The sequence below is a fragment of the Cibotium barometz genome, chromosome 28 (assembly GCF_041138505.1).
Source record: "Cibotium barometz isolate CiBa-2024 chromosome 28, ASM4113850v1, whole genome shotgun sequence".
NCBI lineage: Eukaryota > Viridiplantae > Streptophyta > Polypodiopsida > Cyatheales > Cibotiaceae > Cibotium > Cibotium barometz.
In genome coordinates, this window is record NC_141073.1 from 31,398,884 (window position 1) to 31,687,241 (window position 288,358).

At 41.0% G+C, this 288,358-nt stretch overlaps 1 protein-coding gene across 2 annotated transcripts; it reads right to left on the reverse strand.

Moving 5' to 3' along the window:
- Window positions 1-43,102: 43,102 nt before the first annotated feature.
- RECA1 (recA DNA recombination family protein) lies at window positions 43,103-152,397 on the reverse strand. Of its 2 annotated transcripts, XM_086822378.1 has the most exons (13): window positions 152,134-152,397; window positions 118,845-118,936; window positions 118,639-118,714; window positions 70,712-70,774; window positions 70,339-70,468; window positions 69,965-70,050; window positions 69,754-69,879; window positions 69,569-69,673; window positions 69,421-69,477; window positions 46,137-46,199; window positions 45,984-46,060; window positions 44,514-44,586; window positions 43,103-44,389 (listed from the first exon to the last, which is right to left on the reverse strand). In XM_086822378.1, exons 1-13 carry the CDS (start codon window positions 152,347-152,349, stop codon window positions 44,264-44,266), a joined length of 1,290 nt encoding a protein of 429 aa, XP_086678504.1. In that variant the 5' UTR covers window positions 152,350-152,397; the 3' UTR covers window positions 43,103-44,263. The 2 variants fall into 2 exon arrangements, with proteins under 2 accessions (XP_086678504.1, XP_086678505.1); XM_086822379.1 differs by lacking the exons at window positions 118,639-118,714; window positions 118,845-118,936.
- Window positions 152,398-288,358: the final 135,961 nt, after the last annotated feature.

A 288,358-nucleotide genomic window follows, 5' to 3' on the forward strand; every position in this document is an offset into this window, starting at 1 on the left:
CGCAAATATCAAAAGACCTGCACACCAATTATTCCAAAGGCACCTTTTGGGCGTCTCGTCAAAGAGATTATCCACGACCAGCACCGGGATGTCAATCGTGTGCAAGCGGCGGCACTAGGCGCTCTGCAACAAGGTGCCGAGGATATTTTGGTTTCGCTTTTCCAAGACGCGGTTTTGTGCATGGTGCATGCAAAACGTGTCACTTTGAAGCCATCTGATCTTCATCTAGCTAGGCGTATCCGTGGAGAGGAAGCTCTCTTTCACTAGATAGGGGAAGCCTTGTAATGCAACAAACCGTGTTTTGTAATCTCAATTTGATTAATGAAAAACCATGTCTATTTTCAAAAAAGTTATTTTCTATTGCAAGTGATTGTTGTCTTGTCAAGGTAATTGTAGTCTTTTGCATGTAATTGTTGTCGCTATGTACATTCGACCTCATGTGAACGCTCGTCTGCCACCGCCCGTCCGACTTTGGCTCGACTCGACGGGCCAATTTCTCCCGCGTATGGCCCCAGAAGGGTATATCAGCTGTGCGGGGTGCGCCGGGGCCGGGGGGGGGCCGGTGGTCGCTCCGTGGAGCCTGTGTGCCACGGAGCGACTTTTGGCTGTTTGACCTGGTCAAACAGCCAAAAGTCGCTCCGTGGCACACAGGCTCCACGGAGCGACCACCGGCCCCCCCCCCGGCCCCGGCGCACCCCGCACAGCTGATATACCCTTCTGGGGCCATACGCGGGAGAAATTGGCCCGTCGAGTCGAGCCAAAGTCGGACGGGCGGTGGCAGACGAGCGTTCGCAAAAATTGATTGAAACATCATAACAGGACACGACAACAACATATAAACACATCAAGAAGATAAAACTTAAAATCAGCTCGAAAAACATCTTGATGTCATTAATTGTTTGATTTTCACAGACGAGCGTTCACAAAAATTGATTGAAACATCATGACAGGACACGACAACAACATATAAACACATCAAGAAGATAAAACTTAAAATCAGCTCGAAAAACATCTTGATGTCATTAATTGTTTGATTTTCACAGAAGGCAAATGATTACATTGGATCTAGCCAACTCGCTTGATGAGCTTGGTGAAAGCCTCGTGGGTGAGAGTCTTTACTGATGGTTTGTCACCAATGCGTTCGGCTATCTCTTTGGCATCAGTGATGCCTTGTCCAAGGCTAAGGCCACAAAATCCTAGGAAAGACCCTGCACCTTTATCACCAAAGCTATAGATAGCTGCTTCCCTATTTACAAGAATACATTTATGGGCATTTTGGGCTATAGGGGCTTCAGACAGGACGGCGCTTAGGGCTCTGCACTTCAAAAATTCAGCTTGCACATCATTTGAAAAGTCGTTGTGAATTACGCGAAGCATCTCGGCATTGAAGCTCGGGATGTAGTGCCATAGCGCAGCATCTTTCCCCTCCACCTCCTTTCGTGCTCCACCCTTTCGGCTTGCGAACCAGTCCATTTCTCTTGCGGTCTACAAAGTAGATAGAAGAATGAGTTGACTTCAAAAAATTACAAATTAAGAAGGGAAGAAATTGGGTGTACTACCTCAGTGGCATCATCATGATCCGCAAGGTCTGCATCACTAATATTGATGCTCCCGAGGCTGACAGAATCCGAAATGGCAAGCGGCTTGTGAGGGGCAAAGCTAGTTTCTGGCACACTCTCGTAGAAATCCTTGCACTGGGATATTTGTACAAGAGTCTCTGCCACAAGGGACTCTATTGAGACATGATTTTCCGGGAGCGCAAGCACCTTTGTGACATCTGCGGAACTGAAGTCAATGTGGATGTCATCATCTTTGGACGGCTGTTGTGTGTCTCGCATGCCCGCGTACATAGCAATGACTGAGAGAGTTTCATCCTGGTGTAGCCCAAGGACATGGGCGATGTCATCCAAAAATAAGAACTCTACACCTTCTACTATGATGGGGTGTAGAGTTCGCACTTCGAGCTCTGGAACTTCATCCATGACATCGTCCCCTTCGATGTCCCGTTTCACAGCCTCAGCTTGCGGCTCTTCCGCCAGAGTCACAAGTGCAAGAGATGCTTCTTGCACTGGGGTGACAATCTCTTCCTTTGGGTCAGCTTCCTTGATCAAGAGATAAGGTGTGGCTTTCTTTGGAGGAGTGGCCTTCCTCTTTCCCTTGCTTTTCTCTGTTCCCTCTAAGATCAGGAGGGCAAGAGTCATGTCCCACCTCAAAAAACTTGTGCCAATGTTGCCCATTCCAAGACCTACGAGGTTATCTTCTTCCTCCTCCCTTAGATATGCGCTACTAAGGCCTTTGAGGAATCTTGCAAGCCTAAACCTGAAATTTTTGTCCGCTTTGTAGGTATGCTTGATAAGATCCACAGGCACCCAAGTTCCCTCCTCGTCTTCAAAGTTGACACAATATTCAGCCATGTATGTGTCCATGTAGCTAGTGAACGCCCCAAACACGTCATTATGGAGTTCGGCGGTGCCTTCCATGTCAATAGATGTCTGAAAGATGGGTGCAAGCTTCTCGATCAAGTGATCGAGGTCAAGCTTGTGCAATTGAGATAGGAGAGCTTGGGCGGGGGTGGCCATGCTTGAGTAGCGAAGAAGGCGAGGGGACCGCAAAGATGCCGAGAGTGAGGAGATGAACTCAAAGTGGCCAAAAGTGACTTATAAAGAGGTCTTTAAAAATTTTTTTATGTTTAAAAACTCACTTAAAACCTCCAAAAAAATAAAAACACGCGACAAAACTTAAAAGTGCACAAAATTGAACGCAAATTGCGAGTAGCCAAAATTGTTTTGAATTAATCTCTCAAAATCTGTTACATAGCTTGCTTGATATGGATACATCTGGGGAAGGGAATGCTTTTACAAAAGTAAGATGCCTCTTTCCTCTTACGTAGAGGTGTGTTATCAATCACAAATGAAAAGTCACCTTTCAGTGCAAACCTAAGGCCTAAGTACTCCCTTAGGTTCGCCATATTCCAATCAGCATTTACTACGATATCCCACACATCAGCTTGCGTGCTAACATGTACATCAAGCTGTTCTGCATCGTTGATGTCCGAATCGAGTGCTTGCCATTCGCCTCCAGTCAGCTTCCAACGTCTGTAAGGAAAGATAATAGAGAGTTGTTGCTTTCCAAGCTGGTACCGAACGACCATCTTCTCCGACACCACCATGCACTTTATCTTGTCACCCTGATGTTGAATAACCTTCAAATCCCACGAAGGTGGCAAAAAGGCACTCATTACTGTGCCTCCCTTTGCAATCCACATTGTAGGAGTCCGGTGAACATCAGCCTCCTTGAACAAAAACACAAACAAATGTAAAGGCATGAAGAACGTGAGAGTCGCACGATGTGACCCATAGGTGCACTTCATTGCATTGCACACATCAATCTCAATCCGACGTCTGGTTAGTGCAACCAAAGTATTGTCGGGCTTTGGCCAATCATGGTCCATGAGACTTGGTGTAGGGAGCCTCCGTAGAGTCCCAGAACCATCTCTTGACGTGGGTACAATATACTCTGCATGAAAGAAGAAAACTGAGCGCTCTAAAAGCTCTGATGTTGAACAACCAGTATATAGTAGCTTGCCGATTTCAAAGTGATGCGCCTCAAAGGTTCCAGAAAGGGCCTCTAAAGGCTCCCATTCCACAAATGTCGACGGAAAGATGTCTGCACAGAACATTACAAGAACACACTTGAAAAAATCAAGCTTCCGTAACATGAAATGATATTAGCATGTCTCAGTGCAGCCCATAAAACAAGAAGCACAAATAAAACTTACAATTTGCAGGAAAGCGTTTGTGATTGGCATTGTCAACACGGAGTTGCGATGCCTTGTAGACGTGTTGGATCATCACCTGCTTGCTTCCGTCAGCCCCCTGCTTGAGATCCACTATGCGACCCTTCCAATGGTGTGACTTTAACCCTATGTATCTGCGAGAGACTTTGTGGGCTCCCCTTGTGCTTGGACGCATCGTCACCCACATTCCTTTTGCAAAGGTGCTTGTAACCCACAAGCCAGTGTCGTCTTGTTCGTTGCTGCTGCTAAAGGACTCCACCCTTGAACGAGGTCGGCGACTCATTGTGCTTGGCTAACCGACTAAGCTAAATGCTATGAAGTTGTAGGTGTGTGAGAAGATCTCTGCAACCTAATGCTAGCAGAGCATATAAGCTGGCAAGAGGAGTCAAGAATGTGTATAAGCTAGCAAGAGGAGAGTGAAGAATGTGTGCAAGCAAGAGAGGATGGACTTGATGGGGAAAAAAGGACTGTTTTCCAAGCTTTCCATAGCCAAGAAGATCTCTGCAACCTAATGCTAGCAGAGCATATAAGCTGGCAAGAGGAGTCAAGAATGTGTATAAGCTAGCAAGAGGAGAGTGAAGAATGTGTGCAAGCAAGAGAGGATGGACTTGATGGGGGAAAAAGTGGACTGTTTTCCAAGCTTTCCATAGCCAAGAAGGCACAGAAAGATAGATCTAACTTTAGGAGGGAAGGGGAAGGCAGAATGGGGAGGGAGGAGGCCAAAAAAGATTCTTTTAGTTAGAGAGAGACTCAAAACCGAATTGCTAGTTTTAGAGAGAGGAAGAGGGAGTGGGGAGAGGGAAAAGTAGCTTTAAATGAGGGATAATGATGGGGGGGCGTTTCTGGCCCTAGCCCACTTTTTGAGGTGGGGTCATTTATGCCAGTTTGAGCTGTCTTTATTAAAAAAAGGTGGGAAATCTGATTTTATTGAAAGATTTTGCATTTTCAGCCCAATTTCTTTAAAAAAAAAACGTATGATTCAAGTTTGACCCCTACATATTAGGGGCAGGGAAACCCAACATTTTTCTCCACATGGCCTTCTCCCATTGCACCATTCCTTAATGACTGTCATTAGGCTTGGGGCAAATTAAAGGGCCCAAGAAGACCCCAAACAAGTCCTAATGTGTATTATGGGGCGGCCTCTACTTCATCTCTCTTAGCTGCCTTGTCACATCAAATTGTATGCACGAGAAGCTAACTACTATTCTAGATGTAAACATGAGAGTGGAGGCATACCAGTGTCCCATGGACCCAGTCACAAGGTTTCACCCCCACCAGACCCCATATGGTCATGATGTCCCATCTAAACTCGCTCTTTTTTACATAGGGGACCCCTTGGGAAACACATCGTCCACCCATAAGATGTCCGATGGGGGTGAAACTCTATGAGTGAAGGGATAGGAGCCCCATGGACCCACTCACAAAGTTACACCTCCATTGGACACCCTATGGGCGTGATGTCCCACCTTAACCCACTCTTTTTTGCATAGGGGACCCCTTGGGCACCATATAAAAAAGAGCGAGTGGCAACACACCGTAATGCCCTTTCAGGCATTGGATGGGGGTGAAACATTTTTTGAGTGGAAGGGTAGAAGCCCCATGGACCCATTCACAAAGTTACACCCCCATCGGTACGGGCATGATGTCGCACCCAAACCCGCTCTTTTTTGCATAGGGGATCCCTTATGTTGGAATTGGGGTTAGGGTTGCACACACACAAGATAGAGAAGCTTGAGTGCACACAAACTCACTAGATTAGAATGAAAAATGTGTGCCAGATACAAAAGATAAGTACACACACCCCAAAATGAGTAGATAAGAGGGTGTACATTCGCACGGGAGAAAAAACCTCCTAGTGAGGGAAAAAGTGCCCCGGCGGTCCTAAGTGTGTTCACACACATCACTACAATATAATGCTACAAATCCCCCCTAGAGTGATGATTTGAATATGTATAGGGCAACGCTGATCAATCTTAAAAAGGTATTAAGCTCAAAGCTTTACGAAAAGCTTCAAACTTTTCCCATGAGGAAGAGCCTTCGTGAATAAATATGCCATGTTATCATGTGTCGGCACATAGACCAAGCTAATCTCTGTTTTGCAGAGAATCTTCCCCTGACATAGTGGTAATGCACCTCAATGTGCTTTAGTGCGAGTATGAAACACTTGGTTCCTCGCAACTGCTAATGTGCTCTGGCTGTCAGTGAAAATTATAGTGCTTGATGACTTCCAATACCCAAATCAGCCAATAAGATGTCTGAACCACACACACTTAGCTATTGTAGTTGCCTTGTACTTAGCTTCACAGCTCAAAGTGGCCACTGTAGGCTACTTCTTGCTGAGCCATGATATACATGAATCACCAAGGCGAAAGAAAAACCCACTAGTGTCATGTGTCATAACATCCAGCCCAATTTGAATCACTAAAAGCATGCAGCTGTGACTTACTCCCTTTTGGATAAAACAATCCAAAATACTCAGTGCCCTGTAAACGAAAAACCCGCTTAACGTCCTGCCAATGCTTCATACTTGGGCTATGCATAAATTTGCTCAACGGTGAGACTGCATATTGTATATCTGGCCTCATGTTGCATACATAAAGAATGGATCCAAGAGCCTGCTGCTACAAACTAGCATCAAAAGAGTCTCCTACATCTTGAAGACTAAGTCGAGTACCTATCTCCATAGGTATAGCCATAGATTTATAGTCATCAAGATTAAGCCTCTTCAATAGCTTCTACATATATTTAGATTGCAGCATAACAATGCTCATTGCGCTGCATAAATTGAATCCCCAAATAGTAATGCAACAGCAAACGATGACTACAAATCAGCCTTAAAGGCTGAAATTTGATCTATATCGAGTCCTGTGAGGAGAAACATGTCATCAACCTATAAAACGATGACCAAAAATGTTTCCTTACTCCTCTTCACATAGAGGGTACTCTTTGTTGGATTGTTGCAAAAATCATTTGCAACCAAGTATGTATGAATCTTCTCATACCATGCTCTAGGAGCCTGCTTAAGGCCATAAAGAGCCTTTTTCAACCTGCATACTTTAGATTCTTCTCCTTTCACAACAAAACCAGGAGGCTACGATACATACACCTCCTCATGTAAATCACCTTTCAAGAATGCAGTCTTAATGTCCAATTGATGTACATTCCACTCATGATGTGCTGCCAAAGCAATGAGACACCTAATGGTAGTCATACAAGATGTGGGTGCAAAGGTCTCATCATAATCAATGCCCTTTTGGTGGCATATCCCTTTGTAACAAGTCTGGTCTTGTAGCGCTTTTGCTGGGCATATCCCTTTGCAACAAGTCTGGTCTTGTAGCGATCCATGCTACCATCTGCTTTGCGTTTTAACTTGTAAACCCACTTACTGCCAATGGCCTTCTTACCCATGAGATAGATTTGTCAAATACCAAGTGTCATTCTCTTGAGTATAGAGTTATACTCATCCTGCATAGCATGCATCCAATGATCATCAACCTGTGCTTCCTCAAAGGAAACATGTTCCTCCTCATTACATAAAGTAGAAATGAGAACATGATCCACATGAGAATAATCTGCATGATGAGAACTTGCACAAGTTCTGCTAGGTAAAGGAGCTGCCAACTTAATATCCCTTAATGTCTGCATAAGCCATTTTGGCATACACCTAGATTCTTCTATGGCTACTCTCTCCTGATCCACTACATCCTCAATAATTACCACATGAGAATAATCTACATGATGAGAACTTGCACAAGTTCTGCTAGGTAAAGGAGCTGCCAACTTAATATCCCTTAATGTCTGCATAAGCCATTTTGGCATACACCTAGATTCTTCTATGGCTGCTCTCTCCTGATCCACTACATCCTCAATAATTACCTCATTAAAAGGCTGAGGCTTTCACCATACATCGTGCCATCTCCATGAGAGACATGTTCTTCCTCTCAGCCACACCATTTTGCTGAGGTGCGTATGGCACTGTACATTGATGTCTTATGCCTTTTCCAGCCATATATGCATGAAATTCCCTGGACATATACTCCCCCACTCGATCTGAACGAAATCATGCATGCCATCATTCTACATCACTCATAGCACGAGTCGTAAAGACTGAGCAAGCATCATGCTGCAACTTCTCAAATACATCCATCTTGTATAGGCCATGAAATAAGGTGCATTGATAGAATAACCATCATTTCTATCCTGACATTTACATCTATCATCCACAAATCTCACCGTCAAACCTGACAAGGCTAAGGCTGAAATTGATAGCAAGTTCTTCTTAATGCCTGGCACATATAAAACTTTAGAAAGAGTAAATGCGTCCCCATTTGGAGCAGCAACTGAGCATAACTCTACCAACTCCTTTATTACCAGGATATGAGGAACCATTTGCACATGTGACGATTTCTACACTTGGGACAAATTCCAAAGATGAGAACAAATTTTTTTTGTGAAGTAATGTGCTTACTAGCACCACTGTCAAACTATACCAAGCATCCAATTCTGCCGCACTGACGTGCATACATCATGAATAGAAGGGTCATAAAAACTACAATGTACTGTCCATGCTCAATCATCTTGAGCAAAACTTGTAGATTCCTTCTTTTCTATACTTGGTGTAGATGCATCAGCCATAGCCATGCCCGATTCTTTCTTTTTCTCTTGCTCTAGCCTTTTCTTGCACTAATTTATGTAGTGCCTTGGTTTCTTGCAAATAGTGAAAGCATTTTGACCATCTTGTGAATGAGGTCGTGGAGACCTAACTGATAAAGTTGCAACAGCTGACGGAGAGTCAATGGAGAACGTCTCGTGTAGCAAGAAGGTCTTGACCGAGGTCTTGACCAGCCTCGGTTTGATTTAAATGGTGAGCTTCCAGTACGGTGGATGAGGGACCAAGGAAGCGCCCTATGAGTGAAGTGCTAGGTCACCTGCGAAGGATCCTAGAGGGTGCTGACCATACGGTGCTCGGGCTCTGGGTCACCGACGACGACACCCACACGTGCATCGTGGAAGATATTGGAACAAGGAGTAAGAGTTGTTTTCTGAAACTGGGCATGGATCTAGTTGATTGACCTTGCTGGTCCTTAATGAATGAGTCCATGGCTCTTTTATATGGATCTGTTGATTGATCTTGCTGATCTATCTTGCTGATCTTCAATGGAGATTCCATCTTGATTTTTATAAGTGAATATATTGCCGAGTACTATGAGCTAGGAACCAAAGGCCCCTAAGTGGACAGGTGGTGAGCGTTCTAGTTGCCAATGATGCCATAGGTACACCGATGATGGAATGTTTGGAAATAAGGATTCAATCGAAGATTTTGAGGATTATGATCAATGACACAATGATTTCATTAAATGATTGTTTTTAAAGATAGCTGATTCTGTGATTCCGTGAAAAAGGCAATTTCATATTGGGTGTGTAAGTGGTGTGACTAGTTTTAAGTTTGCATGAATATCTAGCTAGGGGGCCTGGGAACTCTTTTCCCTGGTACTCGGGACAAAACCTAACCAAGTTCTTAATTGGATCCCATCACTATAGTGGTTGGGCGGTTGGCTAACCCATGGGACTGGATGGGGTAGGCTGGACTGATGGATCCCTAAAATGAGACTCAATTCTGTTGGTAGAATAGATGAAGTAAATCCCGGATAAAAATTGTTCTATGGAAAAGAATCAATGGCTGTGCCTCTCAATGAGGAAAAAAGCATTGGTCTCTATGATCCAAGTGCAATCTTTTCCTTGATATGACTTTGATACTTACGGGTTCGGTCAGATTAATTCAGTTAGTTGACTACGTTAGAGTAAAAATTATCTTGGAGGAATCGCCCGTGCTTTTCAGGCGAGGGAAGTTTTTCCAAGTTCGATTTTGGAAGAACCGAGGGATTAGTCTCTTGTCCAGATATCCGTGAGCGAGGCCCCGAGTGAGGGACCCTGACCCGTGCAAGAAGTGCTACTTCCGCTACTAGCACCCCCGAATCCGTTCGCGGAGGGGGCAGGGGTCTTTCACCTAAGTTGCATCTCCTCCTCAAGCAACATAGCACACTAAATTCTTCAAATGAGAGAAGTGGAAATCTAACCTAAGAGTTTAATGCCATCACCAATCCATCATACTTTTGTGGAAGAGTTCAAATGCACCTTCAAGCTAGTTCCTCATGGTCTTTGTAATCCCCACACCAACCATTTCATCCCATGTGATAAAACCTTTGGCAAATTCTCCTTCAATTAACTTCTCAGTGCAGGCATGATAAGCTTTAGTAGCTTCTCCTTCAATTAACTTCTCAGTGTAGGCGTGATGAGATAAGCTAGTTCTCTAGGTTCTGAATCCCACTCTGATTTTGGGTTTCATGCTGATTTTACAGTATGGTCCAAGCCTCCAATGCCTTAGTTGTGTGTCGAATCAGAGTAAGAACAGAATCACTTATGCTTGTGAGTGATGATGGCACAAAGTGCATTAGCATTGCACCTCTTCCATTCTTGAAGAAGTGTAGCATCTAGTGGACGTGTGTCCTCGCTATTATTGGGTTCGGGGGCTCCCACTGGTTTAGGGTTTGTTCCCAAAACAGTTTCTAGAAACTCATAAGAGTCTAGAATGGCCTAGGTTTTAAATTTCCAGAGAGTGTAGTTTGTCCCATCATTAATTTTACGTTTTGTGAAGGCTGATGGGGATGCATGTATAGGGTTGGTGCAACAGAGTAGCAGGCAACAACATCATAGGTAAAAGCGATTATTAGATAATTTGAGAAAAATCCCATTCCCATTTGAAAAATGGGAGCATGGTGAACTTGTCCAAAAGTTTTTCAAAACCCCCTCAAAAAGATCTTGAAGAGTAGAATGTAAATCTATGATCTCTGACAAATTTGGAGTTAGTATGTTTAAGATATGTCCAAAACTATATGGAGTAATTGATTCCCAAAATGTGAGATTTTTCCCAAATTACCTAATATTGACTCACTCCTAGTATTCTATACAAAGAAAGACTAGACTTTATGCACTATTCCTACTAATAGCACCTAAGCTCTGATACCATATAAGAATAGAGCACAATGGAAAGATTGATAGAAAAACAAAGTGTAGTAGACGGACCTAGGGCCTTTCTCTCAAGAGATTGGGCCAAGAACCATTCTAAAATTTACCAACAATAATAGATATGGATTTTTAAAAATTTTGAGACATCCCATGCGCTCTCAAGTAGAGCTTAGATGGCGATCTATACACACTCTTGATGGAAGAAGCACTAAGTGTGGAGGGTGTGGATACTCAAAAGTATTGAATACCTTAGCTTGTGATAATTGTGTCCATATATATGTATCCATATATAGCGCTGCAAGTGGTGTGATAGACGCATATACAATGTAAGAATTTTCTCCATATCGTTGAGCCCCAGCTAACCGTTTGCACTCCTAACGATCTCCTAACCATTAATGGTCATAAAAAAAATGATCCCATTAGTGTCTAAGCTAAGGTTTCACCACCAAATACATGTGCACCAATGGCTTCTCATAATGGGGGCCTCTACAAATGTGTACCAGACATTGATGTGAGATACATGCTGAGAGAAAAACATTGAGTGTATACTAACACTTTCTTAGGATCTTCTCTAATACCTTCAGCAGATAGTATGACCTAAATATTCTATTTCCTTTTGAAAGAAAGAGATTTTCTTAGGATTAGTAAACAATTAGTTTTCTTTCAAAAGTCTTATAAAACGTTTGTTGGTATTCTTCTTCATTTTGACTAAAAACAAGAATGTCATCAAAGAATGCAATAACAAAATATTATGTGGTTCATCATTTTACTAAATGTGGCACAAGTGCATTGGTAAGACCAAAAGGCATAAGAAGAAATTCATAATGATCTATTTAAGTGTAGAATGCAGTCTTATAAACATCAAAAGTATGCATAATACAAACTTGATGATATCTAAATTTTAAATCAACCTTCCTATACACACATGCACCATGAAGCTTATCTAACAAATCATCAACATGAGGAATATGATACCTATTTTAATAGTCATCTTGCTCAATGCTCTATAATCAATGCACATGTGATAGGTTTTGTTCTTTTTCTAGACTAAAAGTACTTGAACACCAAAAAGGGGAACTACTAGGTTGTGTATGAGACCATGTTCTAAGAGTTCTTCAATTTGCCATTGAATTTCTTTTTGTTAGATTTGATTTTGTCTATAAGGAGCCCTATGAGGTGGTTGTCTAGAACCATAGGAAGAATCTCAATAGTATGATCTTCAGGGGGGTGAGATATAGGTAGTCCTGTAAGTGAGGGTAGGTCATCTATGAAAGAATCTTTGAATTGATCTAGAAAATCTTGTTGACAATGTGATATTTCATGCTCTATCTCTGTAATTTCACTCACATAAACCATGTAAGCTTTCTCACGTTTCCTTAATGTATGTTTTACGTGAGTTTGTATGTTTTGAGTGAGTTTGTGATAACAATGGATAGAGTTCATGCATAATATCACTACACAAAGTTAAAGTTTCATTATGACGTGTGATCCACATCATGTGTGTGTGTCATAGTCAATTTGAGGATTAAATTGATATCGAAAAGGCATGCTTAAGATAATACCCCTACTATGCAGAGGTGCAATTAAGAAATTTCTTTTCTCTTTATAAGGGCCAATGGCAATTTCTAACTATCTAATTTACTTAGTGCCATTATAATGTGTAACTTGGAATGAAAATTTAACCTTATAAAGTGATGGGTATGTCTCGAGTTGCAATTTCCTAATAACACATTCAAAAATAAAATCGTGTGTATTACCATCATCATGTAACATAGAAATCTCATGACTATTAATTTTACCCTTTGTTTTAAGCAATGAATAAGCTAAAATAGGGCTACCTAGCACATTGCTTGGGCTAGTATTTATCATCATCATGTAGCATATCTTTGGACCAATCTAAAGAATAGTCATCATCTTCGTTGGACACCTCCTCGATGTTGTGAAGCTGAGCAAGTGGTTGTTTAGAGGTCTTCCAACATTGAGTAATAAAGTAATCCATTGAACTTGAATCTTCTAAGAATGAACGAACATATAAAAATAATCATTTTCTCTTTTCAAAGAGTCCCCATTTTCTCCCTCTATTTTATATAGATCTGTTGGTTGATCTTGCTGATCTTCAACGGAGACTCCATTTTTGTTAAAGTGAATACTGCCGGTTACTAATGAGCTAGGAACTATCGAAAAGGCCCCTAAGTGGACAGGGGGTGAGCGTTCTGGTTGCCAATGATTCTATAGGTACATCGATGAAGGAATGTTTGGAAATAAGGATTCAACTGGATAATTAGAGGATTATGATCAGTGACACTATGGTTTCATTAAATTATTGTTTTGAAGACTGTTGAATCTGTGAAAAAGGCAATTTCATATTGGGTGTGTAAGTGGTGGGACTAGTTTTAAGTTTGTATGAATATCCAACTAGGGGGCCTGGGAACTCTTTTCCCTGGTACTCGGGATAACCTAGCCAAATTCTTAATTAGATCCCATCAGGCTGGACTGATGGATCCCTAAATTGAGACTCAATTCTGTTCTGGTTCGATAGATAAAGTAAATCCTAGACAAAAATTGTTCTATGGAATAGAATCAACGGCTATGCCTCTCAATGAGGAAAAAAGTATTGGTCTCTATGATCCAAGTACAATCTTTTCCCTAATCTGACTATGGGACTTATGGGTTCGGTCAGATCAGTTCATTTAGTTAAGGCTTTTGACTACATTAGAGAAAAGTTATCCTGGAGGAATCGCTCGTACTTTCCGGACAAGGGAAGTTTTTTCAGGTTTGGTTTTTGAAGAACCGATGGATTAGTCTCTTGTCCGGATATCCGTTGGGCGAGGCCCCGACCGAGTGTGGGACCCTAGCCCACGCAAGAAGTGCTACTTTCGCTACTAGCACCCCTGAATTCATTGTGCAGTGGGGATAGGGACTTCACATTCTTCGCATGGTGGCTATAAGCCAAAATCAGAATCCTCAGGTAAGGATGCAGAGAAATAAGGTGATAAGCCTAAAACAATCATTTTAAAACAGGTCATAAATACAGTTCCTATAATGAACTCTCGTCTTTCACATTGTTCCACATCTGTCCATATTACTTAATCCTTATCCAATTCATATGTATACCCATTCTCATCCAATCACATCATTTTCCATCTCATCACATTGGTATACCCAATCACATCATTTTCCATCTCATCACATCTTTCTTCATTTATTCTCATCACATCTCATCCATTTGCATCAACCCATATTCACATCCCATCACACCTCATTCATTTCACATCTATCTCAATTTACATCACATCTCATCTCATGCATTTCACATCTCATCTCATTCATTCTTATCCCGATTCACATCACATCACATCTCATCCATTCACATCCCACATCCGATTCGCATGACATCACATCTCATTCATTCACATCCTGATTCACATCACATCACATCTCATTCATTCACTCCCATCGACATCACATCCTTTCACATACACATCCACATCCATTCTTCCACATACACATCCACATCCACATCCATTCTTCCACATACACATCCGCATTCATTCTTCCACATACACATCCACATACATTCTTCCACATACACATCCACATCCATTCTTTCGCATACACATCCACATCCATTCTTCCACATACACATCCACATCCATTCTTCCACATACACATCCACATCCATTCTTCCACATACACATCCACATTCATTCTCATTACATCACATCTTATCACATCCTATTTTCATCTTATCATATCCTATCACCTCCCATACACATCTTATCACATCCATTCACATTCTATCACATCCCATACACATCTTATCACATCCATTATCATCCTATCGCATCTCATTTACATCTTATCACATCCCATACACATCTTATCACATCCTATCACATCCCATATACATCTTATCGTATCTATTCACATTCTATCACATCCACATTCATTCTTCCACATACACATCCACATCCATTCTTCCATATACACATCCACATTCATTCTTCCACATACACATCCACATTCATTCTTTCGCATACACATCCATAGTCACATCCACATCCATTCTTCCACATACACATCCACATACACATCCACATCCATTCTTCCACATACACATCCACATCCATTCTTTCACATACACATCCACATTCATTCTTCTACATACACATCCACATTCATTCTCATCACATCACATCTTATCACATCCTATTTTCATCTTATCACATCCTATCACATCCCATACACATCTTATCACATCCATTCACATTCTATCACATCCCATACACATCTTATCACATCTATTATCATCCTATTGCATCCTGTTTACATCTTATCACATCCTATCACATCCCATACACATCTATTATCATCCTATTGCATCATGTTTACATCTTATCACATCCTATCACATCCCATACACATCTTATCACATCCATTCACATTCTATCACATCCCATACACCTCTTATCACATCCATTTACATTCTATCACATCCCATACACATCTTATCACATCCATTCTCATCCTATCACATCCCGTTTACATCTTATCACATCCTATCGCATCCCATACACATCTTATCGCATCCTATTTTCACCTTATCTCATCCATTCACATGTTATTCCCATTTAATAGCTTTTTCTAGGTTGATCTCAATAATGGGACTTTTTCTAAATTTCTACCAATTGCTTGGCCTAATTAAACATTCTTTTTTTCTTGACAACTATTTCCATATTCCTTCTCAATTCTTCAATTGAATTATATTCAATATTTCTCTTTTGAATAAAAGAATTCATGGGATTTACAGAAATCAATTCTACCCATATTTTCACTTTTGATAAATAATCATAAATTGAATTATACTGAAAATTTCTCTTCTTCTCATTTAATTTCTCTTTTATCATCAAATATTTCTCTCTTTTATCATCAAATATTTCTCATAAAGTAATTTCATCTAAAATAAAATATCCATTAATTCAATATGCTAGAAATTTCTCTTTTTCCATCTAAATGATGGACAACTATTTGTGCATAAACATAACAATCAAATTTTCCATGATTATAATGAGAATCATTCAATTAATCTAGGATGATTAATCCTAGAATATGATAGGAAGTCCTCTTTTCATATTATGAATGAAAATGACTTATGTGTTAATTTTTTAGAAATTTTGTAGCTTCGCTGCTATTACTGATAATTCTCAATAATTTTAAAAACATAAAGTTTAGTAATATCATATGATAGAATAACCATTAATTGGATCACTATCCAATTATGGAATTGATTCCTAATTTTTTCATAAATTAAATAGCATAAAAGCATTAAAAAGCCACTTCTTTGGCCTGTAATTTGTCAAGCATAGAAATTACTTTTAGATTAGAGAATTGCTTCATGAGAAGCATCATTTGAATATAGAATAGGTTATAGGAATGACCATTCTTTTGGGGAGAGAGAGACATGCTTAAAAAAATATTTAATTTAAGCATAAATGGAAATTTATGTGTTTTATCACTACTATTCATTAAAGAACTCCAATTATATTAACAAGCCATTCAATTGAATGCTTCTCAAGCTTGAGAGGGATTGAGAAGAGAGAAACATTTGGAGCTTTTAAAAAAAAGACCATAAACCTCACTTTGCCTCCTAGATTGCTTGATTCTTTAATCAAAGTAGAGGCCCCCAACCAATCAATTGGTTTGGTATGTTGATGAAGACTCCAAGGAAGATTGAAGAGAGAGAGAAGCTCCAATCTCTTCAATTTGTAGAGGAGGATAATAGAAAATATCATTATTTCGGTATAATACTGGCATGGTATAGTTCTCATATTTTTTTTACAAAGGACTAAGGATCTATTTATAGGTGAGGGAGGCCTCTAACAAAGTCCAAGTAGTTTCTAGAATTTTCCAGGTTCAGTTTGGCTAAATTTGGATAAGATTTGGACCTAGTTTGGCTCCCTTTTGATTTGGTTTGATCCAAGATAGAGGAGAGATAAAAATATCACAATATTTTTGAGTTTAAAACTCCACTACACATGTGAAATAGGTGCCTCCTTGAAGAGCCCCCTTCTCCTTACCAAGGTGTCAAAATTGAATCATTATACCCAAAATATCTCATTTTTTTAGTAATATTCATAGTTTTTTACTAATAAACCTTGTCCGTAGTCAACTCTTCATCTTATGTGAGTATTTACTCATTTTTGGGAGCTTTTCTTTTAATTCTTTAATTTATCTCCTCCCTACACTTGGATTGATCCTATTAGTCCATAGGAACCTTAATTGGACCATAATCCAAAATTTTTTAAAAATCTAGACCCTTAGGCTAAGGTCCTTTATACTTATTTTCAATTAATTCCAAATGCACATTGGAAAGTTCTTTTTGAATTTCTGTTTCAGGGGAAACCATTTTAGACACTAGGAGGATTTTTTATATCCAAAAATATCTCAATTTTGGATTATCTCTCTCTAGATATTTTCTCTCTCTAGGCCAAAACAGGGTAAAACAGAATCTTTCTTTTATTTCAAAGAGGGGAATAATTACAAGATCAGAAGGGGAGGTTCTTACACCTGCAAACCTCAGAAGGGGAGGTTCTTACACCTGCACACCTCAAAAGCTGGGGAGGGAGGAATCTTACATTAAGACCCGCGATGGGTGGTGATGCTGCATTTTTTACCAATGCTAAAGGCAAAGGCATGGCACCTTCTAATGACAAGAGGAAGAATCCAAAGAAGAGAAAGTTTCAAGGAAGTTATTATTACTGTGACAAGAAGGGTCACACTATCAAAGATTGTAGAGAAGCAGGTTGACAAGAAGAACAACACACCCTGAAGTCTTCATGGAAGGGAAAGGAGTTAGTTAACAATGCTGAGACTGAGCTTGGACTTTGGGTTTCCAATAAATAGGTATGCTCATCTACTTAGGCTCCAGTTGTTGATTCATGAATTTTGGATATGGAGCTTCCTGACACATGACCTATAAAAAAGGGCCGGTATAGTTCTTAGAAGCCTCTACAGGAACCCATCAATATTGTTGTTGGGAATAATTCTACATGTCCAACCAAAGGGTCTAGAACCATCTCTTTTGTGATAGTTACAGGTGAAGAGAAGAAGCTGTGAGACGTGCTCTATGTACCTCAAATCAAGAGGAATCTGCTGTCAGTTTTGCTGCGATGACAGATTGTGGACTTGATGTACACTTCAAGAAAATTGTAGCAAAAATTCTAAATGCTATTAGCAACGTAGTCAACAAAGGATTAAGGTGCAACAATCTGTATGAGCTGAGTGCCTTTGGAGTGACTACATATTATAGCATGAGTGAGCTTTGGCACAAGTGATTTGGTCACATCAAATTTTTAGTACTAAAGGATGCAGAAAAATGGAATGGTAGCTAATTTTCCTGCATATTTATAATTGCAAGAACCATGTGAGGCTTGCATGATGGGCAAGAAACAATGCAAAGGCATTTCCACAAGAGAACAGTAGTAGGGCAAAGACTCTTCTAGATCTGGTACATGCTAATCTTTGTGGTAAGATGTCTACTACTTCACATTCGGGAGATCTTCTTATTGTATCGTGTTATGGGATGATTATAGTAGGAAGAGATGGAAATGTTAGGATGTGATAATGAGGTTAGAATTCCATTCGAGAGTTGTGAACAACAATCGAAAAACGCTAAAGGATCAAACCTTAGAGAGAAATGAGTCCATAGAGGAAAGAAAATGACCAACTCAAACAAAAAAAGTCCACGACTAAGGATGCATTAATGGAAGCAAGGGTAGTGATCTTGCATTTAGAAATTGATAAAGGTCAAGCTTTATTAGAAGTGCACCAAAGTAAACAATTAACACAAAAAGTGGATGCTTAACATAGGGAGAGATTACATGGTTAGAGGCTACATTAGAAGAGAAAAATTTGATTATAGAAGACTGAGAATTACTTATAAGGAAAAAGAAGTTACTCGACAATTTAAGAGAGAAAAACAAGAGTCTCTAAGGGAATTTACGCAAGCGATAGCCCTAAAAATGAGAGTTACGTACATATATTAAAGAAGGAAGTGGAGTTCTAGAAACGAAAAAGTAGATATAAGCTTAATAAAGTACTTAAGGAGACATGGAAATATAGATAACCCAAGTGGACGAAGCCAACGATAGGAGGGAAAATTTTAAGGAATAACTGAAGATGTTATAGTAATGTATTCGAGTAGGATGAGTATAAAGGCAAGGGAAAGGAAATAGCACTTAGTTGTTTAATGAAGATAAAGGAAAAGGAATTCCATATAGAGTTAATGGATTAAGGGCTAAACATTATATGGTTTGATATTGATATGGTAATTAGGATGCTTAGTTTAGGGTATTGAAGGTATAGGTAAATATAGTGTAGGGGATCATGGTTTTTGAGATATGAGGTTTTCTATGTGGTGTTGGAAATGGGGAGAGTAGATATTTTCAATGGTTTTTATATGGAGCGACATGAGCGTACTTGTTTTGGAATAGGATAGCATGGCAATACATCATCAAGGGTGAGAAATGATTCGGCAAGTTCTTTGTCAATCTATTCTTTCTTCAGTTCACCCTATTTCCTCTTGGCGAGAGTGTGATCATCGTATGTTATAGGCAACATCATCTTTATGACATCATGTAGCCAACTATTTGTTTATTCTAGAGAAGACTGGGTAACTATCAGGATCAGTTTAGAGGAGATAGAGGATCAATTGCATTACCTTTAGTTCCGATGCCTTTTTATACCCTAGCAATGTTAACACCTTTTGAGTTTCGGGATGAGGTTTACGCCACACTGGTGTGGATAGACCAACGCGTTGATAGCTTGGGTTTGCAAGACATATTCTTAGTAGTAGATGATAATGAAATAGAGGCTGTCTCGATGAGTGCGGTTTTTGGTTTGTACTCATCGAGGATGAGTTGTTGACATATTCTTAGTAGATGATGAAATAGAGGCTCTCTCGATGAGTGGGGTTTTTGGTTTGTACTCATCGAGGATGAGTTGTTGAGATGACATAGTTTTTATGTGGAAGTGTGTGTGAGTTGTTTTGTTGATTTGTAGGTTTTCTATGTTAAAAATTTTAAAACATTCAAAATGACAAGCTACTACTTATGATATGTCTGGATTGGGGCTATCTTGGGACTTTATATTCTAATTTCATAGGCTGAGTTGTGAAGCGTGAGGAATGCCATAGTGAGAAAAACCAAAAAAAAAATACTAAAGAGCGGTGAAGTTGAGAGTTGGAGAATTAAAAAGAAAAACGACCAAGAAGATCATTGCCTAAATGGATTAACGTAGGTTTCTAGGATTCACCTTGGTAAGTGATGAGGCCTAGAGCTGATGCCTTGATCTTTTTTAGAGTGGGACCTTGTGTCAATAAAAATTGTCTTAATAAGTGCTAAGGTGTATATCATCACCATATTTTAGGAGGTTCTTGGCAGTTTTTAGATTCTCTACGGAGGTCTTTGAGCCATTGCTTTGGTCTTTGTAGGGGGTGGTGCCTTAAACCTTCTATTTAATAAATGTGATGGTAGAGGGGAGTTTCGCAAAGTTAAATAAGAGTGGGAGACATAATAAATAATATCTACAAATTCTACTGGCTTAGCATTCTTAGTGGTGGAGTTAGAATATAGGGTTTTAGGATAGTTCTATGAAGAGATATTATGCTAAAGACTTAGGTCATAACCGTGGACATATTTTTGAGTAGTGTTTAAGTATGAGGTGAAACTACCTTAGTTTTGAAGTGGATTAATTCTAGTGTTTCTTTTACTAGCATTGTATAGGGATATGTGGTCCAATTATGCGAATTCAGCTTTGACATTTAAGTGAGGAATTGATAATGTTTAATGGGTGCATGCTTTAATTAGATGTTTCTAGTTTCAGATCTATTTTGGATAGCTTTTTAATGATAGTTTGGTGTTGCAGATCTAATGGCAAAGAAGTAGAAGAAAGATGCTAAGTAGCTAGTTTGTGATGAAGTTCTTGCAAGGATGCTTCACATTTAAGTGTGGGGGGAGTGATAACACCTAATTTTGGGACTAAATTTGCTTATTTTTAAAGCAAAATTGGGTTATGGTCTCATTGGGCTAAGGCAAAGACAGTAAACAAGTAAATGCTAAAGAGGTAGCTAAATTTATGTATAAAGATGTGTATTCTAGCTTTGGTGTACCATTAGAATTGTTGTCTGAAAGGGGACCAAGTTTTTGAAGTGAGCTCATGGACCTATTGTGTGAGAAGCTAAATATTAAACATCCGTATATGCTACTCCTTATTATCCTCAATGTAATGGCCTGAATGAGCGGTTCAATAGAGAATTAATCTGAATGATAAAGAGTCAGAGAAAAACCTGGGATTTGGAGCTTCCATGTGAATTATGGACAGCAATTAAGGAGGGCACAAGTTTCTCACCCTTTCACTTGCTCTATGGTAAAGAAGCTTTGCTTCCAAATTGAGATGGAAATTCCCACTTTGAAGATTCTTATCATTCTTCAAGAAGAACCCTTGAGTTACTAATCAAAGCATGTTAACAACTCTCTAGAACATGCAATTAGATCATCATGCAGCATTTGAGCATTATCAGAGGAAGACAAGAACAAAATCCAAGGTGATTTAGAGCAAAACTCAAAGAAAAAGTGATCAAAGAAGAGGACTTAGTGTTACGATACAACAACAAACTGGATAACACCTTTCAAACTAAATTTCAAACTATATGGGAAGGACCTTTTAGAGCTAAACACAAATACCCCAATTGTTCTTATCAACTCTTTGGTCCTTGGATGGCACCTTGCACAAACGAAGAGTGAATGGTTTTAGATTAAAGAAGTATGTTCCTAGGCTCATGGTAATCACTAAAGAAAAATTCATAGCAGAAATTGTTGATCCATCTTTGACTCAACAAAAAGAAGAAAAGGAGATGGATTCATGGCATCTTCAACAACTCTTTGAGTTGGACTACTAGATATAAATGTCTCAATAGACTAAGGGTTGGGCAAAACATTTTAGGAGAAATTGGCAAACCCCAAAATCATATACATGAGTGGTCAAGGCTCATGCCTTTTTCCTTGGTACACTCATTGGTCATGCGTTTTTGTTTTTGTTTTCTGCCCTTATAAAGAAATCTTAGACTAGCTCGCTAAGTTTATGTATCTAGTTGAGTGTTGCATTTTTGGTATGCATTTTCACATCATATGTACAAATATAGCATATGATTGTTGTGTGTGTAATCATGGGCTCAAGAAATGATGACAACACTTGTGTGATGACTCCCATGACTTGACATATTGTACTTAGAAGCTCGTGATCATGGTGGTACACTATGGTGATAGAACCTTGCTACCATGTAGTATGGCACATCATGGCATACCATTTTGACAACACTTGTGTGATGACTATCGTGACATGACATTGTACCTAGAAGCTCGTGATCATTGTGGTACACTATGGTGATAGGCCCTTGCTACCATGTAGTATGGCACATCATGGTGGTACACTGTGGTGATAGACCCTTGCAGCATGTAGTATGACACATCATGGCATAGGAGCATGAGAAGTATTGCCAAATCTGTAATTTGATTTTCCTCCACTTCCATACACCGTAGGAAATGTGGGCACAAAATTAGTGGGTTTGGCATCCTTTAAATACTTCCCATAAGTGTTAGGAGCTGAATCATTACAAAAATTCCCTTGATTTAACCATGCATTTAAATACTTACCTTCATAGATCTCTGCCAAAAGCATGGCTTCTTTGAGAGTGGTTGGCCTTTGTGCCTTGACATCTACACTGATATTGGTCCTTAAACCCTTATGTACTTGGCCTTCTTAAATTCTTCACTAGACCCATGCACATGTATCATGAACTTTATGAATTTGTGGGTGTATTCTTTGACACTACTTTGTCTGTGTTGCAAGTCATCACACTCTTGTATTAATGCAATTGAGAGATAAAAGTGTCTCTCATTTCATCCTTGAAAGCATTCCACGAAGTAACTTCATAAGCTTGAGATTGTAAATGCCTCCACCAAGCATATGCATACCCTTCTAAATGCAACATTGCAAAGTAAACCATAGCCTTCTCTCTTCTAGGGTTCATTTCAAAGTAGAAGTCCATCTTGCTGTGAGCCACTCTTCAAAGTCTTCATTGGAACTATTCTCTCTTGCCAATCATTCATGTAAATCATCTTGCATGTGCCAATCATCATCATGTAACTCTTCCCTTTGCATCCTTGGAGCTCTTCCAACAAAATTGAAAACTAAGTGTTTGGGTAGAGCCATGTGCGAATCCTCTTCCTCTTGTAGAAGTATGAAACGCAGAGCCACCAGATGTACTCGTCGGCATATCATGGTGCATATTCCCTTGAGAAGAAGGAACATTCCCATCTCTAATGTTGACTTCTTTTGTCTATCGTGGCATCCCACCACCAAAAGAGAAGTGTTGTTGCATTCCATTGCCATGACAAATTTGATCCATACGAGAACATTGCAAAGGTGTACCTTCATGATTATGCATCCTCGCATCTTGGTAAGGTGTATTATGGTCACCACCATCCCTTGACTCACTTCTCAACAAAGCCATCTCACTTTTGAAAGTGTTGATAAGTTGATTTTGCGAGTTGATGAGTTGGACTTCAAATTTAGATTGCTTATCATTGAAGCTATCCAACATTGATCTCATCATGCACAACATCTCGTACATGTCATTGGAGACGGGTGGTACTTCTTTGGTCTTAGTAGATTCTGCCCTTGCATTAATCACCATGTTTGCATAGGTAACCTCCTCACAAGCATTCTTGCCTTTGCCATCTCCAAGCACTTTGCACACACCAACCCTTGTACTGGCATTTTCTCAACATGTGCATTATCCCCAATGTCAAATGCACCATTAATGTCTTCCACAAGTTCCCCTTGATTAGGTTCCAACATCTCTTGAGTCTCATCCATAATCTTGTGTGGTCTTCCCCTTGTCATAGCTGCAAATTTTGGATTGAATGGATGAAAGGTCAAACGAGATTGGAATTGAGTGATCAAGGGCTCTATGGATAGCTAATGATGTGTACTAACACAATATGCAAAAATAAAAAAGTTTTCGGATGAGGTAAACACTCTCTATTTTAGGGTTTATGAAGTACTAGTGAAAATGGAAAGATGACTATAAGATGACCAAAACTCAATAAATTTTGATGATCTATAGCTTGTTGGAACTATCTTAGCATGTACTATCATCCCCCGAAAGAGTTTGACTAAAGTCAAAGTGGAAGGGCGCAACTCTATTTTGACTTTTTGTCAAAAAGTCAACTATTTCACTTTGACCTAGCAAATAAAATCGGAATCATAGAGGTAAGGGCTTGATTGGTAGGTCTAATGAAGTACGAGTGAAGTACTAACAACATATGTAAAGACCCATGAAACACAATCTAGGGTTTATGGACTGAATTAGGATTTGGTGATTTCTAGAAAACCCTAATTTCACCCCCCAAACGATGTCAGAATCGTGATCTTTAAAGCTTGACGTGAAGTAATTATGGATTATTAGAAGAGAATTCAAAGACCTAGGCAAGATGTAAAACCCCCTATGACTGAATTTAGGGTTTAGGTTGCAAGTATGCAGGGGAATTTTTTGAAATTTCGACATGACCTTTGGGCAATTGCGCCCAAAACAAAATCCAAAATGTGATCACAAATAATGACCAAACATAGGCAATATGCAAATACCAACAATTGCAATCTTTTCCCTCTTTTTTCACATGCCATTGTACCTTGCTCCTCCAATTGCTGTTACCAATAAAATGATTGTCAATGCCACTTTGCTTGTGTCTCTATTTTTTTCCAATTGCAATTATCCACAAGATGATTGTCAATGTAGCGTGTTGAAGCTTGCCGATCTCTTGGCCAAGCTCTTCCAACTCCTTTACCCAAGTTTAGAATCCAAGGGCAAAGGTTGGGGCCAAGTCTTCACCGCCGCCAATACCTAATCCCTCATCACCGTACCACTTTAGCAAGGCACCCATGGCATGGTGAGTTCAAGCCATGCTCCCCCCGGTCTCTCCTCCACATACCGCGGTACCCTCACACATCACTAGTAGCTAGAAAATGGGAGTGTAGTATGATCGGGATGCGGAGAGTGATTAAAACTCAAATAGATGGTGAGATCACTTACGATTGTTTTTAAGCATGACTCATGCTTATCATTTCATCATTACAATAGCATTTACTCGTGCTTTATGTTCTTCACATCCAACAACACAAAGCAATAACCAAAAGCAGTAAGTGATGATGGACAATGCCAATTGCAACCTTAAATCACATCAAGAACATGCCACCTATGCTCATAGCATCCAAAAAGCAATCAACCATCAACATGCCATCAAATGCCAATGATCAAGCACGTGGGGCTTCCAATAGCATATGAGAAGCTATGGTAATCACCATTGCATGGAAATTTCTTGCAGCTTGGTCAAACTTCCAAGATTGAGAGCTGAGGTTTAATCAATGGCTTGTGTGAAATATTAGTTTACATAATAGCATTGTTAGTGAGTCTAATGATGATTAGACAATACTAATTTCATGTAGGATTAGCCAATGTCAAGTGATTAGGGTTTTCAAATCACAAACCCTAAATCTTTCCCAAATCTTGAATTATAGTAGATTAAAGCCTATATTCTAACTACATATTCACTCAAATTCTATCTTAGAAATGCATCAAATGCACGCATTATAGCAGATTAAAGCCTATATTCGACCTAAATATATTTTCAAGAGGCATCCCTGCTGCTGCTGCTAGCTATGTAGTCTATAGACAGACAACAATCATGCTGCTATATATAATAGTTATCAAAGACTAGTCTTTCTTTTTTCTTTTTTGAAACTTCATATATAACTATGTAAGAGGGAGAGCATGATGCGATCAGTGAGGGAGAGGACGGAGATCGAGCACAGAAGGAGTCGAACAAAGACGAGCCTGCAAAGATAGGAAAACGTTCAATCTTTAAAGAGAATCACGAGAAAACGTGTGGACAGTAGTTCTGTAGACTACTCTTGTTCTCTCCTCGAGCTCAAAACCACGTTGATTTTTCTGCTCCTATACATACATCTAACTAATTGAGGCTGGGAGCAGGTCCGCTTGGGTAGTTGCATTGTCCGCTACCTGCATCGCACCGCCATGATCAGAAGTCCAATGATTAATAATAAGGGTGTACATGCGCGGCTGCAGCCTGCTGCTACACTAACGCAAACAACAGTAATTGCCAGTAAAAGTAGTACTCACTTGGGTCCTGAGTAACGAGCATGGCGGCGCCGTCGAAGTCGCAGGTGGCGCCCTTCGCCCGCATGTTCTGCCAGTAGTCGTTGATAGCGTAGGAGGCGTGGGCGTAAAGGCTGTCGGGAGCGAAGCACGGCCCACCAGGCAGCACGGCAGAGCAGTCGGATCGCTGCGAGCACGAGAAGTCCAACAGCTGCTGGAGCACGTTGTCTGGCGTTGCTACTTGCGCCACGCACCACGCCAGCTGCCCACCCACCGCATCATCCACTTGCTGGGCGCCGCCTAGTACTTCGTCGTCTGCAAGAAAACCACAAAACGCAGAACTCAGTATGTATCGGATTCAACACAGTATTCCTGCAACAAGTAGACCACCATACTAGTATAGACTTATTATCTCTTACCGCCGGCGGATACTGATACTTTGACCTCCTCGCCACCGCCTATGCAAATACAACCATAAAAAGGCAGACACTGACAGTAGTCACACACCATCTGACACTGCTTACGCGTTATTTTAGACTGTGTGTACTGATCTCGAGCCGCCTCCGAGACAGCTAGGGCGCGCCCTAGCACAAGCAAGGATACTGCCATCATCTTCACCAAGCTCAAACTGCACCTCGACGCCATCGCTAGGGAACGTTTGGGATGTACTTCTTGTTCTACAAATTGTGCTGCTTGGCCTTATATAAGGAAAAAGCAAGCTAGGGTCGGCCGCGTACCTTCTATCTATTCAAAATATATAGTGAAGGGTTGCTCTACATCTTTTCTTTTGATGGGATAGAATTCGAGTGGCTTTTTGTAAATAGTAGGACTCTTGTATATGTTTCTGTGCACTTTATAAATATAATTATAACTATGTTTCTGTGCACTTTATAAATATAATTATAACTATGTTTCTGTGCACTTTATAAATATAATTATAACTACGTTCCCAACAAAAGAAAGAGAAGAAGATTGGATGTTTCTTCAAGGTTAAAATGACTCTCTTATACTTTGAGCATTGAACTTTATGCAACACCCTATATGAAAGAGGCTAGTCTTGACTGCCTATCAGGCAACCAAGGATGGGAATCATTAGAGGGAGCACCCGGGCCCACCAACCATTCTTTTTTGGGAATTTAAATCTCCTGCAAAATCTCGTGGATTGTCTAGAGAAATGCAAGGTTGCCGGCACCAAGTGGGTTTGGAAGGCTAAGCACACTACGTATTTCATGGTATATTGTTGGACAAGTGCAAGGTACTACTGCTCGTGTGTGGCAAAGGCCTTTTGCACATGTCGAGAGATTCCACCTATGTGAGTAAAATTGTATACATTTTATTTTGGCACAAAAATTGTATACATTTTGGACAGGTACACTAAAAGTGAGTAAATTACCTATAACTTTTATATTATTACTCATATAGTGCTCCTATTTTGCATATCACAAATTCACATAACATAGAGCTTAACTTGATTTATCGAGTAATTTTTTATGCATTTTTATATTTTCTATATTTTTAAAAGACATTAGAATTGTTTAAAAACATACTATTTTGTCCTCCCACCACATCTACCATTTAAAATTCTCAATTTGTATGGATCTTGTGATGATTGGATTGAGAATGATTAGTAGAATGCGGATCTAAGGTGAAATTACAAATCTGACAGTTGGATTTTTGTAGATGTAATTTGTAAAATTTGTTCTGATTATTAGAGGCCCATTAAATCAATTGTAATTTAATTCTAAAAAATCAAATATTGAATGTTATTATCTAAAAACTCTAGGGATTACTATACTTATTACCATGAATTTATTTGTGTCCACTCTCCCCTTTTCAAGTCTGAACCTAGGTTAGGGAATCTAAGCTTGGCAATCTTCAAAGCCTAGAGATCATGCCATGTGTGAGACTTGGGTGGGAACAAATCTTAAATATACATGCCACTTTATGTCCACATTAGCTGAGAGAGGATCCACATTAGCATCATGCCACCTCACCTTGCTAATCAGAACCATCAGCAAAATCTTTCACCTGAACATGCCGCTTTATGTCCACATTAGCTGAGAGAGGATCCACATTAGCATCATGCCACCTCACCTTGCTAATCAGAACCATCAGCAAAATCTTTCACCTGAACAACAAGTTATCCAAGTACCTTATTTCAATCCTGAAGATTATTTTCCTCAAGGTCCATCGGCTCATCTCCCATCATTATTTCTTCATCATCTTATTTCTTTCTCAGAAGACATTTGTTCTTTGCCCTTCTCAATTTTTGCTTGATCTACAATCCTAGTATCCCTATCATCCGTAACTTCCTAAATCTTAGAACCTGCATCCTTAGGTTTTCTAGCTCGTGGCACATTCAAAATATTGAATGCCCTAGAGTCACTCAATTGTATAGGCTGCAATAACTTCTCAAATCTGTATCTTATAAGCCTATAAGTGTGCATGTCCTTGTCTATAAGAGTGACCCTATGCGCATGGGCATAACAAATGTAACTATCAATAAAAAAAATCTATAATGAAGTCTTCTGCAGCCTCTTGAAGGGCACATATTGCATTGCCGACCCATCTCATCCCAAGCTTCCAATCATCACAAATCTATCTCACAACTCTCATGAAGGTAAGCTTAGGTATGAGTAACTCGACATGTTTCTGGGCTTTCCTTATCTCTCTTAGGGCATTCATATGCTGATTGATTCTTTTTTTCACCTTTTGCTTTGATAATTTGTTTTCACTTGCTACTTTGTCTGCCAACCCTAGACTTAGTGGGAGGAACAATCAAGAATGGTTCAATACCCAATGTAATGGAAAGACGACGCAAGTAAGACAACCTGATAACACTCAATCCCTTCTATCGTGTCATCTTTCTATGCCTTTTATTTCATTCCCCTACGCCACAACCACCACTAGCAGCACAACAGCTTCTGAACAGCAGTGTAACCTACGAGCACTTCTACACACGGTTAAGGATTGCACTCCCACACCTCCTTCATATGAAGAGAACTTTGCTCTTCCACATAGAAGAATGACATGTATTTTGCAATCAGACACGTATGGTTCCTCGCTATCATGCCATTCTTTCGTCACCTTACAGCTTATTCATTGATGTGATACATGCTTTTGCTATTTCTAATACTTCTTTCGACCTCAACAAACTACCCACATCAACTCGTCTTCATCTCTTGATACTCCAATCATCTCATACACCAATGGAAAGCTGTAAGTGGTGAGAAAGGCCCATGCTATGATGATTCAAAACATAGTGTCATTGATTCTGAAAAGGTCACTGAAAGTGGGACTTGGTCAAATCTGGGAGGATCGCCCACATAGTTATAAGAGCTTGCGAGTGACATATTATAAAACAATATTGCACACAAAAAAGGTTGCAATAATACCACGACCGATGATAATTCGACCAACAAAACAAATGAAGGTAAGGAAAGCATACATTTTGCCCTGATGGAAGGATGGCACATAAAAGGACTTTTGATGTCTCAAGTTTATTGAAATCGCATTGTATTTCTACTGAGACATGTGGTGTAGGTGAAGAGCAATCAAAGCTACAGCTAGAGAGCTTCGTGAAGGTGCAAAAGTGGAAAGAGCCAATTGGTGTGCCTCATCTTTCCACGTAAGGGTTTTACAATAATAATAATAATCCCCAACTATTTATAGAATACGTTGATTAAACCATGTTGTAGTACGGATTATGAGAATCATACGATGACGTGTGGCCACGTGCGTTCACACGTGCACACGTGTATCCACACATGTGATTGCATGTCGACATGTGGATTCACACGTGTGGCCTATTTCACACATGCGAGTTGCACGTGTACATGGCGCTGCCATGTGGTGTCCGTATCATTGCCACATGGCCTCATGGCCCTATATATATTTGGATAATTTTTTAAAAAAAATCTCGCCTCCTAAACTTTCGAGCTACCCCTTGCCCAGCGGCCCCACCATAGAAAAACAAAGAGATTACAGCGACTTGTTTGCCTTGGATTGCACATTTTTCTCTGTGTTTCCAAACTTCCCTATCTGCCTCCGAAGCCAGCTCGTTTGCACTTGGTCCCACCTGCCCCCTTAGCTACCCCCAGGAGTATTTTTGTGTCCCCTAGTTTGCCCTATCATTGGTAGAAAAATGACGCAAGTAGGGGGAACCGGGTCAATTAGATTGCAGTAATTGTGCCGTCCTTCCAACATTTCCCTAAGCTACTAAAGGCTCAGCTCCTATTGTGTGCCCCCTAATCTGCACTCTTCCACGGTTATTTGCAAGTGCTATTGGTTGGATCCAAAGTTTACTGCATAGATATGGGATCAAGTGATGAAGGTGTTCCTGTGTGTGACAGAGGAAACAAAGCAGAGAAACTATTTGACTTCCTATGCAGCTTGTAGGTGCACAATATTTGTTTGAGTCCTATAGGGAATCCTTCAATGTAAGATTTAACATGAGTTCAATCATTGATCACTTCAAGGAATATTATGAAGAAGAAATGCAAGCTTTCTTGGCATTGATAGTAGATAATAATGTTATGCATATTAAAGGTATGAGGTTTAATCATCTTGCCATGTTGGCACAGACATCTTCAGAAAAGGCTAGGTTGTAGAAAAAGTATGATATACTTCCTGACCATGTGAAAGTCACTATGGAGCAGTGCAAGTTACATAGTAGGAAATGCAGGCTTCTTCAGCATCATGTGGCTTTCCTTTTCTATTTGCATGCAAAATCAAGAATTGAGGATGCTGAAAAGAGCACTCTTAACAATTTCAATGTCCAGCCTGTAGTAGCATTTCTAGGGGACATTGAAAATCAAGAAGAAATGTATGATGTAAAAATCAAGAAGAAATGCATGATGTAGAAATGGTCATGTGGATATAGAACAAGAAGAAATAATGAACATGGATTTTTATGCTACAAATTTTTAAGCAAGTTTAATTTTTCCAGAGGAAAAGGATGTTTCTATAGAGGTTTCAGAGAAGCAGATCCTTCTCTCATGCCTACCATCCTTCCCACTAAAGGAAAATAAGAGTTTTGTACTCATAAACGGATATCCAAAAGCTCTTGAATTTAAGGGAGGACTATTCTCTTTGTTTAAGCAGATGGATGTCAAGTTGCACATCAAATTTCTTAGATCCAAATGCCACTAATTGATTTTCAGTGCTTGATACAGAAGCAACAGGTAGCAATTTCATCGGTGTACCTAAGGCTATAGAAATGTGCATAAGAAAGATTGAAGAACACGAAAATGCTCTTTCCACAGAAGAAGAATTTTTGGCTATTCAGAAAGCATGGGAATATCTAATATGGGAAGGGAGGAACCAAAGATTCCATGCTCAGAAGGAGATATCCCTCCACAAGGTTCACTTGTGGAGAATAGGCAACCTAACGATGAGAACAAAAAGATATTTATAAGAATAAATTCATAACATTTTTTAAAAGATTTTTATTGTTGTAAAGTAAACTTTTCCTTCGTTTATAGCTTGAGATAGTAGATGAAGATGGATTCCTCAGTCTCGAGAGGTGGAGGTAAACAAACTTTTGTTGGGCAAAGACTCAGTCCTCATCCAAGGATACCTCCACGTGTGCTGATCATTTACCATTCAAAATATTCAAATGATCCACGCATTCCATTAATGGTCTTAAAGGTTCTCTCAACATACTTAGGATATGGAAGGATACAACACAATGTAGAAAAGATAATGCTGATAGAGAAGCAGGAAGCTATACAGATTTTTGGATATGCACCAGGGTTGTGGGCATCAAGGGGGGCAGGGTATTTTTTTGTGTTATGCGGCATATGCAAAGGCCATTCCTGATTTGAATACCCATGCTCTTAGAGGCTATCAACACCAAAAGCTGTTAAGGTATAGAGGCCAACTACCTGAAGAAGGCGAGGCTAAACAATTATCCAAAGATAAGGGCAAACAACTGCCCAAAGAAAACCCCAAAAAGGAGGGGAGTCTCTTTGAGGAAGACAAACAGTTGAAGCAAAAAAGAAGACTTTTTTAAAATTCCTTTCCTACCTGCTGTAGTGAGAACAATTTTTGTTACAATTTACATTAGTGCGACTTTTTCTCCTTCTCAATCACCATCATGCATAAATATACGGTTTATTTAACATGATGAGTGTTTATAATATATTGATATTAATAATAGTGATTGTTTTTGTGTTGTATGAACTAACGTATTTTTTAATAATTTCATTGTATCATTGCATTTGCCTTTGGTAGAATGTGTTGAAAATCTCTCATAGTGCATTTGTTTTTGTTTTTCCACCACCATGTCGAGTTGTACAAAAATAGTCGATACGTGTGGCATAGTGTGATTTTTCCATGCCTTCTTGAGTACTCCATGTAGAGAGGCCCTTTGTTCCTCTCAAAGTATGGACCATGTGCAAAAAAAATATGTTTTGCATATAAAAAACTGTGACGGTCCCAAATCTAGCCATAACTTAATCGTACAACTTAATCTAAGTAAACATTGAAACTCACTTAGTCATGTTATTTCTACATAGCAGTACAATCAAATCAACCCTCTCAAATAGAAAAATAAGCATCCATGCCATATCCAAGATTCTTATCACATAAGCAAAGAATCATGTAATCTCAAACAAACATTCACATAATAGAAATATCTATCAATTAAAGCATAGCATCTCAATCAATCACAATGTATGTGTCTATCTCAAGATTCTGTGATCATCACCATGCTCGACAACATGGTTAGTCATAATGACCAAAATCTAGCCAATCTAGGACTTTCTTCGATGCCCGTCCACCCAACCTCCACACTGGACATCGTGGCTATCCCGAGTATGCCTCTTTCTGAATCTTATCCTCTCTGGGTTCTACCACATGGCTCCCAGAGGGCATAAATCTCATTCTATGTCCGGCGTTCCCTGTCTAAGGAATCCCTGTCTAAGGACTACCGGCCCAAATCTCAAAATCTCATGTCAAGTTTCATCATACATATATATATCAATCATTCATACACATGCATATCAATCATTCATTTTAAAACAAATCATTCATACCCATGCATATCAATCATTCATTTAAAAACAAAGCAAATAACAAGTCATGCTTATCTATAGTCCACAATCTTTCAAGATAACAAGTCATGCATATCAATCATTCATTTAAAAACAAAGCAAATAACAAGTCATGCTTATCATCTTAGACTAATCTATAGTCCACAATCTTTCAAGATAAGCATATTCAAATCAACCTTAAGTATAGAAAAAAACTCTTAATTCTCAAACAATCTTTAACTTCTCTTACTCTTTTATTTCTTTCAAGTCATATACGGATCTTTATTTTTAACATAATTTATTATCATGTTTTAACCAATGAGATCATCTCTAGTCGCTATAGCTAAGTCTTAACTATGCTTATACGTTGGTCTATCAAGTCTATATAGACATGTTTATTCTATAAGTAGTATAGACTAAGGAGATCATGTATAATTAAGAAAGTTAAGAATTACTCATCGTCGTAAGCACACCCTGTATCGACGAGGATTCATATACGCACTTATCGATTTATTTATTTAATATCAAAAGAATTTAAAGTAAAATAATCAAAAGAGAGTTTGTGTACTTTCCTGATATATTTGAAGATGTCTTGATTGATTGGAAATCTATGTCTAGTCCCCAGAAGAGCTGTTTGCTAGCCTCTCAGAGATCTACTGTCAAGGCTGCAACATACAACAAGTATAACTTCGCACATAGTTATCAGAAACTAGTCATGTGGGTACTTAAAATTACCAGAATATGTGCGGTCTACAACCTAGCGCTTAGGCGGAATCACCAAAATCAGTTGTATGTACAAGTCGACTCCTAAAATAGGTCACACTTTACTTTTTTTTCAAATTTCGATTTGCATGTCCATCTACACACTTAAAGGATTCCTTTGAGCTTACTTACTAATTGAAAACTCAATCTTGAATATTCACTTAATTTTTAACACTTAGAATTTTTACTACTGAAAACTTGCTAGCATCCAAAACTTAAGATTATCTTTAATCATCATAACTTGGTTAATCTCAGAGGTATATTACAAAAACATATTAATAATCATTTTATATCATATTAATTAGTCAATGTACAAAAATTTACATGAAGCAAAAACTCTTACTAGGTAGAAGGTTATGTCCTTGTTCCCCCAGGCATCTACAATTATTTCCACAAGCATCTTGATTGCTATTTCAAACTAACTTACGTAATTGCCTTCAGTCATTTGCTTACATAAGAGTTTTATAAAATTATTAAGCTCTATCCAGACTCTCATATATATGAAGCTTTGTCATCCTTGGATCACTAGCCTGGTTAGTTGTTCCCATACTACTGTAACTTGTTTGTTTTTATAGTTTGATAAGAACCTCCTAGCTTTGGCTCCTCCCATTGATACATCTACCAAAACATCACTAGTGGTACCTGATTGCTTGTCATCCTTTTTAAGTTGTTGCACACGTCCACGATAAAATCCTAGGTTAGAGAGTAAAATCTCACATTGCTCTAAACATGCATCCGATAGCTCTGATGGAAAAATGGAATGAGCATAGTCAAGATGAAGCTTTAATAGTTTATCCAGTATTCTACTTTCTACGTGTAAAGTAAAAATGTGAACTCTCTCTAGCTTTATAGGAAGTATGGGATCCCCAAGCACAATACATGGTTCACCCTTGAATTCGGCTACTTTTGTTGACTTTTCCTTCCTCCTGGTCTTTGATTTTCCTTTAGCCTTGGTTTGGTCTTTATCACCAGTTACTTTCTTTGTCTTGTCTCTGGATGGAGACTTCATACAATCCATTGTAGGGTTGTACCAATCCAGACTGTTCGTGTTGTGCATGCCATGTAATAGAGGCATGGGTTTGCACATCTAAGACCACCACACACCCCATACATGCACTTGAATGCTTTCAAGTCGGCACTCATGTGCCACTCAATTGTAAATTTTCCTACCCCATTCACCACAAGTGTCTCACCTTATTCTAAGCTTCAATGACGCTTGGAATTTTTGTGTGCCAAAACAACCATTTGAGAGTATCACGACTCTGATCTGGCACTACAATTGCCCCTATGTACCATAGTTCCATCTCTACCTATGCGCTATGTAATGGCAGGTCTTCCTTACCTTGGGCATAATTTTAAGCTTTATTCATCAGCCCTATACTAATGCTTTCCATTTTTTAATGTTTGAGAATTTGTGTCCCATATAGATAATAAAAAAAAAGATTACCCTCACATTCCTCTAATGTGCACTGATAGAACTTCACCATGGCTGATTGGACCCTTCTAATATCTATAAATATGTTATTAAACATGTACTTGAATATTGATTTCTTTTTTTTGGCTTCTCTACAGTCTTTAAATCGTCAATGTGCTTGTATTCACCTATGAACCCTGGAATAGCCAAATTTTGTTGGTGTCATGCCATTGTTACGGTATGTGGTCGGGGAAAGCGGAACATGCAAAGACGATGAGGCTTCATACCTTGGATGAGTAGCTTTGATATGGCTCTATATCCCTTTCTGCCTTGGATGAGTAGCTTTGATATGGTTCTATATCCCTTTCTACTTTATTGAAACCTTGTCACATGCCTCCACCACTTCATCAGGATTGACTAAGTCATTGCAAACTTCCTTGACTACCTTCCTTTAAAGCCCTGCACACTACGAGAGCTTGAGCATTTCAATCATGTCATTGTTTTTTATAGAATACTTGATCATAGAAATTCAATCTAGAGGATTATCCAAGTAGAAACCTCCCACACTATTCATGTAGCTTCAAGAAAGCCTCATCTGTTTCTTTTTAGCACCCCCATGTGTGGCTAGGCATGTAACACTTTTAAACTGACTAGATCTCACTCTTAACCCAAAAAAAGTGATTTTTTAGTTGGATTTTTTGGAGTGCATGTTCCTACGATTTTAGGTTAGTTTATCTAAGCTCTATTTACTCTTCTTGACATGACTAAAGTAGCCTTTCTAACTCATTTACATGTTGATTTTGTGAGATCACGATGTCTTCTAGTTCTTTAATAGATTGCTTGTACACACCAAGCATAGTTTCAGCCATGTGTGTGTGTTGATAATGGAAAATAGTAGCTTGATTATTCAATCTTGATCGATATCCAAATAATACTTCTCTACCATCCCAATGAATCAAACAAGATCATGCAAAGTGCTAAATTATGGAGGCTTATCAAGAGGGTATAGACCTCCTTGAACCCACAAATCTACATGCTTCTTTCCTTCTACACGTAGCCTTTGAGCTTCAGCCTCTCATCATGTAGAGCTTTGTGATGAAAACTTCTTCACGTGCAATATTCTTTGTCAAGTACCAAGTTGATATCGTGTCTTTTCTTTAAGTGTGGATCAACCCTTGGAGTCGCCATAGCAATAAAAATGATCCAAAGAGAAAGCAAAAGATGGCGGGAAGAGAAAAAAGACAGTAGAAAGAAAAGAGAGGAAAAAACTTGCATCATGCCCAATGGAAGAGAGAAGTATGTTATGTATTCAAATATTTGAAATAATATTATTTTAGAAAAAGTATACTAAAGTAGTTAAGGCGGTTGCCAAAAGGATAGGTAAATTAAAGACACTATAGATACGTGATGGATGGCATATTAAAGACACTCTTCTCTAAATATAGGTAAAAGAGATGCATTTAGTATAGCTATTTGTCTCTAATATTTTAGTAAAATCACTTTGATTAAGAAAATTAATCTAATCCTTACACGCCCCTTTTTTTCATTTTTGGCCCTAATGGCACCAAGGGGGGTGTTAAGAAATGTGATGCTATTGAGCTTAAGGAAGGGATAGGAAGTGAGTATGAGTAGCCAAAAAAGAGCAAAGTCTAGCATGAAGCCTCATGAGCAAAAGAAATTATCCCACATTGATGTGTAAGCCACATGAGCAAAGGGAATTATCCCGCATTGATGTGCAAGCCAAAAGTTAAACCTCCTCATATAAAGGGATTTTCTAAATTTTCAAGTTGCAATAAACAGCACTTGCACTCATCTGAAGTCTCTTTATGTATCCAAGCTAATTCATCTTGGTGTCTAATTATACTTGAGTGCATCTTAATTAGCACACACTCATGTGAGTTTTCTTAATTTCTATCCTTAGATTAGTGTTGTCATTAGTGTAGGTAGATGGCTTGTCATTATGAGAGCTCGATCCGTGTTTCTCAACATGTAAGTGGAGGATGAGCCTTAGGATGTTGATAGGTTCAAGACCACCATGTGTGGTGTCACACAAAGGAAGGAGTGAGAGTGGAGCTCAATATCACTTGCAAAAAGGGAGCTCAACTATGGCATGATCTTTGTGGGTGAAGTCTTCTTCACATGAAAAAATTCATATCCTGACGAGGATGAGATATCAGTGCTAGTTGAATCTTTGCTGTACCTATTCCTCATCACATGAGTGGTGAGAGTCCCTTGGGGAATTCACTTTCCATAGAAAGGGGACGTCACTTGCGTGTGCATAAAACTACTTAAGAAAAAAGGTCTTGGGTGAGGTGATAGCTCAAGTGGTGAAGATGTTTGCCTAGGACCAAGCGGTCTTGGGTGCAAAACCCCCCTTAGTACTTCCATGGCGGCATCGCCCTACTATGGGTGGATAATTAAGCACCTATGTGCATTGAAAAATCGATAACTATGGAACGATCTTGGACCTAAGGCCAGTCGAGAGAAAAAAAAGGTCTACAAAAAGACATGTTAGTACTTAGATATGAAAGCCATCTTGACAAACTGATATGATGCAAAATTCTTGCAATGTTGGAAATGTTTAGATTCAAGCTCGATGTCAGCTTGTGCCAGTTGCACTATGTGCTGGCATATTAAGTAGTATTTGTGAGACATAAATGACCACGTCCAGCTGGTCATAGTATGTGGACATTAGCTAGGGTTAGCTGTGTGTGGACACAACACAAGTAGTGAATTGTAAGCTTATGGATTATGGCTTTATGCATTGTGTGAGATGGGACATGGCTTCCCTCTATGGTTAGGGTTTGCTTAATACATTAGGGTTTGCTCCTGTGTGTGTGTCTCCTCTCCCTCTACCTATTTTTCATCATGGTATCAGAGCCTGGTACTCTCTATTAGATGAGTGAGAGAAGAGGGAGAAGAAGCTGTGAAGAAAAGTTGTGGAGCTTGCCATTCGAGCTGTGAAGCTTGGAGCACACCGATTTTCACCAAATCTGAGAGCTTGGCCTACCGGGTAAGGAATACTAACCATCCTTGAGCGGATTACAGGTGCAAAAACACAAACAACATCAGATTTGAGTTGCCCAAAGCAAAGGAAAAATTTCTGTTTTGCAAGCTCTCCATTGAAGCTTGAGTGTGGTGAATGTATGAGGCAAATGGTTGCAAATCTGACAAAGAATCATGTATCTGGCAAATGGGAATGTGTTGGCAAATCATGTGCAAGCCCTACAATGAATTTGGAGCAAGTTTGATGCATTGGAGTGATTGAAAAATTACTATTTTGAAGTCCTCACAAAACACAGAATAGAGATCCATTTTGATGCAATTGAAGCCGGTCTTTTGCAAAAATCAACACATTGGTGGATTTTGTGCATGCCTAGGAGTGTTGGGAACCTTCATGTGTCTTCAATAGCCATAACAAACTAGCCAAATCCCTCCTACAGCAGGCGGCACAGCCTGAAGGCCAGAAACATAGTAGAAATTGCATCACATGAGTTAATTTCCAACCCATTCCATTGTATTGCATATCTACATTTATTCAAAAACATCAAAAAGTCGTTAACATTTGTTATGTGCATGTATACAATCAACACTGTTGAACGAATAGAGCACACTTAATAAGCTTCTCACATTTGGGGAAAATCAATTGATAACACACTCCATAACTTTCTCTAGTTTTGTTAAAAAATAGAAGTAATTGATAACATCTGTTTTAGTTGACTAAGGGGTATGCAATGTTCTGGTGTATTCACTCAAACACATTCAAGTCTTCTTCACATGGGAAAATCTATATCCCAATAAGGATGAAATATCAATGCTAGTTGAATCTTTGCAGCCCCGCGCGCGGGTGTTCTGCTGCACATGTTCACTCACGAGTGGTGAAAGTGCATCCATGTATCTACTACATGGTAGATGGTAGTAAAGAAGGAGACAGCTCCTTTTAGTTTCTCATTCACAAAGGAGGGAGTGAGAGTGAAGCTTAATATCACTTGCAGGAAGGGAGCTCAACTACATCATGATCTTTGCGGGTGCATCAATCAAAGAATTCAAGTCTTCTTCACATGGGAAAATCTATATCCCAATAAGGATGAGAAATCAATGCTAGTTAAATCTCCATAGCCCCGCGCACACATGTTCGCCCACCACGAGTGGTGAAAGTGCATCCATGTATCTACTACATGGTAGATGGCAGTAAAGAAGGAGAGGGCTCCTCTTAGTTTCTCATATTCAAAACAACTTTTTGTAACCCTTCGCTCATAGAAGATAACATCCTTCTTATTCCTTAATATACATTTTGTTCAAAGCAAGTTTTTTATTCGAGAGAGAGTGTGAGAGAGGTTTTTTGTGTTCATGTTGGGTGAGTGTTTTTTCTGAAAGGTTAAGAGTGTGGATCACATTGGGTATGTGTTTGTGAAACATTTTCACATTAAGAGCGTTTTCAACTCTTTGCTCTCATAAACCCGAATCCCTTCATCTCTCTCTTCTCTAGATATTCTTTCCTTTTCTCAGTCTTTTTACACTAAGGGACTATTGGGATGTTCTCTTGAGAGTATGCATACATCTTGGCAAGGTGGTTGTCTTTCAATGAGGGAGTAGAGAGTTCTATAGAGGTGTGTTTCCCTTTATTCCCTTCACCATCAAGCAAGTAAGATTCAAGCAAGCAAGACGAAGGAAGAAGGAGAACTCACTAGTAAACTATTGCAAGGGAATGATTGTGTATTGGTTATTGTCAAAAATGACTTATGTAAAAGTGACTAGTTTTCACACTAGGCCAACCAAACTTAAAAATGGTCCAGCCACTATGACTAGTCATAAGCAACTAGATACACTAAGTCCATAAACTTTGCTTATGTACACTAGGCCAGCCACCTTGACTAGTCTTAAGCTACTGTGTACATCCATAGACTTTACCTACTTGACATTAAGCATAGGGTAAGGCCGTTGTATATGTTCCAGCATGCTATCTTTATAAAAGTTGTCTGTTCATGCACATAAGATGGCAAGGCGCCTTACAGTAGGCTAGGTGAGCAAAGCCATGTTAATCACAGAGTGGTTAACAATGTTTGGTGGTGGAGTAGTGCTCTAAAGCAAAGCCATGTTAATCACAGAGTGGTTAACAATGTTTGGTGGTGGAACAGTGCTCTAAAGCATTTGATGCTTCCGACAAATTAGGGGGGTTTATGGCTATAAAGTGGTGGAATATGAGCCCCACACAAGAGCTCTCAACGCACTCCCTCAACATCGCCATACACATGAATCCACCAACACAAACTTGCCCATAGAATTGTCACAATAACATATGAAATAGATGTTATGGCTCCTAAAGTCATATCATGATAGTTTAAGGGAGCTAGAATGCTTAATTTTAAGTTGTCGTAAAAGGATCCCGAAAGTTCCAATTGCACACAACTTATAATATAGCTCCTAAAGGCATAGCATGATATTTTAAGGGGGCTTGAAGACTAAATTTGAAGTTGTTGAAAGGATCCTCAAAGTATCATTTTTTTAATGTTGTTTTGTCTTGGAACTGAAGGCAACATTTCTTAAGGGATGCAGTGAATTTGTGTTGACCGTTGTACAAGAATACAAGAATAGTCCTCTTTTTTGTGGTGATCAAACTAAATTTTGTATCGTACAGCGACCATATAATAACATACTTAGTGAATAATATAATATATGAAACTAATTTTTTAATCGTTAGCACAACCATATAATCAAACATACCTAGTGAAAAATATAATATATGAAATATATGACTATCACAACATAGTTACCCAATGGGTATAAATATCTGACTACTGTAACATACCCCCTCTTGAGTTAAAAGGAAAAATAAAAACAAACAAGGAACCAAAGTGTGAAAAATAACAATTGATTAATTAGTTTTGATGGTTTGTTGACTAACCTTTGATATCATTTTTTTTCGATTTGCATAAAGGAGAAGCGCATATTGCTTTCTCACTCTACATCTATCCCTCTCCTCACAAGTGTGCCGAGGATGCTAGGGCTTTATGGAGAAAACATTGCCTTGCTAATCTCATGTTCTTTGGCAAGGACATGGGAGCTCAAGCACCACTAGTGCTCTTAGTGAAAGCAATGTTCACCATGTTGAGGACCACATCTAGGCAGACATGGACAACCTCACGTAGGAGAAAAAGAAACCATTCTCTGTGCGTGTGTGTGAGAGAGAGAGAGAGGGAGGGGGGGTATATTCTTTGTACATTTTAGGAGAAAGACTGTTCGAAGACAAGAGAGAGGTGGCGACAAAAGAGATATTTGCTTGCAGATGTAAGTGTGTTGCATGCGTGCATGAGAGAGAGAGAGAGAAAGAGAGAGAAGAGAGAGAGAGAGATCTCATCGAGTTTTCGAAAGCCTAGTAAAAATTTTCCTTTATAGAATTTTTCCTTGTGAAATTTAAAAAATTTGAAATTTTAAGAGGTAGAAGAGGCAATAGGTTAGCCTAGGCTAAGCTAAATAGGCAAGGGGGCTGAATAGTATTTTTCTTGTAATAGTATGTATGTAATCAAACATAATCTTCCTAAAAAGAAATTCTTTGCACTCTTCCTCCCTCTCTTGCTGAGGACCTTACCTTGATATATAAGCAAACACAAATAAGATCATAAGAGGCCTTTCACACACCAAGGCTTCTTTACCTATTTTCCTAGGATTCCACCAAAACATCAGCGTTCACACGAGAAAAAAAATCATGTTTCTATGAAATAGGCGAACGAAGTCTGGGCCTTCTACTCTGCCAAAAATGGTGAAGTGCAAGCATCTTCCACCGCCCAACAAGTCACCACCGTTTCTCGCACCACTTACAGCTTGTAATATATGCGTGGAGCTGCATGGCACGACGTCAAGAAGGTAGCAGCTTTGATTGTGAGCTGGTGCACCGGCCACTGTGACCGAATGACACAGGTAGGATTTTTGACACGTGAAGGTACACCCGTTCTTGGCAGGCTCCGTTGGTTGAGTTCAAGATGCTTGGGAAAAAGGAACGTGGCCATCCTGTGTGACGTCGCTCTAAGACAACGATTTTTAAATTTTGGATGATGAATAAACTAACACAAATAAAATCATAAGACAGTGAAACAAAACCATTCTTTTATTTTGAAAGCCCGATGTAATCATGCTAGAAGTTACACCACTCATACACACAACCCTATGATGTCCAGGCTCTATGATGTCCACCCTGGCTGAAACCCATGACCTCTTGGTTAGGGTGGGCCATGATGAGCTAAGCCACTGGAGCACCTACCCATGACGACACACTCTTGCCAATACAGACCCTTTCTACACTCACAACTCGTCATTTCCTCACAAAGTTAATTCCCGAATTCATCTTCTTCAAGCAGAACAACACCATTACGTTACCAAAATCTCCTTCTACACTTCAATACATTGATTGTAACCCTTTCCACAGTAGCCCATAAATTTCCCTTTAGAATGCCAAGTTTCATTGTCATTACAGCAGTGTGAGAAAAAACTCCGGGTTGGTGTAAATGAAAATTTTAATTTTCAAAAAAATTTAAATTTGAAGGTGTCAAAATCTGCAGACTTAGAGAATTTTATAGGGGAAAACCTGCAAATTTTGGAGTTTCTCTTTGACAATAATTTTTTAAATATTCCTAAAAAAACTTGTTTCCGCACATAGCATTAGAGATCATCCTTACCTTCATATAGTCCTCTAAATCAATGACTCAGCTCCACACAACGTGAAGTTAATAATTGCAAAGAAGTTGCAAGAATCTTGGTCCATAAAAAGAAGGTTAGTTTATTCAATTGATGATCCATTAGAACCTTGTAAACAAACTAATCTTCTTTGCCATAACCACTAACTCCTCAGATTATCATAGCAGGAAAGGCATCATCATTAAAAGTAGGCAAAGATTAACTTTAGTCCCAGTTAGCAGCATGAAGGTCCACTTTTCACTATGAAACATAGCTGAAATGAAGCTCCTATGTTCCCTAAATACAAGTGTAATGGTATTATCCTTGTCTTTGTGCACCATGTTTTCTGCAAGTCAGCCATTTCTTTGAATGGCCAAAGATTATATACTTGTTGCACATATGTCATTTGGGTTGCCTCTTATAGGAGGCCCCAACATGATGAGACTTAACACCTCCACAGATTTGAGCACAAATAATTGTTAACCTAAGCACAAAGACAATCCAATACTAAATCAATTGGTTTTGGAGCTGATTGGACATCATCAGTACCTCAATCTGAGAACAACCTTCATTTAGCATGGATAGTTTGTTGGCTTGCCGTAATTGTGCTAGTATGAATTGAGCACCTACTAGCAAACTTGATTAGTCAATGAAGCCTCAATACAGGCCGGTTTATGGCTCGTGTAAAAATCCTTGTCACCCCTTGCACAACTTTCCCAAAGTCAACTAGGTGTATTTATGTTTGCTTTTCAATCCACAGACAACAAACATGCATGATAACTAAATTATTTGTTTGATTTAACCGTAGCAATGATGCTCTGTCAAGATGAGACAAGGTTGTTACATACAAGGAGCTAACTAACTTGACCTGTTGCACAAGATCTTGAAGAGGCAAAAAGAGGAAGACAGAATTGAGAGCTTAAGCATGATCTGAACTTAGCATAATCGAAGCCAGCAGGGTCCAGCCTGAATGCTAACACCCTACTATGGCCTGTTGACCCACAGATACACAGCTCAAACCCTAGCATCTACACTCATCCCCCGAAAACAAAAGATGGTGGTTCATTTAAACAAAAGAACTTCATTTATGAGAAGAATTGAGTGAAGTCCCCACCTTAGCAGCTCAATAGAACAGTCCCACATGATGCATGCATATGTAGAAGAGGCTTGCAAAAAACAGAGGGGGTGAAGCTGACCTTGGATCTCCCACTTCAAGAAGGTAAGTGAAAAGGAGGCAAATTTCCAGCACATTAAATCTCTAGATAATAAACTAATATCTGAGCTTGACAAATGACAGCTTGCAGTTTTCAACCTTGCAAGCGAAACTAACTGGCTTCTTCCGCGTCATCTTCATCTTCGATATCTGATGATGAGAGTTCCATGAGAAAAGCCGACCCATTTTCATGACCCTGCTTTGTATTGGCATCATCAAACATTCTGCTACGAACAGCCTGGAAAAAGGAGCAAGTTTCATAAGCTTTAGAGTAGCACAACTTTAGTTCGGTTTTGCACCTTCGTATTTCTTATAAAATGAGAGCATTATGATTAATTGAATGAGTGTCCACATTGAAGAACCTTCTCAATTGCATCACATATTGATGGATTCTCCCGTAGATATTGCACAGATTTCTCTCGCCCTTGTCCCAACCTGAAAGAAAATCCACATGAAACCATGCTTTAAGACATTTTGTGTATTTCATACATGTGACGAAACCAGAAAGCCTAAGTCTCGCCAACACAAAGTCGCTATCAAGCTTAAGGCCCAACCATGGCTCTATCCTGAGCACCCCCAAGCATGAGGCTAGACCAATGCCAACCCCAGCACCCTAGGGAGATGCAGAGCCCGGTTGAAGGAATAATCACTGAAGATCTCCGTTTTGGTGCATGGATCCAAAGCTCCATAGACCACAATTTGGATGCCCATTTGATTGGGACAAGATGGAGGATCTCCATGAAGTCCTGGTGTGTCATGCAAAGATGTGAAGACACCAGAATTGTCATTTATGACTGGAAAGAGGGCTGGACTTAGCAAGAACAAGACTTAATGAAGAGGACAAAACGAGACAACCAGATCAAAGGCAAGCAGGTAAAGTGCCACCTGCAGCCAAGCGTTCCACTAGCATGCAAGTAGGCAAGAGAGGGAGAGAGGACCTTACTTTTCAAAATGATGAATGCATGTAACCAATCTGGTATTCATTAGCATACCGTCATTGGTTCAAATCTCTGCAGTCACTGCAGTGCAGTGGCCTTATTTTCTGACTACCTATGCCTAGGGTTTCCTTCAGTGAGCTGGAGTTTTGGTCAGGCCAAGCAGAGAAGGGCCAATCAATTCCAATATGCTTCTTCCTGCAGATGTATTTGTCCAGGACCTTGATGTTAGGTGAACTGCCCAGGTTACGTGGATTACCTCCCTGAGCATTTTCCCCTGTTCTTCAAGATCGAATGAGACATTATACAGTCTGTATAATCAGCCATAATAGAGCAATCTTGAGTGTGCTGGCCAAGCCATACTGCTCAATGAGTTGGACATCTGAAGAAGTGTTGAAGAACAATTTTTGTGGCCTGTTTGCCTGTTTCTGCAAACACTGTTTCAGTTGCGCTGGATGTGCCCCTACAATGCCTGTTTTCCCAAATTTTTTTCTACCCTGCTTCACACATGTTAAGCTTGTGAAACAATGCAGTTTCCTTCAACTATGATTTAATAGTTTGAAAAGACCATAAGCCAGATCAGGTCAAAACCAAGCTCTAGCCAGACACTTGGATAGTGGACCACTGGGCTCCAGAGCACACAAAAGCCCTATTTAAAGAACCACAGCCACTCAACAGAGTCTTTGCACAGAGAGCTTTAAAAAACAGTAATCACTTGATATCTTGTGGATAATACATCCATTGAGCTCGTTACATCAACAGTAATCACTTGATATCTTGTGGATAATACATCCATTGAGCTCATTACATCCAAACAGTAATCACTTGATATCTAGCACGTAATATCTACAAGTTCGTAGCCTCACATAGAGATTCATACAAAGCAAAGAGACACACCTCGTATCGCCATAGCTGTACCATGAACCTCTCCTTAGTACTACACTTTTGAGTTCGGCACAATCCAAGATACATCCCTACAGGAACCACCAAGATCAGATTTTTCCATCATCAAATGAATCTCTGAAAATCCACAGTGAGCACAATTCTTACCATCCGACATATGCCACTTCCAAAGACTATGTCCAATTCGGCCTGTTTGTATGGTCTTGAAACCTAAGGAAAGAAGTGAAAACCATGGAAAACATTCAAATAGTAGATTCATTGACGTCAAGATAATTACAATTAAACAAAAGAAGTGCTAGTTGAAAGCCACAGTTCTGGTCATGTTGGGATATATATTTTTGGCTATCTTGATATACACTAAGGTCTATTTTGACATTTCAGCCCACGGCAAAAACATGTGAATGTCGCTAGTAGGGTAGCCTTTTATTTACAGCTCAGATGAGCCACAGCAGAGATTGAACCCTGTTCCTGCTCGTCGTCGACAAGCCAGGTCATTACCACTCGGCCCGGCCTAGAGCCTGTTGAAAATACTAGGTTAATAGGGAAATGAGAGTAGTCTACTGGGTTAATAGGGCAAGCTATATAAAAGCATTTATTTTAGCCACCTTGTGTCTACTATTTCCACAGCCTACATCCTGATCCTTAAGGCTTCTTTTTTTTTTCCAGAAAGAGACTTCTATTAAGTATGAGAAAAACATACAACAATCACAGCTAAGCCGGAAGAGAATAGAATCACCCCAATATGTAAGGTGATTTCAACCACTGAGGAGAATCATGATGCCATGTAAGACCTGTGGTACTAGAGGAAAAGAAGATGCCATGGTCCCATTCCTGCATAAATATCACACGCTTCGCCTGCGCAGAACGAGAGGGCCCCTGAATGCGAGCCCAAGTAGCCATAAGAGTGTGGATGATATCACCCCATATAGTACTAATGCACTGAGACCCAAAAATCTAGACACCCTCAATAGCCTCCGTGCATCTAGCTCTCCAGATCTACCATGCTGTAATACTGGCAATAATCTCCCAACTAGTGTCAATCCTCTATCTAGGGGGTGTATAATCAAAGTGAGGAACATCCTGCAATAGACCATGCTGGGCAATACCTCTACGAATGAAAAAAACAGAATCTATACCACTGCCCTCATAAAAAAGTTGTGGACCGGACTCGGAGAGCCAAGCAACTACCCCCCAAGTCACATGCATGGCTCGGCCACTCAACTTGCCCATAAGTTGGGCTACAGGACCCCAAATCTGCTGTGCAATGCTGCACCCCCATAGACAATGTTGTACGGACTCAGAATCTGCCGCACATCTAGGACAGGAAGGTGCTACACCGAAAACTGATCTCCACTGATTGGTAGGGAGACCACCATGTAAGAATAACCAAAAGAAATGAGAGATCTGGCTCCTTCTGTATGAGTGCCAAAGTCTATGCCAATATCTGCGCTGTATCACTGGAGAAATATCATAGCTCTCCCAATGAGGCCTGAGAGTAGGGATCCTATGCATCTGTCGAGTGAGGAGAAGCCTGGCATTCCGAACAGTGAAACTGAAAAAAGGAAGGCTTTTCAAAGGATCGAAGGCATCAATCCACTCCCACTCTCCTGGATCCCACTGCAGATATCTGATAGGACTGCCACCATATAGCCACAAACACCAAGAGCCATGAGTCACTACCTGAGGAGAAGAGTCAATGAACCAGTGCTTCCCCAAGCGACCAATAATCCTCACTGGACTAAGCCTAGTGTTTGGTATGATCTCCTCCATACTACATCTCCTCAATCTCCCACCAGGCATGATAGAATACATGAGGAAATCTGTATCCTCCTGGCCTGGCAGAGCAATGACCTGCAGAGGTATGCCTATCCTTGAAAAAACTCCCAGCCAACTCGGATGATAGTCTCCGTGAAAGGTCCCAGAAAGCCACTCATGCGGAATAGCTGCATCAATCTGATCAATACGAATGCGAGAGCCCCTAAGATGCTGAGTGGATGCAACTCTCCGATCCTCCGGAAGACTCTTAAAGGTCTTCCAAGCAAGAACTGTGTATATGCATCTCTCCCATCCCGACCATTGCATATAACGAGATGCACCAAGTGGCCGACCAGCCTCATCCCTAATGAACTCATTCCACATAATAGGTTGTCGGTCAGCCTCATCCAAAGACCTAGGAAGCCTTTGTCACAAAAAATATCTCATGCTTCTCCATGCTCTGACAATGGCTGCAATAAGAGGGGAAGATGGTGCCCTAATATCAGCCTCTGTGAACAAAAAACGTGTGTTGGGCATCCAGTCTCTCCCGACCCTGGGTGTACATCTGGAAATCTGAGACAAGAAAAAATCCTTCCAAGTCTCAGTGCCTAGTAGGAAACCTCTGACCACAAGTTTGCAAAGCAACGCCCTGCATTGAACATCTGGATCCATAATATTCAAGCCCCCCTCTCTTTTGGGCTGAATAACTGTGAGCCAAGCTACCCTAGCACGAGTGTCTGAGGTGCCATCCAAGCCCGACTAGAGAAAATTGCGGATCAATCTCCTCGATTGGCCAATGCACGCACGAGAGAAGCACCAACACGAGGCAATAAACCAAGCTGAGGCAAGCAAAACCTGATTAGCCACCAAAGCTCTGGAGGCTAAATCTAATCTCCTGGAGCTCCAATGGAGGAGCTTCTTCCAGATACTCATAAGTACCGGAGCAAACTGCTGTGTAGGAGAAATATCAATCCCAACTTGGCATCCCAAATATCTAGCAGTACATCTTCTGCTGATCCAAGTAAAACCAAGCTCTGCATTCCAATCAACTCTCGGTGAATCACTAACCCAAAAACCAACAGATTTGTGCCAATTAATGAGTGCCCCTGCTGCCAAATAGAACTCTTCTAGTGCTACCCGGAACTCAGAGTCAACCAACTCCTCATGACTACGAAGAGGCAACCTCAATCCTGAATTACTAGCAATGGAGCAGAGAAAGATGCTCATGGCCTCTGCAACTATGATATATAATAAAGGGGCTAATGGGCAGCCCTGTCGTACTGAGCGAGAAATCTGAAACCGCTCTCCTCTATCACCGCAAGCAAGAACCCTACTGTGAGCATCACGATACATGCATGAAACTCCCTTGATCCATCTCTGAGAGAAGCCCATATGACTAAGGGTACCCTCAAGAAAGTCCCAATCCACTCTATCATAGGCCTTCTCAAAATCCAAGAGCAGAATGGCTAAGGGCTGATTGCTCGCTTTAGTCCATTCGACGGCCTCCCAAAACGAGAAAATGTTATCAAAGATGCTCCTGCCGTGTAAGAATCCATTCTGGGTATCATGAATAACATCCTGCAAAATTGGCTGCAATCTGATGCTCACTGCCTCAGCAAGAATCTTATAGGCAGTCCCAAGTAAGGTGATAGGTCTCCACTCGCCAATCAATGTCTTATCCCCGCTCTTAGGAATAAGATAAATAAGCCCCTCAGTGAGAGAAGAAGGCATAGAACTTGTGTCCCACATCTCTTGCAAAGCCGATGTGATCTCAGCCCCAATCTCATCCCAAAAAGTAGTGAGAAAAACAGGGGAGAGGCCATCCTCCCCTGGACACTTACCATGAGGTAAGGCATGAAGAGCATGACTGAACTCTTGCATAGAAAAAGGGGCATCCAGAGCGGCACACATCTCCTCGGTGATCAAATGTGGCAATGCATTCTAAACCTTTCTCTGTGCCCTGTGTCTCAAATTAGAATGCCGCTCAGTACTAAGAAGCTGGCAATAGAAATCGGTGGCAATCTGTCTAACCATGAGAGGATTTGAGTGAAGAGTGCCATGTGAATCCTGCAACTGCCTGACACACTCTCTGGCATGAGATTGTTACCATATTATAGTAGTGATGTGTGTGAACACACTTAGGACCGCCGGGGCACTTTTTCCCTCACTAGGAGGTTTTTTCCCCCGTGCATTGTATATACGCCCATTATCTTTTAGGGTTGGTTATCTTTCATTTTTGGCACTCATAATACACTACAGTGTTGTGCTCAAGCTTCCTCATCTTCTTGAAGTTGTGTGTGCATTCCTGCAACCCTAATTCCAACAATTGGTATCAGAGCAGGCTTCCTCCTCCCGGGCAACATCACCGGCACCTGCCGCTTCATCTCCTCCAATTGCAACGAGGTTTCACGAGCGTCTGCAGGTTAGTATATGCCGTGGGAGAGCCCGTAGGGCCGTTCGTTTCAGAATTTTGATCTGAAGTCATTTCGCCCTCCGTTTTTGCATTCCAAGTACTGCGCAGGCAAAATCGTCCTACTGTGCAGATTTTCTGTCAAGATTAAAATCTGCAGGACAGGTGCCCATTCGTCTGTTTTGGGCTGTGCTACATAGCACAGGTCGATTTTATACAGGTTTACCTCTTACAGACAGCATTTACATCTAGTAGTACAGTCATTGGCCATGGCTGACAACAATGATGTATTCCGCATGTTGGCTGCTGAGGATAAGTTGGATGGCACCAACTATCCATTGTGGGCATATATGATGCGACATGTATTGGTAGCAAAGGGGTTATGGAACATTGTGCAGGGTATTGATGCACGTCCTATTGTGGCTGGGAATGCTGCAAACACATCAGAAACAGGTACTGTTGATGATGGTGCAGGCACAAGTGCTGTAGCAGCTGTTCGAGAACCACCACTTTCAGCAGAGCAGATTCGTTGGGATGGTAGAGATGCGCAGGCTCATGCCTTGATTGCGCTGTCTGTCAAACGTACCATTATCCCACATATTCGCTCCTGCAAGACTTCTAAGGATGCTTGGGATGTACTTGCCACATTGTATCAGGCAAGAAATGAGGCTCGTGTTGCTTATCTCCGAAAACAGTTGGAGAGTGAGCATATGAACGAAGATGATTCTATGGATAGCTTTTTGACAAAGATCAAGGATTTCAAAGAGCAGCTCATTTCTGCAGATGAAATCCTGTCAGACAGTTCACTTGTGCAGACTGTTTTGAATGGTCTACCAGATTCTTGTCAGGGTTTTGCTTCCACTCTTCGCTTGATGATGAAAGGCAATCCCAATGCCTTATCATTTGAGGAGTTAGTTTCTGTTTTGCTGCAAGAAGACCAGTCAAGGCAAAACAGGAATATTATGCGTGTCGCAGATCAAGCTTTCGTTGCTAGTCAGAGAAGCGGGAAAGGTAAAGCTGGCTTTTCTTCTAGTAAGCAGAAATCTGCAAATGCTGCGCAACCAAAGAAAGAAGACAAAGATGAGAAGAAGGGTGACAAACAGAAGACATTTTACAAGTACTGTAAGGGAAATGATCATGTCATCAAAGCGTGTCCTAAGCTGGCTGCGAAAGAGGCTAAGAAGAAAGAGGCTGGTATGGCTGTTGCAGATGCCTCTCCTTCTAACAATGAATCTGCTAATGTTGTGCTAGATACAGAATGGGCATTCAATGCGCAGTGCAGTTATGACCCATCTTTGCATGACACATGTATGTCTGCAGTAGATTCAGATGTATGGTACTTTGACAGTGGTGCCACTAAGCATATCACCTCGCAGCGCAGTTTATTCACTTTCCTTGAGTCTGCTCCCACAGGGAATACTGTCACTTGTGCCAATAACTCCTCTTATCCCGTTGAAGGAGTTGGACAGATTGTGCTGAATGTTGCAAATGGCAACACCTTTACACTTTTTGATGCATTGTATGTGCCAGGGATCAAAAAGAATCTGCTGTCAGTCTCCGCATTTGCCAAAACAGGTTTGGTTGTAAAATTTGTGGATGACAGATGTACTGTTCATGATCTCTCTTGTGGTGACATCATTGTAGCATCTGGTTCACTATGTCGAGGGCTGTATAAGCTCAATATGGATGGCAAATGTGTAGAGGATTCAGCATGTGCTATTATGGATACGCAGGCTATTTCAGATGCAAAACTGTGGCATGCACGTTTTGGTCATCTGAATTTTGCAAGTTTGCTGCGCCTGCAGAAATCTGAAATGGTGTCTTCTTTGCCTAAGCTTGAGGCACCTGTCAAGCATGTTTGTGAGGGCTGCATATTGGGTAAAATGCAGCGTGCTTCCTTTCCCAAAGATGGATCAGTGAGAGCTGAACGCAGATTGCAGCTTGTTCACAGTGATGTTTGTGGTCCCATGCAAACTCCATCATTTGGAAACTACCTTTACTTCGTGACTTTCATTGATGATTTTACCAGGCATGCATGGGTATATCCTTTGAAGGCAAAGTCCGAAGTGTTTTTGTGCTTCAAACAGTTTTTGGTTATGGCTGAAAATGTGTCAGAAAGTAAGATGGGCACCCTCCGTTCAGATCGAGGGGGGGAGTATATGTCTTCAGAATTTAATGCATTTCTGGCTGAGCGTGGGATAAAACACCAATGTACAGTGCCGTATACACCACAGCAAAATGGTGTGGCTGAGAGAAAAAACAGGTCTCTCATGGAAATGGCAAGATGTATGGTTAAGAGTCAAAGTCTACCACATGGTTTTTGGCTTGAGGCTGTCATGTGTGCCACTTATGTACTAAACAGGTGTCCCACCAAAGCATTACAGGTTGTCACTCCATATGAGGCTTGGCATAGCCGCAAGCCATCTGTTGGCCATTTACGTGTTTTTGGTTGCCTGGCATATGCATTAGCGCCTGTGCAACATCGCAGAAAATTGGATGACAAAGCTGTCAAATGTATTTTTGTTGGATATAGTGCTGAGAGCAAAGGCTATCGTTTGTATCATCCACAGACAAAGCGCATTTTGGTTAGCCGTGATGTTGTATTTGTGGAAGATGCAGTTCAGCCCTTGGTTTCATGTACTAAGGAGACAGATATCAGCTCACGTGATGTCTATGATACATTGTTGCCTCTTTTCAGTGGTGCACAGTCAAGTGCAATACCTCATGAGGCAGTTTTTCAGCCTATGCAGGTTTTAAATGATGGCACAGATCAGCCTATATCTGATGCAGATGTGCATGATGCACTTGAGGATGAGAGACAAGAGATTGAGGGCTCTAGGAATATGCCTAGATGGCTGGTGCAGACTTTGCGTGACAGCAAGTTGGATGCCCCTTTGTCTAGTCGCACTCGTTCTGGCTCTCATGGTGCCTCTTATGCGTCAGATTGTTATGCATTGGCTGTTTCTAGTATGTGCGATGAAAGTGAGCCTGTTTCATTTGATGAGGCACAAAGTTCAGAAAATTGGATGGCTGCTATGCAAGCAGAATACGATGCTATTATGAAGAATGGTACATGGTCTTTATGTGACTTGCCCCCTGGCAAGAAGGCCATTGGCACTAAGTGGGTATACAAATTGAAGCGTAAGCCTGATGGCACAGTGGATCGCCATAAGGCTAGGCTTGTTGCAAAAGGTTATGCTCAAGAGAAGGGCATTGATTTTGATGAGACTTTTGCTCCCACATGTCGTATGACCACTGTTCGTAGCATCTGTGCATTAGCAGCTCATAATGGTTGGAATGTACATCAGCTGGACATAAAGACTGCGTTCTTAAATGGAGATTTGCATGAGGAGGTGTATGTATCGCAGCCTCGTGGTTTTGTTCAAAGAGGGCAGGAAAACAAAGTGTGCAGGTTAAAAAAGGCTTTATATGGTTTAAAGCAAGCTCCACGAGCTTGGTATGAAAAAATACATGCATATTTGACTGCACATGGGTTTCAGAATAGTCCAACAGAAAGCACTTTGTATGTTAAACGTGTGGATGGTGTACATCTAATCATTGCTCTCTATGTCGATGACATGCTGCTCACAGGACCAAATGAGAGTCATATTGCTGATTTTAAGGCTGATTTGAATGCCTCTTTTGAGATGTCAGATTTGGGGCATTTGCATCATTATTTGGGGATACAATTTAAGCAGTGTGATGGAGGTATTGCTTTGTGTCAGACAAAGTATATTGAAACATTGTTGCGGAGATTTGGCCTTGAAGACTGCAAGCCTATTGCTACTCCAATGGAGACAGGTTTGAAGTTGAGTCTTCATGATGCTGGAGATCACTTTGATGTCACACTCTATCAGACAGCTGTTGGTTGCCTCATTTATGTATGCATTACGAGGCCAGACATTCAGTTTGCAGTCTCACAGGTGAGCAGATTTATGCATAGCCCAGGCATTAAGCATTGGCAGGCAGTGAAGCGTATCTTTCGCTATTTGAGTGGTACTCGGCATCTTGGGTTGTTTTATCCCAAGGGGGGATCATTGCCGCCAGATTTACATGTTTTTTCAGATTCTGACTGGGCTGGTTGTTATGACACACGCGTGTCCACGAGTGGTTTTTGCTTCATGCTTGGAAGCTCATGCATATCATGGTTGAGCAAGAAGCAGCCTACTGTGGCCACTTCTAGTTGTGAAGCTGAGTACAGGGCAGCTTTCACAGCTACGGTTGAGTGTGTGTGGCTCAGACGCCTTATGGCTGATTTGGGTGTTGGGCAGCCATCTGCCACCACCATCTTCACTGACAGTCAGAGCGCATTGGCAGTTGCGCGGAACCCAGTGTTCCATGCTCGTACGAAGCACATTGAGGTGCACTACCATTATGTCAGGGAGAGACTCTCTGCAGGAGAGATCAGTTTGGCTTATGTGCCAACACAGGATAACCTTGCAGACCTTTTCACAAAGGCTCTGCCTCGTGAAAAGTTCGAAGCTTTTCGCAAAGCTTTGGGCTTACTCCCTTTTGTGGATTCGTCCACATAGCTAGACACTTCCCTATACATGAGTGCTAGCTCTTGTTCACCGCATCACTCCAGGGGGGATTTGTTACCATATTATAGTAGTGATGTGTGTGAACACACTTAGGACCGCCGGGGCACTTTTTCCCTCACTAGGAGGTTTTTTCCCCCGTGCATTGTATATACGCCCATTATCTTTTAGGGTTGGTTATCTTTCATTTTTGGCACTCATAATACACTACAGTGTTGTGCTCAAGCTTCCTCATCTTCTTGAAGTTGTGTGTGCATTCCTGCAACCCTAATTCCAACAGAGATGGGCCGTGAGAAGCAAAGAAATGTTTGTTACATCTGCCACCCATCTGTGTCCAAAAGGATTCCTGGGCATGAAAACGATACTCCGCGCGCTGCTCAAGAGAGTGATGAAGTTTTGCTCTAATAGTACATAAAGAATCTGCAACCCATTGAGCATGAGAATGTTTCTCGTGCTCTTTCTTCAAGGCAACCAATCTACGTCTAATAGCCCTTTCTAAGTCCAAGGCCTCTTGCCTCTTAAACAGGGCACATGTGTGATAAAAGTCACTAATATCATAGAGAGCACAAGCCACGCTTTGAGAGGCCTGTAAGAAGTCATGAGATCTCCAAATATCAAGCATACGACGCGATAGTTCTGCATCTGAAAACAAATGATCAGGGATGCGTACATGGGGTGCTGATCCATGGCAATTCGGATCTCTAATACATAAAACCACTGGGCAATGATCCGATTTGGAGGTGCCTGTAGCAATCAAAGTAAGTCCACCTCTGTCAAGCACCCAATCATCCACATAAAATCTGTCTAACCGTGCATAGATACATCCTACATCTCTTCTCCTATTAGACCATGAATAAAGAAGAGTGGATGGACTCCTCAAAATGTCATCCTCATGCCAACAATCTCTACCATGAATGGAGAGTATAAACCTCTCCCAAGACGCTCTTTCAAGAGGATGCACCAGGCCCTCATGTCCACCTCTTTTATCCGTTGGCATCTCAACCGTGTTAAAATCCCCACCAATAACCCAATGGTCGGCAAGAGGCATCAATGTAGTGAGAGATTTCCAAAAGGCAATCCTCTCACCTCTATGGTTAGGAGCATAGAGGTTGAGAATACCAATGCATGTAGTACCCTGCATAAGAAGGATCCACTACGCTCTCGCAGGCAAAATGACACCATGTCCAATGATGCAAGGCAAGATCAAAGCTCAAACAGAGATACTTGGTACCAACAGCCGGTGACCAAAAGGTGTGTCCCGAGAGAAGCTTGCCTGATCTCCCACACTGACTAGCATCCAGTTTATGCTCTTGCAAGAGCAATATATCCATAGGTCCACCTGTGACTGCACAATGAAGCTGGGTTTTTACAATTTGTTTCCGTCGACGCGGAAAAAAACCCCCAAGACCCTGAATGTTCCAAGAGACAATCCTTATAAAGACTCAGAGTAGGAACAACCAGATCTCGTGGTCGACAAAGGAACCCCTTTAGAGGCGGAAGTACGTCTCGCATAGGTAAGGGAGGGAAAATCTGACGATGTAAACCTTACACCTCTCTCCCACTCCGGAGAAAAGCCAAGGCTAGTCCACAAAACTAGAGAGGTACCATGACGATGCGAATGTGCAACATTATCCTCAAGGGTGCAATCATCTTGTAACTGTAATGCAGCATCCTCCTGTGAGGGATCCAGATCATGTGCCTGCAAGGCCTCATCCTCCAAAAAAGGATCAACATCTTGTGAGGGAAGAGCTGCATAGGGGTTAGGGTGCTCCACAGGGAGTGTGGGTGAAGGGGCAAGTACGTGGGTTCGCGGGTGCCTGCCATCCCTAACCACAACCCAACGCTGTGTGGTCTGTTGTGACAAAGGAGCAGTTGGAGTCTCGGCATTTGCAGAAGGCCCGTGATAGGCAGGACCACGCCGCCTCCTAGCATGGCCCCTCGATCTGGGACAATCTCTAGCAATGTGACCCTGTCGACGACAAATCCGACACTGGTCAGGTTTGCCTGCAATCTCCATCCTCTGGCGGAAATGAGATCCATCAGGTCTCTGAAGCATAACATGATCATCAGTAATCGATGGATCAGGAACAAGCACAAGGACCCGGGGTACACCATCAAGAGTGGCGGTAACGGCCGCAGAAGCTGAGGCGGGAGAGCTCGCGAGGCCAAAGGACGCCCCTATGGAAGCTAAAAGCTTCCAATAGGACCGAGGAAGAGCAAGGAACCGTAGTGAGACCGGGGTAAGGCGATGATCCTCCACCACTGGATCAAAGCCCACCTGGTACTGAAAGAAGAAAATCTTCCTAGGACCAAGAGGAAAGGGGCTGCTAGCCAAAGCCTGAGAAGTAGCTTTTGAAGAATGAAAGTCCACCTGGAAGAAGCCTTGACCAAGTAAACGAGTATCCTGAAAGTGCACAATCAGCTCCGAAGGGAGAGCTGCTAGAAGCCATTCACGGACCTGTGAACGAGAAGGGTGGGAACCATAAACTCTCGCAACAAGGGTAGTCTGGACCTCAAGGTCAATGTCGTGCCAAAGAGAGGTGAGCTCGTCTTGTGAAAAATTGATGATTCTCCCGGCCAGTGGGGGTGATGAGAGATTGGCTGCGGCAGAAAAAGCCATAAGACCAATCAAGAAAAGTGGGTGGCCGACTTGAATCCAGATAAAATAGCTGCTGGGAAAACGGGAGCAGAGGAAGGGGGGCAAAGGTGGGGGAGCAGCTGGGGAAGCAAGGGCAAAGGGGCAGGCGGGGGCAGCAGAGCGGTAGGCGGGGACTGAAGAAGGCAGGGGGCGGGCAGCAAAGGGGGAGGCGGGGCAGCAAAAGGGGGGCTGGTGGGGGCAGCAAAAGTGGGGCAAGCGAAGGCAGGCGGGGGGCAGCAGAGGGGCAGACGGGGGCAGACGGGGGCAGCTGAAGGGCAGGCGGGGACTGAAAGGGTAGCGAAGGGCAGAAGTTGGGCAGGCGATGGGGGGTGCGAAGGCAGCAGATGGGCATGCGAAGGCAGCAGAGGCAGGCGGGAGCAGCAAAGAAAGAGGCGGAGGCAACAGAGGGCAGGCAAGGGCAGCAGCGCAGGTTTACGTCACTTTAGCACGTCGTCATTTCAGCAGCGCAGCTCGCAGTATTCGCCATTTCACAGCTTTCCCTTCAGCACGTCGTCACTTCAGCAGCGCAGCTCCCTCGTCTGGAAGCTTTCGTTCATTCCTCCTGATCCTTAAGGCTTCTTTGTATACACTTTCTGCAACATTTGCATCATAGTAACATAAAAACGTGTTTCGTCCCCTATAGAACCCCTGCAAAATGTTCCTATCCGGAAATGTTTCAAAACAAAGCGAACTTCTTGGCCGAAATGTCGTTGATAATTTTTCCAAAGGTTTTTTTGGGCCCAAAACCAAAAAGGAAATTTGAATTTTGCCCAATTCACTTTCAATCACCAAAATCTTTCCCAGCTCCTCATTTAGCTCTTCAATTTTCACTACTTGCACTCAATTACTGATTTTTTTTGCAATGTCTCCACCACACGCCCAATTTCTGACTTTCCCCCAATTTTTGACAATTTCTATGTTATAGACTTATATTTACTCTTCGAAACTTCTCTGTTTCATCCAAAAGAAATGAAAAGAAACCCTTTGAAACAACCCAACCATGAAATAGAGGAAATGTTTCTTGTGACTATGATTTGCATGGCAGATGTTCTTAGTCAAGAGGATACGAGCTCCTCCATCTCGTTCCTCAAAAAAGGAACCTTTGGCATGCAAGGCATGTGTAGTAATGTCACATGCATGCAACATTAGGAAGCATTCTTAGTGCATGTAGAAACTTCAATTGGAAGGGATTAAGAGGAGACATAATACCTGATTGGGTCCTAAAGCATCCACTTCAGGGCCCATACCTTTGCTTGTACTACTTGCTTAAGCAAAATACAAAAATATTGCCAACGATTTGCTTGACCTTGTGGACTCTGCCCTCGTTGAGTTCCAGGTTGACAGGCAACATTGACTTGCTTACCCTGGCTGATTCCTTGCTTGGGCAAAGGGCAAGCTACTGGCATATATGTGGGACTTCCAAGCACGTGTGTCCTACAGACTCCCTTGCGTTGATCTCTATTGCTAAAGGACTCAATGGGCTGCTGCTCTTCAATAAACTTGAGATGGTGTAACGAGGAGGTGCTTGGTCCATAGTAATAGAAAACTCCATTTCTCGCTTCCGTTTCTGTTTCCCGTTTCCTAATCTCACTCAAGGAATTTTCCCACGCTTTTCTCCTACTAAATTTTTATTTTTCCCAATCATCCTTGTTCTCTCTTTTAAATTATGGTATATCCTATTTTTCTCCTCTATTTCTCTTTTTTCATCATTTCTATTTACATCTAGTATGTGATGTTAAAGATGTGTTGTTTCCTAGCTATTTATGTTTCCTAGTTTCAAGCCGTTTTCGTTGTGAAGACATCATCCATTTCCATTACCGTCATGCAACTATGGCTTGGCTGTGAGTGTCACCATTTGGCCACCCAACTTGTCCACCCGTGCTCTCTCATTATGTATATATATTGGACTGGCGACCATGGCAGTTGCATATGCCGGGGATTGATGCCACTCATGTGATACTGTGGATTTGGCTTTCCATTGGGACTTGTGCCTCTGTGTGTACATGCTTGGAAATGCCTGGAAGATGGGTATTCCATTGGGTCTAGTACTTCGTGTACTTGCTTGGAACACGTCTATTTTGGTGTAGTCTCATGAATGGGGATTGTCCATACCAATGGTGAATTGCATAGCATCTTTTTATTGGCATACATGATATGAGTACTGCCACATGTGAACATGGGCTAACTAAGGGCACTTTTTCTCTTTGCGTTTTCCCCTTGGAGATCTGGTGTGAAAGGACACCATGTACTTTAGTTGTATTATGATATTATGGAGTTGACCTACTAGCTTCACACATTCCAATGCAATCCTATTCTATGCATCTCACCATCATCTTGAGTGTACTGCTTCACTGTGTGTGTGAGTGTGCTGACATGCCAAACCCTAACTTTGCTGCTGGAGCTCCCCTCCAGGGCCAACAGCACTATCAGAGCTTCACTGGCGGCTTCCACTCACCCAAGTGACAGCCCAGCTCAACTGTCCGTTCGTCAGCGCGCACGTCAAGGCAACGACCTTTCGTCCGGCGCGACCAGTCAACGACCTTCCACCCGGCACAACCAATCTGCCCACCACCCTGGCAGGCACTTTCCGCCCACTCGCTGCCCATTTCGGCCTCCCATCGTGGCGGCACTAGTGTAGAGAGCAACACCTCCACCCGGCCTTGTGGCACCGCACGCAGCACAGTGGGCGGAGCTCCACCCACTTTGTGGCTCACGTGGCACGGGCCAGTTTTCCTCACTTTTTTGGGGCTTTCCATCCGCCCCTCTCGCTGTCCGTCAGCTCGTCCAATCACCATCTCCGTTACCGGCGGTCACCGATCCGGTAGCCTCGCCTTTGCCTCTGGGTTCTTGCATGCATGCCATCCATCGCCTTCACCTCCGGCGACCTACCTGCACACATCGTCCGTCATCCTCGCCTATTGGTCATTCTACTCCTAAGGCGGTCTTTGCGCTCTGTTAGCTAGCCGCACCAGAACCTCAATCGCTCCACTATCTCGCTTCAGCTCAGCACCTTCAAAGTTGCTACTTCTCTGTTGTGACACTCGGCTACCTGCCCCCCTTTCCAATAGGTACTTTGGATTTCTATTTTTGGGGTTTTTGAGAATTGCATGCTTCAGTGCATAATTATAGGTGCACACAGTAGTACAATGCAAGATCATGTGCAGGGTTTACTGAAAATTGGAAATTCATGCTTAATTGCATAATTCAAGGCAAACAGGACAATTCCATGCACACAAGTGCAGAATTTTTGCTAGAGAAATTAAAGCTGCAAGCTTTGCAAAAATTTGGAGGTTTTCAGAAGTTAGTGCTTAATTGCACAATTGTAGTTGCGCAGAACACACAGATTGGGGCTTTCGCATTTGTGTGCAATTGGCACATCATACAACTCACTAGTGCACAAAAATTTGGGGCGTTTTCATTCGACGGGCCTTGATTGGATGTTTATGCATTGATTGCGCAGAGATTTGCGCTGCTTGTGTTGTCAAGACACTCCAAACATTTATTGCAGCCTTGTATTAGAGGCAAAAAGATTCCTCAGGAACCTATGATTGCCTGGCATAGCACTCCGGTGCATTGGGTTTTTGCCTGCAATACTTTTTACAACATACTTGGTTGCAAGTGTTTGCATATGTCTCCCTGTGGAGTTTCATGGTCTGCCACCCTTGTTGTGGCCAAAGGTTTATGGGGTTATGTATCAGGTGAAGATGTACACCCTACACACATAGCACCTAACACACCTAGCCATGGTGCTCATCAAGCTGCAGTACCTGCTCCTCCCTCACAATAGCACAAAAGATAGGATACTCGTGATGGATGTATTGGAGACCATGTATCACGCTAAGATTGAGGCCAGAATTGCATTTCTTAAAAGTGAGTTGGAAAATGTGTCCATGGAAGATGGGGACAGCATGGCTGATCATCTTACGAAGATCCAAGATCGTCAGGAGAAGTTGCTTAACATTGATGAGTTCATTCCTCAAAAGGAGTTGGTCTCCAGGACACTATCATCACTACCAAAAACTTACCTGAATTTCCACACATCGCTCACTCTATCTATATAGGGAAACCTAGAACCAATCTTACTTGGAGAGCTCGTTGGTTTGTTGCTACAAGAGTAGAACCGGAAGAACAAATCTTCCATCATGTGTGGCAGTGATGGGGCTTCTGTTGCCCAAGGATAATTTGGGACAGCCTTCACAAAAGGCTAAAATTGATGCAGGCAAGCCCAAGAAAAAGAGCAAGTGTCCCTATTGCAAAAAGCCGGGTCACTATTTAAATGAGTGCAGAAAGCACCGTACAAAGGAGAAGAAAAAGGAAAGCGGCATGTAGATTCTTCTCCATCATCTGTAGTGAAAGATGATGCGTCAATAAATCTTGTGCAAGACGAGTGGACTTTTCTTACTTACACTTATAATGCATCATTAGAGCATATGTTTCTCGCTGTCAATGAAAGACACAAGGCATGGTACTTTGACAGTGGTGCTTCTAAACACATTACCTCACAAGGGAATATGTTTAAGAAGCTTATGGCTGCCCCTGAAGGCAAACGGGTAACATGTGCAAGCAATTCTTCTTATTCAGTTCAGGGTGTTGGTGAGGTGATCAACAACAGATGGTACAGACTTACGTCTTCCAGAATCCAAATGTATTGTATGTGCCTGGGATTAAGAAGAACTTGTTGTCTGTCTCCTCTTTTGCTAAAAGAGGATATGCAGTGAACTTTGAGGATGACAAGTGCACAATCAAAGACCGTGAAGGTGGCTATACATTAGTCACATCGAGCACGTTGTACCATGGGTTATATTAGCTTGTAGATCTTCTGATCTGATCTAACTCTCGACCTTCAACCTCACCTTGGCTGTAGAACTCCTCTCGGTTGTCCTGGCCCTTGGAATACTTCAACCCCTTGTGAATTATGAGATGAACAAATGAATCTCTAACTTATGCTTTTATAGTCACATATTATGCTGGTCGGCTCGCTGAAAACACGGGTCAGCTCGCTGAAAACACGGGTCGGCCTGTTTATATTCTTTGCAACCTACAAAAATGCCTTTTAATAGGCACCTTTCACACCTGTCCACTAGCCGCCCCTGTTGTGTGCTCTGGCTGCCTCTGCTAGGCTGTCTAGCCTATGTGCATGTTGGCCCTTGCTGGGCTGGCTGCGATGGACTAGCCCACATTCTGGCCAAGCCATGAGGCTGGCCGACTGGGCTGCCTAGGCCAAAGGTGCTGGCCACCTTGCTATCTAGGTCCCCCTAGGGCTGGCCGACAGCATGCCCTAGCCATGCTAGCTGTTGGGAAATGGCCATGGACCTCCATGGCCCCTCGGTTGGCCCACAAGGGACACTCCCTTGATAGGCAAGGGTTACAACCCTTTGTTGGGGTAGCCCAAAGAGCTGCCCCATTCTTCTACATGCAACTACATGTTCTAAAAAACCCAGATGCCTGGTATTTGGCTTCAAGCTAAACATCCGGACCACCTGACATCATTCCAAAAAGTGACTCACAGTACGGACTAGCACTGCTTCATGTGCAGGACAATGCACACCTAACCAAGACCATGTATGGCACTTGTACACCTGACCATGGACGCTTAGAGTGGAACCCTAGCTAACTCATCCCAGACTAGGGCTCACATGGGACTAGTTTCCACTCTAGGTCCTACACCTACTGTACAGCTATATCCACGTGGCATCCAAGTGCAGGATGCATGTGATAATTAAAGACCTGTTCTTTCTTTCTACAACACCATTCTGTTGTGGTGTGTATGGCATAGTGCATTGATGCTTGATGCCTTTTTCGACCAAGTATGCTTTAAAAGCATCTGACATTTACACCCCCCCCCCCCCCTCGATCTGTAAGTACAATGTAGGTAGGGTCTGCACTTTGCAACCTGTCTCATTTTTAGCCCTTGAACAACACATGAACACCTCAGATTTTCCTTTAAGAGGTACACCACCATAGTCAAAACGTGGCGTTTTAGCCTTCCCAACGGCGTTCTAACGTTTCAGCATCCCAAGGCGCGTCGAAAATGGCGTTTTGACATTTATTTCCCACCTTGCCTGCAAACGAGTACACACACCGTTTTCTAGTTTGAAACGTTTTCTTTTTTTTTTGGTTAAAAAACGGGAGGCTTTTAAAGAAATACTCATCGCACAACCTTTGGCAACACTTAAATTATCATTTTTTGGCAGGCCTTTAAGTGGCTTTCTTTAACATGCTTTGTTCTCTCTTTTTTTTTTTAGACCTTTCAGAGCTGGACCTTACGGGTATATATCGATGGCTATTTATTTAAAAATTATCGATGCAGGCTAACTAACGTGGCCATATTTAAACCCTTTGATTTTTTAAATTTGTAATTTGTGTGAACATGGATGACATAGAAAAAGGTGTGCACATGTTAAGGCTCCAGATTCTTTTTCCGAAAAAGGGAGATAGGTGGATAATCAGGTGCACATGTTAAGGCTCCAAAGTCCAGTCTATGCCTTTTCTTGGCTGCTTGCAGCACCCACTAGTGGAGCCAAACTGATCAGAATAAAATAAAATAGCAAGCAACCATTTCTTGCAAAACAAAAAACCTTCTTCTCTTCATTCTTCAAGTTACCTACAAAACAAATTCTCTTGCATAACAATCTAGCTCACCTGAACTCCTCTACCTTGCCATTTTACCATATCCCTCACACAATGCTTGCTTCCATGCCGCCTTTGCTTCTTTGATGCCTGCAATGTGATAAATCACTTCATCACCAAGATTTTGAGCAATTATACCCAAGGCCTTGTGATTGTTTTGAGGATTCGTTAATGTAGAGGTTGCTTCTTCTTCACTGTCAATGAGCTCCAAAGACCCTTCCACATAAGCATGTACATGGTCTTCATTTGCCATGTATAAAACCCATCACCATTGAATTTATTAATCTCTTGTTCCATGTTTGAGGGGTCTTACTGAGTACTACTCAGCAGTGTGTACCTCTTGATTACAAGTTGGGCATGTGCAGCAATACAAGCAAGATTAACGAAAAAGTTGGTGCAATACAAATAAGAAATTTTCACTTCCCACTTTTGATTTTTGATTCCGGAGCTCTTGAGAGAAGCCTCAATGCAATATGAGTGCTTTTGGTGTCAATTCAAGGTTAATGCAAGCTTTGCAAAAACTTGAAAATGTTGAAAACCTCAACAGAAAAATTGGACAGTTTTGACATGTCTACATTGCAGAGAAGATCTAAGAAGATGCAACCGTTGGATCGACTTCATGTAAGAATGAAAGTTGTTTGTTACCTCATGATCTACACTTTCACCGTTGGGATTTTCAAAATCATCTCTCAGATGCTACTGGGGTGCACTTTACTAAAGTCTAAATTTCAGGCAGTTTGCAGCAACTGCAACTCCAACTCACTCAATGGACCAAATGATATGAGATTTGGGCTGTGGGTAGCTCATAACATTGCTAAACTTAACCTAAGGAAATTAGCACAATTGTGAGTAGAGAGAAAGAATAAATCAAAAAATGTGGATAGCAACCCGCCGGTTTGCAACACGAAAATCGGGAGATAGAGGATAAAATTGGCCAAACCCTTGGTGTGTAGCTTGGCAATAGGTTGAGGAATGTGTGGCTAAGAGGGTTTAGGCAATGGTGCAAGGGATTGAGAGAATAGAGCACGTGAAATTTGGGCCACAAGTGGGAGAAATAGATAAGATGTGATTAGTGATATGATTAGTGCTAATTGAGCTGTGGGAAGACTAATGAGAAGAGGGAAGATAGGTAGGACAGCTATGGGGAGGCTCTGATACCATGTTGAGATTTTGGGAGACCCAAGCTCTCCATGGCAATGATGCTAATCCCACACTAATCACCTATTAATCACACATGATTAAGATGACCCAAGGTGAATGGTGTCTAATTATACACATGATGATCTGTATGTGCAATAGACTCAAATCAATTAGGTTCCAAGATAGATTAGCTTGGACTCATAGAGAGACTTGAGATGTGCAAAGTGCATGAGATGATTCATTGCTTGAAAAATGACCCCTTTTATAGGGTGGAGGTACAAATCTCATGGGACTTCCCTTGCATATGGGATAAATGTCTACTTGCCATATGGCATTTCTCACTCCATACCTCTTGTCTAGTGCACTTTGGCACCACAATTCTCAACATAACTTATGTACCGCATTGTTTGCAGCCAGGTACTCATTCTTAGCGATTGCCCATGGCTAAATATTTATAACTTTATGTTTTCATTCTCTCTAAACTTTGTTACTCTTGGATTTTCTTATAAAGGGTCCAGGATCTGAAAGGCATATGGAACCAGCGTTGGGATTGGTTTTACAAGCCCATCCATGCCGTTGCCCATATCCTTCATCCTCTATGGAGGAGTGAGGAGCAGTATGTGAACAGAGAATTAGACGATGGATGGACAACCTACATGAGCAAGCTTGTGGGAGATGACGATGATCTGCTCTTGAAGCTGGAGGATGAACATCTTCTATTCCGCAATCGAAGCGGTGTTTTTGGCTCGTGCACTGCAGAGAGAGAGGAGCCTCAGTTGCAGCCAGTTTCTTGGTGGGAGAAATACGGCTTTGAGGCACCTCACTTGGTAAGACTCGGGACTCAAGATTTAGCCCCAATAGTTTGTTATTAGAAATTTAGAGCATTTTCCTATAATATGAGCAAAAGGACTATCCCAAAGAGTCCCGCTAACTCAACCCAAACAAGATAGACATCACAAAGTGCAATGAGCTACCCGATATTCTACAAGAAGAGAGGGATATATACACCATGCTCTATGAGGAAATCACTGCTCCATCTCACGGCACACGATCTCAAGTAGGAGCTTCAGCTAGTGCCAGTACTTTGCATGCATCTCCACCTGATGAGGATGCATTTCAAGAGTCTTCTAGGAGTGGCACTAGTAATGAGGATGAGGCTGATGATATTGATGATATAGATGAGGATATGGATCTAGCTGAGGGTCAGGACGATGATGAGTCTTGACTCTTGAGTCTTCTGTTGTAGGAATCAAGACTCAGGATTTAGGATTTCATTTACAGTTTTACTTGTGTTATTTACATTTATCTTTACTCTAGTCTCTTAATGAATCATGTGAGTCTATGACATGGTTCATCATTGATGACTCCAGAGTGCAGGGATTTCATTTACATGATTCATATGTAATCTTGTTTGAGTCATTATTCATCAATGCTTCCACTTAGTGCTATAATCATTGTTGTATGTTGAATGTTCATTTATGCAGCATGCTTTTGTATACAATGATGAATCATGATCAATCTGTGTTTGCTATGTATCATGTATGAGTCATGACATGAGTCATATTCTGTATATGTATAAATTTCCACATTTATTTTTTAGTCCAAACGAAACCTGTTTCTTACATTTTACGAAACTCGTACAAAACCTATGAAACCCGTTTCATACCTCCCGTTTCAGAAACACCTAGCAACTATGTCCTTGAGTGGTACTAATAGAAAGTATCTTGCTGACGTGGCCTTGGGATCCGTCCCCAACTTATATGTATGCCGTTTTCTTTCCGTTTGGCACCTAGCTGTTTTCTTTCCGTTGGTACATTTTGACAACTATGGGGTACACCCAAGCAAATCTAGCCGTTTTCTCGCCGTTGGTACATTTTGACAACTATGGGGTACACCCAAGCAAATCTGGAGTAGTCATCAATGAAAGTCACAAAGTAAAGATGCTTTCCAAGTGATGGTATCCTCATGGGACCACACATCACTGTGTACGAGCTGTAATTTCCGGACAACCCTTCCTAAACCATCCTTTGGGAAAGCATTACGATGCATTTTACCAAGAATACATCCCTCGCATATATGTCTCGGAGGTAGCTCAACATGTGGCATATCCTATACCATTTTATGCCTCTGCAAAAACATCAGACTGCCATAATTTACATGCCCAAATCTGGCATGTCATAACTCTGCCTCTTTCATAGCAGAAGTGGTGGTAGAAACCATACATACATCCTATGCTCTTTTCTTAAATGAGCCCAGCTGATAAAAGCCTTGGTATAATGTCCCAGAAGTGACTATCGCATAGTCCTTCGCTCTCTCTTATTGTGCACTTGTCATCCTCAAAGTGGACTGCATAGCCTCTTTTAGCAAAAGAGGAGACTGATAGCAAATTCTTCTTTACGCCTAGTACATAGAGTACATCTGTAATGCATATATCTGAACCATCTATGGATGTGAATATGATCTCACCAATCCCTTTGGCAGCCTTCAAAGACATAAACAAATCCCTCATAGAGGTTATATGTCTCAAGGCTCCACTGTCAAAATACCAAATGACCTGTTTCTCATTCACATTGAGAGACGCATCCTCCTGTGATGCATCATTAACTGTAAACCAAAACAGCCCAATCTTCCTGCACAAAATTAGCTGAATCATCAACTTTGCTTGCAGGAGCATTAGAAGAGTCCCCTCCCAAACCAGATTCTTTCTTCTGCTCTTTGGCCCATCTCTTCTTGCACTCACTAATGTAATGCCCTAGCTTTTTGCAATAATGACACTTGCCCTTCTTCTTAGGCTGATCTACATCACTTTTTCCTTTGTTTTATGGCTGTCCAGAATCAGCCTTAGACTAATGATAACCACCTTTTGCCATGAGTTGCAAAGGCCTGATCACTACCACGAACCATGGAAGAGTTATTCTTCCTAGTTTTCTCTTCTTGCAGAAGCAAACTCACCAACTCCTCGGACTTTAAAGGTTCTAGATTAGTCCTCATAGACAACATAAGAGAAGTCTAGAAAGTCAAATAAGATTCTAGCAATAACTGCAAAGTCCTAGATATGAGTTCCTTCTTAGGAATGACCTCATCAATATTGAGCTGTTGCTCTTGAAGATCCTGGATCTTCATAAGATGATCAGCCATACTGACACCATCACTAGTTGCTGCCATCAAGTTTGTCCTCTTGTGACAAAACCCCAAAACACATCCGATGCATTCTGAGCCATAGATCCTGCAAAAACGAATCCTATCCCACACTTCTGCTGAACACACTGCAGACAGTGCCCACTGAATGCACCCAAAGGCTGCGTGGTGGCTCATTGTAGCGAGTACCTGCAAGTATATGAAAAAAAGACAGTGTGTAGGGTGTAAATAATGTACTTGCGAGTATCTGCAGGAGCAAGAAATCGGTCTGCACAAACTTGTCTTCTGCTGCAAAGGTCTGGACACCACCTGTGCGAGCCTGTCTCGGCGGTGATGGGCTGGAAGGGGCGGCAGTTCTGCTCTTCCCACTAGTGCCGCCAGCTAGGAGGGGTGGATGTGGACTGAGCCACCGACTAGGAGAGGCAACGGAAATCCTCTCCTAGTCGGGCGGGGCTGTGGCTTGGAAGGGCTTGCCTGGAGAACCCCAAATCAGGCTGGTCAGAGGGATTTTTTGGCGCTCAAGTTTTCGCAATCACCACCGAGGCAGCGAGCTGCCCACAGCAGTAGCAGCGGCGTGCAACCCAGATGCTCTCGCACAGTCTCCACACTCGTGTTGGCATCGGACGACTCAGCTCCAAATGCTGCAGGCAGGGAACCCAAACCACAGCTCTGATACCAAATGTTGGAAACGAGGGCAATGGAAACCAGCAGGCAGCAACCTCACTCATGCAAGGAGTACATAGAGGCAGAAATGGAGCAACAAGACGTTCTGTTGTAGTATGCACGTAGTCCCATCATAATCATTAACAGGAAAGTACAACAAACCCTAGACGATAAGTGGGTGTCCTTTCACACCAGATGTCCAGGGGGGAGGGATAAAAAGTGCCCCTGGTAAGCCCCTGTTCACATGTAGCACTACAAATAGCATAAAATGCTTTCAAGAACTAACGCTAATCAAGAAGTTTCATACCAAAACCCTGGAAAGCCACAGAGGGTTCTACATTTATGAACCATTGAGCTGCATACACAATTTCGCTTTCCTTTTCTCAGCTAGACATAGAGAGTCTGTAAGGGCTTCAATTCAAGTACAACTCACCTTACTCTTCACTATGCAATTTCGATTTCCCTTTTCTCCGCTAGACATATAGAGTCTGTATAGGCTTCAATTTAAGTACAACGCACCTTACTCTTCACTACCTTTACTCGTACTCGAAGGCCAACATCTTCATCACCTTTGGCCTGAAATCTTCCAAAACCTTCATTAGTACCACTTCTGAGAGACTCCAATTATGTGAAAGAACCCCTTTATGAGAAAAAACCACAGCCATACGGATTTGACTTTGCCAGTTGAGCGGATTTCAAGTCGCAGGGAGGCAAAGAACTTAAGCGCCAGACCTCCACTAGTGACTTCTGGGTTCCCGTACATCACTGCCACCTATAAAGAGCAAGAATGTGTTAACTCATAACATGCTACCACTGCATTAGACATTATTAAGAAAAAGGTTGAATGTACACCTTATACCGAATTTGATTAATGAAGAGAAGAGTGCAGCCTGCTTTTGCAGCATTTGCTGCCATCTTTCTTAAAGCCTGGCTCATGAGACGAGCTTGCAAGCCAATCTGTTGCATACCAATCTCCCCCTACAAAGAAGAAAGAAGCTGCATGGGTAAGCTACCTTCAAGCTAATCATTCCTTGATAAAAACCACTCAAAAGATAAATTATACCTCTATTTCAGCTCTTGGAGTCAAAGCAGAGACTGAATCGATACATATTATATCTACTGCACCTGACCTGCACAGCCGATCAGCAGCTGAAGAACAACCAGAGTTAGGCAGTTTACAGCAACGAAAGTCCGTGCATTTGCTATTAAGAGAGACAAAAATAGCACCAAACCATTCAAGCCAAGATACACGACTACATAAAACTCTTCACTACGAATAATGACTGGCCCTGTCCATGGGATGAGGGCAGTTGGAAGGGCAAGCCATCCATGAGGAGAAGCCATGATGGCCCACCTTGACGATTCTGTATCCGAATCTAGGTGCATGATGAGCAGGCAATGACACGAAAATAAAAGTTGAGACAAAGGTGGGCCTACTCTCTAAAGCCATCTCCCCATTATCAGGTTGGCAGACAATGAGGTTTTCCACATCCACTCCCACATTCTTAGAATATACTGGATCAAAAGCATGCTCTGCATCCACCAACACTGCATTTCCACCCATTTTCTGTTCCAAGCCCAACATCATGGTTAGTGGCAACAGGCAATGCTACTTCAGAGAACCATATCTATAAACAAATGCCTCAAATTCTTGGGTCACTCATCCAAAAAAAAAAAGATCATAACATTGGACCTAGCAAACAACTACAAAAGACATCCTAAACAAAGCCAAAGCTTTTATACCATGAGTAAACAAGAACCGCAGTGTGCACAGCACAACACCACAGTGGACTTAAGATGATAAGCAAACCTGAATTTGTGCAATAGCATGCAGTGCCAATGTGGTCTTCCCACTACTCTCCGGACCAAAGACCTACAGATAAGATCAACCAAACAAAAAGCAAGGGTCAATACTCGACATATTTTCGTGATAAAGTGCAGCAACACACAACAAGATAGCTCAAAGCCAAAGCTCTGATACCATGTTAGAAAAACGCACAGCAGTGGGAAAGAAGACGAGAGACAGAATCACTTGATTACATGAATACACACTTGCACGAGAGAGAAAGAAAGAAAGAAAGAAAGAAAGTTATATTAACGTCCACGGGAGGCCGAATCCGACCTATGGGACAGATCAGGTACATCCATTTACATTCCACTCTGGGTATCGATGCCAAAGAGGCATAAAACTGAAAAAAAAATAACTCAAAATGAACTCTTAAGACTCTTAAGAGTTTAAGTTACAATGGGTTCTATTGCATCTAGTTCGAAATTGAGAGAGAGAGAGAGAGAGAGAGAGAGAGAGAGAGAGAGAGAGAAATGAAATGAAATGAAATGATATATTAATGTCTCTAAGAGGCCATAATGGCCTATGAGACCAAAACTGAGAGTACATCTGAAGTTGGTGTCTCATCAAAGAGAACAAGACTAAAAAGTACAATAAACTGATTGTCCTACAATTACAAGAACAGAACTACAAGACTCCGGACGGTAGCTCGCTGAAGCTCCCGCCTCCACCCTGCACTGCGCGCCCTTCGCCTTCCCTCCACCCCCCGCCTGCCATCGCCCCCTTCTTCTCGCCGTTGCGCCCCCTCCTTCCTCGCTGCTGCGCCTCCCCCTCCTCGCCATCTCGTACCCCCCTCCTAGCCTCTTCGTCTGTTCGCCCCCCCCCCCCCCCCCCCCCCCCCTCTTCGCCTATTCGCCCCCCCTCCCTTTGTCGCCTGTTCGCCCCCCTCCTCTTCGCCTGTTCCCGCCCGCCTCCCTTCAGCAGCGCCCCGCCTCCCCTCCTTTTCGCGTTGTTGTCGTCCCCCCCTCTGGGCTTCTCCTTCGTTTTCGCCCCCTCCCTCCTCTTTCGTGCTGTTTTCAACCCCCAGGGGGTTTTGTTTTTCTTCATTTTCATCCGGTCTTCCGCCTCTTTGTGTGCAGCCCGTTTCTTGCAGGTTTTCCGCTTTCGCCTCGCCTTCGCCTGAGCTTCAGACTCTGATGGAGACTCCTCCCGCCTCGCCTCAGAGGGACTCATCCGCAGCCCCCTCGCCCGCCCCCGAGGACATCCCCATCAGGCTTTCTCTTTCGCCGGAAGAGGAAGCGAGCCTCTCCGCAGAGGTGGAACGCCTCCAGGCTCATTCCACCATCTGCCGTATAGTCGGCACTCCCCCCAGCAGAGGGGAGATCAGGGATCTTCTTCAGGCTCGCCTTCTTGCAGATGTGGGCAAGATCCTGGATGTACAGCTCCTAGGCCGGGGCCATTATCAGATCGAGTTCGAGGCCGCCCAGAGCGTTGCCAAGGTCCTTGCCATCAGTCCTCTGGACATCAGGGGTGCTCGGGCTTTCTTCAGACCTTGGCAGCATGGATTTGACCCAGCAGCGGCGGAGCAGGGAGAGCGCCTCTTCCATATTACAGTTTGTTTCCCTGGTCTCCACCGGGAGTATCTTCCGCTCCTCTCCAGGCTCGGAGCATTGGTGGGCTCGATACTAGAGACGGGCCCCTCAGCAGCTTCAGTGGTGGCCAGAGCAGCTGGGCTACCTTCGGTCAGAGTGTTGGTGTCTGACATCTCCTCCCTTCCTAAGGTCATTCAGCTAGCTAGGATAGGGGGGGGTGGATAGATCAGAGAGTGGAGTTCTCGGGGCTCCCGAACCAGTGCTTCATTTGTAGGCAGGTCGGTCATCTGGCCAAGGCCTGCCCTCGCAGGAGACCTCGACCCTCACCACAGCAGAGCAGGCTACTGATGGCCCGCCCACAGATTCGGCTCGGCAGGCTGCCTCAGGGACACCTGCTCAGGCCACAGAGACCTCGGAGTGGCAGCCTGGACAGGGGCGCCGCCGAGGGAGACAGCCACAGCAGCACGCCCAGAGACCGCTGCAGCAGCAGCCACAGTCTCAGCCTCACTGGGTTCCCGTGAGGAACAACTTTGCTCCCTTTCAGGAGGAGACCCCTGCAGCGACCGAGGACTAGGAGATGCCAGCTCCCCCTCCTTCACCCCCCCCACCCCCGTCCCCCCCCACCGCCTCACTTCCACCATCGCCTCCTCCCGCCCCCGCTCCGGTTTCGGCAGCGGCTCCCTCTCCACCTCCCTCGCCTCCCCCTCCTCCCCCTCCGCCCGCCTCACCTTCCCAGGAGACCCTAGCAGTTCCCTGGCGCTCACCTGCAGTCCGGAGAGCGCTAAGCACTGACCTCGCTCGAGCATCACAGAGGAGACCTATGCCGATTAGGGCCTCACGGATTTCATCTATCCGCAGTCGGCTGAGTCGCCTTGGCATTAGACAGCGCTCGGAGGCCTTTGATTATACCTTCACACGGCTTTTTGGAGCAGAGGGCCCCCATGAGCCAGCACCCATTCGAGTTCATGTAGTGATACCTCCGGCCCGCGGGGAGGAGGCACTAGACTCAGCGGTGGCCTTCTCGTTCCCTCTATGTGGACCTTGTGATCGGGAGTGGACTCTAGAGCTCGCTCTCAGCACTTTGAAGACTCAGGCAGTTGAGTTTTCTCACCACATGAGCGATCTGGAGGTGACAGATGTGATAGGCCGACTTTGGGAGTTGGCTCATTTTTTCTTGGATCCCGGGAGTGTGGATACCTCAGGGATTCGGCATTTGGTCGTGCGCATAGTGGCAGACTTGGCACGCGACCCTGGATATGTGAGTATACACGAGGTTTCTCTGTCAGAGCAGGAGGCAGTCGCCATGGGCCACAGCCACTGGCGCCTGATCCGGGATTCTTGCAGTACACCGGGTGGGCAGATTCGCAGCCGTTCGGATGGGGACTACTCTCCATCCAAGCCGCTTGCGAAGGCCCGCCGTACGGCTGAGACAGCATCCACCTCAGCAGGGCATCCATGAGGATCATCTCATGGAATGTACAGGGCCTTGGCGGAGCACACTTTATACGCTATCAACGTTGCTTGAGGCAGGAGCTTCAGAGATGCCTGGTTGGTGGCAGCATTGACATTTTGATGATGCAGGAGCACCACTTGGGTGAGAGCAGGATCCGGAGATATGGTTCGGTGATGCCTGGTAGATGGGACACTTTTTGGTCTGCAGGGTTTGGTCCTTTGGGTGGACAGGGAGGAGTATGCATGGTTATTGCAGATGTATGGCGGCAGGCCATTGTGGATCGAGGGATCATTGTGCCTGGTAGAGCACAGTATGTCATTCTGAGGATGCATGATGAGCTATTGGGTGTGCTCAACATCTATGCGCCCAATCATGCTAGTGCCAGAGCAGAGTTCTGGACTCAGGTTACAGATGCATTGCCAGAGGCCGCACATTGGTGTGTTGGGGGAGACTTCAACATGCTTGAGGACCCGGCAGATAGGGTGGGAGGCAGTCATGTTACAGTGCACGGCACGGAGCTTGCAGCTTGGGACCGGTTTTGCATGTCACTGAGGATCACTGATGCATGGCAGCATGGGGCTTTCTCCCGGTCTCAGGACAGTCTTAGTTTCTCTCGGTCGGATCGCCGACAGGGAGGGACTAATCTATCACGGATTGATCGCTTTTATGTGGGCGATTGGTTAGGGGAGCGAGGGGGCTCCGTCGGCATTCTCGCTGGCACCTCATTTTCAGATCATGCGCCAGTTATATTGACATTCGAGGAGGGGACACGGGAGCCCAGCTTGCAGTTGAGGATCCTAGAGAGGGTACTTGCAGATCCCAGTCTCGCTGAGGACATTGAGAGGATCTGGCATGATAGTCAGTGCTCTGACCAGGATGCAGCGGGCCAGTGTGCCCAGGGACTCATTGATCTTAGCTCTTTTCTACACGCTGCAGCTTTGACACGACTGGGAGAGATTCGCGAGCGGGAGCAACGGCTGAGACGCAGCCTTGCTTCGCTACAGCGCCTTCAGGAGCAGCAGCCTGCATGTGAGTGGGTGGCGTCCCAGCTGAGCCAGGCACGCCAGGAGGTTAGAGAGGCAGAGGAGCAGAGACATGAGTTTTACTATCGTCGTCAGGCCTCTCAGTGGACGCAGCTTGGTGATAGAGTGACTGGAGAGTTTTTTGAGATCACTGGACCCCATCATGCGCGAGCAGGGGTTCGCCAGCTTGGTAGACCGGATGGATCGATAGCTACTGAGCTCGGGGAGATCAGAGCCATTGCCACTGCTTTTTATAGTGACTTGCTTTCAGCGGAGCCAGCCACTGAGAATCGAGATGTATGCAGACAGACTGTGCGGGCCCATGTGCAGAGGAGGGTCACAGACCATATGCGCACAGTTCTAGGTGCGCCTCTGTCAGAGATTGAGCTTGCCGAGGCCTTGAGGGTCCTGCCGCGACATAGTTGCCCAGGGGAGGACGGACTGACGCCGGCCTTTTTTATGCGCTATTGGGACCTTTTGGGGCCAGGCCTCCGCAGGGGCTTTCAGCATGTTTTGGACACTGGGGTGATGCCGCAGAGCTTTTCAGAGGGCTTGATCTATCTTATCCCCAAGGGAGAGGGAGTATCAAATGATATTCGGCATTGGAGGCCTATTACCATCCTCAATACTGTCTACAAGGTCTTGGCAAAGGCCTTGAGTTTGAGGATCCAGCCCTTCCTGGGGGAGTTGATTCATGCTACTCAGACAGGATTTGTCAAGGAGCGCAGTATCCTTGACAACATCTTTACTTTCTGGGAGGCGACGGCCCGAGCTAGATTTCTTGGCGAGGACTTGGTCGTGATGCTTCTCGATTTTGAGAAGGCATACGATAGAGTTGATTGGGGATTCTTAGAGGGCACTATGCTACGCCTGGGCTTTGAGCCAGGATGGATCAGAGGGGTGGCAGCTTTGTATTCCACAGCTCGCAGCCAGGTGCTGATTGCAGGAGGTCGGGGGCCGAGTTTTGAGCTGACCAGATCAGTCCGTCAGGGGTGTCCTCTCGCCCCTTTCCTTTTTCTCTTCTTTGCGGAGGCTATCAGTATGTATTTGACGGCAGAGGAGGTTGGTTTGAGAGGACTTCAGCTCCCAGTCCGGCGGGAGGATTTGCTTGATGCTGAGTTTGCAGACGACACGGGCTTATTTTTGCATGGCCAAGAGGCCAATCTTATTCGGGCAGAGCAGTCGCTCCAGGTTTTTAGTGCAGCTTCGGGAGCATTGATCAATTGGCGCAAGACAGTGGCCTTTTGGATCAGTAGTGCTCCCACTCCGGCATGGAGTCCGGACCCCGGTTTTAGATGGATTCCTCCCGGCACAGCAGCGCGGTATTTGGGATGCCAGATTGGCCTCGATTTGTCACCTGAGCAGCAGATTGCCCCGCTTCTTCTGAGCATTCGGAAGAAGCTATTGTATTGGAGTACAGCTCGACTATCCTTGGCTGGGAGGGTGGTGGTGGCAAATCAGGTGCTGTTAGCGACTATGTGGTACATTACGTCTTGCTGGATTTTCTCGAGCTCTTGCATCAGCCAGGTACAGAGGCTGATCAGGAACTTTCTGTGGTCTGGCCGGGACGGTCAGCCAGCTCGGGCAAAGGTTGCATGGGCAGTTATTACACTTCCGCTGGCTCAGGGCGGTTTGGGCATTATAGATCCAGTTGATCAGAGTAGAGCCTTATTGGGGAAGCTTATTGTTCGGGGGTTGCTTCCAGGCGCTGAGCCTTGGAAAGAGCTCCTCTTGCAGCGACTGCAGGCCCGGGCGCCTCCTGCAGGGGGTACTTGGGCACCAGAGATTCGATGGATCTTCATAGAGATGAGGAGGACAGGCCTCAGTAGAGGATGGGAGGACAGATTTGCTTTGAGTATCCTGAGAGCTTGGGAGCTGCTGAGACCGGGGCTCTCTCAGCGGCCTCCTTCTAGTGTTGAGGAGCGGGCCAGGCAGCCGCTCATCTGGAGCCCAGCGGTTCGTATAGAGCAGGGTCATATGCTGGGTTCTCGGCCTCGTCTAGCCTGGGGACCTTTAGCGGCAGGCCCAGCTCGTAGTTTTGGAGACTGGCAGGCTTTCTGCAGTCTACCAGAGGAGACCCAGTTGGAGAGGCTGAGTCACTTCAGAGGGGGGTTGATTATGAGGGATGATATTCAGGAGGCACTTACAGAGGAGTGGTTCACACCTCTCGAGCCAGTGGCCCCACGGTGGATGGGAGCCTTTACACAGTTGGAGATCCTGATTGCTGTTAGAGCTAGCACTGAGGATGGCAGATGCCTCTATTATGAGATTCAGGATGAGGGCAAACTCCAGAGAGTGGAGGTGGAGTCGCCTTTGGTTGCAGAGTGCACCTTTCATAGGATTCGGGTAGTGGCTGCCGCTTCTCGGAAGTGGCATATTGACCCCGACCCTGCTGACGTGCTCCCGGATTGGCGCATATGGGCATATGCAGCGCGCCCCTTGGCCCGGCTACAGTGGGACCCCGGAGAGTACGAGTGGCATGATCCTTATGCATCCCTTGAGGCCACAGAGATCACATTTTTCCAGTATACTGTTCGGCTGGGACGGCATATTTTGACGGCGAGGAGGACGGTTTCTCCAGCGGCAGCGGGGCATTGGCGATTGCAGGGACTATCACAGGAGTTCCTGGAGGATTTCTGGGCTCGGCTCTGGGCTAGTCGACAGGCCCGCAGGATCTCGGCTTTTCAGTGGGGCTGGTCGCCCACAAGGGCTCAGCAGTTGGCACTTGGCTTGTTTACAGCGGTCTTCCGGCGGCCTGCGTCCGATGCGGCCACCCTATGGAGACACAGAGACATTGCCTTTGGCACTGCCCTCAGGCACAGCAGATTTGGCTGCGGATGCTGCGTATTCTGGCCCCCCTCTCTCCAGAGGGTATGTTTACGTGGGGTGCCGCTGCTTGGTCGACTTCGTCAAGGCCTGCTATGGGCTATGAGATGGAGCAGGGCAGTCAGGCCATCAGATTTATTAGGGGCCAGCCTCGCCTGGTTCCGGCACCGGATTTCTCGTCCGCCAGCTGGACACAAGAGAGGGATTTACGATGGGAGCTCCTCAGCAGCCTCACCATCTGGTTCACCTGGAGGGCCCGGTGCTTTACGGCCTTTGAGGGGAGATTAGAGCCACCAGCAGAGACTGTTCGGGGGATTTGGCAGGAGTTGATCCACACCCTGCGAGGACAGTACGACCGCATCCGGGGAGACTCGGATGAGGCGATCTTACGGCGCCAGGCCTTTCATACCACTTGGCGCTGCGGCCCGTTCTACACCCTACACACGGGATCCCCCCGTTGGCACTACAGGCCACCTGTTTGGCTCTTCCCCCCCCCATTGTATGATTTAGCTACTCAGTTCTTCAAAAGGCCAAAGTGACCTATGAGACCAAAGTTACAACCATGTGACATCTGATACACTGTCTAGAAAAGAAAAGAAAGAACTGAAGGTAAGTATCTAGCCCTACAATACATCAACAGGGAGCATCCGGAAGCAGCAACTAGGGAGAGTGGGAAGCTAATGCTTCTAGTCAAAATGGGGTACATGACGACATGGATACATGAATACATGAATATGGGGGAGTACAAAAGTGACAGTGAGTACAACAGTATATGGCTGGAGTGGTAATCATCCGAGGAGCTCTAGCATGGGTCTCTGCCAGATGGCCTAGATGTCTGCCATAGTGAGATGCCTGGTCGGACGAGCCCAATGCCTCGCAATGATGCTCTGAATCCTCCAGTGTAGGCACCGTCTCCGATGTCAGGATCCGTGAACCCTCGACGTCTGGATCTGCCCGACTGGATAGCTCTCTCAACTAGAGTCCCACGGGGTGCCTGCTGTGCTGGGCTGTCGGCTGTGTGTCCTCCCGAGTAGTCCCTCTAAAGAAGTCAGTAATATGTCTCTGTGTGGACTCCCTACCAGTCGGGCGTCTGCTCCTGATAATGGACTCTCTGAGCCTGCAGATCTCCAGGAGATAAAAACCCAAGCATCTCTGATCACAATAGTCCATGACTCTAGCCAGTGGTCCAAATCCCTCTCTTAAAAGGCAATGGTAGCGCCCTCGAATCTCATAATATGTTGTGCACCGACAGATATAGTGCTCCTCCATCTCTTGCTCTATCCAACAAATCAGACAAATCCTGTCCCCTGGAGGTATGCCTCTAAATCTGCCTGTCTCTATCTCTAACTACTGTGAAGAGGTGTGGATCTGCCCAATGCCGCACCTCAATCCATGATACAGATGGGTATCCATGTAGCTCGGTCTAAGTATAAAGCCATCCTCAGTGGTGCGGAGAAGATGGTCTCTACAAAAAGCCATCTTCATCCCCAACTCCTGTGAGGGCTCTACCCATGTCCTCCTAGTGTCCAACTGAATGAGGTCCTGTCTGATGACTCTACTAATCTCAGAATGTGTCAAGGTGAGAGAGGGTGCCTCCAGAGAGTAGTGGAAGGGTGGAAGTCTGTCTAAACTGAACCCATGGAGCTCAAACCAGGATGCTATTTGCGCATACAAACATGAAGTGTCTCCCTCCATGGCTAGCTGATGAGAGGACTCTAAAGCAAGTCATGCATACCGGTGTCGGGGAAGCCCCAAGTGCTATGAATGAAGGACACTGATCTAGCAAGAGCCTCGACTACGATCAGTGGTGCTCCTATCTCGGCTCTGATAATCTCATGGCGTACCGCGGCCTTGGCCCGAATCATCTCGAAGATCATGGACACAAGTGGTCTCTCCATCGATCTCCATCCATCGTATGTGTGTCCTAATCGACTGTGACGATCTAGGCAAGGCCCCCAAATCTGTACTCCATATAGCATCGCCGATGTGACCAGCATGTCGAAAAGCCACAGCTTAGTGCATGGCTCCTGAAACTGTACCTGTGAGAGAGAGAGAGAGAGAGAGAGAGAGAGAGAGAGAGAGAGAGAGAGAGCACAAGGGAACTTGCTTTCAGGTTGATTCCACTTGTGAATAATGTTACACGAGGGTCCTTTATATAGGCACTCGACCTAGCCTCAAAGTGTGTGCACTAAAGTGTATTCACACTAACCTTACACTTAATTATGTCCATAAAGGCATATAGGTCCAGGCATCACATACCAAGACATACTCCATTTAAAATCCATCCTAGGTGCATAAGTCATAGGTTGAACGGCCAATTCCTCCACAAGCTTGACCTTGATGCAACCAAACCTCCCTCCAGATGCCATGGTCAAACCTCTAGATCAACCTAGCATAATGCAAGTCCAATCTGTATAAGCTAGAGATGAAAGTTACTCCCGTGTGCCAATGAGGTGATAGCTCAAGTGGTGAAGGTGTGTGCCTAGGACCAAGAGGTCCTGGGTTCAAAACCCCCCTTGGTGCTTCCTCGGCGGCATCACCTATAGGTGGATAAATAAGCGCCTACGAGCGATGAAATTTGGTAACTATGGGAGGATCTTGGGCCAAAGGCCAGTTGGGAAAAAAAAAAAAACAAAAACCAAAAAAAAAAAAGGAAAGAAAGATACTACCATGTCTATAACCTCAATTTCCTGTCTAGGTCATAATCTAGCCACCGGTGAACTGTCTAGGTATAAGGTCCCTCACGACCTTGGCTTCTAGAACTAGCTCGACATCCGACTAGCCATTCATAACCATCCCCAACCTCAGCCTTCTGGATCTAGACCTCCATACAATCAGACACCCATAAGCTGCTTGGGTCATACAGTGAATACAATGGTCTTAGTCATACACAATGGTCTTGATATCATCTCTCCACAGGTTCAATCTCTAGTACGTCCCCACATCACCCCACCCGGTGAAAATCATGGCATATGGATGAACCATGTCAAGCCACGATATGCGAGCTGCAATTCCAAATTATAGCACTTCTACTGACTGTCATGCATTTCAATTCACAATTTGACGTAGAAGAAATTGAGCATGCAACATAAAATTTTAACAAACATTGCTGCAAAACAAAATTGGATTCATTCATACAATTTGGCAATAAGAGACCTCATGATTTAAATTCATTAGATAGGAGTTTTTTACAAAAAGTATGTAAGTAACCAAAAACTGGTATTTAAGAGTTTCCCAAGTAATCCAAACCTATAGAATCATTGAGAATATCATAACTCCAAATCGGCTTTATCAAGCCACTCTTGGACCCATGTTATAACGTATGGATTCTTATATGAAGGATCTATAATGTGCACAGCCATGGACATGGCTAATCCCATAGCTAATCCCTGATTAGGCAACAGTTTACAGTGCATGACAGAGGCTCTAGCAAGTACATGAATCGGCCAAGCCAGGAGAATCAAACAGATACATTCAGCAGCATTTAAATAATATTTTGTGATTTTTTATGCTCATTTCTGCTACCACCCTCTCGTCTTGAGGATCATCGAATCGATTTGGTCCCTAGGGCAACACCTCCTAGCAACTTTCCGTATCGTCTTTCCAAGACTTTCAGGGGGCAAGCTCAAACAACAGTCAGTTCTCAAACATTTAAAACATGTTCCTTATGGACAAGTTTTCAAAAAGACCACGAAGCACTTTAGTAGCTCCCGAAGATACCAAGTGCCCAATGGAGTGATCGGCACACCAAATGGAGTCAACTCCTCCACCAGTTTGGAAACTGAACAAGTACATCCATGGTCAGCGTTACCCAGTGGCCGATGCTCTTAGTAGAAAGACCAACATCCAGACCATGCAAAAGTCTACCATTCACAAAATCTCTAGAAAAGACTTGGATAGCATAGAAGATCAGCATGTCGCTTCCGCTGAGTTTGGTACTCAATACAGTTTAGCCCTCAATTCGGAGCCTTGCCATCATTCAGTTCACAAACAAGCCAATAAGTCTAGACGAGATGTCCACTTCAAGGAAGGGAATAGGGTCTATTTGCATATCATGAAACAAAGATTGAAACAAGTGGGCAAACGTTGTCCCAAGCTTTCTTTCCGTAGTTTTGGACCCTTTTCTATCATTAAAAAGTTAAGTGATGTCGCCATGAAATTGAAGTTGCCTAATAGTTGGACGATGCATGATGTTTTTCATGTTTCTTGGCTAAAACCATATGTATGACCAAAAGTGTTTGATGTTTCAGATGAACAGCAGCCAAACAAGGTAGACGAATCAGAAATCATTGAGCCTAAGAAGATCCTTCTTCATCGTTGGAAGCATGGTTCTGATCGAAGACTCCATCAGTTCTACACGAAGTTCCGAGGATCGAGGTACCCACGAAGCCGTTTGGCTAGACCAAGAGTTCTTTCAAGAGTACCTCCAATTATTGGCGGACTACTTGGAAGCCATAAACATGCCGCCAAGCTAAGCAGGAGGGAATGTCACATGCACTCTGCACTGTAGTGCATGGTGACAAGATGGCTCATCATCAGTGCTCCATTGTACAACAGTAGAACCCTTTAGGATTTGATATATCGTAGGTGTACAGATCTCTCTCTCTCTCTCTCTCCTAGTAGTAGAGCTCCATCCCCTCCCCCCACTCATTGTACTTATTGCACACCCAGATTCAACTTTTTAGTTCAGTACTTTTTCATTTTGTTGGGATGACAGAAGATACCCCATACAGGTACAACGATTTGTCTCATAGGCCGAGTTCGGTCTTTTGGAAGACGTTAATAAAATCTTTCTTTCTTTCTTTCTTTCTCTCCTCCAGACACCCGCTCCCACTAGGGGTGGGAGACAGTCCCAGCTCACAGATTTCTTCCAGAGAGCTATGCCAGTGCCAGCTGATGTACCACGTGGGATGACCGCACAGAGAGCAGACGAATTGAGAGCCAGGAGGAGACCTAGACAGACTGGACATAGAGCACCCCAACTCCGTCACCGAGAGATAGCAGCTATCCGAATGAGACACCAGATGGAGACACAGGAGAGGCTAGCTCGCTTTCATTCAGACTCAGGGTACATGTTCATGCCATTCACAGCCTCAGCATCGGCAATGTATGATATCTTATATCCCTCTTATGGCACTAGATGGAGTTAGACATAGATCTGCATAGCATGCTTGTACTACCCCTTCAGCATATAGAGATGCATCTTGCCTTAGCACTCCATCCACATCCCCACCCCCCTTATATTGTTTGTATATGGGCTCCACCGATCCATGATGATTCACAGTTGTATCCAGACACATGCACACTTTTTCTTTTGTTTCTTTTCTTCCGATGACCGGAAGAACACAGTTGTATTATTTTTTGTCTCATAGGCCGACTTTGGCCTCTCGTAGACGTTAATATATCTTTCTTTCTTTCTTTCTTTCTCTCTCGTCTCCTTAAGGTTTGAAGTGATAAAGTGGATTGCTAAACACTTGCGAAACTTAGGATAAAGAAGGCAGTGTGAGACTGTGTGACACGATCCTTCATCTCTTTAAGGTTTGAAGTGATAAAGTGGATTGCTAAACACTCGCGAAACTTAGGATAAAGAAGGCGGTGTGAGACTTTGTGTGACACGATCCTTCATCTACGCATAATTCCATTGCATGTTACGTTACAATGCATAACAGAGGCTCTGGCAGATACATCAATCGGCCAAGCCAAGAGCATCAAACAGATAAATTCAGCAACATTTAAATAATAGTTTGTAATTTTTTATGCTCATTTCTGCTAGCCAACATGTTATAAAGCATAAGCTAAGGTCCAAAACATGTAAATAATGGGCCATGGGCAAGGCTACTATAAATAGGACCTTGGATTCATTGTAAGGATTTTTTAGTCATTCATATCTTGGACACTTACATGTACTCTTGGCTCCTTTCATAGAGATGGCCTTTCATGCATAGTCACATGGGACGTGAATGGGGACAGGGAACGGGGACGGAAAAGATTGAGAATGGCCATTCCCTGTTACTATAGAGTGACCTAGGACGAGAATGGGAACGGGAACATGCTGCCATCCCCAACATTCCCGAGTCTAAAAATGCCCATTCCCTGTGACTATGCTTTCATGGTCTAAAGCTCGTGGCAACCTTGATAGCTATCCTCATGGTGAGAGGTTAAACCACTTAGGCCTATGCACATACCTTCTTTGCTACATGTGCATGTCGATTTCTTCTCTTTTCATCATAATCACATGGATTTCTCATATGAGTTTGATGCCCATCAAATGGATGCTAGATTTGGACTTTATGTATTGATTTCTTGATATTTGGTCTAAATCCATTTCAATTGGTATCAAAGCTTTGATTTTGATCCACTTTCTTGGAATTTTTGTGAAATTTTTTTTAGTTTTCTTGATCAAGAAGATGGGAATGGGGAATTTGGATAGTTGAATCTCTTCATCTTTGTTGTTTCTAAGCTTTTGGGACCATGGATTTGATAGGGACCAAATTCTCGGAGAGCTACACCAAAAAAATTTGAATGCCTCGACCAAAAGTTGGGGGAAATTACACTAATCTTGATTAGCATCCTTAATCCAAACGTTTTCTCTCTTTTTGCTTGATTTTTAAGAGTGTAAGGTTCTTCAATCTCTTGCTTAACCCTAGCCATAGCTTAGGGCTTCCATTTGGCTGGTAAATAGCTTCACATAGAGCCATTGAATGAGGGATTTCGTGGCCGATTTCTACCCGTGAGGAGGCTAGACAAGTGTGTGCGTTTTCCTCATCTCTTGGAGTTTAATCACTACCATTGGAGCTTGGCATTCACCATTGGATCTTGGTATAGCATGGAGACGTTGAGATGCGTTGATTTGCAGCTCATGGCCGCCTACGTGCAGCGCTGCCCTCATGGAGGGTTTCTTCTGTGTGGGAGAAACAGGAATTAGGGTTTAGAGATGTGGGAGACATACACAGAGAAACAAGGGAGAGAGAGAGAGAGAGTTGTGGGGATAAGTCAACTCATCAATAGCATGAGTGTGTGACTCCCCTATCACACATGTATATTGCACTAGTACACATAGTGCACTTAGTACATTAAAAGTACTAAGTGTACTATGTACTATAACTTATGGGCTTGTACACACTATAAGGGTGGGCATTATGCCTTTACCCCAACAACCTCCCACTTAAAGGCAAAGTGCCCTTAAGTAAAGGAAAAGAAAAATCAGCATGTACATGATAATATACAAGGCCATATCAAGGCTGAAACTGGCCTCATCCAATGCCCATCAAGTGTCTGCAATGAGCAAACCGCTCCGGAGGCAAACTCTTTGTCAACAGATCAGCTGGGTTGTCATCCGTATGAATCTTAACAAGCTGAATTTGCTTGTTCTCTATCACCTCTCTGATGAAGTGAAACTTCACATCCACATGCTTCGTCTTTGCATGAAAGACAGGGTTCTTTGCCAACTGGATGGCACTCTGACTGTCACAATGCAACAATGGAATATCCCCTGTATAACCCAAATCAACCACTAACCGAGATAGCCATGCCTCCTTGCAAGCCTCTGTGGCTGCAATATACTCGGCCTCTGTAGTAGATAAGGCAATGCACTTCTGCATCCTGGATATCCATGACACAGCACCTCCTGTGAATGTAAACACATAACCGGTAGTAGACTTCCGGTTATCTGGATGACCAGCATAATCCGAATCCGTGTAACCATGCACTAATGCATCCTGTTTGCCAAAGCAAATGCACATATCCTGTGTGCCCTTCAGGTATCTCATGACACCTTTCACTGCTTCCCAATGCTTCTTGCCAGGGTTGGCCATGTATCTAGAAACCACTCCCACTGCAAATGCAATGTCCGGCCTAGTAGCAACCATGGCATACATGAGACTGCCACAAGCTGAAGCATACGGAATCTTGGCCATATCAGCCCTGTCTCTATCTGACTGTGGGCTGTCCATAGCACTGAGTTTCACATATGGAGGCAAAGGGGTACTAGTCTTCTTCCCCCCGTCCATATTGAACCTCTGCAAGACTTTGCCAATGTATTCCTTCTGAGACAAATACAACACATGCTGATTTATGTCCCGAAGTATCCGCATACCCAAGATGTGATTTGCATCACCCAAATCCTTCATATCAAAGGTTTGATCCAACCTCTGCTTCAAGGTATCCATCTCCTTACGAGATTTCCCGGCAATCAACATATCATCAACATACAAGATGAGGATCAATAGACTGCCATCCAAAGCTTTCTTGGTGTATGAGCAGTGATCTATGTCACTTCTCCTGAATTTCTGAGATTTCATGAATGTATCAAATTTATGATACCATTCTCTTGGTGCCTGTTTGAGCCCATAAAGACTCTTTTTCAGCTTGCATACAAGCTTCTCCTTTCCACTTACTGCATAACCCTCTGGCTGCTGCATATATATCTCCTCATGGAGATCACCATGAAGAAAAGCAGTCTTCACATCCATCTGAATCAAGTCCAGATCATCATGCGCAACCAAAGCTAACACAGCTCTAAGTGTGGCCATTTTGACCACTGGAGAGAAGATCTCCTCAAAGTCCACACCATATTCTCGCTTGAAGCCCTTAGCCACTAACCTGGCTTTGTATCTTGGCTTTGCATCTGGTGCAACTTTGAGCCTGTATACCCACTTGCATGGCAAAACCTTCTTGCCTGCAGGCAAATGCACCAACTTCCATGTTCCATTTTTATGCAGAGAATCCATCTCTGACTTCATGGCACGCTCCCATAGAGCTTTGTCTGCCCTCTGTAAAGCCTCCTTATAACATGAGGGCTCCCCACAGTCAGTAAGCATCAAATAGTCAACCCCTGGAACAAACCTGTCAAGGGCTCTGGAGGGTCTTGTGGACCTCCGTACCCAATGACCATCATTTGCAGGTTGCTGTCCAGCCTGCATATCACCCATTGGTGGCTCCTGTTCCATGCCATAAGGCTGAAAAATCATGCCCGGTATCTCCTCCAACTGTGGTATATCCATAGGGATATCTTCTGCCATGTCTGGCTGTCCATTTGGACCATTTTCAGCACCATTTAAGGGCTGGTTTTCCTGCTGTAATGGCTGATTTACAGCCCTTTGTTGTTATCCATGATGTCCATCATCATCAAAGATGACTCTGCCAGGCTCCTGTTGCCTTGCAGGCTCCTTATACATGCATGTTTCATCAAAAATGACATCATTGCTGCGTATGATCTTTCTATTCACGGGATCCCAAAGTCTATACCCCATTTCACCTCTGTCACCATATCCTAGGAATATGCATTTGTGAGACTTAGGATCAAGTTTGGTGCGCATTTCCCTACGTATGTGCACGTACGCAATGCAACCAAATACTCTCAAGTGCTTGTATGACGGAGGCTTCCCTGTCCATACTTCCTCTGGCACTTTCCCACCAAGCCTCGTGTTAGGTGACCTGTTTATAAGGTGAACGGCTGTCATAACAGCTTCAGCCCAAAAACCATGAGGTAACGCAGCATGTGACAACATAGAACGGACCTTCTCCTGTATGGTCCTGTTCATCCTCTCTGCTGTCCCGTTTTGTGGAGAATCATAAGGAGTAGAGAGTTCCCTCTTGATGCCTTTAGCATCACAAAAGTCCTGAAACTGTTTGGACATATATTCTCCACCATTGTCGGAACGCAAAGCCTTCAGTGTTTTGCCAGTTTGATTCTCAACAAGAGCAACAAACTTCTCAAACACTGAGAATGTATCACTCTTCAAACGAAGAGGATAAACCCACACCTTGCGTGTGGCATCATCTATAAAAGACACAAAGTATTTTGCCCCTCCCAAAGAAAGCTGAGGCATCTCACATACATCTGTATGCACAAGCTCTAACTGAGCATCTTTCTGTCCAAGAGCTTTCTACCATATATACAATGCTCACAAAACTGAAAACTTGAAAACTTTAGAGAAGGCAAGTAACCCAAACGAGACAATTGCTCCATTCCTTTGACACTCATGTGTCCCAACCGGCTATGCCACATAGAGATTTCCGGCAGCTCGGTTGCATTTACATTAGCATGGTGACAAACACCTGCATGCATGAAGTAAAGAGTGTCCACCTTAGAGCCTCTGGCAACAACCAGTGAGCCCTTACTAATTTTCCACTTTCCACGACCAAATGTGGTAACATAATCAGCATCATCAAGCTGTCCAGTAGAAAGCAGATTCTTCTTGATCTCAGGCACATGCCTGACATCATGGAGCATAAGCTGTGAGCCATCTGAAAACACAAGCCTCACATCACCTCTGCCAAGAATTTTGCATGCATGGTTATCACCCAAATAAACCACTCCTTCATTGCCAGCAGTATACCTGACAAACAAGTCTCTGCAACCTGTGACATGAAAGGAGGCACCTGAATCAATGATCCATGAGTGCATACCATGACCACCTGTAAGAAGTGAATGGGCATCAAGTGAAGAAGTAAATAGGACCTCATCCTCACTGCTACCTGCATGTGACACATTGATTTCTTCAATCTTGACTCCACTTGTGCCCTTTGGCTTTACATCTTTGGCTTCATCCTTCTCTTTGTCTTTGCCTTTTCCCTTTTCTTTTTGATCATTTTTCCATTTGTAGCATTGCTTTTTAATGTGTCCCTTCTTGCCACAATAATGGCATTCCAAATCCTTTTTGGAGCGAGACTTGCTCCTTCCCCTTTCTTGGCTTTTTCCCCTTTGTTGGGATCTCCCACGTGCATTCATTGCATTGGACTTTCCAACAGAGTTGTTTTTCCTGTTCATCTCTTCTTGAAGAAGAGCACCCTCAACATCTGCATATGACAGCATAGTATTCGAATTGCTAGTGGCTGTCCTGAATGTGTCCCAACTCTCTAGCAAAGTGCATAAGAGAAAAGTGGCTTTGAACTCATCGTCCATTGCCAACTTTTGATTAATGACCTGGCTGACAATACCATTAAACTCATTTAGATGGGCTGTCATAGACGCCCCTTCCTTCATCTGAAGACCTATGAGTTTCTTCAACCAATACACTTTGCTTGAGGCACTTTGTTGGGCATACAAGTCCTGCAATCTCTGCCACATTCCCCAAGCTGTCTTCTCTTCACGAATGCTGAAAAGTAATGAGTCTGACACAGACAACATGATAGTAGATCTTGCCAGCTCATCCATATCTTCCCACTCTTCAGCAGTAAGAGAAGCGGGCATTACACCTTTTTCTTTGATAGGCTTGTGCTGCTTTTTCTGGAGCAACACATTGTAGCACTGGGTTTGCCAAATATCATAATTATGCGAGCCTTCAAGCTTCTTGATGTGAAGCAATGAAGAGCTCTCACCTATGGTTGCCATAGCAATATGCAACCTGTCAATGCCTGACTCCCTGCAAAATGTGCAAACACTGCACTAAAAGCACACAAAGTGCTCACAGTTATTCTCCCAAGCTTTATCTCCCACTGCGGAAGCACAAATGCAACTTTTCTCCCACTTTATGTGATGAAATCACCAAAATCTGGTTGCTGCAGATTTTGGACAGCACCTTAAATGTGCTCTGTTGCCCTTCCAAAGTACTGTACAGCAGTACCAAGTGCTCACCAATGATGTACCAAACCTGTACCGGCAAGTTCAGCAGCTGAAATTGAACCTTTTGGTCACTCAAAACAGTGTACAGCCATGCCAAAACTTGCACAAAGCTGTGCCAAATCTGTACCAGCAGGTACAATAGCAATAAATGCTCTCCTGGCTGTCCAAATGAGTGAAAATCAGACTTTTACAGTCATGTACACTGCATACAACAGTCCCGAACAGAAATTGGGCAAAAGCCCCTTGACTGCAAGCTGATTTTTGAGGATTCAAGGCATAAATGTCTTTCCTGCTGCTTTGCCAAGCTCAACAAGCATACAAACTTGAAAAGCCCCTTGATTTAAGATCAATTTCTGATCATACATGGTACATTGACGCACATGAAGGCATCCAGAGTGTTCACGATGCTTCCCCCTGGCCACATATACATCAAATACATGAAACCCCCTTGATTTACAGGCACATTGAGTGCTTGTAAGGCATCAACACATTATCCACAGCATCAAATGCGATTGCATGCATGCAAATCAACCAAATCGACACAAAAGCCCCTTGATTTGCACTGCAATTTGCTGCAATTTTGCCCAAATGTGCGATTTTTCACATCATACAGCATGTATGAGTGTTTAATTGCACAATTACATCAAAAGCCCCAAATTTCGACATCCAATTTCCTGCAAATTGATCCTGATTGTGACCAATGTCACCCAATTTTGCCAATTTTGCTCAAAAATTGAGCAATTGGGCACCTGTACCTGCTCAATTGTTGATTGTACTTGCTCAATTGCAAATCCCAAAAAAATTTGAGAAAAATACCTTGTAATTTTTGATTTTTCTTCAATTTGCAGGCTGAATTTTGATTGCAGATGCTGTTGCAGGAGAGGGGGGCAATTCTTGCTGATGTTGCTGCAGAAAGAGTGCTGCTATTGATGCTGATGCTGATGCTTCTGCAGCTGTAGAGCTTGCGCGAATGGAGAGGGACTGGGCAGGAACAATTGAAAAGGATGAGGAAATTGAACATTTGAGGGACTACGCCATGAATTGGGGAAGCGCACTACACAAGGGACGCCGTGGAGCTTGTGAAGTGCAGAAGGTGAGGAGGACCAGGCTATTGTGAGCTTCTTCAAGAAAGCGAGCTTGGCCTTCCCCAATCACAAGGCGTTGAATCATTTGCAGCCAGGCGTCTACGTGCGAATAGGTCTATGAGTCAAGCGCACAGGCGGGCATGACGACTCGAGTAGTTGTGGTGACGCCCAGCCAACCGACGCTTCTTCGCTCACCTAGTAGCCTTTGCCGTCGACTTCGCCTTGTGTGGGCTGACCTGATTTCGCCCAGCCACGTAGGCGTTGCAGCCTTACACTCCTTATCGTCGCTGGTAGCGGGATACCAGGTATGCGCCTTGTGTATTCGCCTGTTTCGCCTAGCGCCAAGCTGGCCTAGTATTCGATCCCGCTTATGCTGCCTTGGCTAATGCTACACGTAGCTCTGTCTCTCTCTGCAACTTACGCAGGCTGCAGCTGAATCAGGTCGACAGAGCTACACTTTCTTACGTGCAACACAGACAGTTGTAGGCGCCTAGCTCCACCATCATGTTGGAAGTATACTGCACATGCAGAGAGCTGCAGACTAGCTCTGATACCAGTTGTGTGGGAGAAACAGGAATTAGGGTTTAGAGATGTGGGAGACATACACAGAGAAACAAGGGAGAGAGAGAGAGAGAGAGAGTTGTACATTAAAAGTACTAAGTGTACTATGTACTATAACTTATGGGCTTGTACACACTATAAGGGTGGGCATTATGCCTTTACCCCAACAACCTCCCACTTAAAGGCAAAGTGCCCTTACGTAAAGGAAAAGAAAAATCAGCATGTACATGATAATATACAAGGCCATATCAAGGCTGAAACAGGCACCAAGAGAATGGTATCATAAATTTGATACATTCATGAAATCTCAAAAATTCAGGAGAAGTGACATAGATCACTGCTTATACACCAAGAAAGCTTTGGATGGCAGTCTATTGATCCTCATCTTGTATGTTGATGATATGTTGATTGCCGGGAAATCTCGTAAGGAGATGGATACCTTGAAGCAGAGGCTGCATCAAACCTTTGATATGAAGGATTTGGGTGATGCAAATCACATCTTGGGTATGTGGATACTTCGGGACAGAAATCAGCATGTGTTGTATTTGTCTCAGAAGGAATACATTGGCAAAGTCTTGCAGAGGTTCAATATGGACGGGGGGAAGAAGACTAGTACTATAACTTATGGGCTTGTACACACTATAAGGGTGGGCATAGTACCTTTACCCCAACATCTTCTAGGCATTGATGCCATTGCTATGGTATTTCTCTTCTATAACATACTCCTAATCAATTTTGTTGGGTGTTGGACTCACACTCACACACACAAACCTGCACATTAGGGTTAGGTGCAAGGTTGAGAAGCTCACACACAGAAATGAGAGAGAGAGAGAGAGAGAGAGAGAGAGCCAAAAGTGTGGTATCCACAAAATGCAAGTCAACCCTTGCATGTGTGCCACATCCATATAATATAGAACTACAAAATATTATATGTGTCCTTTCACACTTGATGTCCAAGGGGAAAAACCACATGGGAAAAAGTGCCCTTGGTTAAGCCCTGTTCACACATAGCAATACTATAAGTGAGCATATGCCTACAAATCCCCCCTGTAGTGGAAGTGTGAACCTGTACAAGGGTAGCAGATCACTCTCTGCATGAGAGTAAGCCCAAAGCTTTGCGGAAAGCTTCAAACTTTTCTCGAGGTAAAGCCTTTGTGAATAGATCTGCAACATTATCCTGTGTAGGGCAATAAGATAAACTGATCTCCCCTGCATGTAGCCTCTCTCTGACATAGTGATAATGAATCTCTATGTGCTTGGTACGTGCATGAAATACTGGATTTCGTGCCACGGCCATAGCACTCTGGCTATCAGTGAGAATGGTGGTGGGTGTCTGCTGACACTCACGAAGATCAGCCAATAGTCTCCTCAACCATACACAATCTACTGTAGCTGTAAAGACTGCCCTGTACTCAGCCTCACAAGTAGATGTAGCAACAGTGGGTTGCTTTTTACTCAACCAAGATATGCATGAGCTGCCAAGAAAAAAACAATTCCCACTGGTGGATTGCCTGGTATCGTAATCACCAGCCCAATCTGAATCACTGTATGCATAAAGCTGCAAGCTGCCCCCCCTGGGATAGAACAAACCAAGATCCAGGGTACCCTTAAGATAACGAAAAATGCGTTTGACTGCTTGCCAATGCTTTGTGCCTGGGCTGTGCATGAATTTGCTCAACAAAGACACCCCAAAAGATATGTCTGGCCTCGTGTTACACAAGTAAATGAGGCATCCCACTGCCTGGCTATAAAGGCCAGCCTCAAAAGGCTCTCCAATATCATGCATAGTAAGCCATACACCTGGTTCTACCGGAGTAGAAATGGGCTTACATTCATCCATGTGAAACCTTTTTAGCAAACTTTTTATGTACTTAGTTTGCTGCATAACAATGCCATCATCTGTATGCATAAACTGTATGCCGAGATAGTAGTGTAAAGGCCCCAAATCTGACATATCAAATTCAGCTTTCAAATCAGCTTTGAAATCTGAAATTTGTGCTTTGCTTGTACCTGTAATGAGCATGTCATCTACATACAAGATGACTATGAGAATATCGGCATCGGTTTTCTTCACATACAATGTGCTTTCAGCTGAACTATTCTCAAAACCTTGGCTGGTTAGATGAGCATGTATCTTATCATACCAAGCTCTTGGAGCTTGTTTTAACCCATACAATGCTTTGTGCAACCTGCATACTTTATGTTCCTCACCAGGAACTACAAAACCAATGGGCTGATTTACATATACTTCCTCCTGTAAATCCCCATTTAAGAATGCAGTTTTGATATCCAATTGATGCACTTTCCATCCTTTATGAGCAGCCAATGCAATCACAGATCTTATTGTGGTTATTCTCGAAGTAGGAGCAAAAGTTTCTTCATAATCTATTCCCTTTTTCTGGGAGTAGCCTTTAGCCACAAGTCTTGCTTTGTACCTGTCAATAGTACCATCAGACTTTCTTTTGACTTTATACACCCACTTTGTGCCAATTACATGCTTGCCTTTAGGCAATTCCACAAGATCCCATGTATTATTCTTCATGATAGAAGAAATTTCAGCTTGCATAGCTTGCAACCAATGCTCATTCTCATGTGCTTGTTCATAAGAAGAAGGCTCTTCTGAATCAAAGAGACCACCCATTGCGAATGCAGACTCCTCACGATGTACATTCAAGGCATGGTTGGAACTAGCCCTTGTTCTACCTGTGAGTGGAGCTGCAAGTTTGCTTTCTTGCAAAGTTTTCAGCAACCATCTTGGCACTGACTTGGCTGTGTCTATGGCTGTTTGCTCTTCCCTGACAAGATCTTCCACTTCTTCCACAGAAGGGGGCTGAATGGCTGGCTGGTCCACATGTTCTACATGTGGATTTTCTTGTATAGGGGCTGGCTGATCTGAATCCCCCCTAATTGCAATGGGTAAAAGTCCATCAAACATGTCATGTATGCCTGTATCATTGCTTTTATACAAGCTGACCATGGGCTGTTCCGAATTTTCAGCAAATACCACATCTCTACTCACAAAAATCCTTCGTGTAGTTGGATTATAAAGACGGTATCCTTTGCTTTCATTGCTGTAGCCCACAAAAATGCATTTAATTGCTTTGTCATCAAGCTTTGTTCGGAGTTGTTCTGGCACATGTGCATATGCCAAACACCCAAATGTACGCATATAATCCACTGTTGGCTTTCGGCTATACCAAGCCTCAAATGGTGTTATGGTTTTCAAAGCTTTTGTTGGACACCTGTTCAACACATGAGTTGCACACATTATAGCTTCCATCCAAAATTTGTGAGGCAACTTTTGTGCTTTCACCATGCATCTTGCCATCTCCATGAGAGATCTATTTTTCCTCTCAGCTACACCATTCTGCTGCGGTGTATAAGGCACAGTACATTGGTGTTTGATGCCCTTTTGAAGCATATAATCCTTGAATGCATTTGACATGTATTCTCCACCTCTATCCGAGCGGAGTGTTTGGACTTTACATGCACACATATTTTCAGCCATTGCTACAAAGTGTCGAAAGCATGTAAACACATCTTCTTTTGCTTTCAAAGGGTAAGCCCAAGCAAACCTGGAGTAGTCATCAATGAATGTGACGAAGTAAAGATGCCCCCCTATGGATGGTGTCCGCATTGGACCACATACATCACTATGTATGAGCTGTAATTTACTTTCAGCTCTAACAGCTCCGTCTTTGGGGAATGGTTTCCGATGCATCTTTCCCAAAATACACCCCTCACATACATGTCTTGGCGGAGACTCAAGAGGCGGCATATTATCAACCATATGATGCTTCTGCAAAAGCATCAAACTCTGAAAATTTACATGCCCAAAACGAGCATGCCATAGCTCTGCATCATGCATAGCAGGAGTGTGGGCAGCCACTGTATTTGCATCATAAGTGCGCTTGTCATAGCTGTCCAGCTTATACAAGCCTTTGTATCGTGTTCCAGAAGTGACTATTTCATAACCCTTTGATGGGTCTTTTACCAAACACTTCCCATCTTCAAATTCAACCTTTAAACCTTGGTCGTTTATGGCTGAGACGGAGAGCAGATTTTTCTTTATCCCTGGAACATACAATACATTTTTCATACATATATTGGCACCATTGGCTGCAATAAGTATGACATTACCAATTCCCTTTACTGGATATGTGGTATGATCTGCACATGATACAGTGCGGCCATTTGAAGCATAAACCAAGTGCTGAAATACATCTTTGCATGAAGTGATGTGGCTCGAAGCACCACTATCAAAATACCATGATGCATTCTGTCTGTCAGATGCAATGCAAGACATATCAGTGTCTGAAGCACCTGGTGTGTCACTAGTGCGTGTGACCAAAAATGTGTACTCTTCCTGGATTACATTAGCTGACTGCTGTGCTTTGTCATCCGAAGAGTCTGCTACAGCATTGCCTGCTTCTTTCTTTTTCTCTTTTGCAATCCTTTTCCTACATTCACTGATGTAGTGTCCAGGCTTATGGCAGTAGTGACATTTGCCCTTCTTTTTGGGCTTGTTTGCATCCCCTTTGTCAGACTTTTCACCACTAGAAGAGGGCTGTCCATGACCAGCCTTGTTAGACTGTTGTCCCCCATGCTTAAAGCTCTTTGCTTTACCCTTTTCCTGGGCTGTAAATGCCTTTTCTCCACCACGGTTGCTCGATATGTTTGCTCTTGTTTGCTCTTCCTGCAAGAGTAAACCCACGAGCTCTTCAAAAGTGACGGGATCACCACCTCCTCTCATTGAGAGGTTGACAGAGGTGTGAAAACCCAAGTAGGAAGGCGGTAAAGAATGTAGAGTGTTGGTGACCATCTGTCTGTCTGGGATAACCTCATCAATGTTGAGCAATTGTTCTTGCAAATCTTTCACTTTGGTGAGATGATCTGCCATAGAGTCACCCTCATCCATAGAAAGAAGATCCAATTGCCTCTTCAAGTAGGCAAGTCTTGCCTCGTTGCGTACCTGATACATTGCTTCCAATGTGTCCCATGCAAGCTTCGATGTCTTGCACGAACGAATGTGCGGAATAATAGTCCTTTTCACTGAAAGGGCTATCAATGACATGGCCTGTGCATCTCTAGAGTCCCATCTCTTTTGCTCTTGTGTGGGAGCAGGATCTGCATCACGAGCTCTTTGAGCACCTCCCCTTTGAGGCGTGGCTGGCTGAATGGTATGTGGGCGTGTGTCATCACCACACACGATGCCCCAAAGCCCTTTGGCTACCAGCAAATTACGGATCATAAAACTCCAGAGGGAGTAGTTAGATCCATCCAGCTTGTCCTCCTGGGTGAGCACACCAAATACATCTGTAGCATTCTGTGCCATGTCAACAAAGTATAACTGCAAGCAAACCAAGCACCAATGTGCACTGCCAGGCAACCAAATGTCCTGTGCAAATGTATGCCTGCAAACCAAAGCAAGTGTAAACCTGCACCAAATTGTCCAATTACACTCAATGTGTATACATACGCGACAAATCGCAGCTGTAATGCTCAATTACATGCTCCAATCAGAAAATCCCCAATTTTTATGCACTCCAATCGCTTCAATGTGCATCTAATTTGCCAATTTCCTCAAAAGCCCCAAATTTCTGCAAATGTATGAGCTTCAATTTGCCAATTTTGACCTCAATTTTGAAAACCCCCAAATTTCTGCAAATTAGAGAGGTTCAATTTGCTGATTTTGACCTCAATTTCAAAAACCCCCAAATTTCATCTGCAATTTTCTTTTCAATCTGATTGCACAGTATTTATTGTCTACAAAATCGGCATATGACCTGCACTGCAATGGCTGCAGATTTTGTATTTGGATTTGATAAAAAAATTTGACAGAGAAATACCTTCAGGCTTGCAGAGTGGCTGGGAGCACACAATCGAGTGGCCTGCTAGGCACACGGAGGTAGCTGGATGGCGGATGGCTGAGGGCAGCCGATGGGAAGCTGGGCTGAAGCTTACGGAGCTGATGGGCGTTGGTGTCGGGCGAGCCAGAACCGGAGGACTGCTGAGCGCTGGAGTCGGGTGCTGGAGAGCTGGAGTCGCTTGCAAGCAATCGAATGTTGGGTAGTCGAGCTGGTGGCGGGCAGGCGAGCAGGCGGAAGCGGCAGCCGTGGGCCAGCACGAGGAGCGACCAGATGTAACTAGAGTTGTCGGTGTAGTGGACTAGCGCGAATGGCCTGAAACGGGCGACTTCGACGGAGGCCGAACGGGAGCAGAGCGCCGATGTGCTGGGCGCTGCTGGGCACGGTGGTGAGCGAGTCGGCGAACGGCGACGGCCTGAATGGAACGGAACGTCGACGGAGCAGGCGGCTGGAACGGAACGTCGACGAACGCTGGTCGGAACGGGGAGCGGTGACGGAAACGCCGGCGACTGGAACGGAGAGCCGTGGACGGAAGTGGCCGGCCGGCGGGTGCTGCGACGGAGCGGAGGGGGGCTGGGCGGCGGCAGGAGCAGGCGCCGGCTGGAGATGGCAGAACCGCCCGCGAGCTGGGCGGAGGTGGTGGGCTCCCCACTAGTGCCGCCCGAAACTGGCGGCTGGAGGGAGGAGCGTCGACGGAACCGGCGGACGGAAACCTCTGACGGACGGCGACGGAAATTCGCAGTCGACGAAAAAACACAACGTCGACGGAATTTTGCAGTTTTTTCTGCAGTTTCTGCACAGCCACCACTCCAGGGCCAGCTCCCAGCTCTGATACCAAATGTTGGGTGTTGGACTCACACACTCACACACACAAACTTGCACATTAGGGTTAGGTGCAAGGTTGAGAAGCTCACACACAGAAATGAGAGAGAGAGAGAGAGAGAGAGAGAGCCAAAAGTGTGGTATCCACAAAATGCAAGCCAACCCTTGCATGTGTGCCACATCCATATAATATAGAACTACAAAATATTATATGTGTCCTTTCACACTTGATGTCCAAGGGGAAAAACCACATGGGAAAAAGTGCCCTTGGTTAAGCCCTGTTCACACATAGCACTACTATAAGTGAGCATATGCCTACAAATTTGTGACTCTCTTCCTTTCTCAAGTAGCAAAAACGGGCTACATTTTGCTTTGTCTAAGCTTCCATGGTTATGAGAATACATAATGGAGATTAATTAGTGCTTATTAAGCTCCTAATCAAGTCATTACATTAGCTAATTTCTCTACATTAACTAATTCCTGAATCTTTCCATTTCTCAAGTGTTGCATCTAGGCTTTCATAAAGAAACCCTAATCTCATCTAATTGATCAATTCCTCATGCCATTCACATACATTGGGAGCTAATCATTGTTCAAAGATGATAATATGCAATGACTATGCATCAATTAGTCCAAATCATGATTTTCTTCATGCTTTTGAAGTTTCTTGATGGAATGGGATTTGGGAGCTATAAGCAAGATTTGAATGCTTCCTTCATTTTGAAAGCCATAAACAAGATTTGAATGCTTCCTTCATCAATCCTTGATTACATGCTAATCAACTTGCCAAGAAAATCATGAATGCCACATTATGGTTATTGGATTGGCTTGATTGAATGCATATTGGAAAAGGGAATTGCATTGAGAAAGGGAATGCATTATGATGGATTTGGCTCATGCTTATGCTCAATGTAGATGCCTTTCTTTGTACTCTTGAGCCCATGGTGAGGAGCTTTGTACCGGAATCATTTGGGACAAGCAAAAAGGCTATTGAATCTATGAGTTATAATAATTGAAATTTCTATAAATGCCATTGGTATGTGTTTCGTGCTCTCTTCCATTTCTATGCTTTCCATTGATTCTTGCACTTTTAGAAAGCGAGTTATGTGCTAAGGGTACCTTGGCATGTACCTAATCCTCCGATGTACCACTTTTCCAAGGCAATCATGGCACACCGGATTCAAGACATTCTTCCCTTCGCCTCTTCACCAATTGGATGCTAATTGGATGCCACATGATGCTTTGGGTATGCCGGAATGCATTTGTGCAAGGGTATGTAAAGGGGATGCTTGCGGTTGACATTTGGACATTATCTGCAGATTTTACAAAAGTGCAATTCAGTCCGAGGGGTTTTGGACTGACCCGAATCAAACACCTACACTTCATTCCCCATCCTAACACCTTCCAAACAAGCCAAACGGCATATCATTTGGAGCTATTGGTGAGCGGTTACACCTGTTTTCATGGGGCAGCCCTGTTTTAACATTTTGTATAACAAAAGTGATCTTATGGACTGAACTTGATGGGTGTGTAGTACTCCTCAAAAGGATCCTAACAAGCTAAAGATTGCTCAAATCGGACTCGAGTAGGGAGTTACGGCTCATTTTTGGTGAAAGCTTGTTTCATAAAAACTCAAAACAGAGAGTATTAGGGCCCATATTGAACTTAAACTAATCACATAGGCTTATTCATCATCTCCTTACCTTTACATAAAGCCTTAGTTTGTTCAAATTGGACAACCTTAGCTTCACTTTTTGGCCATTTTCTCAAAATAGTACATTATGGCCGGCAAGCCAAAAGGCTATCCCCAGAAGCTATCATTGGTCACGGAAGACATGAAAGGGGAGAAGTTAGTGGAGCATGGCAACATGGATGCAATGGAGAAGTTGGAAGAGCAATTGATTGTGACAAGCACTCACAAAAGCACTTCTTCATCAATGGGGCAAGCTTCAAGGGAAATTGAAGAGGAAGCGAATATAGGAGGCACTCATAAGCACACATCTCAAGATGCACAAGCCATTTCAAACGATACTCTCTTGCAATTACTTGTGAAAAGACTCAATTTTAAGCCACCTATGGAGAAATTGGATGTCATTAACCATACCTTGAATACCAGGTTTGAATTCATGACTACCAAGATTGGGGCTATTAAAAACCAATTGGAGCAACACCATGAAGATGCCATTGATGGTAGAATTGGTGGTATGCATGGGAGCAAGCAACCTATGTACAAAGGTTCTCATGGTGGTCATAAGGAAGGCAAGCAAGTTATGCAAGAGGCTTTTACAAGGGCTACACATGAGAATCCAACAAAGAATGCCTCAAGTGGATTCATAGTGGAGACTAGAAGACCTCTCATGAGGGGAGTAGCTCTATCTTGCTGAATTTTTGTCACAATTCAAGCAAGCACTTGAGTATCGGGATATCACCTTTCGAGGCTCTTTATGCGTATCAAGTGCATGTACCATCTATTGCCTTTCAAGAGAACAAAATGGTTAATCCTTTGGCCAAGGAAGAGTTGGAAAGGATGAGACAGCTTCTTGAACTTTGCAAGGACAACATGAAGAAGGCTCAAGTGGTCATGAAGGCAAATGCGGATGAGCATAGACGTAAGATGGAGTTTGAAGAAGGTGCCTATGTGCTATTAAATCTTCCTGAGAGCCGTCATAACATTCTCAAAGGATCTTCCAATCCAAAATTGGCTCATACATATTATGGTCCATACATGGTAGTCAAGAAGGTGGGTGACTTGGCTTACAAGCTTGATTTGCCTTCTTCTGCAAGAATTCATGATGTGTTTCATATGTCCAACCTTAAGAGGTTTGTGGGCACTCTTCCACAAGAGATTGAAAAGCTACCACCCATGGACGAAGAAGGGGAGATGTTGAGGAATAGGAACATTGAAGAATTCCTTATTAAGCGAAAGCAATTGCCCATGGATGAGACTACTTGGCAATCTTTGGAGTAACATGGCCTACTTGAGGAAGATGTTGCTTGACCAAGTGGCATGATTTGTATGGAGAAAATGGACAATACTTGGGATTATATGCATGCTATAATTTCTGGACAGTTTTGGTAAGGTCCATTGTTGGGGTCGATGCTCTACTCCAACAAGCTTCATTGAATATCACAATGGAAGAATATGCTGCGGGACATGATTGGCTAAGTGTATGCATCATTTGTAGCCTATTCCATGGAGTTTTCATGAAGAATCTTCCAAAGGATTTCATCTACAAGGGTTGCCATAACAGTCCCACACATATACATTGGAGATGAAGACTTATGGACTTCCTTACATTTGGAGAGCATACTTGGGGCTATGTTAAATTGTAGATATCTCGTATGATTTTGAGGACAAAATATTTGGGAAGGGATGGTTTGTAATGAAGCATAAGCTAAGGTCCAAAACATGTAAAGAATGGGCCATGGGCAAGGCTACTATAAATAGGGCCTTGGGTTCATTGTGTTAGCAGTCCTTTCCTGTCTGTATATTTACACCAAGGCCTCTGTTGTGGGTGTGCCCGCCCGATTTAGGTGTTTTCTCATTTTTTCCCACTTTTCATATTTTTTCCTTGGTGTGGAGAGTTGTACGACTGCTCTACTGCCCCCGGCTTTCCCCAGTGCTCGCCGACTGGAGGGATCTGGTCGTGTGCAGTTGTAGATGTTGTCGGCTGTTTTCAGCAGGCCGACTGGCTGCCCTGGGGCCATACAAAATGGCCCCTTGCCCCCCACACTCTACACATTGTATTCCGGGGTTTTCTTGTGTATATAGCAGAGTTATACGCTTCTCTCTCTCTCTCTCTCTCTGTCTCTCTCTCTCATTTCTGCATTTTTTTGCTCTGCACTTGCTCTAGGTGTTTTCAGATCTTGTCTTCATCTCCGCTACATATTCTAACAAGGTATCAAAGCTCTAGGCTCTTGGAAGATCTTGGGAACTGTGTGAGCAAAAGGGAGACCCTATATTCGGAAGGAACGAGAGACACAGGCATAGTTATGGAATCGTGTCAATGCCAGAGTCCGTTCTTTAATCTTCCTCAATTGCATACCACAGGTAATCAATAATATCAAGCATATGACACTTTGGCGAGAGGTATTTGGTAGCATTTGGCTTCTCTCTACAACAAGGTATCACCCATGAAGAGTATCTTCTTGGAAGTTCAGATGCGGGTGATGAATCCTGCAAAGTCGTCGACGATGCAGGAGCACATCAACAAGCTGCAGGCTCTTTAGAGCAAGAAGTTCTCCAGGCAGGGAAAGAGATATCGTCAGAGGATATGGCCATAACGTTGCTGTCACATTTGCCCTCTCAGTACTCAGCCTTTTACTCTTCGTTGATTACCAGTGGTGGCAAGCTCAGTACCATCACATGGGAGGAGCTTGTGCCCATGGTCTTGGACCAGGAAAAGCGATTCACGAACCCTCCACAAGGCGGAGGTTCTGAGGCCTTAACTGGCAAACGATCGAAAGGCCGTAATAACAACAAGGGCAAAGGGAAGGCTTCATCGGAGAAGTCTTCTGAGAAGAAGCCCGACTTAGCACGGCGGTGGACACGGGCATCAGGCATTTGATAAAAATAACATTTATACGAGGGCACCCTACATTTAATAAATTGTGGGGTGCCCAGGTAACACTTCAAGCAAGTGTGGGCTACCCCTTACACTTGGTAGGGCTGCCCAAAAGACCCCTTCCAACTGCTGTCGGCCACAAACGAGGACAAGTATTCAAAATTTAACACTGGCCGACTTCATGACGGTGTTGTTGTACTGTTGGTCAACTTCATAAATGTCCATGTAGATCTTTTCTTGAGCCTATCTAAGCCTATATGATGCCCTAAACTAGCCTTAAACTAATGCCTAAATCAAGGATTAGATATGGCCACGTGTGTGCATGTGACATCCCCTCCTGTTTAACTTGATGATGGGTTGGAAACCTGTCATCCTTCCTCCCTAGACTTTCAACTTTGAACTTTGACTCCTTTTTTCTTTTGATACTTTGATTCCTCCCTAGTCTTCTAACTTTGAACTTTGACTACTTTTTTCTTTTGATACTTTGACTGAAAACCCTGCACTTCTCAGATCCACTCCAAGACTGGTTAAGAACTGTGCATCTTGTTCCAATGATGTCCCCTTTGCCTGCATACCTCTGTCCCTTAACGCACTGATGACTTCTTATTAAGGTTGATCAAGGCACCTAACTGGGAGTGCACCTCCTATTCCCTCCCGGGAAGCCACTGAGGTAACTCCTTTGCATGAGCTGAATGTTGAGGATTCACCTAATGCATGCATCACCTTCCTAATGCTTCTTAACTACTTGTGTTTACCTTGCTAGGACCTGTACACCTCTTATGAGAATGCCCTGAGAACTACGACAATGCCCTTGCAGTGCAAGTATGACGCCCCTAGGGTGGAGGTTGGTCCTTGCACGATGGAGGTAGGGTGGGTGTGGCTACTAGTCGTTGCAAGTCCTTTTTTTTTTCTTTTTTTTTCTTTTTTTTTTTTCCGGAAAAACGATCCTTCTATTAGTTAACGAGAAAACGCCATAAGGCTACAAAGCTCACCTCGCAAGGAGGGATAAAAAACACAGTGAACACCTGAGCTCCACCCCCGTGGCTGGCCGCTCTCTAGGGGGGGCTACCTAGTAGTACATGTGGGAGGTGAGAAAAGCCAAACTGGAGGCCTATAGTGCCAAGTGACATCCTCGCCCCTCGCGGTGAGGAAAGGGCCAGGCTGCCAAGTGCGGAGGAAAGCCTTGCGGCGCCCTCTCATGCGATCTGAGTCGCCCTGGAGTTTCCCCCAGTGTCCTCTCAAGGTGTGAATGATGTCCACCCAGAGGGCCTGTATGACCTCCGCCGGTGGAGTCGCTTGGCGGTCAATGGCCTCCCTGCATCGGGCTCTCCATATGTGCCAAGCCGTCATGCTGCTGATCATCTCCCATCTGTGCCCGACCCCCTCCTGAGGGGCTGCCGAAGAGAAGTCTGGCGTCGGAACCACCGCCATCGCCCTGTCAGAGACCTGGATGGTCGCACTGCCAGGGACGTCCTCATATCCAAGGGCCGGGCCGCTGTCCGTGGCCCTGTCAGAGACCTGGATGGTCGCACTGCCAGGGACGTCCTCATATCCAAGGACCGGGCCGCTGTCCGTGGCCCAAGCCACCGCACCCCACGTCACCAGCATCTCACCTGGTGACCCTGCAAAAACCATCCTGAGAGCGCGCTGCCAGACCTGCTGTGCCTGTGGGCAATCCCATAAGCAGTGCCGCTGCGACTCCTGTGCATGGCCGCACCGAGGGCAGGACGCTGGGTGTCTGCCAAAAGCTAGCCAAGCCCCCACAGCCAGTCCTCTATGCGCTGTGAGCCAGAGAAAAAGCGTCACCTTCCGGGGCCGGAAGCTAGCCCAAAGGCGCTGCCAGAAGTCCCTAAGAAAGGCAGGGGAGAGCCCCTGTCGCCGCCAATGCTCGGCCGCCGCCGGGGTGCTCGCTATCCTGTGCCTCTGAATCCGCCGCCCCAGCCTCGCTGTGTACTGAAAAAAGGGGATGCCTGGGTTGGTAGGGGCCGAGTAGGGATCTCGCCAAAACCACTCACCTGGATCCCACTGAAGGCGAATAAGAGGCCTGCTGTCCCAAGCCCATAATCTCCAAGAACAGTCCTCCCCTATCGAGGCCGGTGAGGGGTCTACATGCCACTGTCTCTGATGAAAGCCGACCACCCGTACCCTCTGAAGAATACAACCCTGGAACCCATCCAAATCTAGTCGTGTCCTCTGAAGCTGGCCACCCTCTCCCACCTCGAAAGTGAGTGGGGCGACTCTCTCCGCTGTGCCGCAGACCGCTAGAAGGATCTCATGCCGAGTAAAGACACCCATCCACTGTGGAGGTGGAGGGTCGTGTACTGGGGTCCGCCACTCACGGGGGATGGCCGCCTCAATGTCCTGTCTCATCAACTCTCTGCCCCTCATCCCACTGAGTCTCCTCTCCTGAGCCTCTAGAGGCAGTTGCTGAAAACATATCCAGTCGTCTAGGGACTGGGCTAGGCCGGAGCTCAACAGGCCCCACGACACGTGAGACCGCGATCCAACCATATGGCCACTGGGAAGTCGAATCAAGGGGTTCCAGATCAATGGCTGCCTCATGCGCTCCTCATCGGTGCCCGGGGGAGTCTGGAAGAGTGACGGCCTCATATGCGCCCAGACCCTTAGAAGGCTAGCTGCAAAACGCTCCTCGAAGCCAAGGCCCACTCCTCTGGATCGCTGCTCTGTAAAGATCCACCTGATGTTGGGGGTCCAGGGGCCGCTAAGAGAAGGAGTGCGGCTGAGCATCCTGGAAACAAGAAACTCCTTCCACGGCTCAGCGCCTGGCAGGAGGCCACGAACTACCAACTTGCCAAGCAAAGCTCGGCTTTGGCAAATAGGATCAACAATGCCCAGGCCGCCTCTCTCCCTCGGCTGAGTGATCACAGCCCATGCCACCTTGGCCCTGGCGGGCCGCCCGTCGCCACCGGACCAAAGAAAGTTCCTGATGAGCCTCTGCACCTGGCCAATGCACGCCCGAGAGAAGGCCCAGCAAGAAGTGATGTACCACATGGTAGCAAGCAGAACCTGGTTGGCCACAACTACTCGGCCAGCCAGAGATAAACGAGCGGTACTCCAATACAGAAGCTTCTTCCGAATGCTCAGAAGAAGGGGGGCTATCTGCTGCTCCGGAGATATGTCAATGCCCACATAGCATCCCAAATAACGCACTGTAGTGCCGGGGGAAAACCAATGAAAACCATCAACTGGCCTCCAAGTCGGGGGGAGCATAGAACTGACCCACAACCCACACGACTTGTGCCAGTTGATCAAAGCACCCGAAACTCTGCAAAACCTGTCCATGGCTGAGGCGAAGCGGCGGAGGTTCTCCTCACCTCCCTGAAGATAGACAGCAGTGTCATCCGCAAACTCCGAGTCTAGGAGCTCCTCCGAGGTGCGGATGGGAAGCTGGAGGCCCGCAAACCTGTATCCTGTGCCGTCAAAAAAGTGCTCATGGCCTCCGCCGCAAAAAGAAAAAGAAAGGGCGCCAAGGGGCACCCCTGCCGCACCGAGCGCGAGAACGCCCTGTATCAGCACCTAACTATGAGCCGATGTGTAGAGTGCAGAAACCCCACGGATCCACTGAGGGGGGAAGCCCATCCTCTCCATAGTGCCTTCCAAGAAGGCCCAGTCCACCCGATCATATGCCTTCTCGAAGTCGAGAAGGAGCACTGCCAGATCCTCCTGCCGAAATCTAGCCAAAGCCGTAGCCTCCCAGAAAGAGAAGATGTTATCCAGAATGCTCCTATCCTGGATGAAGCCTGTCTGCGTGGAGTGGATGATGTCTGGAAGGTGAGGCTGAAGCCGCCTGCTGATCGCCTTAGCTAGGACCTTGTAGGCCGTGCCTAGCAAGGTGATCGGTCTCCACTGTCTAATCTCCAGTCTGTCTCCTCCCTCTTTGGGGATCAAGTGAATCAACCCCTCTGCCATGCTGTCTGGCATGACTCCCGACTCCATAATCTCCTGGAATGCCAATCTGAAGCCCCTATGTAAGAGGCCTCAGTACCTCTGGAAGAAAGCCACTAAGAGACCGTCCTCTCCTGGGCATTTGCCCCGAGGTAATGCCTGAAGAGCCTCCTCCAGTTCCGTATCCGAGAAGGGGGAGAGAAGGGAGTGCTGCAAATGGGCCGGCACAACCGGTCTCGTGAAGCTCCAGACTGCCTCCCGAGCCTCTCACCTTGTCATCTGCTGGCTCAGCAGAGAGAAGGTCCCTGTAGAAATCTGTGGCTATCGCCCGAACCCTGGTGGGATCCACCACAACCTGGCCATCAGCCTGCCGAAGACGCCTGAGACCCTCTCGTCTGAAGCGAGGCCCTGTCGCCTCAAAGAAATCTCGAGTCACTCTGTCTCCAGCCTGTGTCCAAAAAGAAGCCCGAGCTGGAATCGGAACTCCACCCTCATCTCCTCGATGGATCTGATCTCAGTGCGAGCTGACTCCATCTGCTCTGAGATCCAAGGGCTCGTAGGATCCCTCTCTTGGAGTCTCTGGAGGGACGCTAGACTCCTCCGTAGGCTCCTCTCCTGCTCTCTGAAGGCCTCCAGACGGTCCAAGGCAGCCTGTCTGAGCATCCGACTGATCTCCTGCAAGCCACTGGCAAGATCACTGGCTGCCGATCCTCTCCTGAACTGCAGCTCCTGCCAAACCTGCTCAACTCTGATCGCAATCTCGGGCTCCTCTATGAGACAATCTGGAATCCGGACGCTCTGGCCCCGCTCTCCTCTCGTAGGGTCCTCGATCTGGAGAAGCACTGGAAAGTGGTCTGAAAACGAGGAGCCTGCAAGTATGCCCACAGTGCCACCTCTATCACAAGCCCACTCATCAATGTAAAACCTGCCGATGCGGGAAAGGTTAACTCCTGTGGCCCGTCTATCCGAGCGCGAGAAAGATAGACTCCCCTGCAACCTGCCAAACTCCAGGAGAGTCCACGGATCCTGGCCTCTCACCTGCAGCACTAGTTCCTCCGAGGCAGCGAGCTCCGGCCCATGAATGGTCTCCTAGCTGCCCCCCATCCTGTCCTCTGCATCCTCCAGCATGTTGCAATCCCCTCCTAGGCACCAGTGGTCTGCCAAGGGGAGGGACTGCCTAATGGTGCTCCAGAACTCGGCTCTCCCGGTCGCCCCATTAGGGGCGTAAAGGTTGAGGAAGCCAATGCGGTCTTCCCCAACCCGAAGGATGATCCACTGCGCTCGACCCTCGACCAGAGTGCCAGAGTCCACAACCTCGGATAGAAGCTGCTCGCTGACTGAGATGCATACTCCACCCTGGTTCCCCTGGGAGCCATATGCCGGTGACCAAAAAGTGTGACTCCTGCCTGGCAAGATCTTCCCGCAGGTGCGGGTAGGCCCGGCAGAAAGGTGGTGCTCCTGGATGAAAAGGATATCTATGGGTCCTCCAACGAGAGCCCTCTGGATCTCCTCGCGAAGTCTGCCCCGACCAATGTAGCAGCGATGTCCACCGAGACCCTGGATGTTCCACGAGAGGATCCTCACGGATGAGCTATGGCAAGTGAAGCAGCCGCCACTGCTCACCCCTCTCAGCCGGCCCGGATGATCTGCCCTCCACTCTGTGAGTCTTGGGCGCCGTCTTGGAGGGAGAATAGTCACTGTCTGTCCGGGTGCGGAGTCTCTCCAAAAAGAGAGTGACCTGTCTCTGTGTCCAGCCCCACTCCGCCTTCGCCCTGTCCAGGGCATAGGCGTGAGACCAATCCTCTGCATATATGTATCTAAAGGTAGGCTGCACCCTCGGGGCGGCATGGAGGAGAATCAGTAGCACCGCCTCAACTGAGGTGTGGACCGGATCCGCCCGCCAATCTCCTATACCAAACAAGCTCATGCGGGCTGAGTGTAATCGGGTCTGCAATAGGTCCGTGAGCCCCTAGTCACTGAAGTGGTGAGAAAACTCCAGTATCTGATCACGCAAAACTTCCTCTACAGAGTTGCAATCCCATGCTGTGTCTGGGGCAACACTAAGAGGAAAGGAGAAGGCCACCATGCTACTCACCACTGAAGGAGAACGAGAGGGATGGCACACCACGCAAACTCGCAAGGGCGCGACCAGTGTCTCAAACGGGCCCGCATCCAGCTGGAGGCACCTGAAAAAACCGTAATCCACTGGTAGCCCCATCACTCTCGGGGGCCCCCCAGGGGAGGCTGGAGAGAACTCTGTGGCGGGCGAAGCTAGGATCGCCATCTCCACCGGCCCGGAGTGGCGGTGGAACAGCCGCTGGACTGAACTCTGGCCTACCCAGCTGCGCTGCCCCGGGACAGTGGGTGGTCTGGCGAAGTATCCTGGAGAGGCCGAGGGAGGGATGGGGGCTTGCGGCGAGGAGGGGGGAGAGCGAGGAGAGGATGGAGAGGCATCTGCCAGAGGATAGGTGTCAGGGGGGGCCGCCGGGGGAGGCGGGAGGGGGGGGGCTGGGGGGGGGGGGGAGAGGGGAGAGGGGGGGGTGGAAGGAGTGCTCTCCGGGTGAGGGGAAGGGGAGCCGGGGGGTCGCAGAGTGCGGCCCGGGATCCTCAGGAATCTGCTCCAAGGAGGGGGAGGGGCCCCCCGCGGGGGGAGGCGGGAGCGGGGTCTCCACGTGGGAGGCTCCACCAGCGGCCTCAACGAGCACTGAGTCTGAATCCTCGTCCATCGGGGTGGGACCTGCTGGCCGCCTGTCCCTGACTGGAGCATAAGTGCGGGTAGGTGCCTGTACGCCAGCCGGAGTCGCCTGTCCGCCAGCCTGTGCTGCCTGCTGGCGTCTGCGACGGTCCCTGCGGGCCGGGCGTTTCCGCCGGCGAACCTCCTGCCATCCGCCAGCCTCCTGGGTCTGCGCGGCATCCTCCGCCGGGGCCTCCTCGTCAGATGATGGCGCCTGCTATGGCGAGCCAGGGATGTCCGGTCTCTGAGGTGGATGGCCACCCCTCAGGTCTCCTGCAGGGGGTCCAGAGGCGGCATAGCGTGAAGGATGAGCCCCCTTGCGGGGACAGGCGCGTGCGAGATGGCCCATCTCCCAACATATGTAACACTGGCCGGGGAGGCCCGAATACTCCACGCGCTGTATCAAATGTCCTCCAAAAAGACGAGGGAGGAGGATCGTCTTCGAGAGGGACTCCGGTGACGGAACCACAACACGAATGGCCGGGAGTCCTGCTCCCCGAGCAATCACTGAAGCCGCTGTCTGAGGCGTCTCCACCACCTGCCCGAACGCCTTGCCAATGGATGACAAGAGGGGCAAGTACTCCCTACGGAGTCCAGGAAAGCAGATAGTGACGGGGAAACCTGTCGCGCCTGCTAGCGGGTCAGAAGCGGGGTCGAAACCATGAGTCCATCGCGCCAGGAACGCCCGGGATGAGCGGAGGGCAATGGGGCTCCGAGCCAGCACCATCTGAGCTGCCTGGGGGGACTCGAAATCCACCTGGTAGTAGCCACGTCCCAAAAAATCTACGCTGACGATCTTGGCGGGCACGCCAACAAGGCTGCCTTGCAGAAGGTCACGAAGCTCTCTCCGCATCGGACGGCTACCCACTATCTTGCAGACCAAGGAGGAGGCCTCAAGAGCGGATACTGTGGAAACAAACAACTGAAGATCTTCAGCTGTGAACTCCAGACGGAGACCGGAATCGGCAGGGGTAGTCGGAGCGGCTTCCATGGAGTCCTCCAGAGGGAAAAGGCCAGAAACCGGGGTCACCAATGGGAGGGACACAGCCCTGCGAGGAAAAGGAGAGGCGGAGGGCTACAGGATAGCGGGGGCGGGGCGGGGGGGGGGAGGGGGGAGCTGAGGCGGGGGGAGCTAGCGGTGGGGGGAGGGGCGAGACGGAAGGGGAGGAGAGGGAGAAGGCGGAGGGGAAGAGACGCGCTGCGGAGGAGAAGGCGGAGGGGGGAGAGGTGGCGGGGGAGAGAAGAGAGGCGGAGGAGGAGGCGGCGAGGGGGGTAGAGAGGCGGGGGAAGAGATGTCGGGGGAAGGAAGCAAGCGGGGGGGGGGGGGGGGGGGGGGATGGCGGGGGAGGCAGCGAGGAAGGAGGCGGAGGAGGAGAAGGCGGGGGGGAAAGAAGGCGGGGGAGGAAACGAGGAAGGAGGCGGGGGAGCGATGGCGGGGGAGGAAGCGAGGCAAAAGGCGGGGGAGAGATGGCGAGTAAGGGCGCAATGAAGGAGGCGGGGGAGAGGACGGAGGAGAAAGCGGGGGGCTGGCGGGGGGGAGAGGGGGGCGCGACGGCAAGAAGCAGCGGGGGGGGGGGGGGGGGGGGGGGGAGAGGCGGAGCTCGCAGGCCTAGTCGTTGCAAGTCTACTAGTCGGGGGTATGGGAACTTTACAGATTCTGATGTGAAGTTGTGGGACCTGCAGCGCTTTTGGTGATGTGGCTGCACCTGATGCTCTGATACACTTTTGGATAGCAACAAGTATATTGCAATACTCTTCTAGTAGAATAAAGACTAAGCATGAATTATGTACAAACTTTTTAATGCATGGCAAAATTTGATGATACTTATATATACACAAAGCTTTTACTAAAGTTCACCATGGATGTTGTCATGTGCATGCACATGGACATGCTAATCCCCAGGCTAATCCCTCAAGGGCAGCAATAAACAGACCATTTAGGGCATGAGCAGGGCACAAGAGGACACCAGAATGGATCCCCATGGATTAGGACCAGGTCAGCCAGGTGTGCAAGGCATTCTAGGCTGGTCAGCAGCTTTAATGGATTTTATGTTGTTGCTGCCCATACCCCACGCACCCTCAATGCATCGCACATGGATGAAACCATCACCCGTATCTTGATCTTTTGGTGGTGTGGTGACCAGGCAACCTTGTATCAGCATCAGGTTCAGCAATGCTAAGTAATGATGGTGTCCCAAATGAAACCAAGGAGACTAACACAAGACAAGGAAGAAGTTCCCAATGGGTTGGTTGGTGGTGTTCCACAAGACCCAAGGGAAATGGCAGCCCTAGGAGTCGGGTGCCACTTGGGCCATACCAAGAAAGGCTTTCATAAAAACAATTCCAAGGGATGATGATCATCCGAGGGGTGGAGTGAGGATGCCAGACTCAATACTCAGGAAAAGAAGACCAAAGAAAGTGTTCAGGGATAGGGCATGAAGGGCCAAGGGACAAGTGGAACAAATACATAGATCTACAACATACTTTGGAGTGGAATCAAGGAATGGCAAGTTTTCAATGAAAAGGTTGCCAGAAAGGGCAGGATGACACGTGTGGGAGACCATATGTGGGGACAGGGGATGATGACAATCATCCCAGGTCAAAAGTTGGAATCCCGTCATCAAGTTTAGCAGAAGGGGATGTCATGTGTATGCACATGGACATGCTAATCCCAAGGCTAATCCCTTAAGGGCAACAAATAAAAAGGCCATTTAGGACATGAGCAGGGCATAAAAGGACACCAAAAGCCGACAGCAGGTCAACCAGTTGGGGATCTCTCTTGTGGCCTATTTAATCCTTTGCCAAGAACCCTTTCTAGCATGTGACACCTTCGTGGTATTAGGTCACAGAAAACTTAGGTAGGATAGGTTTTCCACCTTTTCATGGGCATGCCTATGGCTGCCAAAGTTATGTGCCTTTTTGTACTGTATGAATCTACTGAAAATACAGCTAACTCTCTCTCTTCTCTCCATCTCTTCTTTGCGTTTAGCATCTATGTGTTCCAATGAAAGGTGTTTAGGGCTGAAAGAAGACTGATCTTCTACACATGTGACATTGGTATCAGAGCTTCAGGTTCAGCAATGCTAAATACTAATGGTGTCCTGGATGAAGGTGCACACTCCAAGGAGAGTAACACAGCATGTGTCAAGACCCCTCGAAGCTGGTTGGTGTCACGCAAACCCAAGGGGGGCGTTTCATGAGAGTTGGTAGCCATTTGGGGCTGCCCAATAGGCTTTTATGGAGCACTCCAAGGGATGAAGTTCATCCAAGGGGTGGAGCCAAGGATGCCCAAGACCAGTTTTCAAGAAGGATTCATGTTTGTGTTCAGGGACGGGGCAAGAAGCCAAGGAGACAAAGTGGAACAGATACACAGATCTTTATTAGATTTGGAGTGGAAATGGAGACAGGGCAAGGTTTTCAATGAAAAGGTTGCCAGGAAGGGAAGGATGAAAAGTTGGGGAGTCCATGTGGAGACAAAGGGATGATGACAGTCATCCAAGGTCAGAAGTTGGAATCCCATCATCGAGTTTAGCAGAAGGGGATGTCATGTGCATGCACATGGATATGCTCATCTCATGGCTAATTTCTGAAAGGCAACAGAAAAACCGAAGATTTAGGGCATGAGCAAGGAACAAGAAGATCCCAAAAGGTATCCCAAGGATGCAAGAACTGATCAACATGGCACTCGAGCTGCTACTGGGCTGTCGCTTTGCCAAGAACCCTTTCTAGCATCTGGCACCTTCGTGGTGTTAGGTCACAGTAGCTTAGCTAGGATAGGTTTTCCACCTTTTCATGGGCATGCCTATGGTTGCTAGAGTTATGCACCTTTTTGTACCATATGAATATACTGAAAATACAGCTCTCTCTCTCTCCATCTCTTCTTTGTGTTTTGCATCTGTGTGTTCCTATGAAAGGTGTTTAGGGCTGAAAGAAGACACAGATCTTCCGCGCATGTGACAATGGATCAGGACCAGGTCGGCCAAGTGTGCAAGGCATTCTGGGCTGGTCGGCAGCTTTAATGGATTTATGTCCATTGGAGCTGGCCAGCATGAGTGGGTGTCCAAAAGCCTATATAAGGCTCAGCCGAGAAATCTTTTCATTATTTAATCCCCCTTTTAGGATAGGTCATAGAATAGGGTTTGTTGCTACCTTCTGGCCATGCCTACTAGGGCTGCCAAGGTATGTACCCTTTTTGTACTTTATGAATATACTGAAAATACAGCTCTCTATCTCTCTCTTCTCTCCGTTTCTTCTTTGTGTTTTGCATCAAGATGTTCATGTGAAAGGTGTTTAGGGCTGAAAGAAGACACAGAGCTTCCGCGCATGTATCAGATGTAGGTTGGTGCAGTTTCGGGAGTATATGTATACACAGCTAAATAAGTTATTTTGTTATCAAATGATTGTACATGAGATGTATGGTTGTAAACAATATTGTACTGAATATTTGGAAAGGTCAAAGCACTTGTCAAATTATGCATTCATGAAAAGATTATGTGGAATGGATGACATATACAAGATTCCGTACATGAGTAGGTCATTGACAACTTGTTCACATAGCATTTAGGAATAACCCACATCGAATCTCGATCAAGGACAATGATAGATTGTGGCTAGCGACTCTCCTCCTCCCAGCCATAGGCTCATGAGCCTGAGGTCAAATTGATGTGAGTTAGCCAAGCCCCGACAGCACGCCCTAGGGTCCCATGCCACCACTCGGCTTGCCTAGCAGTTACTCTTGCCCTAAGGTCTTGGACGCCTTGGAGAGTTCCCTCTCCACGTGGATACCTCATAATAATCATAAGGGAGCCCCAACTCACTTATATAGTTATAACCAGGCTATTATTGGCCACTACTTTTATTATAAAGCCCTTAGCCATAATTAGCCTCTAGTTACCTTTTTATTGACTCAAGGCTAATCTAGACCTCATCCTTGCTAGCCCTTAGGCAGCCCCTACGCCCGCTTAAGCCCTAATCCTAACCTTGGATTAGCACATCCCCTTAACCCCGGGTTATCCTAACCCCCGGTCAATGCTGGCCCAAGGCCCAGTTGGGGATTTAATAGAGTTCGGTTTTGTTGGGTTGGGGGAGGGGGGGGAGGGGGGTAATGTCCTCAATGACCTCGCTGCAACGGGCCTGCCATATATGCCAAGCAGCAATGCTGATGATGATGTCCAATCTCTCATTAGTAGCCTAGAGACCAAGTCTCTAATGATAGGTCAGGAGTAGGTACTACATCTGTAAGCCCAGCGGGACGTGCAGTGAAAGACGCAACCACGTGTCCAAGAGATAAAGATATAGAGAGAGGATAGAAAGAGAAGGGAATAGAGGTCTTGCACAATACAACACACTGAGCAGGAAACAGGCCCTGCCCCTTTCAGGAATTTATTCAAAAACAATCTACGGGCACACTAGCCAGGATCAATACAATCAATGAATACAAAACAAACAGATATGCTGATGTAGGATATCCAAGTCGATGTCGATGTCGATGTCTATGTCTAGGCACAAGATCTCTGGTGCCGAACACACCACGGGGATAACCCACAAGTATCTCTCACCGGGTTAGTACCAGATCTAATATCCAAATCCAAATCCAAGTCTAAGTTCTAGTTCCAATCCAAGTTCTAGTCAATTCCAATCATCAAGTCCAAGCTCTAGTTTCAATCCATTGATCAAGTCCAAGTTCTAGTTCCAATCCAATGATCAAGTCCAAATCCAAGTTCTAGTTCCAATCCAATGATCAAGTCCAAGTCTAAGTATCACTAGCTCATCCCATGAGTAATCTCCACAACTCCTATAGCCTTGTCCATGAAGAAAACCATGGAAAAGCTCTTTCTGGCAACAAAACTGATATAAAACATGTTTTAATGGTTTTCGGGAGATAAAAACCTTCAAAAAACAGTTTTTTGGATTTTTGGAGCAATTTTAGGATTTCTGAAATTTATAGGGTTTTTGAGATTTTCAATCCGTACAACTCTGCACATGTCCATACAGTTTCGTACGGCTGTACAGATCCAGTCGTACGGACAGGTGATGACATGGCACAACAATTGATGGAGGCACTCTAAATCAACAGGCAGTGATGAAAAATTCCATGATTTGGTTCATGATCAAGTAGATGATGATGGAGAAGACGATCTCCACACTTCAACGAAGATGGCAACGCAATGAAGAGGTTCTTCTTCAACTTGATGCTCAAGATAGACTCATGCTTCTTTTATACTTGGGGATGCCTTGCTTTTTGCCAAAAAGTGATACTTTTGCTTTGCTTTTGCCTTTTACTTTGCTTTTGGTCTTTTTAATAATAAAATATTACTCAACTTTAGTCAAAAGTTCTTGTTTTGCTTTTCTAGCTTCACGGTCTTGCTTTTTAGCCCTGGAGCTGCTTTTTGAAAAAGCGGCTTTTAGCTTTTTGGCCCGGCTTAGTCTCCTCTTTCCAATGGTGCCCTTGGCTCGTGGTCAACCCTATTTTACTTTTTGCTTTTTCTTGCTTTTTGACCAAGAATGGTGCTTTTTCTTAATCAAACCTTATGAACCATGTCCCCATATCTTCTTCCACCAATCTGGGTGTCCAGGCATGATTTCATCATGTGAAATAGAGCTAGGAGGGCCAAATAGTTACATTCCCTCCCTCTTATATCGCAGTTGTCCTCAACTGCGGATTGCAAGTGTTCCAAGCACATCGATATATTCCATGTATATTCATGCGTTCCAAGTATATCATGTACACATGTTTCAAGGTACTAGTCCCATCTGGTGAGCTTGTGCATCTGGTCTTTCCCCATATTTGTGGTATCATCTACTCATCTGGCAATATCTCAATGCCTTATCTTTAACGAATGGCTTTGTTCTTGATGGTACTTCTTCATGGCTTGTCACATGTGTTAGATAAAATAAATGCATACTTATCTCATGCAAAAACTAGACAAAACAGCACACAAAGTCAAAGAAATTCAAACATACATCAGTATACAATGCACAACTAATGATCCTCTTGTTCATAGACTATCCTATCTGGTTTCATCGAAAACCGTGCTGAGCTATTTGGCTCCCGAGGAACACCGCTCAAACTATCGCTCAAGGCCATCTGGTCACTAGGACCGCACGAGAATTCATCAATAGTCATCTAGGCCATCTAGTCGCGTTGACCGCCCAACTATGAAATCCAATACAGTCATCTGGGCCATCAGGTCGCAATGACCGCCTGACTACGAAATCCAATACAGTCATTTGGGCCATCTGGTCGCAATGACCGCACGACTGCGAATTCCGATACAGTCATCTGGGTCATCTGGTCGCAATGACCGCCTGACTGCGAAGTCCAATATAATCCTCTGGGCCATCTGGTCGTAATGACCGCTCGACTGCAAAGTCCAAGATATCTGGCATCGTTGCCATCAATGGGTCATCTGGCATCATTGCCTCCGATATACAAATCTCGCTCCTTGGGCTATCGGGCATCGTTGCCACCCAAACTAGAGCATGTCCAAATAATCATTATATAAGAAGAATAATGATCACCAATATATATACAATGAAGAGGGCTAGGGATACAATCTCTCCCTCTTGAATCTGTCTTGATACCTGTACTTCAAACATATCTGAAACAACCACTTCCTCATAAACTCGAAGTAACTTCTCTAGCATTTAATAGCGAATAATTCTTGAATTCCAAGAGGAACTTTCTTACCAATGTCTTAACTCTTTTTCTCACAGAATGAAACTCAATCTATTATGGCTCTTCCACCACTGGTGGATCCGTCAATACAGACTTCTCTAGGGGTAACCTATACATGGTTTCAATAAACTTTCATGGAAGGAATTATGTGTCCTCCAATGATCTGAAAGGTCCAATCGATAACATGCATGGTTGATCTTCTTGGTACCCTGAAAAGATTCATATACCATCATTCTCTGACTTTGGCAATCCAAAGATAAAATCCATAGCAATACTCTCCCATAGAACATTAAATGGATGCAATAATCCTACTAGTTTTTGTTGATCAAACTTCATCATCTAAGAAAACCAAACATTCTTGAATCATAAAGTTCAATGTCCTTTCTCAAAGTAGGCCAATAGAAGTAGCTCTCCAAAGCTTGAAGTGCAGTCAACGTGTCTCTATGCCCCATGTAGAAAGGAGCATGGCACTCTTCCATTACCTTGGCATCAATTCCTTGTGTCACACATAACCTGGGTTTGCATCGTAAGAAAACCCTACTTGATAACATAAAAAGTCACCAAATCTCTAATCTGCAATCTATTCCAAAACATCTTTGAAATCCTCTTTGGTAGCATAAGGATCCTTCATCAAAGTGAAATCCATATGGTAACCCATAGAAACTGCATAGCTCATTGGTCTCTGAGATAATGCATCTGCTTCCTTGTTGTCTTTCACATTCATAGACCATAACATGGCTTGCTTGGTTCAAGACTGATCCAATACAATCTCTAATCTGCAATCTATTCCAAAACATCTTTGAAATCCTCTTTGGTAGCATAAGGATCCTTCATCAAAGTGAAATCCATATGGTAACCCATAGAAACTGCATAGCTCAAGGGTCTCCGAGATAATGCATCTACTTCCTTGTTGTCTTTGACATTCATAGGCCATAACATGGCCTGCTTGGTTCAAGATAGGTCCAATGCAATTTCATCATGTTCAACCACAAAAAGGTCTAGAATAACCAACACCGGTCCTTTGCTAGCATAAAGTCTCAATACTTCAAAAGGGTTTTGTTTCAGCTTTGGTCCACAAAGATTCCACGCCTTTCTTTGTCGAAACATGCAATGGGCTAAACACCAATGCAAACCACTTGTCGAACTTCCTAACATGATGTCAATCTGATGATCTTCCAATCTCTCTGACTTCATTGCCTTCCTTTGCTTTACTTGTCCTGAGACATCTGCATCTGAGAGAGCAAGCCTAGAAGCAACTTCCCTGTCTCTTCGATAAGAAACAGAAAAAGGTAGCTCTAGAACCTTCTGCACTGGTGACTCCTTTGGCCCGAAGATAGGCTAAAATTTAGAGCAGCTTCAACTCCTTTGGCACGAAGATAGGCTTTAGCAGCTTCAACTCCTTTGGCCCGATCCTTGATGAAATCTGCAAACATTTGAGCCCTTCTTTGGTCCTGTTCTCTCTTGGTTCTCCAAGAAAGAAATTCTTCATCTCTGAGAGGTCATATGGACTACTAAGAGTCATGGTACTCTTCTGATGTCATGGCCGTGGTTTCATGATAAATAGATTGACAGTCTTGGGTCCAAACGTCATTTGAGATGACAGATTTGGGATTGTGGCATTATTATTTGGGCGTACAATTTGTGCAGATAGATGTTGGCATATATGTACACCAATCAAAGTACATTCAAAAACTGTTGCACAAATTTGGGTTTCAAGATTGTAAGCCCATCTCTACTCCGATGGAGCCAAGGTTGAAATTGAGAATGTATGATGTTGGAGAGCCTTTTGATATGAGTGTTTACAGCCAAGCAGTGGGCTAGGGGTTTTGGGGGGGGGGGGGGGGGGGGGGGGGGGGGGGGGAGGATTGTTCCTGGCCATTGGGACACAGTACAGGTGAATGTTTATACGTTATACATTTCATTGCATTGGTTGTTGATAATTAAACTGCTTCTACAAGGCTTACTTAGAACAATGGCTGAATGCCAGCTTCAGAGCATGAAAAACAAGCTTGGTTAAATAATAAAACATACGGAAGCCAATGAGGTGATAGCTCAAGTGGTGAAGGTGTTTGCCTAGGACCAAGAGGTCCTGGGTTCAAAACCCCCCTTGGTGCTTCCTCAACAGCATCGCCTACGGGTGAATAAATAAGTGCCTACAGGTGGTTGTCTATGGGCGGTGAAATTTGGTAACTATGGGAGGATCTTGGGCCAAAGGCCAGTTGAAAAATTAAATATATAAATAATAATGATAATAAAACATAAGGAAAAAAGTACCTCAATAATACGACCTTTCGGCAAGCCACCTCCAAGAGCCAAGTCTAGTGTAAGGCAGCCACTCGGAAAAGTCTCTCTGCCATTAAAAACTAGTAATTTAAACTATGCAATAATTATCATCAGCTATATGCAATCCAAAATGACAAACAGAGAAAACAATCAGTAAAACATTTGTAGATTTCTATGTGAAAAGCAAGAAAGCCTACACAAGTGCTCCACCTGCACTCCCGAGCCTTGTTACGCTGCCTTTACCAAAGGAGCTGTTTATGTCAGCAATCACAGCATCTAATGCTTTTTGCTGAGATAACGACAAGTCAAAAGAAGGTAAGAAAAGGCACGGGTGCTCATACTTCACTCATTCTATAGAATTCAACATGCCTGCAACATGGATAAACTGCAAGTGATGAAATTTGGAGTACATCGTGGCCTAGATAGCTTTTACATAGATTTTAATCATTAACTGCAAGTGCTAAACTGATCAAAGCATGATTTAATTCACATGGCCTCCAGATCGATTGCTTTCAGTATAGTGCCTGGCTCAGCTTCACACAACTCAGACATGGCTGTTCCCACCGGAGCTTTCCACTAAGTTTCAGTTTTACAGAGAGCACTTCTTGAGAGTAACTAAGGACGGTTTCATTGAGAAATCCAACTATATCTATGGACACATGTCCCATGCCATGAGGATTGCCATTGGTCAATTGAGGGTGGCTTCTCATCGCCTCTGGATAGAGGCAAAGAGAGCCGAAGGCATACCATGGGAGGTGTGGAAATGCATATTATGCACGACTGGGGAGGTAGACTGAGGAGCACTACCTATTCAGATGCCCAGTTGAGATACATGGGAGGTTTCACTCTCTTCGGAGAGGAGTTTGGTGCCCTTTCAGGGGTGTGCACTACAGAGATCAGCAATGCTAGGACCTTTACTTGCTGCAGCTGCAACATTACAAAGAGGCTTTGCTGAGGCTACATACAGATAGGGAGGGTAGATCAGCAGGATATCATGTAAACATCCATCACAGACTTCTTTGGCCCCCACCAGACAACCACGACGGATACTCAGCATCTGAGGGGACAGAGAGATTATGGATAGTGCACACAAACTCATCGGAAGAGTGCAACCCGGACCCCAAGATATATTGGTGCCTCCCACACATGGCATCGTTAGAGAGGGCACAGCTGCTTGAGACAAGAAGATGGCCCTGCCCGAGGATGGCACGTGAAACTGTCTCCTTGACGAATAAATCTGTAAATGCAAGGCCAGCGTTACGCGTACACGGGCCTGTTTCTCATTTGGTAAAAAGGTCGTTTCTTGTTTCAATGTTTTATATTTTAGTTTACACATGTATGTATGGATCATATGTATCACATTTTTTGAACTCATAAACCTATTGAGTTTTTAATAGACATTAATATACTCTCTCTCTCTCCCCCTTCTTCCCAACAATCAATCTTGTTAGAGATCTTGAGGTTACATCATTGCGTAATTAGAATCTTAGCGACCAGTGAAGCGTTTCTAATTCTTTAGGTTCCCAAAAAGAACCAATAGATACATTTGAGGATGGCAGTATGGAATTGCAACGGAACTCTGTCATCGGACACAAGAGGCTTCACACAGATTTATTTAGATACACATATTATCTTTTACAGAGAAACTCATCAAAGCCCAGAGAGAGGGCTACTGAAGGTGGCGAGTAATACGTGGGAATCGGCCTTCAGAGGTCAGACACATACCACTAGAGGGGTGCATGGTTCAGGAGGAGTGGCATGCTTGTTTCGGTCTCATCGGAGAAGATGCTCACAGTGGTCAAATGAGATAAAAAGACCTGCTTTATGTGAATGCGATTGTAGCCATATTTGGTAGTGATGTGTGTGAACACACTAGGACCAGCCAGGGCACTTTTTTCCTCTTTAGGAGATTTTTTCCTCCGTGCTAATATACACCCATCTTGGGGTATACTTATCATCTTTGTACAACACACCTTCATTATCTATCTATCACCTCATTGTGTACTCCCTTGAGCTTCTCCATTGTGTGTGTGTGTGTGTGTGCACGCACATTTCTGCAACTCTATTTCCAACATTTGGTATCAGCGCATACGCTCCTCGCCCGTACTGCTACCTATCCTTCACCCGGAGTCGCCTGTCTTCTTGAATCGGATTAAGGAGCCCTTCTGGGTGAAGAAAGAGGACCGTGAAGTGTGCAGTACTTTGTATATATATATATATATATATACCTAGATGAGTCCAGGAACATGCCCAAATTCACCTTTTAGGAACGTGCATGTTATATAATCATGGTAGTCAACCCACAAGACTATATAACTATCAAGTCCATTATGCATAGTATGGACTAGATACTACGACATCCCCACTAACGTCATCAGTGCCCAATAGTGGGTGTAGAACTCTGTATCAAGATATGCTCTCACACACGCACTCCACACACACACACACACACACACATAAGAGTATACATTCACACAAAGCCCTTCGTACTACAATTTTGTACTACGGTTTTGTAGCCGGATTTTCGTTTTAGGCACATTTCGCCCGTGCTGCTACCTATCCTTCACCCTAAGTCGCCTGTCTTCTTGAATCGGATCAAGGAGCCCTTCTGGGTGAAGAAACAGGACCCTGAAGTGTGCAGTACTTTGTACTACGGTTCTATAGCCGGATTTTCGTTTGTACCTTAATTGCCTTGATATCCACGGCCTATTTACGGAGGTTTTTCGGCGACCTCTCCCTCAAGATGCACCACCATTTCTCCTTGACACATGCACTCTATGCCTCGAGGACATCAACACTACCAGTGGATATGCTCTAGGATGTGGACATTTTTCCCATTTGTCTTGCATCACCCAGAAGCTAGTATGTTTCTCGGCATGTCCCTCTTGCCGGAGCACAAGTCTACCTAGCGACATACGGAGTTCTCGGCATTGACGATCTTCCCCCAGGCTTTGCTCGAGTTAATGCTAGGACTAGCAGGCCTCTTGATTTTACATTAGCTAGTGACTTAGGACTCGATGCCGCCCCAATAACAAAGATCAGGAGACTGAGGTGCCTCCAAAGATTGAGTGGAATGCACTCAAGTTTGATGGATACCAAAGAGTCCTTCAAGAGATTCGGCTTACAGCACACAAGCGTGTGGGTGGTGCTGGTCCCAGTGGCACCTCGGGTGATGGCGATGGACAGTAGTGCTACTTCATATGAGCAGTGTGTCCTTACATGAGAGGATCTTACACGCATAGAGTTGCATGCACGTACCATTGCTGATTATAGATTTTGGGTTTACAGACATAGTCGTCTTAAAGTAGCATGACGTAGAGAGAGGGAGAGGACTGTATAGCAGCTTATGAGACTCATGAGCTCCCGAGTACGCTAGCACCATCTTATGATCCTGCCTTTGAGGCAAATCTCCCGATAGATATTCGACGAACCCCGCAGTCGACACAGCCTCCTTGACATGCACAATAGCCTCGATATGCACGTTGACCACTAGTCAGAGATGACGATATTGATTGGGTGCCCGTTGATAGTGACTAAACTCAGACTAGCTGAGTTAGCTCACTTACATTGTACTTAGATTTATTGGCAGTGGCTAACCTCAGACTAGTTGGGGTAGCTCATATTCATTATGCCTTGATCTATTGAGTTAGTGGCAAGAAGGCCATTGACACGAATTGGGTTTACAAGTCTAAACGTAAAACTAACAGTAGTGTCAAGCGATACAAAGCAAGGCTTGTTACAAAGGGTTATGCACAGAAAAAAGGCATTGACTATGGCGAAACCTTTACACCCACATGTCGCATGACTACCATGCAGAGTATCATTGCATTAGCAGCACACAAAGATTGAAATGTATGTCAGTTGGATATCAAAACCGCCTTCTTAAATGGAGACTTGCATGAGAAGGTCTATGTATCTCAGCCTTGTGGTTTTGTTCAGAAATCAAAAGTATACTGATTAAAGAAAGCTTATATGGTCTTAAGCAGGCTCCCATAGCATGGTACGAAAAGATACATGTATGCTTGGTTGCACAGGGTTTTTGCAACCCAACTGACAGTACCCTCTATATTAAGAGGACTAAGAATGTTTTATTGATCATCGTGTTATACATTGATAACATACTACTCACAAGCCCTAATGATGATCATATTTCAGCTTTTATAGTTGATTTAGAGAAGTCTTTTGAGATATAGTATCTTGGATCGTTGCACTACTATTTGGGCATTGAGTTTTGGCAACGTAAACAATGGCATTGAGTTTTGGCAGCGTAAACGATGGCATTGTTATGCTACAAAGGAAATACATAGATGCATTGTTGAAGAGGTTCAATGTTGAAAACTGTAAACCTATGGCTACACCTATGGAGCAGGGTTTACGACTAAGTCTTCAAGATGCAACTGACTCTTTTGATGCTGCCTTGTAACAAGAAGCTGTTGGATGCCTTATCTTTTTGTGTAACACCAAGCTTAACATTCAATATGTGGTCTCAATATTGAGCAGATTTATACATAGCTGTCACATATAATCTGCATTGTAGTGCATAGTGACAAGATGGCTCATCATCAATGCATCATTGTACAACAGTAGGATACTTTAGGATATGATTTTGTCGTATGCCGTGGCTCCATCGTAAGCCTCATTCCGGGATATGTCAGGCATGAGCTACGTAGGTCTTTCCTCAGCCATAGAGTGTCAGTCAGTTAATCGAGTCCCTTAACCCACTTGAAGAGAATCATTCTTGCATATAGAAGTCTGTCAGAAGCCTTAGCATTTGCATTAGAAAGCATTCATGGCATTGCATAAGCATGTAATCCTTTGCATAAGCCTTACACCTTTTATCCAAGCTTAATACCCAGTCGGTAGCATCATTTCCTAGTCGGCCAGCATTATAAGCATAATATTCAGCATATATAATATATCCAAGTCGTGTAGCTTATTTGTATACATTGGACCTGCACTTCAGCCAACCGACCAGCCCTATGCCTTCATATATAGCTAGTGTTTCATCCTCTCATTCATTCATCATCGATCAAGCACACAAACATTCAGCCATCCAGAAAATGCAGCCTTGTGTAGAAGCGTTTCAGCCCACAGCTCTTCTCAGCCCCATGTCAGAATTCAGCATTCATCGTTGTTCTCCATCCTCCCAGGTGAAGGAAAACGCAGCATATTCAGTCATCATCGTTCCATATTCACAGCCATAGAACAGTCCCAATTCAGCCTTCTCTCAGCCTCAGTCTTGCAGCTTTCCTACAACCACTTGGAAGAGTGCATTGGCGTCGAGATTGGTCATCATTGGTGCTTCTACAGCAATGTACAGTCAGTCCGACTCTGTCTTCCGAAGGTCTTGCGCTTGGCTTATCTACAGCCCCAAAGTCAGTCCTACAGTCATTCTCTTCAAAGAAATAAAGCAAATACTCCTAGCAATAGGGGGGGGGGGGGGGGGGGGGGGGGGGGGGGGGGGGGGGCCTTCAATGGGTAATTTGGGACCCAATAAGGTGTACACATCTCTCTCTCTCTCTCTCATCTCTTAGAGTTTAAAGTGATAAAATCGATTGCTACAAAACTCAGGATACAGAAGGCGGTGTGAGACTTTGTGTGACACGATCCATCTACACATAATTCCGTTGCATGTTACATTGGTAACAAATTCAGCTTGTCCACAAACACCACATCCTAGCGTGAGAGCATCCTTGGATGGTCAAACTTTGCTCTGGGGCACGACCACCGACTTCAAAAAAATGTCTCCAAAGAGGAGAGTACACATCAACAAGAAGATGTCTCCCTCGAAGGAGACCATACTCTTCCACCAACATCAGATACCATAGCTCTACTCCGAGCTCAAAACCAATTTCTCATGGAGCGTCTCCAACTCTTGGAGGGCACCGCAACAAAACCCACTCCACCACCCTCGACTTCATCTCTCTTTTCTTTCAGATGGAACAACAAAGACGAGAAGATGAGGCCAGACCACGGTAAGAAAGAGCTGAAGCAAAAGCAAGAAAGCAACAAGAAAAAGCAAACAAACGGGACTACAAGGAAGCTCAACACAGGCTTAAAGAAGACCAGCGTCAGGTTGACCTCGCAGCTCGGGAGCACCAACGAGAGCTCGATTGTGAGCGAATGTTACTCGAACACAATCCGGAAAGGGAGGCTATGCATCTACAATTTCAGCATACCCTCTCTTCATTCTCTCCACCCATAGGTGCCACCAGCCAAACTCCCGCAACATCAACAACCGTCATCCGGACTTAGCCAAACTTTAGTAAGTATGAAAGTAAGTGTGATCATTCAGCTGTCAATCAATTTATTCATCAGTTTAATGCTTATTTTCCTTTGGCAAAGCTAACAAATCCGCAAGATAAGTCCACATAGCGGCTCCCCACCTTACGGGTGAGGCAGTCACTTGGTGGCAGCTTTGGTCTAGTTTACATACAAACCTGACCACATGTATCACAGCTTTTCACTCAGACACCTTCGTCCATGACCTGAAGACCAGATTTCTCCCTCCTTGGTATATGACCAACCTTGCAAAGAGTTCTATGGACTCAAACAGAATGGGTCGCCCGTGCTTCACATTTCTGGTAAGGTTATCAATAGTAAGGGTTATCTAGACGGGCCAAGATGGATCAATTCATTTGTGGACTGGATCCTAACATTCGGTTCACAGTTCGCAACTTTGAACCCAACGCATATGACCAAGCTTTGACTCTCCCTCAAAATGAAGAAATGAAGATGAACGGAGGCAAGCCGAAACAACCGCAGTCTAGTACCAAATCCCTGCAGCAACAATCTGCAGTCTAGTACCAAACCCCTGCACAGCAACAATCTGCTTCACAGCCAGGGAAGAGTACTCCGTCTTCTAAAGACGCTAAGAAGGACAACAATTCTAGCTCTAGTTCAGAGGGTAAGAAGGATAAGGAATCCAAACCTAAGAAAATCCTCGAGGAAAAGACTAAAGCAGGCATCACTAGAGGCTATCTTCCTCTAGAGGAGCAAAGAAAGTACCAGACAAAGAACCGTTATTTCTTCTGTGATACATTGGGGCATGGTAAAAAGGATTGCCTGAAATGGCAAGCGGAGCAAGCCTCTAAGCAGCCTTCTTCCACAATTGCCACAGCTTCTCCCGCTCCTCCAACACCGCCTACTACCACCAACACACTTTAGCTCTTAACCTTTTATGCATCCTATGCCATCCATGCTATATTTTTTTTTCCGGGAAAAAGATCCTTCTATTAGTTACTGAAAAAACCACCTCGAAGAGCTAAAATAAGCAATGAAGGGCTAGATACAAACTCGCCTCATGTACAGGGCGACAATCAAGTAAAGAGATGCTTCTCCACCAGCTGGCCACTGTCACCATTTGGCCGCCCATTTGGTCCATCTCCATTTCTGGTCGGACTTCTATGGGATTGTCACTCCATAGAGCAGCCAGATTCATGCCATGTTCACATGAGGCCAGGCCGGTGTCTCATGTGAAAGGGCCAATCACTTTGTGTCACATGGACATGAACCAGTTTCGTGCCACCCGTGTGTGATCAAGATTGTGCCGTATAGACGGGAGCCTGTATCATGCCACCCATGTATGACCAAGACAGTATCTTGTCCATGGGACTGGTCACTGTCACTCCATGGAAGGACCCGTGTTTGCACCGCCTCTTGCCTATGGGACTGCCACTCCATAGGAAGGCCAAGGTTTTCACATTCGGTCGCGCCAGACTCGAATGTTTTGAACAAGTTTCATGAAAAGGAGATTTCGTCCATTACATGTGCACGTGCATCCATCTTTGCATGTCTAAAATTGTTTTCGCTTGACTTGTATTTGTGTATTTGCCTGCTATGATGTGCCACTTACTGAGCGGGGACGCCTGCCATGAAGCTTGCTCTGTTTTCTGACATGTTCTGTTGCATGTGAACAAGTGGTAAGTATGGTGTATTCATTTATTTTAATATTGTTTTTCTAACCTTTGAAATTATAAGACTTACGTATTCATACATAATAGTAAGATAAGATTGAACAAAGTAATGTGAATGTGGGAGTATTGACTCAAGATAGGCTGAATTTTCTTAATGCATATAAAGATTGTTTTACCGATGCATTGCCAAGAGAACTACCTCTTGAGAGGCCCGAGGATCATTGCATAGATCTTGTGCAAGGTAGTTCCCCACCTAATCAATCCGCATACCGTGTGAGTGCCGCACAACAAGAGGAAATCATGAAACAGGTTATTGAGCTTTTGGAGAAGGGTTTGGTTCAACCAAGCTCCTCACCTTTTTGCTCTCACGTGCTGCTTGTGCAAAAGAAAGATGGATCATTCCGTATGTGCATGGATTACCGAGCTCTAAACAAGCTCACCATCAAGAATCAGTTTCCGATTCCGCGCATAGATGACATCTTGGATAAACTCGATGGTTCGGCTTGTTTTAGCCGTATCGATTTGAAGAGTGGTTATCACCAGATTCGTGTGGTATCCCAGGATGTCCATAAGACCACATTCAGGACAGCTTTTGGATTGTATGAGTTTTTGGTGATGTCTTTTGGCCTTACCAATGCCCTGGCAATTAAAGTGAGAGTATAAGTCAGGTGTATGTAGATGTAGCTTCAAAAAGAGAAGGTAGGAGCACTGACAATGTGTTTAGCATGACTCATGCTCTATTCATTTTATCCATTACAAAGAGCATGTACTCATGCTTTCCCTCAATCATCCAAAGTAGCTTCGATACACCAAATCACAACAAAGCAACATCCAAATAGCATCCAACACCATGTGAATCACAAGGCATATGACTTGCAAGGATTAGCTTCAAGTAAGGACTCCCAAAATCAATGCAATCATTGGCTCATGTAGGCACATGCATGTGCTTGCTCTTTAGGCTAAGATTTGGCAATAATATGAAGCCACATCTCACTGTTTTCATGTATATCACTTCAGCCCTTTGCCTTACTTCATAGCCATCATCAATGAGCAAAAATATCATCCAAATGGCAATTAGAAGCTTCAATGGGGCTCAATGACCACATAAGGTGTGATGCTTGCTTAATGCTATATCACTTCAGCCCTTTGCCTTTACTTCATAGCCATCATCAATGAGCAAAAATATCATCCAAATGGCAATTAGAAGCTTCAATGGGGCTCAATGACCACATAAGGTGTGATGCTTGCTTAATGCTAAGCTGTTGCTGCCGGGGTGCCATCAATCTTTGGCATCTGGATCCTGCAGCCTAGCCACACTGCATATGCAAAGAAGGGGGCATCTAGAGTCTCCTCCCGATTTGCAGGATCATGCCAAATCCACTCGCCCGGGTCCCACTGTAGGCGCACGTGAGGTCGGCACTGCCATATCCATAGCCGCCAGATACTCTCCCTAGCCACCTTGGCCAGTGGTGGGTCTATGGGCCACTCCCGCACCTGAAATCCAATCACCCTCACCCTCTGTAAGGTGAGGCCACTGAAATCCTCTTAAGGGGAGCTCGGATCTCTTTAATCTACCATGGGATCCAATAGAAAAAGTGAGTAGACCACTGCCCTCAGCTGCTCCGTTGACTGCCACAGGGATATCATGTCTAGTAAACACACCTAGCTACACTAGGGGAGTCGGGTCTAGGATAGGAGTCAGCCACTCTTGAAGAATAGCTGAGTCGATGTCAATGTTGAGCATGTCTCTACCCCAGATACCTGTCAAGTCTCTCTCCTGTACCTCTGGGGGTAATTATCTGTGTGCGATCCTCCAAGGGACCTAGCAAGTCCTGTGCTCAACGCTTCCCATGATACATGAGGTTGGGCCCCAACATGTGGCCACTGGGTAAACGAATCAAGGGTTCCAAACCAATGGCTACCAAAGCCGCTCCGCTAAGGCTACCGGAGCAATCTGTCTAAGGACCGGCCTGAGGTGATCCCAAGCTCAAAGTAAACTGGCTGCGAATCTGTCCTCAAAAGCTAGACAAAGACCGCGGGCTCGCATCTCTGTGAAGATCCATCTGGTACTCTGCAACCAAGGTCCCCCTAGATTCGGGATGCGGGCTGAAATCCGGACCAAGAAGAAGTCCTTCCAAGCTCACCACCAAGAAGGAGTCAAACAATCACCTTGCCCAGTAGGGCACGGCTCTGAATAGTTGTCAATGAGGCCTAGGCCCCCTCTACGTCATGGCTGAATGATCACTCTCCATGCCTGTCAAATCCCGGCCTAACTCACCTCCCAACCATGACAGCTGTGGGCGAGCCCACAGTCTTGGCTGTCCCCACCGAGCCACGAGCTGAGCTAACTAGGTTGACGTACCGACCAATCTCCTCCTCGTGACGTCCCATACCGCCACGAAGCTGCCCTCGCGGGCCTCGCGACTGCTGTCGGCCTCGGCTGCATAAAGCAGGTGCACGTCTGCACTAGATCCAGGCTCCAAGACCATAGAGCTCTCACAAACTCGCGAGACTCTCTATAATACAATAACTAACCTTGGCCACCCTTTTATAGGCTCTTGGCCGGTCATCGGGCGTCCACACTTGGCCGCCTGTCCGTCCATACTTGGGTGCCCGCCCGTTAGTATTTCCCTAGCTCAGCTCGTCAATCAGCCTACCTAGTTCCAAGCTTCCCCAAGCCTCGAAACTAGTCTTGCATGCGTATAGCACACGGTAGATACACACTGTGCACATGACATACTCCCCTTCCTCTAAGAGCTCACTCCTGAGCTCACTAAAAAGCCAGGGTAATCTCTCTGAAGAGTAGTCAATGTCTCCCATGTAGCGTCCTCCTCAACACGATCCTTCCACTTGATCTTGTATTCCGTGATAAGCGTACTACGCAATCTTCGTTCACGAAATCCAAGAATCTTTTCAGGTTCGTGCAAAACAAATGTCATGTCCTGGACATCTATGATTTCTTGAGGAGTAACTAACTGATCTGCTCCACCCAGTACTTCCTTAAGTCTACTGACATGAAATACAGGATGAACTTTCACATGAGAAGGCAAATCTAATTCATATACAACTGAACCAATCCGTCGTGTAACACGAAATGGTCCACAGTATCTAGGGGATAATTTCGGAGATCTACCTGTCCGTAAAGTCTCGGAATCTTTCGGAACTCGCAAATACACCATCGTTCCTTCAGAGAACTCTCTAGTTGAACGATGTCTATTAGAATAAAACCTGTCTCGGTCTTGAGCACTTCTAATAAATTCCTTCGCAACTTGTAACATTTCCTGCATATCTTGCAAAAAATTACGTGCTGCATCATGCTGAAGTCCTGAAAATCCTACTGTAACAGGTGATCTTGGTTGAAAACCATACATAAGCATGAAAGGACTAAACCCTGTACTCGTATGCTTAGTACTGTTATATGCAAATTCTAACATAGGAAGATAATCCTCCCATGAACTCTGTCTTTTGGATACGTATGCCCGAAGCATATCCTCCAAAATCTGATTCACTCTTTCAATCTGGCCATCAGATTGAGGATGATCAGAGGAACTCAAATTCAAAGTTGTTTCCAACTTCTCAAAAACAAGTTTCCAAAAATCACTCGTAAACTTAGAGTCCCTATCACTGACTATGTCCTGCGGCGGTAACCCGTACAGTCTAAACACTTGCTCGATAAACTGCCGAGCTAATTGTGTAGCTGTAATAGTCTTCCGGGTCGGTAAAAATCTAGCCATTTTTGTCAAGCGATCTACCACAACCCAAATAGAATCGTGACCTTGATGTGTTCTTGGCAATCCGGTAATAAAATCCATGGAAATACTTTCCCATTTATTACTTGGGATTTGCAAAGGATGCAACAACCCAGCCTGTCTAAAGCGTTCAGCTTTATTTGCCTGACAAATCTGACACTTGAGAACATAATCTTCTACATACCCTTTCATCTTCGGCCAATAAAAAGTGTGTTTCACTAATGATAGTGTCTTGTGTACCCCAGGGTGTCCAGCAGAAGGGGCGTCGTGACACTCTCTCAGAATCTTGGACCTAATGTCCGGGATCTGTGGGGTACACAAATTTTGTCATTACGGAATAGCAAACCATTCCGAATCATCCACTGACCTCCTGCAGCCTGAATAGTAGACTGCTCAATCACCGAGTCTTGGTCAATCAATGAGCTCCCGTCTTGGATCTTCTGCCAAAATGGACCAAAATAACTATCAGTCCTGCAAAGCCCTCTCAATGACTAAAATAAGTCAGTAGAAATCTCGGTGAACGACAAAGAATTCACCTCTCTAATTCGACTAAGCGCATCTGTAATATTATTCATGGACCCTTTCCGATAACGGATCTCAAAATCAAAATCTTGCATTAACTCTGCCCAACGAGCTTTCCTTCCTCTCAAATCATCCGCATCACACACATACTTGATTGACTGATGATCAGTCAATACCACAAACTTGGAGCCATATAAATAATGTCTCCAAACCTTGAGAGCATGAATCACAGCATAAAGCTCCTTCTCAAGGGTTGGCCAACGAGATTGAGTGTCGTCTAGCATTTTACTTTCAAAAGCAACCGGTCTACCATCTTGAAATAAAGCAGCTCCGATAGCATAGTCACTAGCATCAGTTTCAAGAACATAAGGCCGACTAGGATCAGGCAATGCTAAGATAGGTGCTTCCTTGACTTTATCTTTCAAAAGTCTGAAGGCCATATCCAAATCGTTATTCCAAGTGATAGGCTGATTTGACTTACGTCCAAGACCTTTCAATAAGTCGGTCAGTGGTAGTGTGAGCTGAGAGTACTCCCGTACAGATTTCCGAAGAAAAACAACAAAACCGAGAAAAGAACGAAGTTGTTTCACTGTTCGCGGTATAGGCCAGTCCAAAACCTTCTGAACTCGGTCATAGTCAATGCTCAATCCATCTCTAGTGATCTCGTGTCCCAAGTAAATGATGTCGGTCATAAAGAACTCACATTTACTTAACTTAGCATATAGTCGATTCCGTCTTAAAATAGATAAGACAATCGTGAGGTGTCTGACATGATCCTCAAGAGTACGACTATAAATCAAAATATCATCCAGGAACACGACCACAAATTTCCCCAAATGTTCACGAAAAAGATCGTTCATCATTTGCTGGAAAGTGGCTGGAGCATTGGTTAACCCAAAAGGTAATACGAGAAACTCGTAATGGCCATACCTAGTCCGAAAGGCGGTTCTTTCGACATGCTTTTCATGAATACGTATCTGGTGATAGCCAGTACGTAAATATATCTTCGTGAAATATTTCGCTCCTGCTAACCGGTCAATCAGGTCATCTGATCTAGGGAGAGGATAACGGTTCTTAATGGTCAGCTTGTTCAATCTCTTGTAATCTATACACATTCTCCAAGTATTGTCCTTCTTTCTCCTAAGCAACGCATGTGCACCCCAAGGTGATTTACTGGGACGGATCTCGCCCATCCTCAAATAATCTTCGAGTTGTTTAGCCAACTCATCTTCCTCAGCTTGGCTCATCCTATAAGGTGGAATACTCACAGGATGAGCACCAGGGATCAAGTCAATACGATGATCTACTGCCCGTTCAAGTGGTAAAACCGATGGCAATTCCTTAGGAAATACATCTTGAAACGAATCAAGTATCTTCTATAATTCTTTGCTTTCAAACACACTTAATTCATTCACATCCATGGAAGGGATGAGAAAAGAAGAAAGTGGAATCAATACACAATGGAAAGCGGTATACAAAGAAAAATCCATTATATTTCCAAAATCAATTGTATTTACAAGAGGTCCCTGAGAGGGATGAATACAATCACCTAAAATACTATACTTGGTGTCCCTATGCTGAAAAGAAAAAATATGACTAGACCAATCTATCTGGACGTCAAGAGTCTTAAACCACTCAATCCCTAATAACAAGTCTACATTTTCCAGATGCATAACATAGCATTCCAGAGTATCTTTGTAGTCCTGAATCTGGATTGGAAGCATCTCCACCTTGCGATCCCAAACTTGTCTTCCCGCAGGTAGACGTACCTCATAGGTATGGTCGCTGAGTGTCGTATCAAGACTCAATTTCTGCACAAGTTTGTAGTTAACAAAATTATGCGAACTGCCAGGGTCTAAAAGAATATAAACCTTATGGCCATTCACTTCTCCATAAACTCGGAGAAGATCATGCATGCTAAATACCTTAGAATTGAACAGACAATCAGAACAAGTACTAGGACGAGAAAGTACAGTAATTGACTTACCTGTCAAAGACAACTGGTTAGCTGCCTTTGGCTTGGGTCCTGCGTTTGACTTGGTACCCTTTTGCTTTGGGCACTCGTTACGCATGTGTCCTTTTTCTTCGCAGATAAAACAACGTCCTTCCTTCTTGAGCTTCAAAGCCCTAAGGAGTCGTTTCTTCTTCGCTGGTGTCGAACTTGAATTCTTCGAAGGTTGGTCCGAAGACTTTCCTTCTGTCGTGTTAGCCATAGGTGTGGAGAACTTTCTTTTATGCTTGTTCCCCTGCTCGGTAACGGGTTTCGACTTGGAAGAGACCATCGTATCATCATAGATACGAGCTGAATGAATGGCCTCGTCCAAAGTTTTACATTTGTTATTTTTAACCTGTAATCGGTACGAGTCTAGTAAACCAGCTACGAAAAACCCCAAAAGAGTAGTGGGATCCATCTTTGTAGCTTTCATCTGCAAGTCACGAAACTTCTGGAGGTAGACCTCATAAGTAAGGTGCTGCGAGGTCATGGTCAAAGCTGAAAACCGGGCAACAACATCATAGTCATCCTCTTTCTTGAGGAATTCTTTCTTGAAGATATCTTCAAATTGTACCCAAGTCGTTGGCTTAGGGTTGAGTTCCTTCCACAAAAGCAAAGCTTTGCCGGATAGGAAACCTGCTGCTAACTGGATCCTCATTCCAGCGAGATTTCATTGTCTCGCCCTTTTGGGATGTGACATGATCTTAGGAATCCAGTGGTTTCGCCAATATGAACCCATTCCTGATTGGGAGTATGACACTTTTACTATCTAAAAGGTTTCCCTGAGCCTGTCATGATTCGTGAGGATAAGAGCATTCTTAGCATTCCTTTGATTTCTCATCTCCAGGCGTGATGAGCTATCCGCAAGGGAGCGGAAGGAGCATTGATTTATGTTCGTGCTCAAACAACTTCTACCTCATCGATAGCGACCAAGGTGGTACCAAACGTTATGTACTGTACGGATCCGTACGTACTGTACGTTGTTTGGTACGGAAAAAAATTTTAAGGTACGTAAAAATACGTACCATTGGTAAAAATACATAAAATCTCAGAAATTTCAGCCACCTACATAAAATTTCAGTCCATGTCCACATTGACTTGATAAGTTAATCGTACTTAATACTTAATACTTATTACTTAAGACAAGTCACATTGTCACAAGTGAGTCGTCCACAGATGGTGGGCTAAGGCTCTGAGAGAGAGAGAGAGAGAGAGAGAGAGAGAGAGAGTTTTGTTGCTACCTTGGGGGCCTGAGCAAGGGTGGGTGGGGAAAGGGAGCCGGGCCACCATATTGCCAGCCGTACTGGTGGGCGCCAGTGGCCGAACAGGGGCGGTGAGGGCAGAGGTGAACTGAGGTGGCGGTGAGCAGGGGGCGGCCCAAGGAGAAGGCGGCAGCGAGTCGCGATAGTAGGAAAGAGAGAGAGAGTGCGACTGTAGAGGGGAGAGAGCATGGCGGCTGGCCCTTACCGGAAGGTTAAGGTCGTACGGCCTCCAGAGTCCAGATGCAAGACGCAGGCACGCCGCACAAAAGGACAAAATGGGGGGGAGGGGGGGGGGGGGGGGAGGACGTACGGATCGATCCGTAAGGGGGCCGGGCCAGCATATTGCCAGCCGTACTGGGCGCCAGTGGGTGGCTGAACAGGGGCGGTGAGGGCAGAGGCGAACTGAGGCGGCAGTGAGCAGGGGACGGCCCAGGGAGAAGGCGGCGGCGAGTCGCGAGACAGTAGCGAAGAGAGAGAGAGTGTGACTGTAGAGGAGAGAGAGCATGGCGGCTGGCCCTTACCGGAAGGTTAAGGTCATACGGCCTCCAGAGTCCAAATGCAAGACGCAGGCACGCCGCACAGAAGGACAAAACGAGCGCGCGGGGGGGGGGGGGGAGGACGTACGGATCCCCGTACGGTACGGATTGGATCCGTACGTACGTTTTGATCCTACCTTGATAGCGGCTGTCTCATCTTCATCTTCCATCCCGCAGTTGGCAGACCTCATGTCTCAACACCAGGACATTATGCTTAGGGACAATCTCCCACCCTCTCGTCTTGAGGATCGTCCTAGCAAGTTTCCTTACCGTCTTTCCAAGACTCGTTCTGCCATCTTCCTCACCATTTGTTACACCCATCCTGTTTGTCCAAGAGAAGGACAAGTTTTTGTCCAAAAGAAGGACAAGGCTGCACGTCTTTGTATAGATTACAAGGCATTAAACAAACTCACCATCAAGAACAAGTTTCCTATGCCCAAGATTGAGTACATTTTGGACGGTGCAAAATTTTTCACTAGGATCAATCTCAAAAGTAGTTATCATCAGGTCCACATTTTTTAAGCTGACATTCCAAAAACAACTTTTCGGACAAAGCATGGTCACTATGAGTTCATAGTCATGCTGTTTGGGCTTGCCAATGCACCAACAACCTTCAATAAAATGATGTCCAAGGTTTTCGCAGTACTCATTGATGAGTGTGTTTTCATATTTCCTGGCGACGTCCTTATATTCTCAGCCACTGTGGAGTAGCATGAGCAAGATGTGGTAAAAGTCTTGCAACTTTTGCGAGATAATGGACTTTACATGAACGCCAAAAAGTCTATCTTCGGCATTACAGAGATTCAATACTTGGGCTACATCATCGGTTTCTCTGGGATTCAATTGGACCCCTCAAAGGTTCAAGATATCTTGGATTGCGACATTCCTAAGACCACCCAAGACATCCGTTCATTCATAGGTCTTTGCCAAGCCTACAGTACGCACGCATGTTAACCAGTTTTCCAACCTTGCCGCACCTCTCACCGACTTGCTCAAGGAGATGAAAACCCGTCGGCAAGCAAGTCACAGTTACAAGCAAGGCGCTTGATGCATTCCGTGCACTCCAGAAAGTAGCCTCAGAAGCGCCTGTTCTGAAGTTAGCATCTTGGGATGAACCTTTCGAGGTCTTTACAAATGCCAGTAATGTAGCCATTGGCGTTGTTCTTCAGCAAGACAATAGCCTCATGGCCTCCTACAATCGAAAGTTGGTTGCTGCCGAAAGGAATTATACGGTTTATGACAGAGAGCTTTTGGGTGTGATCACAGCGCTCAAACATTGGAAGCCTTTTCTTTATGGATAGGTTCTCACAGTCAAAACAAACCACCAAGCACTTAACTAGCTCCAGACGATACCAAGTGCCCAGTGGAGTGATCAGCAAGCCAGATGGAGTCAGATCTTCCAACAATTTGGAGGAATGATTAAGTACATCCCTGGTAAGCATAACCCACTTTCGCAGATGCTCTTAATCGAAAGACCAGCATCTAGACCATGCAAGAGTCTACCATTCTCGAGATCTCTAGAAAAGACTTGGCTAGCATGAAAGATCAGTATGTTGATTCCGCAGAGTTTGGTACTCAATATAGTTTGGCCCTCAAGTACATCCCTCGTAAGCATAACCCACTTTCGCAGATGCTCTTAATCGAAAGACCAGCATCTAGACCATGCAAGAGTCTACCATTCTCGAGATCTCTAGAAAAGACTTGGCTAGCATGAAAGATCAGTATGTTGATTCCGCAGAGTTTGGTACTCAATATAGTTTGGCCCTCAATTCTGAGCCTGGCCATTATTCAATGCAAAACGGTTGGTTGTTCTACAAGAACCGTCTGTGTCATTCGAGAATTCGCATAGCTCTTCTCCATGAAGCCCATGACTCCTTAGTTGGAGACCATAGAGGTATCAACAGTACCCTCGAGAAATTGGAAAGGTCCTTTTATTGGCCCAAAATGAGGCATGATGTTTATTCACATGTTCAAGCCTGTAAGATTTGTCAAAAAGTCAAGGTTCCACATATGAAAACGGTTGGTTTACTTCAACCTTTGCCTATTCCCAACGAACCTTTCATCAACATTTCAATGGACTTTGTAGAGCCTCTACTAGCATCCACCGGATCTCACAACACTCAGTGTTTTACCATTGTGGATCGCTTTAGTAAGTTCTGCATGCTAATCTCATGCGAACATACAGCCACAACCGAGGACGTAGCTAGCCTTTTTCTCAAACATTGGTACCCCATTTGTGGTTTGCCTAGCACCATCACATCAGACAGGGATTCCATGTTCACCTCGCATTTTTGGAGATCATTATTCGAGAGCATTGGGACCAAGTTACAGTTGTCTAGTACATTCCATCCACAGACAGACGACCAGAGAGAAATCAATAACCAGTTGGCCTTTGATGTTCTCAAGTCATACTATCATGACCAACAGTCCAAATGGGAACATTATCTTCCATTGGTCCAAGCCATCTTAAACGATACTCATTCATCCAATGTCGAACGTACTCCGTATGAGGCACCCTTTGGTCGCCGTTTCTCTTCTCTTTTGACGAGAATTGTGTCTCTGTTTCTTAAAACAACGCAATCATTCTGCGAAATTATTAAGTCAGTTAAAGACCGCTTAACCAAAGCCCAAGAAGCTTACAACATACAGGCAAATAAGTCTAGATGAGATGTCCACTTCAAGAAAAGAGATAAGGTCTATTTACGTATCATGAAACAACAGAGATTAAAACAAGTGGGCAAAAGTTGTCCCAAGCTTTCTTTGCGTAGTTTTGGACCTTTTCCTTCCTATGGTTAAGAAGCTAAGTGATGTCTCCATGAAGTTAAAGTTGCCTAACAGTTGGACGATGCATGATGTTTTCCATGTTTCTTGGCTAAAACCATATGTTGGACTGGAAGTTTTTTTATGTTTCAGATGAACAGTAGCCAGACGTGGTTGATGAAGCAAAAGTCATTGAGCCTGAGTAGATCCTTCTTCATCGATGGAAGCATGGTTCCAATCGAAGACTCTGTTAGTTCTACACGAAGTTCCGAGATCGAGGTACCCACGAAGCCGTTTGGCTAGACGAGGAGTTTTTTCAAAAGTACCCCCCGTTGTTGGCAGACTACTTGGAAGCCATGAACTTGCCGCCAAGCTAAGCAGTAGAATGTCACATGCACTCTACATTGGAGTGCATGGTGACAAGATGGCTCATCATCAGTGCATCAATGTACAACAGTAGGACCCTTTAGGATATGATTTTGTTGCATGCCGTGGCTCCATTGTAAGCCCTAGTCCAAGATATGTCAGGTACGAGCTACGCAGGTCTTTCCTCAGTCATAGATTGTCAGTCCGTCAGTCAAGTCCCTTTTTCCTAGTCGGCCAGCATTATGAGCATAATATTCCGCATATATAATAGATCCAAGTCATGTAGCTTATTAGTATACAGTCGACCTACACTTCAGCCAGCCGACCAGCCCTATGCCTTCATATATAGCTAGAGTTTCATCCACTCATTCATTCATCATCGATCAAGCACATCAGCATTCAGCCATCCAGAAAACGCAGCCTTGTGTAGAAGCGCTTCAGCCCAAAGCGCTTCTCAGCCCCACATCAGAATTCAACATTCATCATTGTTCTCCATCCTCCCGGGTGAAGGAAAACGCAGAATATTCACTCATCATCATTGAATATTCATAGCCATAGAACAGTCCCAAATCAGCCTTCTCTCAGCCTCAGTCTTGTAGCCTTCCTACAGCCGCTTTGAAGAGTGCATTGGCATTGAGATTGGTCATCATTGGTGCTTCTACAGCAGGGTACAGTAAGCCGAACTCTTTGTCTTCCGAAGGTCTTGCGTTTGGCTTATCTAGAGCCCCAAAGTCAGTCCAACAGTCATTCTCTTCAAAGAAATGAAGCAAATACTCCTAGCAATAGGAGGGGGCCCTTCAATGGGTAATTTGGGACCCAATACGGTGTACAGATCTCTCTCTCTCTCTCATCTCTTAAAGTTTGAAGTGATTAAGTGGATTGCTAAAGACTCACGAAACTCAGGATATAGAAGCCGGTGTGAGACTATGTGTGACAGGATCGATCATCTATGCATAATTCCTATTGGAAGGTCGTGACCTGGCCACCTACATCCCACATGGATAGAGTCCCAAGCAATGGGATCTGTCAGAATATGCAACGGAGATGAAGACAAGATCTGAAAACACAAGAGCAAGTGCACTGCAGAAAAACACAGCAATAGAGAGGGAGAGAGAGAAGCGTATAACTCTACTATATACACAAGAAAATCCCGGAGACTGAATACAAAGTATGTGCTTCTTTCTGATGGAGATATCCGTGTCATTGTTTTGTATGTTGATGACCTCATTCTTTCTGGCTCAAATACTGGGTTGGTCACACAGGTTCAGTCCAAGCTTTCAGAGACATTTGAGATGACTAATCTTGGCCTTCTACATTATTTTCTTGGGCTGGAGGTTTGGCCAAAAGATGATTGTATCTTCATTCCTTAGCAGAAGTATGTGAAGAAGCTGCTCACACTTTATGGGTTGGCAGATTGTACACCTCTCTCTTGTCCCATGGATCCCAATGCCAAGTTATCCAAGGAGGATGATACACCCTTGGTGGATTCCACAGAGTACTAATAGATTGTTGCATAGTTGTCACGGTACGAAAATACGATACCGTACGGTACGATACCGTACGGGAATATTCGGTACGATATGAAATTTTGGGATACGGTACGATAAAATACGGTTTTTATATTTTACACTTACAAGCTATGGAGCTTCAAGCTTGAATGTGAGGGAAGGTTGGGAGGGGAGGAGTCTACAGTGCTTGAGAAACCAGTACATGGATATGTGTCTCTCCCGGTTGGATCTCCCGATTGTCTCCAAAAAAGAACCTGGATGGGTAATGCAATACCAAAGGTCTCCCAATGTAGCGTTTATGACTAAGGGACCGTCCTTGCACAAATACGAGGAGTGCATCTAGGGTGATAAGTTTAGGGACTCCTCTCTAGATCAAAATGGCCATGTCCAAATGTTCTCCCTTGTGCATAACTTGAGAATCTAATTGTCTAGCCTACCTATACCAGGGATCCCCAAGTGATGTAGCAAGATTCTCTCATCCTACCAATCAAGTGTACACTACCAGTCTACCTCGCCAGATTTTTTAGGTCTCTCCACAACCCCATATGGAATACTGAGTGGACACGAAAGTTGCGAAGTATTGCGAGCATTTGGGATCTTCGTAAAGCAGGGTTTCTATTTTTTCGGCATTTGGGAAAAAAATTTCAAGGAAAAAAAATTTTTGGGGGGGGGGGGGGAACCTAACTCGTACCGTACGATATCGTACGGTATCGTACCGTACGACTCGTACGTACGAACGGGTTCGTACGCATACGAGAAACAACTATGGATTGTTGGCTCATTGCTTTACCTTGCCAACACCCATCCAAACATCTCCTATGCTGTGAGTCCTCAACCACTTCTCATCAACCGCTCGAAGGTCTCATTAGCAGGCAGCTTTGAGAGTTCTTCATTATCTTCGAAGTACTTCAGATTATGGCATTACCTACTCGTGTGGTGCTGATTTGGTTGGCTTCACAGATTCTGATTGGGTAGGCTGTATTGATACTCGGAGGTCTACATCTGGATATTGCTTCATGCTTGGTTCTAGATTGGTTTCTTGGTTCTGCTTCTTCCACCGAGGCTGAGTATAAATCCTACCTTCTCTCCTCTACTGAGTCACTTTGGATTCATCAGATTCTGGATCATGTGCTTTGCCGACACTTCCCCAGTTACTATATTCTCAGATTCTCAGAGTGCTATTGCTCTAGCACAAAATCCTGTGATATGGGGACGATCCAAGCATATTTGTGACATGTGGGTGCTTAAGACCGTAGTAATCACAACCTTAGTCTAACTAAACTGCACTTAATGATGTTTAAAAGATAGACAAATTGGTGTCAATGCAATGCAGCTATATTATATGAGGAATGCGGTTTACAATGAGATCCAAATGGATCTATATTGCTGAATATGCTGCCTATATGCTGAATATGCTGAATGAACTGCTGTCCACTATCTTTCCCTTGTCTCCTGGGAAGGAAACGCTGAAGGGAGGCTTTGGAACAGATGTTATGCTGACCTGATGATGAAACGCAGATGCGTTTGCAGATCTGATGGGCTGAACTGAATGCGTTTGCTGAAGATGATGCTGATGATGATGCGTTACTGAAGATGATGCTGATGATGATGCGTTACTGAATGTGCTGATGCGTTGGCTGGTTATGCTGCTCTCAAAGCTTCCTGGAGGAGATGCGTTGGAGAACACTGGGCTGAATGCTGCTATGATGAGCTTGCCATGCTGAATGGAGAGGCGCCTGTATATATATACAAGCATGCTGCTGGTCGGCCAGCATAAGGGCTGTCGGCCAGATGACATGTCCACAACTGCTATCGGCTGCCCCATAAATGCCTGTAAAATTGCATAAATGCCAGTAAAATACCTGATGATGTCTATGATGCTAATATGATGCCATGTCACTGTACACCTGACTGGTGTGCACGTGACATTCCCCGCTGCTAAACTGTTGCTGGGTGGTATACCTGGCAACCTTCGACTCCTCTGTGATCCTTCTCCTCCGAACCACTGCCCCCTTCTGTCTTCTGCTGCCGGGACTGAGGCCGTCTGCAGGAGTGAAATCCTTTGAGCCAAGACTCCATGTACTGCGAGAACTGAATGGCAAATACCTGAGTCACCCCTGACCTGCCTCTGGAAACCTTTCACCTACCATCTCCGTCGTACCTGAAGCTCTGAACCTCCTGAGGCGATGTTGGAGCAAACTTCCGTCTTCTGTGGAAGAGAAACCCCCTGCTGCTGCCAGTTGAAGCCCAAAACTTATGTACTCCTTTGATGATGGATGTCATTCTTCCCCAGAGAGTTCATGGGCAACATGTATGCAAGACTGACTGCTAAGATGACTGCTATGCAAGCCATGTGCAACCCTATATGCTGTGCAAGAATGCAGATGGATGGGTTACTGATGCAGACCTAAGGAAAAATCCCTAAGGGTGGCTTGCAAAATTTTGAGAACTGGGTTTAACTGTGCGGAAGCGATAAAAATGATGTCTGACTGAATGACTGATGAACTGAACATGCTCTAAGGCTGGTTACCCTGTAACGCTCTGATACCAATGTGACATGTGAGAGCTTATGGTAACATACGTTCTCGATCAAGCTCACGTTGGTGTTCCCGAGCGGCGAGGTCAGCCTGACGCCGGTCTTCGTCGATCCTGCGTTGGGCTTCCTCAGTCCCGTCTTTCTTCTTTTTCTCTTCTCCTTCGGGCCTCGTCCTCTCTCCTTTGTTGTTCCATCTGAAAGAAGAGGGAGATGTAATCGGGTGCTACTGGAGGTGTAGAAGGATGTGCTGCTGCTGCCTCCAAGAGTTGGAGACGCTCCATGAGCAGCTGGTTCTGAGCTCTAAGAAGAGCTATGGTGTCTGCTGCAGGCGGAAGAACAAGGTCTCCTTCGGGGGAGACGTCTTCCGGCTGATGAGTACTCTCCTGTAGACATGATGCTGAAGTCGGTGGTCGTGCCGGAACGCAATCTAACCATCCAAGGATGCCCCCACGCTAGGATACGGTGTGTGTGGACAATCTGAATCTGATACCAATGTGATATGTGGGTGCTTAAGACCGTAGTAATCACAACCTTAGTCTAATTAAACTGCACTTAATGATGTTTAAAAGATAGACAAATTGGTGTCAATGCAATGCAGCTATATTATATGAGGAATGCGGTTTACAATGAGATCCAAATGGATCTATACTGCTGAATATGCTGCCTATATGCTGAATATGCTGAATGAACTGCTGTCCACTATCTTTCCCTTGTCTCCTGGGAAGGAAACGCTGAAGGGAGGCTTTGGAACAGATGTTATGCTGACCTGATGATGAAACGCAGATGCGTTTGCAGATCTGATGGGCTGAACTGAATGCGTTTGCTGAAGATGATGCTGATGATGATGCGTTACTGAAGATGATGCTGATGATGATGCGTTACTGAATGTGCTGATGCGTTGGCTGGTTATGCTGCTCTCAAAGCTTCCTGGAGGAGATGCGTTGGAGAACACTGGGCTGAATGCTGCTATGATGAGCTTGCCATGCTGAATGGAGAGGCGCCTGTATATATATGCAAGCATGCTGCTGGTCGGCCAGCATAAGGGCTGTCGGCCAGATGACATGTCCACAACTGCTATCGGCTGCCCCATAAATGCCTGTAAAATTGCATAAATGCCAGTAAAATACCTGATGATGTCTATGATGCTAATATAATGCCATGTCACTGTACACCTAACTGGTGTGCACGTGACATTCCCCGCTGCTAAACTGTTGCTGGGTGGTATACCTGGCAACCTTCGACTCCTCTGTGATCCTTCTCCTCCGAACCACTGCCCCCTTCTGTCTTCTGCTGCCGGGACTGAGGCCGTCTGCAGGAGTGAAATCCTTTGAGCCAAGACTCCATGTACTGCGAGAACTGAATGGCAAATACCTGAGTCACCCCTGACCTGCCTCTGGAAACCTTTCACCTACCATCTCCGTCGTACCTGAAGCTCTGAACCTCCTGAGGCGATGTTGGAGCAAACTTCCGTCTTCTGTGGAAGAGAAACCCCCTGCTGCTGCCAGTTGAAGCCCAAAACTTATGTACTCCTTTGATGATGGATGTCATTCTTCCCCAGAGAGTTCATGGGCAACATGTATGCAAGACTGACTGCTAAGATGACTGCTATGCAAGCCATGTGCAACCCTATATGCTGTGCAAGAATGCAGATGGATGGGTTACTGATGCAGACCTAAGGAAAAATCCCTAAGGGTGGCTTGCAAAATTTTGAGAACTGGGTTTAACTGTGCGGAAGCGATAAAAATGATGTCTGACTGAATGACTGATGAACTGAACATGCTCTAAGGCTGGTTACCCTGTAACGCTCTGATACCAATGTGACATGTGAGAGCTTATGGTAACATACGTTCTCGATCAAGCTCACGTTGGTGTTCCCGAGCGGCGAGGTCAGCCTGACGCCGGTCTTCGTCGATCCTGCGTTGGGCTTCCTCATAGTCCCGTCTTTCTTCTTTTTCTCTTCTCCTTCGGGCCTCGTCCTCTCTCCTTTGTTGTTCCATCTGAAAGAAGAGGGAGATGTAATCGGGTGCTACTGGAGGTGTAGAAGGATGTGCTGCTGCTGCCTCCAAGAGTTGGAGACGCTCCATGAGCAGCTGGTTCTGAGCTCTAAGAAGAGCTATGGTGTCTGCTGCAGGCGGAAGAACAAGGTCTCCTTCAGGGGAGACGTCTTCCGGCTGATGAGTACTCTCTCCTGTAGACATGATGCTGAAGTCGGTGGTCGTGCCGGAACGCAATCTAACCATCCAAGGATGCCCCCACGCTAGGATACGGTGTGTGTGGACAATCTGAATCTGATACCAATGTGATATGTGGGTGCTTAAGACCGTAGTAATCACAACCTTAGTCTAATTAAACTGCACTTAATGATGTTTAAAAGATAGACAAATTGGTGTCAATGCAATGCAGCTATATTATATGAGGAATGCGGTTTACAATGAGATCCAAATGGATCTATACTGCTGAATATGCTGCCTATATGCTGAATATGCTGAATGAACTGCTGTCCACTATCTTTCCCTTGTCTCCTGGGAAGGAAACGCTGAAGGGAGGCTTTGGAACAGATGTTATGCTGACCTGATGATGAAACGCAGATGCGTTTGCAGATTTGATGGGCTGAACTGAATGCGTTTGCTGAAGATGATGCTGATGATGATGCGTTACTGAAGATGATGCTGATGATGATGCGTTACTGAATGTGCTGATGCGTTGGCTGGTTATGCTGCTCTCAAAGCTTCCTGGAGGAGATGCGTTGGAGAACACTGGGCTGAATGCTGCTATGATGAGCTTGCCATGCTGAATGGAGAGGCGCCTGTATATATATGCAAGCATGCTGCTGGTCGGCCAGCATAAGGGCTGTCGGCCAGATGACATGTCCACAACTGCTGTCGGCTGCCCCATAAATGCCTGTAAAATGCCTATAAAATTGCATAAATGCCAGTAAAATACCTGATGATGTCTATGATGCTAATATGATGCCATGTCACTGTACACCTGACTGGTGTGCACGTGACAATATTGAAGTGCATTATCATTTTGTATGCGACTGGATCGAGTTGGGCTTTCTTCAACTAGCCTACTGTTCTACCAAGGACAATGTGACTGATCTCTTCACCAAACCACTTCCGAGAGCTACTATGGAGGTGTTACTTCAGCGTGCTGGTATTGGACCGCCCCTCTGGCGCTGAAGAGGAGGTGTTGGATTATATCATCTCCGGAGGATCTACATCATCTTTTTCATGATTGTATTGGCCATTTATGAGACCCCACATTGGCATATCTTAGCAGAGATTATTCAGCATTTTTCTACCATTTTTTGGTATTTTTAGGCATTTTATGTAGCATTTTATGCTACTGCCATGCTATCGGCCTGCTACAGCTGGCCGACCAGCATCCTGAGGGAGTATATAAGGGCTGGCTCACTTTCCCTCAATTCATCTCATTTTCAGCATTCAGTTGAGGTCATGGCAGCTGCTACTGCTTCTCACTATTGTACAATACCTACGGGCTTCCCTCGTGCTCAGATTTCAGCAATAAACATCAGTTTCTAGCATTTACAGGTCTTGTACCTGGGCCTACATCTATATTTTGTATTTGCTTCACTTTCTTTCAAAACACGTCAAAGCCACGATTCTATTCGGGTTGTGGTAGACCGCTTGACAAAGATGGCTAGATTTTTACCTGCACGGAAGACTGTTACAACTACGCAATTAGCAAGGCATTTTATCGAGCAACTGTTTAGACTAAACCGTTTACCACAGGACATAGTCAGTGATAGGGACTCTAAGTTTACAAGTGACTTTTGGAGGCTTGTTTTTGAGAAGTTGGAAACAACTTTGAATCTGAGTTCCTCATATCATCCTCAATCTGATGGCCATAATAAAAGGGTGAATCAGACTCTGGAGGACATGCTTCGTGCATATGTCTCCAAAAGACAGAAATCATGGGAGGATTATCTTCCTATGTTAGAATTTGCATATAACAGTACTAAGCATACGAGTACAGGTTTTAGTCCTTTTATGCTTATGTACGGGTTTCAACCTAGATCACCTTTTACTGTGGGATTTTCAAGACTTCAGCATGATGCAGCATGTAATTTTTTGCAAGACATGCAAGAAATGTTACAAGTTGCGAAGGAATCTATTAATGCTCAAGATAGAGACAAATTTTATTCTAATAGACATCGTTCACCGAGAGAGTTCTCTGAAGGAACGATGGTGTATTTGCGAGTTCCGAAAGATTCCGAGACTTTACGGACAGACTGATCTCCGAAATTATCCCCTAGATATTGTGGACCATTTCGGGTTAAACACCGGATTGGTTCAATTGCATATGAATTGGACTTACCTTCTCATGTGAAAGTTCATCCTGTATTTCATATCAATAGACTTAAGGAAGTATTGGGTGGAGGAAACCAATTAGTTACTCCTCAAGAAATCATAGATGTTGAGGATATAACATTTGTGCCACACTAACCAGAAAAGATTCTTGGATTTCGTGAAAGACGATTGCGGCATACGCTACTCACGGAATACAAGATCAAGTGGAAGGATCGTGTTGAGGAGGACCCTACATGGGAGACATTGACTACCCTTCAAAGGGATTACCTTGAGTTTTTTTTTAGCTCAGGAGTGAGCTCTTAGAGAAAGGGGAGTATGTCATGTGCACAGAGTGTATCTACCGTGTGCAGCACACACACAAGACTAGCTTCGAGGCTTGGGGTAGCTTGGAGCTAGGCAAACAGATTGGCGAGCTGGGCTAGGGATGGACTTACGGGCGGGCGCCCATGTGTGGACGCCCAGTGACCGGCCAAGAGCCTATAAAAGGGTGGCCTGGGTCGATCAGTCAGTCAGAGTCCCACGAGACCATGCGAGAGCTCTACAGTCAGGAGCCTGGATCTAGTGCAGACATGCACCTGCTTCATGCAACCGAGGCCGGCAGCAATCTCGAGGCCCGCGAGGATAGCTCCATGGCGGTATGGGACGTCATGGGGTAGAGGCTAGTCGGTACGTCTAGCTAGTTAGCTCAGCTCGAGGCTCGATGGGGACAACCAGGTCTTGTGGGTTTTGCCCACGGCTGCCATGGTTGGGTGGTGAGTCAGGAGTCAAGCCTACACCCCCTTCACGGTTTATGGCTTTGTTTTGTAGGTTTTGGGTCTTGTTTTAGGATTGCTCTACCAGGAGACCTTGGGGATTTGACAAGTGGCCCCCAATTTCCAACAATTCCACTGCATGTTACATTACCTAAAGGACACTAAGCACTTTGGGTTATTTTATCCCAAGGGGGTAAATCATAGCTGCATGATTTATCCCAAGGGGATAAATCATAACTGCATGCATTTAAAGACTCAGACTAGGCTAGATGTTATGACAAAAGAGTGCCCATGAGTGGTTTTTGCTTTCGTATTGATATGGAAACTATGTACTTGGTTCTCCCAAGATCAATATACTTATTTGAGGGAGGGGCCGGCTGTTCTGGCTCATTGTGCGTCTCTTGTCAATTCAACAAATTACTTCTTGTATTGAGCATGTTGTCCATTAAATCGTGGTCTATTTAAGTGTATTGATTAGCATTGTGTTCAACCAAGTTACACTCTTCCCTTGTTGTAATCATCGATCCCAACACATTTTGTACTAATGCCCATCTGTCGACTGTACTACGCTTGTAACCTCTTTGCTATGATAATAGAACTTAATTATTGCCTACTGAAGGAGAAAGCACAGGCGGAAGCATAAACCGTAAACATATAAGAGAGTGCAAAGGAGATAGAGAGAGTTGGACAAGATCACTTTTTATAACAACAGTAACGCTTCACAATGGCAATGGCCAGCAACTGAATGTTGAACTATGTGCAAGGGAAGTGGATTGGATGAAGAAGTGAATAAACCCTTATATAGTGCCTCAGTGAGCTAGCCGACTGCTCACAGGACAAATAAATAGGAGAAATACAATAAAATGTCAGATAAATAGTAGAAGCCCCAGAACACTGAGATGCACAATTCTAACACCCCCTCTGTAGCTCAGTGTGTGTAAGAGTCGGAAGAAGATAAGTCGATGAAGATGCAACCATGGACCCTCCAGCATCGCGAATACTGGAATCACCTCAAAGAGGGCATCCACCAACCTGTTTCCTCGAAACAAGATGCCACCACGAACAACAAGGAACTTTGCTTGGCCACGAATTCCTACACAAGTGTGCAGTGAACTCCAAAAATAGATGATGAGCTGCTGGACACACCACGCCCATAATCCCCAACAGTGGACGGAACACATCACGTCCCAAAAGCCTCAAACAATGAACTTGGAACAGATCCAATTCATAATCTTTGCTGAACCAAAGATAACCATGTCCTGCCAGATGTCTAATGCTTGGAACTCCGAATCACGGTCCCCATGCACCAGTAGGTGGAGCTGTAAATAATCAGCCCCCTCTCCCGCCCACAAGCCTCTTCTGGCTGGAAGCACACGAGGGGAAACTGTATAAGTACTAGAGAAGCACACCATCTGGGTCCTGAGCCGGAAGCGCCCTGGGAGCCCTAGAAGTGGTACTAGAATCTGTATCACTATCCTGTGTCGTGTCTTTGCCTTTTCTCTGAGATGAAGCCATGCCCTTGGTCTTGTCCTTCTTCTTGGACAAACAATCCTTGGACAGATGTCCTCTTTTCCGCAAAAGAGAAGCAACGACTCCAACCTTTCTTTTAAACTGAGGAAAGTGCTTGGTCAGAACTGTTGACTGACACCTTCAACTTACCCTACGAGATGAGAACGGACTACTCCTCCAAAGGTAGGGAGCTTCCAACTGAGTGGATGTGACCTGGCACCGCAAAAATCGAGAAATCACATCATAGTTGGGAGGAAGCTTGGTGAGGATAAGAACAGCCAGCTGAGAAGAGGACAAAGCAGCACCCATAGCCAGTAACTAGTCATGGATGACCTTGGCCTTCATGAGAAAAGACTGCATTGAATTGCCTTCAGGAAATAACAAGCCGTAGAGCTGCCCCTGCAAGGTAACTGCCCTCATTGATGAATCTCGTGCAAAGAGATCCTACAACTTTGACCATACCTGATGAGCACTAGTGAGAGTTTGCATTGCCGGTGAGACCTCCTCGGTGATAGTCCGCACAAGCACAGAATGTGCCTTCGAGTCCCGATTCTCCCAGTCTTGTAATTCCACAACAAATTCATCCTCCTTATCCTAAGTCCACAACCTAGAGTTTTGAGGACGCTCGGGCTTCCTTTCAGTGCCTTGAACAATGTCTCACAAACCCTTGTGGATGAACCAGATCCGCATCTGAAGCTTCCAATGAGCGTAGCTGGGTCCTTTCAACTTGTTATCTTTGTTCGTACAAGGGGGAGTCATATATCCACAGCAGCAAAGAACAAATCTCAGCTCTCAAACACTCCTTTCATGTGCTTTCCAACGAAGCGAGGCACCAGGAACAATCAATCCCCCTCTCAAACCGTAAAGAGAAAGAGGCAGGACAGCAGCAAAACAGTCAGTGGTGTGCAATTTAGGAAGATGAAAGAACGCACACGGGCATTGACACGATCCCACAACTGTGCCTGGGCCTCCCGTTCTTTCCGAGTAGAGGGTAACAACTCCCCATCCTCCAACTCCGACCGTGGAACACCAGCAATAATGAAATCAGCCAAGTCATAAGACTCCAATACAGACTCCATCATTACCTTCCATATGTCGTAGTTGGTCCCGTCCAACTGTCGATCTGTCGATCCACGGGGATTGTGGGGAGAGTAGGGATCTTCACGTGCCCATCGCAAGTAAGCCTGCCATCGAGGGGGTTACTTTGGTCTTGTGAAGGGAGGGTGGCTGGGAAAAAAAATGAAGAAAGGGCTTCAACTAATATGCAAGGTGGTTGTCTGACGGTGATGGCCGCCTTCTACCCAATCTCCAAGTCCCGAACAGCCCAAGAGATCTCCAATCAGCACCAAAAAAAACAACAGTCCCGTAGGCTCTTCAATTGTCTCCAACCTTCAAGCCACTTGGGGCTCTGATACCATGTCAGAATGCACAGCGAAAATGAAGACAACTGCTGTAGAGCGCAAAACGCAGATGAAAGAAAGAGAGAGAAGCTCTGTAACTCTGCTATATACACTCAAGAAAATCTTGGAATACACAAGTGGGAAGTGTGGGGGACAAGGGGCCATTTTATATGGCCCCAGGCTGTTGGTCGGCCAGCCTAAAACAAGCCGACAGCAGCCCAAGCTCACGACCAGCCAAGTGCCTGAAGTCGGCTAGGACACCTGAACAGGTCGGGTAGCACAACAGCAATCGGCCAGCATCAGAAGGCAGCTGACTGCCCTCCACACTTTAGGAAAAAATGGGAAAATACATGGAGAGTGAGCAAAAATGGAAAAACACTAAAAACGGGCGGGCACACCCACAACAGGGCCCTAGTGTAGCGTACAAACAAGAGATGACTGCTAGCAGCTTGATGCTTGTACATGTAGGGCTATGGTCAGCCCCATAGGGGTGGCCTAGGCCCTTCTACATATCTTCTACTAAATATTGGATAGATGAATGATAACTTATGACCTATGATTTTTTGAAATGGTGAGATGCTTATATATGTGAGAAAGCTATTGGACGGCCATTTGCCCTACTGTCGGCTAGTATGCTAGACAAAATAATTCATAAATGATGTGCTTTTACATGATGTGTTCCCACCTTATCCTGGCCACCTTTAGGGTATCAGCCGCCTGCTGTCTTGAAGTCCCTGCTACCAGTTGACCAAGTCTTGGAGGCTGCCAACAAGTTCTCAAGACCCTTCCCAAGCTGTCAATGCCGATGGTGAAGATGATGCAATGATGGTGCTCATGTTTCTAATGCTGATGCTTACCATGATGATGAAGATGATGGTTTTGATGCTTATGCTACTGATGGTGACCTAAATGCTTATTTTAACTGCTGCACTAATTAGGGATTAAGCCAATTCATGCTGAAGATTAGCCATGGCACAGGCGTGCACGTGACATTTATTAAGGTCGTGGCTAACTTATTTACAGTTGGCCAGGTCCATGGAGCCAGTCGGCCAACTCTCCTTTGCCTATATAAAGGCCTCTCTTCCCTTGTTGTAATCATTCAATCCCAGCGCATTTTGTATCGATGCCCATCTGGTGGTTGTACTACCCTTGTAACCTCTTTGCTATGATAATAGAACTTGATTGTTGCCTACTTCCTCTCTCTCTCTCACACAATCTCTCTCTCCTTTCTCTATTGTGATCGGTTCCGCCTGTGTACACTCTCACAATAGACTCCCTTTTCCAAATAGTGACTTGCATACAGTGCCTCTACACCCATGAGACAGACCTAGACTCCCGAGGATTGCACTGAAGTCATCTTGGTGACTCACCATGCAAAGACATGACAAGTTGTTTTATGCCAAGGTTTCTCGATTGTTTCTCTCATAGGGGCTTCATATGGATCGCTTGCCACCCTTCTAGTACGATTTGGATTCACGCTTCCTTCATCCCACCCACATCAAGAGGTGAACCCCCCATCCATTGTAATCTTCTCTTCTTAAACATCCACACCTCATGGTTCACACCTTTGGAGCTACTCCCAAAGATATTCTAGCCAAACCTTTTCCTACCGGTTTTCCAGAGGATGGCACTTGAATACATGCATATACAAGTGTCCCATGCCATCAGAGTGGAGATAGGGAGGACAAAGGGTGCTGCCACGGAGAAGCATTACTTTCGAAAGTGTCCGGTGTATTATGAATTCAAGGAAGATTTCATTCCCTCATCCAAGAGGGTTTTGGACCACTATCCAAGATTATCAACTTCCGGACTATCGGCACCTACAGATTTTCTTGATAGAACTACACAGACCCAAACATCTCCTTAAAGAGGGTAGAGCCTAGATGCCCCCACAAAGTGATAATGATATTATAGGGGATACCTTATATTCATGACATGAGCCAGATGGCTACTTTTTTTACTCAAATGGTTTTCTTTTTCTTTTTCGATGATCTAGTTACTTCATGGAACCATTGTAACTCATTTTGGTCTCAACCTTTGGGTCTTTGGAGGACCTTTAAGATAACTCTCTCTCTCTCTCTCCCTCTCCACAGACGTGTACACACACATAGATACACACGTTCAAACACATATATATGTATGTACAATCTACATGTCTGTTCTAGATATAAGTGTACAGTGCGTTTTTCCTGGTGTACATGTTTCTTTTCAACTTTCATGATGCCACTACAAACCCCCAAATATGTTCTCGTGGAATATTCTCTCTCTCTCTCTCTCTCTCTCTCTCTCTCTCTCTCTCTCTCATAGCATACAAAGAAAGTAAACTCCAGAAATAGAGCTTACTCGTTCACCGAATCGTGCTTGGTAGTCACGTTCGCCACTGTCAAAGGAATCTATGGTGGAAACTCGACCCCTTGCTTTAAACGTGCACTCTGGAAAATGAGCCCTGCGAGGGGTTGACTTGGGGCTCCATGAAGACGATGAAAATGATTGCTTTCCTGAGGAGGGTTGGAAGGACAAACTGGAAGAGCTGAAAATCACCCCTCTGGTTTCCGTCATCTCTATAGAACTACAGTTGTAATGCACGTTTTTTTGGGTTTTTGCACGTATTTGAAGGGCAAGAAACATTTGAAGAGGGTCACTTTGTACGACTCTCGTTTTCAATTACCTTTTTTTAAAATTATAGGTAATTATTATTATTATTATTATTATAAGCTATCACCTATCAATAATCAAGGATCATCAGGTAATTCTTATTCGGAAATCTGCCTGGTATACAGAGTTTCTAGTGGGTGTGTCAGAGGGCAAGTCTCAGAGTACTTGGGCTTCTCCGGGAGGAGTACTTGGTTGCTATTGTGCCCAGCTCATGGGTCTTCCGGGGGAAGGTTTTAAGGAAGTAGCAAAACCGTCTCTGAGACTGGAGATGATGAGGCTAATGACAAAAGCGTTTCTCTGTTCAAGTCTCAGAACTTGTTCGTTTCTGACCCCAGCTCAAAAAACAAAAAAAAAACCTTTATATCAGTGCGTTGGCGGACACCCACGGAGTTATGGTGTCACGCCGCCAAACTTCCAAGCTGTTCCAACCTGTTCAAGGTCATGACTCATCAATGATATCTGATTCATACGCTTTCTTTTCACTGTTCACAATGATGCCTCTGCCTTTGTCGCATAAAAACGCGGTGGCGGGGAATAAGAAGTAGAAGCTTGTTAATGCAGTAAGGAATAAGAAGTAGAAGCTTGTTAATGCAGTAAGGAATTCAAGAGGGGAGATAAACTCGAAACTGAGTCCAAATATCTAGTCACTCACCTCGCCCCTCTGTCTGTCTGCCCCCGCTGAGATCTACCGCATGAACCTGAAGAGGAAGCCCATGGACAATGACGCTCTCAAGGCCACCAAGCTACGCCTCAAGGACTGCTACCGCCGACACAGCAGCATTTCCCTCCTCGGGGGCAGTGGGGATGCCTCTGGCGTAGAGCTGAAGAACTATCTAGACGCCCAATACCACGGCGAGATCAGCATCAGCACCCATCCGCAAAACTTCATCGTGGTCTTTGACACCGGTAGCTCCAACCTTTGGAGTCTCTCACTACTTAGTCTCTCGCCGCATAGCTTCTTTAGCAAAATCTGCATAACTTCTTATGCGCGTCATAGCGCGTGCATGTGTACACTGGATGGACAATAGCCAGGTTATTAGAGGATGGCTAAGTTCTCCTCCTCTTCACACTAGCTGCGTTTCCATGTAGGCCGGTGCCTTGGGTGTAGTACGTACATAGAGATACGTACATAGAGAGCACTATGATTCTAAAGGTTGAGATTGGCTTTCACTTATTACTAAGTTGCTTGTTTGAGTCTCACTACCCATAGCCTCCAGCCTCGTGAGAAGAGCATTTGATTCACAACGAAAGTCCTGGAGGTAGTCCATCTATGCCAATAGTTTTTTACTCATGTTCAATGTCCATATGCAAGCACTCTCCAAACTCCAAATCTTAACTCTTTGGTCTTCACAAACCCTCGAAACTCAACGGCAAGTGTCCCATGCCTTCTCTCCGACTCGCAAGTCGTTAAACCTCTACTCATGAATCATACTTATTAAGTAAGATATCTAGAGACTAGAGTTTTTGAGTTTGTTGTAGAAACTCAATAGACATAAGTATTAATGATAAATTAGAAGTTTCTAATTAAAATTTGTTGTAATGAGTTAAAGTTACTATCTTTTATTCTAAAACTATTTTAGGCAATATCAAAGAAAGCATGCCTCCTAGAAAGAAGCTAAAGCAAAACCCTATTCAAGGGAACTTGTTCAAGTGGAATGTCCCTCCTCCTAAAGATAAAACCCTAATTCCTCATGCTAATGTTGAGGAACAAATTGATTTTGACCTTAATGATGATCTCATAGAAGATATGGAATTGAATGGTGGGGACATAGAGGTTAATGTTGGAAGTAGCTTTAAAAACCCTTCTTATGAAAGTGCAAAAGCTAGAAAGTATCGTGATGCATGGGAGAGAAAGTTTCCATGGGTTTGTTGCATCCTAAAGGATGATAAATAACTAATGAAATGTGAGTATTGTGAAAAGTATAGAATGAAAGGTCCTAGGGAGATTGGAGATGGGTGCACTACTATGTAACACAATACTATTGTAGGTCATTTACTTAGTGATGTGCATAAGATTTTGGCGGCAAAGTGGCTATGTGAAGTGGAAAAACAAGGAAAGCCTATTCCTATGCATGTTGCTGAGATAGAAGATGCTAACAAAGCTCGTGTAATCACAACAATGAAGCTTATATATTTCATTGCTCAAAGGGATCTTTCTATTGCCACTTATGAAGACGTATGTGAACTTGCTTCATTACTTAAGGTTCCAAACATGCCCCAAAGTAGAGAATACTCTTTATACACAAGCCATTCTTCCGGCTATCACTTTCTTTATGCCTTTGCGACACATTCGCTAGAGGTGAAAATAGTGTGTTTCAAGGATATTCCATACTACTTCATCATGCTTGATGAGAGTACGGATCGGGGATTAGAATTACATTTGATTGTTTATGCCACTTACTTAACATGTCAAGGTGTAGGTCCTATGCATTCTCAATATCTTGGTCTTTTGAAAATAGAGAATGGAAAAGGGAGGACAATTTACCATGCATTGAAGGAGTTTTTGCTTACAAGAGGGCTTTGCGAGAAGAATATGGTGGATGTGGCTACCAATGGAGCTTCCGCTATAACAGGGAGTGAGATAGATTTTGTCACCTTGTTAAAGAATGGCTTGCCTAACTTGATTGGAGTGTATTGTATTGCTCATCGAGAAGCTTTGGCAGTTTTAGATGGCAGTTTTAGATGGAGTAAAGGTTTTACCTGAGCTTCTATTTGTAGAGAAGCTGGCATTAGATGGTTATCACATGGCCAAACAATGCAAAGGCTTGTGGAATTAATGCTTGGTGTACTCTCTCTATGGATGCAAGAGAAGTTTACTCAATGTTACAGCAATGTTAGGGTTTTTTGTGTCCAATTTTGTTTACATATGCTTGCCGATATTCTTGGTATGTTAAATGATTTGAGCTTGGAAATTCAAAAGGAAAATGTGGACTTGATGTCTATTGGTAGTAAGATTGATGTTGCCATCAAATAAGCTAAAGCAGTCTTTCTTAAGGGAGATATGCTTTGATGAAGGCACAACTTTTCTCTCAAAGTTATTGGCTTCCTCCGCAAATGGCTACTTGGAGATCAATGATAAGGATGGTATGGCGCATCATCATGACTTATGCTTCCAAAGTATTCCAAACGCAAAGAAGAACGATGCTAATGAGCTTGATGATGTAAAAAACAAGAGGCCATGTATTGATAATTTGTTGGAAAGTTGTAAGCATTTGGCAAAGCTTATGTACAAGGCCTTGCGAACGATTTGAATGCTCATTTCTATGACCTTCCCCTCTTTAATGTGGCTGAACTCTTTAGCCCATGCCACTACGTGCAGGAGGATGAAATAAAGAGGGAAGAGTATGCAAAATAGTGGCTTGAGAAACTCTTGCACCATCTTCAACCAAATAAGGAAAATGCTCTTCTACATATTGATAATGATACATATATTTTTGGGAATTGTATGCATTTGTTGATACTTTGTGGCTTAATTGCAATGAATTTTCCATGAAGGAGGCATGGAGAATGTTTTGCCATAGGTGGCAATCTTGGCAAGATAGTTTTCCTAATCTCATGAAGCTATGGTAAGCGGTTCTTGTCATCCCAGAGAGTACATTGGCATGTGAAAGAGGTTTTTCAAAACAAAGCCTCATCAAGGATGATATGTGGACCCGATTTTCAATCAAAACATTAGATGATCTCGTGATAGTGTCACTTACGGGTCCAATGATGGACGATATAGAGTGGGATCAGGTTTTTGAGATATGGACAAAGAAGGATCTATGATCTTTCAGGAGGATGCATGTAATGATCTATGGAGGCTATTTTCTTGCTTACCTTCATCAAATAGGTTTTTTGGGAGTGACTCTTTTTATCATGCATATGTGATGTAATGGAGGATCTTTGAAGTGAATATACATGCAAAGATCTAATTATAAAATTTCTTAGTTATCTACATTAAATAGGTTTTTGGAAGTGGTTCTTTTTGCTATGTGTATGCAATCAAATGGAGAATATTTCTTTCAAGTGGATGCATGTAAAGAGGGAAGTAATGATTGTCTTTCTTATCTAAATTGATTAGGTTTTTTGGGAGTGGCTTGTTTTTCTATACATATGTAATTTAATAAAAGATTTATGATATTTCAATTAGATGCATGCAAAGATCTAGGTAACACTTGTCTTGCTTATCTACATTAAGTAGGTTTTTGAGAGTGACTCTTTTTGTCATGTGTGTATGTAGGAGTGACTCTTTTTATCATATGTGTGTAATTCATGTCTTGCTTATGTATATGAACTACGTTTTTTGGGAGTTGCTCTTTTTGTCATGTGTAAATAGGAGTGGCTCTTTTTGCCATATGTATACAATTTGTTGGATGATTTATTATCATTGAAGTAGATGTATACAAAAATCTAAAAATCTTTTATCCTGCCTACATACATTAGATAGGCTTTTGGGAGTGCTTTTTTCTTTGAAATTTGTATTGGAAGTTCAAGCTAGGGCTCCGTGATAGAGAAAAGTAATACTAAGTGAGGCATGTTGTAAGTTAAAAAGCGCAAGTTCAACATTTTTGGAGCAATTAATTAGAGTAGGTAGATGAAGGGCAGTTTTGAGGACTTAACGGAAAATTGAAGCTCTAGGATGTCCATCAAAAATTTTCATGAAGAGCAAACCCTCCCATAAAAAATAACCCCTAGTTGTAACTTTAAGACCTTGAGCTAGTAGAGGAAATTTTATACACAAATTTGACTTCATCATATAAAAGTTTTGTCTTCTTTTTTAAATGTGTGTGAAAAATGAAAAAAATAGAAAAAGGCCATACACAGTGTATTGTGGAGTGGTGGCATAATTCTTCCCTTAAATTTATAAACATGAGGAAAACATGAAACGATGTACTTATATTGTGCTTAGCATGAATGGTCAAAGAAGCCTCCATTGTAAGATTCCTCCCTCCAGCTTTTGAAGTGTGCAGGTGTAAGAACCTTCCCTTATGATCTTATAATTATTCCCCTCTCTAAAATAAAAGAAAGATCCTGTTTTACCTTGTTTTGGCCTGGAGAGAGAAAATGTCTAGAGGGAGGTAATTCAAAATTGAGATAATTTTGGATATAAAAATCCTCCTAGTGTCTAAAATGGTTTCCCCTGAAACAGAAATTCAAAAAGAACTTTCCAATGTGCAATTGGAATTAATTAAAAATAGGTACAATGTGCAATTGGAATTAATTGGAAATAGGTACAAAGGACCTTAGCCTAAGGGTCCAGATTTTCAAAAAAATTTGGATTATGGTCTAATTAAGGTTCCTATGGACCAATAGGATCAATCCAAGTGTAGGGAGGAGATAAATTGAAGAATAAAAGAAAAACCCCCCAAAAAATGAGTAAATGCTCACATAAGATGAAGAGTGGACTAAGGACCAAAGAAAAGAATTAAAAAAACTAAATTTTGACACCTCAGTGTGGGGATCTCCTCTCATGAAGTAGGCGCCTTTTTCTCATCATTACCCCCAATTTTTAATCAATAAAGTGATATATTTTCATCTCTCCTCTCTCCTATATCAAAACTAGATCTAAAAAGTAAGCTGAACTGACCCAAAAATGGTCAAAAAATTGACCAAACTGATCTGGAAAATTCTAGAATCAGTTTGCTTGGTTAGAGGCTCACTTTCTCCTATAAATAGAAGCCTCCCCCTTTGTAAAAGCTTAATGGTGTTTATGCACTGTTACTCTACTCCTGTCTCCTAAGCCATCTACATTGAATTTTTTAATAATTCAATTGTTTTTGGCCTAATCCTCTCCAAAGTGAATTGCTGGCCACTATTGCTTCAAACAATAGTAGAACCCTCAATCCCTCAAGCCAAAGGAGAGCTTACAAGCTCCATGTAAGCTAATTTTTTTACTTTGTTTAATGAAAAATCTATGATTTTCTTGATTTTTATGAATTGCAGATGATTGAATTAAATTCAAATGCTATGCCTTTGATGAAAAGGCCACCCCCTTCTCTTCTTTGCATTCTAATCCTTCTTAATCCTAGAAAGATTAATTAAGTGATTAATTAAACTATTCTTATTGTTTACTCTCTTGAATTTAGAAAATTGTATAGATTAGAGTTCTATAACTCTAAATTGGGTTAATTAAGTAAATTGTAGAAAGATAAAAATGAGAAATGGTCAGCCATACAAAGGAGATTATGGTAAAATTTTCCAGAATTTTGTGAAAAAGAAAGTTTGTTTTTATGTTATTCAAAAAGAGTAATTCCCATCATTTTGGCATCTAAAAGAAATATTCTAATTACTCCATATACATATATCACCTATGAATATGCATGGATATCACTGATATTAATTATTAAATTTGATTTCTATGCATAGAAAGATGCATAATAGAATTTTTTTATTACAAATGTGTTATTCTTATTAAATTTGATTTTTATGCATAGAAAGATGCATAAAGAAATTTTTTATTACAAAAGTGTTATTCTTATTAAAATTGATTTCTATGCATAAAAAAATGCATAATGAAATTTTTTTATTACAAAAGTGTTATTCTTATTAAAATTAAATTTTTATGCATAGAGAGATGCATAATGGAATTTTTTATTACAAAAGTGTTATTCTTATTAAATTTGATTTTTATGCATAGAAAGATGCATAAAGGAATTTTTTATTACAAAAGTGTTATTCTTATTAAAATTGATTTCTATGCATAAAAAAATGCATAATGAAATTTTTTTATTACAAAAGTGTTATTCTTATTAAAATTAAATTTTTATGCATAGAGAGATGCATAATGGAATTTTTTATTACAAAAGTGTTATTCTTATTAAATTTGATTTTTATGCATAGAAAGATGCATAAAGGAAATTTTTTAATTATAAAAAGGTTTTTCTTATAAAATTTGATTTCTATGCATAAAAAGATGCATAATGAATTTTTTTTTACAAAAGTGTTATTCTTATTAAAATTGATTTTTATGCATAGAAAGATGCATAAAGAAATTTTTTTTATTACAAAAGTGTTATTCTTATAAAATTTGATTTTTATGCATAGAAAGATGCATAAATGAAATTTTTTAATTGTAAAAGTGTTATTCTTATTAAATTTGATTGTATGCATAAATAGATGCATAAAAGGATTTATATATATATATAAGTGTTATTCCCATTGAAGTTGATTTTTATGCATAAATAGATGCATAAAGAATTTTTATATCAAAATTAGAATTCTCTTAAATTCTATGAGTATTTGATAAATGAATAATTAAATACTCTAAGAGAGAAATTTCTATCATTTTATATTCACACGGATTGTAAAAAGAAAATTCAAGAAATCTGTCAAGATTGAAATATTCAGATAAATGATTAATTTATTCCTCATTGGAATTCATAACTAATTTAGAAATCAATTAAGTGAATATTCAAAGAAAGAAATTCAATAAAATAGTAACTGAATTATCAAACCTTTTCGAGAAAGATAGTTCAGGAAAAATCTTATCCGACTCGAACCTTGAATCAGACTATGACCAAGACCAAACTCTTTCGTCAGTTTCGAGGAAAGAAGGTGTGACCAGTTTAGAAAAATACAGTCAAAACTCCCGCCAAATCTGAAACTAAGTTTGAGATCCTTCGAATTGAACAGTGGATCAAGGTTATAGAATTTGAGGAATTCTAGTATGAAATTCAAAATTCAGATCAAGAAGTTTTGGGGATACTGATTCAAGAAATACTCCTTGTATTCAAAAGAAAATCAAACTGAAAATCTTGCATAGAAACCCTGTTTTCTTAAAGGACTGTCTTACGCCAGAATGCTGGAGGGAGCATTTGGTATATGTTTTTTTAAGGGAAGTTCGGTTTTGCAATTAGCTGACGGGGAGTGTTCAAAGGACGGCTCACGCGGGCAAAGCCTGCCCAGGTCTTGATCAACCTCGGTATGGTTGAAAAATTGTGTGCTTCCGGTACGATGGGCGAGGGCTAATGAAGCGATCCCTGAGTGAATAGATGGAATGAGATGTGATGTGAATCAGATAGATGTGAATGAATGGATGAGATATGATGTCATGTGAATCGGGATGTAAATGAATGATATGGGATGTGAATGTATGTGTATGTGAAGAATGGATGTGGATGTGTATGTGAAGAATTGATGTGGATGTATGTGAAAGAATGGATGTGAATGTGTATGGGAAGAATAAATGTGGATGTGTATGTGAAGAATGGATGTGAATGTGTATGTGAAAGAATGGATGTGGATGTGTATGTGAAAGAATGGATGTGTATGTGTAAGTGAAAGAATGGATGTGGATGTGTATGTGAAAGAATGTGATGTGATGTGATGTAAAGAGATGTGATGTGACATAAATATATGTGGATGTGAAGTGATAGATATGAATGTATGGATAGATGTGGGTAGTTGTATATGTGAACGATTGGATGGATGTGGAGGAATGAGATGAGATGTGTATGAATGAGATATGATGTGGATAGATGTGATGTGATGTTATGTGGATAGAATGTACGTGATGGGATGGTTATGAGAATGAATATGATGGATATGAATGAATGTGATGTGATGGATGTGAATGGATGGAGGTGATGTGATGTAAAATGGATAGATGTGAGTGAATGAGATGTGATGTGAATCCGGATGTGAATAAATGAGATGTGATGTGAAATGGATGTGATGTAAATTGGGATAGATGTGAATGGATGATATGTGATGTGAATGAATGTGATATGGGATAGATGTGATGTGGATCGGGGTAAATGTGAATGTGATACGGGATAGACGTGAATGAATGAGATGTGATGTGGATCAGGGTAGATAACAATGTGAATGGATAAGATGTGAATGAATGTCATGTGATGAGATGTGGATATGGGTAGATGCGAGTGGCTGAGATCTGATGAGGATAAATGAGGAAAGATGTGATGAGTGTGATGTGATGAGATGTGGATATGGGTAGATGCGAGTGGCTGAGATCTGATGAGGATAAATGAGGAAAGATGTGATGAGATAAAAATGATGTGATTGGATGAGAATGGGAATACATATGAAATGGATGTGGATTAAATAATGTGGATTAATGTGGAACAATGTGGAAAGACGAGAGTTTGTTATAGAAATTGTATTTATGACCTCTTTTTAAATGACTGTTTTATGTCAAGAATGCTGGGGAAGCATTTTGACCGTCTTGTGAATGAGGTCGTGAGACCTAACTGATAAAGTTACAACAGCTGCCTGACAGAGAGTCAACAGAGGACGTCTCACGTAGCAAGGTCGGCCGAGGTCTTGACCAGCCTGGGTTCGATTTAAATGGTGAGCTTCCGGTACGGTGGATGAGGGACCAAGGAAGCGGCCTATGAGTGAAGCGCTAGGTGACCTGCGAAGGATCCTAGAGGGTGCTAACTATACGGTGCTCGAGCTCTGGGTCGTCAAATATATCCACACGTGCATCGGGGAAGATATATTGGAGCAAAGAGTAAGAGTTGTTTTCTGAATTCGGGCATGGATCTGGTTGATTGACCTTGCTGGTTCTCAACGGATGAGTCCATGGCTCTTTTATATGGATCTGTTGGTTGATCTTGCTGATCTTTAATGGAGATTCCATTTTGCTGATCTTTAACGGAGATTCCATTTTGATCAGTTCAGTTAGATAAGGCTCTTGACTACGTTAGAGTAAAAATATCCTAGAGGAATCGCCCGTGCTTTTCAGGCGAGGAAAGTTTTTCCGAGTTCGGTTTTGGAAGAACCGAGGGATTAGTCTCTTGCTCAGATATATGTGGGTGAGGCCCCGAGTGAGGGACCTTGCCCCGCGCAAGAAGTGTTACTTCCACTGCTAGCATCCCAGAATTCGTTGTGCGGAGGGGATAGGGATCTTCCAGCTGGTATCAGAGCAATTTGGCTAAAGTGGATCAACCGAGAAACCAGAAATGTCAAAAATTTATGAAGTAGCAGTAAAAGGTTGTACTTGTGTGATGAAATTCATACAAATTGATATTCAGAATGAAGATTCATAAATAGGTAATTGGGTCTTCAAATGGAAGTACCGCAATTGTATGGAATCCTTGACTTGCTTGAGGCCTAGACATGATGGTATTTACCTTAAAATTCAAGGACCATAACTACCCGTATATACCGAGGGTATAACTGTAGCTCTTTACTGGCAATTTATACGAGTAAATCTAAGACCTTGAAATGATAAGATGCTATCCAGATGATGAATCCGAATGTGGTTGATATGATTTTAAAATTCTGGTTGAGAACTGATGAGTTGATTTGGATTCTGATTGAAAAATGATGATTCTTCAATTTTGAGACAGAAATTCAAAAAGAACTTTCCAATGTACAATTCGAATTAATTGAAAATAGGGACAAAGGACCTTAGCCTAAGGGTCTAGATTTTCAGAAATTTTTGGATTATGGTTCAATTAAGGTTCCTATGGGCCAATAGGATCAATCCAAGTGTAGGGAGGAGATAAATTGAAGAATAAAAGAAAAACCTCCCAAAAAATGAGTAAATGCTCACATAAGATGAAGAGTGGACTAAGGATCTCCCCTCATGAAGTAGGCGCCTTTTTCTCATCATTACCCCCAATTTTTAATCAATAAAGTGATATATTTTCATCTCTCCTCTCTCCTATTTCAAAACTACATCCAAAACGTAAGCTGAACTGACCCAAAAATGGTCAAAAATTGACCAAACTGATCTGGAAATTTCTAGAATCAATTTGCTTGGTTAGAGGCTCACTTTCTCCTATAAATAGAATGCTCCCCCTTTGTAAAAGCTTAATGGTGTTTATGCACGGTTATTTCACTCCTGTCTCCTAAGCCATCTACATTGAATTTTTTAATAATTCAATTTTTTTGGCCTAATCAGTGAATTGGTGGCCACTATTGCTTCAAACAATAGTAGAACCCTCAATCCCTCAAGCCAAAGGAGAGCTTACAAGCTCCATGTAAACTAATTTTCTTACTTTGTTTACAAATTTTAATGAAAAATCTATGATTTTCTTGATTTTTATGAATTGCAGATGATTGAATTAAACGATTAACTAAGTGATTAATTAAACTCTTCTTATTGTTTACTCTCTTGAATTTGGAAAATTGTATAGATTAGAGTTTTATAACTCTAAATTGGTTTAATTAAGTAAATTATAGAAAGATAAAAATGAGAAATGGTCAGCCATATGAATGAGGTTATGGCAAAATTTAGAGTTTTATAACTCTAAATTGGTTTAATTAAGTAAATTGTAGAAAGATAAAAATGAGAAATGGTCAGCCATATGAATGAGGTTATGGCAAATTTTTTCAGAATTTTGTGAAAAAGAAAGTTTGTTTTTATGTTATTCAAAAAGAGTAGTTCCTACCATTTTTGCATCTAATAGAAATATTCTAATTATTCCATGTACATATTCACCTATGAATATGCATGGATATCCCTGATATTAATTATTAAAATTAATTTCTATTACAAAAGTGTTATTCTTATTAAATTTAATTTTTATGCATAGAAAGATGCATAAAGAAAATTTTTTATTACAAAAGTGTTATTCTTATTAAAATTGATTTCTATGCATAGAAAGATGCATAATGGAATTTTTTTATTACAAAAGTGTTATTCTTATTAAAATTGATTTTTATGCATAGAAAGATATATAATGGAATTTTTTATTACAAAAGTGTTATTCTTATTAAATTTGATTTTTATGCATAGAAAGATGCATAAAGGAAATTTTTTTAATTATAAAAGTGTTATTCTTATTAAATTTGATTTCTATGCATGGAAAGATGCATAATGGATTTTTTTAATTACAAAAAATTTATTCTTATTAAAATTAATTTTTATGCAAAGAAAGATGCATAATGGAAATTTTTTTATTACAAAAGTGTTTTTCTTATTAAATTTGATTTTTAAGCATAGAAAGATGCATAAAGAATAAAAGTGTTATTCTTATTAAATTTGATTTCTATGCATAAAAAGATGCATAATGGAATTTTTTATTATAAAAGTGTTATTCTTATTAAATTTGATTTCTATGCATAGAAAGATGCATAGTGGAATTTTTTATTATAAAAGTGTTATTCTTTTTAAATTTGATTTTTATGCATAGAGAGATGCATAAAGGAATTTTTTATTATAAAAGTGTTATTCTTATAAAAATTGATTTCTATGCATAGAAAGATGCATAATGGAATTTTTTTATTACAAAAGTGTTATTCTTTATAAAATTGCTTTGTATGCATAGAAAGATGCATAATAGATTTTTTTAATTACAAAAGTGTTATTCTTTATAAAATTGCTTTGTATGCATAGAAAGATGCATAATAGAATTTTTTTATTACAAAAGTGTTATTCTTATTAAATTTGTTTTTTATGCATAGAAAGATGCATAAAGGAAAATTTCTAATTATAAAAGTGTTACTATTTTAAAATTTGATTTCTATGCATAGAAAGATGCATAATGGATTTTTTAAGTTACAAAAATGTTATTCTTATTAAAATTTATTTTTATGCATAGAAAGATACGTTAAGGAAATTTTTTTATTACAAAAGTGTTATTCTTATAAAATTTGGTTTCTATGCATAGAAAGATGCATAAAGGATTTTTTTTTAAATTTTAAAAGTGTTAAATTCTTATTAAATTTGATTTCTATGCATAGAAAGATGCACAATGGAATTTTTTATTATAAAAGTGTTATTGTTATTAAATTTGATTTCTATGCATAGAAAGATGCATAATGGAATTTTTTTATTATAAAAGTGTTATTCTTATTAAATTTGATTTTTATGCATAGAAAGATGCATAAAGGATTTTTTTTATTATAAAAGTGTTATTCTTATAAAAATTGATTTTTATGCATAAATAGATGCATAAAGAAATTCTTTTTATTTTAAAAGTGTTATTCTTATTAAATTTGATTTTATGCATAAATAGATGCATAAAAGGATTTTTTTATATAAAAGTGTTATTCCCATTGAAGTTGATTTTTATGCATAAATAGATGCATAAAGAAATTTTATATCAAAATTAGAATTCTCTTAAATTCTATATTTAAATTCTATGAGATTTTGATAAATGAATAATTAAATACTCTAAGAGAGAAATTTCTATCGTTTTATATTCACACGGATTGTAAAAAGAAAATTCAAGAAATCTATCGAGATCAAAATATTTAGATAAATGATTAATTTATTCCTCAATGGAATTCGTAACTAATTTAGAAATCAGTTAAGTGAATATTCAAAGAAAGAAATTCAATAAAATAGTAACTAAATTATCAAACCTTTTCGAGAAAGATAGTTCATGAAAAATCCTATCTGACTCGAACCTTGAATCAGACTATGACCAAGACCAAACTCTTTTGTGAGTTTTGAGGAAAGAAGGTGTGACCAGTTTAGAAAAATATACTCAAAACTCCCGCCAAATCTGAAACTAAGTTTGAGACCCTTCGAATTGAACAGTGGATCAAGGTTATAGAATTTGAGGAATTCTAGTATGAAATTCAGAATTCGGATCAAGAAGTTTTGGGGATACTGATTCAAGAAATACTACTTGTATTCAAAAGAAAATCAAACTGAAAATCTTGCATAGAAACCTTGTTTTCTTAAAGGACTGTCTTACGCCAGAATGCTGGAGGGAGCATTTGGTATATGTTTTTCTAAGGGAAGCTCGGTTGTCAGTTGACAGGGAGTGTTCAAAGGATGGCTCACGCGCGGCAAAGCCTGACCGCGACCTCGGTATGGTTGAAAAATGGTGTGCTTCTGGTACGATAGGCAAGGGCCGACGAAGCGATCCCTGAGTGAATAGATGGAATGAGATGTGATGTGAATCAGATAGATGTGAATGAATGGATGAGATATGAGGTCATGTGAATCGGGATGCAAATTACTGATATGGGATGTGAATGTATGTGTATGTGAAGAATGGATGTGGATGTGTATGTGAAGAATGGATGTGGATGTATGTGAAAGAATGGATGTGGATGTGTATGTGAAGAATGGATGTGAATGTGTATGTGAAGAATGGATGCGTATGTGTATGTGAAGAATGGATGTGGATGTGTATGTGTGAAGAATGGATGTGGATGTGTATGTGAAGAATGGATGTGGATGTATGTGAAAGAATGGATGTGGATGTGTATGTGAAAGAATGGATATGTGAAAGAATGGATGTGGATGTGTATGTGAAAGAATGGATGTGAATGTATGTGAAAGAATGGATGTGGATGTGTATATGAAAGAATGGATGTGGATGTGTATGTGTATGTGAAAGAATGTGATGTGATGTAAAGAGATGTGATGTGACATAAATATATGTGGATGTGAAGTGATAGATCTGAATGTAAGGATAGATGTGGGTAGTCGTATATGTGAACTGTTGGATGGATGTGGATGAATAAGATGAGATGTGTATGAATGAGATATGATGTGGATAGATGTGATGTGATGTTATGTGGATAGAATGTACGTGATGGTATGGTGATGAGAAGGAATGTAATGGATATGAATGAATTGTTGAAATATACAAGTGAATAGGGTGTGTACGGGAACAAGCCCTTGGTTAGAGGCTGTAAAAGAGAATGTGTAAATGTGAAAGAACCTGTGAAAAGGTGAGAAGAATTTACTAGGAGAGAATAAAGGGTAGCATGAGAAGATTTAGGAAGTGTGGAGATATTCTGGGAAAAGTGAAGAGGTGGAGAGAATCAAGCAAAAGAGGTGGAGATATTCTGGGAGAGAGGTGGAGTGAATCAAGGAGAAATCAATGGGATTTGATGCTTGGATGTAAACTCTATAAATTGAGGCATTGACCTAATGAGAATTTGCTGGTTTTTGATTATCCATGCCTACATTAAGCTATTTGCTAATTACTCACATTACATCTTAATTATTTGCTAATTACTCACTAATTACTCAATAATTACGTCTTTGCTAATCACTTTGTTAATGATGTTGATTCTAGTATTTGATCCACCATAGCTCATCACATTGCCCTAATTTCAACGTGGTATCAGAGCCATGCCTATTGCTCTAATTCCTCATAGCCCCGGGGTTTTTTAAGCATGCTCTACAAGCTGGTGAAGTTAGAATTCAATTTCATCAAGTCTACAGTGAGATCCAAGCTCTTCATCAAATCTGCAAGGTGACTTTGGTAAAACAGAGATTAAGCTTTCAATATTTGGTCAAATCTTGTGTTTATTGGCTTAATCCTCTACTAGACTCATTGCTATTGATGGCCTTGAAAGCATTTGAGCTCATTTGAAGTCTAAGGCACCAGATCTAGACTCCCCGTATACTCTGTTTTTTGCACACGAAACAGTGGATTAATTTGCTAATCAGTGATTAATCAATACTAATCACTATATTTTGGTGCAATTGAGGGTTCAAATTAACCATTAGGTATCTGATACAGATCCTTGTAACTTCAGATTGCAATTCGGAGTTGGTTTGATACTCCAACCATCCCGTACAAATTGGTTACCCTTGATTTAATGTAATTTTTGGTAAAATTATGCTGATAAAATTGTGATAATCATCATTTTGCATTTAACCCTTGGTTAATGCCTATAAATCTCACTCAAATTCAAGATTATTCATAGCCAGAGTTGCATTTGGGAATGTGCATAAGAATGAATGCTATACGCATTATGTATTGGGCACATTACATCAGTGTAAATATGGGATCAGACACTGCCCTTGTCCAGAATAAGGCAAGAGGTAAGACCTCCCACATAAATTTGGGTTTGCATTGCATAATGATACAAGATAAACATCAAAAACCCAAAGGAACTGTCAGGAAAACATTTAAACATGCTGCTCACATGGAGCAAAAATATCTGGAAGACATGGACATGAGAAGAGAAGCTGCCCCAAGAAGACTGAAAGAAGAGACGGACGCGTGGAGAGAAGCTGCCACGACAAGAAGACTGAAGACAAGAGAAGATGTGAGGCTCCAAAGAGTGAGGAGCCAGGTGAAAATCTGAGAGAGAGAGAGAGAGAGAGAGAGAGAGAGAGAGAGAGAGACCCCACAACCCAATGTAACCTGCCCCAACAAAGTAAAACCACCTCTGAGCCATCGATGATGTAAGCCACGTGGTAGATAGATGTATGTGTGAGCACTTTAGTCAAGGTCGCGGCGGGCAACTATAGTAAGCCTTGGACACATATAGAGAGAGAGAGTGTCAAGGACTATGAGTTTAGGGACTTGAGGCACTGGTCGCGGGCTATCAAGTAAGAGAGAAACTTGGTACAGTGTCCAGGTGTGCTAAGTTAACTTGAGAGGAGGAGTGCTAGACACTGGTCTCACGGACTATCAAGTAAGAGGGAAACTTGGTATAGGGTCTAGGTGTTCTAGGAGTATTCACTTGAGGGGAGGTGTTGAAATATACAAGTGAATAGGGTGTGTGCGGGAACAAGCCCTTGGTTAGAGGCTGTAAAAGAGAATGTGTAAATGTGAAAGAACCTGTGAAAAGGTGAGAAGAATCTACTGGGAGAGAACAAAGGGTAGCATGAGAAGATTTAGGAAGTGTGGAGATATTCTGTGAGATATTCTGGGAAAAGTGAAGAGGTGGAGAGAATCAAGCAAAAGAGGTGGAGATATTCTGGGAGAGGTGGAGTGAATCAAGGAGAAATCAGTGGGATTTGATGCTTGGATGTAAACTCTATAAATTGAGGCATTGGCCTAATGAGAATTTACTGGTTTTTGATTATCCATGCCTACATTAAGCTATTTGCTAATTACTCACTAATTATTTGCTAATCACTTTGTTAATGATGTTGATTCTAGTATTTGATCCACCATAGCTCATCACATTGCCCTAATTTCAACATGAATGTGACGTGATGGAGGTGATGTGATGTGAATTGGATAGATGTGAGTGAACGAGATGCGATGTGGATAGATGTGAGTGAATGAGATGTGATGTGGATAGATGTGAGTGAATGAGATGTGATGTGAATCGGGATGTGAATGAATGAGATGTGATGTGAATCAGGATGTGAATGAATGAGATGTGAATGAATGAGATGTGAATCGGGATAAATGTGAATAAATAAGATGTGATGTAAAATGGATGTGGTGTAAACTCGGATAGATGTGAATGGATGATATTATGTGATGTGAATGAATGTGATACGGGATAGATGTGAATGAATGAGATATGATGTGAATGGATGTGATGTGGATCGGGGTAGATAAGAATGGATGAGATGTGAATGAATGTGATGTGATGAGATGTGGATATGGGTAGATGCGAGTGGCTGAGATCTGATGAGGATAAATGAGGAAAGATGTGATGAGATGAAAATGATGTGATTGGATGAGAATGGGAATACATATGAAATGGATGTGGATTAAATAATGTGGATTGATGTGGAACAATGTGGAAAGACGAGAGTTTGTTATAGAAACTGTATTTATGACCTCTTTTTAAATGACTGTTTTATGTCAAGAATGCTGGGGAAGCATTTTGACCGTCTTGTGAATGAGGTCGTGAGACCTAACTGATAAAGTTACAACAGCTGCCTGACAGAGAGTCAACGGAGGACATCTCACGTAGCAAGGTCGGCCGAGGTCTTGACCAGCCTGGGTTCGATTTAAATGGTGAGCTTCCGGTACGGTGGATGAGGGACCAAGGAAGCAGCCTATGAGTGAAGCGCTAGGTGACCTGCGAAGGATCCTAGAGGGTGCTGACCATACGGTGCTCGAGCTCTGGGTCGTCAAATATATCCACACGTGCATTGGGAAGATATATTGGAGCAAGGAGTAAGAGTTTTTTTCTGAATTCGGGCATGGATCTGGTTGATTGACCTTGCTGGTCCTCAACGGATGAGTCCATGGCTCTTTTATATGGATCTGTTGGTTGATCTTGCTGATCTTTAACGGAGATTTTATTTTGATTTTTATAAGTGAATATATTGCCGAGTACTATGAGCTAGGAACTATCGAAAAGGCCCCTGAGTGGACAGGTGGTGAGCGTTCTAGTTGCCAATGATGCCATAGGTACACCGATGAATGAAAAATTGAAAATTAGGATTCAATCGGATATTTTGGAGGATTATGATATGTGATACTATAGTTTTATTAAAAGATTGTTTTAAAGACAGCTGAATGTGTAAAAAAGGTGATTTCATATTGGGTGTGTAAGTGGTGTGACTAGTTTTAAGTTTGCATGAATATCCGGCTAGGGGGCCTGGGAACTCTTTTCCTTGGTACTCGGGACAAAACCTAACCAAATTCTTAAATGGATCCCATCACTACAGTGGCTGGGTGGTTGGCTAACCCACGGGACTGGATGGGGTTAGGCTGGACTCATGGATCCCTAAAATGAGACTCAATTTTATTATGGTATGATAGATGATATAAATCTCAGATAAAAATTGTTCTATGGAAAAGAATCAACGGCTGTGCCTCTCAATAAGGAAAAAACCGTTGGTCTCTATGATCCAAGTGCAAGTTATTTCCTTGATCTTACTATGGGACTTACGGGTTCGGTCAGATCAGTTCAGTTAGATAAGGCTCTTGACTACGTTAGAGTAAAAATATTCTAGAGGAATCGTCTGTGCCTTTCGGGCAAGGGAAGTTTTTTCGAGTTTGGTTTTGGAAGGACCGAGGGATTAGTCTCTTGCCCGGATATATGTGGGTGAGGCCCCGAGTGAGGGACCTTGCCCCGCGCAAGAAGTGTTACTTCCGCTGCTAGCACCCCAGAATTCGTTGCGCGAAGGGGACATGGATCTTTCAGCTGCTGCTGGTATCAGAGCGATTTGGATAAAGTGGATCAATCGAGAAACCAGAAATGTCAAAAATTTATGAAGTAGCAATAAAAGGTTGTAATTGTGTGATGAAATTCATACAAATTGATATTAAGAATGAAGATTCATAAATAGGTAATTGGGTCTTCAAATAGAAGTACCACAATTGTATGGAATCCCTGACTTGCTTGAGGCCTAGACATGATGGTATTCACCTTAAAATTCCAAGGACCATGGCTACGCGTATATACCGAGGGTATAACTGCAGCTCTATACTGGCAGTATATACGAGTAAATCTAAGAACTTGAAATGATAAGATGCTATCCAAATGATGAATCCAAATGTGGTTGATATGATTTTAAAATTCTAGTTGAGAATTGATGAGTTGATTTGGATTCTGATTGAAAAATGATGATTCTTTAATTTTGATTGAAAAGCGATAAGCTGAGCAAAACCACAATGAGGATGAAGGGGACGAGTCCCTGTGATGATGTTCGTAACTAGAATGACGATAACGACTTCAACAAATCACTATGAGATTAGTGAATTGTGCTGACAGATTGCTACTGTTAACACTTGACCCAGTGGATCAAGTTAAGGGATGACAAATTAAAAATCTGTATAATTGAAATTCAAATGGAGGACTGTTCAGATGGAAATTTTGGTCTAATGGACCATTATTGTGTTAAAGATATGAATGATATGATCTGAATGAATTCTTATCTGATGATAAGTTCTATATAAGGGATCTTTATCCTAGGATTCGGTTGGGTTGACCAGACTATAAGGAACCCTAGAATAAGTTGGATCTTAAGGAAAGAGTTATCCTCTAGTTTGTGAGATGAGGACATCTCGCGTTTTTAAAGTGGGGTAGGATGTAAGATTCCTCCCTCCAGCTTTTGAAGTATGCAGGTGTAAGAACTTTCCCTTCTGATCTTATAATTATTCCCCTCTCTGAAATAAAAGAAAGATCCTGTTTTACCCTGTTTTGGTCTGGAGAGAGAAAATGTCTAGAGGGAGGTAATTCAAAATTGAGATAATTTTGTATATAAAAATCCTCCTAGTGTCTAAAATGGTTTTCCCTGAAATAGAAATTCAAAAAGAACTTTCCAATGTACAATTGGAATTAATTGAACATAGGTACAAAGGACCTTAGCCTAAGGGTCGAGATTTTTAGAAATTTTTGGATTATGAAAGATACATAATGGAATTTTTTATTATAAAAGTGTTATTCTTATTAAGTTTGATTTTTATGCATAGAAAGATGCATAAAGGAAATTTTTTATTATAAAAAAGTTATTCTTATAAAAATTGATTTCTATGCATAAAAAGATGCATAATGGATTTTTTTATTACAAAAATGTTATTCTTATTAAAATTAATTTTTATGCATAGAAAGATGCATAATATAAATTTTTTTATTACAAAAGTGTTATTCTTATTAAATTTGATTTTTATGCATAGAAAGATGCATAAAGGATTTTTTAAATTATAAAAGTGTTATTCTTATAAAATTTGATTTCTATGCATAAAAAGATGCATAATGGAATTTTTCTATTATAAAAGTGTTATTCTTATTAAAATTGATTTTTATGCATAGAAAGATGCATAAAGGAGTTTGTTTTATTACAAAAGTGTTATTCTTATAAAATTTGATTTCTATGCATAGAAAGATGCATAAAGGAATTTTTTTAAATTGTAAAAGTGTTATTCTTATTAAATTTGATTTCTATGCCTATAAAGATGCATAATGAAAATTTTTATTATAAAAGTTTTATTCTTATTAAATTTGATTTCTATGCATAATGGAATTTTTCAATTATAAAAGTGTTATTCTTGTTAAATTTGATTTTTATGCATAGAAAGATGCATAAAGAAATTTTTTTATTATAAAAGTGTTATTCTTATAAAAATTGATTTTTATGCATAGATAGATACATAAAGAAATTCTTTTTATTTTAAAAGTGTTATTCTTATTAAATTTGATTTTATGCATAAATAGATGCATAAAAGGATTTTTTTATATAAAAAGGTTATTCCCATTGAAGTTGATTTTTATACATAAATAGATGCATAAAGAATTTTTATATCAAAATTAGAATTCTCATAAATTCTATGTTTAAATTCTATGAGTATTTTATAAATGAATAATTAAATACTCTAAGAGAGAAATTTCTATCATTTTATATTCACACGGATTGTAAAAAATGAGACATTCACATGTAAAGAGAGTGTTTGAATAAGGGTTTGAAGATAAGAGAATGGCAATGACACAAAATGTTCAATTGAGGAGGCTTCATTCATTGATTTGAAAGGGAGAGAAGGGCTCCTTTTATAGGTGGAGAATAAGTCTTCTATTGATTATATTGAAGACTTTTTGACTTTGAAAGTGTGATGAGATAATAGCCAAGTCTAAGTGGCATGTAGGTGAAGATCCCACTTACACATGGCGGAATTCTCCTCTTCCATGTAGGCATTCTAGAAGAATCTTTCCCAATTATGCACCTACACACACTCCTCCACATGCCTTCCACACTCCCCAACTTGTAGCCTTATGGTGAATACTAAATTAATAATACAATTAAAATCCATGTGAGCATGAAGGCCCACTTTTATTTTCCACATCACCAGCCTATCTACCATATTAAAGTATTTATCAAGCATACTTGTGGAATTTACAATGTGTGTACCCTAAAATTTCAAGTAAAACCATTATATTTGAAGATAGAATGTTGTTATCAGGGTAGCCGCCGCCAAGCCGCCGCATCACCACGTCGTTATTCCATTGTGGGTGCTGCAATCTTCTTGGACAAGCTTCCACCTTATTACCATTGAGAAACCATCAAAATATGTACCAAATTGAAAATGAAAAGATATCAAATTTTCATGTCACATCTTCCCCCCCAGCAGATCCTCCATGCTTGTCTTGGGGGTCTGTTGGGCATGGTGCTCGAGGGTATAATATCTTTAGCCATTACTCATTGGCACGTCCGGGAACCTCCTGGCCACTTGCATCCTCTAGAAGATAGGTGTTATTTTTGAGCTTTTTCTTTATCCTGAAGGGGCCTTTCCAGCGTCGAAGAAGCTTCTTATCTAGCCATTTCTCCACACGGCCATCATACGTCATGAGACTCTTGCTTGAGTTCTGGCTTCTTCTTCTTTGTGAGATTGTCATGCCTTGCCTTGTGCCGTTCTTGTGCAGTCTCCAAATTTTGAGGTGCCTGAAGTCACCTCTCATCCAAGGTCTCTAGTTGTACTAGGCGTTGGGCATGTGTTTCTTCTTCATTATTCAAGCGTGCAAAAGATGTGTGAAGGCTTGTGATTTCTAATTCTATTGGAAAAATAGCCTCCATTCCATAAACTAACTAAAAAGGTGTGAAACCAAGAGAGAGTTTGTGAGTTGTCCTATAGGCCCATAGGACCTCTGGCAAATGCACATCCCACTTTCTCGTCATAGTATCCACTAGCTTAGACAAAGATCCACAAAGTAGTCCATTAGTTTTTTCTACTAAACCATTACATTGGGGATAATAGGGAGTTGACATAGCATGCTTTATTTTTAATTTATGCACCAAAGCTTCAATCAAGTCATTCCTGAAAGACCTCTCCCCATCCGTAAGGATTTTTAATGGACACCCAAATCGAGCACATATGTATTCCCTCAGAAAGGATGCCATAGCCACTGCTTTATTATTGACCATGGCCTTTGCTTCTGCCCACCTTGTTGAAAAATCTATGGCCACCAATATGTAATACTTCCCATGTGAGGAACGAGGAAGTGGGCCCATAAAATCTAATCCCCACCTTTCAAATGGACCATATGCTGGGATAGGGTTTAAGGGTATGGGAACCAATTGCTTATGCCCATATGCCTAGTATACTTCACAGCTTCTGCACCACTCATAGACATCTTTGCTGAGTTGAGGCCAATAATAACCTGTGTTAAGGATCCTCCGAGTTGTTGTGCTGGCTGAGGCAAAGTGACCTGAACATTCATGACATATTTCCATAATCCTTTTAGATTCTTCCAGGCTCACTACCCTCCTAAGAATCTTATCCTTACCTTGCTTGTAAAGAACATCTCCTAGAATTGTGTAAGGATGAGCTTTCCTTCTTGTAAGCCTTTGCTTCTATTGAGGATTCAATCCAAGAGGGAAGTATCCTCCTATATCTAAATAGTGTTGAGAGGGGAATGAATGGATGAATGGATGTGATGTGAATAGAGGTGATGAGAATGTTAGGTGAATAAATGTGATGAGATGTGATGTGAATAGAGGTGATGAGAATGTTAGGTGAATAAATGTGATGAGATGTGATGTGAATCAGATAGATGTGAATGAATGGATGAATGGATGTGATGTGAATAGAGGTGATGAGAATGTGAGGTGAATAGATGAGAATATGAATAAATGTGATGTGAATCAGATAGATGGGAATGAATGGATGGATGGATGTGATGTGAATAGAGGTGATGAGAATGTGAGGTGAATAAATGTGATGAGATGTGATGTGAATCAGATAAATGAGAATGAATGGATGAGATCTGATGTCATGTGAATCAGAATGTAAATGAATGATATGGGATGTGAGTGAATATATGTGATGATAATGGATGTGAATGTGTATGTGAAGAATGGATGTGAAATGAGTATGTAAAAGAATGGATATAGATGTGTATGTGAAAGAATGTGATGTGATATAAAGAGATGTGATGAGACATGAATATATGTGGATGTGAAGTGATACATATGAATGTATGGATAGATGTGAGTAGATGTTTGGGTATAGATGTTTGGATATAGATGTGTATGTGAAAGAATGTGATGTGATATAAAGAGATGTGATGAGACATGAATATATGTGGATGTGAAGTGATACATATGAATGTATGGATAGATGTGAGTAGATGTTTGGGTACAATGGTATGGGGGAAGACCCGGATTTTCCATGGCCTCTTAAGCACCAAGAGAAAAAATCCACACTGGGCACTAATTACTAACCCAAACATGCTTCGATGGGTGACCAAACTTTGCAAGCATGTGGGGGTGGGTTTCCCCCACATGCTTTGCAAAGTTTGTTCCCCATCGGAGCATGTTTGGGTGCGATGGCATGGAGCATGTTTGGGTGCGATGGCATCGGATCATGTTTGGGTGCGATGGCATGGAGATTTTCAACAAACAATATGATAGCCAAAGTATTAAAAAAATAAAAAAATCACGAACATCAACTAAAATATAATGATAATAATGAAAAAACTCATAATGATATAAACATCAAATAAGTACATCACAATGTGAGCTAACACAGATACTCTGGGTTTAGCCACTAACTCAAAAGATCAAGGCATAATGAAAATGAGCTACCCTAGCTAGTTTGAGGTTAGTCACTGCCAATAAATCTAAGTACAATGTAAGTGAGCTAACCCAGCTAGTCTGAGTTTAGTCACTCTCAATAGCAACCCAATCAAAATCGTCATTTCTGACTGCTAGTCCACATGCACGTTGAGGCTGCTATGCACATCAAGCTTGCTGTGCCGCCTGCACGGGTCGTCGAATATTTGCGGGGAGGTCTGCCTCAAAGGCAAGATCATGAGCTGGTGCGCTAGTGTACTTGGGAGCTCACGAGTCCCATAAGCTACTATAGCCCTCTCCCTCTCTCTACGTCATGCTACTGCAAGACGTCTCTGTCTGTAAACCCAAAATTTATAATCAGCAATAGTACGTGCCTGCCACTCTGCGCGTGTAAGCTCCTCTATTGCGCTAAGGACATGCTGAGAAGCAGCACTTTTGCTGCTAGCAGCGTCACCCGAGGTGCCACTAGGCCAGCACCACCCACACGCTCGTATGTTGTGATCTTGCGCTCGAGATGGACTCTCTGGCATGCATCAAACTCGTGTGCACTCCACTCAATCTCTGGAGGCACCTCAGGCTCTTGATCTCTATCACATCGGCGGCGTCGATTCCCAAGTCAGAAGTAGCTGAGGTAAAATCAAGAGGCCTGCTAGTCCTAGCATCTACTCGAGCGAAGCCTGGGTGAAGATCGTCAATGCCCAAAACTTTGTATGTCGCTGGGTCGACGCATGCACGGTAAGAGGGACATGCTAAGAAGCGTACTAGCTCTTGGGTGATGCAAGACAAATGGAAAAAAATGTCCACATCTCAGAGCATATCCACTAGTACTGTCAATGTCTTTGATACTACAGAGAGCGCAGCAGGCATCACGGAGGAATGGTGGTGCATCCTGAGGGAGAGGTCATCAAAAAACCTCTGTTAACAGGCCGTGGATATAGAGGCAAGTAAGGCACTGTCATGTCTAAGGATTTGTGGAACTCCCGAATATGCAGCATCAACTGCTCTGCCCTATGCTATGCAATCTGCTCCATAATCATGTGCTGCTCCGCCTCAGCTCTAGAACTCTCTACCTCAGTCTGAGCCTACGCAAAAAGTAAAGCAAAAAAATAATTGATTAGTCTCTCTCATTAAGCATTACTTAAATAAATTTGTAACTTAGGACCTTAATTATAACTCTTTTATGTACAAGAGAAACCTACCTGCTAGATGTCAAACTCTCTCGCATGCCATGCCTCTTCAGTAGCTGCCTCTGTTGTCTGCAATGGAGCTCTAAGGCGGTCAATCTGCGCTCTCACCTCTACCAACTTCTGAGTGAGTCTCTCAGTGGACCCTACATGACCCTACGTGGTACCGATTATGAGAACAAGTGCACCATGTGCAGGATGCTCTCTGTGTGGTACTCCATACATCGATGTTGCCAACCTGGGTGCCAAGAGCCTCGACCCCGTTAACATAGGCACAAACGTCAGATCTGTAGGAGCTACACGAAGGGCTGGTGGAGGCTGCCTATCCTGGTCTTGGAGACAGCCTCGGCTAGCACCATCACCAGGCCGATGGCTTGTGTAATCCACCTCCTCCCCTAAGACAAACTCCGCATATAATTGCTTTGCAAAGTATATGGGAATCTGGCAGTTGTTTTTGGCATCCTCCCATATGCAACAACATATAGATATGTGCCGCCATACGAGGATGCGAACACCGAGTATAGATATGTGGCGCCATACGAGGATGCGAACACCGCGAAATAGTAAGGAGATTACCCACCGCGAAATAGTAAGGAGATTACCCACCCCCCCCCCAGGCCTCATCCCACAGTTATCAAGGAAAAGATCTAAGTAGGCTCCATTCCTAATCAGACCAAGATCATAGACCTGATGATATGTCAGGCCATGTGAAACAGGAGCAGTGTGATGGTGGGCTATCCACTCATCTACATATCGTGAAGGCTACAAAGGGACGATAGCATTACCTCCAAGTCTGCCACAATATGTAATGTAGACGGTGTGTCTCTAGCACTCCTATGGATAACCGCTAACTCGCGGTCTATCTCCGTGCGATGAGGTCCACAATAGACAAGTGGCCATCCTCGTGGCCCTCCTCGTCTGACTCCATGCTAAAACCTAAGCCTAACACAAACGGGCAATGTGTAAGGTCCAATTCTTAGTGTTAAGTAGCATTGAATGAAGCTATAAAACAATGCTAATGGGGCTCACTAATACTAATCCAAATCAAGAGAGTAAGGAGAGTGAAAACGACTTGTGACAATGAGGCAAAAAAAAAACTTTCCGATTTTATAACCTCGATCGAGGTTCGGTGGCATGCACTTTATGGTTTGCAAGATGTAATGTACGCGGGATTTTAGGGTTAGTGAGACAAACGGCCAAGATACGCATTTGATTTTAGGGTTGGTGAAGGATCAACGGGCTACGATTTGAATTCAGTATCTCGTTCGAGGTACATGGACAGCTTAGATTTTAAGTCATTATCGCATCAAGGTATGTTTGACGATCAAGATTTATTTCATACCTCGATCGAGATATGTAAATGGCTGGGATCGCATCTTCAAATGTCCGTGAATGGACAGGTCAAATTGTGTAGATGTATCTCGTTCGAGGTTTTTAAACGGTCTTGATTTCATCTTGTTATCTCAAACAAGATATTTGGACGGATGAGATTGCATCTCTATACCTCGAATCAATTGGTCGAGATTATATTTCAATATCTCGTTCGAGATATGTGGACGATGGAGATGGGCTAATTGAATATGCTGAATGTACATTTGAGCGAGATGTCTAGGGGATCCACCGTGGCATTGATGTGGATCCGAGTGGCATGAATATCTCGATCGAGATAGTGTGGTGGCAGTGACCTATACTGGTGACATGGATGGTGACTTGAAACCTGGACCTGCTAGCATGGCATTAGTTGGTATCTCATTCAAGATATGTCGCTTTAGGTTTGGGAGGCACGTGTCCTGTTTTAATTGATGGTGATATCATGATTAAGGTACTCTACCGCCGAGATGCATCGATGTCCCAATTTTAGAGAGAGTGAACGAAAGTGAGTACCCTCATCTTGCAACCACCCACTCACCCCAACCAAAAATAGTTTGCATTTAAAAAAGAATAGTCAAAGGTAAAGCAATTAAAGAAAAGTTACAAAAAAAATTTATTGTAACTACAAAGACCTAGAAAAGAATGAACCTCAATAATATTCTTTGGATTAGGCCAAGCTTTAAAAGTTTAAACTTTTTATAAGAATATAGCACAACAAAAAGATAGATAGCAAAACAAAGTATAGTAGACAATGCAATAGATCGAGAATTTTAAAAATTTGGGACAAGTACAATGTGATGGTGTTGTCCACCTGTGTGCTCTCAAAGTACGGTTTAGATGGTGATCTGGATAGACTTTGGATGGAGGAAGTACTAAGTTGGAGAATGTGGATACTCACGAGCATTGGAGACCTTAGCTTGTGATAACTATAGTACAGGTGGTGTGGTAGATGCACATATAATGCAGATGGTTCCGCGGTATGAATGTAGTCACTTTTCCTTCACTTGTAACTATCACAAAAGGGATGGTTCTAGACCCTTTGGTTGGACATGTAGAATTATTCCCAAAGAACAACAACAATATTGATGGGTTCCTGTAGAGGCTTCTAAGAATTATACCAACCCTTTTTACACGTCATGTGTCAAGAAGCTCCATATCCAAAATCCATGAATCAACAACTGGAGCCTAAGTAGATGAGCATACCTATTTAATGGAAACCCAAAGTTCAAGCTCAGTCTCAGCATTGTTAACTGACTCCTTTCCCCTTCCATGAAGACTTCAGGGTGTGTTGTTCTTCTTGTCAACCTGCTTCTCTACAATCTTTGATAGCGTGACCCTTCTTGTCACAATAATAATAACTTCCTTGAAACTTCTTCTTCTTTGGATTATTCCTCTTGTCATTAGAAGGTGCCATGCCTTTGCCTTTAGCATTGGTCAAAAATGCAGCATCACCGCCCATCGCGGGTCTTAAGCTGCATCTCCTCCTCAAGCAACATAGCACTAAATTCTTCAAATGAGAGAAGTGGAACTCTAACCTAAGAGTTTAATGCCATCACCAATCCATCATACTTTTGTGGAAGAATTCAGACACCTTCAAAAGCTAGTTCCTCATGGTCTTTGTAATCCCCACACCAACCATTTCATCCCACATATTTTTGATACGTGTAATAAAAGCTTTAGCAGATTTTCCTTCAATTAACTTCTCAGTGCAGGCATGATAAGCTTTAGCAGATTCTCCTTCAATTAACTTCTCAGTGCAGGCATGATAAGCTTTAGTAGCTTCTCCTTCAATTAACTTCTCATCAGTGCAGGTGTGATGATAAGCTAATTCTCTAGGTTCTGAATCCCAGTGTGATTTTGGGTTTCATGATGCTGATTTTATAGTATGGTCCAAGCCAATGCCTTAGTTGTGTGTCGAATCACAGTAAGAATAGAATCACTTATGCTTGTGATGATGGCACAAAGTGTATCAGCATTGCGCCTCTTCCATTCTTGAAGAAGTGTAGCATCTAATGGACGTGTATCCCTGCTATTATTGGGTTCAGGGGTTCCCACTGGGTCAGGATTTGTTCCCAAAACAGTTTCTAGAAACTCATAAGAGTCTAGAATGGCCTAGATTTTAAATTTCCAGAGAGTGTAGTTTGTCCCATCATTAATTTTACCTTCTGTGAAGGCTGATGGGGATGCATGTATAGGGCTGGTGCAACAGAGCAGCAGGCAACAACATCATAGGTAAAAGCGATCACTCTTAGTATTCTATGCAAAGAAAGACTAGACTTTATGCAATATTCCTACTAAGAGCACCTAAGCTCCGATACCATATGAGAATAGAGCACAATGGAAAGATTGATAGAAAAACAAAGTGTAGTAGACGGACCTAGGGCCTTTCTCTCAAGAGATTAGCCCAAGAACTATTCTAAAATTTACCAACAATAACAGATATGGATTTTTAAAAATTTTGAGAGACATCCCGTGCGCTCTCAAGTAGAGCTTAGATGGCGATCTATACACACTCTTGATGGAAGAAGTACTAAGTGTGGAGGGTGTGGATACTCAAAAGTATTGAATACCTTAGCTTGTGATAACTGTGTCCATATATACTGCTGCAAGTGGTGTGGTAGATGCGTATACAATGTAGACAATTATGTGATATTGATGCAGTCACTGCCCGTGTATCAAGAACACCACCACCCACTAATAATGAACTTCGGTATCTTAGGAAATATTCCAAGAATTTTCTCCATATCGTTGAGCCCCAACTAATCATTAGCACTCCTAACGATCTCCTAACCATTAATGGTCATAATAAAAATGATCCCATTAGTGTCTAATCTAAGGTTTCACCACCAAATACATGTGCACCAATGGCTTCTCATAATGGGGGCCTCTACAAATGTGTACCTGACATTGATGTGAGATACATGCTGAGAGGCAAACATTAAGTGTATACTAACACTCTCTTAGGATCTTCTCTAATACCTTCAGTAGACAGTCTGACCTAAATATTCTATTTCCTTTTGAAAGAAAGAGCTTTTCTTAGGATTAGTAAACAATTAGTTTTCTTTCAAAAGTCTTATAAAACATTTATTGGTATTCTTCTTTATTTTGACTGAAATTAAGAATGTCATCAAAGAATACAATAACAAAATGTTATGTGGTTCATCATTTTACTAAATGTGGCACAAGTGCATTGGTAAGACCAAAAGGCATAAGTAGAAATTCATAGTGATCTATTTAAGTGTAGAATGCAGTCTTATAAACATCAGAAGTGTGCATAATACGAACTTGATGATATCTAAATTTTAAATCAACCTTCCTAAACACACATGCACCATGAAGCTTATCTAGCAAATCATCAACACGAGGAATATGATACCTATTTTAATAGTCATCTTACTCAATGCTCTATAATCAATGCACATGTGATAGGTTTTGTTCTTTTTCTAGTCTAGTACTGGAACACCAAAAAGGGGAACTACTAGGTTGTGTATGAGACCATGTTCTAAGAGTTCTTCAATTTGCCATTGAATTTCTTTTTGTTAGATTTGATTTTGTCTATAAGGAGCCCTATGAGGTGGTTGTCTAGAACCATAGGAAGAATCTCAATAGTATGATCTTCGGGGTGAGATATAGGTAATCCTGTAAGTGAGGGTAGGTCATCTATGAAAGAATCTTTGAATTGATCTAGAAAATCTTGTTGACAATGTGATAATTCATGCTCTTTCTCTGTAATTTCATTCACATAAACCATGTAAGCTTTCTCACATTTCCTTAATGTACGTTTTACGTGAGTTTGTATGTTTTGAGTGAGTTTGTGATAACAATGGATAGAGTTCATGCATAATATCACTATGCAAAGTTAAAGTTTCATTATGATGTGTGATCCACATCATGTGTGTGAGTCATAGTCAATTTAAGGATTAAATTGATGACGAAAAGGCATGCTTAAGATAATATCCCTACTATGCAGAGGTGCAATTAAGAAATTTCTTTTCTCTTTATAAGGGCCAATGGCAATTTCTAACTATCTAATTTCCTTAGTGACATTATAATGTGTACCTTGGAATGAAAATTTAACCTTATAAAGTGTTGGGTATGTCTCGAGTTGCAATTTCCTAATAACACATTCAAAAATAAAATCGTGTGTATTACCATCATCATGTAACATAGGAATCTCATGACCATTAACTTTACCCTTTGTTTTAAGCAATGAATAAGCTGAAATAGGGTTACCTAGCACATTGCTTGGGTTAGTATTTATCATCATCATGTAGCATATCTTTGGACCAATCTAAAGAATAGTCATCATCTTCATTGGATACCTCCTCAATGTTGTGAAGCTAAGCAAGTGCGTTGTTTAGAGGTCTTCAAACATTGAGTAGTAAAGTAATCCATTGAACCTGAATCTTCTAAGAATGAACGAACATATAAAAATAATCATTTTCTCTTTTCAAAGAGTCCCCATTTTCTCCCTCTATTTCCAACTAATTACCCTCCACTAAACAAGCAAACAATCACATTTCACACTAAAAGTAGGTGTTAAATTTATTTTCAGTGCAAATCCTTTTACACAAAGATTTTTCACAAGAAAAAACATAAGTTTTTTTTAAAATCATCCTCAAATTCCTTTTCTTTTTAGTTATTAATTTTCTAATATTATACTCAAAATAGAGAAAAAATAATAATATTTCTTTAAAAACCATTCTCTGTATACTAAACTTAAATGCTTCAGAAACACACCCTAATTTTTCATAATTTTTAAACATCATTCTCTAATTATTTCTAATTATCTCTCTTATATTCAGCTTCCCATAAAAACATTAAAATCATAAAGAAAACATTCATTAATGACTCTCAAAAATTTTATGCAAATGAAAATATTGAAAAATATCTTTAATTAACTCCTTAACACTAACTTCATTAATTAATCATGTTTCTTGAAAATATTATATTTTGATAATTACTTTTTAATTAGTAAATTAATTCTAATAATTAGAAAGATTTAAAAATAAGCTTTTATCATCATGTTATTTCTATGTTTTTAACAAAATTTGAAAAAATATCATTGAAACTTAGGGTTCCTTCATTAAATCACATTCTATGATTTTTAGCAAAGTGGATTAATTAAAGCCTTAACCATGTTTAACTAGTGATGTAGCTTATAAAATCAACCTATTATGATATGATACAACTCTAATATAATTAGCATTTCCTTAATCACACATTAAAACTCTTAATATTCACTAATTATGATCATTTTAAAGCATAAACCAAAAAAATACCTTCACAAATCACTTGATTTTGATGCACAAATAATGTTGTCAAGCCTCTTGCAAGATTGAAAATGTCCTCTTCTCAACAACTTGCATCCTATACTTAGCCTTTTCTCCTTAATCACTCACACTAATCCATCCCTAAGCACTAATATGAGAGAAAATGGCACTTGGGGGTTTCACTTATAAAATATGTAACCTATCACTTGAGTTCAACAAAATGACATTTTTTATTTTATTTTTTGAGAGAATTTTATTTACAAAAGGGCACCAGTAATAGGATTTTTAAAAATAACTACATATTTGTATTAAAAAGGGTTAATTTTACATATGCAAAATCTACAGATAAAGAGTTTTAGATATAGGCCTTGAATGCATGTGATACTAGGTTTACATGTAGTGAACTCCAAGAGAAATGGTAATGGAAATGAGACAAATGAATGCTATGGGTGATAGGGAAGGCATGTGGACTCAAAAAATCATTCAATTTCCTGCTCAACATGTAAGAAACAACCCTTCAATCCTCCTTCTTTCCCACAATTAACTACCCACATTCACATGAAATGTCACAAGTACATTCACATAAACTTATGCCTTTTCACATCTCCACAAATTTAGACTTGAACACTAAAAATAGCTTATAAATGGTATTTCTATGCACTCCTCCTCATTCCTTGCACATTCTACATCCTACCAAGGCTTAGCAGCATCGTTTTGGCTTCCCAAAACTTTATTAGTTTTTTAATGAAGTTGGCAAAAAATACATCAAAATAGCCCAAAAATGAGTAGAATGTCCTAAACGTAAGGAAACATAACCAAATGATAAAAATGAGAAATTTTCTAAAATTCTCTAGTTTTTTTAAAACTAAAAACAACTAATTTTGCTAATTGTATTCCAAAAACTAATAGAAAATATAACTAAAATAACCCAATTTTGCTTAAAAAATAAGCAAATTTAGTCCCAAAATTAGGTGTTATCATTCCCCCCACACTTAAATGCGAAGCATCTTCGCAAGAACTTCATCACAAACTAGCTACTTAGCATCTTTCTTATACTTCCTTGCCATTAGATCTGCAACACCAAACTATCATTAATGAACTATCCAAAATAGAACTGAAACTAGAAACATCTCATTCAAGCATGCACCCATTAAACATTATCAATTCCTCACTTAAATGTCAAAGCTGATTTCGCATAATTGGACCACATATCCCTATAACATGCTAGTAAAAGAAACACTAGAACTAATCCACTTCAAAACTAAGGTAGTTTCACCTCATACTTAAACACTACTCAAAAATATGTCCACGGTTATGATCTAAGTCTTTAGCATAATATCTCTTCATAGAACTATCCTTAAACCCTATATTCTAACTCCACCACTAGGAATGCTAGGCGATTAGAATTTTTAGATATTATTTATTATGTCTCCCACTCTTATTTAACTTTGCAAAACTCCCCTCTACCAATCACATTTATTAAATAGAAGGTTTAAGGCATCACCCCCTATAAAGACCAAAGCAATGGCTCAAAGACCTCCGTAGAGAATCTAAAAACCACCAAGAACCTCCTAAAATATTGTGATGATATACACCTTAGCACTTATTAACACAATTTTTATTGACATAAGGTCCCAGTCTAAAAAAGATCAAGGCATCGGCTCTAGGCCTCATCACTACCAAGGTGAATCCTAGAAACCTACCTTAATCCATCTAGGCAATGATTATCTTCTTGGTCATTTTTCTTTTTAATTCTCCAACTCTTAACTTCACCGCTCTTTAGTATTTTTTTTTTGGTTTTTCTCACTATGGCATTCCTCACGCTTCACAACTCAGCCTATGAAATTAGAATATAAAGTCCCAAGATAGCCCCAATCAAGACATAGCATAAGTAGCTTGTCATTTTGAATTTTTTTAATTTTTTAACATAGAAAACCTACACATCAACAAAACAACTCACACACACTTCCACATAAGAACTATGTCATCTCAACAACTCATCCTCGATGAATACAAACCAAAAACCCCACTCATCGAGATAGCCTCTATTCATCATCATCTACTAAGAATATGTCTTGCAAACCCAAGCTATCAATGTGTTGGTCTATCCACACCAGTGTGGTGTAAACCTCATCCCGAAACTCAAAAGGTGTTAACGTTGCGAGGCTATAAAAAGGCATCGGAACTAAAGGTAATGCAATTGATCCTCTATCTCCTCTAAACTGATCTTGATAGTTACCCACTCTGCTCCAAAATAAACAAATAGTTGGCTACATGATGTCATAAAAATATGGTTGTATATAATAACATCATCTCATCCTCCAACACTCAGCCTTTGACTCTGGACCCATAATATCTACTGAAATGAACCCTTATCTAGATAAAAAACGATGTGCTCATAATGTCTTTGAGGATTCTGGCCTACGAAGGCTTTGACTAGCGCTATCCCATACTACCTCGAATAAATAAGTATGGCATTGCCAACATAAAGATGATGTTGCCTATAACATATGATGATCACACTCTCGACAAGAGGAAATAGGGTGAACTGAAGAAAGAATAGATTGACAAAGAACTTGCCAAATCATTTCTCACCCCTAGATGCAAAGAAATAGCAAGAATAAGTATGAAACGAGGGAATTAAAAACTCACCTTGATGATGTATTGCCATGCTATCCTATTCCAAAACAAGGACGCTCATGTCGCTCCATATAAAAACCATTGAAAATATCTACTCTCCCCATTTCCAACACCACATAGAAAACCTCATATCTCAAAAACCATGATCCCCTACACTATATTTACCTATACCTTCAATACCCTAAACTAAGCATCCTAATTACCATATCAATATCAAACCATATAATGTTTAACTCTTAATCCATTAACTCTAAACAAAATTCCTCTTCCTTTATCTTCACCATTAAACAACTAAGTGCTATTTCCTTTCCCTTGCCTTTATACTCATCCCACTCGAATACATTACTATAACATCTTCAGTTATAACTCTAAACAAAATTCCTCTTCCTTTATCTTCACCACTAAACAACTAAGTGCTATTTCCTTTCCCTTGCCTTTATACTCATCCCACTCGAATACATTACTATAACATCTTCAGTTATTCCTTAAATTTTTCCCTCCTATCATTGGCTTCGTCCACTTGGGACAATCTATATTTCCATGTCTACTTAAGTACTTTATTAAGCTTATATCTACCTTTTCGTTTCTAGAACTCCACTTCCTTCTTTAATATATGTACGTAACTCTCATTTAGGGCTATCTCTTGTGTAAATTCCCTTAGAGACTTTTGTTTTTCTCTCTTAAGTTGTCGAGTAACTTATTTTTCCTTATCTCTAAGTTTGCGTATAAGTAATTCTCATTCTTCTATAATCAAATTTTTCTCTTCTAATGCAGCCTCTAACCATGTAATCTCCTCCTTGTGTTAAGCATCCACTTTTTGTGTTAATTGTTTACTGTGGTGCACTTCTAATAAAGCTTGACCTTTATCAATTTCTAAATGCGAGATCACTACCCTTGCTTCCATTAATGCATCCTTGGTTGTGGACTTTTTTTGTTTGAGTTGGTCATAACACTCCCTTAGCTCGTTCGTACTATAACTCTCCATTTTCTTTTCTTCTTTCAATTCAACAGTTCTTTCTATTTCTTGTAAGACTCATCCTTTGTTCAACTCCCCCAATTCTCTCTCTACCTTAAACCTATCCATCTCTCCCCTAAAACAGCCTAATTTGATGCTTTGATCTACATCATCTATGCATAGTTTTTCAAGGCTTCCACCACATTTTCTTTCCTCTATGGACTCATTTCTCTCCAAGGTTTGATCCTTTAGTGTTTTTTGATTGTTCACCACAAGTCTCGAATGGAATTCTAACCTCATTATCACATCCTAACATTTCCTTTCCTTCTCTCTTATGCTCTCTAACCAACTCTCCCTCAACACATTCTAAACCCCCATGTCACTCTCACTATCTTCCACTACACTTTCCACCATAAGAAAGTCATTCCGAAGAATAGTGCACTTCGTATTTTCTTAATCCTTTTTATTTTACATAATTTTGTTGGTGTATGGTATTAACTTCCATGTTACCTCCCAAAGGAGATACACTATGCTTTAAGGCTTTAATCAACCATGAATAAGGTTGTTCACCCTCCAAGAGCTTATCCTTGCTTGCACACTTGTTACCTCTCCCTTAGACACATCCCCTCCATAATATGTAGTATCCTCCACTACTTTTACTACTCATCCATTCACACTTCACTCTTCTCTCTCTCTCTCTCTCTAATTTCACTACCACTACTCATCCATCTACACATCACTACGTCCTTTTAACATAATTCCATCTCATGGCAAATGTAGCTTAACACTTCACTAGAGTGGACTCAATCTCCAAAAAGGTATTTATAATTCTAATTAGGCTAGCATAGTTTCTAATGAAGCACCTATAATAAGCCAGTCTCCCTATGATCCCTTGTGATTCTATCTCCCTAATTGGTCTATCTATACCCTCTCTCTCAATGTAAGATTCTTCCCCAGCCTCTCAAAATGTCCAGCATCTTCCCCTGTAATCAATCCCTCTTCAGAAATATAAAAGACTTGTTTCTAACTGTTTTAACCTAGAGAGAGAAAATATTCTAGAGAGAGAATATTCAAATTTTTAATATTTTTGGATAGAAAATTAGCTCATCTTATTAAATAAGTTCCCCTGAAACAGAAATTCAAAAAGAACTTTCCAATGTACAATTGGAATTAATTGGAAATGGGTATAAAGGACCTTAGCCTAAGGGTCTAGATTTTTAGAAATTTTTGGATTATGGTCCAATTAAGGTTCCTATGGGCCAATAGCATCAATCCATGTGTAGGGAGGAGATAAATCCAATTTGTAAAAGAAGATATCCAAAAATGAGTAAATGCTCACATAAGATGAAGAGTTGAAAATGTGCAAGGCTTATTAGTAAAAAACTATGAGCAATATTAAAAATATGAGATATTTTGGGTATCCAAAAATGAGTAAATGCTCACATAAGATGAAGAGTTGAAAATGTACAAGGTTTATTAGTAAAAAACTATGAGCAATATTAAAAATATGAGATATTTTGGGTATAATGATTCCATTTTGACACATATATAAGGAAGGGGAGTTCTTTAAAGGAGGTGCATATTTCACATAAGATGAAGAGTTGAAAATGTACAAGGTTTATTAGTAAAAAACTATGAGCAATATTAAAAATATGAGATATTTTGAGTATAATGATTCCATTTTGACACATATGTAAGGAAGGGGAGTTCTTTAAAGGAGGTGCATATTTCACATGCTTGAATGAGTTTTAAACTCATAAAAATTGAGATATTTCATCTCTCCTCTCTCCTCATTCAAGTCTAGTTCCAAAAAGTTAGCTTAACTGACCTAAAAATGGTCAAATATTGACCAAACTGATTTAGAAAATTCTAGAACCAGTTTGTTTGGTTAGGAGCTCAATTTTTCCTATAAATAGAAGCCTCCCCCTTGTTGAAAAATATATAGTGTTTATGCATCGTTACTCTACTCCACCTAAGCCAAGAACTATGAATTCATTAATAATTCACTAGTTTTTGGAGCTTCCCTCTTTCTTCAATCCCCATTGGTGGCTCCATCAACATACTTAACCAATTGATTGGTTGGGGGCCTCTACCGTGAACAACGAATCAAGCAATTTGTAAGGTAAATAGTGAATATTGATCTTTTCTATAATTTCACAATGTTTCTCTCTTCTCAACCCCTCTCAAGCTTGAGAAGCTTAATTGGTATGGTTTTTAAATGCTATTGAAGTTAATTGAGGAATAGTAGTGAAGAGTTACATAATTTGATGAATGCTATTGAAGTTAATTGATTAATGATAGTAAAGAATTATATAAATTTTCATTTATGTTTAAATTCTAATGGTTTTTATGTAATTTCTCTCTCTCACTCAAGAAATGGTCATACTCATGACCCATTCTCAATCCAAATGAAGCTTTTCATAAAGCTTTTTCTTAATCCAAGATTAATCTATGCTTGAGACCAAATTAATGGTTTTTTTTCTATGCTTTTAGTTTATGTATTTCATGAATATTGATGATTCAATCCATTATGAAATATTGATCCAATTAGGGATCATTCTAATTATTTTTTAATGTTAAGCTTTATCCCTTAGAAAAATTGAGATTTATCAGTCATAGCAGCGGAGTTATGGCAAAATTTTAATAAAAATTACGCATAAAATAATTTCATTCAAAGCATGAAAAGAGGACTTCCTACCATATTCTAGGAATTATCATCCTAGATTAATTGAAGATATTCATTGTAATCATAGAGAAATTGATTTTTATATTATGCATAATTGATTTTCATGCATAGAGGTATGCATAAAAGATTATTATTTTAACATAAAAGTGTTACTTTTATCATAATTAGATTTCATGCATAGAGGTATGCATAAAAGATTAATATTTTAATATAAAAGTGTTACTTTTATCATATTTAAATTTCATGTATAGAGGTATGCATAAAAGATGATTATTTTATTATAAAAGTGTTACTTTTAGCATAATTGAATTTCATGCATAGATGTATGCATAAAAGATGATTATTTTATTATAAAAGTGTTACTTTTATCATATTTGGATTTCATGCATAGAGGTATGCATAAAAGTTGATTATTTTATTATAAAAGTGTTACTTTTATCATATTTGGATTTCATGCATAGAGGTATGCATAAAAGTTGATTATTTTATTATAAAAGTGTTACTTTTATCATATTTGGATTTCATGCATAGAGGTATGCATAAAAGTTGATTATTTTATTATAAAAGTGTTACTTTTATCATATTTGGATTTCATGCATAGAGGTATGCATAAAAGATATTCTTTTATACTAAAAGTGTGATTTTCATCATAGATGGATTTTATGCATAACTTAGATGCATAAGAGAAATTCTTTTATTCTAAAAGTGTAATTCCTATCAAATTGAATTTATGCATAAGAAGATGCATAAAAGATTGATTTTTATTTCGAAAGTGTTAGTCTCCTTAAATGGAATTTATGCATAAATAAATGTGTAGAGAAATCTTATATCAAATATAAGAATTCTCTTAAAAAAGATATGAAATGTGATAAGATGTGATAAGAGGTGTATGAGATGTGATAAGATTTGATAAGCTGCGTATGGGAAGTGATAGGATGTGATAAGAGGTGTATGAGATTGTAAAAGATATGAAAAGATGTGTATGAGATGTGAAAGAATGTGTTAAGATGAGTTAGGATGTGTTAAGATGTATATGGGATGTGTTAGGACGAGAATGGATGTAATATGGTTGTATGAATGTGATGTGGATGTATACATGTAGATGTATATGTATGAATATGAATGTGGATGTGGATGTGGATGTATGGATGTAGATACGGATGTGTATGTGTGTATGTGGATGTGTATGTATGAATGAGGATGTGAAAATGGATGTATGTATGTAGATGTGGATGTATGGATGTGAATGTGAATGAAGAGGTGGATGTAGATGTAACGATGTAGATACGGATGTGGATGTATGTATGTGAATGTGGATGTATGAATGAGGATGTGAAAATGGATGTATGCATGTGAATGTGGATGTATGAATATGAATGTGGATGTGTGGATGTGGAAATGGAGGTATGGATGTATGAATGTGGATGTGGATGTATGATGTGGACGTACGAACATGGATATGTATGTAGAATAATGAATATGAAGGTGTATGTGAGATAATGTGTAGTCTATATGAGTGAATGGATGAGAACGAGTACACATTGAATGGAATGTGGAATAAGTAATGTGGTCCGAGAGTGGATAATATGGAAAGACAAGAGTTCGTTATAGAAACTGTATTTTGTGACTGTTTGTAAATGACTGTTTTATGTCAAGAATGCTGGAAAAGCATTTTGACCGTCTTGAGGATTAAGGTCATGAAAACCGAACTGATAAAGTTACAACTGCTGACGGAGAGTCAATGGAGGACGTCTCGCATAGCAAGGTCGATCGAGGTCTTGACCAACCTCGGTTCGATTTAAATGGTGAGCTTCCGGTACGGTGGATGAGGGACCAAGGAAGCGGCCTATGAGTGAAGCGCTAGGTCACCTGCGAAGGATCCTAGAGGGTGCTGACCATACGGTGCTCGGGCTCTGGGTCGCCGAAGATACCCACACATGCGTCGTGGGGAACAAGGAGTAAGAGTTGTTTTTTAAAACCCGGCATGGATCTGGTTGATTGACCTTGCTGGTCCTCAACGGATGAGTCCATGGCTCTTTTATATGGATCTGTGGGTTGATCTTACTGATCTTCCACGGAGATTCCATTCTATTATATGAATATATTACCGGTTACTATGAGCTAGGAACTATGGAAAAGGCCCCTCTGAGAGAACATGTGGTGAGCGTTCTGGGCCAATGATGCCATAAGTACACCGATGAAAGAATGACTGGAAATAAGGATTCAACCAGAGACTTTGAGGATTGTCATCGGTGACATAATGGTTTTATTAAAGGATTGTTTTAAAGCTAGTTGATGCTAAGAAAAAGGCAATTTCATATTGGGTGTGTAAGTGGTGTGACTAGTTTTATGTTTGTATGAACTTCCGGCTAGGGGGCCTTGGAACTCTTTTCCTTGGTACCCCGGACAAAACCTAACCAAATTCTTAATTGGATCCCATCACTACAGTGGTTGGGCGGTTGGCTAACCCATGGGACTGGATGGGGTTAGGCTAGACTGATGGATCCGTATATCGAGATTTAATTTCTATTATTTACGATAGATGAAGTAAATCCCGGATAGAAATTGTTCTATGGATAGGAATCAACGGCTGTGCCTCTTGATGGGGAAAAAAGCGTTGATCCCAATGATCCAAGTGCAAGTTTCTTCCTTGATTTGACCAAGTACCGTTAAAGGTGCAGTCAGATCAGTTTGATCAGTAATGATCTTGACTACGTTAGAGTAAAGAGTTATCTTGGTGGAATCGCCCGTGCTTTCCGGGTAAAGGAAGTTTTTCCGGTTTCGATTTTGGACAAACCGACGGATTAGTCTCTTGTCCGGATATCCGTGGCCCTGAGTGTGAGACCCCTACCTGCGCACGATGTGCTACTTCCGCTGCTAGTACCCCAAATCCGTTGCGCGGTGGAGACCGAGATCTCACAGTTGGTATCAGAGCAAAATTGAAAGCTAATAAAGATAATTAAATTCTTATCTGAAATTGGTAATAAGAATTCAGAAACAGCATTTTCATAATGTATTTTCATTCCGTAAGCTTCTTTAATGAAGAAATTTTAATCAAAGAAATTATTTTTATAGATGGAAGTTTCCCATTTATCTGGTATTCCCGACCTCACCCAGTCTCAAGATATGATTGCATTTGCCTTCGAGCATCTCATCTCTTCCGCTTCAACTCAAACAAGCCGAGCAAGACTCGCACGCCATTTCGCGGATTTATATTTTCCTACCCCGGCGGAGAGAATACAACATAAGTGGTTTGCAGGGCAATATGTCCACGCCCCTTGCGACCGCCGTACAATGCTGTGGCAGAATCTCTCATTGACTATGATCTTGTTAAAGCTGAAAATGGTGCGTGGTGTCATTCTATATCATTCGACGCCTCGAAATTTCAGACTTTCATGTCGAATTTATAGACTCCTTAGTCGATTTATCCCTAAGGAGAAAATAATAGCCCCGCAGTTAGAGAACTTATGTAACAGGGCATGACTATGGCCCAGTACGGTCCTCTTATATGTCTTCCGAGGAGATTTTGAACTCAGAGCCGAGTTACTCTGTACATATTGTAACTTTTATATAAATAAAGAAACGTTTTCCGGTGACAAAATTCCTGTTGGATAAATGATTGTTTATGGCGGACGATCTGCTCTGCTGATTATTTAAAAAAAAAAATGTTATCGGACATATGTCATAGATCTCCATTAAGATCTTGTCTTGTATAAGAAATTGTTTTACGAACTCTTAAGTCTTAGGATCTCATGAATAATATCAAAATAAAAATTTAATAATATATAAATTTTGGCAGAATCATGAGACGAGGAAACTGTGGTCGTCAGCCAGACCCTGTCTCTCAAGATGACGAGCTTGACCTTGATGTTCGCAAGGCTTTTCATAGGACTCAACCAGGACCCTTCAAAGGAGAAGGGGAGAACCTGGGCGAGGCTGTGGAGAAATGGGTGGAAGACTTGGAAGAGTATTTTGACGTCACAGGATACAATCATTAGAGCAATTGGCTAATAAAGATCAACTGAGAAGCTAAATATGTCAAAAATTTATCAAGAAACACAAAAAGGTTGTAATTGTGTGATATAATTCATACAATTTGATATTCAAACTGAAAAATTCGTAATTTAGTAATTGGGTTTTCAGATGGAAGTACCGCAATTGTATGGAACCCTGACTTGCTTGAGGCCTAGACATGATGGTATCTATCTTATAGTTCCAAGTATCATGACTACCCGTATATACCGAGAGTATAACTGCAGCTCTTTACTGACAGTATATACGAGTAAATCTAAGACTTAAAATTATAAGCGTTAATGCTATCCAGATGATGATTTCGAATGTGGTTGATATGATTTTTAATTCTGTTTGGGAACTGATGAATTGATTTGGATTCTGACTGAAAAATGATGATCCCTGAAAATGGGTTGAAATGTAATAAGCTGAGCGAAACCACAATGTGGATGATTGGGACGAGTCCCTGTAACGATAAATGATGAAAATGATTCAACAAATCACTATGAGATTAGTGGATTGTGCTGTCAAATTGCTACTGTTAATACTTGAGACAGTAGATCAAGTTAAGGGATGACAAATTGAGAACTTGCTTAACTAAAATTCCCGTGGAGGAATGTTCAGAAGGAAATTTTTCGGTCTAATGGACCATTATCGTGTTAAAGATATGAATGATATGATCTGAATGAATTGTTATGATGAGTTCTATATAAGGGATATTTATCCCCATATTCTGTTGGGTTGACCGGAATATAAGGAACCCCAGAATAAATTGGATGTTAAGCAAAAGAGTTGTCCTCTACTTGCGAGATGAGGACATCTTGCACCTTTTAAGTGGGGTAGAATGTAAGATTCCTCCCCCAGCCTTAGAGGTATACAGGAGTAAGAATCTCCCTTTCTGATCTTATAATTATTCCCTCTCTAAAATAAAAGAAAGATTCTGTTTAAAAAGGGAAGACACTTTCCCCAGAATACCTTCTTAGGAGCCCACCTATTTTAAGGACTCAGAACGATGAGTTCAGAAGTGAGAACCGATGTTTTGGATACCATGGTTTTGGTCATCAGTTAAAAAGACTGCCCGACTCCTACCATGGAAAGGGCACAGGGAAGTCTAGAACCCAAATTCAGAGACCAATTCCTTCATACCAATCTAATCAGGGTCCGTCTCTCGGACAAGATTGCTTAACTCCATTAACTAGGTCCGACCCATTGATTAGGGTTGAGATGACCAAATGCTTGGCGACTTAGACCAACAGCAGATGCAGGCAATTCATAAAGATATAAACGCTGCCCATGATTGACAGAGACAATATACGGATAAGAGAACAGTCAGAGAAATCAAAGAAGCAGTTATGGTCTTCAATTGAATACGGACCAAAAGAATTTCTTTATCTCTAGGGGAGTATAAGTAGTTATCCCCCAGATATTGTGGACCAAAGGAAGTAAGTGACTTAACCTACGAACTTCTTTTATCTCCTCATCTCAAAGTTCTTAACGCCTTCTATAGAAATATGTGCCAAACCCAAATCATGGAAAGACGGTAAAACTTCAGTGGCAAGATACGATTGGCTTCTAGGTTACGCTTACTCCTTCCTTTATATAAGTCGTAACTTTTACTTATCATTCACAGTAATCTTACTTCCATCGATCTCTTTCTTCTTAATCTCCTCCTTCTTAATCTCTTTCATGGCTTGGCAACAGGAATTAGTTTTATCCATGATGATTTCTCACCTTCAAGACGCAAGCGAGTCTGTGAAGAAGGATTTTATAGAACTGTATGAGCGCTCACTTTTTCCTCACCTAGGAGCTTCTGTAGCTCAAACCAAATGGCGGACCTATCAAGACATAACTAGGGTAACACCGTGGGGTCAGCAGCACTTTTGTAACAATGTCCGCTTGGCCATGGTTATTGAAGCCTTGGGTTTGGGTCCCCGATACTACTGCGTCACGAGATCAAGACATCTTGGGTTTTCTGAGCGGGTCTTCTTACTGGCGTGTTTTCTTCCTCATCAGAAGATATGCCTTTACCCCGTTTTTGGCTTGCCTCTCAGAGGTCCTTTTGTTAGATCACCTCATACCACTGAGATAGGTGCGGCAATAACCAACAGAATCATTCCCATAGATGAGTTACCTTATACGTGCGCAGCTCGTGAGTGCTGCTTTTGTGATCATATGATGGACGGGCTTATGGAAGTGTAAAGAGTTCTTCTATCTTTATTGTATATGTTCTAAGAATGAATAAAGTTTAAATCTTGTTCTTGTCTTGACCCTTACTCTCTTTGAGACTGTTTTAATTGGTCATTAATCTTAATTAAAAATTTTCTCTCAGTCTCATACTTGTGCATCTTGTGAAATTACCCCCAGTTTGCGAGATGAGGGCATCTCGCGTTTTTCAAGTGGGAGAGAATGTAAGATTCCTCCCCAGCCTCTCAAAATGTCCAGCATCTTCTCCTGTAATCAATCCCTCTTCAGAAATATAAAAGACTTGTTTCTAACTGTTTTAACCTAGAGAGAGAATATTCAGATTTTTAATATTTTTGGATAGAAAATTATCTCATCTTATTAAAATAAGTTCCCTTGAAACAGGAATTCAAAAAGAACTTTCCAATGTACAATTGGAATTAATTGGAAATGGGTATAAAGGACCTTAGCCTAAGGGTCTAGATTTTTAGAAATTTTTGGATTATGGTCCAATTAAGGTTCCTATGGGCCAATAGCATCAATCCATGTGTAGGGAGGAGATAAATCCAATTTGTAAAAGAAGATACCCAAAAATGAGTAAATGCTCACATAAGATGAAGAGTTGAAAATGTACAAGGCTTATTAGTAAAAAACTATGAGCAATATTAAAAATATGAGATATTTTGGGTATCCAAAAATGAGTAAATCCTCACATAAGATGAAGAGTTGAAAATGTACAAGGTTTATTAGTAAAAAACTATGAGCAATATTAAAAATATGAGATATTTTGGGTATAATGATTCCATTTTGACACATATGTAAGGAAGGGGAGTTCTTTAAAGGAGGTGCATATTTCACATAAGATGAAGAGTTGAAAATGTACAAGGTTTATTAGTAAAAAACTATGAGCAATATTAAAAATATGAGATATTTTGGGTATAATGATTCCATTTTGACACATATGTAAGGAAGGGGAGTTCTTTAAAGGAGGTGCATATTTCACATGCTTTAATGAGTTTTAAACTCATAAAAATTGAGATATTTCATCTCTCCTCTCTCCTCATTCAAGTCTAGTTCCAAAAAGTTAGCTTAACTGACCTAAAAATGGTCAAATATTGACCAAATTGATTTAGAAAATTCTAGAATCAGTTTGTTTGGTTAGGAGCTTAATTTTTCCTATAAATAGAAGCCTCCCCCTTGTTGAAAAATATATAGTGTTTATGCATCATTACTCTACTCCACCTAAGCCAAGAACTATGAAATCATTAATAATTCACTAGTTTTTGGAGCTTCCCTCTTTCTTCAATCCCCATTGGTGGCTCCATCAACACACTTAACCAATTGATTGGTTGGGGGCCTCTACCGTGAACAAAGAATCAAGCAATTTGTAAGGTAAATAGTGAATATTGATCTTTTCTATAATTTCACAATGTTTCTCTCTTCTCAACCCCTCTCAAGCTTGAGAAGCTTAATTGGTATGGCTTTTAAATGCTATTGAAGTTAATTGAGGAATAGTAGTGAAGAGTTACATAATTTGATGAATGCTATTGAAGTTAATTGATTAATGATAGTAAAGAATTATATAAATTTCCATTTATGTTTAAATTCTAATGGTTTTTATGTAATTTCTCTCTCTCACTCAAGAAATGGTCATCCTCATGACCCATTCTCAATCCAAATGAAGCTTTTCATAAAGCTTTTTCTTAATCCAAGATTAATCTATGCTTGAGACTAAATTAATGGTTTTTTTTCTATGCTTTTAGTTTATGTATTTCATGAATATTGATGATTCAATCCATTATGAAATATTGATCCAATTAGGGATCATTCTAATTATTTCTTAATGTTAAGCTTTTTCCCTTAGAAAAATTGAGATTTATCAGTCATATCAGCGGAGCTATGGCAAAATTTTAATAAAAATTACGCATAAAATAATTTCATTCAAAGCATGAAAAGAGGACTTCCTACCATATTCTAGGAATTATCATCCTAGATTAATTGAAGATATTCATTGTAATCATAGAGAAATTGATTTTTATATTATGCATAATTGATTTTCATGCATAGAGGTATGCATAAAAGATTATTATTTTAACATAAAAGTGTTACTTTTATCATAATTAGATTTCATGCATAGAGGTATGCATAAAAGATTAATATTTTAATGTAAAAGTGTTACTTTTATCATATTTAAATTTCATGTATAGAGGTATGCATAAAAGATGATTATTTTATTATAAAAGTGTTACTTTTAGCATAATTGGATTTCATGCATAGATGTATGCATAAAAGATGATTATTTTATTATAAAAGTGTTACTTTTATCATATTTGGATTTCATGCATAGAGGTATGCATAAAAGTTGATTATTTTATTATAAAAGTGTTACTTTTATCTTATTTGGATTTCATGCATAGAGGTATGCATAAAAGTTGATTATTTTATTATAAAAGTGTTACTTTTATCATATTTGGATTTCATGCATAGAGGTATGCATAAAAGATATTCTTTTATACTAAAAGTGTGATTTTCATCATAGATGGATTTTATGCATAACTTAGATGCATAAGAGAAATTCTTTTATTCTAAAAGTGTAATTCCTACCAAATTGAATTTATGCATGAGAAGATGCATAAAAGATTGATTTTTATTTCGAAAGTGTTAGTCTTCTTAAATGGAATTTATGCATAAATAAATGTGTAGAGAAATCTTATATCAAATATAAGAATTCTCTTAAAAAAGATATGAAATGTGATAAGATGTGATAAGAGGTGTAAGAGATGTGATAAGATTTGATAAGATGCATATGGGAAATGATAGGATGTGATAAGAGGTGTATGAGATGTGAAAAGATGTGTATGAGATGTGAAAGAATGTGTTAAGATGAGTTAGGATGTGTTAAGATGTATATGGGATGTGTTAGGACGAGAATGGATGTAATATGGTTGTATGAATGTGATGTGGATGTATACATGTAGATGTATATGTATGAATGTGAATGTGGATGTGGATGTGAATGTGGATGTGAATGTGGATGTGGATGTGGATGTATGGATGTAGATACGGATGTGTATGTGTGTATATGGATGTGTATGTGTGTATGTGGATGTGTATGTATGAATGAGGATGTGAAAATGGATGTATGTATGTAGATGTGGATGTATGGATGTGAATGTGAATGAAGAGGTGGATGTGGATGTATGGATGTAGATACGGATGTGGATGTATGTATGTGAATGTGGATGTATGAATGAGGATGTGAAAATGGATTTATGCATGTGAATGTGGATGTATGAATATGAATGTGGATGTGTGGATGTGGAAATGGAGGTATGGATGTATGAATGTGGATGTGGATGTATGCATGTAGGTGCGTATGTATGAATGTGAAATTGGATGTATGATGTGGACGTACGAACATGGATATGTATGTAGAATAATGAATATGAAGGTGTATGTGAGATAATGTGTAGTCTATATGAGTGAATGGATGAGAACGAGTACACATTGAATGGAATGTGTAGTCTATATGAGTGAATGGATGAGAACGAATGGAATGTGGAATAAGTAATGTGGTCCGAGAGTGGATAATATGGAAAGACAAGAGTTCGTTATAGAAACTGTATTTTGTGACTGTTTGTAAATGACTGTTTTATGTCAAGAATGTTGGAGAAGCATTTTGACCATCTTGAGGATTAAGGTCATGAAAACCGAACTGATAAAGTTGCAACTGCTGACGGAGAGTCAATGGAGGACGTCTCGCATAGCAAGGTCGATCGAGGTCTTGACCAACCTCGGTTCGATTTAAATGGTGAGCTTCCGGTACGGTGGATGAGGGACCAAGGAAGCGGCCTATGAGTGAAGCGCTAGGTCACCTGCGAAGGATCCTAGAGGGTGCTGACCATACGGTGCTCGGGCTCTGGGTCGCCGAAGATACCCACACGTGCATCGTGGGGAACAAGGAGCAAGAGTTGTTTTTTAAAACCGGGCATGGATCTGGTTGATTGACCTTGCTCGTCCTCAACAACGGATGAGTCCATGGCTCTTTTATATGGATCTGTGGGTTGATCTTACTGATCTTCCACGGAGATTCCATTCTATTATATGAATATATTACCGGTTACTATGAGCTAGGAACTATGGAAAAGGCCCCTGAGAGAACATGTGGCGAGCGTTCTGGGCCAATGATGCCATAAGTACACCGATGAAAGAATGACTGGAAATAAGGATTCAACCAGAGACTTTGAGGATTGTCATCAGTGACATAATGGTTTTATTAAAGGATTGTTTTAAAGCTAGTTGATGCTAAGAAAAAGGCAATTTCATATTGGGTGTGTAAGTGGTGTGACTAGTTTTATGTTTGCATAAACTTCCGGCTAGGGGGCCTTGGAACTCTTTTCCTTGGTACCCGGGACAAAACCTAACCAAATTCTTAATTGGATCCCATCACTACAGTGGTTGGGCGGTTGGCTAACCCATGGGACTGGATGGGGTTAGGCTAGACTGATGGATCCGTATATCGAGATTTAATTTATATTATTTACGATAGATGAAGTAAATCCCGGATAGAAATTGTTCTATGGATAGGAATCAACGGCTGTGCCTCTTGATGGGGAAAAAAGCGTTGATCCCAATGATCCAAGTGCAAGTTTCTTCCTTGATTTGACCAAGTACCGTTAAAGGTGCAGTCAGATCAGTTTGATCAGTAATGATCTTGACTACGTTAGAGTAAAGAGTTATCCTGGTGGAATCGCCCGTGCTTTCCGGGTAAAGGAAGTTTTTCCGGTTTCGGTTTTGGACAAACCGACGGATTAGTCTCTTGTCCGGATATCCGTGGCCCTGAGTGTGAGACCCCTACCCGCGCACGATGTGCTACTTCCGCTGCTAGTACCCCGAATCCGTTGCGCGGTGGAGACCAGGATCTCACAGTTGGTATCAGAGAGAAATTGAAAGCTAATAAAGATAATTAAATTCTTATCTGAAATTGGTAATAAGAATTCAGAAACAGCATTTTCATAATGTATTTTCATTCCATAAGCTTCTTTAATGAAGAAATTTTAATCAAAGAAATTATTTTTATAGATGGAAGTTTCCCATTTATCTGGTATTCCCGACCTCACCCAATCTCAAGATATGATTGCATTTGCCTTCGAGCATCTCATCTCTTCCGCTTCAACTCAAACAAGCCGAGTAAGACTCGCACGCCATTTCGCGGATTTATATTTTCCTACCCCAGCGGAGAGAATACAACATAAGTGGTTTGCAGGGCAATATGTCCACGCCCCTTGCGACCGCCGTACAATGCTGTGGCAGAATCTCTCATTGACTATGATCTTGTTAAAGCTGAAAATGGTGCGTGGTGTCATTCTATATCATTCGACGCCTCGAAATTTCAGACTTTCATGTCGAATTTATAGACTCCTTAGTCGATTTATCCCTAAGGAGAAAATAATAGCCCCGCAGTTAGAGAACTTATGTAACAGGGCATGACTATGGCCCAGTACGGTCCTCTTATATGTCTTCCGAGGAGATTTTGAACTCAAAGCCGAGTTACTCTGTACATATTGCAACTTTTATATAAATAAAGAAACGTTTTCCGGTGACAAAATTCCTGTTGGATAAATGATTATTTATGGCGGACGATCTGCTCTGCTGATTATTTAAAAAAAAAATATGTTATCGGACATATGTCATAGATCTCCATTAAGATCTTGTCTTATATAAGAAATTGTTTTCCGAACTCTTAAGTCTTAGGATCTCATGAATAATATCAAAATAAAAATTTAATAATATATAAATTTTGGCAGAATCATGAGACGAGGAAACCGTGGTCGTCAGCCAGACCCTGTCTCTCAAGATGACGAGCTTGACCTTGATGTTCGTAAGGCTTTTCATAGGACTCAACCAGGACCCTTCAAAGGAGAAGGGGAGAACCTGGGCGAGGCTGTGGAGAAATGGGTGGAAGCCTTGGAAGAGTATTTTGACGTCACAGGATACAATCATTAGAGCAATTGGCTAATAAAGATCAACTGAGAAGCTAAATATGTCAAAAATTTATCAAGAAACACAAAAAGGTTGTAATTGTGTGATATAATTCATACAATTTGATATTCAAACTGAAAAATTCGTAATTTAGTAATTGGGTTTTCAGATGGAAGTACCGCAATTGTATGGAACCCTGACTTGCTTGAGGCCTAGACATGATGGTATCTATCTTATAGTTCCAAGTATCATGACTACCCGTATATACCGAGAGTATAACTGCAGCTCTTTACTGACAGTATATACGAGTAAATCTAAGACTTAAAATTATAAGCGTTAATGCTATCCAGATGATGATTTCGAATTCGGTTGATATGATTTTTAATTCTGTTTGGGAATTGATGAATTGATTTGGATTCTGACTGAAAAATGATGATCCCTGAAAATGGGTTGAAATGTAATAAGTTGAGCGAAACCACAATGTGGATGATTGGGACGAGTCCCTGTAATGATAAATGATGAAAATGATTCAGCAAATCACTATGAGATTAGTGGATTGTGCTGTCAAATTGCTACTGTTAATACTTGAGACAGCAGATCAAGTTAAGGGATGACAAATTGAGAACTTGCTTAACTAAAATTCCCGTGGAGGAATGTTCAGAAGGAAATTTTTTGGTCTAATGGACCATTATCGTGTTAAAGATATGAATGATATGATCTGAATGAATTGTTATGATGAGTTCTATATAAGGGATATTTATCCCCATATTCTGTTGGGTTGATCGGAATATAAGGAACCCCAGTATAAATTGGATGTTAAGCAAAAGAGTTGTCCTCTACTTGCGAGATGAGGACATCTTGCACCTTTTAAGTGGGGTAGAATGTAAGATTCCTCCCCCAGCCTTAGAGGTATACAGGAGTAAGAATCTCCCTTTCTGATCTTATAATTATTCCCTCTCTAAAATAAAAGAAAGATTCTGTTTAAAAAGGGAAGACACTTTCCCCAGAATACCTTCTTAGGAGCCCACCTATTTTAAGGATTCAGAACGATGAGTTCAGAAGTGAGAACCGATGTTTTGGATACCAAGGTTTTGGTCATCAGTTAAAAAGACTGCCCGACTCCTACCATGGAAAGGGCACAGGGAAGTCTAGAACCCAAATTCAGAGACCAATTCCTTCATACCAATCTAATCAGGGTCCGTCTCGGACAAGATTGCTTAACTCCATTAACTAGGTCCGACCCATTGATTAGGGTCGAGATGACCAAATGCTTGGCGACTTAGAGCAACAGATGCAGGCAATTCATAAAGATATAAACGTTGCCCATGATTGACAGAGACAATATACGGATAAGAGGACAGTCAGAGAAATCAAAGAAGCAGTTATGATCTTCAATTGAATACGGACCAAAAGAATTTCTTTATCTCTAGGGGAGTATAAGTAGTTATCCCCCAGATATTGTGGACCAAAGGAAGTAAGTGACTTTAACCTACGAACTTCTTTTATCTCCTCATCTCAAAGTTCATAACGCCTTCTATAGAAATATGTGCCAAACCCAAATCATGGAAAGACGGTAAAACTTCAGTGGCAAGATACCATTGGCTTCTAGGTTACGCTTACTCCTTCCTTTATATAAGTCGTAACTTTTACTTATCATTCACAGTAATCTTACTTCCATCGATCTCTTTCTTCTTAATCTCCTTCATGGCTTGGCAACAGGAATTAGTTTTATCCATGATGATTTCTCACCTTCAAGACGCAAGCGAGTCTGTGAAGAAGGATTTTATAGAACTGTATGAGCGCTCACTTTTTTCTCACCTAGGAGCTTCTGTAGCTCAAACCAAATGGCGGACCTATCAAGACATAACTAGGGTAACACCGTGGGGTCAGCAGTACTTTTGTAACAATGTCCACTTGGCCATGGTTATTGAAGCCTTGGGTTTGGGTCCCCGATACTACTGCGTCATGAGATCAAGACATCTTGGGTTTTCTGAGCGGGTCTTCTTACTGGCGTGTTTTCTTCCTCATCAGAAGATATGCCTTTACCCCGTTTTTGGCTTGCCTCTCAGAGGTCCTTTTGTTAGATCACCTCATACCACTGAGATAGGTGCGGCAATAACCAACAGAATCATTCCCATAGATGAGTTACCTTATACGTGCGCAGCTCGTGAGTGCTACTTTTGTGATCATATGATGGACGGGCTTATGGAAGTGTAAAGAGTTCTTCTATCTTTATTGTATATGTTCTAAGAATGAATAAAGTTTAAATCTTGTTCTTGTCTTGACCCTTACTCTCTTTGAGACTTTTTTAATTGGTCATTAATCTTAATTAAAAATTTTCTCTCAGTCTCATACTTGTGCATCTTGCGAAATTACCCCCAGTTTGCGAGATGAGGGCATCTCGCGTTTTTCAAGTGGGAGAGAATGTAAGATTCCTCTGTTGCATGACAAATGAAGATCAATACAAGGATGCAACAAAAAAAGACACTTAGGGCTTTTGAAAAGAGTTCAAAGTTGTAGATGAATGTGGGAGAGGGCTTGACAATAATCCCACATGGGAACTTTTGGGAGTTCTAGAATTTTTGTATAAAAGGTGGCTCATTTGAGAGCATGGACACATTGGGAAAACTCATGTTTGAGCTCTCTTGAGACTAGCTCTCCCTCTTTTCCCATAGAGGTGCAAGCTCTTCTCTCTCCCCATCTACATTGTTGTAAGTTCTATTCTTTTGTTAATTCAATGCAATGAGTTGATATTTGTCTCTCTTCTCATGTCAATTCTCTAGTATGCATGTTTCTTATTGATAGCTTCAAGAGTTGTGTGCATGCTAGGGAAATGAGTATTTGAGAATGAAGAATGCTTTGATCTTGTGTAAGCAATAGCTAAGCTTTCTTCTTGTTTGGATGTATGGATGAGTGGAATGTGGAGTTGAGTGAGCAATAGCAAGATTGAGCTTGTGTGTGTGTTGAGTCTATGTCATTAGTAGTAGTTTTCTTAGCATTCTCTCCATCAAATGGATAAGCTTTTGTGCACCGGTACGGGTTGAATCCCTAGCTCCGAAAGGGATGCAAATCCCATTGGATTGAGCTAAGTGTGGATCATACTACTCTTGCTACAAGTGAGAGAGTTTTTTCCGTCTCTCCATTGGCGCCGCTGCCGGGGAGAAGACTCAAAACCGGTTGAGAAGCTTGCATTACTACCACTATTTCTTTTTGTTTTGAGGTTTAGGGCATTGAGTGTGTGATCTCAAGGGCGCCTTGTGTGTTTTCGTTTTTTTTGATGAGAAGCAAGAAAAAAATTTAAACCCCATTGCGGTTGAGTAATCCCGCCATTAATCAGAATTTAAGTACTTTCTGTTTTTGTATTTTTGTTGCAAGTTGGCGAGAGATAGGTAGGAAGTAGTGAAGTGGCTTTCTTTCCTTTATTGTTTTGTTGTTTTGTAGTTTTGTGGGGAGTCGTCGCAGCAAAGAAAAAATAAATAAATAGACATATATATATATATATATGTGTGTGTGTGTGTGTGTGTGTGTGTGTGTGCGGCTGTTGGAAGGCCGGTTAAAAGGAGAGCAGAGGCGATTTTAAGAATATATATATATATATATATATATATATATATAGATATATATATATAGATATATATATATATATATATATATATATATATATATATATATATATTCTATGCGTTGACGTGGCCGTGGAAGCAGCTGGCTGCGGGGCAAGGAGGCGCTGCTGGGCGGCCGGCAGAAAGCGAAGTGGGAAGTGAAGCCTGCAGCAGATGGCAGCACTGAAGGGACAGCTGGAGCGTGAAGGTGATGTGAGCAGCCGGCAGAGGGCGGGGAGTTGACTGGCCGGTGCGAAGGAGAGCAAGGAAGGTTGTGTGAAGAGGCGACTGAATCTGTGGCCAACGCAGGCGAGTACGTAGAAGGAGAGGCTGCGTGGAGTTGCGAAGGGCTGTGGGGGGGCGTCTTCATCGAGCGCAGCAACAGTGTGAACGCGGACTGTGGGAGGTAAAAGGCGCAATAGCTGGGCGCAGCATGCAGACGGTGGCTAGAAGACGCGCGAGCAGAGCGTTGGTGTGAGGAGACACGGCTGGAGCTCGCGGAGAGAGAAGGCGTGGTGGCGTTGGCAGTGGAGGTGGTGAAGGCGCTGCGTGGAGTGGGGGGCCGTAGGAGAAGGTGTAGGCGGCCGGTTGAAAGCCAAGGCAAAAGCGTGTGTAGCTGTGTGAGGCGGAAGACAAAAAGCTGAAGAAGGTGGGAAGCGTCTGCAAAAGAAGCAGGGCATAAGCTGAGCTTTGCGTGTGCGGAAGCGTGCAAGAAAAGGTGTGGGAGGCTGAGGCGGCTGCAGAGTTGAAGCGGCCGAGGGGAAGAGCTGTAAGCTGGCAGCATTGAAAATGGTGAGGCGGCGGGAAATCCGGCGAGCGGCGAGCGGGCGAGCGTGAAAGATAAGGTAGGTGGAATTTTCTAATTTTTTTATTTTTTTATTTTTAATGTTTTTTTTGTATTTTTAAATTAAAAAACAAAAAAAAATATTTTTTTATTTTAAAAAAAAAGAAAAAAAAGAGACATTAAAAAAAAAAGAAAGAGAAAAAGAAAGAAAGAAAAAAAGAAAGAAAGAAAAAAAGAAAAAAGAAAAAAAAAAGAATAGTAATTTTTTTTTAAAAAAAAAGAGAGGAAAAAAAATTAAATTTAAATTAAAAAAAAAACAATTTTTATTTTTTGAATCCATTGTTCCTTGTTTAAATTTTCGCATAATTAAAGTAGTTTGCATTTTAGAATTTTTGTAATTATTGCATAATTAGTAAATTCATATTTTTATATTTGGCATGAAATTTATTAGTTAAAAAAAAAAAAAACAAACAAACAAACCCAAAAAAAAACAACAAAAGGGAAAAAAAAAATAAAAAAAATTGATAAATTAAATATTTTTTAGGAGTCTACTTTTTTGTATAATTTATAATTCTTTATTTTTTTAATTTTTTTGCATAATTAGTTTAACTTGCATTTTTTAATTTTTGTAACTTTGTGCATAATTAGTATTTTTTAGTGTGATTCATAATTTTTGTGTAAGTTAAAAAAAAATAAAAAAAAAATAAAAACATAAAATCATTTAAAAAAAATCATAATTAAATAAAAATAAAAAAAATAGGATAGATAGTTACACCGCACATACTCCTTTTAGTGCATTTAGTGATTAGGTAGGTTAAAAATATATATATATATATATATATAAACAAAAAAACAAAACAAAACAAAACAAAAACACATTTAAAAAAAAAAACCAAAAAAATTTGACCTTATGCACTTGCGGTCGGGACGTCTTGTAGATTCTGCCATAGGGCATAGGGCACCTTCTAGAGTACCTACGCAAGAAAGTGGGACCCAATCGGTAGGCAATTTGGCAGATATTGCTGAAACCCTTTCTGAATCCCAATCCGATACCCTTTCCTCTAGAACAACTAGTTCATTGTCCATGGACAATCTAGGGCCGACAAATAGTCATCCCGTAGCCCTAAATAAGACACCCGCAAGATCCTTTAATCCATTTGAAGCCGACACCATGGGGTTAACACTCAATGTGAGACTCCAATATGTCTACACAAATGCTCAAGGAGCTGAGATCTTTAGGGACCCACAATAACGGTATCTTGTTAAGATCGTAGACATTTTCTCAGAACTTGATAGAGCACCTTTAGTCAATGACCAGGGTAACATGTACATGGGTGGAGATGGTGTTCGCTACGAAGTCACCTACCATCCAGAAAAGGTAGACAAATTAGGGGAGCTCTCTAAAACCGAGTTCTTAGACTTATCAGAACTTTCCAGAGCAAGGGAGTCTAGAGATGACTGGCTCATTGAGCCGGACATGCCTGGACCCTCCAATGCCCAGTCCTCAAAACCATCCATAGATGATTTACTTCTTGGAGATCTAAATTTGGAAAGGGATAGGAAAGGCAAGAGTAAAATGGATCAGGGGGCTGAATGCCAATGGGAGTTTGTACGACAAATTCCTGTGACAAAGGTCTTACAGGATGACCCACTTCAAGAGGTCTATAAGGACTCGTTAGAGGGATATTATGCCACAACTAGATTGCCACAGCTGGATGTTCCTCTAGCTCATGTGGTGGTAGTTGAGAAGCTTGCAGGACACATGAACAGAATAATTGATAAATGGGCCAATGAATACCGAACCTTAGATTGGAAAGAGATTCGGGAACTCACGTGGAAAGGACAACCATTATTCATGGAAGTGTTCTCAACAAATACAGCTAAACCAGGAGAGACAGCCTTTCTTGGAGAAACTGTTGCTCCTCCCCTACGAGAGTTCACTAGAGAGGGACCCTCAACATCTAAGTGGACCACTGCTAGTAGCCCAACTCTAGCACCAAGATATCGTCCTACACCAAATGTGCGACCACAGGTCACACCACACCAACATCTTTCTCACTATAACAATCGGAGGGTAGGGGAGCCAACTCGGCCTCCCATTAATGCACCTCCTGAAATGCGGGTGACAAGATCTTTGGAGGGGTTTGGTGAGGCTGGTAATAGGGTACCCACACCAATTTTGGAAACATGTGGACCATCTTTCCAAAGAGATGAACAATTCCCACTGAGAGTAAGAGGCCGTAGGCCCTATGATGAGTATTCAAGACAAGTAAGGCCATCAACTCTTCAGAAACTGGTAAAGAAGTATGAAGGGTCGGGAGATCCATATGATCATGTAGCAGCATTTAGGCAAGCAGTTCGAGTTGAGCAAGTGGCTGATAAGCATACGCAAATTGAAGGATTTGGACTCACGCTTGAGGGAAAAGCCCTGGCTTGGTTTCAGGCATTAGAGGCTTCAGACAAATCTTCTTTACGAGTTTTGGAAGAGAGATTCATTGCTGCTTTTTCCTTGATGGGAATTCAACATGACACGATAGCACACATCTACTCTTTCAAGCAAGGTGAGAATGAGAGTGTTAGAGACTGTGTAAATAGAATGAAGCAGTACATTAATCGTTGCCCAGAGGATGAGAAGCCCACCCAAAGTCGATTAATTTCTCTCTTCTTAAAAGGACTCAAAAATTCGACTCTGCATACACATCTCTATGCAAAGAAACATACAAATTTCAATGAGTGTTGCCATGATGCTATGGATTTCACCGATAACTTCAAATTCCAAGATGGTTCTGGCCCAGAGGTGAAACCTAGAGATCAGTGGGGAGACGACCAAAGTTCAGGGTCTAGCGCGCTAGTAAATCCCGACCAGATAGCTAACCTTGTACTACGGAGATTGGGACAGACCTATCGTCCACCCATGCAGCCACAACAACAGCAGCAGAGAATGAGGAGTGTACTTCCTACAGGTCCTCATCTTTGTGGAGCATGTGGCGGTGACCATAAAACAGAGGACTGTAATACCTTTTCTCCTCTAGGCACAAACCAACCCACAAAAAAATGGTGTCAAGCCTGTGCTTGGAACTTTACCCATACCACACAGGAATGTACTCGCATTGCGAGAATGAGACAGGAACGTGAGCAGCCAAGGGGTGGAGTGGCTCCACAAATGTATCAACAATATACTAATTTTGAGCGTAAGCCACCGATGGTACAAGAGCAAGCACGACCTGTTCTTGGTGCTCAACCTCCTGCTCCAGGGACTGCTCCTGTGAGGGTTGTTGACTACGACAATTCAAATATGTGTAGAGACTTGGTAAACCCAGGCTATGTGGAGGAAGAATATGTATCATATTCATCCAAAGAAAATATCTTTGAAAGTCCCGCATACCCAAGCCCAGCACTGGACACTCAACCAGGGGAACAAAACTCTTTAATGTTGCTAGGCGGCTACCAACCTAGGACTCCAGGCCCCTCGGGTCAATGGCAGCCAAGGAAAGTAGAGGCCAAACCAATGGGCCCCTGTTATGAGTGCGGAGAACCCCATTGGGCTCGTGATTGTCCACATCGCTCAAGGCAAGCATCTCGGTCCAATACAACATTACAACAGTTTCCACCAATTGAAAGATATTGTCTAGGGTGTTGTGTAGAACACTTCCCAAAAGACTGTCTGCTGAAACCACATGAGGAAGGCACCTCTCAACCAAAGGTCTCACTCAACCTTGTAGGGGCAGTCCCATCGCCACCTTCATCTGAGAATGATGATGTCGTGCCACTTAGAGTCATGACTAGATCACAGACACGAAATGCCGAAATACAGACTGATGAGACACCTCGAACTAGGGATGCAAAAACAAATCTAGTGGACAAGACCCTACAGTCCAGTAGAAAAAAGACCACTAGGAGGAAGAAGAACCGAAACAAACAAACTAAAAGTGCATCCACTAGTTCTCAAGAAGCCTCTAAACAAAACATGAGGGATAAAACTTTTACATCCCAGGAAGTGCATGAGGAACATCAACCTCAACCTGAGCCCAGTGTTAAACAAGATGAGGCTAGTACGACTGAGGATAGTTCTGGGGGTTCTGTTTTTGTGGATAAAGTGAATGAGACTCTAGAGGCCATCATTGATGCTCATAGAAGTCGCATTGCAGCTTTATCTGAGCTACCCAAGAAGCTTCAAGAATACCCAAACCCTCGTGAGGAGAAGATCAATCTAGCTGTACATCAGCAACTCATTAGGGAAGCTCAGTCAATACTTGAGGGACCACCACCACCTATTCCTCGGGGCCCAACCTCTCTTAAGCCAACATTAGAAACCATACCAGAAGTGTCGTCAAGTCGGGAAATGAAAAGTGAGCTCATTTCACAAGCTCATAGCGAAAGGTCTGCACCAATTGACACCCAATTGAAAGGAGGTAATCTGCCACCACCTAGCCTTGTCCTCCCATGCAATGATGAAGTTATTGATGCTAATGAGGACATGGCAAATGAGATGTGGGCCGCAGTTCATGAGAAAGTTCATGAGAACATGTCTTCTATTAGTTCGCCTCCATTCTCTGAGGTGGATTTTACCAGGGGCACGGAAAACAAATTTAGACACCCAAGCATCCAGGAGGAAGTTCAAACAATTGTTTCTCCTAGAAGTAAGCATACAATGAAAACCTTACCATCATATCTGGGAGAATATGAGAACTGTTCTCAAACCTTGAGGATACCCTCCATGAATAAAAGGTTGACAAAGGAGAAAGATATGAGTATGGTGCAAGCTATTTTGTCTGCACCAGTGGCTTGTACCTTACCTTTGCTCGATTTGATAAAAATTCGACCTGAGTTGTGGAATGATATTGCCACATGTTTGTCAGAGCAGGTATTGCTACAAAAGGGTCACCATGAGTGTACTATACACCCTGAGACAAAACATGTTATGCCAGTTCCTATCAACAAAGTAGGAAAATTTTGTGAAGACGATCAGGGAAATGCTACCCTCCCATTAGAAGTGCGAAAAGTATCTTCAACTGCAATACTTGATAGTGGCGTAGGAGTGGGCATTGTGACAAGGTCCATTTGGGAAAAGTGGGTCAAACCAGCTATTAGGAGTACCAGGATGCGCTTGCAGCTAGCAGATGGAAGCTTAGAACATCCCCTTGGGCTACTTGAGAACATATTGGTCACCACATGTGGGATTGAATATGAGCACACCTTTGCAGTAGTGGATTTTGGAAAAAATCCAAACTACGAAGTGATATTGGGTAGACCATTCATGCGACAATTTAAAATGATTCAAGATTGGGGATACGATTATTTGTACCTCCGACATGATTCTGTCATCACAAGGGTCAATCTAAGGAATCACTCATATCGTGATGTAACAAGGTCTCCAATAGATGAGTTTGATTCTGCTTCATCTGAGGGCTCAAGAGTTACATTGTCCGATGGGCGAGAAGATCTATGGATGTGCGGAGCCTCATGTAGGGATTTCAACATTGAGAGACTTAAGGGTAATCGAAGTGTATCAGACGAGGCATACATTCCACAACCCTTCCCTGAGCATTTAATTGATCCACTAGAATGGAGTCAAGTCCTTGCAACATTATCGATATGTGCTTTACCGAAACCCATTCAATTTTGTGACTCAGATGGATATGATATTATTCCTATACGAATGGTACAACCACGTGATCTTCTAGATGATTTGTACTATAGGAATGCATCCACAACAGCACTGTATGTAGAGAAAGTCTCTGCTACTCAACAAGCTTTATCATGTCAAAAGGGCGGTGTTTCTACCCTACACAACCCACTTTCAAAATCTGCTCTTGAAGCTCCAAAACAAATGATGTGGATAATTGATGAGTACTCAAGTGAGGGCCATGGCTGGCATGTTCCAACTACTCTAGTTGCTGCTCAAAGAAGGCCAGGTAGTAAGAAGGAATTATCAATGTGGCTACCCAAAGATGCGTACAAACTTGTACCATCTAGTACAGTTACTAAGCCTCCTAAGAAGCACATCATTTCCAAGCCTAAACCTCGGACTGTGGGTCCCAAAACATGTGCTCAAAGCACAAGGCTATTATGAGGGTGCAACAGCAATTTGGCTTCCAAAATGCCATGGTTTGCTAGGGGTAAAAGAGTATATCAGAAAGATTCCAAAAGCCACCCTTGGATTTCCATATCAGTGGGTGCAAAAGAAATCAACACAAACTCTTCAAGAAAGGAAAGGTGGCTGTGATAGCACCTACAAATCTACTTGTGTTAATCTTCCTAAAACATGTATTGAAACACCGCCTGTCCCGATTTCTCCTTATTACCCAATTCCATCATCAAACTGGTGTACCTACGACACATCCAACTTCAAAGGAGTCTCATTTGAGCATAGATTCTGGCATTTCATTGCCTAAATCCTCTTATCTTGCTCAAATTCCAAGACAATTGATAAAATTTCCACTCAACAAGGACATACCTAACACCAAAGATAAGGCATTAACACTACAATTGAAGCTCTTTGGTAGATCAATGTTTGCATAGTGTGGTTCCTTATGCCTTTAGAGAATTATGTTCTTTTTGAGATGATCTCCACCACGAGGGCAAGGGTAAGTGCAGTGACTCCACAATAAGATCGACAAGCCAGGGCACTTTTATCCCGCTGGGTTTTTCCCCTCGGCTATATTCGGTGTTTGGCACCAATGGCAAATTTTATTTTTTTTTCTTTTTTTTCTTTTTCTTTTCTTTTCGTATTTGTTAATAAAAATTTTGCAGAAATCTTCGCTAAAACAAGAGCATCAAACACGCCCCAATAGTCCACCTATCGTGCACACAAATTAGGAAGGGGGGAGACATGCTACGCTTACAAAGATCAAGGAGGAGTAATCTGCACAAAATCAGCAATGCATCAATGCAAACGAACAACATCAACAAGGCACTACAACAGGTGTATTCAAATCTTAATCTTTATTTCTTTATGTGCTCTTATCTTTCGAATACATGGTTTGCATGTTCACACAATGTTGGCTGGTTGAAGTTTTTGATTAGTTGTTAAAATATGGTGAGTGAATTCTAGAGTCTTAGAAGACTCAGGAAAAGATATTTCTATCTAAAGACAGTGTAGGATATATACCAATGGAATATGCCAAGTTCTTATGCTTTCAAGGTATATTAGTTATCCCTAGTGGTGGCTACCTCTTAGAGGTGCTAGGAGTAATAAAAATTTATAAAAAATTTATACCCTAAAAAAACATATATATACAAAGTAAATTGAGACATGATGTGTCTACAGCCATGAGAAATGCTTGGTAGGACCTGGGGTTGTCTTACAACCTTGGGGCCGATGCCTTGGTTTCTATGGGGTGAACACTGATGTCTAAAAGCTTCAGAAAAAGACCTTTGAGGAATCTATCGCCTTGAAGGATGTTGGTAGGACTCTGGGGTACACTATGGGCCCTCGAGACCGATGCCCTCATCTTCATGGGGTACTCCTTATGTCATTAAAAAAAAGAGAGAAAAAGGGTCTGTCGCCCTTGAGATACTTAGCGGTCTTTAGATTCTCTTGGAGGAGGTCTCTTGGCCATTGCTTGGGTCTCTTTGGGATAGAACCTTAATCTTTATCACCTTCTACACACATATCAAAAAAAGAAAAAAAGAAAAAGAGAGAGTTCCAATCACCTTTGCTCATATTTAGGAGTAGGTTTGCCACTTAGGAATAACTTACATACTTGTAGGACATTGAGACTGCGGTCATAACCGGCAGTGTACAAAGCACACTTGCCTTTGCATAGCACTATCTACCACTTAAGTCTCACTTTGACTAGTCTTTACTCACCTATTTTAGTACTCATTAAAACTTTAATCAGCCTTGCACTTATATGCTCACGTGTGAAATTATCATTGCTGTTTTTTTCTTTTCTTTTCTTTTTTTTCAATAAAAGACTTTAATGTATCCATTCTTTTTTTGTTGCAGCTCTTGCTACTACCGCACTCGAGGACGTGCGCAAAATAGGAAGGGGGGAGTGTTGCATGACAAATGAAGATCAATACAAGGATGCAACAAAAAAAGACACTTAGGGCTCTTGAAAAGAGTTCAAAGTTGTAGATGAATGTGGGAGAGGGCTTGACAATAATCCCACATGGGAACTTTTGGGAGTTCTAGAATTTTTGTATAAAAGGTGGCTCATTTGAGAGCATGGACACATTGGGAAAACTCATGTTTGAGCTCTCTTGAGACTAGCTCTCCCTCTTTTCCCATAGAGGTGCAAGCTCTTCTCTCTCCCCATCTACATTGTTGTAAGTTCTATTCTTTTGTTAATTCAATGCAATGAGTTGATATTTGTCTCTCTTCTCATGTCAATTCTCTAGTATGCATGTTTCTTATTGATAGCTTCAAGAGTTGTGTGCATGCTAGGGAAATGAGTATTTGAGAATGAAGAATGCTTTGATCTTGTGTAAGCAATAGCTAAGCTTTCTTCTTGTTTGGATGTATGGATGAGTGGAATGTGGAGTTGAGTGAGAAATAGCAAGATTGAGCTTGTGTGTGTGTTGAGTCTATGTCATTAGTAGTAGTTTTCTTAGCATTCTCTCCATCAAATGGATAAGCTTTTGTGCACCGGTACGGGTTGAATCCCTAGCTCCGAAAGGGATGCAAATCCCATTGGATTGAGCTAAGTGTGGATCATACTACTCTTGCTACAAGTGAGAGAGTTTTTTCTGTCTCTCCATCCTCCCCAGCCTCTCAAAATGTCCAGCATCTTCCCCTATAATCAATCCCTCTTCAGAAATATAAAAGACTTGTTTCTAACTGTTTTAACCTAGAGAGAGAATATTCAGATTTTTAATATTTTTGGATAGAAAATTATCTCATCTTATTAAAATAAGTTCCCCTGAAACAGAAATTCAAAAAGAAATTTCCAATGTACAATTGGCATTAATTGGAAATGGGTATAAAGGACCTTAGCCTAAGGGTCTAGATTTTTAGAAATTTTTGGATTATGGTCCAATTAAGGTTCCTATGGGCCAATAGCATCAATCCATGTGTAGGGAGGAGATAAATCCAATTTGTAAAAGAAGATACCCAAAAATGAGTAAATGCTCACATAAGATGAAGAGTTGAAAATGTACAAGGCTTATTAGTAAAAAACTATGAGCAATATTAAAAATATGAGATATTTTGGGTATCCAAAAATGAGTAAATCCTCACATAAGATGAAGAGTTGAAAATGTACAAGGTTTATTAGTAAAAAACTATGAGCAATATTAAAAATATGAGATATTTTGGGTATAATGATTCCATTTTGACACATATGTAAGGAAGGGGAGTTCTTTAAAGGAGGTGCATATTTCACATAAGATGAAGAGTTGAAAATGTACAAGGTTTATTAGTAAAAAACTATGAGCAATATTAAAAATATGAGATATTTTGGGTATAATGATTCCATTTTGACACATATGTAAGGAAGGGGAGTTCTTTAAAGGAGGTGCATATTTCACACGCTTGAATGAGTTTTAAACTCATAAAAATTGAGATATTTCATCTCTCCTCTCTCCTCATTCAAGTCTAGTTCCAAAAAGTTAGCTTAACTGACCTAAAAATGGTCAAATATTGACCAAACTGATTTAGAAAATTCTAGAATCAGTTTGTTTGGTTAGGAGCTCAATTTTTCCTATAAATAGAAGCCTCCCCCTTGTTGAAAAATATATAGTGTTTATGCATCATTACTCTACTCCACCTAAGCTAAGAACTATGAATTCATTAATAATTCACTAGTTTTTGGAGCTTCCCTCTTTCTTCAATCCCCATTGGTGGCTCCATCAACATACTTAACCAATTGATTGGTTGGGGGCCTCTACCGTGAACAAAGAATCAAGGAATTTGTAAGGTAAATAGTGAATATTGATCTTTTCTATAATTTCACAATGTTTCTCTCTTCTCAACCCCTCTCAAGCTTGAGAAGCTTAATTGGTATGGTTTTTAAATGCTATTGAAGTTAATTGAGGAATAGTAGTGAAGAGTTACATAATTTGATGAATGCTATTGAAGTTAATTGATTAATGATAGTAAAGAATTATATAAATTTCCATTTATGTGTAAATTCTAATGGTTTTTATGTAATTTCTCTCTCTCACTCAAGAAATGGTCATCCTCATGACCCATTCTAAATCCAAATGAAGCTTTTCATAAAGCTTTTCTTTAATCCAAGATTAATCTATGCTTGAGACCAAATTAATGGTTTTTTTTCTATGCTTTTAGTTTATGTATTTCATGAATATTGATGATTCAATCCATTATGAAATATTGATCCAATTAGGGATCATTCTAATTATTTCTTAATGTTAAGCTTTATCCCTTAGAAAAATTGATCCAATTAGGGATCATTCTAATTATTTCTTAATGTTAAGCTTTATCCCTTAGAAAAATTGAGATTTATCAGTCATATCAGCGGAGCTATGGCAAAATTTTAATAAAAATTACGCATAAAATAATTTCATTCAAAGCATGAAAAGAGGACTTCCTACCATATTCTAGGAATTATCATCCTAGATTAATTGAAGATATTCATTGTAATCATAGAGAAATTGATTTTTATATTATGCATAATTGATTTTCATGCATAGAGGTATGCATAAAAGATTATTATTTTAACATAAAAGTGTTACTTTTATCATAATTAGATTTCATGCATAGAGGTATGCATAAAAGATTATTATTTTAATGTAAAAGTGTTACTTTTATCATATTTAAATTTCATGTATAGAGGTATGCATAAAAGATGATTATTTTATTATCGAAGTGTTACTTTTAGCATAATTGAATTTCATGCATAGATGTATGCATAAAAGATGATTATTTTATTATAAAAGTGTTACTTTTATCATATTTGGATTTCATGCATAGAGGTATGCATAATGTCCCAATCATCCACATTGTGGTTTCGCTCAGCTTATTACATTTCAACCCATTTTCAGGGATCATCATTTTTCAGTCAGAATCCAAATCAATTCATCAGTTCCCAAACAGAATTAAAAATCATATCAACCACATTCGAAATCATCATCTGGATAGCATTAACGCTTATAATTTTAAGTCTTAGATTTACTCGTATATACTGTCAATAAAGAGCTGCAGTTATACTCTCGGTATATACGGGTAGTCATGATACTTGGAACTATAAGATAGATACCATCATGTCTAGGCCTCAAGCAAGTCAGGGTTCCATACAATTGCGGTACTTCCATCTGAAAACCCAATTACTAAATTACGAATTTTTCAGTTTGAATATCAAATTGTATGAATTATATCACACAATTACAACCTTTTTGTTTTTCTTGATAAATTTTTGACATATTTAGCTTCTCAGTTGATCTTTATTAGCCAATTGCTCTGATGATTGTATCCTGTGACGTCAAAATACTCTTCCAAGGCTTCCACCCATTTCTCCACAGCCTCGCCCAGGTTCTCCCCTTCTCCTTTGAAGGGTCCTGGTTGAGTTTTATGAAAAGCCTTGCGAACATCAAGGTCAAGCTCGTCATCTTGAGAGACAGGGTCTGGCGACCACGGTTTCCTCGTCTCCTGATTCTGCCAAAATTTATATATTATTAAATTTTTATTTTGATATTATTCATGAGATCCTAAGACTTAAGAGTTCGGAAAACAATTTCTTATACAAGACAAGATCTTAATGGAGATCTATGACATATGTCCGATAACAGATTTTTTTTTAAAATAATCAACAGAGCAGATCGTCCGCCATAAACAATCATTTATCCAACAGGAATTCTGTCACCGGAAAACGTTTCTTTATTTATATAAAAGTTGCAATATGTACAGAGTAACTCGGCTCTGAGTTCAAAATCTCCTCGGAAGACATATAAGAGGACCGTACTGGGCCATAGTCATGCCCTGTTACATAAGTTCTCTAACTGCGAAGGGGGCTATTATTTTCTCCTTAGGGATAAATCGACTAAGGAGTCTATAAATTCGACATGAAAGTCTGAAATTTCGAGGCGTCGAATGATATAGAATGACACCACGCACCATTTTCAGCTTTAACAGGATCATAGTCAATGAGAGATTCTGCCACAGCATTGTACGACGGTCACAAGGGGCGTGGACATATTGCCCTGCAAACCACTTATGTTGTATTCTCTCCGCTGGGGTAGGAAAATATAAATCCGCGAAATGGCGTGCGAGTCTTGCTCGGCTTGTTTGAGTTGAAGCGGAAGAGATGAGATGCTCGAAGGCAAATGCAATCATATCTTGAGACTGGGTGAGGTCGGGAATACCAGATAAATGGAAAACTTCCATCTATAAAAATAATTTCTTTGATTAAAATTTCTTCATTAAAGAAGCTTACGGAATGAAAATACATTATGAAAATGCTGTTTCTGAATTCTTATTACCAATTTCAGATAAGAATTTAATTATCTTTATTAGCTTTCAATTTCGCTCTCATACCAACTGTGAGATCCCGGTCTCCACCGCGCAACGGATTCGGGGTACTAGCAGCGGAAGTAGCACATCGTGTGCGGGTAGGGGTCTCACACTCGGGGCCTCGCCCACCACGGATATCCGGACAAGAGACTAATCCGTCGGTTTGTCCAAAATCGAAACCGGAAAAACTTCCTTTACCCGGAAAGCACGGGCGATTCCACCAGGATAACTCTTTACTCTAACGTAGTCAAGATCATTACTGATCAAACTGATCTGACTGCACTTTTAACGGTACTTGGTCAAATCAAGGAAGAAACTTACACTTGGATCATTGGGATCAACGCTTTTTTCCCCATCAAGAGGCACAGCCGTTGAATCCTATCCATAGAACAATTTCTATCCGGGATTTACTTCATCTATCGTAAATAATAGAAATTAAATCTCGATTTACGGATCCATCAGTCTAGCCTAACCCCATCCAGTCCCATGGGTTAGCCAACCGCCCAACCACTGTAGTGATGGGATCCAATTAAGAATTTGGTTAGGTTTTGTCCCGCGTACCAAGGAAAAGAGTTCCAAGGCCCCCTAGCCGGAAGTTCATGCAAACATAAAACTAGTCACACCACTTACACACCCAATATGAAATTGCCTTTTTCTTAGCATCAACTAGCTTTAAAACAATCCTTTAATAAAACCATTATGTCACTGATGATAATCCTCAAAGTCTCTGGTTGAATCCTTATTTCCAGTCATTCTTTCATCGGTGTACTTATGGCATCATTGGCCCAGAACGCTCACCACCTGTTCTCTCAGGGGCCTTTTCCATAGTTCCTAGCTCATAGTAACCGGTAATATATTCATATAATAGAATGGAATCTCCGTGGAAGATCAGTAAGATCAACCCACAGATCCATATAAAAGAGCCATGGACTCATCCGTTGTTGAGGACCAGCAAGGTCAATCAACCAGATCCATGCCCGGTTTTAAAAAACAACTCTTACTCCTTGTTCCCCACGATGCACGTGTGGGTATCTTCGGCGTTCCATATTATCCACTCTCGGACCACATTACTTATTCCACATTCCATTCAATGTGTACTCGTTCTCATCCATTAACTCATATAGACTACACATTATCTCACATACACCTTCATATTCATTATTCTACATACATATCCATGTTCGTACGTCCACATCATACATCCAATTTCACATTCATACATACGCATCTACATGCATACATTCACATCCACATTCTTACATCCATACCTTCATTTCCACATCCACACATCCACATTCATATTCATACATCCACATTCACATGCATACATCCATTTTCACATCCTCATTCATACATCCACATTCACATACATACATCCACATCCGTATCTACATCCATACATCCACATCCACCTCTTCATTCACATTCACATCCATACATCCACATCTACATACATACATCCATTTTCACATCCTCATTCATACATACACATCCACATACACACATACACATCCGTATCTACATCCATACATCCATATCCATATCCACATTCACATTTATACATATACATCTACATGTATACATCCACATCACATTCATACAACCATATTACATCCATTCTCGTCCTAACACATCCCATATACATCTTAACACATCCTAACTCTTCTTAACACATTCTTTCACATCTCATACACATCTTATCACATCTTTTCACATCTCATACACCTCTTATCACATCCTATCACTTCTCATATGCATCTTATCAAATCTTATCACATCTCATACACCTCTTATCACATCTTATCACATTTCATATCTTTTTTAAGAGAATTCTTATGTTTGATATAAGATTTCTCTACACATTTATTTATGCATAAATTCCATTTAAGGAGACTAACACTTTCGAAATAAAAATCAATCCTTTATGCATCTTCTTATGCATAAATTCAATTTGGTAGGAATTATACTTTTAGAATAAAAGAATTTCTCTTATGCATCTAAGTTATGCATAAAATCCATTTATGATGAAAATCACACTTTTAGTATAAAAGAATATCTTTTATGCATACCTCTATGCATGAAATCCAAATATGATAAAAGTAACACTTTTATAATAAAATAATCAACTTTTATGCATACCTCTATGCATGAAATCCAAATATGATAAAAGTAACACTTTTATAATAAAATAATCAACTTTTATGCATACCTCTATGCATGAAATCCAAATATGATAAAAGTAACACTTTTATAATAAAATAATCAACTTTTATGCATACCTCTATGCATGAAATCCAAATATGATAAAAGTAACACTTTTATAATAAAATAATCCCACCTATTTTAAGGATTCAGAACGATGAGTTCAGAAGTGAGGACCGATGTTTTGGGTGGATACCAAGGTTTTGGTCATCAGTTAAAAAGACTGCCCGACTCCTACCATGGAAAGGGCACAGGGAAGTGTAGAACCCAAATTCGGATACCAATTCCTTCATACCAATCTAATCAGGGTCCGTCTCGGACAAGATTGCTTAACTCCATTAACTAGGTCCGACCCATTGATTAGGGTCGAGATGACCAGTCAAATGCTTGGCGACTTAGAGCAACAGATGCAGGCAATTCATAAAGATATAAACGCTGCCCAGGATTGACAGAGACAATATACGGATAAGAAGAGGACAGTCAGAGAAATCAAAGAAGCAGTTATGGTCTTCAATTGAATACGGACCAAAAGAATTTCTTTATCTCTAGGGGAGTATAAGTAGTTATCCCCCAGATATTGTGGACCAAAGGAAGTAAGTGACTTAACCTACGAACTTCTTTTATCTCCTCATCTCAAAGTTTTTAACGCCTTCTATAGAAATATGTGCCAAACCCAAATCATGGAAAGACGATAAAACTTCAGTGGCAAGATACCGTTGGCTTCTAGGTTACGCTTACTCCTTCCTTTATATAAGTCGTAACTTTTACTTATCATTCACAGTAATCTTACTTCCATCGATCTCCTTCTTCTTAATCTCCTCCTTCTTAATCTCCTTCATGGCTTGGCAACAGGAATTAGTTTTATCCATGATGATTTCTCACCTTCAAGACGCAAGCGAGTCTGTGAAGAAGGATTTTATAGAACTGTATGAGCGCTCACTTTTTCCTCACCTAGGAACTTCTGTAGCTCAAACCAAATGGCGGACCTATCAAGACATAACTAGGGTAACACCGTGGGGTCAGCAGCGCTTTTGTAACAATGTCCGCTTGGCCATGGTTATTGAAGCCTTGGGTTTGGGTCCCCGATACTACTGCGTCATGAGATCAAGACATATTGGGTTTTCTGAGCGGGTCTTCTTACTGGCGTGTTTTCTTCCTCATCAGAAGATATGCCTTTACCCCGTTTTTGGCTTGCCTCTCAGAGGTTCTTTTGTTAGATCACCTCATACCACTGAGATAGGTGCGGCAATAACCAACAGAATCATTCCCATAGATGAGTTACCTTATACGTGCGCAGCTTGTGAGTGCTGCTTTTGTGATCATATGATGGACGGGCTTATGGAAGTGTAAAGAGTTCTTCTATCTTTATTGTATATGTTCTAAGAATGAATAAAGTTTAAATCTTGTTCTTGTCTTGACCCTTACTCTCTTTGAGACTTTTTTAATTGGTCATTAATCTTAATTAAAAATTTTCTCTCAGTCTCATACTTGTGCATCTTGCGAAATTACCCCCAGTTTGCGAGATGAGGGCATCTCGCGTTTTTCAAGTCGGAGAGAATGTAAGATTCCTCCCCAGCCTCTCAAAATGTCCAGCATCTTCCCCTGTAATCAATCCCTCTTCAGAAATATAAAAGACTTGTTTCTAACTGTTTTAACCTAGAGAGAGAATATTCAGATTTTTAATATTTTTGGATAGAAAATTATCTCATCTTATTAAAATAAGTTCCCCTGAAACAGAAATTCAAAAAGAACTTTCCAATGTACAATTGGAATTAATTGGAAAGGGGTATAAAGGACCTTAGCCTAAGGGTCTAGATTTTTAGAAATTTTTGAATTATGGTCCAATTAAGGTTCCTATGGGCCAATAGCATATCAATCCATGTGTAGGGAGGAGATAAATCCAATTTGTAAAAGAAGATACCCAAAAATGAGTAAATGCTCACATAAGATGAAGAGTTGAAAATGTACAAGGCTTATTAGTAAAAAACTATGAGCAATATTAAAAATATGAGATATTTTGGGTATCCAAAAATGAGTAAATGCTCACATAAGATGAAGAGTTGAAAATGTACAAGGTTTATTAGTAAAAAACTATGAGCAATATTAAAAATATGAGATATTTTGGGTATAATGATTCCATTTTGACACATATGTAAGGAAGGGGAGTTCTTTAAAGGAGGTGCATATTTCACATAAGATGAAGAGTTGAAAATGTACAAGGTTTATTAGTAAAAAACTATGAGCAATATTAAAATAATGAGATATTTTGGGTATAATGATTTCATTTTGACACATATGTAAGGAAGGGGAGTTCTTTAAAGGAGGTGCATATTTCACATGCTTGAATGAGTTTTAAACTCATAAAAATTGAGATATTTCATCTCTCCTCTCTCCTCATTCAAGTCTAGTTCCAAAAAGTTAGCTTAACTGACCTAAAAATGGTCAAATATTGACCAAACTGATTTAGAAAATTCTAGAATCAGTTTGTTTGGTTAGGAGCTCAATTTTTCCTATAAATAGATGCCTCCCCCTTGTTGAAAAATATATAGTGTTTATGCATCGTTACTCTACTCCACCTAAGCCAAGAACTATGAATTCATTAATAATTCACTAGTTTTTGGAGCTTCCCTCTTTCTTCAATTCCCATTGGTGGCTCCATCAACATACTTAACCAATTGATTGGTTGGGGGCCTCTACCGTGAACAAAGAATCAAGCAATTTGTAAGGTAAATAGTGAATATTGATCTTTTCTATAATTTCACAATGTTTCTCTCTTCTCAACCCCTCTCAAGCTTGAGAAGCTTAATTGGTATGGTTTTTAAATGCTATTGAAGTTAATTAAGGAATAGTAGTGAAGAGTTACATAATTTGATGAATGCTATTGAAGTTAATTGATTAATGATAGTAAAGAATTATATAAATTTTCATTTATGTTTAAATTCTAATGGTTTTTATGTAATTTCTCTCTCTCACTCAAGAAATGGTTATACTCATGACCCATTCTCAATCCAAATGAAGCTTTTCATAAAGCTTTTCCTTAATCCAAGATTAATCTATGCTTGAGACCAAATTAATGGTTTTTTTTCTATGCTTTTAGTTTATGTATTTCATGAATATTGATGATTCAATCCATTATGAAATATTGATCCAATTAGGGATCATTCTAATTATTTCTTAATGTTAAGCTTTATCCCTTAGAAAAATTGAGATTTATCAGTCATAGCAGCGGAGCTATGGCAAAATTTTAATAAAAATTACGCATAAAATAATTTCATTCAAAGCATGAAAAGAGAACTTCCTACCATATTCTAGGAATTATCATCCTAGATTAATTGAAGATATTCATTGTAATCATAGAGAAATTAATTTTTATATTATGCATAATTGATTTTCATGCATAGAGGTATGCATAAAAGATTATTATTTTAACATAAAAGTGTTACTTTTATCATAATTAGATTTCATGCATAGAGGTATGCATAAAAGATTAATATTTTAATGTAAAAGTGTTACTTTTATCATATTTAAATTTCATGTATAGAGGTATGCATAAAAGATGATTATTTTATTATAAAAGTGTTACTTTTAGCATAATTGGATTTCATGCATAGATGTATGCATAAAAGATGATTATTTTATTATAAAAGTGTTACTTTTATCATATTTGGATTTCATGCATAGAGGTATGCATAAAAGTTGATTATTTTATTATAAAAGTGTTACTTTTATCATATTTGGATTTCATGCATAGAGGTATGCATAAAAGTTGATTATTTTATTATAAAAGTGTTACTTTTATCATATTTGGATTTCATGCATAGAGGTATGCATAAAAGATATTCTTTTATACTAAAAGTGTGATTTTCATCATAAATGGATTTTATGCATAACTTAGATGCATAAGAGAAATTCTTTTATTCTAAAAGTGTAATTCCTACCAAATTGAATTTATGCATAAGAAGATGCATAAAAGATTGATTTTTATTTCGAAAGTGTTAGTCTCCTTAAATGGAATTTATGCATAAATAAATGTGTAGAGAAATCTTATATCAAATATAAGAATTCTCTTAAAAAAGATATGAAATGTGATAAGATGTGATAAGAGGTGTATGAGATGTGATAAGATTTGATAAGATGCGTATGGGAAGTGATAGGATGTGATAAGAGGTGTATGAGATGTGAAAAGATGTGAAAAGATGTGTATGAGATGTGAAAGAATGTGTTAAGATGAGTTAGAATGTGTTAAGATGTATATGGGATGTGTTAGGATGAGAATGGATGTAATATGGTTGCATGAATGTGATGTGGATGTATACATGTAGATGTATATGTATGAATGTGATGTGGATGTATACATGTAGATGTATATGTATGAATGTGAATGTGGATGTGCATGTGGATGTATGGATGTAGATGCGGATGCGTATGTATGTATGTGGATGTCTATGTATGAATGAGGATGTGAAAATGGATGTATGTATGTAGATGTGGATGTATGGATGTGAATGTGAATGAAGAGGTGGATGTGGATGTATGGATGTAGATACGGATGTGGATGTATGTATGTGAATGTGGATGTATGAATGAGGATATGAAAATGGATGTATGCATGTGAATGTGGATGTATGAATATGAATGTGGATGTGTGGATGTGGAAATGGAGGTATGGATGTATGAATGTGGATGTGGATGTATGCATGTAGATGCGTATGTATGAATGTGAAATTGGATGTATGATGTGGACGTACAAACATGGATATGTATGTAGAATAATGAATATGAAGGTGTATGTGAGATAATGTGTAGTCTATATGAGTGAATGGATGAGAACGAGTACACATTGAATGGAATGTGGAATAAGTAATGTGGTCCGAGAGTGGATAATATGGAAAGACAAGAGTTCGTTATAGAAACTGTATTTTGTGACTGTTTGTAAATGACTGTTTTATGTCAAGAATGCTGGAGAAGCATTTTGACCGTCTTGAGGATTAAGGTCATGAAGACCGAACTGATAAAGTTGCAAGCTGACGGAGAGTCAATGGAGGACATCTCGCATAGCAAGGTCGATCGAGGTCTTGACCAGCCTCGGTTTGATTTAAATGGTGAGCTTCCAGTACGGTAGATGAGGGACCAAGGAAGCGGCCTATGAGTGAAGCGCTAGGTCACCTGCGAAGGATCCTAGAGGGTGCTGACCATACGGTGCTCGGGCTCTGGGTCGCCGAAGATACCCACACGTGTGTCGTGAAAGATATTGGAACAAGGAGTAAGAGTTGTTTTTTAAAATCGGGCATGGATCTGGTTGATTGACCTTGCTGGTCCTCAACGGATGAGTCCATGGCTCTTTTATATGGATATGTGGGTTGATCTTGCTGATCTTCCACGGAGATTCCATTCTATTATATGAATATATTACCGGTTACTATGAGCTAGGAACTATGGAAAAGGCCCCTGAGAGAACAGGTGGTGAGCGTTCTGGGCCAATGATGCCATAAGTACACCGATGAAAGAATGACTGGAAATAAGGATTCAACTAGAGACTTTGAGGATTGTCATCAGTGACATAATGGTTTTATTAAAGGATTGTTTTAAAGCTAGTTGATGCTAAGAAAAAGGCAATTTCATATTGGGTGTGTAAGTGGTGTGACTAGTTTTATGTTTGCATGAACTTCCGGCTAGGGGGCCTTGGAACTCTTTTCCTTGGTACCCGGGACAAAACCTAACCAAATTCTTAATTGGATCCCATCACTACAGTGGTTGCTAACCCATGGGACTGGATGGGGTTAGGCTGGACTGATGGATCCGTAAATCGAAATTTAATTTCTATTATTACGATAGATGAAGTAAATCCCGGATAGAAATTGTTCTATGGATAGGAATCAACGGCTGTGCCTCTTGATGGGGAAAAATAAAAAATACAAAGTGAGATATGTGATAACACCTAGGTTTGGGGGAAAATTAGAAATTTTTAGGCAAATTCTCATTTTTTCATTTTGGCTATGTTTTCTTATTTTTTGGACATTTCGCTCATATTTGGGCTATTTTGATGTATTTTTTGCCAGTTTCACTAATAAAGTGTTATGAAGCTAAAATGATGCTTCCAAGCCTTGGTAGGATGTAGAATGTGTGAGGAATGAGGAGGAGTGCATAGAAATACCATTTATAAGCTATTTTTAGTGCTCATGACTAAATTTGGGCTGGCCAAACATTGGAGATGTGAAAAGGCATAAGTTTATGTGAATGTACTTGTTGACATTTCATGTGAATGTGGGTAGTTATGTCAAGAAGAGGTAGTCGTGGGAAAGAAGGAGGATCGAAGGGCTGGTTCTTACGTGTTGAGCAAAAAATGGAATGATTTCTTGAGCCCACATGCCTTCCCTATTTCCCATATTTCAATTGCCATTTTCTCTCACTTTAGTGCTTAGGGATGAATTAGGGAGTGATTAAGGAGAAGAGGTTGCACCAAAATCAAATGATTCATGAAGGTATTTTTCTGGTTTATGCTTTTAAGTGATTATAATTAGTGAATGTTAAGAGTTTTAACGCGTTGTGTGGTGGCTGGGTGATGGTCTCTATAACACCATCAACAGACACATAAGAAGAGAATGAATAAGGATCAGAACTTGGGGACACTAGGATCCCAACTCAAAAAGCACCAATCAACTCAGACTCTAACATTTGACCCTCGACTGACACAAATGGGCACCTCTACACTTTCAGTCCAACTAAGTTGTCACCTCCAACTGCCCTCCACAATTAAAACAAACCTCCAAGACTTCAGATCTTTAGCCTAAAAGCCTCAGCCGATCCCAGTTAAGTAACTGACGTAAATCTCTCTCAGCTACTCTAGACAGATCATATATTGACTCTCACCTGAAATAGACTTTAGTTGATGGCACCAGGCAAAAAAATGTCACCACCAACATCAGCACGGTACAAAAACCTGTCTAAGCTCTTCAGAGAACTCATCTGCACTCCTTTCCTAACTTGAATGTTTGTTGTGACTGGAAAACATCTCCGAAATCCTCTTTCTATCTTCAATCCAAAATAAGTTCTCCTAGATTCTCTTCAATCATCCCTCATCAGCCAACCTTATAGCCACAATCCTAATGGCTTACCAAACACTTGGCCGACCCCCTTCTGACCTCCTGTTGATAGAAAAAACTGACAGAAAACTGCTTCAGATGACTGTCACATAAATGAACCAATTGTGACCGTAGTTTAGAACATATGTATGCAGCAGATTCCAAACAGAAACATGTCTGCTTGTCCTTTAGAGTGTCCTTCAATGATAGCCAATTATAAATACTTGATCTTGAACTTCTTAGACCCTGTCGATTCCCTTCTGCCGATGCCCTGCCGACATTAATCTGCCCTAGTTGCCTGTAAACTAGTTCGGATGCCTAATGCAAAATCCGACCTCAATATTTGTCCTCCTTGCTCTCTTATCATCCTCTTAATCTAGCTAGCATCAATCTCTCAACTCCAAAACCACGTTAAACATCCTCTTATGCTCTATGGATGTCTTGCTGACACACTTAGTGCTAACTGTTACCAATTATGCTTTCGCGGAGGCAAAGCCTACCGACTCAGAAGCCCTATTTCGATCAAAAACTTTCTCTTTTATGCCCGCCAAATCCTCCTAGCCCTTAGGCTGGCCTAGTTTCATGAAGATATGACTCCAAAGACACTCTGTTGTGTCCACAACTGACTTACAATTGACTGATATGACGTGCTGATGTGACTGACTCCTTACTCGATTGGATTAGGCTTTCTTAGCACTGAGTCCTCTAACACCTCTAAATCCTTTAAACACTCAAATTACTCAAAGATATAACCTTTATAGATACCTAGTTGATCACAATCCTTTAAACACTCAAATCACTCAAAGATATAACCTTTATAGATACCTAGTTGATCACAATCAAGTCACAGCTGCTCCAGAATGACCAGTTTCCCATAGCCCCGTCTGACTTTTATCAGGCTCTAGACTGTCAGACTCAACCCAAAATCATTAGGGAAAAACGGAGCTCATTTTGGGGCCCTGTAAGAAATTCACTATTTTTCGATTTATTTCTCTCCTAAAAGATCTCAAAAATAATAAAATATGGAAACGTGGCTCAGAACTGTCAGTAAGGACCACTGAACTGTCAATTCAAAAAAGAATAAGATAATCTTTTGTCTAACTAACACGATTTTGCATTAAATATCTCCTTAATTTTTTTTGTTTCTCGAAGATTTCGCATCTCTTTTGACGACGTGTGCAGGCCTCTCATAAAGAATCCATCACTGAACTTAATGATTGTATGGATACCGCCACACTTCCACAATTCATGTTACAAAAAGACTATGAGATTGACAAGCCAACTTTGCAACCTCAGAAGCACAAAAATGGCCGATACTAGTGAAGTACAATCTCAGAAGAAGCGATTATATCATCTTCACATCGACTTAGAAGAACAATATGCTCCAGCACAAAAAAGACAAAGGGATACGGTGCTAAATGCTCAACAACGGGAAAATATGAGAAGAGAAGGGCTCCAACATATTGACTTATGGTGTGATGGAAGTATATATCCAAAATGTCTAGTACAAAACTCTACACCTCCATTTGTCAATCCAACCACACTATTGAGGTTTGCGGGCGATGGACAAAATGGACTTCTTGGTTATATTTCAGCACAGTCTGCATTTGCAGAAACATATAAAACAATGTACCTACAAGAAAAGGGAGCCAGGATTCAAGAGATAGCTATTCGTGCAAAATTGGAGCAGCAGAAATTGAGGAGCATTCAAAGAGTAAAAAAGAGTTAACAAGATCAAGAAGGAAGAGAACCATGCTTGGAGACAGACAACGAAGTAGGAAGATTAAAAACATTGCAAATTTGAAGGCTGGGACTGGTGGATGCAAGCGAAGAATTCAGGAAGCAAGGTTAGTTTGCAATTTTTTATTTTTTAAACTAAAAAATACTCTCAAATGACTATGTATTTTGTCCATGCAAAATAGGATTGGAAGTGTTGAATAATATAGGCATATTGTGTTGTTACTATATTGTTACTATAGGAAATTATTGGAGCCTGCAAAAGAAAATATGGATCCCAACCTTCTTCCAGTTAAACAAATGAAAGGATTGCTTTCTTGTGGTGTAGCAAAAGGTTTGATTGAAGAAAAAAAATACAAAACAATCAAACGCAATGTTGTAGAGGACTTTATATCCAATAATCAAGTTGATGGTACTACAATCCAAGAGGCTCTTGATGTTAGTGGAGTTAGCAGGAAGGGATATAGTTCGATTTTCCATGCGATATCCTCAACTTTGAGAGATCAAAGGATTAAACGAGTTTTACTGCCAAATCCAGCAACAGTGTGGAAGATAAGAGGTCATTTGAATGAAAGTATAGATGAGTTTATTGGACCATATATCCATATTGAAGATATATTTCATGGTGCTAAAGGAACCACTGTGTATGACCCTTCGAACAATATATTTGTAGATCTACAACAACTTCAAAGAAGAATGGTCGAGTTTTATGGAATAACATTTGAAGAGTGCAAAGGCATTTTGAAATTTGTTATCAAACTGGATGAGTGTGAGGTTGTAAAGGAAAAGAAAATGGAAAGGATTACTATCACATTGATGAATGGAGCACTTGATACATCATTGAATGAAGTGAGTTCGAAGTATTTTAGTGTGCAGTCGGAGAAACACATATGGTGGTTGGGCTCATTCTAGGTATGATCATTTTTTATTTCGTACTTGATTTTAGTCAATGTTTTCAAATCTTTTATAGTAAGACTTTTGTTTTGTATAATCACAGGTAAAGACAGAAGACCATGAAACACTAGATTGGGTGTTTCACCACACGGAAATACCAAGAATAATTAAAAGACAGGTGCAAGGAGAGAATCTCCATGTTGCAGGAAAAGGTGATTTTCAAGTAGAGTGGCACATGGCGGGGGATCTTAAAACACTTAAGTGCATGTATAACGTTAGTAAAGGAGGTAACTCAAAGTCTCCTTGTCTTTACTGCAAAGAATCAGCGCAAGTAATGGATTCTAAATGGTGGAAGAGAGCACCTAATAGAGATAAAGTTGACCCTGACTTCAAGGCCATTCTTGACATTCCACTATGTAATGTTCACATATGCACATTGCATGCTCTATGTCGAATTATTGAGAAATTGGTATTTTTGTATATTGGATTTGCTTGGAAACTCCGTCCCGAAAGAAATAGAAAGGATGCTCTTCATGCATTGGAAAAAGTGTTATCCGATATAGGTCTGCATGGAGGTGATGTTCATATCACAAAGGATTTTAAAAAGTCTAGCAATGGCAAGGAGGTACCAATCAAGCCCTCTATTGGTGGTGTTAAGGTAAGAAGATTCTTGTCTCGACCCAAACACAATAGTAAGCAAGTAAGGCAAGGTAAAACAGTTTCAAGGATTAGTTATGGATTGTGGAAGCAAGTCCATAATGCCGTGAAAGATCATGAGGCAGATGGGGAAGCACAAAATGTGAAGGCAGAGGTGTGGAGGTCTCTTGATCAACTCTTCATGTTCTGTGACAATGTAACATGGACAAAGAGTGATTACAAGAACTTTGAAGAGGCAATAAAACATTTTGGGAAGTCAATGAAAGACGCATGGACAGCCTGCAATATAACTCACTACATGGTAAAGTGATGTCTTCTTCTTTTACTTAAGTGTGATCCTCTTTTCTTTTATAACTTACTATGCATTCTTATGTCTTTGTGAAAACAGCATATCATCTACAACCACCTTCCCTATTTTGTCAAAAAGTATGGATGCCCAGCAATTTGGTCTACCCAAGGCATGGAGAAGTCTCACTACATGGCACGTAATGCATTTTTCAGACACACACAACACTATGGAGGGAGTCAAAAGGCAAATAGTCTGAAGGAAGTCTTCCAATGGTTTTATCGAGGCATTCTACAAAGGCTGCATGCTAAAAGAAAAGTTGCTAGCTCCAAAGTCAAGCTTGCTTTTATTCTAGCCCAAAAGCAAAGACGAAGACAAACTTTGGACAATTCAATGGCAGCAGAGAGACATAGACAGTGGAGGGATTCGAAGATATTTAGAAACCATAAATGGACAAGTAAACATAAATAGCAGTTTGTAACTTATTGGTGTTATGTCCACATGTTTTCAAACTCAATCAATAGATTTTTATTCTGTGGAACAAGTGACTCTTGGTGTAATGCCTATATGTTTTGAGACTCCATCAAAAGTAAGTCTTTTGTGAAACATGTGATCTATATTAACAAGCATCAATACATCCATTTATTAACACACAAAAAATTCAATCAATACTACTTAATTATGCTAGACATACTGTTGATCCTTACCAATAAAATACTGAGTGTCAAACACTTTTAGAAGCTTTTGAGTGTGGGAAGAGTACTGAAGTGTCGTACGGTGATGGGACAAATGCAAAAGGGTACTGATCGTCCGTACGGACAAGGAACTGATGAGGATCAAAGACTTTGTACAAATCAGTTCAACTTCAACATAATGTTTGTGCTATATTTGATGACTAAATCCTATTACTCCCAAGGCTTGCGAGTCGGAACTCTCTTTTTGAACTTGATTGGACTCTTTTTCTTCCTTATTGGCTTGATGTCGACTTTCTGTTTATCAATGCTTGCCTCTGTTGCTTGTTTGAGAGGGGTATCCTTGTCTTCAGCTATCTCCACGTGTTCTTCTTCTTGGATTGTGTGGCCTGATGCAATCATGGGTGGCTCTCGAAACCTTATGAGCTTGTGTTTTCCATAGCCCTCTAGACATTTGGGCTCCTTAACACCACATGCTAATGCATAAGAAGTGTAAGACAAAAAGTAAGAGGCCCTAGAGGCCTGCTTATTCACATAATCCCCAAATATATCTATGGCGGACAACCTCTCTATTAAAATGATCTTTTCCTTTTGCCATGGAAGATCATGTCCACCTAATACCCTAGACAAACATTTAAAGAAGTAAACAATGGCTTCTCCATTGTTGCTCAACTGCCTATGGTAAATCAAGATCTTAGCACTACCTAGATCATGAATATAATGAGCTAGGCTTGACATTTTGCCAAACCCAGCTGGCCTGCTTCCACTTGATCTCTGGAGGAATGTGTCATCCTCAATTTGTAGCTGCCATGTATCAAAAGATTATAGTGAGACAATGATACATAACTACAAAACATTTAAACACAACATAAAGTATTTGATTTGAAGTAATAATATCATACCCTCTCATTTTCATCAGCAACAAGAAGTTCATCTTTCCAAAGATTTATTCCTCTCCCCTCCAGTCCAGCCTCTTCTTTAAGTTTTTCCTTATGAAGTGATGAGAGATTCATAGCTTCCTGGGTGAGCTGGAAGGCAGCTTCATCTGGCTCTTGGAAACTTTCAGCCTCTTTGAAACAAATAGTAAGGGCCTCTGCAGGATCAAAGGTTGTTTCCAAAGCTAGCAGTGAATGGTCATCCTCTATGCCAACCTCCTTGTCAAGCCTTGAAGCCTGGGCAATAAGGGAAATGGCATAGTCCTCCCTCAAATTGAACATACACTCTATATCATGGAGGAAAACATAATCTTTACCACCAATCAAGACACTTGGAAGCATGGGCACTGCATAGTTACTGCTCTGAACATCAAAGTCTTCAACTGGCTGTGCTGCCCTAAGAGTTTCAGTCCTTAGTTGAACAAGGTCAAGAGCAGCCACTTGCAGCCCCTCATCCTCGAGGTTGATATCTTCTTCCTGCTCTGCTATATCTGTTGCCATAGGAATATCCTCTTTTACCTCTGCTACAGATATATCTTCTTCTTCAGGCTCCTGCCCTTGCTCTTCTAGAGATTGCTGTTGAAAGACAATGTACATAAGGAATGCCATGTTTTCCTCAAGCACTCTACACTTTCTGGTGTGCAAGTTACAACTGAATTTATATTCCTCAGGTAGGCTGTCAAACCTTCTATTCACATGGTACCTCAGCTTGTCAATGGAGACAATATGATTTAAATGCACAAAAACCTTTTCACCTTCCACAATCCTTCCTGCCTCTGTCAGTTGTTTGAAGGTATCCCAATGGTCTGAAAGGAAATCTCTGTGATGGTCCAAAAGAGAGCTCATAGTGAACTCCCTGTTGAAAATACTGTGGTATATGTGGAAGTTCCTTTGAGCCTTGCACTTGTGAAGAAAGTCAAATAGGAGCAAATCTGGAGATTTGTCCTCTTCTGGTTCCCTTTGTTTTGAAAGGGAAGACTCACCTTTCTGCTCTAGTCTCTTGCTTTTGCCTGAAGAAAAATTTATATAACATGAATTCTATATGCTCACATATGCAATCAGATAATGTATAGGATATCACCAAACAAAACTCTTCATCAGCACACATGAATCACCTGGTGATTGCTGTGGTCTGAGTATAGCAGCAGAGAAGTCCAACTCCTCTTGAAAGGAGGGGCCTGAGGATCAACTGTTCCAAAGCAGAAACATTTCTCATCATCAAGAAAGACATCTCCATGGACATAGAAAGCAAAACAATGAGCAAACAGTAAAAACCAAAAGAGACACAAGACTTTGCAACAAAACGCGATGCAGATCCATTTGAAAAATGTAAAGTGCTCTCCTCGCATTTTGTTGCAAATTCTGAATTTCTACTGACATCTATTTCCAATCGAATGCTAGGGATATCTCACAATGTTCAGGACAGTAAATGATGCAAGGAGGAATTCCCCAGTGCAAAAGAGATTAAAAGAAGGAGAAAAAATAAAAACTAAAACAAATATCAGAATTTGCAGGAAAACGCGATTTGGAGCATTTGGAAAACATAAACCTCTCTAATCGCATTTTGTTGCAAAATTCTAAATCCTACTCATATCCATCTCTAATCAAATCCTAGGGTGATTTGCCAGATTTCTAGGCACTGAGATTTAAGAATTCTACAGATGGAAGAAATATATGTCAGAAAACATTGGAAAGGGTATAGATCTCTGACCTTTCTTTTCCTCTTCCATACTGATGGAATAGCCCTGGAGATTGTCCTGCTCTCTTCCAAAACTGAGCTGTAGCACTGGTAACCTGGAGATCTGGTAATGGTAGCAGTCTTCAGACAGGTTGCAGAGTGGATGGAGTGTGTTGGGTAGAAAGTGGTCAAAGTGGGAGAGAAGAGGATGATGGGAGGGTGCTGGCAGGGATGGAATACGGGGAGGGAAAAGTGTTAATGGATCTAATTATGAAATCATGATTGGCACAATTTCCAAGGCAAAAAGTGACCCACAAATTTCAAATCCCAAAAGATTTGGTGGGACCCACACGTGTTAAAAAACGACTATATCTCACACGTGTGGTATTTAATAACTCTATTATTTGTATTTTGTAATAATCTACTCTCCTAACTCAGTTCTCTTGCATCTCTACCTCCCTACTCCACACCATCAGCATCCAGACCAGCAGTAGAGGTTCATACCCAGCATAGGATACTCATCATCAGCACAGAACACTTGCAGATAGCTTCCAGGTTAGTAAGAAAATCTTTTTCCTCTTCTTCTTGTTTAATAGTATATTAGGGTAAGGAATTGATTGATGTGATGTAGGTTACATATTATGATAAATATTATATGCATTTTTTAGATTTTCTCCACAGCATGTAGAAGCAGGAAGACTTTTTATTTGGCCCTGTTGAATGAGAGTTTGATCACTTCTTGATGTCCATAGGCTCAATCCATGTTGCACCAAGCTGCATACACACTGAAATGACTAAAGGCATGCTGAAGTATGTTGTCTCTAGAATTTGCAGCAAAACGCGAGGAGAGGATTTTAGAAATCTCAAAATAGTTCAAATCGCATTTTGTTGCAAATTCTAAAATGCTTCTTCATCCACCCATTTCAAGCCTGCATAGTTCTTCTATAAACACAATACATATTGTTTATAGTTGGAAAGATAGAGAATTCATCATATGAATGCAAAAGCATGTTGTTTCAAGCATTTGTAGAAAAACGCGATTTTGAGCTGTTACAAATTTCAAATCTTCATAATCGCCTTTTGTTGCAAATTGTTCAATTTTGCTTCATCCAAGTTGTCATCACCTTCTTTAATCATTCTATGTTCTCCATGTTTCTAATCTTTTACTATTGCTTTGTATGGACCTTTTCAGAGTGATGGCAAGAACCAAGGCAACTGCAAGGAGGTCTGGCAAGGGGCCAGGTCTTGCAGCAGCAGCAGCTGGGGCTGATGTCAAGGAATCTAGTGTGCCTACAAAAGGAAGAGTTGCACATGGCAGGAAGGGGAAGCCAATGAGCATGCTACAGCAAAAGTCCAAGAGGTTAAAGCATTCTGCTGGTGTGCTAAAGGAGATCAGGAAACAGCAAAAAGCTATAGGCTTTGCAATCCCCAAGGCACCTTTTCAGAGGCTAGTGAGAGAAATTTGTGATAGCTGGCACCTTGGTTTCAGGTGGAACAGGACTGCCATTCTTTCCTTACAGGAAATGGCAGAGGATTACTTGGAGAAGTACTTTGAAGATGCAATGCTTGTAGCAGCCCATGCTCACAGGGTAACTCTGATGGCCAAGGACTTCAACACATTGTCCAGAGTGAGGTGGAGGTATGACAAGCTGGTCCATCCTATGGAATGGCAGGACATTAAAATGAGAGACATATTATTAATTACAAGGAAATTGAAGGCAGACAAGGTGAAGGTTGTTGAAGTGACCCACTCTCAATGAGCACCAGAGGGAAAGCTTCTTATGAGGAGTCACTGAAGCAGCAAATAGAGGAATCCAAGTCTGCTATAAATGTGGAGACTGTACAGATGGAGCTACAGATACAGAGAAGGTTGCAGGAGCTGGGCCCTAACATAGTTGTCCATATTGAAGATGATTTTTCAGAGAATAATTTTGACTTGACAAGAGCATGCTTGGCAGCATTGGCTCATAAGAATGAGTATTGCTCAGATACTATCATTCTTGCAATGCTCTAGTAAGTGTCTTTTATTTTACATTTGTTTGCAAAACAATCCTTATTGTACCTCCTCCCTTACACCTTACCTTAATTATTGTTTTGTCCAATGTAGCATGATGAGAAGCTGCTGGCTGAACCATGCTGTACAGCATACAGTTTATATTATTGATCCTGCAATTTCCTTCAAGTTAAGAGATCCAAAGGAAACTCCCATGGATATTTCCAATTGGTTCAGACACTGTGATTTTGATCATGTTGATATTTTGCTACTTCCATACCATAACAAGTATGTGTGTGGCTTCTTCTTTTGGGATTTTCCTTCAAGATTGAGTACTCTTGTAGCCTTTGATTTCTTAATGCTTTTTTCCTTATGCAGTGACCACTGGAGCTTTGCTTCTATTGACATCCAGCAGAAGCAATGCTTTTTATTCAACTCTCTTAGAAACACACACAGAGAGGTTAAATTGTAAGTGGTTTGTGTGCTATTTTTAACTTTGAACTTCATTATTTGGATTTAATGCACACTAACTGAATTATATGTATTGCAGTTGTATTAGAAGACTTCTAGATGCATTGGATCAGTGTCCTCCTAATGTCAATCTTTTGGATTCAATAGAGCCAATAGATTTAGAGGTAGAAAGTTGCTCCCTCTACTGATGTCTATTTCATGCTATGCCTTTGAACTTATTGAATAATTTTATTTTGTTCAGACATTAACAGTTTCTAACATATCTTTCCAACTATCCAGACACCACAACAAGATGATTCAAGTAGCTGTGTGTGTGGCTGGAGAGTGCTGATTAGTGCCAAATATATACTTTCAAGCTATTTTGAGATAGGACAGCCAGAGCTTGTAAGAAAAAATAATTTTCATTTAGCTTCAAAAAATTTGATATTGGTACAAAGTGTTCTAAATCATCATATCTCATTGCAGATGAGAGAAGATAGCTTCAACTCGAGCTATGTGTATAGTTTCAGAGCTGATATAATTTGGAAGTTTTTGAAGTATGCCTTCCCCAAACCTATTGTACCAGCTACTGTCGAGTTAGGTGAGAGCTCTAAAGTCCGAGAAGGTGTCATACACCTTGATGACACAGATGATGCAGATGTGGTGCCACAAGAACAAGGACCTAGTGCTGATGAGGAGAAGCCACAAGAACAAGGACCTGTTGCTGCTGAAGTTATTGAGGAAATGATGGAGCAACAGCAAACAGATGCTCCAAGGGTAGTAGAGGAGACAATGGAGCAGCACCAAGAGACTGTACACGACAAGATGGAGCAACAGAAAGTAGATTCTCCAAATAAAGATGATACGGTGAGCTTGGACCATGTAGAGCAGCCTCTAGATCAACCTGTAGATAAATAGAAAATTGTTGTCAAGAATATGTTCTACATATGTAATTAAACACTTCTGTACAGAATTTTACATTTCTGAATATAATACCTTTGTTTATGGAGTCTGTGTTATCTCAATTTTAAAATTTTCAATGTCTTTGCATTTTATTGATCTCTCTCTTCTTTTGAGCACCTGCAAAAAAGCAATATGAAACAATAGGGTAAAGTAAACTAATAGCAGTGCTTAATGAGACTAGGATAAGTCACATGGTATACCTTCTTATTGTTGTAGATAAATAAAAAGTCCTTTGAAATAGAACCTTCTGTCTCAAATAGAATGTCATTGCGCAATTGAGCTAGGGAGCAACATTGTCTTAATGTGATATTGACTAGCACATCACCATTCTCAACAACATCAATATCAAGAAGTTTATTTTCTGCACCAAAAGAATCTTCATCTTGATCCATAGGGACTAGTTTTGTACCTAGCATTCGACTGCGCTTATAATAAAAAGAAAAAATGAAATTTTGTGATGCAACCATGTACTTGAGTTGCATAGAAGGTTGGACAACCTCACAAAACACTGAACTACATGCCTTCTTATCCCAACCTTTATCCAAAAATTGTGGCATGCATGCCAGACTTGTTGCTTTAACTGTGAACATTGTTTTTGAAACCTTCACTGGAAAGGTATTAAACAAGTCTACAAAAACTGTGAGAGGCATGCACAAAGAAATTTTTATTATCCTTGTGGCAATATTGGGCCTAAGAGCTTTCTGTACTTCTTTGAAAAGCTTGGCTCTATATGCCTCTGTAACACTAAAATGTGGGAGAGGCCAATCCACTGAATTCCATGCTGGAAGGTTTTGTTTTCTTAACACACCATGTGTGTTTGCATTGTCCAGCAACTGATAAAAATGATCAGTAAAAAATATACCGGATTGAGCTAGCTCTGTTGCACATCGACCTTCGTATTGTTGTTCTCCTATCGATCCATGCAAAACATCTATAAATCCCAGAATACAATCGATGTTTTGCCATGTCTCATACGATGAAGGGTATAAATCTGAAATAAAATAACACAAGAATATCAATAAGCAAAGAAAGAAAGCTTTGTCTTAAAAATCCATGCACCTCATAAAGAACAAAACCACAATAGAAAAATATACAATTAGGCCTGTGTTGCGGAAGATCATTTGCATAGTCTCGCAAGACAAGTTCTTTATGCATGTACACATGCTGAATCAAAACTTCTTTCATCGATATCTTTCCTCTGGTGATTTTAAAATCTCGTACTCTTCCCTTCCATGATGCCAAGAAAATATTTTTTGTCTGGGGTCTCTTTCTTTTACTAGGTTGCATGAGCACCCATGCTCCTTTCGAAACAGTAAACCTTTCCCAAGTTCCTTTCGTTTTGACTGTACTTGAATTCTCTACCGAAGAAATAGAAGAAGCAGGTCGACGGGGTAAGGATGTGTGGTATAATTCTACCTTCATAGCATTATCATCCACAGAGCGTCTTCCACAAGAACGACCATAGTTTTTATTCACCATGGATACCTTGTGAATCTGTAACCACAGCAAAGTAATGTAAACAAGATAACAAAGTGAAGTTTCAAGAAAGAGAAAGTAGGCAGACAGATAGTTGACAAGAAACATCTTACTCTAAGCCAAACTGGATCAAGGGAGCAGTTTTGGAAAAGAAGAGGTTACTGCACAATGAGGTAGTGGTGTAGAATGGTAGACCTTTCGAAGGAAAGGCAGCACAACAATTCAAAGTTCAAAGGGAGGTGGAAGCGGGAAGGCCCTTGTCAGAGAAAATGTCAGACTAGATTCTATCTTCATGTCCAAAGATCTTGTGAGAATAAAAAACCAATCTCCACATTAATGTAGCACGCTTGTACCTACATAAAATATTGTTTCTTTTATCTATTTTCTTTTATTTTTGTGAATTTCCAACGTTACGTTGGCCCTCTGTTCATTGGTTGAGAGCTTATTTTTCCAAACCGTAAAAGGCCCCAAAATGAGCTCCCTTTTTCCCTAATGAACTTTCCTTGTATCCAAAGAGATCAAAACAATCCTTATATCTCATTTGCTAATCCCCTAGACACATAACTGCCTAGAGCTGACACCCTTCTGACCCTTTCTGATAGTATTCTCTTAACAGAAGATGACATTTTTATTTATGAAGCATCTCAAACCTCCTAGATTATCAGGCACTTCTTCATAGGTGCTCTATCTCTAAAAAATCAATCAAAACAACTTAAATCGAGCTCTAAAACACAAATTTTCATTGACCATGACATAGATACAAGCTTCAAACTCACTGTTCTCTTCACAAAATTAAGACAAACTATCTCAAAACCCCTGAGACAATGGGTTCAAACTCATCACAAGAAGACACTAAAACTTGAGGTTTCTCCACTGGTAGACTACAGCTATCAGTCTAGTTACAATGCATTCACTAACACAAACTGTAGGCCTCTTGTTAGATAGACTCAACTCAACACACAACTGACATACAACAGCAACAATTGAACATGAATTGGGTTAAACCACATCTCTAACAGAGTCACCTTTCAAAGATAACTAGAGACACATCTCATGTTTGATTCTCTGGATCTAGACACCTCCTCTGATATCTGATTTCCTCAATTCCATCCCAACTTCACCGCACTTCAATTCCTCAATTCCATCCCAACTTCACCGCACTTCAATTCTGCGACCTTTGAAAATTGGAATAACCCCTATCTCCATCAACTTTCTTCACTGTAGATTCTTCAAACACTTCACTCACACTTACACTCCTTTTTTCTTCTTTTTTTCGTCTATCTATCTATCCCGTAAATTGCCTCCCTTTTTCCTTTTTTCCCATTGCCGCCTCGCCGCCTTCTGAAACAAATGCACCGGCTCCTTTGTGTCTCCATGCACTTTCTATTTTGGGTTTTTAGCATCTGCTCTTATCCTCGCCGCCGCTGCCATGTTGTCTCTACCACCTTGGACTCTTTACACATCATCAATTATTTATTATTTATTTTCACACTCCATTTTTCGTTTTGAGCATTAGCCACCCCTCACATATTGCTCCAACCCTATAGTGAAACACTTTCAAGTGCTTCATAGTCTACTCTATGCTCTTACATAACCGTGATATGATATGGCCTTAGTCTTAGGCCATTTATCCTACTTGCATGCATCTGACCATTCAGGTCCTGCAATTGATAATACCCATTGGAGAAAACTTCATGAATGATAAAAGGCCCTTCCCACCTGACCCTAAATTTGGTCAGAGACCTCTTATCGGAAAAAAAATTGACAGAAAACTTCCTTAGATGATTGTCACAAAAATAAACCAATTCTGATTGTAGTTTAGAATAGATGTCTACAATAGATTCTAGATAGAAATATGTCCGCTTGTCCTTTGGAGTGTCCCCAATGATAGCCAACCATAAATACTTGATCCTCAACTTCTTGGACCCTCTCAATTCCATTCTGCTCTGCTGATGCTTTGCTGTGCCACTGACACACTAATCTGCCCTAGTTACCTGTAAATTGGTTCGGATGCCTAATGCCGAATCTGACCTCAATATTCATCCTCCTTGCTCTCTTATCGTCCTCCTGGTCCAGTTAGCATCAATATCTCAACTCCAAAACCACGCTAAACATCCTCTTATGCTCTGCTGATGTTCTGTTGACACGGATCCAACTGGTCCTAACTAGTCCTAATTGTTACTAATTTTGCTTTTTCAGAGGCAGAGCCTACCAACTAAGAAGCCCTATCTAGATCAGAAACTTTCTCTTTTATGTCCACCAAATCCTCCTAGCCCTTAGGCTACCCTAGTTTGAAGATATGACTCCAAAGACAATCTGTTATCCACAGCTGACTTACAATAGACTGATCTGACCTCTGATTGCTGACGACGACTGACTGCTGACTCAACTGGATTAGGATTTCTTAGCACTGAGTCCTCTAACACCTTTAAACACTCTAAACACTCAAAGATATAACCCTAGAGATACCTAGTTAATCATAATCAAGTCATCGCTGCTCCAGAATGACCAGTTTGCCCACAGCCCTGTCTAACTTATGTCAAGCTCTAGATTGGTAGACTCAACCCAAAATAACTTACCTTGTATCTAAGAAGATCAAAACAACCCTTATATGTCATTTGCTGATCCCCTAGACACATAGCTGCTTGTAGAAGCTGACACCCTTCTGACCCTTTCTGACAGCATTCTCTCAACAGAAGATGACATTTTTAATTATGAAGCAGCTCAAACATCCTAGATCATCAGACACTTCTTGATAGGTTCTCTATTGCAACAAAATCAATCAGAACAACTCAAATCGAGCTCTAAAACACAAATTTTCATTGACCACGACATAGATACAAGCTTCAAATTCACTATTCTCTTCACAAAACTAAGACTAACTGTCTCAATAGCCTTGAGACAATGGGTTCAAACTCATCAGAAGAACACACTAAAACTTGAGGTTTCTCCACTCGTAGACTACAGCTATTAGTCTAATTACAATGAATTCACTAACATAGACTTCATGTCTCTCCGAGAGACAGACTTAACTCAGCACCACACAGCTGACCTACAACAGCAAATTGAACATGAATTGGGTTAAACCATGTCTTTAGTATAGTCGAGTTTTAGAGATAAGTAGGGACACATCTCCTATTCGATTCTCTAGGCCTAGATGCCTCCTCTGCTTTGATCTCTCCAATTCCATCCCGACTGCACTACACTTCAATTCTATTACCTTCAAAAACTAGAATAACCCCCGTCTGCATTAGCTTTCTCTCCACTGTAGATCCTTTACACAATTCCACCCCGTCTGCACTACACTTCAATTCTATTACCTTTGAAAACTAGAATAACCCCCGTCTGCATTAGCTTTCTCTCCACTGTAGATCCTTCAAAAACTAGAATAACCCCCCGTCTGCATTAGCTTTCTCTCCACTGTAGATCCTTTACACAATTCATCACACTTACACTCCTTTTTTTTTGTCTATCTGCCTATCCCGTAAAGTCTCCCTTTTCCCTTTTTACCTATCGCGCTGCCTCACCGTCTTGCCAAATTTGTGGAACAAATGTGCCGGATTCCCTATGTCTCTATGCACTTTTTATTTTGGTTTTTTAGCATCTGCTCTTATCCTCCCTGCCACGTTGTCTCTGCCACCTTGGACTCTTTACACATCATCATTTATTTATTATTTATTTCCATACTCCATTTTTGTTTTGAGCATTGGCCACCCCTCACAACATGATCTTAAGGAAATACTAATTGTTAGAGTTGTATTATATCATAATAGATTGATATTATAAGCTACATCACTAATTAAACATGGTTAAGGATTTAATTAATCCACTTTATTAAAAATTGTAGAATGTGATTTGATGAAGAAACCCTAAGTTTGAGTGATCCTTTTTAAAATGTTGTTTAAAAAACAAAGAAATAACATGAAAATAAAAGTTTATTCTAAAATTTTTAAATCAATTTATAAATCAAAAATTAATTATTAAAATACACTACTAGATGTGATATGAGCCTACCGAGAGGTAATGTAAGCCTATCTAGTTGTGACATGAGCTTACCCAAACGTGACGTTGTCGTGAAGTGTGCGGTACAGCCAGGAAAGTACGAAACTTCTAGCTGTGAGAGTGAATGTCAAATCCAACAAGGAATTTCACGTACAAGATGTCCCAAGGAGTATTGAACATCATTGTTTCCAATGACAAATACATGTGTCCACTTCCCTCAATACATCCTTGAATTCATTCAGATGATTGCACAGAATTGCATGAAATCCCTTTGAACCATTCACATATGGGCATGATAAAGCTTTCTAATTTTTCCAATATACATGTGGCCAGCTACATCCATTTCATCCAGTGCCTTCAAAACCATTGAATCATGATGCTCTTTTTTACCTGAAAACCTGCCTTAATATTCTAACATTTCACAAGCAAAAGATAGAATACGGCATAGCTATTTCATGTACATAATTTCCAAAACTCAGTCAAGCAGTCCCAAGACCATCATCCATGATTTTACAAACTTCAATTTCTCCAAAATTTCTATCTTGTTCATCATCCTTGCCCATATATTCCGAAACCTTTAAAGAGTTTATTTACCATACACTTTTTCTAAGTAACAAGGTGAGTATTAAATTATGCTTATCTGAAATAAGCAACCAGTAAACACGTCGATTTTTTTCCTTTGTTTTTAATAATCGAAAGTAGCCGCTTCAGCGCCGGTACACAGAGGAGGAAGAAACGCTGAAGATCTCTCTGCTGCTGACTGTAAACTCGTATTTTTCCAGAGGCATATCATTGAATAGCACTCCATTTTGCCATCATTTCTAGCACCTAAAAGCAGTATACAGAAATTATATTTCAAGAGTTATATTCTCTGGTTAATTCGACGCTGTTCCTCTCGACTCTGCTAAAATCCTTTCCTCTCTGGTTCGCCGCCGTGAAGCTCCGGTCTCTTCTCTCTTTCCCGCGGCGATTTCGGTGCCCCCCACTCGCCAGCTTCTGCCAGCTGTATATTTCATTAAACTACGTATTTTCTAGAAATCTCCAACGTGTTGTTAACCTTAGCACTAAGGTTATAAAATATAACCTTAGCATTAAGGTAGCAACCTTATTCACAAGACTCCCAATGCATTAGCATCTCTATGAACACATGCTTACTAGCTTCATGTTCCATATCTCCCTCTCCGCATTAGATAAACGTAAGATACATATGCTTCTACATGATGATCCATAAAGTCCAAGTGCAATTTTCTATCCGAACATTTCCTCAACATTCTAGAATCTCCAATTGCCCATTCATTATTTCTTCATGTCTTTATAAATGCATTCCTTTGTGCATTGGTATGCTCTCATGCCATCATATTTATCTGGATGCTTCTAACTTGCCCAAGAACTCTGAGTAACAGCAAAAACATCATCCTCCATACTCATATACAAAAAACTCCTAAATCTGACTCAGCCTCAGCTTGTCTTATTGAACCTCATATACAATATGAACATATGTACATGGCATCATATAATGACTCATCATGGCACTTAACCCATGCATCTGGATGTGTATTTGACGGCCTCACATGCACGGTTTCATATCATAGACGTGCCATGGCACGACATCCACCCCCTCTAAACCTGCACATCCTCTGGTATGTGCCAAATCATCATCAAGATCCACATATAACTGAATGTCGTCTTCATCTTCTGCAGTCCCAGGAAGATCATCCTCTTCCTCTTCAATCATATCCATACTTCCACTGTCAAGCCTCTCATCCTGAATCTCTTGTGAATCAAAAGGATCACTATCATGCCTTCTTTTAAATATCTTGACTCTTTTACCAGCCACAAGATTCTTTACTTCTGTTCCATCAAGCTCACACAGAGTATATGTGGCATTTCCATGCACATGCCTGACAATGTAAGGGCCAAACCATCTTTTTGCAAATTTTCTTTGAACAGTGAATTGGTTGTCAAGGCTACTATCATACATTAGAACCCAATCACCTTCTTCAATAGGTTTTGGCCGGAGTCTGTGTCTACTATCAAATCTTTCTTTATTTTTCAGCCTTGCATCTTTCAGGCGAGCTTTAGCAAGCTCTACATCTTCAGGCCTCCTCTCCAACTGTCTTATTCTCAATGCAAGGAGGTCATCTCTGTTCAATCCTTCCATCCAGGGCAATACATTCCAAGTTAGAATTACTTCTTCAACTGGCATCACTGGCTTCTGACCATACATTAATTCAGCAGGCATGTATCCTGTCACTGAGCTATGAGTTGTACGGTCAGCCCACAAGGCATATGGTAGCAGCTTTGGCCACACTCTCATCCTTTCTCTGCATGCCTTAGCCAAGGCTTTAATGATTGGAGGATGTCCTCGCTCACTTTTCCCATTGCCCTCAGGATTGTAAGCACATGTTAGAGACAGTTTGATACCAATTCTAGAGAAGAATTCCCTTGCTTCTTCAACATCTAGTTCTCCCCTATCAGCTGTTATTTTCCCAACACAACCATATCGGCAGATCACATCTTCCAAGAGAAATTTGCATACTGTTTCCGTACTCTTTGTTCTAAGGGCACGCCCTTCTACCTGATTTGTCAAATCTTCTCTTGCAAGTGCTATATACCGCATCTGCCAAATTCCCAAAGGCATTGTAACTAGATCCACTACCCATTTGTAGTGCATGGCAGGTGGGTAAGTTGGTTGTAAGCCATCACGATGTCTCACATTTGAGTACATTTGGCATACTATGCATGTTTCCACATATTGGGAAATATCCTTGTACATTCCTCTCCACCAATATTTTTCCTTTATTTTGGTAAAAGTGGCCCACACACTTCTATGCCCAGCCCAGAGACTCTCATGGAATTCTTTCACAAGCTTCCCTTGAGTCTCTTTATCACATATGACTCTCTGTGGCATAGCATTTCTCTGTTTAGGATGCTTCCAGAGATATCCATCCTTTAGAAAGTAACCATATGCTTTTCTGCGGATCCTCTTAAATTCTGAGTCAGACCAATCCTCTTGCCTTGTCAAAGTGCTCAAATATTGACCAATAAGCAACCAATCCCCTTCATATATTTCCTCAATAAAAGACTCAAGTGCATTTGACAAGCAAATATGATCCCCCTTAGCATATGCTGTGGTATAGAACTTTGTACCCACATCATCAATGTCACTAACCATCTCTTCTTCTTCTTCATATCTGGCTCTTGATAGCATATCTGCAACTGGATTATCTTTTCCCGCAATATGCTCAAACTCAGGATTTAGTGACTTGATATAAGCAATCCACCTAAGCATAGCAATATCTGGAGTAGTACAACTTGCTATCATCCCAAGAAGTGGCAAGCAATCAGTCTCCACAAGTACAGATGCCCCAATAAGATATTCTTTTTCACATTTTAGAGCAGTGACAATCCCCCATAATTCTCTCTTGATCTGTGGATACTTTCGCTGCCGAAAGCTTAATACCTTTGCTCCAAATCTAATTACATACCTATGATCATCCTCATCATCTTGCCCTACTGCCCATCCAATCCCAGTAGGACTAGTATCAACTGTAACAATCACAGGCCTGCCACACTCATAATCTGCCTTTCTCAAAATGGGTGATGATTGGAGCAAATATTTCAGCTTCCGCATAGCTTTAATATGTACTGCACTCCACAAAAATTTTTGATTTTTCCTCAAAAGCTGATAAAGAGGATCTGCTACATGTGCATAATGTGGGATCCAAATAACATAAAAGACGCATGCTCCAAGAAATCTCCTCAGCTCTGTAACATTAATGCATATTTCCTTCATTCTTTGTATTGCATCTATCTTGGCTGGACAAGGACGGCGTCCACTAGTACTACAAAGATGTCCCACTATTAGCACTTCACCAACCCCAAACACTGATTTTTGCCCAGATAAAGTAAGATTCACTTCTTCAAGCCTGGATAGAATCATGTCACAATCCTTTATATGATCTGCCACAAACTTGCGGCACCCTTTTGAATCCAAATTCTCATCTTTGTCTTTCTCCTCACAGCCCTTTATTGGCACATCATCCAAAAATGGCATAGTTTTTTGTGGTATGAAGTCCCGTAAGACTTTGTTCATTCCATTCATCATATGTGCCACTGAGTTAGTGGCTCCCTGTGGTAAGGTACACATCCTTACTAATCCCAAAGGAGTTCTCATTGTGGTCAAGTCCCTGCTTTGCATATCCAGCTGGAACTGATCATATCCCGAATACAGATCACCCATAGAGTATATAGCTTTCCCTGCAAATGCTTCTGCAAACTCATCCACAATTGGACCTGCTCCCACATTCCTGATTGTGACTTTGTTTACAGGTTGCATATCTTGAATAAAGCGCAATGTCCCATTTTTCTTTGGTACAGTAAACCATCTGTTGGAATATGGGGCACATGAAGGCTCCAAGATTCCTATCCTGATCTTTTCCTTTAGCAATTCCATCAACTTTGGCAAGAGAGCCTTTGGTACTGGAATTGGCCGCAGATTCCAAGGCACATGTGGAACAGTAAAGATCACCATTGGTGCTGCTACACTTGGATCAACACAACCAATCTCATGCGGCTGAAAGGCAAAAGCTTTCCCATGTTTTACAAGCATCTCCTCAAAGCATTCCCTTTCAACTGGCAACAGAAAATCCCTCTCACCAATCTTCAGCTCTTTCAGAGTTTCTTGAGTAAATTTATGCCCAATTTTCTTCGGATCTCTAAGATTTGGCTGCATAGAAGCTTCATCTATCTTCTCCTTGCTTCCTGGTGGCAAAGGCAAGGCAACTGGCTTCACCTTTTTTGCAACCGTTTTGTATTTTGTATCAACATGAGCATCCATCTCACAATTCATGTTTTTACATTCCACCCCCTCAAATTCCTGGATTATATCATACATCTCCACAGATGACACCTTTATCACTTCATTTCCACCCTGTAAGCATGCTCTTCTCATATCAAAAAGTACATCCATAGTATCTATAAATGACACCTCATCAAGCACCCCTGAAATAAACTCATTCTTCTCCAAAAGACCACACTGCTCAAAACTTTTTTGTTCATTTTGTATATGTTTTTGCATGCCACGCTTTAAATCCTTGCTTTTTACAAAAACCAGTGACCCATAGCTGGAGAATCCCTGAAAATTTGCTGAAAAACTATTTACATTGATTGAGTCCTGCGAGAACTCATTTCCCCTTGTACCATTGGAATCCCGCTTTACAATGGCACCTGGCCAAAATCCCTCATCTCCCTGTAATTCATAAACTCTCTGTTTATCTTTGGGAGTGACTGTGCCCTAAGAAATTCACGATTCCTTTCATGATTAATGCAAACTGTCAAAAACTGAACAGCCTTTTTGCCATCTTTACTCCTTATTCTTGCATAAGCTGAACCATCATCCAAAACCTTTGTTTCCATCCTTACAGCTGTAATGTAGGGTTGCCCAAGAATGAGGGGATACGATGACATCTCCTGAACAAAGAAATTCTGATCATCCTTCACATCCCCTATAGTTACCCTTACATTTGGACATGCTGCATAAAGCTCTCCAGATGAATTATTAGCTGCTTTAATCATCCACCCATGATCCACATCCATTGGCCACTTACATTTGTTGTAGAGATTTTTAGCCATAAGATTTATTTCAGACCCATGATCAATTAGAGCGACATATGGTTCTTCCAAATCACCTATCTTGACAAGGGTTTCAGTGGTGGCTCTTGCCCAATGGCTCCTGGAGTAATGACTCTTTGTAAGAACTTCTTTTTCATCATCCTCTTCCACAAAACGCACTTGTCGTGCCCCATCAGCAGAGTGATTACATTCCACCACATTTTCTCTCTCTTCCTTTTTCTGTACCTGTACACCATGAGTCTTAGAAGTGCTTGCTTCCCCTTGTGATGGAATAGATTCAATTATGGACTGCCTTTTTCTTCGTATAATATCAATTATCTCATCATGAAATTCTTTCTTTGCAATCCCCAAGACTTCCCCTAATGTGAATTCCACCCTGCTGTTTAGAATTCTCTCTTCAAGCACCTTTTTGAGATCTGTTGCAACTTCAATATCAGATTGAAGCTTGTAGAGTGGACTTTTTCCTTTACCCTTCTCCTTCATTTTAACTGGCACTTCTTCCATTGAAACATCATGTGGAGGTCTGCCTTGCTGTGGAGGCATATGTGATGGCCCAGGATCCTTCTTTTCACTTCCACGTGTAACTCTTTTTGATGGCCCTCCTTCTTCATTTTCCCTTTTACGTTTCTCCTCTACCTGTGCCTCATTATTTTGACATTTAGCAATATAGGCATGAATGGATAAAGAATCCACAGGCTCCTCCCAGCCAGTCTCAAGGCGTATACAATCACCTGCCTCATGCAAAGCTTGCTTTGACACTTTCCTTGATGCAATTAATTCCATTGTTGACGGCCAAAAATTCTCATTCTCATAATCCTCATCATTCTCAAATCCCTGCTTTTGTTGACCAACCTTTAATCCATAGGTTGCTGCCTCAACCATAGAAATGGCATGACTAGCAGCCATATCTTCTACCAGCTTTTTCATCCCTCCTTTCCCAAAGTTTGTACTCAATGGAAGTCCAGTTTCTGTAAGATGGATTTTCCCATCTTTGAAGAACACAAGTTGATTTTTAAGAGCTTCTTTATAGCTGGTACAATCCTTCTTTGCATGCTCTGGGTCATCACACCATATGCATCTGTATGTAAACCCTTCTCTGATTTGAGGCCTTTGCATAGAAACCTGCCCCAATGGTAGACCTTTTTCTTCGATCCTGGACATCTTCAATTTTAAATCACGCATACCCTTGATAAGCTCATCCATCGGCCCATCTATCTTAGGAATTGTGGCAGCTGGCTTGGATAAACTCTCAGGGGTAACAGCAGCTATGGGGGTTGCAGAGCCCATCACCATTTTATCCCTCCTCCGCTGCCTCTTTGCTAACATAGTGACTGCATCCTCAACATCATTCCAGTCACTCTTTAATCCTTGCTCTGTATTTTTATCCTCAAGGAGGATTTCCAATGTTTCCTGGAGATCTTTCCCAGCTGCCTGCAAGAAGAGCTCTGTCTTTTCTCTGTCCAAAGTTGCACGCTCTATTCTTGACAACTGGGCATAACGCTTCTCAAACTCCCTTAGCAATTCTGTGGCAGAAATTCCCATTTTAGGTTTTGTGACCCATTCCAAAAAAGTTCGTTTGGTCACTCGCTCAGAATCCTCCATAAAGTATTCATCCTTTAAAGCAAGTTTGAATTCTTCCCAATTTCTGCCACCCTGTGCTGTCTGCAATCCTTTTATGCGCTCTCTTATTTCAGGAACGCATACCAATTCGAAACTTCGAACCATATCCTCCTCGGTCACCCTATTTAGCTCCATCTCCTTTATATAATTGCGCAGATACTTTGTAATGTCCTTCCCATCAAATTGATCTACCTTTTTCACAATTGATTGTAAAGCTTTGGTCATGGAAATCTGTCCCCTCTCAGCAGCTTGTTGCTGTTGCATGTACATGGAAAACATTTGGAACATCTGCATAACTCCAGGGTCAAAATGAACCCCCTGGCCCTCAGAATTCTCAGCCATAGCTTCCCTGTATGTTTCACTACACTCTCACCCCAGCAGTTTCACGTCGGGTTCACCAAAAAGTTGTCGTGAAGTGTGCGGTACAGCCAGGAAAGTACGAAACTTCTAGCTGTGAGAGTGAATGTCAAATCCAACAAGGAATTTCACGTACAAGATGTCCCAAGGAGTATTGAACATCATTGTTTCCAATGACAAATACATGTGTCCACTTCCCTCAATACATCCTTGAATTCATTCAGATGATTGCACAGAATTGCATGAAATCCCTTTGAACCATTCACATATGGGCATGATAAAGCTTTCTAATTTTTCCAATATACATGTGGCCAGCTACATCCATTTCATCCAGTGCCTTCAAAACCATTGAATCATGATGCTCTTTTTTACCTGAAAACCTGCCTTAATATTCTAACATTTCACAAGCAAAAGATAGAATACGGCATAGCTATTTCATGTACATAATTTCCAAAACTCAGTCAAGCAGTCCCAAGACCATCATCCATGATTTTACAAACTTCAATTTCTCCAAAATTTCTATCTTGTTCATCATCCTTGCCCATATATTCCGAAACCTTTAAAGAGTTTATTTACCATACACTTTTTCTAAGTAACAAGGTGAGTATTAAATTATGCTTATCTGAAATAAGCAACCAGTAAACACGTCGATTTTTTTCCTTTGTTTTTAATAATCGAAAGTAGCCGCTTCAGCGCCGGTACACAGAGGAGGAAGAAACGCTGAAGATCTCTCTGCTGCTGACTGTAAACTCGTATTTTTCCAGAGGCATATCATTGAATAGCACTCCATTTTGCCATCATTTCTAGCACCTAAAAGCAGTATACAGAAATTATATTTCAAGAGTTATATTCTCTGGTTAATTCGACGCTGTTCCTCTCGACTCTGCTAAAATCCTTTCCTCTCTGGTTCGCCGCCGTGAAGCTCCGGTCTCTTCTCTCTTTCCCGCGGCGATTTCGGTGCCCCCCACTCGCCAGCTTCTGCCAGCTGTATATTTCATTAAACTACGTATTTTCTAGAAATCTCCAACGTGTTGTTAACCTTAGCACTAAGGTTATAAAATATAACCTTAGCATTAAGGTAGCAACCTTATCCACAAGACTCCCAATGCATTAGCATCTCTATGAACACATGCTTACTAGCTTCATGTTCCATATCTCCCTCTCCGCATTAGATAAACGTAAGATACATATGCTTCTACATGATGATCCATAAAGTCCAAGTGCAATTTTCTATCCGAACATTTCCTCAACATTCTAGAATCTCCAATTGCCCATTCATTATTTCTTCATGTCTTTATAAATGCATTCCTTTGTGCATTGGTATGCTCTCATGCCATCATATTTATCTGGATGCTTCTAACTTGCCCAAGAACTCTGAGTAACAGCAAAAACATCATCCTCCATACTCATATACAAAAAACTCCTAAATCTGACTCAGCCTCAGCTTGTCTTATTGAACCTCATATACAATATGAACATATGTACATGGCATCATATAATGACTCATCATGGCACTTAACCCATGCATCTGGATGTGTATTTGACGGCCTCACATGCACGGTTTCATATCATAGACGTGCCATGGCACGACAACGTGAGCCTACTTAGATGTGACATGAGCGATACGTGACATGAGCCTAGCATCACGTGATCCAACTTCACCCAAACTCATAAGAGTTAAAAAAATCCATGTATTTTTAATTACAATTTAAGAACTTCTAAAATGTATGATTATGTTAGACCCCCATGTCTGATTATAGTATTCAAACCTACATGAGTGTCTCAAAATCATAACCTTCCTATTCAAGTAACCATTCAGAGAGAGAGCTAGAAGCCAAGAGAAACCATTTATGGACTAATCTTGGAAAATGAAAATCCAATTGAAATAATAGTACATAAAAAAGGCATCAAAACATACATCCTCAAACCACCCAACCTTTAATCTTGATAAACAATCAGCACTCAATAGAGTGCTTCCCTAATAAGAAAGCAAGTCCACCTCAAGTGAGGAGTCTTGGGAAGAAATGAGTCAAATAAACATAGACTTGGGTGAAGGAGGAGTGGTACCATGACCAAGGCCAGGACCAGGACTAGAGCGAAGCCCTAGTGAGACAAGGAGTGGGACTAGGACCAGGACTAGGAACAAGATCATCAAGGTAGGCCCTAATTGAAAGTACTCAATCCATGTCAAACGTTCATGTTAAGATGCCACATTTTTTAAAACTTTTGGCTTCAATTGATACTACATTGAGATGGCCTCGGTCATGTAGCCCCATTACCTCCCTTGTGGCAATCTGGACATATCTTTTTAAGAGCAAGTAACCCATAACCCCCACAAACCAATTCACAAGCACACACAATGCAAGTAGGAGTATCACCTCTCAAAGAAGCACACTATGGATAATTCTTCACCACAAAACCAAGCTCTAGTTCCTCTCCATTTTGAACTTTGTTCGAATGAGGAATCAGGAAGCATGGAAAAAGGTAATGACAATGTTTCTTGAGGCACCACGTATACCTATAATCATAGAGCTAGCAAGCGATGCCATTCAAAATTGTACAGTCTAATCCCATGGGGCTTGAAACTCTAAGCCTAGAAACAAAAGGTTATATGCACAACCATTCCCTTATGTTCCACCTCAACAAATACTAAGGATATCATTTGAAATGGCAAGGAGAGTTACCATGAATGTAACACTCAAAGGTCAGATGCAGGAAAAACCAAGCTAATCCACATGTCAAAGTTTATGTGTGACCAAATTTCATGGAACTAGAGATCCCAGTCAATACATAGAGAATCTTGATCAAGTATGCACTATTTTTTTAAAGTCATGGCCGGCCAAGTCTGAACATAGCCTATGAACATACCCATTTGTGTAAGGTAATTTTAACATTAAGTAATACATAAACATTCCCCTTGCAGTAGAATACTTGTGAGCTCTTTTCCCTAATACTTGTGAGCTCTTCCCTCTTCTCCTAACTCTCTTGCTTGTGTTCTTTTAAATCCTTTCATAGCTAAATGGATAACATGCTTGGGTAGGAATGGTTGTTGGATCTCGCTATCATGAGCTTCCCCCCTCTTTTCACCTCTTGTCCATAGTGTAGAAATCTTCTCCCATGGCTATGAATCTTTCCCGGTGTGACAACAAAAGTGAGGATCCTGACCAACGAGCTAAGGCACACACAAGTGGAAATTGGAAAATTGTATTTTGTGGCCTTAAGGTAAAGTTCCCAATGCCACATGCTTAAGTAAGGCTAGGTAATCTTTCAATTTGAATGATTGGCAAAGACAATCACTTAAATTGTGAGCTAGGAGTTGGCTCATAAAGAATGACAAAAAAAACATCAAGCACTAGTAGACCACAATAATGGGTCTTATGTGGAGACCCAAGTACCTATGCCTTTGTTAATTTAAGGGGAGATGATGCAGGATGCACCCGGAGGCCCATAAAATTGAAGGTGGGGCAATCTCCTTATGTCAAGCACTAGTAGACCACAATAATGGGTCTTATGTGGAGACCCAAGTACCTATGCCTTTGTTAATTTAAGGGGAGATGATGCAGGATGCACCCGGAGGCCCATAAAATTCTTTGATGTGGGTCTTTCTCTGTCTACTACCAACACCTTCCATTGGTTCTTTTTTACTTAAACCTTTGATAGGTTTAGTATGTTGACATGTTTCGTCCCTCTTAGGATCTCCTCCAAGAAGGACTCCAAGGCGAGCACCCTACCCAACTATGTGCAATAGTTTTTTGACATATATTGGCTCTCCTCCAAGAAGGATGCCAAGGCGAGTGCCCTACCTAACTATGTGCAATAATTTTTTGACATATATGGGGTACAACACAACCAAAAAGCATAGCCAAAGATCAATAACCTTCTCTCCCCATGTTGCATATTGGAGGGGCATAAGCTTGGGAAGAAGGTATATGAGACATTGTGTGCAAGCCCATACTGGAACAAGATGCTCTTTGTTGTGACATAGTACGAGCATGGATGAAAGATCCATGTCCCCTCCATGCAACAAATTTTGGGGTGCTAGCAGCGAAAGTAGCACTTCTTGCACAAGGTAGGGTCCCTCACTCGGAGCCTCGCCCACGTATATCCGGGCAAGAGACTAATCCCTCGGTTCTTCCAAAACTGAACCCGGAAAAACTTCCCTTGCCCAAAAATCACGGGCGATTCCTCCAGGATATTTTTACTCTAACATAGTCAAGAGCCTTAACTAGCTGAACTAATCTGACCGAACCCATAAGTCCCATAGTCAGATCAAGGAAAAGACTTGTACTTGGATCATAGAGACCAATGCTTTTTTCCTCCTTGAGAGAGGCACAACCGTTGATTCTTTTCCATATGGCAAATTTTTATCCGGGATTTATATCATCTATCCTACCATAACAGAATTGAGTCTCATTTTAGGGATCCATCAGTCTCATCCAATCCCATGGGTTAGCTAATCGCCCAACCACTGTAGTGATGGGATCCATTTAAGAATTTGGTTTGGTTTTGTCCCAGGTACCAGGGAAAAGAGTTCCCAGGCCCCCTAGCTGGATATTCATGCAAACTTAAAACTAGTCACACCACTTACACACCCAATATGAAATTGCCTTTTTCACAGATTTAGTTGTCTTTAAAACATTCTTTTAATGAAACCATAGTATCATAGATCATAACCCTCCAAAATATCCGGTTGAATCCTAATTTCTAATTTTTCCTTCATCGGTGTACCTATGGCATCATTGGCAACCAGAACGCTCACCACCTATCCACTTAGGGGCCTTTTCGATAGTTCCTACCTCATAGTACCCGGCAATATATTCACTTATAAAAATCAAAATGGAATCTCCGTTGTTGAAGATCAGTAAGATCAACCAACAGATCCATATAAAAGAGCCATGGACTCATCCGTTGAGGACCAGAAAGGTCAATCAACCAGATCCATACCCGAATTCAGAAAACAACTCTTACTCCTTGCTCCAATATATCTTCCTCGATGCACGTGTGGATATCTTCGGTGACCCAGAGCCCGAGCACCGTATGGCCACCATCCTCTAGGATCCTTCACTCCTCTCATAGATCACCTAGTGCTTCACTCATAGGTCACTTCCTTGGCCCCTCATCCACCGTACCGGAAGCTCACCATTAAAATCAAACCGAGGCTAGTCAACCTTGCTATGCGAGACATCCTCCGTCGACTCTCCGTCAGTTGTTGCAGCTTTATCAGTGTTAGGTCTCCACCACGACCTCATTCACAAGACGGTCAAAATGCTTCCCCAACATTCTTGACATAAAACAGTCATTTAAAAACAGGTCATAAATACAGTTTCTATAACGAACTCTCATCTTTCCACATTGTTCCACATCAATCCACATTATTTAATCCACATCCATTTCATATGTATTCCCATTCTCATCCAATCACATCATTTTCATCTCATCACATCTTTCCTCATTTATCCTCATCAGATCTCAGCCACTCACATCTACCCATATCCACATCTCATCACATCACATTTATTCACATCTCATCCATTCTTATCTACCCCGATCCACATCACATCCATTCACATCACATCTCATTCATTCACATCTATCTTGTATGACATTCATTCACATCACATATTATCCATTCACATCTATTCCAATTTACATCATATCCATTTCCCATCACATCTCATTCATTCACATCTATCCCGATTCACATCACATCTCATTCACTCACATCTATTCATTTCACATCACATCACCTCCATCTATTCACATCCATCACATCAAATTCATTCATATTCACTCACATCTATTCATTTCACATCACATCACCTCCATCTATTCATATTCATCACATTCATTCTTCTCATCACCATCCCATCACATACATTCTATCCACATAACATCACATCACATCTATCCACATCATATCTCATTCATACACATCTCATCTCATTCATCCACATCCATCCAATCATTCACATGTACGACTACCCACATCTATCCATACATTCATATCTATCACTTCACATCCACATATATTTATGTCACATTACATCACATTCTTTCACATACACATCCACATCCATTATTAAACATCCACTTCCATTCTTTCACATACATCCACATGCATTCTTTTACATACATCCATATCCATTCTTCACATACACATCCACATCCACATCCATTCTTCACATACACATCCACATACATTCTTCACATACACATTCACATCCATTCTTCACATACACATCCACATCCATTCTTCACATACACATTCACATCCATTCTTTCACATACATCCACATCCATTCTTCACATACACATCCACATCCATTCTTCACATACACATCCATTCACATCCCATATCATTCATTTACATCCCGATTCATATGACATCCATCTCATCCATTCATTCACATCTATCTGATTCACATCACATCTCATTTCATCTATTCACTCAGGGACAGCTTCGTCGGCCCTCGCCCATCGTACCGGAAGCGCACCATTTTTCAACCATACCGAGGTTGGTCAAGACTTGGGCAGGCTTTGCCACGTGAGCCGTCCTTTGAACACTCCCCGTGTCAGCTGATTGCAACCGAACTTCCCTTAGAAAAGCATATACCAAATGCTTTCTCTAGCATTCTGGCGTAAGACAGTCCTTTAAGAAAACTGGGTTTCTATGCAAGATTTTCAGTTTGATTTTGTTTTGAATACAAGGAGTATTTCTCGAATCAGTATCCCCAAAACTTCTTGATCGAAATTCTGAATTTCATACCAAAATTCCTCAAATTCTATAACTTTGACCCACATATCAATTTTGATATAAAAATTCTTTATGCATCTATTTATGCATAAAAATCAACTTTAACGGGAATAACAATTTTATATAAAAAATTCTTTTAACGGGAATAACACTTTTATATAAAAAATCCTTTTATACATCTATTTATGCATAAAATCAAGTTTAATGAGAATAACACTTTTAAAATTAAAAAAATTTCTTTATGCATCTAATTATACATAAAAATCAATTTTTATAAGAATAACACTTTTATAATAAAAAAATTCCTTTATGCATCTTTTTATGCATAAAAATCAAATCTAATAAGAATAACACTTTTATAGTAAAAAAAATCCATTATGCATCTTTCTATGCATAGAAATCAAATTTAATAAGCATAACACTCTTATAAAAAAAAATCCATTATGCATCTTTCTATGCATAGAAATCAAACTTAATAAGACTAACACTTTTATAATTTAAAAAAATTCCTTTATGCATCTTTCTATGCATTAAATTTTTTTAAATAAGAATAACACTTTTGTAATAAAGAAAATCCATTATGCATCTTTCTATGCATAAAAATTAATTTTAATAAGAATAACACTTTTGTAATAAAAAAAATCCATCATGCATCTTTCTATGCATAGAAATCAATTTTTATAAGAATAGCACTTTTATAATTAAAAAATTTCTTTATGCATCTTTCTATGCATAAAAATCAAATTTAATAAGAATAACATTTTCGTAATAAAAAATTCCATTATGCATCTTTCTATGCATAAAAATCAATTTTAATAAGAATAACACTTTTGTAATAAACAAACTTCCATTATGCATCTTTCTATGCATAGAAATCAATTTTAATAAGAATAACACTTTTATAAAAAAAATTCCTTTATACATCTTTCTATGCATAAAAATCAAATTTAATAAGAATAACACTTTTATAATAAAAATTTTATTATGTACTTTCTATGCATAGAAATCAAATTTAATAAGAATAAAACTTTTATAATAAAAAATTCCATTATGCATCTTTCTATGCATAGAAATCAAACTTAATAAGACTAACACTTTTATAATTTAAAAAAATCCTTTATGCATCTTTCTATGCATAAAAATTAATTTTAATAAGAATAACACTTTTATAATAAAAAAATTCCATTATGCATCTTTCTATGCATTAAAATCAATTTTAATAAGAATAACACTTTTGTATAAAAAAATCCATTATGCATCTTTCTATGCATAGAAATCAAATTTAATAAGAATAACACTTTTATAATAAAAAATTTCCTTTATGCATCTTTCTATGCATAAAAATCAAATTGAATAAGAATCACACTTTTGTAATAAAAAACTCCATTATGCATCTTTTTATGCATAGAAATCAATTTTAATAAGAATAACACTTTTGTAATGAAAAAATTCCATTATGCATCTTTCTTTGCATAGAAATCAATTTTAATAAGAATAACACTTCTATAATAAAAACAAATTCTTTTTGCATCTTTTTATGCATAAGAATCAAATTTAATAGGAATAATACTTTTGTAATTAAAGAAATTTCATTATGCATCTTTCTATATGCATAGAAATCAAATTTAATAATTAATATCTGTGATATCCATGCATATTCATAGGTGAATATGTACATGGAGTAATTAGAATATTTCTTTTAGATGCAAAAATGCTCTTTTTGAATAACATAAAAACAAACTTTCTTTTTCACAAAATTCTAGAAAATTTTGCCATAACCTCCTTTGTATGGTTGACCATTTCTCAGTTTTATCTTTCTACAATTGACTTAATTAACCCAATTTAGAGTTATAGAACTCTAATCTATACAATTTTCTAAATTCAAGAGAGTAAACAATAAGAAGAGTTTAATTAATCACTTAGTTAATCTTTCTAGGATTAAGAAGGGTTGGAATGTAAAGAAGAGAAGGGGGTGGCCTTTTCATCAAAGGCATAGCAATTGAGTTTAATTCAATCATCTGCAATTCATAAAAATCAAGAAAACCATAGATTTTTCATTAAAATTTGTAAACAAAGTAAGAAAATTAGCTTACATCAAAGGCATAGCAATTGAGTTTAATTCAATCATAAAAATAAAGAAAACCATAGATTTTTCATTAAAATTTGTAAACAAAGTAAGAAAATTAGCTTACATGGAGCTTGCCAGCTCTCCTTTGGCTTGAGCAATTGAGTTTAATTCAATCATCTGCAATTCATAAAAATCAAGAAAACCATAGATTTTTCATTAAAATTTGTAAACAAAGTAAGAAAATTAGCTTACATGGAGCTTGTCAGCTCTCCTTTGGCTTGAGGAATTGAGGCTTCTACTATTGTTTGAAGCAATAGTGGCCACCAATTCACTTTGGAGAGGATTAGGCAAAAAATAATTGAACTATTAAAAAATTCAATGTAGATAACTCAGGAGAGACAGGAGTAGAGTAACAGTGCATAAACACCATTAAGCTTTTACAAAGGGAGAGGCTTCTATTTATACAAAAAAGTGAGCCCCTAATGAAGCAAACTGATTCTAGAATTTTCCAGATCAGTTTGGTCAATTTTTGACCATTTTTGGGTCAGTTCAGCTTACTTTTTGGATCTAGTTTTGAAATAGGAGAGAGGAGAGATGAAAATATATCACTTTATTGATTAAAAATTGGGGGTAATGATGAGAAAAAGGTGCCTACTTCATGAGGGGAGATCCCCACACTGAGGTGTCAAAATTTAGTTTTTTTTAATTCTTTTCTTTGGTCCTTAGTCCACTCTTTATCTTATGTGAGCATTTACTCATTTTTGGGAGGGGTTTTTCTTTTATTTTTTATCACATAATTACAACCTTTTACTGGTGCTAATTCATAAATTTTTGACATTTCTGGTTTCTCGGTTGATCCACTTTAGCCAAATCGCTCAGATACTAGCTGAAAGATCCCTGTCTCCTCCGCGCAATGAATTCTGGGATGCTAGTAGCAGCGAAAGTAGCACTTCTTGCGCGCGGGGCAGGGTCCCTCACTCGGGGCCTCGCCCACATATATCCGGGCAAGAGACTAATCCCTCGGTTCTTCCAAAACCGAACCTGGAAAAACTTCCCTCACTCGGAAAGCACAGGCGATTCCTCTAGGATATTTTTACTCTAACGTAGTCAAGAGCCTTAACTAACTGAACTGATCTGGCCGAACCCGTAAGTCCCATAGTCAGATCAAGGAAAAGACTTGCACTTGGATCATCATAGAGACCAACGCTTTTTTCCTCATTGAGAGGCACAGCCATTAATTCTTTTCCATAGAACAACTTTTTATCCAGGATTTATATCATCTATCATACCATAACAGAATTGAGTCTCATTTTAGGGATCCATCAATCCTGTCTAACCCCATCTAGTCCCATGGGTTAGCCAACCACCCAACCACTGTAGTGATAGGATCCATTTAATGAATTTGGTTAGGTTTTGTCCCGGGTACCAGGGAAAAGAGTTTCCAGGCCCCCTAGCCAGATATTCATGCAAACTTAAAACTAGTCACGCCACTTACACACCCAATATGAAATTGTCTTTTTCACAGATTCAGCTGTCTTTAAAACAATCATTTTCACAGATTCAGCTGTCTTTAAAACAATCTTTTTCACAGATTCAGCTGTCTTTAAAACAATCTTTTAATGAAACTATAGTATCATAATCCTCCAAAATATTCGATTGAATCCTAATTTCTAATTTTCCCTTCATCGGTGTACCTACGACATCATTGGCAACCAGAACGACCACTTGTCCACTCAGGGGCCTTTTCGATAGTTCCTAGCTCATAGTACCTGGTAATATATTCACTTATAAAAATCAAAATAGAATCTCCATTGAAGATCAGCAAGATCAACCAACAGATCCATATAAAAGAGCCATAGAGTCATCCGTTGAGGACCAGCAAGGTCAATCAACCAGATCCATGCGCCCGAATTTAGAAAACAACTCTTACTCCTTGCTCTAATATATCTTCCCCGATGCACGTGTGGATATCTTCAGCGACCCAAAAGCCCAAGCACCGTATGGTCAGCACCCTCTAGGATCCTTCGCACGTCACCTAGTGCTTCACTCATAGGCCGCTTCCTTGGTCCCTCATCAACCGTACCGGAAGCTCACCATTTAAATCGAACCGAGGCTGGTCAACACCTCGGTCGACCTCGCTACATGAGATGTCCTCCGTTGACTCTCCATCAGCTGTTGCAACTTTATCAGTAGTTAGGTCTCCACGACCTCATTCACAAGACGGTCAAAATGCTTCCCCAGCATTCTTGACATAAAACACTCATTCAAAAATAGGTCATAAATACAGTTTCTATAACGAACTCTCATCTTTCCACATTGTTCCACATCAATCCACATTATTTAATCCACATCCATTTCATATGTATTCCCATTCTCATCCAATCACATCATTTTCATCCAATCACATCATTTTCATCTCATCACATCATTTTCATCCAATCACATCATTTTCATCTCATCACATCATTTTCATCTCATCACATCTTTCCTCATTTATCCTCATCAGATCTCTCGCATCTACCCATATCCACATCTCATCACATCACATTCATTCACATCTCATCCATTCTTATCTACCCCGATCCACATCACATCCATTCACATCACATCTCATTCATTTACAACTATCACGTATCACATTCATTCACATCACATAATATCATCCATTTACATCTATCCCAATTTATATCATATCCATTTACATCTATCCCAATTTACATCACATCCATTTCACATCATATCTCATTCATTCACATTTATCCCGATTCACATCTCAGTCATATCCCGATTCACATCACATTTCATTCACTCACATCTATCCATTTCACATCACACCACCTCAATCCATCACATCACATTCATTCATATCCATCTTATTTATTCTCATCACCATCCCATCACATGCATTTTATCCACATAACATCACATCACAGCTATCCACATCATATCTCATTCATACACATCTCATCTCATTCATCCACAAATCGTTCACATCATGTACGACTACCCACATCTATCCATACATTCATATCTATCACTTCACATCCAACATCACATCACATTCTTTCACATACACATCCACATCCATTCTTTCACATACACATCCACATCTATTCTTTCACATACATCCACATCCATTCTTTTACATACACATCCACATCCATTCTTTCACATACATCCACATCCATTCTTCACATACATTCTTCACATACACATTCACATCCATTCTTCACATACACATCCACATCCATTCTTCACATACACATCCACATCCATTCTTCACATACACATTCACATCCATTCTTTCACATACATCCACATCCATTGTTCACATACACGTCCACATCCATTCTTCACATACACATCCATTCACATCCCATATTATCCATTTACATCCCGATTCATCCATTTACATCCCGATTCACACGACATCACAACTCATCCATTCATTCATATCTATCTGATTCACATCACATCTCATTCCATCTATTCACTCAGGGACCGCTTCGTCGGCCCTCGCCCATCATACCGGACCTGGGCAGGCTTTGCCACATGAGCCGTCCTCCTTTGAACACTCCCTATCAACTGATTGCAACTAAACTTCCCTTAGAAAAACATATACCAAATGCTCCCTCCACAACATTTTGGCATAAGACAGTCCTTTAAGAAAACAGGGTTTCTATGCAAGATTTTCAGTTTGATTTTCTTTTGAATACAAGGAGTATTTCTTGAATTAGTATCCCCAAAACTTCTTGATTAGAATTCTGATTTTCATACCAGAATTCCTCAAATTCTATAACCGTGATCCACATATCAATTCAAAGGGTCTCAAACTTAGTTTCAGATTTGGCAGGAGTTTTGAGTGTATTTTTCTAAACTGGTCACACCTTCTTTCCTCGAAATTGACGAAAGAGTTTGGTCTCGGTCATAGTCTAATTGAAGGTTCGAGTCGGATAAGATTTTTCTTGAACCATCTTTCTCGAAAAGGTTTGATAATTCAATTACTATTTTACTAAATTTCTTTCTTTGAATATTAACTTAACTGATTTCTAAATTAGTTACGAATTTCAATGAAGAATAAATTAATCATTTATTTGAATATTTCGATCTCGACAGATTTCTTGAATTTTCTTTTTACAATCCGTGTGAATGTAAAACGATAGAAATTTCTCTCTTAGAGTATTTAATTATTCATTTATCAAATACTCATAGAATTTAAGAGAACTCTAATTTTGATATAAAAATTCTTTATGCATCTATTTATGCATAAAAATCAACTTTCAATGGGAATAACACTTTTAATACTTAAATTCTTTTATGCATCTATTTATGCATAAAATCAAGTTTAATAGGAATCACACTTTTAAAATTAAAAAAATTTCTTTATGCATAAAAATCAATTTTTATAAGAATAACACTTTTATAATAAAAAAATCTCTTTATGCATCTTTCTATGCATAAAAATCAAATTCAATAAGAATAACACTTTTATAATAAAAAAATTCCATTATGCATCTTTCAATGCATAGAAATCAAATTTAATAAGAATAACACTTTTATAATAAAAAAATTCCATTATGTATCTTTCTATGCATAGAAATCAAATTTAATAAGACTAACTTTTTTATAATTAAAAAAATTTCTTTATGCATCTTTCTATGCATAAAAATCAAATTTTATAAGAATAACACTTTTGTAAAAATAAAAAAATTCCATTATGCATCTTTCTATGTATAAAAATCAGTTTTAATAAGAATAACACTTCTCCTCCCTACACTTGGATTGACCCTATTGGCCCATAAGAACCTTAATTGGACCATAATCCAAAATTTTCTAAAAATTTAGACCCTTAGGCTAAGGTCCTTTATACCTATTTAATTTCAATTGCACGTTGGAAAGTTCTTTCTGAATTTCTATTTCAGGGGGAACCATTTTAGACACTAGGAGGATTTTTATATCCAAAATTATCTCAATTTTGAATTACCTCCCTCTAGACATTTTCTCTCTCCATGCCAAAACAGGAATAGTTATAAGATCAGAAGGGAAGGTTCTTACACTTGCACACTTCAAAATCTAGGGGGAGGAATCTTACATCCTACCCCACTTAAAAAACGCGAGATGTCCTCATCTCACAAACTAGAGGACAACTCTTTCCCTTAAGATCCAACTGATTCTGGGGTTCCTCTTATAGTAGTCTGGTCAACCCAACAGAATCTTGGGATAAAGATCCCTTATATAGAACTCATCATCAGATAACAATTCATTCAGATCATATCATTCATATCTTTAACACAATAATGGTTCATTAGACCAAAATTTTCATTTGAACAGTCTTCCATGGGAATTTCAATTATATAAAATTTTAATTTGTCATCCCTTAACTTGATCCATTGGGTCATTTGAACAGTCTTCCATGGGAATTTCAATTATATAAAATTTTAATTTGTCATCCCTTAACTTGATCCATTGGGTCAAGTGTTAATAGTAGTAATCTGTCCAGCACAATTCACTAATCTCATAGTGATTTGCTGAAGTCATTATCATCATTCCAGTTTTACGAACATCATCACAGGGACTCGTCCCATTCATCCTCATTGTGGTTTTGCTCAGCTTATCGCTTTTCAACCAAAATTCAGGAATCGTCATTTTTCAATCAGAATCCAAATAAACTCATCAGTTCTCAACGAGAATTTTAAAATCATATCAACCACATTCGAATTCATCATCTAGCTAGCATCTCATAATTTCAAGGTCTTAGATTTAGTTGTATATACTACCAGTAAAGAGCTACAGTTATACCCTCGGTATATACGGGTAGTCACGGTCCTTGGAATTTTAAGGTAAATACCATCATATCTAGGTCTCAAGCAAGTCAGGGATTCCACACAATTGCGGTACTTCCATTTGAAGACCCAATTACCTATCTATGAATCTTCATTCTAAATATCAATTTGTATGAATTTCATCACATAATTACAACCTTTTACTGCTATTTCATAAATTTTTGACATTTTTGGTTTCTCGGTTGATCCACTTTAGCCAAATTGCTCTGATACCAGCTGAAAGACCCATATCTCCTCCATGCAACAAATTCTGGGGTGCCAGCGGAAGTAGCACTTCTTACACAGGGGCAGGGTCCCTCACTCGAGGCCTCGCCCACGTATATTCGGGCAAAAGACTAATCCCTCGGTTCTTCCAAAATCGAACGCGAAAAAACTTCCCTTGCCCGGAAAGCACGAGCAATTCCTCCAGGATATTTTTACTCTAACGTAGTCAAGAGTCTTAACTAACTGAATTGATCTAACCGAACCCGTAAGTCCCATAGTCAGATTAAGGAAAAGACTTGCACTTGGATCATAGAGACCAACACTTTTTTCCTCATTGAGAGGCACAGCCGTTGATTCTTTTCTGATTCTTTTCCATAGAACAATTTTCATCCGAGATTTATATCATCTATCGTACCATAACAGATTGAGTCTCATTTTAGGGATCCATCAGTCCAGCCTCATCCAGTCCTGTGGACAACCGCCCAACCACTGTAGTGATGGGATACATTTAAGAATTTTGTTTGGTTTTGTCTCGGGTACCAGGGAAAAGAGTTCCCAGGTCCCCTAGCCGGATATTCATGCAAACTTAAAACTAGTCACACCACTTACACACCCAATATGAAATTGCCTTTTTCACAGATTCAGCTGTCTTTAAAACAATCTTTTAATGAAACTATAGTATTGTGACATGAAACAATCTTTTAATGAAACTATAGAATTGTAAAAAAGGGCAATGGAGTTAAAAGAAGCTTTTGAGTTTTGTAAATTTGTGCATGTTAATAGGAAGGATAATCAAAAGGCTGATGAATTGGTTACTAAAACTTTGGCTTCTTTCAAAGTAGCTATTCTTGCATTAATGGATACAGGTTGGCCTGAGCTCCAAGATGTTCAACACTATTTATATACAGGATACTTCCCTCCTGGATTGAATCCTCAACAGAAGCAAAGGCTTACAAGGAAAGCTCATCCTTACACAATTCTCGGGGATGTTCCTTACAAGCAAGGTAAGGACAAGATTCTTAGGAGGGTAGTGAGCATGGAAGAATCTAAAAGGATTATGGAGTTATATCATGAATGTTTAAGTCACTTTGCCTGAGCCAGCAGAGGATCCTTAACACAGGTTATTATTGGCCTCGACTCAGTAAAGATGTCTATGAGTGGTGCAGAAGAAGCTGTGAAGTATGCCAGGCATATGGGCATAAGCAATTGGTTCCCAGACCCTTAAACCCTATCCCAGCATATGGTCCATTTGAAAGGTGGGGATTAGATTTTGTGGGCCCACTTCCTCGTTCCTCACATGGGAAGTATTACATATTGGTGGCCACAAATTTTGCAACAAGGTGGGCAGAAGCAAAGGCCATGGTCAATAATAAAGCAGTGGCTGTGTCATCCTTTCTCAGGGAATACATATGTGCCCGATTTGGGTGTCCATTAGAAATCCTTACGGATGGGAGGGAGGTCTTTCAGGAATGACTTGATTGAAGCTTTGGTGTAGAAATTAAAAATAAAGCATGCTATGTCAACTCCCTATTGTCCCCAATGCAATGGTTTAGTAGGAAAAACTAATGGACTACTTTGTGGATCTTTGTCTAAGCTAGTGGATACTATGAAGAGAAAGAGGGATGCGCATTTGCCAAAGGTCCTATGGGCCTATAGGATAACTCACAAACTCTCTCTTGTTTTTCCTTTTCAATTAGTTTATGAAATGGAGGCTATTTTGCCAACTAAGAGAATTGGAAATCACAAGCCTTCGCACATCTTTTGCACGCTTGAATAATGAAGAAGAAACACATGCCCAACGCCGCCTAGTACAACTGGAGACCTTGGATGAGAGGTGACTTCAGGCACTTCAAAATTTGGAGGCTGCACAACAACGGCACAAGGCAAGGCATGACACTCTCACGAAGAAGAAGAAGCCAGAACTCAAGAAGCAAGGAAACTTAGTCATGAGGTATGATGGCCGTGTGGAGAAACGGCTAGATAAGAAGCTTCTTCGATGCTGGAAAGGCCCCTTCAGGATAAAGCAAAAGTTCAAAAATAACACCTATCTTCTAGAGGATGCAAGTGGCCAAGAGATTCTCGGACGTGCCAATGAGTACCGACTAAAGATATTATACCTCGAACACCATGGCCAACAGACCCCTAAGACAAGCATGGAGGATCTGCTGGGGGGGAAAGATGTGACATGAAAAATTAATATCTTTCATTTTCAATTTGGTACATATTTTGATGGTTTCTCAATGGTAATAAGGTGGAAGCTTGTCCAAGAAGATTGTGGCACCCACAATGGAATAACGATGTGGTGATGCGGCGGCTCGGCAGCTGTCCTGATAATAGCATTCTATCTTCAAATATGATGGTTTTACTTGATTTAGGGTGCACACATTGTAAATGCCACAAGTATGCTTGATAAATACTTTGGTATGGCAGATAGGCTAGTGATGTGGAAAATAAAAGTGGGCCTTCATGCTCACATGGATTTTAATTGTATTATTAATTTAGTATTCACCATAAGGCTACAAGTTGGGGAGTGTGGAAGGCATGTGGAGGAGTGTGTGTAGGTGCATAATTGGGAAAGATTCTTCTAGAATGCCTACATGGAAGAGGAGAATTCTACCATGTGTAAGTGGGATCTTCACCTACATGCCACTTAGACTTGGCTATTATCTCATCACACTTTCAAAGTCAAAAAGTCTTCAATTTAATAATCAATAGAAGACTTAGCCTAAGAGGACAATTGATGGTGACATCTACCCTTATGTCACTGAAGGGTTGAAGATTTTTATGTTGTAATTTGTAACAATGGAAGAGAGGGTGATTCTCCACCTATAAAAGGAGCCCTCCTCTCCCTTTCAAAATGAAGCCTCCTCAATTGAACATTTTGTGTCATTACCATTCTCTTATCTTTAAACCCTTATTCAAACACTCTCTTTACATGTGAATGTCTCATTTAGCATTAGCTCCTCATGCTTAACCCAATTTTGGACCTCTTTGATGATTCATGATTGGTGGGATAAGGATTTATTATTAAATTGGTGGGCCTGTGACTTCTCAAGGTAGCCCTTGCCTTATTGCCGCCTTCCTTTTGAGGTACCAATGGTTTTAGCGGCAATGAGCATGTGGAAAGACTTTGAGGACAATAGGTAAATCTTTACGATTGTGAGCAATGTTAACCCTTACCCTCTAGCTTGAATCATGAAGGAGATGAAATGCAAGAGGCTATGTGAAAATTTAGGTTTCATGCAGTGTTAACCCTTACCCTCTAGCTTGAATCATGCAGGAGATGAAAGGCAAGAGGCTATGTGAAAATGGAGGTTTCATGCAAAGAGAGGGAAGTGTAGTTTTTGTGGTCTAATACCCAAATTTCAACCGATAACTAATTTCTTAATCCTTTACTTCATTGATGATCAGAATTTCTCCCAAAGTTGCTAACTCTTAGGCGAATTTTGATAGTTTTATAGTCTTGTAGTAAAATGCTCATAACTTTTTGCTCGGTTGCCCGTTTAGGCGCGAAGCTCTCTTTTTTCAAGCTCTATGTACCTATGTAATCCTCTTTTGTGTACAGTCTATATGGATTTAAAATTGCAATTCTCTATGTATCTTTTTTTTTATAGACTTTTGGCCGTTATTTCTTCTTAATAATGATTAATTCCTCTTAATCTCTTATCAAAAAGCAAATCCCATGTATCTTATCCTCTTGTAAGTGATTGCTATATTCTTTTACTTTAAGATGTTCCGTCCAAATCGCCCAATTTGAACGGATGAACCTTACCAACATTCCCCGTATGTTTTCATTCACATAATCCTGAGTCGGAAGATTTTCTTCCAACAAAGAATTGCCCTCTTGTTTGGAGCTGCAAGACTGGCGAAAATTCTTGCTTCTCTTGAGCCTTTCATCTTTTCTTCCATGAATTATGATCTCACCTTTGATGTGTTTATCTTTATCTTAATCTAGGGAGAGAAAGGAAGGTGAGGAGGCTGTGAGGTTTCATACAAGTGTGTTTTGATTCTAAGAAGTGACCGAACTCAAAACCCCAACTTTGTGTCATATCTTTTGGTGGAGATGGCGGGCAGGTTTTACTTAGAATTATTCTATTTTAACCTCAAGGTCCCACATGATTAAAGAAAAGTTATTTTGAAATAAGTAAATTTTCCTTGTTTGCTACTCATCTTTTGGTGCAAGATGTTCAACATTCCGATGTTCCAAGGATCGTAAAAAGAGAAGACCCGGGGAGAAAGCTTTTGATCCTGTACTTCCATGCCTGGAAGTTCTTCCTATCCAACTTTTCACCCACAATTTGTACTGGGTTGTCTGACATATTTGCTCAATGCAAATGCACCTTTCGCACACGTCCAAATCTGTAAACAAGCCTTCCTCAACTCAACCACACTCTAATGAGTGTTCCACATACTCCAAAGTAGTCAACAAACTTCACTTTTGATGTAGAAAATCAAATTGATTGCATCCAAAATGAAATGGCATACGCAGTCCAAGGTACCCTGTTTTGGCATACTTTCCAAGGCTCCAAATTGCAATGTATTGGTTCAATCAAGTGTGGATAACTTGCATTGACACCTAAACAAGCTCAATGTTTCATATTAACACCAACCAAGGTGCGTACATACCAAATTTGTCAGATCCCCTTCTCTGTTTTGAGAAAAACTAGTAAAACAAAAAAAGACCAGTAGTAAAAGTGCTCTAATTCCTTTGATTCTTGTCCAAATTGAGAGACCAGGCATTCATTAGCTTAGCATTGATGTCTACTAACTCCATGTAAAAGGAATTAGACCAATTGTTTAAGATGAGAGTAATTAGCCGATTAATCACACTCTGTTTCACTAATCACAATAGATAGCCTGTTTAATCAGCTCATTTCCAGCTTCATAATGCATAATTGCCTCAACCAATCATATAGTGATGTAGTTGGCTAGCAAATGGATCCTCCAGCCACCTCAGGGCTACCTCCCAAGGCACAGAAAAAATGAGAAAAATAGGGAAAAAATGCGGAGAGTGGGGAAAAATGATAAAACATCTCATAAGGGCCCTGGGAAGGGATGGAGGGGATGCTGAAGACAATGGAGCCTTGGAAGGGGAAGCTTCTTCAACCATGTTCAAGAAAGGAGATGTGGACCTCACTAGTCTTCACCAACAGAATGAACTTCTTCTTGATGAGTCCATATAGCAGGTACTGAAAGGGAGAATTACTTAAAAATGTTGGATGGATTTCCTAACCTTTTTGCAAACAGCTACTCACAAGTACGCCAAGTTACCCTAGTAAAGCACAAGATTGATCTCAAGCCCCAAAGTAAGCTAGTGGTTCAGCGGCTAAGGCGTTTGGGAGTAGTGCAAGCGGAGGTGCTTAAGAATGAGGTAACTAATTTGCTTGAAGCTAGATTTATTTTTCCAGTAGAGAATTCAGAGTGGATTTCCCTAGTTGTAGTCACTCCCAAAAAGGGTGGAAAATGGCGTGTGTGTGTGGACTTTTGCCCTCTGAATGCATGCACAAAGAGGGATTATTATCCTCTACCCTTTCAGGATGAGATTTTGGATCAAGTTGCAGGTCATGAGTTGTATTTAGTGTGTGATGGATACTCTGGATACTTTCAAATCTCGATTTGTGAAGAAGATCAAACAAAAACCTCATTTATCACCCCTTAGGGAGGGTATGCCTATAGGGTGATGGATACTCTGGATACTTTCAAATCTCGATTTGTGAAGAAGATCAAACGAAAACCTCATTTATCACCCCTTAGGGAGCGTATGCCTATAGGGTGATGCCATTTGGCTTGACCAATGCACCAGCAACTTTTCAACACTTCATGAGCTAGGTATTTGCACCTTACTTGGGAAAGTTTATAAGGGTCTTTTTGGATGATTTTTGCATTTATTCAAGCCACATGGCTCACTTGGAAAAGTTGAAGGTCACCTTGCAAAGTATTGATGATGCAAAAGGGTGTCTTAATCCTAGAAAATGCCGCTTGGCACGAAGGAAGGTGGTTCTCTTGGGACATGTTATCTCAGAAGAAGGCATAGAGATGGATCTCCAGAAGGTGCAGGCAATTGTGGCCCTCCCACCACCTACCAATTTAAGGGAGGTAAGGAGGATTTTGGGTAACCAACGCTTTGTTGACATGTTCTCTGAGAAGATGTATCCTATAAATCTAGGGTTAACACATGCACACTAATGAATGGGATGATTTTTGTGAAGACTTGGTAGTAGGAAAGGCACTGTTAGGCATGTATAGCACCTCAAAGCTAAAAAGATACCTAATATTACATGGATGACACACATAGAAAAAGGAAATTCTATCACCAAGAAAAAGACTTGGTAGTAGGAAAGGCAATGTTAGGCATGTATAGCACCTCGAAGCTAAAAAGATACCTAATATTACATGGATGACACACATAGAAAAAGGAAATTCTATCACTAAGAAGTTTAATCCTACACACATAAGAAAAAAGGAGTAGTAGAATGATTTAAGTCATCATTCAAACCTATACCCAAAGAAAGTGATCATTGTTCTCCACTATTGCCCAGCACAATCTCACAACCACCAATGCAATTAATGTCTTCATTTTCCACTTAGTCTCCTTCACATTTTCTTCTCATTGGTATAGAGATTTCTCATTCTCTTTTAGTGCTTACACAACTCGTCTTTACTTAAGCACTCCCAATTGCATTCTTGCCTCATTTCTTTCAAAATCTTTTTGTAATATGAATATTTTGGAAGAGATGGAGTTTGAGCCTCATCACCAAAGGTGGGGCTTAAAGAGTTTTAAAAAATTCCATGACACCATGAGACTCATCACCAAGGTAGCACCTAAGGAGTTTTACAAACTTCCATGGTTCCTTGAAGACTTCAAGATAGGATAAGAAGCTATCTCAACAACAGCTATGATGTCTAAACCAATAGCTCTAAAATTAAGGGGCAAGGGGCAATCCCTACAGAGGACTTTACCAAACACTTGAGATACCAATATAACAAAAGAGAATTTTGATACTAAAAAGTAGGTGACTATGCTATTTCCCAAAGGAATGGACAAAGGATAAGGCATCGAAATCAAGTAGATTCATCCCTACAATAAAAATATATATGTGTTTTGTCACTGAATGTATTCTACACAAAAAGAGAGTTAATAACCATTGTAAAGAGCTAAATGAGGAAATTCCTAGCAATAGCCCTGATGAAGCTAATGGATTATCTAGGGGCTCTGGAAAAATAGTTCCAAAGTGCAAATTAAGAATATTCACAAAGGCTAAAAGACTTATAGTTGCAAGTAGCACAAGACCTTGCTTTACCATGCAAAAGTAGAACACATTCAAAGCTTGCTTTTACCATGCAAAAGTAAAAGATTCAAATCTTGATAAATAAGGAATTAAGAAAAGGAAGAAAGGATAAGGAAATGTTATAATTGAAGAGAAAGTCAAGAAACTTGGAAAGGCCTTAGCAAAAAAATCACCCCAGGAATTTGAGAGAAAAGGAAAAAGTTGAATCATGACAAGAGAGAAGCAGAACATACAACTACAATAGTAGTCAAAGCTAAAAAGCAATGAAAGGAAACCAGCAAAGGGCCTAAGGATATGGAGGGTCAAGAGAGCTGCAAGAAAGAAAATGACCCATTCAGGACATGGAGTGGATAACATGGGTGTAGGTCACCATCCTAACATCTCAAGAGGGAGTGGATAACATGGAGTGGATAACATGGGTGTAGGTCACCATCCTAACATCTCAAGAGGGAGAAGTCCACCATGGAAGCTTAGAGCTCCAAAGAGTAAGTGTACTCATGAAAATGAATATGATAAAAAACGTGCAAAGCCCATGAGCCATATCTATAATATAGCCCAAGGCCCCCAAAGTACACATGTAAATGACCCTAAGCCCCAGTGCTTTAGCCCCTTCCCCCATGTGCATGTGCAACCAAATATACTTCATTACAAACCATCCCCTCCTACAATGATTTCATCCTCAAAATCGAAGGGTGGTCGTGCACAAGGCATATACAAGAGGCCATATATAAAAGCCAAAAATGCCCTTATGGCCTAGGTGTATCCGTGATTAAAAACATGTCCATGACACCCGCCCCGATCGAATGGAAAGGATAGGAGGGTGTCATCGATGATAATGATGCCTGGATCGAATGGAAATCCAAGCCATGCTTGACCCATGACCGTATCAATCCTGCATCCTCCTAGATCAAATGGATGATGTAATGCACCACATCCATAAATGGGATACATCCAATGTCCCCCCTGGGTCAAAAGGATAATGCACCCATGCATAGGACCCTGTGGGTACATGATAGCCCGTAGTATAGAACCACCCACTTGGATCATAGGTGAATAAATCATGTCCAAGAGTGAATGCTTGATAGACTATGTTTGTGTCAATGCATAGGCATCCATGAGCATTAAAAGAGAATGCCTCATACTCCATAGAATGCTCCATCAAATGTGAATCTATGTCTTCTCACTAGCATCATAGGACTCATCCTCATCTTACGTAGCATGTGTATGCATACTACCATCATCCACATAGATGCTCTCCTCATTTACTAGTAATGATGGTAGATGAATCATCAACACCTGCATAAGCATCATCATCAAGATGCCTAATGTCACCATGACCAACAATGCATGTGTCTCCACCATGTGTCTTCACCATGTGTGTAATCCTCATCCTCATGTGCAAGACCTATGTCAAATGCAACCTCATAGGCATGTACATGATCACATGAATCATCATCCCTTGTGTCAACCATAATTGCATGTACATCCAAAATATCCTCAATGATCAAGTCTTTATGATCTCGTGGCATCATATCATAAGCTGAAAATGTATCAATCAAAGAACTTATGGAAGTAATCCAAGTCTTTACATTTTCAACTTGTGTATTCCCATTGACCCACAAACACACCGGTGATGTCTTGTCAAGATAGAACTGGCATTGAGATCCCCTCATTTACTTGCTGTCCAAAAATTACAACAATCTTCTCATCCACTTCAACACCCACAATGTGTGCATAAAGACCCTCATAGTCATACTCTATGCAATGGCCAAATGTGATTGTGAATGGAAGTCCTCTTTTTTCCTTAGTAAATCCAACCTCTTTCAAAATAGAGTGTATAATAGCTCTTCCATTCCCTCTCAAAGTAAGAGGTGAACCAAGAAATGGTACCAAGAATTCAAATACATTGATTGACCTTTTCTTGCCTTCACTAGTAGTGGCTCTTAAATAGAACATAACACATTGATTTCCTCCGTACATGGCTTGTGAAGAAGAGGGAATTCGACCATTGTTATGCTCAAACTCATCATCAAGATCTTCCTCAACATGAGGTCTTGAAGCAGCACCTTGATGAGTATTTCCCTTGAATGGAATATAAACATTACTTCTTGGGAATCTTGAGCCTTCATGTGGAGATGCATGACCCTTGCCTTTGGCTTCATTGGGTGTGTATGCAAACATTGGGTTGTGCATAGCACCATGAGAAGAATGAAAACTTGGGTAATAATTCTTTTTGTCTTTGACATGAGCTTGTCAAACATTATGAGATGGTCCACCCTTGTCTTCATCCTTGGTCTTCATGTCATCATGCAAGCTCCTAAGCTCTTGCAGAATTGTTTGTGTCATGCTTTCCATAATCATCACCAATTGTGACGTATCATTTGTCATAATGGGCATTACTTGTGCATTTGTTCCCCCCCTAATGGATTTGATGTATTTGCCACATTTGTAAAACTTGGCTGGCTTTGCACCATGATTTGTCCTAAGTGCTGCATTTGCAATGTTGTCACCTTGTAAATTCATAACCTCATCATCACCAATCTCCTCTACATGATCCTCATTCACCATTTCCCTATCTTCCCTTATCTCTTGAAGTTCCATTGCTTGCTTAGATGGATGCCCCCTTGGCATAATGGCTGAAAATTGAAAAATGGCTAGGTGTCAGAATTTGATGATCTAGGGCTCTATGGAAAGAGCTTGTGGCGTAGAATGCAAATTTGCAAGAACAAAAGATTTTTGAATATCCCTAATATTCTCTGTTTTAGGGTTTGTGTGACACTGCTGAAAATTAGAACTAGGCTATAAAGTACTCAAAAGTCATCAGATTTAGATAAAGTTTGATGTGTGGGCTTGTGATGTCTAAGAGGGTTTTGACCAAAGTCAAAGTGTAGATATCCTCTGTTTTTAAATTTTTGGTCAAAGTCAATCATATAGGTTTAACCCCCCAAATTACATCGGATTTGGGTGTACTATGGATTGTTGGGAAGCCCTAATGATGTACATCCATCCTATGATGTCATTTAGCTCACTGTTTCGGACTGGACCTTCAATGAAAAATGGCAAGGTGGGGATCCAAATGATGTCGGAAAGGAGAGGTTTAAGGCTTTTTGGGAAGGTGTAAGGGAGTACTAAGAGCTTATATAATCATGCAAATTCTAGCCCTAATGTAATTTAATTAAATTAGGGTTTTGTGAATCTGCAGATTTTGCTCAAGAGCTCCTTTGGTACCCATTTTCCTTTGGCATATTCCACATGTACCACCCCTTACTTCCAAGCATCTTTGGCATCCAAAGGCACCTTATGTGTGTCCACAATTGTCCTTAATCCGAACCATGCTTGTGAATATTAAGTTTTTTTGCCATGGTCTCCTTTGTATTAGTGACCAAATCTCAAATTTCCTATGTACTCAATCAATAACCAATGTTTTCTTAGCAATTCGCATAGTCTCAAGGCATATCCTCATTGCATAATGCATTGGCCAATGGCATATTACATGTGACCTTTATGTCAATGAAGATTGATTGTTGATGAAGAGCTTGCTTGTTGATGGAGATCTTTGCTTGCTAATCTCCTAGCCAAGCCTTCCCACCCTCTTACCAAAGTTTAGAATCCAATGGCAAGAGTTGGGGCCATGTCTTCACTCCAAGTACCTAATCCTCTTCCTTACCACTTTACCACAGCACTCACAGTGGCGACAGATTCAAGACATGCTCCCCTTAGTCTTTCCAACCAAATGCCAAGGTACCCTCACACACATTCAAGATTCAAGACATGCTCCCCTTAGTCTCTCCAACCAAATGCCAAGGTACCCTCACACACATTCAAGATTCTAGGAATAGAATGTGGGGTACAAAGTGATGTGATAGGTGTGATTTGAACTTCAAAGATGTAGGTAGGATGACTTACAATGCTTTTCATGAACTCATGCACAATTCATTATTTCATTAGCCTTGTACTCATGCTATACTTTCACTTCCCAAGCTCTATACAACCAATGCAAAAATCAAGGTGAAGCAAATAACATGTGGTTTGGCATATATCTTGATGTTCCCAAGCATAGAGATGGCTTGGCATATATCTTGAATTTCCCAAGCATAGAGATGGCTTGAATATCACACTAATGATTGAAGAAACATCAAATGGTTCCAATGGCATCTAAAGATATATGGAATTGATCAAGAACTCCCAAACTTGAGAAACATGGCTTGATCATTGGTCTATTGAAGCATTAGCTTGTTTAATAACACCATTAGTGTAATTAATGATGATTAGATAAGGCTAATGGCAAGTTGAAATGGCCAATGTTAAGAAATTAGGGTTTCTTGGAAGAAAGCCCTAAATCTCAAGTGGAGATTCTCCCAAGCTCAAATCAAATGCCATTGTTCCACAAGGTTTGAAGCATCCAAGTGAAAGCACTTGAAGCATTCCAAGTGAAAGAAATTAATTAAAGCCATCCAAGTGAAAGCATTTGAAGCAATCCAAGTGAAATCATAATTAAACCCTTACTTGAAGCAATGGCAACCTAAAACACAGCCTCAAAGGCCTGAATCGTGCATAACTGAACCGGTAGAAGAAAACACCATAGATGCTATAAATCATTGCCAATTCCACGCTTAGCAGAGGTTTATTGCTTGGTTAAGCTTTATCCAAGCTTAGCCAGACTATTTGGTGATCTTGAAGCTCCACGGTGATGGGCAAATCGCACAATAGAACTAGACATGGGATCCGCAGTAGCCCAACGCCAACGTTTGTAGGATGAATAGGTTGTAATGTTGCTTCCAAAGCTTAAGGCAAGCTTGGCTAGGCTCAGATAAGACTATGAAGTAGTATATGCGCCATTGCTCCTCATGAGAAAGAAAACAAATTTATGCATAAATGGCGGCTATAGAAAAACGCAAAGGCGGCCATGAAATCGATGGTGAAACAATTTTTTCTCGTGTGATTAACTTGAAGAGAAGACTCATCACCTTAAAACCCTAAGGCAATGCTTCCTAAACATTGAGATTGAAGCCCTGATTTCTCTCAAGCTCAAGCAAGAAGAAGAGGAAAAAAGTAAAACGTTTTGGATTAGTAGTTTTTCCCTAATTTTGGTCTTGACATTCAAATTTGATGAGACCATCCCCAAAAATTTGGTCCACCATAACCCATAGCCCCCAAAAAGTGAATTAGAAAGATCAAATCAACTCAACTAGGATCACCATATCCCTATTTCTTGATCAAGAAAATCAAGAAACTCAAGAAAACTAAAAAATTTTCAGAAAAATTCCAATGACCCTAAGCTAAGTGCCTAGGCCCCATCCCCCATGTGCACATGCAACCAAATCTACTTCATTACAAGAACCCTATCGGGAAAATAGGAACCCCAATTTTACAACTAAGATATGATAATTGAGCGAGCAGGGACTAACGATGGGGAGAAATCCAACAAAGAAAGAGAGAGAAGAAGCAAGAAAAGTTGAATTTGCTAAAATCATTCTTCTATGAAAAGAGAGAGAGAAAAAAAAGAATACCACTTCAAAAAAAAGGGGTTGGAAAGGGTAAAAATTTATGGTGAAAAGCGATGGAAAAAGTAGAGGTGCCCTTTCGAACATCCAAAAGGGTAATGTTTAAAAGGGTGAAATGGAATACTTTCAAGTGGTGCCAAAAGTCCATATAAAAGGATGAAATTTTTAATTTTGACCTATTGGTTGATTGAAAAGACATACAAATAGAATCAAATAGATTTTTAACCTTAAAGGTGAGCATGCTTGTTTTTAATCATATGGCCATGAACTTTGTGATATTATGCACATGTATCCCTTACACACTCTTGCAAAGTTTCATCCCCTAGCTCTCTCTCTCTCTCTCTCTAGCTCTGTCTCTATCTTACTCTCTCTAGTCCTTTGATAGAAATCTTTTTAGTTTTTTCTCTATAGCTATGTTTCTCACTTAGCCTCTCACTTTATCTTTCTCTCTCTATCTTTTTCTCTTACTCTCTCTCTCTCTCTAAAAGTGTAATTCCTACTAAATTGGATTTATGCATGTAAAGATGCATAAAGAATTTATTTTAATCCAAAAGTGTCATTCTCATTTAAAATGAATTTATGCATAGGAAGATGCATAAAAGATTGATTTTTATTTCGAAAGTGTTATTGCATAAATAGATGCGTAAAGAAATCCTATATAAAAAATAAGAATTCTCTTGTATTCTATAAATAGATATGAGGATGTGAAAGGAATCAGATAGATGAAAATGAACGAGGAATAGATGGAGATGTATGAATATGGAATGTGGATATGGATGTATGGATGTGGATGTATGAGTGTGAACGCGGATGTGAATGTATGATATAGATGTATGGATGTGAATGTGGATGTGGATGTGGATGTATGGATGTGGATGTATGAATGTGAACGTGGATGTGAATGTATGATATAGATGTATGGATGTGAATGTGAATGTGGATGTATGAATGTGAATGCGGATGTGAATGTATGATATAGATGTATGGATGTGAATGTGGATGTGGATGTATGGATGTAGATGCGGATGTGGATGTATGAATGAAGATGTGAAAATGGATGTGTGAATGTGGAATGTGGATATGGATGTATGAATGTGGAATGTAGATATGGATATATGGGTGTGAATGTGAATGTGGATGCATGGATGTAGATGTGAATGTGGATGTATGAATGTGGATGTGTAGGTGGAATAATGATTACAAATACGAATGTGAATGGATATGAAGTCGATATGAGTGAATGGATGAGATGAGATGTCATATGAATCAGAATGTGACGAATGAATAATATAAGATCTGAACGAATGAGACATAATGTAAATTAAGAAAGATCTGAACGAATGAGACGTAATGTAAATTAAGAAAGATCTGAACGAATGAGATGTAATGTAAATTAAGAAAGATAGGAATGGATGTTATGTGAAGTGAATGAATCCGATGTGATGGGATAGAAAATGATGTATCTGGTCAAGAATGGATACACATATGATTTGGATTTGGATTAAGTAATATGGATTGATGTGGAGCAATCTGGAAAGATGTGAGTTCATTATAGAAACTGTATAATTTGTGAACTGTTTGTAAATGACTGTTTTATGTCAAGAATGCTGGGGAAGCATTTTGACTGTCTTGAGAATGTGGTCGTGGTGGAGACCTACCTGATAAAGTTGCAACAGCTGACGGAGAGTCAACAAAGGACGTCTCGCGTAGCAAGGTCGGCCGAGGTCTTGACCAGCCTCGGTTCAATTTAAATAGTGAGCTTCTGGTACGGTGGACAAGGGACCACGGAAGCGGCCTATGAGTGAAGCGCTAGGTTATTAAGAGACTAAGGTTATGTAGAAGGAGAAGAGGAAGGTGTGAGTGTGAAGGGACTTAAGGTCCACTAGCTCACCTATTTAAAGGTGGAGCCATGAGGCATTTTGTATGAGAGCAAGGCCTAGTTGTATTCATAAACAACTTAATAAGCAAGAGTTTATTCTTGTACTTTTTGAGTCTCTCCTCTCCACACACTTGATCTAGCATGAGCACCATGTCTTCTCAACATGGTATCTAGAGCTTGGTTGATTAGAACCACTTGTGGTGTAGATTAGGTCATTTTTCTCCATTTTTTCTTATCTTTTCATGTGTGGAGCTCAATCCTCTTCTATTGGAGGCTTTCTACCACCTTGTAGAGGCAAAATCTCTCAAAGCTTTCAACATGGGAGATGTTAAGGACTCGCTGGTGCATCATTTCGTACCATCAATGGTGTGATTCCTCCTGGCCTTGCCTGTTGTTTTTTGCTTCGCCCACTGGTCGTACAGCCGCCTATAAGCCACCATTAGGCAAGGGGCCTTAGGGCTATGGTAGCCCATCGACTGGAGATGCCACAGATCTAGTTTGAGGTTCAACAAACCTTTGAGGCGCCGGCTGCAGACGAAAAACCAGGCGGGGGTTCACTTTCTCCTTCAAGCTTCCATTAAAGCTTCATTTTTGGAGTTTTTTCTTGCTCATTTCATCACCTCCTTTGCTCTAATTAATCAAGTGATGAATTAAATGTTTGTTGCTGAGCTTTCTCTTGATTTTGAAGAGATTCCAACCACATGAAATATTTATAAATCTCATTCTTGTCAAGCTTCAACATCAACATTAACTTTAAAGCTTTCAAAGTGTGCTTTTAAGCACTAATTGTGTTGTTTAACACTAATTAAGTACTAATTGTATTGTTTAATATTAAGTACTAATTGTATTATTTAATACTAGTTAAGTACTAATTATATTATTTAATACTAATTAATTACTAATTGTGTTGTTTAATACTAATTAAGTACTAATTATGTTATTTAACACTAATTAAGTACTAATTGTATTGTTTAACACTAATTAAGTACTAATTATATTATTTAACACTAATTAAGCTATTAATCCAGCAAAGGGAGGTTATTATAAAGTGTTCTTGAACACTAATAGTGTTATTAAACACTAATGGTGAACTAATCACCAAAATAAGTGTTATTTTACACTAAAAATATACTTTTTAGCACTAATTGTGTTTTATACACACTAATGGTTATATTAATCATTAACCAAAGTGTTACTTAACACTAAGGTGGTCTTAACCATCAAAGGAGGAGGTCATTTACATTAAGGAGGCTCTTCTTCATCAACATGGAGGCCGAGCACACACCATAAGTGCTACATTTCAAGTCTTCATTGTCAACCCGTTTCTTCCAAAGAGGAATGGTGCAACCATGAACCAAGTGTCTTCATCCCATCACCTAAAGAGGTTGAAGAATTCTGGTTTTTTCATCATCAAACTCAGATTTTGAGTGTTTTTAAACTTGAACACATGTACACTAAGTGTTCATCTTCAATGTTGTTGTGTATTACCCTTGAGGCTCTTGTTTGTAAGAGGCATAGGCATGTAATAAGCCGTATGCTCTCGTTTCCCAAGCCCAAGGCATTTCATTCCACTGCATATTCTGCAATTTCATCGTCTAAGATGAGTTTTAAGATTGAGCATAGCATCCCTAAGTGCTCTACCTTATTGGTTGTCATGATTTTAAGCATCTTTTGGCATTGCTAGCACCCTGAATCTGTTGCGCGGTGGGGACAGGGATCTTACAGTTGGTATCAGAGCAAAATTGGCTAATGAGGATCAACCGAGAAGCCAAATATGTCAAAAATTTATCAAGAAGCACTAAAAGGTTGTAATTGTGTGATAAAATTCATACAATTTGATATTCAAACTGAAATTCGTAAATTGGTAATTGGGTCTTCAGATGGAAGTACCACAATTGTATGAAATCCCTGACTTGCTTGAGGCCTAGACATGATGGTCTTTACCTTATAATTCCAAGGACCATGACTACCCGTATATACCGAGGGTATGACTGCAGCTCTTTACTCGCAGTATATACGAGTAAATGTAAGACTTTGAATTATAAGCATTAATGCTATCCAGATGATGAATTCGAATGTGGTTGATATGATTTTTAAATTCTGGTTGTGAACTGATGAATTGATTTGGATTCTGATTAAAAAATGATGATTCTTGAAATTTGGTTGAAATGTCAAGCAAAACCACAATGAGGATGAATGGGACAAGTCCCTGTGATAATGTTCATAGCTAGAATGACGTTAATGACTTCAGCCAATCACTATGAGATTAGTGGATTGTGCTGCCAGATTACTACTGTTAACTTTTGATCTTGATCAAGTTAAGGGTTGATAGATTAAAAATCTGAAAAATCTAAAATCCCCATGGAGGATTATTTAGATAGAAAAATTCAGTCTGATGGACCATTATTGTGTTAAAGATATGAATGAGATAATTCTGAATGAATTGTTAACTAATAATGCGTTCTATATGAGCATTTTTACCCCTTGACTCTATGGGGAGCCGACCTATTTAGAGAACCCCGGAATCAGTTGAATCAAAAATTGGATTGAATCATAAATAAAGAGACTTAACAAGAATTTTCGTATTGATAGGAACATGGATCGAGGTCGTCGTGGTAGAAATGTTAACCCCCAACTCGATGAAGAAGAGCTCGACTTGGATGCTCGTAAAACTCTTCATAGTTCGTAGCCTGGACCTTTCAAGGGTGAAGGGGAAAACTTGGGCGAGGCTGTGGAGAAGTGGATCGAATCAATGGAAGAATACTACGATGTCACTGGGTACAATGAGAAGAGCGAAATGGCTCTTGCAAGGCTGAAGATAGTGGAGACAGCTAGAGTGGTGTGGAGAAACCACTGCGAGACAAACCGTCTTGACCGAAATACCCAAACCTGGACCAATCTCAAGGCTTACCTCAGAAAGAGGTTTTGTCCCCCAGGCTTTCTTGAAATTAAGATGAATGAGTTCTTGGAACTAAAGCAGGAAAACCGGTCAAGAGGTAGACCCTCTATCCAACCTGCAGTTTCAATCCAAAGTAATGCATGACCTCCACCTCAGAATAGGGGAAGTCAAAAGCCCAAATCGACCGTCCACTTTCAAGGCAGCAACGCTGGAAGTGATTGAAGAAGAAGAAGAAGATGAAAGAGATCATACTCCACCTGCGAGATGAGGACATCTCACGTTTTTTAAGTGGGCTAGACTGTAAGATTCCTCCCCCAGTCTCTCAGGATGTCCAGTATCTTCCCCTGTAGTCAAATCCCTCTTCAGAAATATAAAAGATCTTGTTTCTACCAGTTTTGGCCTAGAGAGAGAAAATCTTCTAGAGAGTGGTAATTCATTTTTTAAATATTTTTGGATAGAAAAATATCTCATCTTATTAAAATAAGTTTTCTTGAAACAGAAGTTCAAAAAGATTTTCAGAAGGTGCATTAGAAATTAAGTATAATCTATTCAAGAGGCATTATCCTGGGGGTGAAGATTTTTTTGAAATTTTAAATTAAGGTTCCTATGGGCACCAATAAGATTCATCCAAATGTAGGGAGGAAAGGACAAGGTTAATAGTTAAAAAAGAGAGATATTTAGGTGAAATGATGCATTTTGACACCTCGGTATGGGAAAATTCCCCTCATGAAGGAGGCGCCTATTTCACATGCTTGAATGAGTTTTAAACTTCCAAATAATAAGATATTTTTATCTCTCCTCTCTCCTGTTTCAACTAGATCCAAAAAGTGAGCAAAACTGACATAAAAATGGTTAAAAATTGACCAAACTGATCGAGAAAATTCTAGAATCAGTTTGCTTGGTAGAGGCTCACTTTTTCCTATAAATAGAAGCCTCCCTCTTTGTTGAAGCTTAATAGTGTTTTGCACTGTTACCCTGTCTCTCCCAAGTGCCACAAACAGTGAATTTTACTCATAATTCATTAGTTTTTGACCTTCCCTCTTCCAAAAGATTGGTGGCCACTCTTGTCTTAAACAAGAGTTGAACCCTCAAACCATCAAGCCAAAGGAAAGCTCTCAAATTATATATGTAAGTTGGAGATTCTTCTCTTTCCCATTCATTGTATGGTTTTTTTTATGATTTTGTCTTCTCTACATTGCAAATGATGTTATGCCTCATTTTTGCAAAAGGCATTCCCCTCTCTTCTCTAGTAAATCCAACCATTCTTTATCCTAGGTGAATGATTAATGAATAAAATCAAGTTTTTTATAATGTTTCTCTTAAATAAGTAGAAAAATGTTACTTTAGAATGATTTAAATACTCTTGATGCATTTCTAATTAATTTTATTGACTTAAAATTGAAAAATGGTCAGCCATACAAAGGAGGTTATGGCAAAATTTTTTAAAAATTTGGAAATAAGTATTATCTTTCATTATTCTAAAAGAGTAATCCTTCTAATTTCTATATTCTAAAGGGTCATTTTCATGCATAGAAGATGCATTTTGATTATTTATATAAAAGAAATTTAGTTTTATCATAAAAGTATTACTTTCATTATAATTGATTTTCATGCATAAAAGATTATTATTTTTATTATAAAAGTGTTACTTTTATCATAATTGATTTTCATTGGTAAAAGTATGCATAAAAGATTATTTTTTTATTATAAAAGTGTGATTATCATCATAAATGATTTTTATGCATAAATGGGTGCATAGAAGATATTTTTTATATTAAAAGTGTGATTTTTATCATAAAATATTTTTATACATAAACATATGCATAGAAGATATTTTTTTAATATTAAAAGTGTGATTTTCATCATAAAAGATTTTTATGCATAAACATATGCATAGAAGATATTTTTTTTATATTAAAAGTGTGATTTTCATCATAAAAGATTTTTATGCATAAACATATGCATAGAAGATATTTTTTTTATATTAAAAGTGTGATTTTCATCATAAAAGATTTTTATGCATAAACATATGCATAGAAGATATTTTTTTAATATTAAAAGTGTGATTTTCATCATAAATGATTTTTATGCATAAATGGGTGCATAGAAGATATTTTTTATATTAAAAGTGTGATTTTCATCATAAAAGATTTTTATGCATAGAAGATATTTTTTTAGATTAAAAGTGTGATTTTCATCATAAAAGATTTTTATGCATAAACATATGCATAGAAGATATTTTTTTAATATTAAAAGTGTGATTTTCATCATAAAAGATTTTTATGCATAAACATATGCATAGAAGATATTTTTTAATATTAAAAGTGTGATTTTCATCATAAAAGATTTTTATGCATAAACATATGCATAGAAGATATTTTTTATATTAAAAGTGTGATTTTATGCATAAATGGGTGCATAGAAGATATTTTTTTATATATTAAAAGTGTGATTTTCATCATAAATGGATTTTATGTATAAATTAGATGCATAAGAGAAATTCTTATATTCTAAAAGTGTAATTCCTACTAAATTGGATTTATGCATGGAAAGATGCATAAAGAATTTATTTTAATCCAAAAGTGTCATTCTCATTTAAAATGAATTTATGCATAGGAAGATGCATAAAAGATTGATTTTTATTTCGAAAGTGTTATTCTCCTTAAAATGGAATTTATGCATAAATAGATGCGTAAAGAAATCTTATATAAAAAATAATCTTGTATTCTATAAATAGATATGAGGATGTGAAACGAATCAGATAGATGAAAATGAACAAGGAATAGATGGAGATGTATGAATGTGGAATGCGGAATGTGGATATGGATGTATGGATGTGGATGTATGAATGTGAACGCGGATGTGAATGTATGATATAGATGTATGGATGTGAATGTGGATGTGGATGTGGATGTATGGATGTGGATGTATGAATGTGAACGCGGATGTGAATGTATGATATAGATGTATAGATGTGAATGTGAATGCGGATGTGGATGTATGGATGTGGATGTATGAATGTGAACGCAGATGTGAATGTATGATATAGATGTATGGATGTGAATGTGGATGTGGATGTATGAATGTGAATGCGGATGTGAATGTATGATGATATAGATGTATGGATGTGGATGTGGATGTATGGATGTAGATGCGGATGTGGATGTATGAATGAAGATGTGAAAATGGATGTGTGAATGTGGAATGTGGATATGGATGTATGAATGTGGAATGTAGATATGGATATATGGGTGTGAATGTGAATGTGGATGCATGGATGTAGATGTGAATGTGGATGTGTAGGTGGAATAATGAATACAAATATGAATGTGAATGGATATGAAGTCGATATGAGTGAATGGGTGAGATGAGATGTCATGTGAATCAGAATGTGAATGAATAATATAAGATCTGAACGAATGAGACGTAATGTAAATTAAGAAAGATAGGAATGGATGTTATGTGAAGTGAATGAATCCGATGTGATGGGATGGAAAATGATGTATCTGGTCAAGAATGGATACACATATGATTTGGATTTGGATTAAGTAATATGGATTGATGTATCTGGTCAAGAATGGATACACATATGATTTGGATTTGGATTAAGTAATATGGATTGATGTGGAACAATCTGGAAAGATGTGAGTTCATT

Coding starts and splice junctions, on each gene's coding strand:
- RECA1 (XM_086822378.1), bottom strand. CDS start 152,349: ATGACGGAAACCAGAGGGGTGATTTTCAGCTCTTCCAGTTTGTCCTTC. Junction 69,880..69,964: donor CTCCAAGAGCTGAAATAGAG/GTATAATTTATC, acceptor TCTTCTTTGTAG/GGGGAGATTGGTATGCAACA. Junction 46,200..69,420: donor TAAAGGTAGTGAAGAGTAAG/GTGCGTTGTACT, acceptor TTCTTTCCTTAG/GTTTCAAGACCATACAAACA.